We start from the raw sequence: 288,358 nt of genomic DNA, 5'->3' as shown, positions 1-288,358 counted from the left end.
CTGTGCGTGTGGTGCAATCAAATATTATGCTACCGAGAAAGTAGCATAACTCTTATAATGAGAGCAATCAAAAATCATGTATGTCCAAAACGCCCCCAAAAATAAATTCTTCTTTTTTTGTTGCTCCTGTTGAGCCCTCTTCGATGAATCATTTTTGTTACCCCCCTCCCCCCCCAAAAAAAAAAAAAAAAAAAAATGTTCCGAAAAAATCAAAAAAATATAATAAATGTTCAGAAAAATAATAAAAAAAATTTAAAATAACAAAAAGCCAAAAAAAATTTCTTTTCAGAACTACCTTCCCATTATAAAAAAAAATTGGTAGAAGTCTTTGAACTCTGCCAAGCTCTATTTCTTTTAGTTCGCTCCTAGTTCGCACTCCGGTACGCGAACTATGAGCGAACCAAAAAACATTTTTAAAAAAAAGAACAGTAAGTATAAGGAAAGGAAACAGACAGTTATGTTACAAAAAAGACAGCTATAGGGAGTAAAGAAAACATACTGTTACCCGCAATTCACTTCTGATCATGTCATATATTACATAATTTTTGACATAGTCAGTGACATCATCAGCAGTGGATTCCGAGTAACAGTATCTTTTGTTTACTTCGTATAGCTGTCTTTCTTGTAACATAAATGTCTGTTTCCTATCCTTATACTTACTGTTCTTGTTTTAAAAAATTTTGGAGATCATTCAGAAACAGTAACATTAATAGAGACAGAATTAGTGAATAATAATGAAGAAGTATGAGAAGAGAGGGATTGAAAAAAATACTGGAAGGAGTAGAATAATTAAGTAATAGAGAAAGGAATGAGAGAAGTAGCAAACACAGGAAAGTAAAGATTAAAGAAATGAAGCAGGAGAACTAATAGATGTTAAATGTGATAGACTAAATGATTGATTGAGGGTCACGATAAGGTGTGTCCTCTCTAAAAGTTTGTTTAAAGTGAACCGTACTCAGGGTTGCATATCAAAATTAATGCTTGTTGAAGAATACAGAGGAGATAATAGATGTCAAGACCTACCATTGTAGTAAAACATGCCCACTTCTTACATCATTCATAACATAGTCAGTGACATCATCAGCAGTGGAATGCGGGTTAAAAAAGAACAAAACATTTACCTTATAATTCTTGTTAACTTTAAAAGAAAATTTTTCATACTTTCAATCTGTAAAAGAGAGAACAAACATTTCCAAAAATATTAGAACATGTATTTAAAAATTAGAAAAAAGAAGGGAAAAGGATCAAGAAGAAACAGTTTTTAAACAACTTTGACACTGACAGAAGCCTCTGCTTCTCTACGCCCCGTACACAATCCTAAAGATATATATTTTAAAGTAACAGTATCTTCATGCTGAAGAAATGAGGCCTATTTTGGAACATGGTGCTTCTTTTGCATTGCTGATGTCTCACAATAGTGATGCAATAGCAGCACAAAAGAGATGTAAAGCTATCATAAAATTGTGTCTAACATTTTAAATGATTGTTTCAGGATGCAAATAAGATGTGTCCTTTCAAGAGGTTTCTTTAAGGTGAGGCCTATTCAGTTTTCAAAAAAAAACAGTACACAGAAGTACAGCACTGGAAGCATTAAAATTGACACTTACAGAAGACTCAGTTTCTCCATATCTACCTCACATTTCTAAATGTATTTCATAAGTACAAAAAGCAGAACATTAATTATACATGTTAAATGGTTTATTTTTGCTGTTCTCAGAATGTATCAAATTTCACTTAAATCAGTGACTTGAAGGTATTCATCATGTAACAGCAGGGAAAAAAAACACAATCAAAATGATTGTGTTTAAAAAACCCATACAACCTAAGAAATCTGAATTCAAAACTCCTTAAAATTAACTTACTTTCAATGACGTCGAAGGATCTCCTATGAACAGCTTCCACTCTGTTGTGCTATAAATATTTTCAGTCCGCCACTTTCTGAAAGAAAACCTCGATCGATTCGAAAAATATGTTACATACAAGAAAAGACTTCTCTCATTCTATCACATGTTTCCACTAGGCCAAATCATGTTGCCGCGATTTGCAAGTCTTGTAATTCTTCCAATCAAATCCCGACATTTTCTATTTTCGCAACTTTCAAAAAGAATACATTTAAGATTATTTTCACAATCCTGGACTACTAATATCTTACCCTTCTTTGTCACTCATGTTCTCCTTTTCCTATGACACTGATACTGCTTACTATGAAGCAGACTTACTTGCATCAGGTTTATATAGTTGGATTTTTAAATTGACATCATAATTAAAAGTTTTGCACCAATAATCTAGACAGCATTGCAGACTTACATTCCCTCTACTTCATGAACCTTTTGCAATTCTTCACAGGAAATCCCGAGATTCTTTCATTAAAATTTTGGTTTTAAAAACAGCAGGTAAGAATTTTTAAGGTCAAACGGCAATTTTTTTTTGAAAGTTACAACGGAATCATTGCAGAATGACCAGCCGTTTCGAGCCTTTAAATAAGCTGTATAATGTCCTGATGTTGTTGAAGGACCATCGTGATAGATAATTGCTACAGTTACAAAAGTCCTTCCTGATATTGAAAGCTGAGAAGCCACAAATTTTTTTATTAAAGTTGACAATTTTGATCCATCAGGCCTACATCGTTGGATCATTAAAATGACATACTGTCCATATCTACGTATAAATAATGTTGACATCATTTCAGATTTACATTGGCTACACTCCATGTTGTGATCCGCTGCATTTACTAGCTTATTAAAGGAGACTGATTTACTGTCTGGCAAAGTTAAATATATAAATCTTTCTGAGTCTACACTAGTAGTACTTGATACCATACAGTTCTCGCAGTCATGCTGCCATTGATAAGAAAGCCCAAACAGGTGATCTACATCTACACCCTCATCTTGCAATACATCAAGCATATACATTAAAAACTCCTGACAATCTTGCTGATTATTTTCAGAGAAGTCTGTTTGACCTGAACATTCATCTAACAGATAACGAACTTCAGACACACTTTCTACTTTTGTACGATCAGTGCTACATTTCTCGAAAACAGAATTCAACAAACAACATAAAATTTGTTCTGAATTCAACAGAATCTGTTCTTTTAAACTCTCTAGTGAAAAGAGAACATTAACCACTACATTTGCATAGCAGTTGACACCAGAACTGTTTTCAAATTGAAAACCGACAACATCTTCAACAGAAGCCACTTTCTTTCTGCTAACAATTTTCGGTTCATCGACTTTTGGTCTTTTTGCTACAACCTCCCTACTATTACTGATATTTCTACGTTTCCGGCCTACCACACGTTTCTCAAACAAAGGATATTGAGGCAAATGTGGCGCATACTCTCTTCTTAACCTATTGTATTCCTTAACACAATCTAGATCCGCACAAATGTTTGTGACATCACAGTCAATCAAGTACAATCCCGATAAAGTTCTAACTTGTGACAATGCCACATATGCCATACCCTCCTTGAACACAGAACTGCCAATATTCACCAATGCACTGTCTACACTTAAACCTTGCGATTTATGGATTGTTACAGCATATTCCAAGCAAACAGGAAACTGTTTACGGCGAACATATAAGTCTTTAACAAGCAAAAACCTAGCAGAACAACGACCAATTACCTGTACTTCCTCAATGCCATCAAATTTAATTTTTAAAAATTCAATTCCATCTCTACTTTTGTATTTCTCAAAATCAACAACATTACCCATTGATGCATTTACCAGACCTCTTTCAACATGTAAATTCCTTCTCAAAATGATTCGGCAATTTAAACACACATTCAGAGTCTTTTCAAAACCCGCTGTTTTAGATATAGTCTTCTCTAATGAATCCAATTTTGATTTCAAATTCTCTGACAAAATATTTGTTGATCCCATATGCTCTATTTTGTCAATAGCTTCAAGTTTCACAATCTCTTGCTTTTCTAAATTCAACATTTTGTTGTTGAAGATGGCACATTCTGCAAGAGTTGGCATCAAACATATTCCGGATTTCTTCTCAGTAATTTTCTGAAAAATATTCTCAGCCACAATCTCTTGTTCGGGATATAAATTTGAAAGTAATCGTGCTTTTAAAGCTTCTTTCCCATGCTCGGTCACTTTTCCAATTCTAATATCTTGTAGAATATTCTTGTAATCTTCATCTTTTGCCTGACGCATATTTTCATGCAGATCAGCATAATTGAAGTTTAACGATATATTGACGTTGCCAATGCTCCCTAGGCACTTCCTGGTATCTTCATGCGTGAGTATTTTGAACACAGGTTGTCCTTTTACTGGTGTCAGCTGCAGAAGATCTCCGAAAACAATGATGTGTTTGCCACCAAATACCACATCATATTCAGTTTTAAGTACTTCTTGCATTCTCAAATGCACAAAGGCAAGCATGACATTGGAAACCATGCTTACTTCGTCAATGATAAGTAGTTTCATTTTCCTCAAGACTCTTGAAACTTCACAGCAAGCATCTCCAGATAACTTGTGGTATTGTAATTTGTTGTCATGCTCAACCGGCAGCATCAGTAGACGATGCAAAGTAATACCTTTAATGTTATGTGCTGCAAGTCCAGTAGGAGCGGTGACAACACAAGACAGCGATGACTCAGTCCTTTCCTGCAGATAGCATGAAATTGCTTTAATGAGGAAACTTTTTCCTGTTCCCGCTTCTCCACTCACATACAGTCGGACAGGCTTCAACGATGTACATGAGCACTCTTTCTTCTCATGACTTAATCCATGCTCAATTTGCTTGCTTATTTCATCAAATATTTTTCTCTGCTCAACGTTGAGTTGTTTTTCCAAGTCTTCTAAGTTAACTGAATCCACCTGAGCATGTGCCATGGCTCTTTCCACTTCATTCATAGCAGTGGCAGCTTCATTTTCGATAATAGGTCCTCCAAGTGGATCTTGACTCAATGAAACAGAACTCTGACTGTCCTGAGAACTGTCTCTGGCAATCTCGGCTGCAATCGTTGCTTCCTGCTCAATTTCCAAAGTTAGCATTTCTTGATATTTGGGAAAAGCAGGACATTCTATGGTCTCCTTAGCAGCAGTGAAAGAGTCTTCGTAACAGAGGAAATCTCCAAGCAGTTCTTCCTCTACACGCCAAGGCTTGAAAAGTTGCAAAAGTGCTAAATAGAAAAACTCCTTTTTTTCTGGAGATTCGCCACTAAATTTTCGATGGTTTACTAATTAGCATTTTCTTTGCTTGACCAGGCATCCCTCACTTCCAATTACAGCATACACTCCTTTCTCAATATCTTCTTTGATGTTCCTCTTGAATATATAATTTTGTAGAACCTCATATAGACAAACATTCTCAAGGTGACTGCTTCGATTTGGATAATATGTATCCAACATGTTGGTCTTCAAAATGTCGGTACTGTTTGGTTCCTTTTCTGCCAAATATTCAATTTCCCGGACAGGTTTTAGAACCCGATTTTGCGTTGCAGCAAGACCAAGACTCGCCCAAACAATACTCCTGGATTTGGCATAGAGACTTGCTGAAGACAATCGATCTGAACATTCGTAAGCTCCGATTTCTCGATGCGACAACATCTTCAGACTGAAACTGTACAACTTCTTGCTGAGGCTCTTTTCATGGGAAATGTCCTCCCACATATCCTTCAGTTCTGTCTTTTCTTTTTTGGTGATGTAAGATGTCACATACCGAGCCACAGCCATACAGTTGTCACCCACAAACTGTATATCCATGTTAGCATTCCACATGGACAAAAATCACTGGGTTGTAGTCGTTGATGTACTTGGACTTCCTTTTCAAATTGTATGTATTTTTGGGTGATTTCCTCGTCACATTATGTCGTAGTGAAGACATCAAACTGTTCACTTTTCCTTTAGAAATCACCGGTCGTGGAAAGTTGAAACAACATTTGGTGTAGAACTTGTCCTTGTTTCTGAATTTACGACGACAGTACTTTCCACAACGATGGCTTTGGAAACGTAGAACTTGTTCTCTTAGGCTTTTCTTCTCCGTTGCGTTTGGAACAGCACACGTAGAATACTGTTCTATGAAATTCATCACTAAGTCATCCGGATCTGTTCCAAATTTAGGTGCATCCTTGATTCACAACAACATATGTATATGAGGAGCACCTCTTGCTTGGTACTCCTTTCTCCAGAAGAAATCCAACACCTCTCCAAGAGGTGGATTCTTCTTATTTGTGATGAAAGACATCATAGCTTCAAATTTATGATTGAAGTACCTGCATACATTCACAGGATCCAAAGAACACAGTTCTCCAGGTGTCTTGAATTCAATGTTTTCAATACTTCCATTTGCTTCTCGTAGAAATTCAAGTAAGTCTTCCCAGCCATACTCGGCACAGCTCAGAGTGAGGAACCATGTCGGAGTTCCTAAGTTCCTCAGCATACATTTTAAATCACCATGACGATGGTACCAGTACTCATTAGTACCACGCTGACACGCCATGAGATTAATTAAGTGAGAATCCAAAATACTATCTTGGACATTGACTTTATGCATAAAGTCCCTTGCCGAGATATTTCGCATCTGTATACCACTTTTTAAGATGTGGTTCACTGCATATGACAGTCCAGACAGATCGCTTTCAAACAGGAGAAGAAACAAATAGGGAATGCATTGACGAAACCTAGGATCTTCTGCATACAATCGTAAAGTCCGGTATTCAGACGCAGGAATTTGATGAGATCGCTCATCATATCTTCCTCCTCGACCTGTGGGAAATAGCTGTGGGAAACACCGAGCTTCCAAACTTTCCTCCCAAACACTAATAGGACTCCCTTTGGCTTGTTTCATTTGAAACAACTCAATAGCATTCCCCATGACTTCCTTGGAATGCAAAGGATGAACACTATAATGTTCATATATTTCTTCACTTTTAGAGGCCTCTACTTTCTCAATTTGGCCAGCACACAAATCGCTATCCTCTTCATCACTTACTTCCTCTTCTGCAACATACATATTCTTATAATACTTATTATTTTTCTTCAAATACACTGTTGCCTTTTTGACTTTCCTAACATCCACTAAATCTTGCCATATTTTCTTATTCTTTGTCGGAACCCCATTAACCAAGATAACCAGAGGTTCCTCTTCCACTTCTTCTACTCCAATTGTGTTAATGTTTTTATTCAAATCTAGAGGCAAATAAACAACTCTTCCCTTTAATCCTCTCTGTAAATCTGCTGGAGGCAACTTCCCTGTCTTTGGCTCCATTCTTACAATAGCCTGAAAGGGATGAATACTTTGAATCAAAATAGATTCATAAGTATTTAAATCCTTCAATTCAGAAGGAATCTCAACCAATTCCAGATTATTATGAACTGCCCTAGCAGGCATCTGGTTTTGGTTTAATTTATTACAACAATAAGTACACACACGTTGATCCGATCCCAAATCAAAATAATTTTCTACCATCAAGTATGTGGCAAAATCCTTCCATTCACTATTATTTTCCCTTTCACTTTTTGCATATAAATTCACTACCTTAGTCTGATTCTTATAATAAGTGCGTCGACAACACACACAAGTGAAATTAGGCCTCTCACTTGATTTCATCTGAAACGTGGCAATTTCTTTCTGAAAATTATCTGTACTGTAAACCTGTACATTATCTTCAACATTACTCTCTACTTCAGGGTCAATTTGAACATTCTCATCTTTACTACTAAAGTAACAAAACTCAATTTCTTCACAAATATTCTTCACATCTATTTCAGAACCATGCAAAAGATCAGCACATAATTGTTTAAGCATAATTGCTGGACTCTTTGCATAATACAACATTCTCACTAATTTTCTCACTTTATTATGATGCACTGCTAGCATCCTGAAATGATGAAAAACACTCTGGCATCCTCTCCTGGAAAGACAAGCCAGTGAATGACCACGCAAACCTGTCATTTGTCTCACTCTGCAAGGATCTAAATCTTGCAACAACTTCATTTTCTGCTTCAAACTTTTCTTATTAAATGTCCGTATAAAATCACAAAGCAAATTGATGGAAACCTGTCGCACACTGCAAATAGAACTACACTTCCAAATGTACACAGGACCCTTAGGACGTCTTCCTAAAACCTCATCACTTAGCGCCTCTTCTGTCTCTGTTGTCACAAGTTTTTTCTTTTTCAACTGGACAACCATCCTTCACTTCATAAGCTCGACCACTGGTGTTAACTGCATACACCAAATCATTATCCTGAAAATAACTCTCCTCATTAAAAAATGCCTCAGAACTTGAACTATGCATCCATTCTCCGGAAAAAACTTCACAAAAGTTGCTACGATTTACTACTCTCTTCCATCTACTGTTTGTTTTGAAATCAGAAATTACCTTGCTTAGTTTCCTAATTCTATTGATTACCAAAATAAACAACTTTCGCTTAATTTCAAAAGCATGATCAATAATTTTCTCTACATTTTTCTTCTTCTTATAAAATGCCACTTTCTGTTTGCATTTCTTAATATTTTTTATTAAATTAACTATTATCCTATTACGGAACATTCGTTTTCGAATGTCCCTAAACTGTTCTTTCCTTCTACTATCATGCACAGAGTTATCTCTTCCTCTACCAGTAACATTTTTCATGGGTCTTTCCTTTCCATTTAAATTACTCTTCTTTTTCTGAACTGAAACATTTTGGCGATAAATACTTTTTTTACTACAAATATTTTTTAAGAAAGATTTTGTGCTCTTACCCGGAGCTTTCTTGGTGTTTTGATAAGTATTTAGGGAAGAGGACTGCTGCAATAAAACATCACCGTGCTGTCTTTGACGTTTTCTAGCCTTTCTAATTCTATTTTTTGTAGGCACTTTCCAAACTATGAAAGAATCTGCAGTTGAATCTGTTGAAAAATATAATAAAAAATGTTAATAACCACTATTACCAAACAGTAAATGAATAACAGTCATCAAAAACTTAAAGCCCTACTTATTATTTAACATAGCAAATCTTTTGCACCAGCACTGCATCACAAAAATGACACACAGTGCTACAAAACAGGCATACAACAGTCATAAATCTCTCCCTAATATTTTAAATGATTAATTCAGAATAACGATAAGGTGTGGCCTATCTACAGGTTTGTTTAGGCCCAGATCTTTGGACTGGGGTGAAAGTGTGTCATTGATCCTCATTCAGTCCATCGCCTGTTTTGTTTATTTGAGGTAAGGCCAACACATGGTTGCAGATAAGATTTTCACTTAAGAAAACAAAGGAAATAATACATGTGAAGGCCTACCAATGAAGTAAGTCATTATTTGAAATCAATTACATTTCTGGATATGTACTGCTAAAGCTTCTTAGGTTGTTTTTGGTCATATTTATAAGACATATGAGTGTATATGATGTTATTTTTCTTTTTTAAATGGAAAGCGTTCTTCATGGTGCAAGTTTCTTGTAAATACGCTCCCACCTGCGAAACGGAACTTTGCAATGCGAAGCTGATTGGGTCCCCGGTGTCTGTCAACATTCTGAACAGTCCGGAGCGGCCGCCATCTTATCTCTCGGTAGGATCGAGAGAGAAGAAGAGGTGAAAAACGAAGGGGGAATTTAATGAAAGGGGGCAAGGTATACCCCTGTTGACCCCCTAGGAATGTTGTTGGGATTTTTAAAGGGTCCCCTGGGGAAAATAAAAAATATATATTTTTCACGGTAGAAGCGCTTCCCAAACACCGAACTGGGCCGCAAACTGCACGGGAATACGCCATTTTGTGCTTCGTTTTAATTAAATTACTATGTATAAGGGGGTGCGGGAGACGTATCCTAATCCCTTATATTTTCTGAGGGTGGCTGAGGAGTCTCATATATGTTGATACATGTGTTCCAGCGGCTGTGAGTGAGCTTTTTTTTTTTTTTTTGCTGCGTGACGTCTGTTAACGTTCGATTCGAAGGAAATCAGGAAGTGTTAACCTCCAATTTCTCAGTGCGATAAAATATTTTGGGGCATATTATCAAGCATGTGCGCTAAAATTATCGCCGCTTTATCGGCCGAAAACGGCCGATAAAGCGGCGATAATGGGCTTGATAATATGCTCTGTGGAATTCCAATCGAAGCCCATTTTAGATGTCTTCACATCTAGCATGTGCTTCGATTGGAAATCCATAGAGCATATTATCAAGCCCATTATCGCCGCTTTATCGGCCGTTTTCGGCCGATAAAGCGGCGATAATTTTAGCGCACAGGCTTGATAATATGCTCCATTGTTATAGATGAATCCTTATTGATAAACAATGTCTGCGCCAACTTGCCTTTTTTACAATGCCACAATTTTGTCGTGCACGGCAGCCATTTTACATGACAGGCCGGTCCCAGCCTATCATCTAGCCCTGCGAATGTAGGGGTATATTATCAAGCCTGTGCGCTAAAATTATCGCCGCTTTATCGGCCGAAAACGGCCGATAAAGCGGCGATAATGGGCTTCATAATATGCTCTGTGGAATTCCAATCGAAGCCCATGTTAGATGTCTTCACATCTAACATGTGCTTCGATTGGAATTCCATAGAGCATATTATCAAGCCCATTATCGCCGCTTTATTGGCCGTTTTCGGTCGATAAAGCGGCGATAATTTTAGCGCACAGGCTTGATAATATGCCCCGTAGTTTATGGCCCTAGCTGTAGAGAATCAAGACATGCCAACCCTCCCGATTCAGACGTCAGACTACAGATTTCAGTGCTACTCTCCCGCATCCCGATTCCTGCAAACAAAAACCCGGGGGCATATTACCAACAACTAGTGATAACTTGTTTAGAGACAAAATTTATCGCCGCACATCTGCGATTTTTAGTGTAGATAAACATTGCTATTAGCAAGGTTTATCGCAAATGCGATAAAAAACGGCCGCAATGTATGAATATCGCTGAAAAGTCAGCGATATTCATGCATTATCCAGCAAATGCTTTTAACCATGTTATCCACCTCCCATTGAATAACATGGCTAAGAACTGCTCAGCACCATTTTTTGGACATTATTAACATGGCTATGTAACTCCCATAATCAAAATCTAAATTTGCCAAGCACACTTGTGTTACTGCATGCCAGAATGCTACACCGAATATGCAATTACAATTTCGCAAAGTAACAAAATCTATTTCTATATCACTACAGACAAAGCCACAGTTTAAAAACACAGCTTTCTTCATCATTTTCTCCTTAGAAAGGTTTATCGCAAATGCGATAAAAAACGGCCGCAATGCATGAATATCACGCTGAAAAGTCAGCGATATTCATGCATTATCCAGCAAATGTTCTTAGCCATGTTATCCACCTCCCATTGGATAACATAGCTAAGAACTGCTCGCAAATGCGAAAAAAAACGGCCGCAATGCATGAATATCGCTGAAAAGTCAACGATATTCATGCATTATGCAGCAAATGCTCTTAGCCATGTTATCCACCTCCCATTAAATAACATGACTAAGAACTGCTCAGGGCCCCGTGAGGAACGCTTTCCATTTAAAAAGGAAAAAATAACATCATAGAAAAGAATCATTTATAAACACAGCATATAAATCAATTGTATACCTGCATTCAAGAGGAAATGACTGAAAATGTCCTTGAGACACATGAAAGCGTTTTCTGGAATGCCCTAGCACCATTTTTTCGACATTATTAACATGGCTATGTAACTCCAATAATCAAAATCTAAATTTGCCAAGCGCAGATGGGAGCGTATTTACAAGACACTTGCCCCATGAGGAATGCTTTCCATTTAAAAATGAAAAAATAACATCAAATACACTCAAATGCCTTATAAATATGACCCAAAACAACCTATGAAGCTCTAGCAGTACATATCCAGAAATGTAATTGATTTCAAAAATGGTTTTTAAAAACAACATATCTGTTTCAGCTTACATAAGAGACCATGGAATGGGCTTCATATACAACAATAACTTGAGTTACTGCATGCCAGAATGCTACACCGAATATGCAATTACAATTTCTCAAAGTAACAAAATCTATTTCGATATCACTACAGACAAAGCCACAGTTTTAAAACACAGCTTTCTTCATCATTTTCTCCTTAAATCATACTATTCTCTATCTAAAATAAATAAATCTTTTCTCACCTTAGCAAATACTTTTTGAGTTTTGAAAACAGTCTCAGAAATACACCAAATTGTCTTCAGCAGAAGAAAAAGGATGCACTCCAGAGGCTGCAGCTATTGAAAGCACAGAAATACAGATATTCATTTCACATATTTCTCATATTAGCCAATCATAACTCTTCCCTCACTTTTTTCAAATCAAAACCCTTCCCCCCTCTGCCCTCTCTGCCTTTTTTCCATAGCAACGACCTCCTGGAAGACCTCTCATGTTTGCAAATTCACACAACAATGTTTCAATTGAACTCTGAACTCTCAGTGCACCTGCGTATCCAGTGCAATCTTTCATTAAAAGTTTCTTCCTTGACCATTCAAATTACATCTTTCAAAGAACACATCCATGCACCCTAACTTTCTGTTTTCAGAAATGGAAATGCACCAATCACTGCTAATTAATCATTAGCATTGGAAATCCACATTTTTTTTTTACAAACTCCTACTGTTTCAACTGCCCTTTCATTACCACACTTCATCTGACTGCAGCCCAACCTTCTCCCACCATGTTTAAGGTCTGGATTGTTGGACATAGTTACATCCACTGGGCTCAAAGGTATGCTGACAACAGAAATTTACACAACCTCAATTTACAAGATGTGGAAATTAAATGGTTGGGCCAAAGAGGATTAAAATGTCACCAATTAATACCATTGGTGAAAACCTTTATGCATTTGCCAAAACCTGACCTGTTAATAGTGCATTGTGGAGGTAATGATTTGGGCACTTTAACAGGAGTAGGTCTGGAAATGCTTTTAAAGGACACCTTTGAGCAATTAATGGCACTTTTTCCTCAAACTGCCTTGGTATATTCCAATATATGCCAAAGACAGAAATGGAGGTGGTCCAACCAATTTTGTCCACAAATTGAGAAAGCGAGGAAGCATGTAAACAAATCTGTTTCAGCTTTCATGAGAGACCATGGAATGGGCTCCATGTACAATAATAACTTGCGTTACTACATGCAAGATATCTACAGAGGAGATGGAGTTCACTTCTCAGATGAGGGCAACAGAATTTTCATTCTGAATTTAAGACTGTGCATTGGTACCTACTTATAAGTACCTAAATGTACCATAAACCCAAAAGCTCTTCTCAGAGCTACCCTTCATCTGATCACTCACAATTAATACTTTTCTCTAACTTATTTCTGTAATTTTCAACAAACTACGCTCAAAGAGCGCTACCCAGTACGCGAACTGGAAGCTAACCGCCCAAAATTATTTAAAAAATGTTTTTTCTCCGCACATATGGACCTCCTCAGCCACCCGCAGAAAACCTGGGGGGTCAAAATACTTGTACCGTGTCCCCTTCTACCCTTTCTGAACATTATTTACCCTCCATTTTATATCTTAATTCGACCGAAACACAAAATGGTGGACTCCCGTTACGCTTCTAGTTCGCGGACTAAACCGCTTTCCGGGAAGCGGTCCAAAAAAAAGGTGGGAAAGTAATTCACAGAAAAAGGACTGGAGACACTCTCACCAAATATAGATTAGCTTATACTACATAACAATCCCTTTCATTTTCACAAATTTGATTGAAATTCCATTTAGCCATTAAGCCTGTAGACCTCTCTAAATATCTTGAGGTAAATTACTTCACAAAACACATCTGAATTGTTGGAATTGACAACCAATGAAAATGTTACTTTCATTTTCTACTTTTATTACCTGATATTTGATTGGTTATATACCTGAATATATATAAAGGAAGAGAAGAAAACACAGCCATTTTGACTACTACTTCTTGTTGTACATCACATTTCAATACTTACCTAACACTTCAACTTGTTTCTGAAGGTAAGTTGTTATTTTTAAAACTGAAGTATATTGTGCACTTTAACTTGATATGGTAGACTTTTTCTGATAGATATACACTATCCCTCTGTAGTAGTTATGGATTTAGATAGACTTCTCTGTTATAGTTATGAAGGGAGTTAGGCTTCTCTTCGTTAAATTACATACACTTTTTTATAGTCCTATTTCCACTCTGATACTATACACCGCCAAAAGAAAAATTCACTGATAAAAACTGCCTATCTAAAATTAATCCCAACAGTGCCCTATCTCTACTAATATATATTTTTTTATTCAAAATTTCAGGCAAAATGGAAGGCGAACAACAAGTTACATTTTCAATTGAACTGAAGGAGAGCAGCCAAGACAAAATTGATGACTTTATGGATGAAAGTAGAGACCACGAACTTCTACAATGTGTGGACAACCTGCTTCAAAATGAAAAAAAGTTACACCCTATATTCAATTTTGACATTTCTGACAATGAAATGTTAGAAAGTTTAATAAAGTATGAAACACAATCATAATAAAAAAAATTAAAAATAAAGAAAACAAAATAAAACCAACAAAAACAACAAATAATTAACATACAGTATTAAAAAAGTCTATCATTCTTTTATCCTTATAGTACGCTGCCCAGAACGCTTCCCGGTTCGCGTACTAGGCGCTCACCACGCAAAAATATATATATATATATTTTTTTTTTCTTGCCCTGCTGGGACCTTTTACAACCTCCACATAAAACCTGGGGGGTCAGGGAGGATCTACTATGCCCCCTTATCGAAATTTCCCCCTTTGTTTTGGCCTCCTCTTGTCTCTCGATCCTACCGAGAGACAAGATGGCGGCCGCACCGGACTGTTTAGAATGTTGACAGACACCGAAAAGCCAATCAGCTTTCCGTGCGCAAAGTTCCGAAACGCGAAAAGTACACGAACGGGATCGCTGCCCGGAGCGCTGTTACAGATATATATCTTGATTTAAACGTTATATTACCTACTGGCTATCGCCAGTAGGTATATATAGTTAGGATTAATTCCCTATGGGATTTCTGAAAATTCTATGTCTAATAACTTTGGCGTTTGTGGACGGAATCGGCTGAAATTTTCAGGAAAATGGCACATTTAGTTTCTGAGCAGCCCCTGAAAATTTGGTGGGGTTTCGTCAAGGGGGGGCTGAGAAAAAAGGGGGGTCCCAAAACGCGTTTTTTGCATTGAGTTTTCCATAGGGCGGTTGGACTCACTTTTAGCTCGAACGGCTGAATGGATTTGCACGAAACTTGGCAAAATTGTAGGGACTGTTAGCCCGATGTGCCTTTGCTAGGTCTCAATATATGTGCTTCAGTGGATTTTGAGAAATTAACGTTTAAATCAAGATATATATCTGTAACAGCGCTCTGGGCAGCGATCCGGTCCGCTTACTTTTCGCGTTTCGGAACTTTGCGTGCAGAAAGCTGATTGGCTCTCTGGTGTCTGTCAACATTCTAAACAGTCCGGAGCGGCCGCCATCTTGTCTCTCGGTAGGATCGAGAGACAAGAGGAGGCCAAAACAAAGGGGGAAATTTCGATAAGGGGGCATAGTAGATCCTCCCTGACCCCCCAGGTTTTATGTGGAGGTTGTAAAAGGTCCCAGCAGGGCAAGATCGAGAGAGAAGAAGAGGTGAAAAACGAAAGGGGAATTTAATGAAAGGGGGCAAGGTATCCCCCTCTTGACCCCCTAGGAATGTTGTTGGGGTTATTAAAGGGTCCCGTGGGGAAAAGAAAAAAAAATGATTTTTCACGGTAGAAGCCTTTCTCGGGCCGCGAACTGGGCCGCAAACTGGTAGCGAAACGGGAATTCGCCATTTTGTGCTTCGTTTTAATTGTTTTGAGACAAAAATTATCGCCGCACATCGGCCACAATGCATGAATATCGCTGAAAAGTCAGCGATATTCATGCATTATCCAGCAAATGCTCTTAGCCATGTTATCCACCTTCCATTGGATAACATGGCTAAAAACTGCTCTGTGCGTGACGTTTGTTAACGTTCGATTCGATGGAAATCAGGAAGTGTTGAACACCATTTTGTCACTGCGAGTAAATATTTTGTTATAAATGAATCCTTATTGATAAACATTGTCTGCGCCATCTTGCGTTTTTGTCCAATGCCACAATTTTGTCGTGCACGGCAGCCATTTTAGATGCCTTGACCAGGGCCACTCTCTGCACGCCGCCGATTCTCAGCATGGCTCCCCACCCTCGCACGCATCTCCCCCTCGCAATGGTCACCCCCGCTCTCTCTCTCATGCATGGGACATATACTTCCCCCATCTGCGCTGCTCTTCTCTGAGAATCACACCCTGTGCCCGCTCGACACCTCCCTTTCACCCTATTCACTACCGCACCCTCTGACACTCCTCTTCCTCTGTGTCCGATTGTCCAGGCCGGACCTAGGCTATCACCTAGCCCCGCTGAATATCGTTGAAAAGTCAGCGATATTCATGCATTATCCAGCAAATGCTCTTAGCCATGTTATCCACCTTCCATTGGATAACATGGCTAAAAACTGCTCTGTGCGTGACGTTTGTTATCGTTCGATTCGATGGAAATCAGGAAGTGTTGAACACCATCTTGTCACTGCGAGTAAATATTTTGTTATAAATGAATCCTTATTGATAAACATTGTCTGCGCCATCTTGCGTTTTTGTCCAATGCCACAATTTTGTCGTGCACGGCAGCCATTTTAGATGCCTTGACCAGGGCCACTCTCTGCACGCCGCCGATTCTCAGCATGGCTCCCCACCCTCGCACGCATCTCCCCCACGCAATGGTCACCCCCGCTCTCTCTCTCATGCATGGGACATATACTTCCCCCATCTGCGCTGCTCTTCTCTGAGAATCACACCCTGTGCCCGCTCGACACCTCCCTTTCACCCTATTCACTACCGCACCCTCTGACACTCCTCTTCCTCTGTGTCCGATTGTCCAGGCCGGACCTAGGCTATCACCTATCCCCGCTGAATATCGTTGAAAAGTCAGTGATATTCATGCATTATCCAGCAAATGCTCTTAGCCATGTTATCCACCTTCCATTGGATAACATGGCTAAAAACTGCTCTGTGCGTGACGTTTGTTATCGTTCGATTCGATGGAAATCAGGAAGTGTTGAACACCATTTTGTCACTGCGAGTAAATATTTTGTTATAAATGAATCCTTATTGATAAACATTGTCTGCGCCATCTTGCGTTTTTGTCCAATGCCACAATTTTGTCGTGCACGGCAGCCATTTTAGATGCCTTGACCAGAGCCACTCTCTGCACGCCGCCGATTCTCAGCATGGCTCCCCACCCTCGCACGCATCTCCCCCACGCAATGGTCACCCCCGCTCTCTCTCTCATGCATGGGACATATACTTCCCCCATCTGCGCTGCTCTTCTCTGAGAATCACACCCTGTGCGCGCTCGACACCTCCCTTTCACCCTATTCACTACCGCACCCTCTGACACTCCTCTTCCTCTGTGTCCGATTGTCCAGGCCGGACCTAGGCTATCACCTAGCCCTGCGGATGTAGTTTATGGCCCCAGCTGTAGAGTATCCAGACATGCCAACCCTCCCGATTCAGGCGTGAGACTACTTATTTCAGTGGTAGTCTTTCGCTTCCCGTTTCCTGCAAGGAAAAACCCGGGGGCATATTACCAAAAACTAGCGGTAATTTTTGTCTCTAACTTGTTTAGAGACAAAAATTATCGCTGCACTTCGGCGAATTTTATCGCACATAAACCTTGCTATTAGCAAGGTTTATCGCAAATGCGATAAAAAACGGCCGCAATGCATGAATATCGTTGAAAAGTCAGCGATATTCATGCATTATCCAGCAAATGCTCTTAGCCATGTTATCCACTTCCCATTGAACAAGCGCATGGTCTTTTAAAGATTTGTGAAGTACTCGGGCGGCGGTGTGTTTGTGCCCTCTTTCAGGAGCGGGCGGGGGGGCACTGCCAGCAATTTGCAGGCCAGGCAGTGTTCAACACGTGCATCACCCTTTCTCTGCCTGCTATTGCGCTCCATGCTTCGGAAAGGTAAGAAAAAGAACGTGCATTTGAGTTTGAAATGTCCGATCTTGTAGCAGTACACTTGCAAAGCCCACACATGACAATAACCCGATTCAAGGCCCCATTCACCCGATTTTTAAAAAAAATATAGTACTCCAAGACAGTTACATTTTAAAATTTTATTAACATTTAAATATAACGAACGCAACAAAAACTGTAAATATATTTAACCATTTTTTGAAATTAACCAGAACTATAACGATAACAACAACAACAACAATAATATAACTTTTATGCCTAAATTACGCAAACATTTAGCTAATCTGCTAAAGGGGGGAGTCGCCATTTCTTTACAATAATCAATAATGAAAAATCCATATCAATAGGGTTGCCCGTTTTCTCGATGCAGCACTATAGTGCAATATACACAGCACCTGGGGTGTCAAGAGTGAACAGGTCTTTCTTTGTTCCTTAAGATGTTATCTCCGAGAATGCTGATGCATTGGTGTCTGTACACTTCTTTGTCAATTCTGTCAAGATGATAACTGCTTTATAAACAGACGATATCTTTGTTTAGTCATTATTGTTAAGTGTGTCTGAAACTACAGTGCCCTTCTGTCTTTTTTTCTTCAGGCTCTACAGAGTTTTGTGTGTTGTTCTTTTGAGCGACAATTATTCCAGAGGTTTCAGGTTCACTTGTTTTGTCCTGCAGTGAGTTAACAGCTTTAGAGAGTTCATGTTTATTTGCTATGTCCTGCTGTTCGTCAACTGCTTCAGAGACGTCAGCCTCATTTTTTATGTTTCAGTAGATCCTGGACCTGCCCGGCCGCGCCCAAAATGGCGCCGGTGTAAATGGGACTCGTAACTGCTTGTTCTGTACTGGTTGCCCAACCTTGATATCACGAGATACATATGCAGTTTTGAAGCACATGGCGGAGGCTTGTCTGCTGTAGTGGGGCGCCCCTTTATCGTTTCAGTCGCCATTCCGCCCGCTTTTGCTACACTGTGCCTTTTCCGCCATTCAGCTGTTTAGCGCCCGCTCTTACGGCTACAGCGTCTCGCTTACCATGTAGTTGAGTTGTTCCCACTGTTGCGGTGCAGCGATAGGCGGCTGCCACAGGACTCTTAAAATGGCGGCCGGCTCTTCGGATTTGGGCCTGGTCCAGTAAAATGGCCCTGGGACACCTTGGAACTCGGACGCTTGTCTGCCAGGGCTTGGGTTCCATTCTCGAAAGCGTCCCCTCAGCCTTGAAGATTGTACAAAAGTCTTGGGGGCCCTCGACTCCCGCAGGCTTCCGGTGGGGAGCGGCTGCCATGATTGCTTGCGGAATGGCCACGACGGAGCTACGAGATGGTGGTGCTCTCATGGTGACGCCAGCTTCAGTCTGAAACATCCAGAAACAAGGTGGGGCTTTCATCGTTTGGGGAAAAAAAATGTTTTAATCCAATGAAAAGTGTTATTTTTAGGTCACATGACCTAGTCTTACATAATTAGGAAAAGAAAAGTAAAATGAACCAATGAAAAGTTTTATTAACAAGTCACATGACCTGTTATGCTTACGTTACGCGCTGCGCGGCGCGCTCTGGATCGTTTCCGGGAAGCTGCGCCTTGCGCACCGGAGCACTTCCGGGTGCGCTAACGCGTCGCGTCATATGACGCATTACGCGACAATGCAGGTGCAGAATATAGTCAAAATGTCTCCACCAACCAGCGGTCGGAATACAACCGCTTTCAGCAGTCCAAAAAGTTCGGTAAAATCTTAAGAGCGGGAGCAACTCAACTACATGGTGAGCGAGACGTTGTAGTCGCAAGAGCGAGCGGTAAACAGCTGAATGGCGGAAGAGGCACAGAGTACCAAAAGAGGGCGGAATGGCAACTAAAACGGTAAAGGGGCGCCCTACGACAGCGTGTCTTCAGGTGAAACGGATTGTGGGACAAGGTCCAGAATGAAAGATTCTTCAAAAGGGAAAAAATTCCGCTGGACCCCGGGAGCCGGCCGCCTATGCCGGGGGCGATCTCAGGCCTCACCAGGGCAACACGACTTGGGGAGGGGGCAGGAGCCAAGCGCCCCCTCTCAGTCCGCGCCATCTCACCGCCCCTCGGGGGCCTCCGTCAAGCGGTTTAGGGAGGCACCGTATCACATTGTTTTCCAATGCAGTCAGGTCCACAAATGGACCCCACTTACTTTGAATAGTGAAGCTGCAGCAGGTGCAAATAAGGTTTAAACAGTGTTACAAAAGCTGCTTAGAACTCTGAAGTATGGCACTCAACAACCAGGACTTATGCCATTTATGTAAGGCAGTGACATGGAAGCAACTCAGGGACAAAAAGCATGAACGAACATTCACGTATGAAAATCTTATTTGGAGAAGGGGTAGAATCCAAACGCCCCCTGCCAGTTCGCGCCACTATACCGTATGTGGAAAATCTGAAGCCATCATTCTACAAACTCTCAACGCTTGTTATCAGTGCATGAGTTTCATGCTCGATCGATTGAGCTAGCCGGATCGGGCAATAAAAAGTATAAAATAGTTATGTAAATAGTTATTTAATAAAATGTTTTACTCTGTTTCTTTGGTGGTGTGTTGTGTATATTTATAATATTTGCATAGGGTTTGCCGTTATTTTGGGCGGTGTGGGTGGCGGAGTCGAGCTGTTTTGCAGCCCTCATGGTGTGGAGCTCAGTTCATTTCACTATTTTCGTATTTCTCATGAAGGGTTATTCCTAATGTTTGTATTTTACCGAGGTCAAAAAGAGATCGAATTAGTGGTCTACTGATTTTGCTCGATTACTTTTATTTTTTTACACGATTTTTCACTATCTGCAAAGACTAAACAGAGTATTGCGACTTTGTGCTTGTTTGTAAATAGAGAATGATCCAAAGAGAACCAATTGTAAAATAGTAAATGCTTGGATAATAATCAATCAAATGGAGAGACAAGCAGGTACGACGGATTACAACAGGGGTAAAGGTCTGAGTTAACTACCGTTCACTATCTGCAAAGAGAGAGTACTACTAAGAGAAAAGAGGGGAGTGGGGGGGGCAGCGTTCAAAGCAGATCAGCGTGCATAAACACGAAAACGTTTTTACCTATCACGTACTTGACATTTGACAGCTTTTGATACTTGCTATTAAAAAACCATTGAAATTCACAGAAAAAACCATAGGTTATACTCCATATATAGTTAGGAATTTGCATTTACAAAACCTTGAAAATTCAATGAAAAAACCATTGGTTTTAGGCCATATATAGTTAGGGATTTGCATTTACAAAACCTTATTTTACTCGCATAAAACCATTGAAATTCCATATATAGTTATAAGCGCTAACTATATATCGCGCACCCGCAATCCACTGCTGATGATGTCACATATTACATCATTCATGACATGGTTAGTGACATCACTGATGACATCACTGATGACATCACTGATGACATCTCAAATGACATCACTGATGACATCACTGATAACATCTCATTTGACATGACTGATCACATCACTGATGATATCATTCATGTGATAATACCATGAACCTCTTCAGACTCTAATATAACCTTAGATACAATCAGTGTAAACAGACAGTCACTCATCCATGGAGTTACTCACACACCTAGTCAGTTATGCCAAAAATCAATCACACCTCCATTTTCTGATCTATACAGTTATACACATTTTACTTATTCAAACATATACTAACACATATTTACTTTACTCTCTTATACAATCTCTGATACATGTTCACAATGATCCATACAGCCACTCACACATTCACTAGCTCTTATGCACAGTTATTTATAGATGTCAACTCTCACATGTACTGTGTTTTACATATGTACTTAATTTGACATGTAGCACTGAGATATCCATTCACTCACTAATACACTCATGCACAGTCAACCGCCCATACAGCTGTTTCCACATGCAGTTGTGAATCTATACATATAGTGAATCAACTACTCACACATCTATGTACAGAGTCACACACCTCCCAGCCACCCATACACACACACTCAGTTTCCCATACAAATACTTGGACAACCAATCAATAACCCATACAGTTACTCATATAGCTACTGAACAACATATGCAGCAGTTTGTAGAACAACAGATATAATGATGCACAAATTAAAACAGTTTAGTCACTAACCCATGCACTCAGTGAGACACATTTAATCACTCACTCAATCAGTCAGTCATGCACCTAGTAAATCCTTCATCCAGACACTTATACATCCACTCATTCTTCAATATGTAAGACATATTTTAACTTTACAGAAACATACAGTCACTGGATGTTGTAATCAGTGATGTCATCAGTGATGTCATTTGAGATGTTATCAGTGATGTCATCAGTGATGTCACTAACCATGTCATGAATGATGTAATATGTGACATCATCAGCAGTGGATTGCGGGTGCGCGATATATAGTTAGCGCTTATAACTATATATGGAATTTCAATGGTTTTATGCGAGTAAAATAAGGTTTTGTAAATGCAAATCCCTAACTATATATGGCCTAAAACCAATGGTTTTTTCATTGAATTTTCAAGGTTTTGTAAATGCAAATTCCTAACTATATATGGAGTATAACCTATGGTTTTTTCTGTGAATATATATATAGTTAGGATTTTTCCCTCGTTTTTCTCATGTTAATTTCCATAGGGCGGTTGGACTCACTTTTAGCCCGAACGGCTGAATGGATTTCCACGAAACTTGGCAAAATTCTAGGGACTGTTAGCCCGATGTGCCTTCGCTAGGTTTCAATATATGTGCTTCAGTGGATTTTGAGAAATTAACGTTTAAATCAAGATATATATCTGTAACAGCGCTCCGGGCAGCGATCCCGTTCGCGTACTTTTCGCGTTTCGGAACTTTGCGCACGGAAAGCTGATTGGCTTTTCGGTGTCTGTCAACATTCTAAACAGTCCGGTGCGGCCGCCATCTTGTCTCTCAGTAGGATCGAGAGACAAGAGGAGGCCAAAACAAAGGGGGAAATTTCGATAAGGGGGCATAGTAGATCCTCCCTGACCCCCTAGGTTTTATGTGGAGGTTGTAAAAGGTCCCAGCAGGGCAAGAAAAAAAAAAAAAATTATTTTTGCGTGGTGAGCGCCTAGTACGCGAACCGGAAAGCGTTCTGGGCAGCGTACTATAAGGATAAAAGAATGATAGACTTTTCTAATACTGTATGTTAATTATTTGTTGTTTTTGTTGTTTTTTTTTGTTTTCTTTATTTTTAATTTTTTTTTATTTTGATTGTGTTTCATACTTCATTAAACTTTCTAACATTTCAGTGTCAGAAATGTCAAAATTAAATATAGGGTGTAACATTTTCTCATTTTGAAGCAGGTTATCCACTGCTTCAACACATTGTAGAAGTTCGTGGTCTCTACTTTGATCCATAAAATCATCAATTTTGTCTTGGCTGCTCTCCTTCAGTTCAATTGAAAATGTAACTTGTTGCTCGCCTTCCATTTTGCCTGAAATTTTGAATAAAAAAATATATATTAGTAGAGATAGGGCACTGTTGGGATTAATTTTAGATCTGCAGTTTTTATCAATGAATTTTTCTTTTGGCAGTGTATAGTATCAGAGTGGAAATAGGACTATAAAAAAGTGTATGTAATTTAATGAAGAGAAGTCTAACTCCATTCATAACTATAACAGAGAAGTCTATCTAAATCCATAACTACTACAGAGGGATAGTGTATATCTATCAGAAAAAGTCTACCATATCAAGTTATAGTGCACAATATACTTCAGTTTTAAAAATAACAACTTACCTTTAGAAACAAGTTGAAGTGTTAGGTAACTAATGAAATGTGATGTACAACAAGAAGTAGTAGTCAAAATGGCTGTGTTTTCTTCTCTTCCTTTATATATATTCAGGTATATAACCAATCAAATATCAGGTAATAAAAGTAGAAAATGAAAGTAACATTTTCATTGGTTGTCAATTCCAACACTTCAGATGTGTTTTGTGAAGTAATTTACCTCAAGGTATTTAGAGAGGTCTACAGGCTTAATGGCTAAATGGAATTTCAATCAAATTTGTGAAAATGAAAGGGATTGTTATGTAGTATAAGCTAATCTATATTTGGTGAGAGTGTCTCCAGTCGTTTTTCTGTGAATTACTTTCCCACCTTTTTTTTGGACCGCTTCCCGGGAAGCTGTTTGGTCCGCGAACTAGGAGCGTAACGGGAGTCCACCATTTTGTGTTTCGGTCGAATTAAGATATAAAATGGAGGGTAAATAATGTTCAGAAAGGGTAGAAGGGGACACGGTACAAGTATTTTGACCCCCCAGGCTTTCTGAGGGTGGCTGAGGAGGACCATATGTGCGGAGAAAAAACATTTTTAAAAAAATTTTGCGCGGTTAGCTTCCAGTTCGCGTACCGGGTAGCGCTCTTTGAGCGTAGTTTGGTGAAAATTACAGAAATAAGTTAGAGAAAAGTATTAATTGTGAGTGATCAGATGAAGGGTAGCTCTGAGAAGAGCTTTTGGGTTTATGGTACATTTAGGTACTTATAAGTAGGTACCAATGCACAGTCTTAAATTCAGAATGAAAATTCTGATGCCCTCATCTGAGAAGTGAACTCCATCTCCTCTGTAGATATCTTGCATGTAGTAACGCAAGTTATTGTTGTACAGGGAGCCCATTCCATGGTCTCTCATGAAAGCTGAAACAGATTTGTTTACATGCTTCCTCGCTTTTTCAATTTGTGGACAAAATTGGTTGGACCACCTCCATTTCTGTCTTTGGCATATATTGGAATATACCAAGGCAGTTTGAGGAAAAAGTGCCATTAATTGCTCAAAGGTGTTCTTTAAAAGCATTTCCAGACCTACCCCTGTCAAAGTGCCCAAATCATTACCTCCACAGTGCACTATTAACAGGTCAGGTTTTGGCAAATGCATAAAGGTTTTCACCAATGGTATCAATTGGTGACATTTTAATCCTCTTTGGCCCAACCACTTAATTTCCACATCTTGTAAATTGAGGTTGTGTACATTTCTGTTGTCAGCATACCTTTGAGCCCAGTGGATGTAACTATGTCCAACAATCCAGACCTTAAACATGGTGGGAGAAGGTTGGGCTGCAGTCAGATGAAGTGTGGTAATGAAAGGGCAGTTGAAACAGTAGGAGTTTGTAAAGAAAAAAAACTGTGGATTTCCAATGCTAATGATTCATTAGCAGTGATTGGTGCATTTCCATTTCTGAAAACAGAAAGTTAGGGTGCATGGATGTGTTCTTTGAAAGATGTAATTTGAATGGTCAAGGAAGAAACTTTTAATGAAAGATTGCACTGGATACGCAGGTGCACTGAGAGTTCAGAGTTCAATTGAAACATTGTTGTGTGAATTTGCAAACATGAGAGGTCTTCCAGGAGGTCGTTGCTATGGAAAAAAGGCAGAGAGGGCAGAGGGGGGAAGGGTTTTGATTTGAAAAAAGTGAGGGAAGAGTTATGATTGGCTAATATGAGAGATATGTGAAATGAATATCTGTATTTCTGTGCTTTCAATAGCTGCAGCCTCTGGAGTGCATCCTTTTTCTTCTGCTGAAGACAATTTGGTGTATTTCTGAGACTGTTTTCAAAACTCAAAAAGTATTTGCTAAGGTGAGAAAAGATTTATTTATTTTAGATAGAGAATAGTATGATTTAAGGAGAAAATGATGAAGAAAGCTGTGTTTTAAAACTGTGGCTTTGTCTGTAGTGATATAGAAATAGATTTTGTTACTTTGAGAAATTGTAATTGCATATTCAGTGTAGCATTCTGGCATGCAGTAACACAAGTTATTGTTGTATATGAAGCCCATTCCATGGTCTCTTATGTAAGCTGAAACAGATATGTTGTTTTTAAAAACCATTTTTGAAATCAATTACATTTCTGGATATGTACTGCTAGAGCTTCATAGGTTGTTTTGGGTCATATTTATAAGGCATTTGAGTGTCTTTGATGATATTTTTTCCTTTTTAAATGGAAAGCATTCCTCATGGGGCAAGTGTCTTGTAAATACGCTCCCACCTGCGCTTGGCAAATTTAGATTTTGATTATGGGAGTTACATAGCCATGTTAATAATGTCCAAACAATGGTGTTAGGGCATTCCAGAAAACGCTTTCGTGTGTCTCAAGGACATTTTCAGTCATTTCCTCTTGAATGCAGGTATACAATTGATTTATATGCTGTGTTTAAAAACGATTCTTTTCTATGATGTTATTTTTTCCTTTTTAAATGGAAAGCGTTCCTCATGGGGCCCTGAGCAGTTCTTAGCTATGTTATCCAATGGGAGGTGGATAACATGGCTAAGAGCATTTGCTGGATAATGCATGAATATCGCTGACTTTTCAGCGATATTGATGCATTGCGGCCGTTTTTTATTGTATTTGCGAGCAGTTCTTAGCCATGTTATCCAATGGGAGGTGGATAACATGGTTAAGAGCATTTGCTGGATAATGCATGAATATCGCTGACTTTTCAGCGATATTCATGCATTGCGGCCGTTTTTTATCGCATTTGCGATAAACCTTGCTAATAGCAAGGTTTATCTGCGATAAAAATCGCCGATGTGCGGCGATAATTTTTGTCTCTAAACAAATTATCGCTAGTTGTTGGTAATATGCCCCCGGGTTTTTGTTTGCAGGAATCGGGAGGCGGGAGAGTAGCACTGAAATCAGTAGTCTGACGCCTGAATCGGGAGGGTTGGCATGTCTGGATTCTCTACAGCTAGGGCCATAAACTACATCCGCAGGGCTAGGTGATAGCCTGGGACCGGCCTGGCATGTAAAATTGCTGCCGTGCACGACAAAATTGTGGCATTGTAAAAAAGGCAAGATGGCGCAGACATTGTTTATCAATAAGGATTCATTTATAACAAAATATTTTATCGCACTGACAAATTGGTGGTCAACACTTCCTGATTTCCTTCGAATCGAACGTTAACAGACGTCACGCAGCAAAAAAAAAAAAAAGCTCACGCACAGCCGCTGGAAGACATGTATCAACATATATGAGCCTCCTCAGCCACCCTCAGAAAATATAAGGGATTAGGATACGTCTCCCGCACCCCCTTATATCTAGTAATTTAATTAAAACGAAGCACAAAATGGCGAATTCCCGTTTCGCCAGCAGTTTGCGGCCCAGTTCGGTGTTTGGGAAGCGCTTCTACCGTGAAAAATATATTTTTTTTATTTTCTCCACGGGACCCTTTAAAAACCCCAACAACATTCCTAGGGGGTCAAGAGGGGTATACCTTGCCCCCTTTCATTAAATTCCCCCTTCGTTTTTCACCTCTTCTTCTCTCTCGATCCTACCGAGAGATAAGATGGCGGCCGCTCCGGACTGTTTAGAATGTTGATAGACACCGGGAAGCCAATCAGCTTCGCATCGCAAAGTTCCGTTTCGCAGGTGGGAGCGTATTTACAAGAAACTTGCACCATGAAGAACGCTTTCCATTTAAAAAAGAAAAATAACATCATACACACTCATGTGCCTTATAAATGTGACCCAAAACAACCTAAGAAGCTTTAGCAGTACATATCCAGAAATGTAATTGATTTCAAATAATTAGTTACTTCATTGGTAGGCCTTCACATGTATTATTTCCTTTGTTTTCTTAAGTGAAAATCTTATCTGCAACCATGTGTTGGCCTTACCTCAAATAAACAAAACAGGCGATGGACTGAATGAGGATCAATGACACACTTTCACCCCAGTCCAAAGATCTGGGCCTAAACAAACCTGTAGATAGGCCACACCTTATCGTTATTCTGAATTAATCATTTAAAATATTAGGGAGAGATTTATGATTGTTGTATGCCTGTTTTGTAGCACTGTGTGTCATTTTTGTGATGCAGTGCTGGTGCAAAAGATTTGCTATGTTAAATAATAAGTAGGGCATTAAGTTTTTGATGACTGTTATTCATTTACTGTTTGGTAATAGTGGTTATTAACATGTTTTATTATATTTTTCCACAGATTCAACTGCAGATTTTTTCATAGTTTGGAAAATGCCTACAAAAAATAGAATTAGAAAGGCTAGAAAACGTCAAAGACAGCAGGATGATGTTTTATTGCAGCAGTCCTCTTCCACCAAGAAAGCTCCGGGTAAGAGCACAAAATCATTCTTAAAAAATATTTTTAGTAAAAAAAAGTATTTATCGCAAAAATGTTTCAGTTCAGAAAAAGAAGAGTAATTTAAATGGAAAGGAAAGACCCATCAAAAATGTTACTGGTAGAGGAAGAGATAACTCTGTGCATGATAGTAGAAGGAAAGAACAGTTTAGGGACATTCGAAAACGAATGTTCCGTAATAGGATAATAGTTAATTTAATAAAAAATATTAAGAAATGCAAACAGAAAGTGGCATTTTATAAGAAGAAGAAAAATGTAGAGAAAATTATTGATCATGCTTTTGAAATTAAGCGTAAGTTGTTTATTTTGGTAATCAATAGAATTAGGAAACTAAGCAAGGTAATTTCTGATTTCAAAACAAACAGTAGATGGAAGAGAGTAGTAAATCGTAGCAACTTTTGTGAAGTTTTTTCCAGAGAATGGATGCATAGTTCAAGTTCTGAGGCATTTTTTAATGAGGAGAGTTATTTTCAGGATAATGATTTGGTGTTTGCAGTTGAAACCAGTGGTTGAGCTTATGAAGTGAAGGATGGTTGTCCAGTTGAAAAAGAAAAACTTGTTACAACAGAGACAGAAGAGGCGCTAAGTGATGAGGTTTTAGGAAGACGTCCTAAGGGTCCTGTGTACATTTGGAAGTGTAGTTCTATTTGCAGTGTGCGACAGGTTTCCATCAATTTGCTTTGTGATTTTATACGGACATTTAATAAGAAAAGTTTGAAGCAGAAAATGAAGTTGTTGCAAGATTTAGATCCTTGCAGAGTGAGACAAATGACAGGTTTGCGTGGTCATTCACTGGCTTGTCTTTCCAGGAGAGTATGCCAGAGTGTTTTTCATCATTTCAGGATGCTAGCAGTGCATCATAATAAAGTGAGAAAACTAGTGAGAATGTTGTATTATGCAAAGAGTCCAGCAATTATGCTTAAACAATTATGTGCTGCTCTTTTGCATGGTTCTGAAATAGATGTGAAGAATATTTGTGAAGAAATTGAGTTTTGTTACTTTAGTAGTAAAGATGAGAATGTTCAAATTGACCCTGAAGTAGAGGGTAATGTTGAAGATAATGTACAGGTTTCCAGTACAGATAATTTTCAGAAAGAAATTGCCACGTTTCAGATGAAATCAAGTGAGAGGCCTAATTTCACTTGTGTATGTTGTCGACGCACTTATTATAAGAATCAGACTAAGGTAGTGGATTTATATGCAAAAAGTGAAAGGGAAAATAACAGTGAATGGAAGGATTTTGCCACATACTTGATGGTAGAAAATTATTTTGATTTGGGATCGGATCAACGTGTGTGTACTTATTGTTGTAATAAATTAAACCAAAACCAGATGCCTGCTAGGGCAGTTCATAATAATCTGGAATTGGTTGAGATTCCTTCTGAATTGAAGGATTTAAATACTTATGAATCTATTTTGATTCAAAGTATCCATCCCTTTCAGGCTATTGTCAGAATGGAGCCAAAGACAGGGAAGTTGCCTCCAGCAGATTTACAGAGAGGATTAAAGGGAAGAGTTGTTTATTTGCCTCTAGATTTGAACAAAAACATTAACACAATTGGAGTAGAAAAAGTGGAAGAGGAACCTCTGGTTATCTTGGTTAATGGGGTTCCGACAAAGAATAAGAAAATATGGCAAGATTTAGTGGATGTTAGGAAAGTCAAAAAGGCAACAGTGTATTTGAAGAAAAATAATAAGTATTATAAGAATGTGTATGTTGCAGAAGAGGAAGTAAGTGATGAAGAGGATAGCGATTTGTGTGCTGGCCAAATTGAGAAAGTAGAGGCCTCTAAAAGTGAAGAAATATATGAACATTATAGTGTTCATCCTTTGCATTCCAAGGAAGTCATGGGGAATGCTATTGAGTTGTTTCAAATGAAACAAGCCAAAGGGAGTCCCATTAGTGTTTGGGAGGAAAGTTTGGAAGCTCAGTGTTTCCCACAGCTATTTCCCACAGGTCGAGGAGGAAGATATGATGAGCGATCTCATCAAATTCCTGCTTCTGAATACCGGACTTTACGATTGTATGCAGAAGATCCTAGGTTTCGTCAATGCATTCCCTATTTGTTTCATCTCCTGTTTGAAAGCGATCTGTCTGGACTGTCATATGCAGTGAACCACATCTTAAAATCTTTATGCATAAAGGGACTTTATGCATAAAGTCAATGTCCAAGACAGTATTTTGGATTCTCACTTAATTAATCTCATGGCGTGTCAGCGTGGTACTAATGAGTACTGGTACCGTCGTCATGGTGATTTAAAATGTATGCTGAGGAACTTAGGAACTCCGACATGGTTCCTCACTCTGAGCTGTGCCGAGTATGGCTGGGAAGACTTACTTGAATTTCTACGAGAGGCAAATGGAAATATTGAAAACATTGAATTCAAGACACCTGGAGAACTGTGTTCTTTGGATCCTGTGAATGTATGCAGGTACTTCAATCATAGATTTGAAGCTATGATGTCTTTCATCACAAATAAGAAGAATCCACCTCTTGGAGAGGTGTTGGATTTCTTCTGGAGAAAGGAGTACCAAGCAAGAGGTGCTCCTCATATACATATGTTGTTGTGGATCAAGGATGCACCTAAATTTAGAACAGATCCGGATGACTTAGTGATGAATTTCATAGAACAGTATTCTACGTGTGCTGTTCCAAACGCAACAGAGAAGAAAAGCCTAAGAGAACAAGTTCTACGTTTCCAAAGCCATCGTTGTGGAAAGTACTGTCGTCGTAAATTCAGAAACAAGGACAAGTTCTACACCAAATGTCGTTTCAACTTTCCACGACCGGTGATTTCTAAAGGAAAAGTGAACAGTTTGATGTCTTCACTACGACATAATGTGACGAGGAAATCACCCAAAAATACATACAATTTGAAAAGGAACGAAGAGTCCAAGTACATCAACGACTACAACCCAGTGATTTTGTCCATGTGAAATGCTAACATGGATATACAGTTTGTGGGTGACAACTGTATGGCTGTGGCTCGGTATGTGACATCTTACATCACCAAAAAAGAACTGAAGGATATGTGGGAGGACATTTCCCATGAAAAGAGCCTCAGCAAGAAGTTGTACAGTTTCAGTCTGAAGATGTTGTCGCATCGAGAAATCGGAGCTTACGAATGTTCAGATCGATTGTCTTCAGCAAGTCTCTATGCCAAATCCAGGAGTATTGTTTGGGCGAGTCTTGGTCTTGCTGCAACGCGAAATCGGGTTCTAAAACCTGTCCGGGAAATTGAATATTTGGCAGAAAAGGAACCAAACAGTACCGACATTTTGAAGACCAACATGTTGGATACATATTATCCAAATCGAAGCAGTCACCTTGAGAATGTTTGTCTATATGAGGTTCTACAAAATTATATATTCAAGAGGAACATCAAAGAAGATATTGAGAAAGGAGTGTATGCTGTAATTGGAAGTGAGGGATGCCTGGTCAAGCAAAGAAAATGCCAATTAGTAAACCATCGAAAATTGAGTGGCGAATCTCCAGAAAAAAAGGAGTTTTTCTATTTAGCACTTTTTCAATTTTTCAAGCCTTGGCGTGCAGAAGAGGAACTGCTTGGAGATTTCCTCTGTTACAAAGACTCTTTCACTGCTGCTAAGGAGACCATAGAATGTCCTGCTTTTCCCAAATATCAAGAAATGCTAACTTTGGAAATTGAGCAGGAAGCAACGATTGCAGCCGAGATTGCCAGAGACAGTTCTCAGGACAGTCAGAGTTCTGTTTCATTGAGTCAAGATCCACTTGGAGGACCTATTATCGAAAATGAAGCTGCCACTGCTATGAATGAAGTGGAAAGAGCCATGGCACATGCTCAGGAGGATTCAGTTAACTTAGAAGACTTGGAAAAACAACTCAACGTTGAGCAGAGGAAAATATATGATGAAGTTACCAAGCAAATTGAGCATGGATTAAGTCATGAGAAGAAAGAGTGCTCATGTACATCGTTGAAGCCTGTCCGACTGTATGTGAGTGGAAAAGCGGGAACTGGAAAAAGTTTCCTCATTAAAGCAATTTCATGCTATCTGCAGGAAAGGACTGAGTCATCGCTGTCTTGTGTTGTCACCGCTCCTACTGGACTTGCAGCACATAACATTAAAGGTATTACTTTGCATCGTCTTCTGATGCTGCCGGTGGAGCATGACAACAAATTACAATACCACAAGTTATCTGGGGATGCTTACTGTGAAGTTTCAAGAGTCTTGAGGAAAATGAAACTACTTATCATTGACGAAGTAAGCATGGTTTCCTATGTCATGCTTGCCTTTGTGCATTTGAGAATGCAAGAAGTACTTAAAACTGAATATGATGTGTTATTTGGTGGCAAACACATCATTGTTTTCGGAGATCTTCGCAGCTGACACCAGTAAAACGACAACCTGTGTTCAAAATACTCACGCATGAAGATACCAGGAAGTGCCTAGGGAGCATTGGCAACGTCAATATATGGTTAAACTTCAATTATGCTGAACTGCATGAAAATATGCGTCAGGCAAAAGATGAAGATTACAAGAATATTCTACAAGATATTAGAATTGGAAAAGTGACCGAGCATGGAAAAGAAGCTTTAAATGCATGATTACTTTCAAATTTATATCCCGAACAAGACATTGTGGCTGAGAATATTTTTCAGAAAATTACTGAGAAGAAATCCGGAATATGTTTGATGCCAACTCTTGCAGAATGTGCCATCTTCAACAACAAAATGTTGAATTTAGAAAAGCAAGAGATTGTGAAACTTGAAGCTATTGACAAAATAGAGCATATGGGATCAACAATTATTTTGTCAGAGAATTTGAAATCAAAATTGGATTCATTAGAGAAGACTATATCTAAAACAGCGGGTTTTGAAAAGACTTTGAATGTGTGTTTAAATTGCTGAATCATTTTGAGAAGGAATTTACATGTTGAAAGAGGTCTGGTAAATGGATCAATGGGTAATGTTGTTGATTTTGAGAAATACAGAAATAGAGATGGAATAGAATTTTTAAAAATTAAATTTGATGGCATTGAGGAAGTACAGCTAATTGGTCGTTGTTCTGCTAGGTTTTTGCTTGTTAAAGACTTATATGTTAGCCGTAAACAGTTTCCTGTTTGCTTGGCATATGCGGTGACAATCCATAAATCGCAAGGTTTAAGTGTAGACAGTCCATTGGTGAATATTGGCAGTTCTGTGTTCAAGGAGGGTATGGCATATGTGGCATTGTCACGAGTTAGAACTTTATCGGGATTGTACTTGATTGACTGTGATGTCACAAACATTTGTGCTGATCTAGATTGTGTTAAGGAATACAATAGGTTAAGAAGAGAGTATGCGCCACATTTGCCTCAATATCCTTTGTTTGAGAAACGTGTGGTAGGCCGGAAACGTAGAAATATCAGTAATAGTAGGGAGGTTGTAGCAAAAAGACCAAAAGTCGATGAACCGAAAATTGTTAGCAGAAAGAAAGTGGATTCTGTTGAAGATGTTGTCGGTTTTCAATTTGAAAACAGTTCTGGTGTCAACTGCTATGCAAATGTAATGGTTAATGTTCTCTTTTCACTAGAGAGTTTAAAAGAACAGATTCTGTTGAATTCAGAACAAATTTTATGCTGTTTGTTGAATTCTGTTTTCGAGAAATGTAGCACTGATCGAACAAAAGTATAAAGTGTGTCTGAAGTTCGTTATCTGTTAGATGAATGTTCAGGTCAAACAGACTTCTCTGAAAATAATCAGCAAGATTGTCAGGAGTTTTTAATGTATATGCTTGATGTATTGCAAGATGAGGGTGTAGATGTAGATCACCTGTTTGGGCTTTCTTATCAATGGCAGCATGACTGCGAGAACTGTATGGTATCAAGTACTACTAGTGTAGACTCAGAAAGATTTATATATTTAACTTTGCCAGACAGTAAATCAGTCTCCTTTAATAAGCTAGTAAATGCAGCGGATCACAACATGGAGTGTAGCCAATGTAAATCTGAAATGATGTCAACATTATTTATACGTAGATATGGACAGTATGTCATTTTAATGATCCAACGATGTAGGCCTGATGGATCAAAATTGTCAACTTTAATAAAAAATGTTGTGGCTTCTTAGCTTTCAATATCAGGAAGGACTTTTGTAACTGTAGCAATTATCTATCACAATGGTCCTTCAACAACATCAGGACATTATACAGCTTATTTAAAGTCTCGAAACGGCTGGTCATTCTGCAATGATTCCGTTGTAACTTTAAAAAAAAAAATGCCGTTTGACCTTAAAAATTCTTACCTGGTGTTTTTAAAACCAAAATTTTAATGAAAGAATCTAGGGATTTCCTGTGAAGAATTGCAAAAGGTTCATGAAGTAGAGGGAATGTAAGTCTGCAATGCTGTCTAGATTATTGGTCCAAAACTTTTAATTATAATGTCAATTTAAAAATCCAACTATATTAACCTGATGCAAGTAAGTCTGCTTCATAGTAAGCAGTATCAGTGTCATAGGAAAAGGAGAACATAAGTGACAAAGAAGGGTAAGATATTAGTAGTCCAGGATTGTGAAAATAATATTAAATGTATTATTTTTGAAAGTTGCGAAAATAGAAAATGTCGGGATTTGATTGGAAGAATTACAAGAGTTGCGAATCGCGGCAACATGATTTGGCCTAGTGGAAACATGTGATAGAATGAGAGAAGTCTTTTCTTGTATGTAACATATTTTTCGAATCGATGGAGGTTTTCTTTCAGAAAGTGGCAGGCTGAAAATATTTATAGCACAACAGAGTGGAAGCTGTTCATAGGAGATCCTTCAACGTCATTGAAAGTAAGTTAATTTTAAGGAGTTTTGAATTCAGATTTCTTAGGTTGTATGGGTTTTTTAAACACAATCATTTTGATTGTGTTTTTTTTCCCCGCTGTTACATGATGAATACCTTCAAGTCACTGATTTAAGTGAAATTTGATACATTCTGAGAACAGCAAAAATAAACCATTTAACATGTATAATTAATGTTCTGCTTTTTTTACTTATGATATACATTTAGAAATGTGAGGTAGATATGGAGAAACTGAGTCTTCTGTGAGTGTCAATTTTAATGCTTACAGTGCTGTACTTCTGGGTACTGTTTTTTTTAAAAAAAAGAATAGGCCTCACCTCAAAGAAAGCTCTTGAAAGCACACATCTTATTTGCATCCTGAAACAATCATTTAAAATATTAGACACAATTTTATGATGGCTTTACATCTTTTTTGCGCTGCTATTGCATCACTATTGTGAGACATCAGCAGTGCAAAAGAAGTACCATGTTCCAAAATAGGTCTCAGTTCATCAGCATGAAGATACTGTTTGTTTAAAATATATATCTTTAGGATTGTGTACGGGTCGTAGAGAAGCAGAGGCTTCTGTAAGTGTCAAAATTGTTTAAAAGGTGTTTCTTGTTGAACCTTTTCCCTTCTTTTTTCTAATTTTTAAATACATGTTTTAATATTTTTGGAAATGTTTGTTCTCTCTTTTACAGATTGAAAGTATGAAAAATTTTCTTAAAAAATTAACAAGAATTATAAGGTAAATGTTTTCTACTTTTTTAACCAGCATTCCACTGCTGATGATGTCACTGACTATGTTATGAATGATGTAATAAGTGGGCATGTTTTACTACAATGGTAGGTCTTCACATCTATTATCTCCTCTGTATTCTTCAACAAGCATAAATTTGATATACAGTAAGTATAAGGATAGGAAAGAGACATTTATGTTACAAAAAAGACAGCTATAGAAAGTAAACAAAAGATACTGTTACTCGCAAACCACTGCTGATGATGTCACTGACCATGTCAAAAATTATGTAATATATGGCATGATCAGAAGTTAATTGCGGGTAACAGTATCTTTTTTTTACTCGCTATAGCTGTCTTTCTTGTAACATAACTGTCTGTTTCCTTTCCTTATACTTACTGTTCTTTTTTTAAAAGAAAATTTTTGGTTCGCTCCTGGTTCGCATACCAGAGTGCGAACTGGGAGCGAACTAAAAGAAATAGAGCTTGGCAGAGTTCTAAAAATTCTACCAATTTTTTTTTATAATGGGGAGGTAGTTCTGAAAAGAACTTTTTTTTTGTTTTTGTTGTTTTAAATTTTTTTTATTATTTTTCTGAACCTTTTTTTATATTTTTTTGTTTTTTTCTGAACATTTTGTACTTTTTTTATTTTTTGGGGGGAGGGGGGAAACAAAAATGATTCATTGAAGAGGGCTCAACAGGAGCAACAAAAAAAAGAAGAATTTATTTTTTGGGGCGTTTTGGACATACATGATTTTTGATTGCTCTTATTATAAGAGTAATGCTACTTTCTCAGTAGCATAATATTTGATTGCACCACACGCACATTTGTTTCACTTCCCCCATGTCCATTTGAATATTCGGGATCAACTCCCTTGCCTCTGGTCCCGATACTTCTGGCACGACAGATCTTCTTGCTATTGCCGGGGGATTTTGTTGTTCGTTGCGAAGCTGAGCAGCACTATAATTATTTGGGTGCCACCTACTCATGTGCCTGTGCATTGTAAAATTTACAAAACTATATTTTTTGTCCGTCCCCCTTGAAAGGCGATCATCACAGATACGGCAAAAGACATATCTTGCATTGACTTTCTTTTGCCCAGGTGGAAATTTAAAAAATTGCCAGATGAAATTTTCCGTTCTGTTGTACCTCCTGGGCTCCTCAGGCAAAAATTCAGGCTCTTCCTCCTGTTCCTGATCTTCCTCTTCTTCAAAGATTGGTTGAGTAGGTGGTCGTTTTTTTCCATGAGGAGGTGGAGGTGGTGGTGGTGGAACACTACCAGAAGCAACAACTGAAGCCATTTCTCTAGAATGTAAAAGGGTCTTTCTCTCACCAAGATGAAAGTCAGAGTGAGGAAAGAAGGAGGGGTTTTCATCATTTGGGAAAAGCAAAAGTTCTAAACCAATGAAAAGTGTTAATTTTAGATCACATGACCTAGTATTACATCATTAGGAAACCAAAAGTGAAATGAACTAATGAAAAGTGTTATTACCGAGTCACATGACCTACTGTCTTTACGTTTCGCGCTTTGCGCCGCTATCTGATCCGCTTTCGGGTCCGCTAACTTGGCGCGTCGGATAACGTATTACGCGACAACGCAAAACGTCATGATAACGTAACAGTTACGCTAAAGGAACGATTACTGGTTCGCGCACCAAGTCGCGGCTTTAAATTGAGCTAACAGGAAGCTGACCGGTTCGCGGACTAGGAGCGGAACAAACATTTTTTTTTTTTAAAAATGTATAAAAAACATGTACAATATATTTTAAGATTTAAAGAAGAATACATTTTATAGATACAGATATTAGCTTTCAAAAAACCATTGAAATTTAATGAAAAAACCATAGGTTATGGTCCATATATAGTTAGGAATTTGCATTTACAAAACCTTGAAAATTCAATGAAAAAACCATTGGTTATAGAATATATATAGTTAGGAATTTGCATTTACAAAACCTTATTTTACTCGCATAAAACCATTGAAATTCCATATATAGTTAGATGCGCTAACTATATATCGCGCACCCGCAATCCACTGCTGATGATGTCACATATTACATCATTCATGACATGGTCAGTGACATCACTGATGACATCACTGATGACATCTCAAATGACATCACTGATGACATCACTGATGACATATCAAATGACATCACTGATGACATCACTGATGACATCTCAAATGACATCACTGGTGACATCACTCATGATATCATTCATGTGATAATACAATGAACCTCTTCAGACTCTAATATAACCTTACATACACTCAGTATAAACAGACACTCACAGACTGTCACTCATCCATGGAGTTACTCACACACCTAGTCAGTCATGCAAAGAATCAATCACACCTCCATTTCCTCAACTATACAGTTATACACACCTTACTTATTCAAAAATATTCTAACACATATTTACTCTCTTATACAATCCCTGATACAAGCTCACAGTGATCCATACAGCCACTCACACATTCACTGGCTCTTATCCACAGTTATTTATATATGTCAACTCTCACATGTATTGTGTTTTACATACGTACTTACTTGCACATGTAGCACTGAGATATCCATTCACTCACCAACACACCCATGCACAGTCAACCGCCCATATAGCTGTTTCCACATGCACTCTTGAACTCATACACCTAGTGAATCAACTGCTTACACATCTATGCACAGAGTCACACACCTCCCAGCCAACCACACACACACTCAGCCTCCCATTCAAATACTTGGGCAACCAATCAATAACCCATATAGCCACTCTTATAGCTACTGATCAACACATGCAGCAGCTTACACAACAACAGACATACTGATGCACAAATTAAGACAGTTTAGTCACTAACCCATGCACTCAGTGAGACACATTTAATCACTCTTTCATACAGTCAGTCATGCACCTACTAAATTCTTCATCCAGACACTTATACATCCACTCATTCTTCAATATGTAAAACATATTTAAACTTTACAGAAACATACAGTCACTGGATGTTGTCATCAGTGATGTCATCAGTGATGTCACTGACCATGTCATGAATGATGTAATATGTGACATCATCAGCAGTGGATTGCGGGTGCGCGATATATAGTTAGCGCATCTAACTATATATGGAATTTCAATGGTTTTATGCGAGTAAAATAAGGTTTTGTAAATGCAAATTCCTAACTATATATATTCTATAACCAATGGTTTTTTCATTGAATTTTCAAGGTTTTGTAAATGCAAATTCCTAACTATATATGGACTATAACCTATGGTTTTTTCATTGAATATATATATATATATATATATATATATATATATATATATATATATATATATATATATATATATATATATATATTACCTACTGGCTATCGCCAGTAGGTATATATAGTTAGAATTTTTTCTCTATGGGACTTTTGAAAATTCTATGTCTAATAACTTTGGCGTTTGTGGACGGAATCGGCTGAAATTTTCAGGAAAATGGCACATTTTGATTCTGAGCAGCCCCTGAAAATTTAGGGGGGTTTCGTCAAGGGGGGGCTGAGAAAAAAGGGGGGTCCCAAAACGCGTTTTTCCCATTCATTTTTCCATAGGGCGGTTGGACTCACTTTTAGCTCGAACGGCTGAATGGATTTGCACGAAACTTGGCAAAATTGTAGGGACTGTTAGCCCGATGTGCCTTTGCTAGGTCTCAATATATGTGCTCCAGTAGTTTTTGAGAAATTAACGTTCAAACCAAGATATATATCTGTAACAGCGCTCTGGGCAGCGATCCGGTCCGCTTACTTTTCGCTTATCGGAACTTTGCGCGCAGAAAGCTGATTGGCTCTCCGGTGTCTGTCAACATTCTAAACAGTCCGGAGCGGCCGCCATCTTGTCTCTCGGTAGGATCGAGAGAGAAGAAGAGGTGAAAAACGAAAGGGGAATTTAATGAAAGGGGGCAAGGTATCCCCCTCTTGACCCCCTAGGAATGTTGTTGGGGTTATTAAAGCGTCCCGTGGGGAAAATAAAAAAAAAAAAGATTTTTCACGGTAGAAGCGCGGCCGCGAACTGGTAGCGAAACGGGAATTCGCCATTTTGTGCTTCGTTAATTAAATTACTAGTTATAAGTGGGTGCGGGAGACGTATCCTAATCCCCTATGTTTCCTGAGGGTGGCTGAGGAGGCTGATATATGTTGATACATCTCTTCCAGCGGCTGTGCGTGAGCTTTTTTTTTTTTTTGCTGCGTGACAGTCCGGAGCGGCCGCCATCTTGTCTCTCGGTAGGATCGAGAGAGAAGAAAAGGTGAAAAACTAAGGGGGAATTTAATGAAAGGGGGCAAGGTATCCCCCTCTTGACCCCCTAGGAATGTTGTTGGGGTTATTAAAGGGTCCCGTGGGGAAAATAAAAAAAAAATGATTTTTCACGGTACAAGCGCTTCACGGGCCGCGAACTGGGCCGCAAACTGGTAGCGAAACGGGAATTCGCCATTTTGTGCTTCGTTAATTAAAGTACTAGGTATAAGGGGGTGCGGGAGACGTATCCTAATCCCCTATGTTTCCTGAGGGTGGCTGAGGAGGCTGATATATGTTGATACATCTCTTCCAGCGGCTGCGCCATCTTGCCTTTTTTCGAATGCCACAATTTTGTCGTGCACGGCAGCCATTTTAGATGCCAGGCTGGTCCCAGGCTATCACCTAACCCTGCGGATGTAGTTTATGGCCCCAGCTGTAGAGAATTCAGACATGCCAATCCTCCTGATTCAGGCGTGTGAGTACTGATTTCAGTGCTAGTCTCCCGCCTCCCGATTTCTGCAAGCAAAAACCCGGGGGCATATTACGAACAACTAGCGATAATTTTTGTCTCTAACTTGTTTAGAGACAAAAATTATCGCCGCACATCGGCGATTTTTATCGCAGATAAACCTTGCTATTATCGCAGAAAAGTCAGCGATATTCATGTATTATCGAGCAAATGCTCTTAGCCATGTTATCCACCTCCCATTGGATAACATGGCTAAGAACTGCTCAGGGCAGGTGAAAAGTCAGCGATATTCATGTATTATCGATCTAATGCTCTTAGCCATGTTATCCACCTCCCATTGGATAACATGGCTAAGAACTGCTCAGGGCAGGTGTTAGATTTTGGAGATATTCGCGCTTAGCGCGAATATCTCCAAAAGTTGGTAATAGAAGGTAGCGATGTTAGGGACTGTTTCCAGTCGCTAACATCTTGGCACGCCACTTTGCATGTCATTAGTGATAAGTATCACTGACATGCAAAGCGGGGCCCAAGATGGTCGCTATCTCCTTTTAGCTGTCACTAACTGGTGTTAGCGACAGCTTGGTAATAGGGAAATAATTTTATCTCCGCTTTCATGGCTTTTAAAGCCAAAAAAGCGGAGATAAACCCCCTTGATAATATGCCCCACGATTCCTTGGGGGTTTCAGCTGACAGGGCTTGGTATTGTGTTACATGGTAATTTTTCCATGAAACGTCAGAGGGTCGATGCAGGGGTTCTAGAAGAGGTGATAAACCATTTAAGCCTCATGAACAAGCGCATGGTCTTTTAAAGATTTGTGAAGTACTCGGGGCGGCGGTGTGTGTGTGCCCTCTTTCAGGAGCGGGCGGGGGGGCACTGCCAGCAAGTTGCCAGGTCAGGTAGTGTTCAACACGTGCATCACCCTTTCTCTGCCTGCTATTGCGCTCCATGCTTCGGAAAGGTAAGAAAAAGAACGTGCATTTGAGTTTGAAATGTCCGATCCTGCAGCAGCACACTTCCAAAGCCCACACATGACAATAACCCGATTCAAGGCCCCATTCACCCGTTTTTAAAAAAATAGATAACACTCCAACAAAGTAAGGTTATGAAACTTTATTAACAACTAACTTTAACGAACGGAACAAAAACTAAAAACATTTAAACATTTCTCAACACAAAAAGCAACAATGGTTAGAAGCTGTCTTTTGTGCGAATAGTCCCAAGGCAGCACAACGTGCAGAGTTCTGGACGGCACCCAGGTGATGTCGCCTGGGTGCCGCACTGGTTTAGGGATCCTACAATGCTGCTCCGAAAATTGGCGTGGGGCGTCCCGGGTGGGGCGGGGGGAAGCCTCGTCAGTAGCGGTCTGTTGTGCGAATAGTCCCAAGGCAGCACAACGTGCAGAGTTCTGGACGGCACCCAGGTGATGTCGCCTGGGTGCCGCACTGGTTTAGGGATCCTACAATGCAGCACAGAAAAACAGCGTGGGGCGTCCCGGGTGGTGCGGGGGGAGGCCTCGTCAGTAGCGGTCTGTGTCCAGTGTCACATGGCTGACACAACATGTACGACAGGCACCCAGGTGATGTCCAGTAAACTGCCGCACTGGTTTTGGTATCCTACAATGCTGCTCCGAAAATTGGCGTGCGGCGGCCCGGGGGGGGGGCGTGGGGGAGCCGGCGTGAACGGGCCTCCCCAGGTGGCGGCCATCTAGCTGAGTTGCGCTCGCTCTTGCGGCCACAGCGTCTCGCTCACCATGTTGTTGAGTTGCTCCCACTCTTGCAGTGCAGCGATAGGCGGCTGCCACATGGCTCTTAAAATGGCGGACAGCTCCTCGGTTTTAGGCCTGGTCCACTGAAATGGTCCTGGGACACTTTGGAACTCGGACGCTTGCCTGCTAGGGCTTGGGCTCCATTCTCGAAAAGCGTCCCCTCAGCCGTGAAGATTGTATAAAAGTCTTGGGGGCCCCCGACTCCCGCAGGCTTCCGGTGGGGAGCGGCTGCCATGATTGCTCGCGGAATGACCACGACGGAGCCACGAGATGGTGGTGCTCTCATGCTGACGCCAGCTTCAGTCTGAATGATCCAGAAACAAGGTGGGGCTTTCATCGTTTGGGAAAAAAAAATGTTCTAAACCAATGAAAAGTGTTATTTTTAGGTCATATGACCAAGCCTTCCATCTTTAGGAAACCAAAAGTAAAATGAACCAATGAAAAGTTTTATAAACAAGTCACATGACCTGTTATGCGGCATAGGGCTACAAAAAGCGTAGAAAATCCGTTGGCACGTGAGGCGGCGTCAGTAGCGGACCGATGTGCGAATAGGCCGAAGGCAGCACAACGCGCCGAGATCCGGATGGCACCGAGGTGGTGTCAAGCAAATTGCCGCACTGGTGTGGCCATCCTACAATGCTGCGCCGAAAGACGGCGTGTCCAGCTGAGTTGCGCTCACTGTTGCGGTACAGTGACTCGAACGCGCCGAGATCCGGATGGCACCGAGGTGGTGTCCAGCAAATTGCCGCACTGGTGTGGCCATCCTACAATGCTGCGCCGAAAGACGGCGTGTCCAGCTGAATTGCGGTCACTGTTGCGGTACAGTGACTCGAACGCGCCGAGATCCGGATGGCACCGAGGTGGTGTCCAGCAAATTGCCGCACTGGTGTGGCCATCCTACAATGCTGCGCCGAAAGACGGCGTGTCCAGCTGAATTGCAGTCACTGTTGCGGTACAGTGACTCGAACGCGCCGAGATCCGGATGGCACCGAGGTGGTGTCCAGCAAATTGCCGCACTGGTGTGGCCATCCTACAATGCTGCGCCGAAAGACGGCGTGTCCAGCTGAGTTGCGGTCACTGTTGCGGTACAGTGAGTCGAACGCGCCGAGATCTGGATGGCCCCGATGTTGTGTCCAGCAAGTTGCCGCACTGGTGTGGCCATCCTACAATGCTGCGCCGAAAGTCGGCGTGGGGTGCCCCGTTGGCTTATGAGGTGATGTCAGTAGTGGACCGATGTGTGAATAGGTCGGAACCAGCACAAGGCACCAAGATCCGAATGGCAAGTCCTGGATGTTGAGTGCCTCAGTTGAGAGTTCTGAGCAGTGCTTGTAAGACTATCTGAAGTTTATTATAAGAATCAGAGTAAGTTGAAGACTGTCTGAAGCTTATTTGCACCTGCTGCAGCTTCACTAGGTCCGGCGGAACTTTTTTCCTTTTCCTTTCTGCTTCTTTTCCTACAATGCGTTTCATCTGAAGACACGACCGGGTCCCTGAATGTGTGCAGGGGGACGCTATTGATTGAATGAAAATGGGGGCTTGACACAAAGCTGACTCAAGCGTTACTGTTGGTGCTATACAGACAAAAATTGGTTTTCAGTTTGTACATTCTTCAGGTTTTTTTTTCCATCCAAGTCTGATTGAGAGTTTGTAGAAAAATGGCTTCAGATTTTCCACATACTACTCTTCAACATTCTTCCTAAATGTAACAATGTGAAACTCACTAGGAGAACGGCTGTTTCTGTTTCCTTTCAAAATGCTGCCACCAATATTTTCTGAATGGAAGACACCATCTTGTAGCATAAAGGGCCGAAAGGGGTTCTGGTCTGGCCGATGGTTGGTGGAGACATTTTGACTATATCTTGGACCTGCCCGGCCTCGCCCAAAATGGCGCCGGTATAAATGGGACTCGTAACTCCTTGCCCGCAAATGTATATCTAGAAAATGTTATTGTAAGTGGCCCTGTCGTATTTTAATTACAAAATGTACGTCCACCGATTCCGCAACTGTTAGACACCTTTGTTCTTGTCACCTAATGGCCCGCTCGTTACGTTCTTCTACAATGTAAATGTCTCCTCATCATATACGATTTCAGTTTGCTCCGTGGCCGGCCCACGTGGTTATAGGCCCGTATTTGTATACTGACATTTTCACAATAAAGGTTTTTAAAACAAAACACGGTAGTAGTATTTACATTTGTAAAGTTTTTACTTTTAGTGACTGTTTTCGAATCAGTAAAAGGCAAGTGAAATAAAGCAGTCCAATTACACGACGGATAAAAGGTATAATATGTAGGAACGCAGTAAAGATAAATGGTCAAGGGCAGTTGTGTTTTTCATGTCTGCAACATAAAGTGATCGATAAGAATCTGATAATCAGGCGTATCGGCGACTAAGACAGCAGGCTGAATCTCTTTTACTCAACGGCTCCGTCATGGAAGGAAGAAACGCCCTTTTTCTCGAAAAAGGAATATATTTTACTTGCAAGACAGTTGTAAATTTTCCGGGAAAGTACATTAGCCTGGAATATTATAACATGTGTTTGAAAAAAAAATATTGTTCGAAAATAATAAAAAGCGTAATTTTTAGGTCATATGACCAAGCTTTTCATCATTAAATTAACAAAAGTAAAATGAACCAATGAAAAGTTTTATTAACAAGTCACATGACCTGTTATGCTTTCGTTACGCGCTGCGCGCCGCGCCTCGGATCACTTCCGGGTGCGCTAACGCGGCGTGTCATAAAACGCATTACGCGACAACGTAGGTCAACAGTATAGTCTAAATGTGTCCACCAACCAGCGTTCAGAACACAACCCCTTTCAGCAGTCCAAAAAGTTCTGTTAAATGACAACAGAGGGGACAGGCAACAAGAACCATCAGTCAAAGAGGGGAGGGCAAGTTCTTCTCTTCCGGGTCATGTTGGGGCGCTACCGGAACTGATCGAATTGGTAGTCTATAGTGTTTCTGGATGTTTCAGACTAAAGCTGGCGTCAGCATGAGACCACTACCATCTCGTAGCTCCGTCGTGGCCATTCCACGAGCAATCATGGCAGCCGCTCCCCACCAGAAGCCTGCGGGAGTCGGAGGCCCCCAAGACTTTTGTAGAATCTTCACGGCTGAGGGGACGCTTTTCGAGAATGGGACCCAAGCCCTAGCAGACAAGCGTCCGAGTTCCAAGGTGTCCCAGGGCCATTTTAGTGGACCAGGCCCAAAACCGAAGAGCCGGCCGCCATTTTGAGAGTCCTGTGGCAGCCGCCTATCGCTGCAGCGCAAGAGCGGGTGCATCTCAACTACATGGTGAGCGAGACGCTGTAGTCGCAAGAGCGGGCGGTAAACAGCTGAATGGCGGAAGAGGCACAGTGTAGCAAAAGCGGGCGGAATGGCAACTAAAACGATAAAGGGGCGCCCCACTACAGCTTGTCTTCAGGTCAAACGGATTGTGGGACAAGGTCCAGAATTGAAGAGTCATCAAAAGGCAAAAAGTTCCGCCGGACCCCGGGAGCCGGCCGCCTATGTCGGGGGCGATCTCAGGCTACACCAGTGCTATAAGACTTGGGGAGGGTGTCGGAGACAAGCGTCTTCTCCGAGTCCATGGCCATCACACCGCCCCTCAGGGGCCTCCGTCAAGCTGTTTAGGAAGGTAACATATCACATTGTTTTCTAATGCAGTCAGGTCCACACACGACACTCACTTACTTTGAGAATAGTGAAGCTGCAGTAGGTGGAAATAAGCTTCAGACAGTGTTACAAGCACTGCTCAGAACTCTTAACTATGGCACCCAACATCCAGAACTTATGCTATTTGAGAATGGTAGTGACATCGAAGCATCTCAGGGACCAAAACCATTAACGTACTTTCACGTATGAAAATCTTACTTGGGGAGGGGGCAGGAGCGAAGCGCCCCCCCCAGTCAGCGCCACCACACCGTATGATGAAAATTTGAAGCCATCGTTCTACAAAGTCAACCAAACTTGGATTGAAAAATCTAGAAAAATTTACAAACTGAAAACCAGTTTTGGTCTGCATAGCATCAGTAGCAACGCTTGAGTCAGCTTTGTGTCAAGCCGCCATTTTGATTCAACAAAGCACAGGCATTGAAAAAGGCTCAAATTCAGAACTCTAAACTATGGCACCCAACATCCAGGAGCTTGCCATCCGGATCTTGGAGCCTTGTGCTGTTTTCGATCTATTCACACATCGGTCCACTACTGACATCATCTTATAAACCAACGTTATGTAAATAGTTTTTTAATAAAATGTTTTACCCTGTTTCTTTGCTGGTGTGTTGTCTATATTTTTAATATTTGCATAGGGTTTGTCGTTATTTTGTGCGGGATGGGTGATGGAGCCGAGCTGTCTTGCAGCCCTCATGGTGTGGAGCTCAGTTCATCTCACTATTTTCGTATTTCTCATGAAGGGTTGTTCCTAATATTTCTATTTTAGCGAGGTCAAAAAGAGATCCAATTAGTGGCCTACTGATTTTGCTCGATTACTTTTATTTTTTTACACGATTTTTCACTATCTGCAAAGACTAAACAGAGTATTGCGACTTTGTGCTTGTTTGTAAATAGAGAATGATCCAAAGAGAACCAATTCTAAAACAGTAAATGCTTGGACAACAATCAATCAAATGGAGAGACAAGCAGGCACGACGGATTACAACGGTGGTAAAGGCCTGCGTTAACTACCCTTCAGTATCTGCAAAGAGAGAGTACTACTAAGACAAGAGAGGGGAGGGGGGGGGTGCAGCGTTCAAAGCACATCAGCGTGCATAAATATGAAAATGTTTTTATCTATCACGTACTTGACATTTTAAAGCTTTTCATATTTGCTATTAAAAAACCAATGAAATTCACAGAAAAAACCATAGGTTATAGTGGATATATAGTTAGGAATTTGCATTTAGAAAACCTTGAAAATTCAATGAAAAAACCATTGGTTTTAGGCCATATATAGTTAGGAATTAGCATTTACAAAACCTTATTTTACTCGCATAAAACCATTGAAATTCCATATATAGTTAGAAGCGCTAACTATATATCGCGCACCCGCAATCCACTGCTGATGATGTCACATATTACATCATTCATGACATGGTCAGTGACATCACTGATGACATCACTGATGACATCTCAAATGACATCACTGATGACAACTCAAATGACATCACTGATGACATCTCAAATGACATCACTGATGACATCACTGATGACAACTCAAATGACATCACTGATGACATCTCATTTGTCATCACTGATCACATCACTTATGTGATAATACAATGAACCTCTTCAGATTCTAATATAACCTTACATACACTCAGTATAAACAGACACTCACAGACTGTCACTCATCCATGGAGTTACTCACACACCTAGTCAGTCATGCAAAGAATCAATCACACCTCCATTTCCTCAACTATAAAGTTATACACATCTTACTTATTCAAACATATAATAACACATATTTATTCTCTTATATAATCCCTGATACAAGCTCACAGTGATCGATACAGCCACTCACACATTCACTGGCTCTTATGTTCAGTTATTTATATATCTCAACTCTCACATGTATTGTGTTTTACATACGTACTTACTTGCACATGTAGCAATGAGAAATCCATTCACTCACCAACACACCCATGCATAGTCGACCGCCCATATAGCTGTTTCCACATGCACTCTTGAACTCATACTCCTAGTGAATCAACTGCTTACACATCTATGCACAGAGTCACGCACCTCCCAGCCACCCACACACACACTCAGCCTCCCATTCAAATACTTGGGCAACCAATCAATAACCCATATCGCCACTCTTATAGCTACTGATCAACACATGCAGCAGCTTACACAACAACAAACATACTGATGCACAAATTAAGACAGTTTAGTCACTAACCCATGCACTCAGTGAGACACATTTAATCACTCACTCATACAGTCAGTCATGCACCTACTAAATTCTTCATCCAGACACTTATACATCCACTCATTCTTCAATATGTGAAACATATTTAAACTTTACAGACACATACAATTACTGGATGTTGTGATCAGTGATGTCATCAGTGATGTCATTTGAGATGTCATCAGTGATGTCATCAGTGATGTCACTGACCATGTCATGAATGATGTAATATGTGACATCATCAGCAGTGGATTGCGGGTGCGCGATATATAGTTAGCGCTTCTAACTATATATGGAATTTCAATGGTTTTATGCGAGTAAAATAAGGTTTTGTAAATGCTAATTCCTAACTATATATGGCCTAAAACCAATGGTTTTTTCATTGAATTTTCAAGGTTTTCTAAATGCAAATTCCTAACTATATATCCACTATAACCTATGGTTTTTTCTGTGAATATATATATATATATATATATATATATATATATATATATATATATTACCTACTGGCTATCGCCAGTAGGTATATATAGTTAGGATTAATTCCCTATGGGATTTTTGAAAATTCTATGTCTAATACCTTTGGCGTTTGTGGACGGGATCGGCTGAAATTTTCAGGAAAATGGCACATTTTGTTTCTGAGCAGCCCCTGAAAATTTGGGGGGGTTTCGTCAAGGGGGGGCTGAGAAAAAAGGGGGGTCCCAAAACGCGTTTTTAACATTGAGTTTTCCATAGGGCGGTTGGACTCACTTTTAGCTCGAACGGCTGAATGGATTTGCACGAAACTTGGCAAAATTGTAGGGACTGTTAGCCCGATGTGCCTTTGCTAGGTCTCAATATATGTGCTCCAGTAGTTTTTGAGAAATTAACGTTCAAAACAAGATATATATCTGTAACAGCGCTCCGGGCTGCGCTCCGGTCCGCTTACTTTTCGCGAAACGGAACTTTGCTCGCAGAAAGCTGATTGGCTCTCCGGTGTCTGTCAACATTCTAAACAGTCCGGAGCGGCCGCCATCTTATCTCTCGGTAGGATCGAGAGAGAAGAGGTGAAAAACGAAGGGGGAATTTATTGAAAGGGTGCAAGGTATACCCCTCTTGACCCCCTAGGATTGTTGTTGGGGTTATTAAAGGGTCCCGTGGGGAAAATAAAAAAAAAAATATTTTTCACGGTAGAAGCGTTTCCCGGGCCGCGAACTGGGCCGCAAACTGGTAGCGAAACGGGAATTCGCCATTTTGTGCTTCGTTTTAATTGTTTAGAGACAAAAATTATCGCCGCACATCGGCCACAATGCATGAATATCGTTGAAAAGTCAGCGATATTCATGCATTATCCAGCAAATGCTCTTAGCCGTGTTATCCACCTTCCATTGGATAACATGGCTAAAAACTGCTCTGTGCGTGAGCTTTTTTTTTTTTTTTTTTTTTTGCTGCGTGACGTTTGTTAACGTTCAATTCGATGGAAATCAGGAAGTGTTGACCACCATTTTGTCACTGCGAGTAAATATTTTGTTATAAATGAATCCTTATTGATAAACATTGTCTGCGCCATCTTGTGTTTTGTCCAATGCCACAATTTTGTCGTGCACGGCAGCCATTTTAGATGCCTTGACCAGGGCCACTCTCTGCACGCCGCCAATTCTCAGCATGGCTCCCCACCCTCGCACGCATCTCCCCCACGCAATGGTCACCCCCGCTCTCTCTCTCATGCATGGGCCATATACTTCCCCCATCTGCGCTGCTCTTCTCTGAGAATCACACCCTGTGCCCGCTCGACACCTCCCTTTCACCCTATTCACTACCGCACCCTCTGACACTCCTCTTCCTCTGTGTCCGATTGTCCAGGCCGGACCTAGGCTATCACCTAGCCCTGCGGATGTAGTTTATGGCCCCAGCTGTAGAGTATCCAGACATGCCAACCCTCCCGATTCAGGCCTGAAACTACTGATTTCAGTGCTAGTCTTTCGCTTCCCGATTCCTGCAAGGAAAAACCCGGGGGCATATTACCAACAACTAGCGGTAATTTTTGTCTCTAACTTGTTTAGAGACAAAAATTATTGCCGCACTTCGGCGAATTTTATCGCACATAAACCTTGCTATTAGCAAGGTTTATCGCAAATGCGATAAAAAACGGCCGCAATGCATGAATATCGTTGAAAAGTCAGCGATATTCATGCATTATCCAGCAAATGCTCTTAGCCATGTTATCCACTTCCCATTGAACAAGCGCATGGTCTTTTAAAGATTTGTGAAGTACTCGGGGCGGCGGTGTGTGTGTGCCCTCTTTCAGGAGCGGGCGGGGGGGCACTGCCAGCAATTTGCAGGCCAGGCAGTGTTCAGCACGTGCATCACCCTTTCTCTGCCTGCTATTGCGCTCCATGCTTCGGAAAGGTAAGAAAAAGAACGTGCATTTGAGTTTGAAATGTCCGATCTTGTAGCAGTACACTTGCAAAGCCCACACATGACAATAACCCGATTCAAGCTCCCATTCACCCGATTTTTTTAAAAAATATAGTACTCCAAGACAGTTACATTTTAAAACTTTATTAACATTTAAATATAACGAACGCAACAAAAACTGTAAATATATTTAACCATTTTTTTAAATTAACCAGAACTATAACGATAACAACAACAACAACAATAATATAACTTTTATGCCTAAATTACGCAAACATTTAGCTAATCTGCTAAAGGGGGGAGTCGCAATTTCTTTACAATAATCAATAATGAAAAATCCACATCAATAGGGTTGCCCGTTTTCTCGATGCAGCACTATAGTGCAATATACACAGCACCTGGGGTGTCAAGAGTGAACAGGTCTTTCTTTGTTCCTTAAGATGTTATCTCCGAGAATGCTGATGCATTGGTGTCTGTACACTTCTTTGTCAATTCTGTCAAGATGATAACTGCTTTATAAACAGACGATATCTTTGTTTAGTCATTAGTGTTAAGTGTGTCTGAAACTACAGTGCCCTTCTGTTTTTTTTCTTCAGGCTCTACAGAGTTTTGTGTGTTGTTCTTTTGAGCGACAATTATTCCAGAGGTTTCAGGTTCACTTGTTTTGTCCTGCAGTGAGTTAACAGCTTTAGAGAGTTCATGTTTATTTGCTATGTCCTGCTGTTCGTCAACTGCTTCAGAGACGTCAGCCTCATTTTTTATGTTTCAGTAGATCGTGGACCTGCCCGGCCGCGCCCAAAATGGCGCCGGTGTAAATGGGACTCGTAACTGCTTGTTCTGTACTGGTTGCCCAACCTTGATATCACGAGATACATATGCAGTTTTGAAGCACATGGCGGAGGCTTGTCTGCTGTAGTGGGGCGCCCCTTTATCGTTTCAGTCGCCATTCCGCCCGCTTTTGCTACACTGTGCCTTTTCCGCCATTCAGCTGTTTAGCGCCCGCTCTTACGGCTACAGCGTCTCGCTCACCATGTAGTTGAGTTGCTCCCACTCTTGCGGTGCAGCGATAGGCGGCTGCCACAGGACTCTTAAAATGGCGGCCGGCTCTTTGGATTTGGGCCTGGTCCAGTAAAATGGCCCTGGGACACCTTGGAACTCGGACGCTTGTCTGCCAGGGCTTGGGTTCCATTCTCGAAAGCGTCCCCTCAGCCTTGAAGATTGTACAAAAGTCTTGGGGGCCCTCGACTCCCGCAGGCTTCCGGTGGGGAGCGGCTGCCATGATTGCTTGCGGAATGGCCACGACGGAGCTACGAGATGGTGGTGCTCTCATGGTGACTCCAGCTTCAGTCTGAAACATCCAGAAACAAGGTGGGGCTTTCATCGTTTGGGGAAAAAAAATGTTTTAATCCAATGAAAAGTGTTATTTTTAGGTCACATGACCTAGTCTTACATAATTAGGAAAAGAAAAGTAAAATGAACCAATGAAAAGTTTTATTAACAAGTCACATGACCTGTTATGCTCACGTTACGCGCTGCGCGGCGCGCTCTGGATCGTTTCCGGGAAGCTGCGCCTTGCGCACCGGAGCACTTCCGGGTGCGCTAACGCGTCGCGTCATATGACGCATTACGCGACAATGCAGGTGCAGAATATAGTCAAAATGTCTCCACCAACCAGCGGTCGGAATACAACCGCTTTCAGCAGTCCAAAAAGTTCGGAATTTTATCGCACATAAACCTTGCTATTAGCAAGGTTTATCGCAAATGCGATAAAAAACGGCCGCAATGCATGAATATCGTTGAAAAGTCAGCGATATTCATGCATTATCCAGCAAATGCTCTTAGCCATGTTATCCACTTCCCATTGAACAAGCGCATGGTCTTTTAAAGATTTGTGAAGTACTCGGGGCGGCGGTGTGTGTGTGCCCTCTTTCAGGAGCGGGCGGGGGGGCACTGCCAGCAATTTGCAGGCCAGGCAGTGTTCAGCACGTGCATCACCCTTTCTCTGCCTGCTATTGCGCTCCATGCTTCGGAAAGGTAAGAAAAAGAACGTGCATTTGAGTTTGAAATGTCCGATCTTGTAGCAGTACACTTGCAAAGCCCACACATGACAATAACCCGATTCAAGCTCCCATTCACCCGATTTTTTAAAAAAATATAGTACTCCAAGACAGTTACATTTTAAAACTTTATTAACATTTAAATATAACGAACGCAACAAAAACTGTAAATATATTTAACCATTTTTTTAAATTAACCAGAACTATAACGATAACAACAACAACAACAATAATATAACTTTTATGCCTAAATTACGCAAACATTTAGCTAATCTGCTAAAGGGGGGAGTCGCAATTTCTTTACAATAATCAATAATGAAAAATCCACATCAATAGGGTTGCCCGTTTTCTCGATGCAGCACTATAGTGCAATATACACAGCACCTGGGGTGTCAAGAGTGAACAGGTCTTTCTTTGTTCCTTAAGATGTTATCTCCGAGAATGCTGATGCATTGGTGTCTGTACACTTCTTTGTCAATTCTGTCAAGATGATAACTGCTTTATAAACAGACGATATCTTTGTTTAGTCATTAGTGTTAAGTGTGTCTGAAACTACAGTGCCCTTCTGTTTTTTTTCTTCAGGCTCTACAGAGTTTTGTGTGTTGTTCTTTTGAGCGACAATTATTCCAGAGGTTTCAGGTTCACTTGTTTTGTCCTGCAGTGAGTTAACAGCTTTAGAGAGTTCATGTTTATTTGCTATGTCCTGCTGTTCGTCAACTGCTTCAGAGACGTCAGCCTCATTTTTTATGTTTCAGTAGATCGTGGACCTGCCCGGCCGCGCCCAAAATGGCGCCGGTGTAAATGGGACTCGTAACTGCTTGTTCTGTACTGGTTGCCCAACCTTGATATCACGAGATACATATGCAGTTTTGAAGCACATGGCGGAGGCTTGTCTGCTGTAGTGGGGCGCCCCTTTATCGTTTCAGTCGCCATTCCGCCCGCTTTTGCTACACTGTGCCTTTTCCGCCATTCAGCTGTTTAGCGCCCGCTCTTACGGCTACAGCGTCTCGCTCACCATGTAGTTGAGTTGCTCCCACTCTTGCGGTGCAGCGATAGGCGGCTGCCACAGGACTCTTAAAATGGCGGCCGGCTCTTTGGATTTGGGCCTGGTCCAGTAAAATGGCCCTGGGACACCTTGGAACTCGGACGCTTGTCTGCCAGGGCTTGGGTTCCATTCTCGAAAGCGTCCCCTCAGCCTTGAAGATTGTACAAAAGTCTTGGGGGCCCTCGACTCCCGCAGGCTTCCGGTGGGGAGCGGCTGCCATGATTGCTTGCGGAATGGCCACGACGGAGCTACGAGATGGTGGTGCTCTCATGGTGACTCCAGCTTCAGTCTGAAACATCCAGAAACAAGGTGGGGCTTTCATCGTTTGGGGAAAAAAAATGTTTTAATCCAATGAAAAGTGTTATTTTTAGGTCACATGACCTAGTCTTACATAATTAGGAAAAGAAAAGTAAAATGAACCAATGAAAAGTTTTATTAACAAGTCACATGACCTGTTATGCTTACGTTACGCGCTGCGCGGCGCGCTCTGGATCGTTTCCGGGAAGCTGCGCCTTGCGCACCGGAGCACTTCCGGGTGCGCTAACGCGTCGCGTCATATGACGCATTACGCGACAATGCAGGTGCAGAATATAGTCAAAATGTCTCCACCAACCAGCGGTCGGAATACAACCGCTTTCAGCAGTCCAAAAAGTTCGGTCAAATCTTAAGAGCGGGAGCAACTCAACTACATGGTGAGCGAGACGTTGTAGTCGCAAGAGCGAGCGGTAAACAGCTGAATGGCGGAAGAGGCACAGAGTACCAAAAGCGGGCGGAATGGCAACTAAAACGGTAAAGGGGCGCCCTACGACAGCGTGTCTTCAGGTGAAACGGATTGTGGGACAAGGTCCAGAATGAAAGATTCTTCAAAAGGGAAAAAATTCCGCCGGACCCCGGGAGCCGGCCGCCTATGCCGGGGGCGATCTCAGGCCTCACCAGGGCAACACGACTTGGGGAGGGGGCAGGAGCCAAGCGCCCCCTCTCAGTCCGCGCCATCTCACCGCCCCTCGGGGGCCTCCGTCAAGCGGTTTAGGGAGGCACCGTATCACATTGTTTTCCAATGCAGTCAGGTCCACAAATGGACCCCACTTACTTTGAATAGTGAAGCTGCAGTAGGTGCAAATAAGGTTTAAACAGTGTTACAAGAGCTGCTTAGAACTCTGAAGTATGGCACTCAACAACCAGGACTTATGCCATTTATGTAAGGCAGTGACATGGAAGCAACTCAAGGACAAAAAGCATGAACGAACATTCACGTATGAAAATCTTATTTGGAGAAGGGGTAGAATCCAAATGCCCCCTGCCAGTTCGCGCCACTACACCGTATGTGGAAAATCTGAAGCCATCATTCTACAAACTCTCAACGCTTGTTATCAGTGCATGAGTTTCATGCTCGATCGATTGAGCTAGCCGGATCCGGCAATAAAAAGTATAAAATAGTTATGTAAATAGTTATTTAATAAAATGTTTTACTCTGTTTCTTTGCTGGTGTGTTGTGTATATTTATAATATTTGCATAGGGTTTGCCGTTATTTTGGGCGGTGTGGGTGGCGGAGTCGAGCTGTTTTGCAGCCCTCATGGTGTGGAGCTCAGTTCATTTCACTATTTTCGTATTTCTCATGAAGGGTTATTCCTAATGTTTGTATTTTATCGAGGTCAAAAAGAGATCGAATTAGTGGTCTACTGATTTTGTTCGATTACTTTTATTTTTTTACACGATTTTTCACTATCTGCAAAGACTAAACAGAGTATTGCGACTTTGTGCTTGTTTGTAAATAGAGAATGATCCAAAGAGAACCAATTGTAAAACAGTAAATGCTTGGATAATAATCAATCAAATGGAGAGACAAGCAGGTACAACAGATTACAACAGGGGTAAAGGTCTGAGTTAACTACCGTTCACTATCTGCAAAGAGAGAGTACTACTAAGAGAAAAGAGGGGAGTGGGGGGGGCAGCGTTCAAAGCACATCAGTGTGCATAAACACGAAAACGTTTTTACCTATCACGTACTTGACATTTGACAGCTTTTGATATTTGCTATTAAAAAACCATTGAAATTCACAGAAAAAACCATAGGTTATACTCCATATATAGTTAGGAATTTGCATTTACAAAACCTTGAAAATTCAATGAAAAAACCATTGGTTTTAGGCCATATATAGTTAGGGATTTGCATTTAGAAAACCTTATTTTACTCGCATAAAACCATTGAAATTCCATATATAGTTATAAGCGCTAACTATATATCGCGCACCCGCAATCCACTGCTGATGATGTCACATATTACATCATTCATGACATGGTTAGTGACATCACTGATGACATCACTGATGACATCTCAAATGACATCACTGATGACATCACTGATAACATCTCATTTGACATGACTGATCACATCACTGATGATATCATTCATGTGATAATACCATGAACCTCTTCAGACTCTAATATAACCTTAGATACAATCAGTGTAAACAGACAGTCACTCATCCATGGAGTTACTCACACACCTAGTCAGTTATGCCAAAAATCAATCACACCTCCATTTTCTCAACTATACAGTTATACACACCTTACTTATTCAAACATATACTAACACATATTTACTTTAATCTCTTATACAATCTCTGATACATGTTCACAATGATCCATACAGCCACTCACACATTCACTAGCTCTTATGCACAGTTATTTATAGATGTCAACTCTCACATGTACTGTGTTTTACATATGTACTTAATTTGACATGTAGCACTGAGATATCCATTCACTCACTAATACACTCATGCACAGTCAACCGCCCATACAGATGTTTCCACATGCAGTTTTGAATCTATACATATAGTGAATCAACTACTCACACATCTATGTACAGAGTCACACACCTCCCAGCCACCCATACACGCACACTCAGTTTCCCATACAAATACTTGGACAACCAATCAATAACCCATAAAGTTACTCATATAGCTACTGATCAACATATGCAGCAGTTTGTAGAACAACAGATATAATGATGCACAAATTAAAACAGTTTAGTCACTAACCCATGCACTCAGTGAGACACATTTAATCACTCACTCATACAGTCAGTCATGCACCTAGTAAATCCTTCATCCAGACACTTATACATGCACTCATTCTTCAATATGTAAAACATGTTTTAACTTTACAGAAACATACAGTCACTGGATGTTGTCATCAGTGATGTCATCAGTGATGTCATTTGAGATGTCATCAGTGATGTCATCAGTGATGTCACTAACCATGTCATGAATGATGTAATATGTGACATCATCAGCAGTGGATTGCGGGTGCGCGATATATAGTTAGCGCTTATAACTATATATGGAATTTCAATGGTTTTATGCGAGTTAAATAAGGTTTTCTAAATGCAAATCCCTAACTATATATGGCCTAAAACCAATGGTTTTTTCATTGAATATATATATATATATATATATATATCCAAGCTCAACTTGTACCAGGCAATCCGAGGGCACTCGCGGGCAGGTGCTTCAATACGCCGGTACTGCGTGTCCACAATCCAGCTCAAAACTTTGCTATATTTCCAAACAAAGTAGAAGCACTCCGTGGTAGGTGGTCAGAAGTTTTTAATCCGGCAACAGTAACAGACGCGTTTCGGACGTCTAGTCCTTCGTCAGTGTTTTCCCTGACGAAGGACTAGACGTCCGAAACGCGTCTGTCCATTCCATGAAACAACTCCTGTTCCTAAAAAAACTCAAACAGAAAACATCCACAGCAGCAATAAGGAACTCCTCATCAGCATCATCATTAAGTTCTTGTTTATGCAAAGGAAGAGAGAAAATCAGCTCTGTTGTTTCTTCCCCTAGATATATGCGCAACCTCAATATTATATTGTAAAAGTTTGGAACTTAGCCTGGCAATCCTAGGAGTATGAACTTTTCCAATTTTTCCATCAAGAATAGGAATGAGTGGTTTGTGATCAGTCAGGAGACTGAAAGTCCTACCCCAAAGAAAACATTTGAACCTCTCCACTGCCCAACAGCATGCCAACAGCTCACATTTAATAACAGAGTATTCTTTGCACTTGGGCATAAAGCCTGTGACACAAATCCTACAGTGAATTATTTTCCCTGTTTAACTTGAAAAATCATGCCACCCAGACCATATACACTGGTGTCAACAGACACAGTACACTGATAATTGGGATCAAAAGGTGTAAGGATATTTCAAGACCCCCTTTCTTGATCTGAGAAAACTCGTTCATACAGACATCATCCCGGTCAAACTTGACCTTTTATTTAAGTAATTCTCTCTTGTGTACAGTCTTTGCTGCAAAGTTGGGAATACATTTTGTATAGAATTTGCACATTCCAAAAAATGAAGAAACCAACTCTTAGGAAGAGGGACAAGGAGCTTTCACAATGGCCTCAATAAGACCTTCTCTAGAAACAATTCCTTCACCCGGAATACGATGCCCCAAAAACTCAATGGATTCTACACCAAACACACATGTAAGTTTATTAGCTGCAATACGTTTACTACCTACCTTCTCTAAAGCAGTGGCAAGATTTTTGCAATTACCAGTAACCAAAATGTCATCTTGAAAAAACACTGTGTCAGTGACCTCTTCCAACACCTTTTCCATGATACCTTGATAAACTGAAGCCGCCGAGGCTAAACCGAAAGGCATCCTCCTTAACTGAAATGTCCCTATGGGAAACACAAAAGCAGTCAAATGTTTAGTGGCAGGGTCTAGTTCAATTTGATGATATGCTGATGCAAGATCGATATTTGAAAAGTATCTTGCACCAGCGAACTTAGACAAAATATCATCAGTACTGGGAAAGGGATGTAAGTCCACACCAAATCTCCCTGTTCAAGCTGCACAAGTTTTTCTGAGCTATGACAAGAATGGACAACCAGAGGGAGGATTCAACATGTTCGATGACCACTGACTCACACATTCTCCTAAGTTTAGCCGAAAGATCATCTCTGACACTAAAAAGTACATTACGTAACTTGTGTTTGATTGGGATGGAACGTTCTATAACTTGATAAGATTCTTAAAACCCTTAATGCATTCCAAACTGTCACCAAAAACCTTAGGAAATCGTTTGGACAAAGACATTAAAATTTCCCCTTGGTGATGTTCATTCGCAACCGAAACTTGCTCCGAAGTGCCAGGTCTACGTGGCATGCCAAACAAGCCCTGATGGTACCACCCAAGAATGTTGAGGTGTTTCTTTGCCACACACACTTTCCCACAGATGTGTTTGTCTTTAAATACAAGAGGCGTTTGTCTTTATCCATGTGTGTTTCTCGATTTTATCCTTACCATCCTTGATAACAACTACAGCATTCTTTGCTGGTTTTAATTCCTGCAACGCTTTTTGAGAGAGAAACACTCTTAACTATGGATATAGTTTCTTTTAGCAAAGGATTTTTCTGAGTGAGTAGCTTTTCTTGGACTTTTTATCACTACCGTTCACAACAATCTGCTCACAAATGATTTGAGAAGTAAAATGCTCAAAGTCACATACTGACACAAGTATGCCTAAGGCTGCTCTCTTCATTGTCTTGTACTCTGGTGAGCAATTTATGTCTGGCTACCACAAGACGGCTTGCCACATAAAATTGCTTCTGCAACATACTGACTGCTTGTTCAAACTCATCTGGTTCCCCATCAACTGGAACTACTTCCAAATGAGGAAGATGCTCTAACACAATTGCATCTCATCTTTGAAAACTATTGCTGTATTGAATTTTATTATTTCCCCGTGTGTCCTTTCCCTCCCCCCAGCACTGAGCTAAAAAGTGCATAGATTGCCACCATAGCGCCGAACTAGGCAAAAACAATTGTTGTAGAAATTAACCAGGAGACATTATACTTGCCTGCCCTGGGGGTGCGGTCGATCCTATGACCGTCATCAGCCGGGACTAAGCAAGGACGAGAGTCAGGCAGCGGCCATCTTACTGAGGGCTTGCGCTGCACGTCGCGCTACCGAGCGCATACAATCAGGGAAGGCTTGTGAGGACTTTAGACTGCTTCTACTCTACTCCTGAGGCTTGAGCCGGGAGGATCTTTTAAAACTACTGCTGCATTGAATTTTATTATTTCCCCGTGTGTCCTTTCCCTCCCCCCAGCACTGAACTAAAAAGTGCATAGATTGCCACCATAGCGCCGAACTAGGCAAAAACAATTGTTGTAGAAATTAACCGGGAGACATTATACTTGCCTGCCCTGGGGGTGCGGTCGATCCTATGACCGTCATCAGCCGGGACTAAGCAAGGATGAGAGCCAGGCAGCGGCCATCTTACTGAGGGCTCGCGCTGCACGTCGCGCTACAGAGCACATAAAATCATACGTCTATGGCTCCGCGCAGCAGACGCGCATTGCGGGCGCGCCGATCGCGCGCCGGAGTCAAGCCAGAGTCCTGCCCGTCTGCGCCCGTCCGCGATCGACCGGGGCGCAGGGCAGGACATCTTGGCCCCACTGATACAGTTCTGGGGACTGACATGAGGGAGGATCAGCTGAGAATCCACTATCCAAGTGCAACCCTATTAGAACTGGGTAAGATTCCTAACAAACCCTGTAGGCATTCCATTTACCCTAATAGGCTCCCGTCACATTGTAATATATGTAACCACACATTTGCCACAGTTCCGACCCGTAATGCCCTCGTGCCTAAATTAAAAATGATGTTGCTAAACTGTAGATCCATGGTAAAACATAAAATGGAAATACGAGATCTACTGGAGAAACGAAACTTTGATGAGCTGTTTCTTACTGAAAAATGGTTAGAGGAATCCTCATCCCCCGATATCTTAGACACAGTACCTTTGAGCTACAGCCTACTAAGAATCGACAGACCCAAACAACGCAGTGGTGGACTTGCACTGATTTGCAAAAAGGAATTGGAATGTACTCTCACTAATAAAGCCATTATTAATACTGAATGCGGGACATTTTCTATAAAACTGACTCCGTTGACGACCGTTACTGGTCTCCTCATATATCGTCCCCCTGGCAATGCAACCCCTTTTTGCAACCAACTTATAGAAACAGCTACTCAATTAGCTATAAAACATAACAATTTTATGATTTTAGGTGACCTGAATCTTCACTTCGAAGACAATAATGCTAAAGAGGCTCAAATACTCAAGACAGCATTACACGCATTGGGAATAACATTGCTATCGACCTCCCCCACGCATCAACAAGGTCACCTTCTCGACCCTGTCTTTGCCACCTGGGCAGGAATTGAAATGCCCCCCCCCCGGTCCCTATAATCTGGTCTGACCACCACATAATTACTTTCAACATCCCTACTAACAATACTAAGATTGTTCCCAACAACCCATTGTATACAAAGCGTCGAAATTGGAAAAACTACACCCCTGAACGCTTGATCAGCGAATTAAAGAAACACCCTCTGCCCATAGGACAGTCCTTACAAGACACTTGGAATAACTACGAATTATGGCTGAGTAAGGCATTAGATAAAATTTCCCCATGGACTTCCAAGCCCCCAGTCAGGAGAACCAAGTCTGAACCTGGGTACTCGGAAAAACTAAAAATCGCTAAGACTCACTGCAAAGCGATACAAGTGGAGAAAAAACTACTCTCCTGAACTTAAGGAAATCTATAAACTGGATTTAAAATCATACCAGAAAATGATAAAAGAGGAAAAAAGCACCTTCCATCAGATCAGAATTGAAGAAGCTACCAACCCTATGAAAGAAATATTCCGCATCTATAAGGAACTTACAGATACTACAAGTATAGATACGCAGGACACATATTCAAATGACATATGCGAACAAATAGCTGACTTCTTTGTCGAAAAAGTTGAGAAAATTCACGCTACTTTTCGTAAACCCTCCATATCAGGAAAGGGAACACCCCCCACTCAAAAGACCACCCTCACTCAATTTACCACACCCGACAAAGAAAACCTGACCAGCATTATTAATAGTATCCATTCAGGTTCCCCTAATGATGTGTGTCCTCTAGTAAAAAGCAAAGACATCATGGACAATGTTCTTATTGATCAAATAAGACATATGATCACCCTTTCCTTCCAAGAGTGCTATGTACCAGAGGCTTGGAAAACAGCACAAGTCATTCCTCACAAGAAAAAACCTAACATTCCGGTCACCCAATTTCAAAACCTCAGGCCTATCTCCCTCTTGCCACAATGTGCCAAGATAATAGAAAAAATAGTCAACAAACAACTAATGGCTTTTTTAGAAACAGAAAATGTACTTCACCCCACTCAGTCAGGTTTTAGACCTGGCTATTCCATGGAATCAGCTGTTTTATATTCCACGGAATGTATTTGCAAGATGGTGGACGAGGGTGAGACAGCAGTGTTGGTCATGCTAGACTTAAGCACAGCTTTTGACACTGTGCTACATGCCACGTTGCTGTCCCGACTTTCGGATATTGGAGTGAAGGACCATGCACTGGCTTGGTTCAAGTCTTTTCTCACCAAAAGATCATTCCAGATACATTACCCACCCTTTAAATCATCTTCTTGTGACGTCAGCTATGGGGTTCCACAGGGCTCTAGTTTGAGCCCCACCTTGTTCAACATCTATATGGAGCCCCTAGCTCGAGTCGTAGAGAATTTTGGGGTGGGCATTGTTAGCTACGCTGACGACACCCAGCTCATGTTTAAGCTCACTCCAGATAGCGAGAAATCTGCCACCAATTTCTCTGGCTGCATGGCTGCTGTCACCACTTGGATGGATAATAACTGCCTCCGTCTAAATGGTGATAAAACAGAGGTGCTGGTGGTAGGGAACAAAACTTCAATATGGTCCCAGGCTTGGTGGCCTACTAAGCTGGGCGATTTCCCCCGCCCTGTAGAAAAGGTAAAAAATCTAGGGATTATGATTGACTCGGAGCTCTCGGGAAAATCCCAAGTTAACAAAATAATAGGTAAATGCATTGGCACGCTAAAAATTCTGCGAAATATCATCGATCTTATCCCTATTGAAGCAAGAAAAACTATCGTACATGCGCTTATAACACCCCACTTGGACTACGGAAACGTTCTCCTATTAGGTCTGAACCAAAAGCAGTTGCACCAGCTTCAATGCATTCAAAATGCGGCTGCCCGCATGGTACTGGGTCTTCCCAGAAGAACACCTTCCAAATCGGCCTTGTCCAAACTGCACTTCTCCCTGTTAGGGAAAGAATTAGATTTAAATGCCTTTGCTATGCCCATAAGATTGCCCACAACAAAGGACCTACCTATCTAAGAAATCTTCTCACTATCCATCGTCCGACCAGAGACCTTAGATCCTCGGGAATGTCACAGTTCAAACTTCCTCGTATCCACAGAGCGAAAATGGGTGGTCGTTCCTTTCGCTACCTTGGAGTAAAACACTGGAGTGCACTCCCTGTTCATTTGAGAATGGAACCTTCAGAAACTCTTTTCAGAGCCAAACTAAAAACTCACCTCTTTCCCCAATTATACTTTTATGCTTCTTCTCGTCCGTTTTCCGCTGTGAGTTTTGTTGGCAGTCAGCACGGGGATACACAGTTGTGCAGCCATGCGCTTTATAAATGTTTTATTATTATTATTATTATTAACCCCAAATTATGTTCTAAAATGAATTTTTTCTCTGTGCACTAAATATGCTATTCCCCATGGCGCCAAACTATTTTACAAACGGTCTGTACCAAACCTTCCAACTAACTGGTGGATCACCTGGAAGCTGTAAAGCGGGGGAGGAGGTTGTACATTTTGCATGTTGAAAACTAAAATAATTTAAGAAATACATTGTTGAAAGTCAACCTGCAAGGTAAAAGTTAGGTTTAATAAACACACTTTTTTCCTAAAGAAAATTGACAGAAAACAAAAACTGTGAGGCAGTGCTTGAAGACCTGCAAAGCAATAATTTACTGTGACTAGCGCACATTTTCCCAAAAGAGAGAAAGACAATTTTGAAAACAAACTGCAAAGCATTCATTTAGAGACTGAAAGTCATCTGCAAAGCAAAAGTTAACTGAAAAAATAGTTTCCTAAATGGTGAAGCCACTGGAACCACTAATATCCCTGGAATAATAAGCTAAGGTAAAAAGACTCTTAAAAAGGGCCTTCCCATTACTTCCAGTACACATATCAGTTTACTGAAGTTTGTCTATTACATCAAATAAAAACGTCACCGCCTCCTTATATGCCACCTGACTTTCCTAATTAACTTAAACTCAACACTTAAAGAAGTCCAAGTTACACACTTCACCACTTCCTGAAAGGCCTGAAATGTCACCTCTGTGTTTCTATAAAAATAACTTTACCACTTTCAGCTTTTCTTCCTTGAAGCGAAATAATTACAGCAGAGTTTCTTCAAATAATTTATCTCTTCACTGCCTTCCTCTTGCCTTCCTTGAAGAGTAATAATGATGGCACTCTTTCCTCAGATAATGTTTCTCCGGTTGACACTTGCCTTCCCTTGACGGAGGAACAGCAATCCCAGACACGCATGTGTGGCAATGGAATGCTCGTTATTAATAGAGATGTTGACATACATGATCCTGGAATAGACATAGGCATGCTGCTTGTGCTCAGAAAGTGAATGAAGTGACGTGGAGCTCTCTTCACAAGCTCTGCCTTGACATTTCATCACGCCATCAAATGGAGATGGAGAGGATCTCTGTGCCTCGAAAAAGAAATAGCAGAGACAGAAACCATGAGACGCAATGCAGCAAAACCAGTAAAAGATACAAAAATCACACCAGGGATGGCCAGAAACTGAAAAGCAACTCACAGTTTGGCTGAGTCCTCCGAAAGCTGGCTGAGACACATCTGGCCAGAAACGTAAGACGTGTGCAAAGTCGTTGGTAAACTAGCAGTGACAAACTGTACCTGAAACTTGAGATGCAGCCATACTCGACTAATTACCCACATAAAACACTGAGATGCGACATCCCATTGGTGTTAGAGATAGGAGGGTACTACTGAATACACGCAGAAATGAGGAGGATGTCTCCATGTAGCATGTAGCATGTAGCAAGCCGATGAAAGGGTGGAAGCACTAGGTTGGCAAATCGAGGCAAACAGATAACAGGAGCAACACACTTGGGTGCAGGCACTCAAGGGTCAGCCAGCTTGTCGCCAAATTGAAGTGATCACGCTGAGACAGGTAGATAAGGTGACTTCATGTTTAATGACCGTTTGCCTCCACAGTTCCCAGGAACTGCCAGGCTCCGTACATTCAAACAGGTACATTCTATTTTGATATTTGATATTTGATATTTATGTGTATTTATAGAGCACAGACATTCGCTCCGGAAGGAGCATCTTGGCGCTGGGAAAGCGTGCTACGAGTACATAAAAGTGGAAGAGGATGAACGAAAAATGAAGAAGCTGAAATTAGATGGCTGCCAACACTGAGGCGTCTGATTGTTGGTAAACCCATGTCTTTAAAAGTTTTCTGAAGATGCTCTCTTTGTGTGTCAATCTAAGATTGACCGGTAGAATGTTCCATGCCCTGGCTGCCAGGACAGTAAAGGTCTTCCCACCCCTGGTTTTGTACTTAAATCTTGGAATGGTGATAAGATTATTACCAGAGGACATCACAGATGCCACTGAAGAGATTACTAAACTTTTCAGAACTTTATTTATTATATTTCCTGAACCAGCTTGACCATGTACAAAATATTAGGTTGAAATGATGAAGATAGGCATTCTTTTTTTATGGAGGAAACCATATTTTACTTGTTTTTCACTTGTAGGCATATTTCTTTTTTTTTTCAATGTTCAATTTTTCCTCAAACTTTTCAAACTGAATAATATCCTGTTGTGCTTTCAGCATTGCAGTTTCTACCTAATTCATGGCTATTGCTGCTTCATTTTCAAAAAATTGGTTGTCCTAATGGATCTTCAGTCATTGGACCAGAACTTTGACTGCTTTGTGAACTTTCTCTAGCTATTTCAACTGCAATTGAGCTGCAAGTGTTCCTTCTTGTTCAAGCTCATCATGTATCATTTTATAAGTCAGTTGGAAACATTGTACACCGAGTACTGTGTTTAGTTGCATTAAAATATTCTTCATAGCAGTCAAAATCCCCAAGCAATTTAGTTTCACTACACCAAGACTTGAACAGTTGCAGAAGTGCTTCATAGAAATCACAACCGAGATTTCTGTGAATATTAAAACTCCCTTTGACATGTTTTACTAAACATTCATCACATCCAATTACTGCATATTTTTCTTCTTTTATATTTGCTGCAACATACTTTTAAAACCTGTAATATTGAAGTATTTCATACAGACATAGGTTTTCAAGATGTCGACTCCTTTTGGGATAGTACGTATGCAACCCATTAGTTTTGACAATATCAGTGCTTTCTGGCTCATACTGTGCTAAGTATATTAGATTTCTTGGACAAATTTCAATACTCTATTTCATGTGTAGGATATGCCTAGACTTATCAAAATGATTCCTCTTGACTTTGAATCCAAACTGGTTGAGCTGAATCGATCCAAACTTTCAAAAGATCCTATCTCTCTATGCGAAAGCAGCTGTAAGCTAAATCCGTACAAAATATTGCTGAGACTCTTTTCTGTGGAAATTTCTTCCCACTTTTCTTTCATCTCAGACTTTTCAAATGTTTAAATATATGTTGTGACATAGCGAGCAAAAGCAATTGAGTTATCTGCAACAAACCGATTATACATGTTTGCGTTCCACATTTATAAAACAACTAAATTACAGTCATTAATACTTTAATGCTTTTGTTCTTCTTAAGTTGTATGTATTCTTGGAAGGTTTTTGAGTTATTGTATGTCTTACTGCTGACAAAAAAACTATTTACTCTTCCTTCAGAAAGTATTGTGTGTGAGAATTCAAAATGGTATTTTGTGTAATATTTTCCTTTTCATTTGTATTCCTGTCTGCAGTATTTTGCACATCTATGACTCTGAAACCGTAGAACTTGTTGTCTTAAGCTATTTTCTCCAGCTTCTCATGGAATAAAACATAGAATACTGTTCAATGAAAGACAAATCATCTTCATCACTTTCTCTTCCTAATTTTGGTGCATCCTTTATCCATAACTGCATTGTATATGAGGAGCACCTCTGTCCTGGGACTCTTTTCACCAAAGGAAATTGGTTACCTTTCTAAGAAGAGCAATGCTTTTATTGCAGATAAATGACAGCATAGCTTGAAACCTGTGGTTAATATACCGGCAGACATGTGCAGGCTCCAAGGAACAGAGTTGTCCTAATGTTTTAAAGATTTACATTTGAATTTGCTTCTTGTAGGAATTCAAATAAATCATCATCATCATAAGTTCATTCTGTGAATCGGCCCTTAAATATTCAACTCTCTGAGACATTGTTGTAGATTGATAGTGCTCACTTAGTTGCTAACTTAGGGTTGGGACAAATATACACTTAAGAGCCTATTCATTCCATAGAATCCTCAATTTCCTGTCAGGGTCTTTATAGGGCCCCTCATATTTAGTTTCCTACTAAGCTGAAGGTGTTTCCAAGAGGCTATCTGCTCTTAAAGGCCCCAAACTCACTTTTTCTTCTTTAGCTGTCTGGGCGACTGTATCCACAACAAATGTCTCTGAACCGTAATTACAAATCTTCAAGCATCTATTCTAAAGCTATTATTTAAGTGACCCATACATTTATGACCCAAATTTCTAAACGTGTATTTAAAAAATACTTATTATTATTTGATCATCCTAAATGGAAACATGAAGAAAAACAAACATGGAAACTGGAGGATGAAACATGTCCATGTTTTAAACTGCAACGCTGAGGCAACAATTTGCAGTCACTGACTTCTAGATATCTATGACGTGGCAGTTTTTACTCCATAGCCACTGTTCTTGTATTTCTTATTTTAATGTTTTACTAGACTAAATGCTTTTATTTCGGATTAATGCTTCTATGTTTTATCTGTGAACAACAGAGCATGAGCAGACAGAGGGCAGTACTTCATTGTGATTCTAACTTTGTGTTTTTGCGCTGACAGACACGCTGACTACTATCAGTGTGAGAGGAGGAGAAGGAGGACACTTCCTTGCTGCCTCACTTTCTCGCTGCCTCGCTGCCTCTCCTGATTGCTGTCTGGGAACTGCTGTCTGCGCCGCCGCGGCCCCTCCCAGTTCACACAGCCCCACTGAGACTTGCCAGTCCACCCCAGCACAGAAACCTTTGGAGGTCTCCGGAGGCCCACCGGGGATTTGCAAACTCACCACCCGGTGTGGTTGGGCCAGTGGTAAGCCATAGGTAGATTTGTTCATCCTCCGCATTATTGCTTTTATTGCATTGCTTGTATTTTCTTTGTTGTGTCTGCGACTGCTGTTGTCTGTCTTCCCCCGCTGCCTGTACGTGGTCCATGCCCATTTTTCTTCCCTCTGTTCCCCTCGCTTTCCCCGTGCGCTCTCTGCCTGGTCTTTCCTTCTGTACCCCTCGCTGCCCACGTGTCTCTGCCTGGCTTTTCCTTCTTTTCCCCTTGCTGCCCCCATGCCTCTCTGCCCGTTCTACCTTCTGTACATAGCTGCCCCTGTATTTCTGTATTCTGTATTTTGCATCTGTGCCACTCGTCTTTCCGGTATTTCTGTGCCCTTTTTGCCTTCTGTGCCTCTCGTTTTTTGTGCCCTTCTGCCCTCTGTTCGACTTGTTTTTTGTGTCCTTCTGCCCTCTGTGCCCCTTGTTTTTCCCTCATTTTTGTGCCCCGTTTGCCTTGTGTTCCACTCGTTCTTCGTGCCCTTCTGCCCTCTGTTTCACTCGTTTTTTGTGCCCTTTTGCCTTCTGTTCCACTCGCTTTTTCCTCGATTTTGGGCCTCTTTTTCCTTCTGTTACCTTTGTTGTCCCTCACCATCCTCGCCGCTGTGTCCCCTGCGGCCCCACCCCCCTGACCGCCCACTGCCCATTTGCTGCCTCCGCCTACCAGCTGCTCCTCCCTCCCACCTTCCCATATATGCCGGCCGCTGCGCCTGTTCGTGCCTGGACCGTGCCCAGCACCAGAACCTCTGGCCCCCGCACCCGCCACAATGACTGCCGCCACTACGACACCAAAGCCTTGAACAATATTTCAAAAAAATGACATAAAGACACACTTTTCTTATACCCAGCCGGGCAAAGAATTTATTGGAGAATATATGACAGGTAGTCAATTATAGGTTACAATGTAACAACAAACATTTAGCGTTTGAAGTAAGGCACAAGCCTCTGCCGTACTCAGAGATAGAAAAAAGGTTGTGAGAAAGGGTGCACAGGAGAGAACAGTTTACATCAGGCAAAAAAAAAGTTTGAGCAGAGCCCGGTACTGCTTTAAGATTTAAATTGGCAGTATTCCCTAGAGTAGAGCATACATATATAAATAATCATGAAACAACTGTATGTATACAAAAAAAAGTCGACGGCGTTTCGATCCCGCGCTCAAAATAATGGGATCATCATCAGGACTTAATAGATGCCTGGAGTAACATGAACAATATGCCTGTAAGGAGAAACAGGAGAAACAGAGAGGCAAAAATATTTTTAGGTCGCTACTCTGTGGCAAAGAGTAAAAAGTCAACTTAGTCACACTCTAACCATCATACAATTCGGAATCGCAGTGCATTGAATAGTGTTGGTTGGTATTGGTTGACGCATACATGTTGGTCATAGTGATATTGAGTGGCTATCCTATTGTGAATAAAGAGATCGTCACTTAGCTGTGCCTATTTTGTGAGAAGCTGCCATTTCTGTGATCGTGAGGAAATGGGACTGTGTGCCTATATCCGCTATCTTGGAATTGGTTTGGTGAAAATTGTTGCTATAATGGCGAAGTGCAGAACTAATCAGAACTGCAATTGGACGTGACCCAACTAGTGTTAACGGTATAGCATGCTCGCGTACCCCAAGGGCTGGAAGATTCCGAGTTCCAAGTGAAGTGGCTGTGGCCACTCAGAACGTTGGATGGATGCCTTCAGATAACTATAAGGGAAATGGCAATAGTTAATTAAGGAAACCCGGGTGGGCTCTTAGTGGCAAGCCGCCTCTGTGGTCGACACTTACCAATTCACAAGTCAAATAATTGCGGAATAATTTTGTAATTGAAGCAGCCCCGTGTGGGAGCCTCGTCTAGTTGATTCAATCCAGCGTTAAAATACGATCCGCTGAAAAGGAATAGTGATGGGAATTAACATCAGGAGGGGTGCTTGAATACGGCGGGGGTCATAGGCGGACGCGTTCTCACTGTTTGATAGATGAGTGTGTCCGTAGGAGCGGTCAGATTTATTCCGTGATCCGCTGTGCAGGGTCTCGGTGAGGGCAGTAATTGGAGGCGTTCTCACTGTGTTCTCAGGAAGCTTGTCTGTGGCGGCGGTCGGAATAATACACGATCCACTGTTGGCAGAATTGGGGTTTAGAATGTGGCAGGAATCACAGAGTGGCCAGGGTGGGTTGTGGACTGAGAGGGAGTTCTTACCTCAAAAGACGGACGGAGTGACAATACACCAGTTCCTCATGGGCAACGCTGCTTCCTAATGGGGTAGCACGCAGCCGAGGGTAAAGGCAGTGTGGTCAGGTGACAGTGGTCACGTGATCGCGACTAAACTACGGCGGCCATCTTAGAGTAGGGTGGTTGGAGTAGATGCAAAGTGATAGTGCAGGCACCGGTGCAGTGAATTGGTTCTTCCCATGCACCTAATGTGTCGGATTAGTGCTAAGAATAAAAAGAGTGGGAGTGACATATGCAATTCAATAACTTAAACAAAAGTCACTTTCAAAAACACATTATGCTTCACAAACTCCTAAATTTGAAAGGTTCCCAGTGTCTGTATTTAGACCTTCTGGGTACATTATCAGATCAACTCGTAGGTGGTTTCTCAAAACGGGCTAGGGCAAGAGTTTAAAATATCCGATATTCATATTGGGCAATTAAGCAAAAAGAAGTTGGGTTAGATTCAGAGCAGATTTGTCCAGTCCTCGCTTCTGTTCAAACCAGTCCTGATAGTATTAAACTGGATGATGGACTTGAGTTCTTCTCTGTTCAACAGTTGAGAGAGATTCCCACCTCTTTGTGGGAGTTTGATAGCTTTGAAGATTGTCCATTGGATGTCGTCAGCTGTGTGGTTCATCTCTGTGAAGTGTTCCACCATGGGAGCATTGGGTGTACTGCATCTGATTCTGCTCCGATGCTGGCTGATGCGTGTCTTAGCCTTGTGACGGGTCTTGCCTATATACATTTTCTGGCATGGGCAAAATATTGCGTAAATGACATTACAGGTATTACAGTTTGTAAATGATTTCATCTCGAAATTTATGCCATTATGACTGATATTCCTTGTTTCAATTGTGAATTCACAAACAATACAGTGCCCACATTTCACATGACCATAGAGTGGTGGTAGCCCCCAGTTGGAATCAAGAGTTGTCCGGGGATAGTGGTCGGTAAAGCTGCCCTCACCAAGTGATCTTTCAAATTTTTATTCTTCTGAAATGCGAAAAGGGGTTTCTCTAGATTGAGGGTTCCAGCATTTATGGTAGACCAGTGTTTGAGGATTGATTTTCTGATTTTGTTGGATACTGGGCAAAATGTAGTCACACAAGCTATTCTGTCTTTATTTTCCTTTGGCTTGGGTGTGAGTAGGACATCACGAGGACAATACCAAGCCCTTTTTGAAGCTGCTTTGACTATTCTTCTTGGATAACCACGCATTTTAAGTTTGTTTGACAAAATATTGGCTTCCTTGAAGTAGTCTGTTTTATTCGAGCAATTACGCCTTATTCTTAGAAACTGGGAATAGGGTAAGGAATCTTTCAATGCTCTGGGGTGACAGCTATTGTAGCTAAGCAGAGTATTTCGCTCCGTTGGCTTTCTATATAGGCGTGTTAGTAATTCGCCTTCATGGCTATAAATTGTCAGGTCGAGGAATGCAATTTGGGATTTATTGTGGGTCAAGGTGAAGGTTAGATCCGCACAATTATTGTTCAGCCAATGAAGAAACAGGTTCAATGTGTCAGAGTCATGGTTCCAAACTAGGAAAATGTTGTCTATGTAACAACACCACAGGGAAATCCCTGCAAAAAATGGGTTGCTATTATTTAAGATAACACCAGTTTCCAGTGCATCCATGAATAAGATAGCTAGGTTGGGGGCAAAAATAGCCCCCATGGAGGTCCCCTTGATTTATTGGTAATATGTGGCTTCAAAAGAGAAGAAATTCTTTAAAAGACAAAGTTCAAGTAATTGGAGAATGAAGATACTTGGGACCCTGTGTGGACGGGGCCGTGTGTCTAGGATTCTTTGGATCACCAGTAGGGTAGCTGTTTGCAGGATATTTGTGTAGAGTGACTCTACATTTAAAGTGCATAGTGTGTTGATGGCGGGATCAAAGGGGTAGTGTTCTATCAAATTTATCATCGCCATGCTGTCCCTAACATAGCAAGCAGTGGTGGGAACAAATTCTTTAATGAAGAAGTCCACGTATGACCCCAAGGGTTCCAAAATAGAGCCACAGGCTGATACAATTGGTCTGCCTGGCGGTTGGTTGATGTTCTTGTGGACTTTGGGTAGAGTATAAATTACGGGTATACGAGGGCTTTTTACATTAAGAAAGCAGTGTTCCTTTTTGCTTAGGAAACCTTTGGTCCTAGCGTTAGTGGTAAGTTCCATTATGGTGGCTTGAATCTCTTTGGTGGGATTCCCTGGGAGATGCTGATAATGATCAGTGTTCCCAAGTTGTCTAAGGACTTCTATCCTGTAGGAGTCAATATCCTGGAGGACAATTCCACCGCCCCTATTCGAACTCTTGATTATGAGTGAAGAATTCGCTTTCAATGTGGTAATAGCATCTTTCTCGAGTTTTGAGATATGGTATGGTGTATAGAGTTTTTTCTTCTCTAATTCAGCCAGGTCTTTTATGACTAATTTCTCGAAAGTCACAATATCTGAAGGAATCATGCTGGCAGTGGGTAAAAAGGTTGAAGGTGGGCGGAATGGAGTGTTTGAGCTGCTCGAGGGGGAAGGAATGAAGGCCGTTGCTGACTTGATGAAGACCAGCCATCTGAAGCTGAACTCAGACAAGACAGAGGTCCTCATCCTCAGCTCCAAAGCTTCAGCCTGGGATGACTCCTGGTGGCCGACGGCACTGGGGGCAGCCCCGACGCCAACCGACCACGCACGCAACCTGGATCATCCTCGACTCAAGGCTCTCAATGACCAAGCATGTCAACGCCGTCTCCTCCTCCTGCTTCAACACCCTCTGCACGCTCTGCAAGATCTACAGATGGATCCCGACGGATGCAAGAAAGTCACCCAAGCCCTCATCAGCAGCAGACTCGATTACGGAAACACCCTCTACGTGGGAGCCTCGAACATGTTCATCAAACGGCTACAACGCATCCAAAACGCCTCGGCACAACTGATCCTTGACATACCACGCCATGGCTACATCACCCCCCGCCTCAGAAACCTGCACTGGCTCCCCATCAATAAGAGGATATCCTTCAAGCTCCTCACTCACGCACACAAGGCACTCCACAAGACCGGCCCAGCCTACCTCAACAGACGGCTCTCCTTCTACATGCCCAACCGCCGCCTACGCTCCGCTAACCTCTCACTTGCCACCGTCCCATTCATCCGAAGAACAACCACCAGTGGAAGATCGTCTCCCACCTCGCCGTCAAGACATAGAACACCCTCCCACTGAGCCTACGCCAGACCCAAAACCTGTGAACCTTCAGGAGGATACTCAAGACTTGGCTGTTTGATCAGAAGTGCCCCTCAGCGCTTTGAGACCCTCACGGTTATGTAGTGCACTTCACAAATGATTGATTGATTGGGCTCGGCCAGCCACCCACAGCACTCCTCTATTGTGCTCAACGGTGCTCCGGTCGGTGGTACTCCAACAACAGCTTCTGCGCTGATTCATCTGAGACCGGAGGAGCTGTGGACTGCAGGTGTTGGAGGGCAGCGGAAAACAGAGTGCAGAGAGTGGTGCGCTGTGTGCGGACTGCAAGTGTGGCGAAGCGGGCAGCAGAGGAGGTGGTGAACTGGCCCCCACAGAACAGGATTGAAAGGACTCCCTGTCTTTGCCGCCCCCCCCCAGGCGCGGGTGAAAGCAGGCAGATGGAGGCAGGAGGAACTGCAACTGGCTTTAGGGTTATATTGGAGGACAGAGGCACATCAACATAAAGAGTCACTGTCTCAACCACAGCCATAGTTTGGTGAGTCAGTGGCCCACAGCGGCCCACAGCGCCTCCCTGCCCCTACCCTGGTACACTCATTGGCATTCAGTGCGGGGATTCTAAATCCAGTTGGGTGAGAAAAGTGAGGAGAAAGGGGGGAAGGATCATTTAGGAGCTGCACTGCAGCCACTCCCCGAGCTTCTGCTTTTTACCAAAACCCCAGCCAATTTACTAACATTGCCAACAAAGCCAACCAAAAAGCACCAGCACCAGCTACACGTAGGCCCAAGACCCTGGGGCATCAAACCTGGACCCAGGTTCTTGTTCTCGCTTTGGGACCTCAAAGTACTAATTGCCAGGAAGCGCAGTAATTGCTTAAGGAAAAGTAACAATAAGCACTGCACAGTTAAGTAGATGAGGTCAGGAAGAACCAGGTTGGCCGTCCCCCCCAGGGCACGGAGGAGAAAAGGGAAGAAACGAAATGCAAGTACTGAATCATATTCCATAATGACGATCTTGGAACAAGCAGTCACACAAGCATTGACCCGGCCCAAGCAATCAACAGATTGTTATCATTCCAAAATCTACAATAAATTCAGTTTGTTAAGGGACACAGGAAATGTTCTCCGCTCAAGCAACGCTACTCTCAAGGGCCTGGAAACCCCCCTGAAACCACTACAGTCACTGCCAGCATCAAGCATATCAGTATTATTAGAAGAGGAGGCTAAACTTGGCTCAGGACCCCCAAAGGGCCCCTCCGAGCTCGACACCGCCATGGCTAACTGGACTGCCTTACAACAAATCAAAACATGTAGACCAACGCTTATTGAGGAGTGTAATAGCAACAGCTCAACGTGTATGGCTGGACTCAAACAACTGGATTTGCCAACCAATATGGAAACCAATTTGGCTCTAACGCAGTCACTGGGCCCCCTAGGATACACAAAAGGAATGGGCCAGATGCATCCGCAGAAGGAGGAAAAAACCTAAAGTAAGTTCCTATTTTCAATGAATCAAGTGACGGAACAAGTAGTAACAACATCACCTCGGGCACTTGAGGTGGGGTGCATGTGTTTCCGCTCCCCTTAAACAACAACTAGCCCAGAGCGGACCGCACACAGGAAGAACTGGACCACAGAAGAATAACGCAGCATGTACTGCCTGGGGAAAAAGCTAACATCACAAAAGGTGTGGGTGATGCCACTGGAGATACAGGAAGCGTGACAGAGGAACAATCCAAGAATACCAACATAAACCTCAGTCCCATGCAAAAAAGGTTGACCAGCACTTACAGCAACCCTGTAACAACTCTACAGCAAGGAAATCCAAATTTACCAACTACGTCATCACCCCCTGCACAAGAGAGTCAATTTACTCAGCCAAGGAGGACTTAGCGCGGGCCCTTACACAGCAAGAAGGAGGAAAGACGATCATCTCCTATCTGAACATTGAAGATTGGGAAGATATGCTTGACACATATTCCCCAGATCAGCCACAAAGAGAACTCTGGCCTGAGGACCCCAACAGGAACCAGCACCCGCAAAACAAACTAAATACGAGTCAAAAGAAAGTGGACCCTTGAATGAACAAACTACCAATACTTGGGCCTCTCTTCTAATTACAATTCAACTCGCTGTGGAAGTGCTTCAATACAAGTCAGAAAAGATGGATATCCAGCTCTCATTGTTGAACACCTTGGCACTATTCATGTCAGGCATTGATGAAAAATTAAGGGATTTAAATGGCCTGATAACGAGAGCCCAAGCTGATGCATGAATCAGCTGCAGCTGCTACCAGATTATTGATAAGCTTGCCACCATACCCTCAATGCTGACCAGTGTCCTGAATGAGATCAAATCTGCAACTGCTGGTACCACAAGCAACGGCCAGAATAACCCAAATACTATGGGGGACACAGGCAAGGGTCAATCTGAAAAACCACTAAACAGTAAGTTGCCCCAAGACAACTTACAAGTGAACACTGAGAAGTCAGTTGGGCCTAGAAATAGAGGAGTAATCAGAGAAATGTTGACAATCCAAATAGAAGGGGATCAAACTTCGAACCTCAACACCAAACAACGAAGAAAACAAAAATAGGAAGGACACCAACAAAAGGCCACTGTAAATCCGACAGCCTTCTTCCCCATTTTCTCAGGAAATCACAACAAATGGGACATCAACTCAGGGGAACCAAGCCCACAAAAACAAACCCTGCGGCTGCAGAACAGTCTTACTAAGCTGGTGGAACAAGGAGGGACTCCAGCTTTGCCAAATACAGCTAGGGCCCACGCGGAAAATAGGGAAGCAAAAGGAAAAGGACACATATTCAATACATCGGTTAAAAAATCAAGTAACAGCTATGAACATCAGCGGCAGCACTGCCAAACTCCAATAGGTGAGCCCTGCATACCTTTTAAAACTTCATAATACAACCAACAGACAAATGCAACTGTGGAGCAACTTGAAGTACAGACCTGGCAAAAATAACGGGCACAACGGTCAATAGGAAATCAAGTAATGGTAAAAATGGGGACCAACTGGGCATCAGAACGGGGCCAAACAGGGATCAGGGTTACACAGAGGATAAACACGCCATCTCACTTGCTAACAACTGTTTGTGCTACAAGGTGAACCACCAAAGCGCACAAGCTACAAAACAGGTACTCTCTGAGCCAATAACAGCCACAACAAATGCATGGAATATCATGCTAAGAGGTCAAAGCAAAGAAGTGGAAATTCAGCAAAAAGAGGAAACCAGTTTGATGCATCAACCCGCACCAACAATAACCAACACAGATCATTGGCCAATACCCCAACAAATATGCTCCATGCAGCAAGAACCTCACGCTATAATGGATTGCCCCTTGTACACACCCAAGGGTCAGCAGGACACTTTAAAGAGAGGCAACATTATAGGATTAATGTAGGCGAATCCAAGTCTCATGGATCTGTGCTCAATGGACCTACTCTCCATAGAGTTTATCAATACAGCAAACTCATTAAGGTCAGAGGCCACAAAGGCAATGTGGAAATCAGGTAAATTGGCTGAGAAAATCGAAGCCAAACAGGCGACCTTCTAAGATATGGGAATTTATATTTCACCTTTTAAAAAAATTGGTTATCCATTTCCCTTATTGCCACAAAATTCCAGCATGGTACCAACACTGCATCAAGCACACGCAGGTTCTGTGCTCAGGGGGCTCTAAGGTGATCCCCACAAAATAAATGCTAGTGGACTCCTAAGAACTATCATGGATAGCATGAGCCGCCCAGAGCCAATTAGCACATAAAGACCAAATCATTTGAACTCTAACTATCCGCGCAGAGGAGTGCTGACGCTACTCACAGGAGGAGGGCAGAGGCAGAGCAAAGGGGAGGCCATTTTGATTCTGCTCTTGGAATATCAATGGATTATCAACAAAAATAGAGGATCCAGATTTCTGGGGATACGTTAACACTTTTGAGATCATCATGCTGAAAGAAACCTGACTCACGGACCCACATAATTTACACAGGTGTGTATGCTTTGGTACTCCGGCGACAAGGGGCAGCACATTTGGTCACCAGTCTGGAGGGCTTGCCACCTACGTGTCTACAACAAGTATTCCATCAGCGGCACTCCTGGACTCAAACTCAGCTACAACCTTAGCAGTAAGAATCACCATCCTCCTCCAGGGCAAAAAAATTGAGGTGGTCCTAATAATACGTATAGCCATCCCAAACGAAAAGTAAAAGACAAAGTACACAACAGAGATGAAAACTGCAACAATGGTCTTGTCAGGAGACTCAAACCAAAAACCTCCTTGGCACTTCAGTGGGAAAGGAGGTCCGCATACAAATGGAAACCTACAACATCGCCACGCAATGCGCACCAACTCGTGGACAGAAGATTTCCCCAAAAATCTGACTCCTGGCCGACTTAGAACGCCTACAACCGTTGAATGGCAGATTCACCAATGATTCACCGCCTGTTTACTCTTACTACTAAGCAACAATGAGTTCTGTACTGGACTATACATTTGTAAGTCTTTCACTGTTTCCATACATCAAGGGGTTTAGAATGGGGGACAAGGGGGAGGAGCAATCACTGCCTACAAAAACCTCAGTTAATAACTTCAGCAAGTAGCTCTATTACACAAGCCCTATCCATGGGGACCATATATACCTCCAATTTAAGAAGGATCAAATGCACCTTAAACAACAATTGTTCCTCCGGCGGAAGCTGCAATTGAACTGTTTAATTCTCTTGCAACAGGCTCAATGGATCAAATAGCCCAATGGGGACAATTTACATCTACATTACTAGATCGCTTTGCTGCTCTTCCAACCAAAAAAAGCCACTCTCGGGCCATGCATCAGAAATACAGAATTCCGAAAGTCATTCAAAAAAGCATTAATTCATACAATGCACAGACCTAGAAGATTCCAGGGAGATGCTAACTCTCACTCACTCCTGAGGGACCAAAGGATGTCACTTAAAAAAACTTAAATGGGATATCACAAAAGACAAAGAAAATGCAAAGCTATTAGATGACCTAAACCATAATGACAAGATAATTCATCCACACCATGAAGGCATATCATCACATATCTCAGAAGAATGCTGGGTGGAATTCCTAACCATTCATTTCAATATCCAAAGGGGAGATGCGGGAACAGAAGATCTGATAGAAGAACACTCCAGAGCAAGTGACACAGAGACCCGGGAGACAAACTTGTCAATGACAGAATTCACAGCACCTTGCGCAGCTGGCATCCCATCGCTCCCTTTAATAAAAAAGAAGATTGCAAAAGGAAGGAGAGAAGGGACACCAGGACAAAACGGCATTTCTCCTGCACTGTTCAAAGCCAAGTCCGAGAGATGGGCTGGTATCCTGCAACCTCTTTTTTCAGAAGTCAGGCTCCTGAACAGTTTACCGGAATCATGGAAGGGCTCACCAATCATGCTAATCTACAAAAAAAGGATACAAGGACGAGGCAAGCAACTATTGGCTAATAGCCTTCATAGATAATAAAGCAAAATACTTTGCAGGCATAATTTAAAGGAACTTACAACTTGGGCAGAGGCAAACGAGATAATACCACTAAATCACACTGGCTTTTGTAATCAACTAACATTCTAGCAATCTTACTATTGATAGACGCAGCAAACACATCAAACCTTCCTTTTCTCTTGCTTCATCGACTTTAGTGCCCTATTTAGACTTTAGACCACCAAAACCAACCTCCACGAGGGAAGGAAGACCGTCACCGAATGGATGAGAAACATTCGACTGAAGCTGAACTCAGACAAGACGGAGGTCCTCATCCTCAGATCCACCCCCTCGGCCTGGGACGACTCCTGGTGGCTGACCAACTAGGAAAGCTCCAACGCACACCGACCATGCCCGCAACCTTGGGATCATCCTCAACTCCACCTTCTCCATGACAAAGCAGGTCAACGCGGTCTCTACCTCCTGCTTCAACACCCTGTGCATGCTCCACAGGATCTACAAGTGGACCCCCACCGAAACAAGGAGGACGGTTACCCAGGCCGTCGCCAGCAGCAGACTTGACTATGGAAACTCCCTCTTTGCAGGAGCCTCGGCCTAGCTCCTGAAACAACTCCAACGCATCCAGAACACCTCGGCACACCTGACCCTCGACATCCCTTGCCGCAGTCACAACATACCCCACCTGAGAGACCTGCACTGGTTCCCCGTCAACAAGAGGATAACCTTCAAGCTCCTTACCCACACACACAAAGCACTCCACAACACCGGACCAGCATACCTCAACAGCCAACTCAGCTTCTATACCCCCACCCGCCAGCTCCGTTCCGCCAACCACGCCCTCACCACTGTCCCCTACATCCAAACAGTGACTACTGGCAGCAGATCATTCTCCCACCTCGCCGCTAAGACATGGAGCATCCTCCCCATCCGCCTACGGCAGACCCAAGACATGCTAACCTTCGGAAAACTCCTCAAAAACCTGCTCTTCACACAGTAGCAGCATTCCCCCTCCCCTTAGCACCTTGAGACCCTCACGGGTGAGTAGTGCACTTTACAAATGCTTGATTGATTGATATTGTGGAGATGGGCAGACTGTGGGGGAAGCTGGTACGCTGGGGAATTCTGCAGTCCATTTTAAACATAATTTTTCTTCTCCAAACAGACACCTGGGTGCAGGTGAAATTAGGGGGCAGAACTCACCTCTCCTCTAAAGTCCCCATAACCAAAGGATTGAAAAAGGGTTGTGTACTTGCTCCCACCCTGTTCAATTTATTCATGGCCGACCTCCCAAAGGCACTCAATGCCTGCAATTCACAAACACTGACCAATCTTATGTATGGAGACAACATAGTTCTGCTCAGCCACACTTATGTAGGTCTCCAACACCTACTAAAGGAAATGCAGAACTATGCCACAGAAAACAACTTAAAAATGAATCTCACTAAGACTCGGTAAATGACAATAAACAACAAAAGAAATCGGCAGATGAATTGGTTTCTGAATGGTAATCAACCTGAATCATCGCAGGACTATTATCTAGGAGTCACAATTGACAAGGAAGGAACCTTCATACGCGAAAAAGAGAAAGTAAGAAAGAGAGGGCTGGCAATAGCCCTTCCAGGAAAAAATCTTGCTAACAAACTGACAACCGACACTGAGCCCGCTGCTGAAGGTTGTTCAGGCCAAACTACTCCTGACGATCAACTATGGCACTACGGGGGAGGGATGCCAAGATACAGTACGCTGGTCAAAGCCTATAGAATCATATTTTGCCTCCCGCCTTATAACTCACCAGCACTAATAAGGTTGGAGTTTGGCCTCCTACATCAATCCCTGGCCAGGCACTGGTCCTTTGTTATCTGCTGGCACACAATTAAAAATGCCACTTCAAATACGCTGAACCAACTCCTGTGGCATGAAGTCGAGCACAGGGACACCTGCCAAGCAAAGAGACATCTTCAGACATCTCTGGAAAATAACACGCTCACGGATCTTTGGAGTACTCAACTTGGTCATTCAGTATTCAAGAAATTGGCATGGAAATGTGTAAAACAAATTGCAAGGCAACCTTCGCAGACAGATCCCATGCCTGGATGACCTTAAGCTCCTATATTTTACTTGCCCCACAAAAGTACTTTAATCAGGGCTACTCCAAAGAGATAAAAATGAAATTCCAAAAGCACAGACTGGACATCCTCCCGTGCATCCAGCATCTTCCACCATTGCTGAAAGCCATAACCCAAAGCATGTGTAGGCTGTGCAACTCCACGCTAGGAGACATCTTACACCTAATCTGCACCTGTCAGGATCTACATCAAGAACGGACACTGCTGTTAAAAGCTCCCCTCAAGCAGTTAGGTATCCACACCAGGAAACAAGGGTGTTGGATTGTTTCAATCCTGGAAATACGCAGCTAAACTGCAGATTTGTAAAATTCTTAAAGTTGGCAGAACAAAAAAACACTTAATATTGGAATAGCCATGTAAGTAAGCCACACAAGGATGAAGCCCCAGCGATGAAACTAACTCATTTATATTCCAGGAGTGGTCCCCTTTAAAGGACAGAGCATTGTCCCTTTTCTAGAACAAAAAAAACTACTGTGCAAGAACAAACAACAAGAACATTACAGACTAAAAGGCTCGATCGACACGCCCACGTCCATGACCAGCCAGGACAGCGAATGCACTGTACCTTATCTTGTGAACAAATGAATCTTGGCGTAGCCTGTGTAGCTAATTTTCTCTGTATAGTAATTGTGGTTCCTGTTTTATGATTTTTTTACTATTGTACAATAATAATTTTAGCATATGTTTTGTTCTCTTTTTGAGCAAATGTTGCAATTGTTTTAAATAACTATGCAAAGTAAACATAAACTTAAACTTAAACTGTGAACAACTTGATTTGATTAATGGAAGTCCTTGTCAACATACTTTCATGCATGCACTTACATTCATGTGTTTGACAAATATTCCTGCATGCCTAGCTTAATATGGATACCACTAAGACATTGCCCAATACCTTTTTTAGTTTTTTTGATGGTTGGGGAATGGCCCATCAATAATATTTACAACCTCCTTCACACTATTTATCTGGTCACCGTTCTAACAATAAATAATCTGTCTGCCAGGTATTTGCCACTATTTGTCCAATACCAAGATAGTTTGAAACCTCCTATTTTATGCTTCTTTTATTCCGAAGGATAGCTTTGTTTATGTAGGTTGCTAATCAGTGCTTTAAACTGAAGCAAGGCCACCAGAATTCTGCTGTGGAAAGTAATCATGCATTTAATTAGTTTGAGAAACCCTGAGCAGAGACAAATGGCAGGCAGCTGGGATGTCTCAAGCGGCATAGATTGATCCTTTGAAGCATTGAGTGCTCCTGTTGCTCATGAGACAACATATTATATTATAGACCATTAGTTGTGACTTAGCCATGAGGGCTGGCTTCAGGCACACAGGGTTGGCAACACAGACAGATGCTGCATGAGCAGAGTAGTGTCACAGCTGAGGCAGCCACTGGCACAAAGAATCTATTGTCACTTGTGCACTGGCGAACCACAGAAGCCTCCTCACCATAGTCATGTTGTCCACCTTTAATTAACCAATGGGAACCAAGGTCAATCCCTTTGACAAACTTACAATGGTGATGGATGGCCACTGAAAGGCCCAATCGACTTGTGTTGCTTGCTCTGGCTCATATACCACAACATGATCCGTGTGTAACTGTCCCAACATTAATGTTTCGGTCTGATTAGACAACAGGACACTTGGAAGGAAGTCAAAACCCTTTTTGATTTATCTTATGTTCACTATAACCAATTGTGGGACAATCTGTCAAGGGCACATGTCATATTAAATAGTTATTTGTGCTGACTACCAGTACACTGGCAAAGCTTGGCAGAAACTAAGCACTGGCTGAAAGTCCAATCCTGAAGACTATGCTAAAACACAAACCGAACAACATGTTCTCTTCTAGCTGCTTCAGGTTCTTACTCATGCTTGACATATCATTGCCAGAGAGCTCAATAGGTAGCAACAGACATGTTGATGAGTTCTTAATAGGATGCTGCTGTTGAGGAGAATAAATCTCAACTTATCTCACCTACAAGGACTCTCCCACAACTTTAATACTCTACTGATGATACAGCTGTGTCTGCCAGACACATTTAGTTAGACTGCTGACTGGATGATTCTGCAAGCCTTTCCTCTGAACATTGGTCAGAGGTGTGTCTTGTGAAGGACTAATAGAGAGGAGAGAGACATATTAGATGTTCTGTGGTAAAAAAGGAATGTATAGTAATGCAGGTAAAGAAGTCCATTGTTAAATATTCATACAATCTTTCCATACCTAATGTCTGGATTTATGCTTTTCATTCAACTTTATGTATTGTCAGCATGGATTCCCTGTAGTGCTATCTATGTTTTTGAGTTGTACACATGCTGGGCATTACAGGTGCCTGGAGAAGACTGAGCACAAGCTCTACAGAAAGACAAGTTATTTTTCCCAGCTGTTGCAGATGTATTGCAGCTGTTGCTGTGATGCCTAAATGAAATCGTATTATATGTTGTAGGGTTTATTGATGGAGGTGCAGTAGTTGCCGTAGACAATGTATTTGTTATGTGTACATGTTAAAATCTGTGTGCCTATCAGGGTATGAAGGAAATGGGTGCTGGCAGACCACTGGCAGATGACAACATGGAATTTCTTTATTTATTTTCACTTTAAATACTTCAAACCTGTTGATGAGCACTTGAAAGTGATCCTTCCTATTCAGCTTCAGCAATTCCCAGTAGTGCTATCTGTGTTTTAGGGTCGTTCCCATGCTGGGCGTTAAGAGTGTCTGCAGAATATCGGGCACACGCTCTGTAAAAAGCGGATTACTTTTCTCTGGTGTTTCAGATATTGCTGCGATGCCTAAATTAAATCTTCTTATAGGGGTGTCTATCAGGGTAAGATGAACATGGGTGCCAGGCAGTCCACTTGCAGGTGACTCCGTAAACTCTGTTACTTTCTCAATTTCTTCTCTGAATATGAAACCCACCCTTACAAAGTCTGAACACAGAGATGAAGCAGCTCATGTTCTTGCCAGTGACCTAATCTTGTGGTAATGCCCATAATGGGGTTACATTGTCCAGTCAGGCATGCTACTGCTGTCATCAATTGTGTTTGTTTCATTTCTCATTTTACTTTAAATACTTCAAACATGTTGACATGGGCATGAGAATTCATCCTTTCCACAAGAGTGACCCAGAAAAGATGCCCCCGGTCTTGTTGAGGGCAGGCTTTCTCTCCTACGTCTCTATTGCAAGGCAGTGCACTGGAGCAATGGTTACCATTTTCTTGCCATGGCTCTCAGATCGGCTGCCTGAGCTGACCATGTCCTGAATATCAGAATCTGCTTCTCATGGTGCAGTCCATATGCTTTGGATGTGTTTCCTAATAGCTAAGGTTCACCAGCCAAAGAGGTAATACACTGAAGGAGCATCTCATGAATATCAGCACAGAGACACAGAACAGCAAACAAAGATCTAAATGTACAAGTAGGATTAGGTTGATTAGATTAAGATAAATTCAAAAACTTGTCTTTGTAGTTAAGATGAAAGAAGCAGTGTAAAAACCGCCCAGAGCACAGCCTTTGGGTTTGAGGCCAAATTACAATGTCTTGCAGTCAAGACATACAATACAAGCTAAACATTGATTGTAGAATATGTTCATTAAAGTTGCACAAACATGTGCCTTATATTGTGAGTAGGAGTGTCACTGTTGTTTATGAAGTACCAAACAGTGCTAAATTTAAAATTTTTAAAGTTTACGCCAAGAACAGGACCCAAATGGTTAGTTATTCATCTGACTCAAAAACATCTATCCTGACAGACATTCCGAAGAGATGCCTATGGAACAGATGTTCCCTTTAAACGAACTAGATTGTCCACATTTTGTATTTTTAATATTAAACATCCCTAGTGAGTGGTAGAGTGTGTCGGTTTCATATCTGACGTATCATTATATCCTTCAGCTTTAGCGAGTCACTATATTTGCTCGGGCAGTGATAATACGGGGTAACAAAATGGCAGATGGTGTGTTTGATTTTGCACTGAAGTTAACATAGGCCTCAGCTGTCTTGGATGCAGTAACGTGACCTTGTACAGGCTCTCTGGAAAAGTAGTCAGCAGGCTTCTGATTCGTTCCTGGACGATGCACAGTGACAAAATCATACTCTTTTAACAGTAGTCCCCATTGGTCAATATGAGGGGCATCTTGGCCTTTGGATTTCCAAATATAATCAGTTACCATTGTGAAAGGTTTTCCATAGAGGAATACATTGACATGTTCACAAATCCACGCCACGGCTAAGCTTTCTATTCCAGGTTGTGAATATGCAAGTTCTGTCTATGGACAAACTCTACTTGCATACGTCACAATATGCATTTGAGCATTCTGCTGTCCACTGGGCTGTGCAAGTATAGCGCCTAACCTGACTGGTCTAGCGTCAACAACAACCTTAGTATGAAGCTTCTGTTTCAAACATGGCATTTTAGCAGCATTCTCAATGGCGTGTTTAAATTTCCTAAATCTTTTCTCACATTCATGTGATCATACCAAGAAATGAACAGACCATGGAAACATCTTGCGGGGGTTCAGCATTTGACTGTGTTTGTAATTTAACAGGATCTGATGTGATGCCGACATCAGAAAAGTTATGGACAAAGAGTTTCAGCTTGTCTTATGGAACTCACCCCTGCCTGCATTCAGAGGATGTCACTATTTGCACAGGGTGAAGCTTTTCCTTTGCCGCTGCCCTCTGAGGAAATCCATAAAATGACAGCCACTGTAAATACTGAGCCCAAAACAGTGCTTTGTTTTTTTCCCATAATGCCACATCAGAAATGAGCTGGAAATATGTAAATCATCGTTAGTCTTGCTCCAGTCAGAACAGTGCAGCCAAAACTGTTAAACTGGGTCATCTTCAAGCTAGACCACAGGCAATTTTAGGGGGGTTATATATTTGGACCTCTTCAGTAAGGTTTTGTTTCATTCCTTTGACCCAGTGAGCACAAGGCCCATGTCTGGGTATATCTGTCACACTCAGGATAGCGCACTTCTGAAAACAAAAAAATTATGTGTCAATTGTTCAAATAAATTTCAGCCACTGGTATTTACTCTGGGCCATAATCCAGTGCATTTTTTATGCCCACCAGACTGCCCCAGGCAGGAACTAGCCATATGTCAGGAATATCAGGGCGGCTTGCGGTCTAGGGCCCGCCCCACGGCATGAGTTATGCTCGAGGTATTTGTGTGGGAAAGTTCACAGTTTTCCCTCCAGGGGGCGCTGGTGGTTCGCTTGCACAACCTACAGTAACATATGTTGATGCATACAATGATGTGTGATGTAAATGTACTTGGAACATGCTCTTTATACCCCTTAGTTTGCCTAATGCGTGAGATTTGACTGTCTCACGCGAAATGAGTGAGGTTTGGCACCTCACGCGAGATGCGTGAGGTTTGGCAAGCGGTATTGAAAACCTCACGCGAAATGCGTGAGAAACGGCAAGCGGTCGCATTTAACATCGGGCGTAGCCACGTTAACGTGCGCGACCACGCCCAGACCTCTTTGCTCACTATTCTAGAGATCTTGAGGGTGAAGCAGCGTCTCCCTGTAGCTCTGAGTGGAGTTCAGAGTTTTGGAAGCATTTTCTTGGACTTTGCTTCTGGAAGTGGTTGGCAATCCTTTTGAAGGTCCTTTGGGAAGGCGCAACCTGCTGTGGAGGCATTTGGGAATCCTTTGCAGTACCTGTAAGTTGGATATCTGAGGCTTAGGTTTCTTCGGCCACGCCCTGTGTATCAGTAGAGTAGGTCGTACTCTACAGGTAGGACATCTTAAGCTATTTTCTGCGCCAATATTTAAAGTCCATTATAGTAAACTTATTTAAAAGTGTTTTTGAGTCTTTTATCTGCGCAAATTACACATTCTTTGTTCTCTGTGAAATAATTCTCTGAGAGCTTAGGCTCTAACTTGTTGGGTCTTTTTCTTATGGTTTCTTTGGTCGCAATCCATAACCGTCGCAGTACGAATTGACATTACAAAAGAAAGAATTATATTGTTAAAGAAAGAATTTTCAAGTGAAGGTTTTGAACTTGAGATTATTTATGTAAAGACTGCACTAGAGATTATTCATGTAAAAGTTTATGTTTTACTAGGCGAAGAGACATTTTTGACTGTCATTGCAAAGGGGTTATTTACAAGAAAGGTGTCATTCTGTCAGTGTTGAATCTGAGACCCAAATGTGTTTTCTTTTGATGCTTAATTTAAAGGAATGATTTCATATATGTTAATTTGGAGTTAAACCCAGGTTAAAGACAAAAGGTCTTTTATTGAGGGGTGAAATTTTAGTTCTTTAAGCTGTTGCAGAGTTCTTAGAATATCGGTATAGATTTGCAACACTAACTTTTCCTTTTCAGATCTCCTTCCCTGCTGTTCCCTACCCAACTCCCCTGACTAACTTTTCCTTTTCAGATCTCCTTCCCTGCTGTTCCTTTCCCAACACCCTTTTCCCCTCGCTTGATCACTTCAATATTCTGTGTATTTACTACAATCAGAATTGGAGGTATCGAGAGGTGGGCCCCTATATCAACTCGACAGATCCTGAGGAAGACCTCGTCTGACACCATATGATAATCAGCCTGAATTCTCCTTCAATAGGATCAGACAACCAGTGTCTACCAGACCAGGTTGCCTCCAAGCAGGGACACGTTTAAGTAGTTAACAGGCAGTGTGTAGCTTGATCAATATGGCACAGTGAACAAGAGACCCAAGTCCGAGCATTCCTGACACACTTAAGGTGGTTCACAAAGAAACACAAAAAAGTGATGGGTGGATGCTTGAAATAATCTCAACCATTCCACCCATCACGTGTTTTGCATTTGTCAGTGTGATGCCCCAAGCAATGAATGTGTCCAAACATGGATTTTGTGATGCCACTCATGCGACTGGAAGCAAGCTGTATGCTACAGAAGAGGCCCAGTACTCTAGCCCATTGCCGGGAATGTCTATGTTCATGTCCAAAGTGGACTTCTCTTGGAACTCATGATAGACGGTTCCGATTATAGCAGAATGAGGCCAATTGGCAAAGTTCATGTATCTTGTAAAAAACAACCATGGCCTGAGTTGCAGACCGAAACAGTATCAGTGACTGAGATAAATTCACGCATTTCACCCATCACACTTTTACATGCCTTTGTGCAGCTACCACAATGAAATCGGTTGAGTGTTTTTTGCAGGTTTATCCTTTGCTATCACCCTAAAGGTTGATCATGAGAGTCTCCAGGAGGGTAGCTGCAGTCTGTGACATGATTAGTTCTGGAAAATTATTTATTTGTTATATATATTTCTAATATCCTTTCATATCATGAACAGGGTTTTTGGAGAAGCATAACTCACTGTATGTGTGTCACATCAGTGGTAATCAAAACCTGTAAACCACTGATGTGACGTATTATAATTCCAGTGTGCCACTCACTGGACCAATGGCAACTATAACTTTTAGAGTAGTTGCATTGCCACACTGAACCTCTATTCAACATCTGATGTAGTGAACTGCTTACTTAAGTACTGATGTTTAAGAAGGAAAAACAAAGTTAAACTCTGTTTGTTTTTTCAACAGCTGAAAAGTAGAAATGCAAGTAAAAACACCACTAATGAATTCTCCAACTATCACACAGTCTTTTGACACATTCGCATGTTGGTAAATTTGGGGAATGCATGGGAACATCTACGCTCTACCCAGGGGAAGCCTTGAGTCTAGCTCTTGTTGTACATAACATCACTTAGAACACTTCAGTGAAAAATATCTATCAATGTGTCTTTGAAAGCACAGAAGATTTGTTGCCACTTTTTGCAGGGTTATCCAGAGCGTTTTACCTTCCTCCTGTATTTTTTCAGACCTTTTTCTTTTACTCTGGGCTTAATCCTCGACTCCTTGCTCACAATGACCAAACAAGTCAACGCCGTCTCATCCTCATGCTTCAACACTCTGTGCATGCTCCGGAAGATCTTCCGATGGAGCCCGGCCGACACCAGAAGAACAGTCATCCAAGCCCTCGTCACCAGCCGACTGGACTACGGGAACGCCCTCTACGCAGGAACAACCACCAAACTCCAGAATCATCTCCAGCGCATACAAACGCTTCCGCATGACTCATCCTCAACATTCCCCACCGCAGCCACATCTCAACCTACCTGAGAAACCTCCACTGGCTCCCCGTCAGCAAAAGAATCACTTTCAGACTGCTCACCCACGCACATAAAGCACTCCACAACATGGGCCCGGAATACCTCAACAGCTGACGTTCTACACCCCCACCGCCAGCTCCGCTCCACCAACCTCGCACTCACCATCATCCCATGGATCCGCAGAGTCACCACCGGAGGAAGATCATTCTCCTTCCTGGCAGCAAAGACCTGGAACTCCCTCCCCACTCACCTCTGACTGACCCAGGACCAACTCAGCTTCAGGAAGCACCTCAAGACCTGGCTCTTCGAGCAGTAGCAGCACCCCACCCCCCAGTGCCTTGAGACCCTAACTGTCAGGTACGGTCTCAGCTGTGCCTACCTGGCTGTTTACGAACTACAATGCCCATGATTCAATGGGGGAGGAGGTACTTACGTTGAAACGCGCTGGACTCCTTGGGTGTAATTTTGTTTCCTGTTTCCTGTTTGTTTCCATGTCCATTCCATTGCCGAGTGAGCGGGGTTCCATCGCTGCCGCTGCCCTCCTGAGATAAGTACTGAGGCTCCATTCATTTGGTATTGAGGCTGCATTCATTTTGTATCATCGTCCTCCATGCCCCTGCTGCCATTGTTGTGTATTGCGGATTATTTTGAGGCTGCATTCATTTTGTATCATCGTCCTCTGTGCCCCTGCTGCTATTGTTGCTGCATTCATTTTGTATCATCTTCCTCCGTGCCCCTGCTGCTATTGTTGTTCCTGCTTTTGCCCCTATTATTATTGTGCCTACTTTAGTTTTGTTTACGTCGCGATCCCCGCCGCTGCTCCCCCGCGGCCCCACCCCCACTCCCTCCAGCATCACTGATCCCCTCCCCACTCGCCACCCCGCTCCCGCCTCCCAGCTGCTCCTCCCTCGCTCCGCCCCCTCCACTCTCCACTTATGGCAGAATGGCAAACCCGCAGAGTTCTCACGCAGCGGGAGTGCCCTATGCGCTCCGAAGGCTCGCCAAAGGTAAGCCAGTCTACGCCCGTCCGCGCCTGGACCGCGACCAGCACCAGACCCCCTGGTCCCCGCAAAGGCCTTCCCGCCCGCCGAACCTACGACGCCGCAACCCTCACTGCATTCACCACCGGCCGCCTCATCGACTGTCACCGAGCCTCCCCAGGAAGTACCCATGGACCTTTCAATCCTGCAAGTTCTGCTGCATCAGGACCCACTCTCCAATCACTAACGCCAAACTGAACTCCAACAACAACCACCTGAAGTGCATCCTGCTCAACACCCGCTCGGACCACAGACAAGCCATTGAACTATGGAACCTATTCGACACCACAGCGCCGGACGTCGCCTTCTTCACGGAAACCTGTATAAACGCCTCATCAGCACACGACATCACCATAGCCATCCCGGATGGCTACAAGTTCATCCGAAGAGACCGCATAAACCAAACAGGAGGAGGCATCGCCATCTTCCACAAGAACACCATCCGCATCTCGACCAACTCCGACGACACCCCCATAGCCACCGAACACCTCCACTTCCAAATACAAACCGACCCCAAGACCATACTCAGAGGCAACCTCATATACAGACCCCCATGACCCCGCACACAATTCAGCGAAGACTTCGCTGACTTTGTCAGCCCACATGCCCTCCCCTCCGAGGACTATATTCTACTTGGGGACCTCAACTTCCACCTGGAAAATAACAATGACAACAACACCACCACCCTGCTGGACAACCTCGCCAATCTTGGACTCAAACAACTGGTAAACACCCCCACCCACTACGCCGGTCACATGCTCGACCCAATCTTCTCCTCCAGCAAGCACATCTCCTTTAATTACGTCACGGGACTCCACTGGACAGACCACAGCTGCGTCCACTTTAGCTTCAGAAAGACCACGGACCACCACCACCCGCAAAGAGTGCCCCGCAGAAACTGGAACAAAACTACCACTGACCAGCTCACCACATCTCTGAACCAAACCCCCCCCGCATATCAACAGACCCAAATCAAGCAGCCATCAATCTCGCAAAGTGGATCACCCACTGCGCTGACGAACTAGCACCCTTGAAAAACCATCCCAACAAGACAGGAAGCAAAAAAGCCTCCTGGTTCAACGACGACCTCAAGAACTCCAAAAAGAAATGCTGCACCCTCGAGAAAGCCTGGCGAAGAAACCCAACCACAGACAACATGACCGCCCTCAAGAACCTCACCCGCAAACACCACCAGCTGATCCGCACCACCAAGAAATCAGCATTCAAGGATTGACCAGACAACAAAGCCCATAACAGCAAGGAACTCTTTAGCATTGTCAAAGAGCTCACCAATCCCAGCGCCGGCAACAACGACATCACTCCCTCCCAAGACCTCTGCAACTCTCTAGCCTCGTTCTTTCACAGCAAGATAGCAGACATACACAACAGCTTCGGCGACCAGTCCACTCCCCCCACCACTGAACCGAAGCCCCCCACCAACACCCTCTGCGCCTGGACCCCGATCAGCACTGAAGACACTATCCGCTTGATGAACTCCATCCACTCTGGATCTCCAACCGACCCATGCCCCCATCACATCTTCAACAAGGCCAACTCCGTCATCGCACCCCAACTCCGGGACATCATCAACTGCTCCTTCGACACCGCTACTTTCCCGGAAAGCTGGAAACATGCCGAACTCAGTGCCCTCCTGAAGAAACCTACAGCAGACCCCACCGAACTTAAGAACTACCGCCCCATCTCGCTCCTCCCGTACCCCGCCAAAGTCATAGAGAAGACCGTCAACAGTCAGCTCGCCGCCTTCCTTGAATCAAACAATTCCCTCAACCCTTCACAGTCCGGCTTCCGAGCCCACCACAGCACCGAGACCGCCCTCATCGCAGCCACAGATGACATCCGGACTCTGCTCGACAACGGAGAAACAGCGGCCCTCACCCTCCGGGACCACTCCGCAGCGTTCAACATGGTCTGCCACCCTTATCCTTGTAGAACGCCTCAGGGACGTCGGGATACAGGAAAAGGCATTGGCTTGGACCATCACGTTCCTCGCCGGAAGAACTCAGAGAGTCAGCCTCCCCCTTTCAGATCAGAGGCCACCGAAGTCATATGCGGCGTTCCACAAGGATCATTGCTCAGCCTCACCCTCTTCAATGTCTACATGAGCCCCATTGCCTCCATCGCAAGCCAACACAACCTCAACATCATATCCTACGCAGACGACACCCAGCTGATACTCTCCCTCACCAAAGACCGAACAACCGCCAAAACCAACCTACATGAAGTAGGTGTAAGTAGTGTGTCTGGAGCCTGGTTGGGGATTGAATGGGGGTCTTGTGCACTTCAAAAAGTTGTTTAACATGCCTCAGAATTGCTTTTAATGAGTATAAGTACAGGGGCTGTGACCCTTTGTTTTTAGACACTGTGTGGAACTTGTAACCAGCCGCTGCTGGCTCCACACAATGCACCTTGACAAGAGGAACTGTAATGCTGCCAGGAGGAACTACCATTGGACTCCCTTGCTTGTGTTGGCCTGTGAGGCAATCAGAAGGACTGTTTCCAATGATAAGGACTTGTTTCCAATGGCCCTGATGTTCTAGCCCACTGGACGTTCCCTGTGTTTTTCCAGCCACTTGGCAGTGCAGCCCTCCCTGTTTTGCCAACAGCGTGTGGTGAGCGCTTTAGTCTCTGGAAGTTCTGGAGTTTGCATGCTGTTTTGTACTGTATTAATGATGTATTAATGATTTCCCTTTACTTTACACAGCCCTGGTGCTTGTGGGCCATTGTTTGCCGTCTGCTTGCTTGGGGGAAGCTCAGCCCACCAGGACTGAGGATCAATATTTACCCTAATGCACTACCTATACTGTTATGACCATTGCCTCGTGGAAAAATTATTTATGATCTATGTGACGTTTGACAATCCCCTGGTTGGCGAAGTAATTTATCTGACTGAGGTTGTGTGGCTCAATGATTAGAGCGGCAGACCTGATGCAGAGGTCTAGCCCGGGACCAGGGTTCAATTCCCCGCCTCGGTGGGTCTTGAGCTCAAGAATTCCTTGGACCTGATAATTCTCACCTCGGTGCCTATTCCAATCATAGAGTCCCACTCTGCAACTCTGGGCAATAGCTTGCTTAATCTCCACAATGGCCCCCACAATGCTAAGGATGCCTGGCCTCCACCTTGGGAGTGCCCAGGAGTGGACGCCTCACAGGGAAAGCCAGGATGGGTTCCACAGTGGTATTCGTACAAGCGCCTTGAGACCCTTGCGGGTGAGTAGTGCGCTATACAAGTATCAATTTACATTTTTTTACATTTATATACAATATAAGTGATATTTTTATATAACTTTATGTGAAGTGTTGTTTTTTTGGGTGTGCCTAGTGTGTCACTGTTCTTTAGCACATATCTAAATGAGTGTGTCAGTTTCTATTTAGGCCTGTGATTGCATGCCTATTTAGATTTGATAGTAAATGACAGCCTGTCTGTGTAAAGGATAGTGTGAACTGCCCCTGGCTGTGTTAGTAAGTATTAGGGTATTTAAATGTGTGTGCAACTGTCTCCATTTGCACTAGATAGATATTGGTTCTTCCTGTCTGTGTGGGTGAATGTTCAGGGGCTTACCTGTGTGGCAAAGCGGATGTATGATTGGGCACATGGGTCTGTATGTGTGCATGTAGCTCACTGAAACTTGAGAGGACAAGTGTTACCTTGTAAACAAATAGCACCCTACCTCATTATCTAGCTCCAGCCTTCCTCTGTGGTGAGTTATACCTGGCAAAAGAACAGTTTCTACTTTTTATAGAACTATTAAATATGAAAGTTGGCCAAATAATACAACTGCATATTCTGATCAATTGTAGCAGTCCCAAGACACAATGCATGGCCTAGTTCTTTGAATGGTAGACTTCAAAGTGTCAGATCTTTACCAAAATTCTGAATGAATGTCTCAGTTGCTATCTGGAGCTTTGATTGCATTTGTATGTACGTTTCTTGGTAAATGCCTGCATGTGGCATGCAAACTTATCTAAAATGGTCTCTAAGGGGCTGCAAGGATTGTTCCCCTGGCTGTGTGAGTAAGGAATCAGTTAATTCAATGTGTATGCAACTGCCTCGACTAGCACTAGATACATAACAGATCCGTGGGTCCATGTGAGTGAATATTTGGGTCTTTCTGTCACAGACTCAATGGGTGTTTTAGTGTCTGTCTGCTTTTCACCTTAGTTATATCAGACGAAAGCCTGAATGACAGGGTGGATGTGTCATTGGGCATATGGATGTCTAGAAGTGCATATGTTACCTTTCAAGCACATAGCACTCCACACTATGGCTATGTTTCTGGGAACCTTAGTAGCTCGTTACACATCCGTCAATGACAGTTTTCACCTTGTGCAGGAGTTGTAGGTGACAAAATAGCCTTGGCAGTAACACTGCATTCAGAGGCTCAAGTGTAGCAGGCGCAAGACGTAATGCAAGGGTTACATCTCAATCAATCAATCAATCAGTGACACTTATAAAGCGCGCTACATACCCGTAGGGTCTCATGGCGCTGGGGGGGGGGGGGGGGAGGGCGCTACTGCTCGAACAGCCAGGTCTTCAGCTTCTTCCTGAAGGAGAGGTGGTCTTGGGTCAGGCGCAGGTCGGTCGGGAGGGAGTTCCAGGTCTTGGCGGCCAGGTAGGAGAACGACCTTCCTCCTGTAGTCGCTCTTCGGATGCGGGGGACGGCGGCGAGGGCGTGGTTGGCTGATCGGAGGTGGCGTTTGGGAGCGTAGAAGTTGACTCGGCTGTTGAGGTAGCTCGGGCCTTGGTCGTGTAGGGCTTTGTGTGTGTGGGTGAGGAGGCGGAAGGTGATTCTTTTGTTGACGGGGAGCCAGTGAAGGTCTCTCAGATGTCCGGAGATGTGGCTGGTTTGTGGGATGTCGAGGATGAGTCTGGCTGAGGCGTTCTGGATCCGCTGGAGTCTCTTCTGGAGCTTGGCAGTGTTACCGGCGTAGAGGGCGTTGCCGTAGTCCAGTCGGCTGGTGACGAGGGCCTGGGTGACGGTCTTCCTGGTCTCGGTGGGGATCCACCAGAAGATCTTCCGTAGCATGCATAGGATGTTGAAGCACGCCGAGGAGACGTTGTTGACTTGCCTGGTCATGGAGAGGGAGGGGTCCAGGATGAAGCCCAGGTTGCGTGCATGGTCTGTCGGTTTGGGTGCGGTGCCCAGGGCGGGAGGCCACCAGGAGTCGTCCCAGGCGGAGGGTAAGGAGCCCAGGATGAGGACCTCCGTCTTGTCCGAGTTCAGTTTCAGGCGGCTGGTCGTCATCCACTCGGCTACATCTTTCATCCCTTCGTGCAGGTTGGCTCTGGCGGCGGCGGGGTCGTTGGTCAGGGAGAGGATCAGCTGGGTGTCGTCGGCGTAGGAGATTATGCTGAGGTTGTGTTTGAGTACGATGGCCGCGAGGGGGCTCATGTAGACGTTGAAGAGGGTGGGGCTCATAGATGATCCTTGGGGGACGCCGCAGATGACTTCGGAGGCCTCTGACTTGTACGGTGGTAGGCGGACTCTCTGTGTTCTTCCGTCGAGGAAGGAGATGATCCATTCCAGCGCCTTGTCCTGGATTCCGATGTTGCTGAGGCGCCGTACTAGGGTGCGGTGGCAGACCGTGTCGAATGCCGCGGAGAGGTCTAGGAGGATGAGGGCCGCCTTTTCTCCATTGTCCATCAGGGCTCGGATGTCATCGGTGGCGGCGATGAGGGCGGTCTCGGTGCTGTGGTTGGCTCGGAAGCCGGACTGTGAGGGGTCGAGGGATCCGTTCGTCTTGAGGAAGGCGGCCATCTGCTTGTTGACGGTCTTCTCGATGACTTTGGCTGGAAATGGGAGGAGCGAGATGGGGCGGTAATTCTTGAGGTCGGTGGGGTCCGCTGTTGGTTTCTTGAGTAGAGCGCTGAGTTCGGCGTGTTTCCAGCTCTCAGGGAAGATGGTGGTGTTGAAGGATGTGTTGATGATGTCTCGCAGGTGGGGTGCGATGACAGCGTCGGCCTTGTTGAAGACAAGGTGAGGGCAGGGGTCGGTCGGTGATCCGGAGTGGATGGAGTTCATCGTGCGGATGGTGTCTTCGGTGCTGATCGGGGTCCAGGCGTGGAGGGTGGTGGTGGGGGGTGGTTGCTCGGTCATGGTGTGCGTTGGTTGGTTGTTGAAGCTGTTGTGTATGTCCGCGATCTTGTTGTGGAAGTATGAAGCGAGGGAGTTGCAGAGGTCTTGCGATGGGGTGATGTCGTTGTTTCCTGCGCTGGGGTTGGAAAGCTCTTTCACGATGTTGAAGAGTTCCTTGCAGTTGTGTGCGTTGTTGTCCAACCGGTCCTTGAATGCTGTTTTCTTGGCGGCGCGGATCAGCTGGTGGTGTTTCCGGGTGGCAAGTTTGAAGGAGGTCCTGTTGTCCGGTGTCGGTTCCCTTCTCCAGACTTTCTCGAGGGCTCGGCAGTTCTTCTTGGAGCTCTTGAGTTCGTCGGTGAACCATGGGGCCTTCTTGCTGCCGGGTCTGCTAGGCGGGGTCCTCAGTGGGGCGAGTTCGTCCGCGCAGTTGCTGATCCACTTCGTGAGGTTGTCGGCGGCCTGGCTGGGGTTCGCTGAGCTGGCAGGAGGGTGCTGGCTCAGGGAGGTGGCGAGCTGGTCTGCTGTGATCTTGTTCCAGCTTCTGCGGGCGGCCTGTTGCTGGTGTTGGTGGGTCGTCGTTCTCTTGAAGGTGAAGTGGACGCAGCTGTGGTCCGTCCATTGAAGCTCTGTGGCGTGGCTGAAGTCGATGTCTGTGCTGGAAGAGAAGACTGCGTCGAGTGTGTGTCCGGCGAGGTGGGTGGGGGTGGACACCAGTTGCTTGAGTCCCAGGTTGGCGAGGTTGTCGAGCAGGGTGCTGGTGTTGCGGTCGTTGTTGTTCTCCAGATGGAAGTTGAGGTCTCCCAGGAGGATGTAGTCAGCGGAGGGGAGGGCATGCGGGCTGACGAAGTCGGCGATGTCCTCGCTGAATTGCGTGCGTGGTCCAGGGGGTCGGTAGATCAGGGTGCCTCTGAGGGTGGTGTTCGGGTTGGTGTGGATCTGGAAATGCAGGTGTTCGGCGCTGGTCAGGGTGTTGTCGGTGCTGGTCGTGAGACGGATGGTGTTCCTGTGGATGATGGCGATGCCTCCTCCCATCTGGTTGGTGTTTCGGTCCCTCCGGACGATCTTGTAGCCCACATGGAAGGCTGGAAAGTCTCAGTTCTTTAGCACGCACTGTCTCAATTACTATCAGAGACAGTGACTACATGTATAGCTAAGCTTGTTAGTAACCGACTCCTTCTCTTGGAGACATGAAAACTGCTGTAAATATATCTGTTTGGGGCTCCATGGAGTCTTTCCTTGGTATGTTAGTGAATATTGGGTAATTTAAGTGTTTGTGCAACTTCCTCCATTAGCAGCTAGTTAGATATGAATTCTGCCTATCTCTATGAGTGACTGTTTAGATGCTTCTCTCGCAGTGTTTCTAGGTGTTTCAGTTAGGCCTGGGCAGAGTGTGCATAGTCAGTAGTAGTCAGTTGCGCTGTGCCTCAGGGAGAGGGCCAATTCTAACATTATTCTCCGTCTACCATGCTTTGTAGCTAGAGATTTGCAACAAAACCTATTGGTTGTTGCACGAGAATGTCCATGCACCACCCATGGAATACTCCTTTGATGTAAAGTAATGCTGGGTAGTGCACTGAATGAATGAATGACTGAATGAATACATTTACACTTATACAGCGCAAAGGGCTCCCAGCGCTAGAGACAGTGTCATAAACCAAGATGAAGCCGAGGATTCAAGGGAACAGCAGAGTCTTCAGGAGCTTGCAGAAGGAAAGATAATTAGCCTCAAGCCAAATATGGTCTGGCAGCTGATTCCAGCATTTCGCCGTAATGAAGGAAAACAGACATCCACCAATCCGAACTCGGTTTACTCTAGAGACGGCTGCTAGGTGTTTCTTCTTGGAGTACAGTGATCTTTTTGGGAGGTAGGGGGAAATAATTGATCGAAGAATCGGTGTGGCCCTATCCGAGAACGACTTATGGGCAATGCAGTAAGCCTTAAACTGAATTATTTCGGCGACCAGCAGTAAATGAGGAAAATTGAGGTTTGCAAGTAAATCTGGGTAACCGAATCCACTGAGAACCACACAAGTCAACCCATCCTGGATTCCCCTGGGTGCCTAGTTTTAAGAAATGCACAGGAGTGCTAGGTTTCAATAGGTGCCCAAAAGCAACAGATAGGCACATTGCAAAAAAAGGGTCAGTTTCCTCCCGGAAAAATGTGATTTGTCCATGTTGCGTTTTGTTGCGTAGTGAGGTACCATTTTTACGGTCAGACTTGGGAGTTTGCTGGGAGGGTGAAGTTTGTGGCTCCCGCCAGATTCTAGAACTTTCCATCACAGAATTGTGAGGAAAATGTTTTTTTACAAAGTTTGATGTTTGCAAGGGATTATTGGTAAGAAAACATCATAAGAGCTACACAATTTACCCCATCCAAGATTACCCTTCGGATATAATTTTAAAAAAATGTACAGGTTTGCTAGGTTTTCCTAGGTGCCAACTGGGCTAAGCCCAAAATACACAGCTAGATACATTGAAAAAAATGGGTCACTTTACAGTGGAAAATTTGATATTTCCATGTTGCGTTTTGGGCCTATTCCTGTATGGGCATGATACCTTACCACACAAATGAGGTACCATTTCATCTGGGAGCCCTTCGGGAATGCTGACAGTACGGGCATTTGTGGCTCCTCACAGATTGCAAAACGTTCCGATACAGAAATATGAAGAAAACTATTCTTTGACAAATTTTGAGGTTTGCCAGGGATTATGCCTAAAAGAGCATTATGACAGTTACACAAGTCACCCCTTGCTGAATTCCACTGGGTGTGTAGTTTTTAAAAATATAAAGGTTTGCTAGGTTTCCCTAGGTACAGGCTAGGCTAGGGTCCAAAACCCACAGTTAGGCACTTTGCAGAAAAAGGTCTATTTTCACTGGAAAAATGTGATGTACCCACGTTGGGTTTTTGGCCATTTCCTGTCCCAGGAACTAGGCATAACCCCTCAGTAAGGTACCATTTTTATTGGAAGACTTAGAGAAACACAGAATAGTTGAACAAGTGTTATTATCAATTGACTTTCTATGCATTTCTGCCTTGTAAGACAGTTTGTAAAAAAGTCATTTTGAAAAATGTCCTCTAATTCACGTGCTAGTGTGGGTACCCACAAATTCAAAGATGTTCAAATAACCGCTGCTGCGAAACTCCATGTCTTGTTGACATTTCAGAAATACATATGTTTTCTTGATATCTATTGTTCCCTGTTTATATTTTACCAAATGAATTTCTGTATACCGGTACACAATAAAAAACATTCCAAGGTGCAAATCAGTTACTGGCTCTGGGTACCTCAGGTTCTTGGTGAACCTACAAGCCTCCTTTATCGCCTCAACCATAATGGTCCTGCGGATGTAATATTATATAGCTGTCAAAAATCTACCATAGTTAGAAGTTACATGTGAAAATGTATGCAGAAATGGCTGTTTTTTAACAATATTTCAATATTGTTTATTTCAACTGTTACTTTCTATCCAAAAACTTTGAAGGATCTAGACAAAATACCCCATTCTGAATTCAAAATGTAGTCTACATTTTAGAAATGTATAGCTTTCCAGGATCCATTGATGACTTTACAACCATTTCTACCACTAACTGGAAGGAGTTTGAAGGGACGAAAAATAAGAACACTAGGCTACGTCCCAGTAAAATGCCAAAACTGTGTAGAAAACATTGGTTTTCTGACAAAATTCTGCCTGTTCCTGACAGATAAGAAGATGGTGATTTTAACACCAAATACCCTTTGTTGATACCATTTAGAGGGAAAAAAATCATATGCTATCTTCTTCAGCACTTTTTCCCATTTTTCCCCAGAACCCCAAAATGTAGCTGCATTTTGCCTAATTTCTCAGTCACCTCCAGGGGAATCCACAAACCCTGGTTACCTTTAGGATCCTCAAGATGTTGGAAAAAAATGAAACACATTTGGTTTGGATACCTGATATGGCGGAAATATTATGAGGGACCTATTTGCAAATAGCCCAGAAAGAGTGTGGCACTGGCACTGGGGGGAAAGGCTTGGTAGCAAAGGGGTTAAGACAAGTCAGCTTGCAGTGCATATAGGTTAAGGGGAATTGAGCTGGTTAAATGTATACATATGTGCACATGTGTGTTCGCATTTGTGCATGATTTGCATCTGAGACTGCTGTTGCGTGCAACCTGCAAATTGGGAGCAGTGTATGTTACACCTGGCCCTTTTCTACAGGGTCACTACATATTTTTGCATTTGTTTGCTGAACTCATTTGTGCAGGCTTTTAGGACTCAATGCACTCTGTCCCTGTTAACTAATGCTAAAGTGGTTATGCCCTCTCCTTCCAATGTGATAACAATTTGATAAAATTAGACTACATCTAATTTGCACATTTAATTTACCTGTAAGACCCTAGTAAAAGGTACTACGTCTACCTAGGGACTGTAAATGACATGTTACTAGTGGGCAGCAGTACTCATTATGGAACCCAGTAATGTAGCTCATTTAAACATGTCTCAGGCCTGCCACTACCTAGCCCTTCCTGTTTAAGCCCCTAAAGTAGGACCTAAGGGATAATAGGGCCAGGTGCGGTAATTAATGGGTAGAGCATGCGTGTTTAAGTTTTACGTGTCCTGACATGTCCGTACTGGTGTGAATGTTTGACATTGTTCAGCATTCTGTCCATCAATTGTTCTTTTTACTTTTTAAAATTTTGCATTTTCCTGCCTAAAGTTTCTGAAATTTTTGTATGAGTTATCAGATTCCTGAGCTTATAATTTTTTCCCCCATCAAGGAAGTGCAATTTCCATAGAGCTGCACCCTGATTATATTTCAAAGTATCTTGCCCACAGCACACAAAGGAACCTAAAAGAAGAACTGCCCTGCCTTTTGTCACAGAAGACAGTTGGGAGCTAAACCATGGGGAATTGGAAGTCTTTGACATAACTAACCCAGTCCCTATTGTTAACCCATGCTAAGTCGTGGCCAGCCTGACTGTCCCCATGTTTAGCCCAACCAGATAACTGTCGAAAAACCTCTCTTTTTCGTGGCACTATTTTCCCTAAATAATGTAAAATTAAAAATCTATATTTCGACTGATTTGATTTGGTTCATTTGGGTATCAATTTATGCATTATAGTTTACATTAAATGTTTAAACTGGTTTAGGATTTTTCTTGTGTTGTGCTTTTACTTTAAAACTGTTTGTGTGCTTCATTATTTCTTTTTAATGTGTCTCCAAGTTAAGACTGGATATTTTGTGCCCATAGGATTAATCACAGGTTAATTTTACTGACGTGTGGTTTACCCTGACAAAGACTTGATTTTTGCCTGTGTTGTGCTTCTATCTCTCCACATCAATAACCTAATTTCTTACAGTAGACATTCATAGCTTCGGTCTGTCGAGATTACTGGAAAATATGTAGTGCTTTCACTGCACAATACATATAGGTGAGCTCTAAATTAAAGTACAATTTCGCTCCACTTGGACCTACCAGGTCCAGCAAGGTATCAAACAATCAAAAACCTTGCAAACAGCATTTCAGGCTTACATGGAAATATGTAATGATTTTATTGTATTATACATATATGTGATATCTGCCTTAATATACAGTGTCACTCCACCTAGTCCAGCAAGATATCATACTGAGATGAACCATACACACACAGTGTTTTCATTTGAAGGTAAACAAACTAAATTAATTGCTTATGTGATTTCAGGAATTGTCATTTGTCTCCGGCTCTGCTCATAAACAGAACCCAGGGCTATACCCTCCCACCTCAGGCCAAGTTAACTACTCTGATCCCCAGCAAACGGAACAAAGGCCTCCCACATAAAAGGATCAGTTATCAGAGATTGCCTTTCCGTAAAAAAGGATGGGATGTGGGGCCAATCATTATCTGATAATTAACTTGTCACACTGCACTTGGGATCAGACAGCCTAGGCCCACTATGAGGAAACAAAAACTCCTTCTCATGGGTCTCGCTGATACTTAGTCCTTCAAAAGCTGAACAAAAGTTGGCACAGAAACTGCAATATCAAAAGAAACATTTATTAAACTCACATGAGTTGAGGCTGCGTCACACAGAAGCCATAGCAACTGAATGAGGCAGTCTGCAGAATGCAGAAACCTTGGGCTTTATATATGTTTTAGAATTACATAGTAAGCATGAATGCAAGGGGCAGTCCTGGCTCATGCGAGCACACAAAAATGCCTAATATGGACATGCATGTTCTCTTTGTTCAACCAAGTGGGGGAGTTAACCGTTTTCAGAACGTAGTAAACACATTCCTATCTGAAACTAATCAGTAACAGCTGCAGACCCTACCGGGCATTTCTGGGCATGCGTTAAAGTGGAGGAGGCTAAATATATCCTGTTACTGGGCAGACTTCAGGCACAGCTAACAGGAAGGTAGGACAAAGCACATGGTGAGCACATGGCAGCACATGGCAGACAAGATGGCTCCCAGAAATACAAAATGGCTTTGTGCTAACGCTAACCCATTGCTGCTAATTTACGACAGACGGCCATTTTAGCGTTAGCTGAAGTCATTCCCATGATCCAGTAGGAACATAGAAAACGTGTGCTCATTAATTTTCACAATTTCATCAATTTCCTAATTCATTGCTAGATAAGCATTTTCCATTCTAAACATTTCATTAAGGGTATGAGGAATGCAAAAGGGAACGGGACATTGGGTCATAAACATACATACAGACAGTAGGAGAAAGTAATGACCACTATTACAGACAAAATGATCAACCCTAAGCAAAAACAAATCCTAAAATCTTTCAGTAAACACTATATACTCAGATGAAACAGTGGTGATCCTTCAATGCTCTCAGGTTGAATAGCGATACTCTTCCACAGAGAATGAACTTTATTCTGCCTTTACTAAACAGAATACTACTCTAAAACAATGCCAGCAAATCAATAAGAATCAGTCTCCTAACACCCATTTTATGCAACCGCACGAAAACCTCTTATGCAACCACAATTATGCCCAGAGTCCGTTCAAAGCCTTTCTGGCAGGCTTCTATCATCCATGAAATCTGCTTCCATTGTTGCATGGGCCTCTAGATTCAGGCCTTCCATGAAAATATCCATTGGGGTGCCCTCCTGGCAAACACTCACAGCTCAGTCAAAAGTCTCAATGTCTCAATGCAGTGCACCAGTGTCTCTCCTCTGCGGCAGACACTACAGATAGTAGCTCTTCACTGATCATGGGCAAAGATCATCTCGTGCAAACCATCTCATGCAGACCATCTCGTGCAGACTCGAGTCTACATTCTCAAGCTCCAACACTCATTATTCCGTGTCAGAGGACGCTCAGGCGGCTCTTTCATGGGCACCATGATGTAGTGCCTCTTGCCAATCTTGGATTCTCCGGTGCACTGCTCTTCCGTAGGAGCAAAGGAAAAAAGGGGAAGTGTGTGGCCAAAACTCAGGCCAAGGGGCTCAAGGGACTGCACACTGTCAGAGGTTACCAGCACATGACAGGTAGTTTTTGCTCTTTTGCACTGAAACTCTGGTTCTGTGGCAAAACCAGATCCTCCTTTTTCTCTGATGTTCAAAGCTGTCTGATGAAGCAAACACAATACTTTGAAGATACCATTGATGGCGTGCGGGCGCCTTGCTACTTTCTGGGTGCTAGGACTGTAGGCCAAGACCTCCTGCTTTCATCTGTACCTATCATTGATAGGAGTTAGGATTCATCTTGATCACCTGTTCTGCAGGGTATCATTCTCCCTTTGACTCTGGAAGAATCCGCAGAACCTAGTGATGTAGGAAATGTGACACAGTTGTTAGTTTTCGTCAATTTAGTACAAAAAACAGTTCAATATTTAACAAGGGGACTGCAAACAGATGGCCTGCAATCTCCAAAAGAGTGCCCATACGCCATGGAACTATTATGATCTAAAATACACTGTCATTCTCATAGAATACAAAGACAAAGGCAAAACAATGACTCTAGCCTCTTCAATTGGGTTTCAATATGAGAGCATATCCTCTACCATCTAAGGGTAGATAACTACATAAGATTTCTATATGAATGGATGTCCGCACACATAGTGACATCGTCTAATGGGGTAAACATTTTTCTCAATGATTAAGTCTAAGTGTTCCTAAATTCCTCATCTAGAACACCTCAAAAGCGAAATCACATAATGCAGATTATCAGGGACATATAGATACCTCCCTTCCAACAACTGTGTACCAGGTGCACTCATGCAACACAAAGGCCAATGATCAAAATGTGGAAACAAAAAGACAAGAACCTGAGAGTCCTGGTGCTTCCACTATTAAAACACATCTGGTCTATCAAAGATTAAAGCAGCAGGAAAAAAGAACTGAGAACCAAATTAGAATAGGCATTGAATTTGTCATTTAACCAGTCTATCACTACCCTGATAGTCAGACTGGAAAACATCGAAATAGGCCTAAAGAACACTCTTGAAAACCAGTCTGGTCATACAAAAGCGAATTATACATAATATGGTGGTCCCTGTAACATCACTGCAGTCTGGAAGCGTGAACATGAACAATATATCAATCATAAAAAAATGAGTTGACTGGTAAAAGGAATACGGAAAAGGGAAATAGGAGTAGGACACAGCTAAAATCCCCAATAACTAGGAACAATGCAACATCAGTCAGGGGAGAAGCGGCAAAAGAAAAATCTATAGGATGAACAAAAAAATCACTCAAGTGATAGTCAAGTTTGTGACATAATACCAAGAGTATGGGTAGTACACAAAAGTCACAGTAGTGCAGAAATTTGAACTCTACCGCTGGCCCCTACACCATATACGGTAATCTCAGTTAATGGTCCAGTTCCTTCTTCAAGGGAAAAAAATGAAAAGTTTAGGTCACCTTTAGTAAGAGCCACAAATCTATAATTTCATCCTTAGGTCTAATCAAGGAAACATAAATCTAGGCCTGCCTATTCCTTGAGGGAGAGGGCAGTAACGTGACTACAGGTGACACAATTGGATCCTGTATATCTTTTTTTATGTTTCATCAATACTTTTAGCCAAATTTGACATACACTGGTGAAGTATTGTCTGTCTTGTTCTTAACATGAAAAAAATCATATCTGTGAAATTTAGTATCAGCGAAAATATACCCAACTGTTTTGCAGCGATTTGCATCGTCATGAAAGATCCCTTCACAACACAGGGGAACTTGTAATAGTATCAAAAGCAACAACATAAAACAAAAACATGCATAAGATCAAAAACACACACATGCCAAGCCATCAGATATACGCGCTGTATATCAAGCACAAAAAGCATATAGACAAAGTACAATAGCATATGTAAATAAGCGGTGACACACAACACCATTGCATGCACTTCATGCTCTGTAAACCTGCAGCCCAAAACCCAATATTCTGGTCTGCTTAATTTGTCAGGCTTAAAATCGGACTTACACCAAAAATACTTTCCTTTACATTCATCACCGGCCCTTTTGCAGCAGATCACCAGTCAATGGAGATAAGCTGTCAAATACAACACTGTGTCGCTTCACACGCACAGGACCAGCAGTAACAATTCATAAAAGGATAAAATGCAAAATCATGAAAAAAATACCCGAACATTTCTTTTCAAAGAAGTCATACTAAAAAAACATCTCTTTTCAACATACTGCTGACACAGCACATAACAAACAAATTCTCGACTGTTAACCAACCATCTTTTTTATACATGCTAAACCACCTTAATTTTGACTGTTCAAAAATAAAACTCTTTCACAGACACTCTGCATGTCCCGTGCGCCAACCCCCTTTAAGGCCCTGCTATTTATCTCTCTTTAAGGCTGGTCAGGAATGCTCTTCTCGGAGACAAAGCCCTAATGTAATAAGCAGCAGATGTCAACGTGAAAGCCTCGCACAGCCCTCTAATGTTCAAGCTTTAATTTCTGTTCCTCAGAGAAGCTTTACCAAGCAGTGATTTCTCCATCTGTTTTCACTAACTTCTAAATCCCCATCTCACTGACCTTAAGAGCAAAATATGCCTGGTGCACTCCGCACTCCTCAGCCCCCCTTTCTATTCCCTCACTCAAGCTGAAAAAGACAAAAAGCCTTCCTAACTCTTTCTAACCTACAATAATCAACCCTATTAAAAAACACATGTTATATACATGACTTCTTTTAGGGGCTAAAATTAATTTATTCTTAAATTATTAAAACATTTAGGGGCCGATTATGATCGCGGACGGACTTGCGTCCGTCCGCGATCATTGAGGAGGAGGAGACGTCCGCATGGGCTGCGGGGTCCCCTCCTGTGCGATTAGGATGTGACCGCCAGGGTGGCGGTCACATCCTCTATTTTTAACATTGCGGCGGGTGCGGCTTCAAGCTGCACCCGCGGCAATGTTAAAAATGCACGCATTGCATTTGCATGCAGAAAGAGGCAGGCACCGCGCGGTGCCTGCCGCTTTCTGCATACAAATGCAGGGGGGTACCAAAGGTACCCCCCTTGTGCACCCCCCACCCCCCCTTCACCTAGGAGGCCCGCAACGGGCCCCCCCAGTGAAGTTACACATGCTTTTCCACAGCGGAAAAGCCGCCGCGGAAAAGCATGTTTGCAGGCACATACTAATCTGGCGGACGGTGTCTGAGAGACACCGTCACCAGATTAGTGCTTTTCCTTCGCGGTTGTAAGCCAACCACAGAGGAAAAGCTGCGGACGGAAACCAGGACCCACCAGCCATCCTAATGTGGCGGTGGGTCTTTGGTGGGTCCGCTGCGGATTTTCCGCATCCTCCGGGCCGGCGGTGGCTTCCGCCGGCCCGGAGGATGTGGAAAATCCGCAATCATAATGAGCCCCTTACTGTGAATAATTTGCAGAACATAATAACATCAAATACCAGCTTTAAAACAAATGTTTGCTACCACCCTATGCAGTGGTACTCATTTCATCAACCTTAAACGAGGTTCTGTTCTGTCCTGCGAGTCGCATATCCCGCCCTCTGCCTGCTGAGTTCTGGCCCCCGGAAAACTCCAACAATCCGCTACCTGTTACCAGTGTTCGCAATTTGGGCGTCATGCTAAATCACCAACTGAGCATGGAAACGCAGGTTTCAAGAACAGTCGCCACCTGCTCAGCCCTTATGCGCTCACTGCGCAAAATCCTGCCTCTATTACCATCTTCAGCCCGAGCATTGATAGTCAGGTGCACTATCCTTAGTCGCCTTGACTATTGTAATGCTCTCCTGTTTGAATCCCCTACGACACTGCTAGACAGACTCCAACGAGTTCAGTCGGCAGCAGCCAAACTGGCTCTTGGTTGGACCAGGAGATCCTCGGCCACTGCTGCCTTGGCTGAGCTGCACTGGCTTCCTTTGAAGCAACGCATCGCCTTCAAAGCCCTTTGCTTGGTCTTCAAGGCACTACACGGTGCAGGACCTAGACCTCTTCAACGTCTGTTCTCGTGGTACATCCCCACCAGAACACTTAGGTCCACAACCGCCTGCCTTGTAAAAGTACCCAGATGCAAGAAAGCCAGGATTGGGGGAATATCCTTCAGAGTGGCTGCGGCCAAGCTCTGGAACAGTCTGCCTGCCGAAATTCGCCAAATTCCACACCTCCTACCCTTTAGGAAGCAAATTAAAACATGGCTCTTCCCCCACCCCTCCTCTAAGCCCGCTCGCCCATAATTCACCTCCCCCGCCCAATAACCCAGGAGTAGCTGCCAGCGCCAGGATACCTGCCAGGTGACAGCCGCGCTCTACAAATGTTTTAAATAAATTTAAATAAAACGTCTAAATAGGCCCAGCTAAAGTTAGAACCTTCAACCCTGATATTAAACACAAAAATCTGCACCGGGCACATTAGCTCACTGATCTATGAAAAGCAACCTCAAATAATAACAACCTGCAAGTTTGCATTATACACAATTGTATGCATTTACTGAAGCCTAAAACACTTTAAAGCTATTGTAAATGGCAAGAATACTATTTAAAAGGCTATTTAACTCAATTTCGACTTTGATATCTGGGGCACTTAAAAATAAAGATCCTACAATTGCATTACTTATTAATCATCCTCACAATGTTCTTAACAGATTGCAAAGATTGAACATTAGCCATATCTCATGTAATTCCTTAGAAAAAATGAGTTTTTATGCCTGCGCCAAGTGAAAATCAACACGTAAATATCCTGATTATGCAGAAACACACAACTTAAATGACATTTTAATGTTAGGAGGTCATAGTATGAGTATTACGCTTTATAAATATTAAAAAACTAATTTAGAAGCACTTATTTTTTAATGATTATTTTTTCATAATTCATAATTATTTTTACTAAACCCAATCATTTGTGATAAATCCACATATAAAAAAAGCTGCATCACTTGCCTATCATTTTTAGACGCAGTCATTTTTGAGCCTAAGCACAAAAGCCTAACTTAAAGATTTTTGCGCCGCTTTTTTCTAAAAGGATTTTTCTTATTTAGCAGGAGAACCAAGAATGCTTACAAAAAAATGCTTAAAGAGAGGAAAACCGCAATTGAAATGTCTTCCAGTGATACAAAATAATGAACCTTATTTTTGGAACCCTTTAAAACACTATTCTGAAATGCAAAATTCAAACCGTGATTAACTAACGGCTAAGTCCTGGCTGAATAAACATTCCGATGTTAGTCGTGGCCTTCAAAAAACAACATCTGTTTCCTTAACGGCAGTCAGAGCCCTGCACAGTGTTGAAATCTGATCACGCTGGCAATCTTACTTAAAACAGACATTTCGAGTTTTGAAATGTTTGTGCAATAAGATGCATTTAAATCTAGCAAAAATTCACTTTAGCTGAAGTATTTGCCTGTTAACATGTAATTCAATGCATGTAAGTTAAAAAATGCTATAAATTCATTTTTCTACAAAACGCACAATGTATTTTTGAGGCCTTTCATATTCCTAGTGAATGTGAATTTTAACTTTATCTATTTTAGGCATTTAACATTTTGCACATATGCGTTTTTGCTTAGTAACATATAGCGATTTAAGCATGTGATATGGTAAATTGCTGCATTTTTATTTAATTTCTACCTATTATTAATTAATCTAACATTTTACTTAACAGACTGAAAACATCAAGAACCCACAAACACACATTGAGCTCATTTCAGACATAAACAGAAAGGATTCAAACACTCAGACCCACAATACAGCGCTTTAGCCATTTGTTTCATAATTTGCGCCATCGCTATTCACTTACAGAAGTTACACTAATGGGAAAAACCACATAGACATTTAAACACACATTTAACCCACAGATCAACACATAGGACTGAAACAAAGGACAGCCCACAGACTGTACTTAAACCAGACCATTTGTAAATACTAGTTGTAGGTCATATTTACAAGAAACGCTTCTCAATAGTGTTCCAAAAGACTGCAAAAAACAGTCCAACAGACTGCTGTGTATCGAAGAAGCCAAAATACACTCAATTCACCAGTTTTGACTGGCAGAGCACCAAAAATTGCTCTGCATTTCTCTATTCATAAAATTGCACAGAACAAAGGATCCTTATATGTATTATGTCCATATTTTAATTCCCTGGGGATACAAAATCACCAAGGAAGAAATATGTTTTGATACCTAAACCTATTTTAGGTATTCCCTCTAGGGGAGCTATCTAATTTTAATTCACATCTCACTATGGTATCTTCCAAAAAGCAACACATTCTTTTATGTGAGCTTGAAAACAGGCATGCCAAATATATTGCAGAATATACAATATTATACCCAAAGTAGTGCTTAAAGTACAGTTCGTACGTGCACCGTTCAAATTTCATACAAAGTAGAGAAAAATCTCCTCATTACCTGCCTATATGTGTTGCAACGCATTTATCCCAAATCCAAAACCAAATATGACTAGTCCCACAAAACCAAATAGCCGCAGCAAGCGTATCCTAAAACTGCCTTGCCAATCCAGGCTTCCAAAAGCTTGCAGCAAGTACCGTAGAACAGTTCTTACCAGCCCAGAGCATCCAGGTTCTAACTGCCAAGTTCTGAATGGCCTAACGGTCTTTTTTTTTATACTCACGCCAAAAATGTTCTCAGTCAGGGGTGACATCATGTGGAGGATCAAAATCAGGAAGATCTGAAACACACTGGGCTGCAGACAAAGAATCCCCAGAATCTCCGTGCACAGAGTACCTTCTTAGTAGAAACCCGTCTTGTCGTCCTCCGTAGATTTCTGCCTCCTGACAAGATCACTCCTTCAGATAGCCACCTCTCTGATGGGACCCACATTGGCGCACCATTTGAGGAAACAAAAACTCCTTCTCAGGGGTCTTGCTGATACTTAGTCCTTCAAAAGCTGAACAAAAGTTGGCACAGAAACTGCAATATCAAAAGAAACATTTCTAAACATTTATTAAACTCACATGAGTTGAGGCTGCGTCACACAGAAGCCATAGCAACTGAATGAGGCAGTCTGCAGAATGAAGAAACCTGGGGCTTTATATATGTTTTTAAATGACATAGGGCCCGATTCACAAAACTAACTTAAGACAAAATCCTAAACTTACTACTTTTGGTATTCACAGAAGTTAGGATTTTGTCTTAAGACAAAATCCTAACTTAAGTCTGTCTTAAGACAAACTTAAGACAAAATCCTAACTTCTGTGAATACCAAAAGTAGTAAGTTTAGGATTTTGTCTTAAGTTAGTTCTGTGAATCGGGCCCATAGTAAGCATAAATGCAAGGGGCAGTCCTGGCGCATGCGAGCACACAAAAATGCCTAATATGGACATGCAAGTTCTCTTTGTTCAACCAAGTGGGAGGAGCTAACAGTTTTCAGAACGTAGTAAACACATTCCTATCTGAAATTACCCAGTAACAGCTGCAGACCCTACTGGGCATTTCTGGGCATGCGTTAAAGTGGAGGAGGATAAATATATCCTGTTACTGGGCAGACTTCAGACGCAGCTAACAGGAAGGTAGTACAAAGCACATGGTGAGCACATGGCAGCACATGGCAAATAAGATGACTGCCAGAAATACAAAATGTCTTCTGCTAACGCTAACCCATTGCTGCTAATTTACGACAACTAGAATAATTGAGGAGGTCCTGGCTTCTGAACCCTACTTAGTAAAGGTTCTCCTTTGAAATTTTGGTTGGAAGACATCAGATATTGATGCCAACTAGGGCAGAGCTGAGGTCCTCAGAGGAGAAAACCTTGTTTGTCACCATTTTTGATCATACAAGATTGCTGTGCAGGAAGGAAGGGACTGGGGTGAAGGGATCATACGGCTCCATGTTATTAGCCAAGGTGCCTTGGCCAAAAACATTCCACCCCTACTTATTAACACAGCACAAGAGAGAGTGGGTTGAGACGATGATATCAGAAGATTCCATGCTTGATATTGTAACCATGTGATATCCTGCAATGTTGGATTATACTTTGAATCCTGCCAAACCCAAAGACTAGGATGGGTCTTTTAGGCCTTGCGGTTCTAGGCCTCTTATGTGAAATAAGGACCTCTAGGGGGAAATACCTGGACTACATTGCCCCTGATGAGTGTTTCTGAAGAAGGACAGGGTCTCTGAGGCCTGGGAAGTGCAGGCAGGATGATGTTCTGCAGGATGGGTGCAATGGAACTCCACAAGATGGCCCGACCAGCAGGAGATGAGTGCCAGGAGCCAGGCAGAGACAATGTTCATTCACAGTGTCAGCAAATCTAACTCCCTGTAGAATGCACCCCCTTTAGAGGCTATTAAGTAGCCTTTTTAACCCAAAGATGATGATAATCAGCCCAGCATAGTCTGAGATATGCAGCCTTGAAGATTTACCTTTTAATAACACAAAGTGGAAAACATGGAGTGAGTAATGCTCCATTCCATCTCCAGATCAATCCCCTGAGGTACGCCAAAGTGCAGGGGTCAGCATATTTAAAGTTATTTTGTTCCTCGGAGGAGCAGGCGTGCCTAGGGCTCATTCCCTGTATCCAGTTTGCCCTCAGAAGTCCCCATGTTCCCTGGGTGCTCAGATCACCACAGGGGGCAAACCGTTGGAGTATCACAGTACTTTCAATACTTCTCCCAGTTAGGACAGAGACAAAAAAGTGATGCATGCTTCTTCCTCTGCCCCATGTCTATGTCTGGAATGTTTGGAGGGCCCCTAACTATAGCACCCACCTAGGCTACACGCCAGTGGGAGTCAGAATGCACCAGTCTATCCTCATCCACAGGAGAAGTAGTGGGGCCACAAGATTGCCAGGAACCAGCACAGAATGGGCTCCCTCTATCAAAAGTTCAAAAAGCCATAGAAATGTGGGTGCCAAGGGTGGAACCTGGCCACCACTGTTCCAAGGACATTTTGAAGTACAAAATCAAGTGTCTCCTTCTGGGAGTCATAATTGTGAGGACAAACACAAAAGTTTTTTAAAACCTTCTTAACAACCTGAAAGTGGTTAATTGAAGATGACGATTTATGCTGCACTAAAATCACCTAACATCAGGGGAGGGGAGAATTCCAACTCAGTCTAAGAGACAGATTATTTTTTAATTGTAATATTATGTATAATTTAAGTCCCATTACTCCCAGTCCATGACAATGTAATGCATTTTATTGCAGTTTAAAAGTTAATCATATTTCACACTATGAAAATGCCCTGTTTTAATTTCAATATGTATCAAATTGCTTTCAATGCATTCAATATTTATTTTAATTCAAGTCACATTAATTTCAGAATGGTTCATGCGCAACTCAATGTATACCATTTTCTTTTTTGGGTTAGGAGGAAGGTTTAAGGTTTGCATGTAGGCTTGAAATGCTAGCAAATCAGAATTGTGAAGCTGATTTCTTATGAAGTGTTCAAGCTTTTTAGAGAGTGAGTGTTTGGTCATTTTTCTTGATTTAATACAACTGCAAATGTTTGGGGCATTCCCCCAAAATTGTGAGTAGAAACATGTTTTTTTCTTTCTGTATTTGCCAATCCATTTTCTGAAGGAACCCGTATGGGGATTTTGTTTTTTAATGGTACACTGTATCAAAGCGGGAATAAGGGAAACAGCCAGTGCTGTAATCAAACTAATGGGGACCCTTGTAAAGGCTGTGAGGGACCCCTCATGCCTTCATATCTTAGAGACAGTCATAAGCCTTTGGTCTCTCTATACCGCTGGGGCTTGCATTACACCTCTGTTCATGAGAAGTCCAAGAAGCCCTGGCTTTCTGATCAAGGGGAGATCGGTCCTCATTCTGATCTGGGGGGAGAGTTACTTCATTACCAGTGAATGACCTGAATCAGACTGGTTGTGGTCAGTCCGGCAGATGCCAATTCTTCACATATGCAGCTACTTTGTAACCATGGATGCAAAACAGAGCATATCCTAGTATTCCCTGGAATAGCTGGATCTACAGAGTCCTCCTTCAAAGAATCCAAAGAAAAGGTGCATGCATTGAGCAGGACAAAGGTCTACAGAGGTATTGTTAATATTGCTATTGATGAGATCTGGGTTATCCAAATCTAAAAAAAGTTATTGATAAAAAAGAAAGTATTGACTCTCAGAAAATCTGAGACAGTTCAATAGATTTAATTTTACAATCATTGGGTTGTGACAATCTCTGGAAAAGAGGTAATGTGTGATGTGTCAACCTTAAATGGGACTTACTCAGGTAATCAATGAATAGAAAATAAATAAATAAATACTTTCATTTTGTGTGTTGAATTAATCCCAAAGAGGGGCTTCTAATAAAATTCTTTGGACTGTAACTGTAACTCTAAGAAATTGCAGGCTCTACCGGTGCACCTATTCAGAACAGGGTGTCAGCTGTGACAGCTTTGTTCTGCCAGGTGTATTATTGATGAAAAATAGGCACATGGGTGTAGCTGACCCGAGTCTGGGGTGTATTGGAGCAAGACATCTCCCACAGTGTGTTCAGAGGCATTAGTTTCAACCACAAATGGAAGTGTGGGATTTGGATGCCTATGTACTGGTGCAGAGGGGACATTTCTTTTCAGAGTATTAAAAACCTCTTCTGCTTATTGGGGAAAAACAAAGGGGACTCCTTTTCCTAAGAGATTTGTAATAGCGGTGAGTCTGTGATAAACCTCCTATCAAATTGTCTGGAGCTCAGGAAACTTCAGCATTCCTTAACATTCTTAAGAGTAGGTACATTCTAAAGTGCTTTGCATGTTAAGATGTCCATCTGAATCCCTTCAGGTGTGATAACAAAATTGCAAGAACTCTACTATTGTAACAAGGAGCAAGATGTTCTCATCTTTTGCATAGCGATGTTTTTACGGTAATCACTGTATAACTGCATGTGCAAGACTGATATGGGCTTGTTCACTTCTTGAAAAACAGGATGTTGTGAATAAATAAAACAACACAAATGACCAGGAATTCGTCTGAAAGACATCATTTGTAAAAAAAACTGAAAAGCTGTCAGGGAATGACAAAGTACTTGTAAATACCAAATTTTGTATGGAATGTTTTCTTTTTTTCTTATCCCTTCCAGTCTATGAAGAGGTAATAAGCCTCACACAAATCCAATCGGGTATTGATCGTCAAATTCCTGACCTGGTCTAAGAGAACAGGAATCTAAGTAAGTGGGGAACAATCTCTATTCAACGCCCGGCGGGTATGAAGATCTCTTTTTAAATGGCTATGTAAATAGTGGGGAAGATACTGGCAAGGTGGAATGGATGATAAACTTATTCTTGATTAAATTCCTTAAATAGAACTTGAGGTGTTGATTTTCCTATTCTGCAGATACAGCCTCATCACTCGGTTGCACCAGGCAATAGGCCGATCCAACGGTCCTAACTAAGATGAGGTGGATGCTTCTCAGCTTTTATTTCTTACTAAATGCATCATTAAAGTCAGCATAGCAATCTGGAAGGCAGTCGGATGTAAAGTTGTCGTTTGCTTCACAACTCACTGGTACAGTCACAGTATGGTTTTCCTAGTAACATCTCTTTAGAGAAAAGACTGATCTCAAAGTCACCTTCCTCATGTGCCAGTCTATACTTGGGTTGTGTAATCAGAGACATTTTTGTATAATTAAATTTCCTCTGAAAAGTGTAGTATCAAATAAGTCAAAGCAGATCTCTTTTACATGACTGTTATGACAAAACATTGTTAAATCATGGGTCTTGTGGGTTTCTGATCTGGGAGAGAACCCAGACCCAACAACTGCTTGGCCTGGTTCTGGAAGTTCATTCCTGAAACAAGGGAATTGTATTGCCTTGGCCAAGGTGATGTCTAGGAAGTTTTTAAAAGCTCTTGAGTCTACTCTTATGTTTACAGTTAGCACCTCATCTGAGCCTTTAAACAATGTTTCGCAAAACTGCTAAACAACATTCTTAACACTTACACAGAAAGTTTGTGTAGAAATACTCTAATTTCTTTTCGTTCTTTTCGATTCTTCTGAGTGAGTTCATAATGATCCCCCTCATAAGGAGCTGGTTCCTCATTTTACTGCATAATAATGCTCTCTGAATTCTGGGAATGTCGTCCATATTCCTCCTCATATTAAATGGAGGGTTGGAGCTCAGCAACCAGGCTTTTTCCCTTGTTCTTTGTCCTTACGATTCCTCAGACTAATGAAGCCAGTTTTACCATTCTGCGTAATGAGTTCCTGGATGTGGAGTTCTTTTTAAAAAAAAGATTTGACTATTCTATTTATTATAGTCACTGACCTCTTTTCCAGTTTTGCAGGTGAGGAGTATCGATGCAACGGGACAGTAATGAGAAGAAGCAGGAGTCTGGAGAGAAGATTTTGCTGGAAATTGAAGCATGGTAGGCTACAAGAGTTAGAGCAAGAGATCCTTTCTGGTTGGGGGCCGAAAAGCCAAGCACCGGCACATGTGCTATGCATGGGTTGAATACTCAAAAAGAAACAAGGTGATCACCAAATTACGCAATTGTGGATAACCCATTTCAACTCTTGTAGGACCTCTCGAGCGACACACACACAATAACGGAAAGAACCAAAAGTACAACACAGGAATATTAACAGGAGGAGCTGGGTCATGGAACATGCTGGGTCCCCTAGGGGGCATTATCATGTGCATAACCAAAAGAGGGGCTGGAGTGGAAGCATTGCTTGAAGTAGAAGCAGTACCTGGCAGCATGTCAGAGTGTGGGCTATCCAGGGAGGAGTTTTGCAGAGATCAGAAGGACTTCCCTACTCTTGAGGGCCTGAATAGAGAGGCTGGCGGCACCTCTGAAGTTCACTTGATTAATTGGAATAATGACTTCCTGTTTAATGAGCCATATGTTGAAGAGCCTTTAGAAACCTGTGAATTGGTGATCTCCCAATGAAACATGCCCTTATTACTGGGTCTGGGTCTGTTGTATTGTTTTTATCTCCCTCTGTAAAGCTGTGCATTTTTTGGACAACATATACATCACGATTGTGCTACACTAATTCCATGCACCCTGTACCCCTAAATGTACAGGGGAACAAACGTGCAACCTTACAACATGATAACCATGAAACTCTTAATTGGGGTAACGATCTTGAAACATTTCATTTGGATTTGCATGCACAATTAAAGAAGTACACAGAAAATACTCAGCAAGGATTTCCAATATTCATTAAAGAATTGTGATTCTTGTGTAAAAGACACATTCTGTGATAATCAGTATAATGGAACAGATTTGCATAAGAAGAGTAATAATTACCAGCAGGGAAACGTACCAGTGGATTATCCAATCTGTGGAAGGTATTTCTGCAAAAATAAATGGTAATTTCTCCATCTTCTCTACATCTAAAGTGGTGTATTTAATGTAGGGGTGGGCGGAATTTGCGTTGTCGCAATACGCAGAGCTCTGCAAAACTAAAAAATCTCTGCGAGCAAGCAAAAGTTCAGCGAACACTCGGAATTGCTTGTTTTGCCCATTCCCGAAGCTTTTTTCATGTTTGTGAATGCTGTTTGCGTGCTCAGGGAGAAAAATCTTGCAAACACGCATTTTGAAAGTGTAAACAAGAAAATATTCTGCGAATTGTGGAATTGATTGCAATTCTGCGTTCTCCGCAGAACGCAAAATTACCAAAATTCCACAAATTCCACGCGCAGAACAGTATTTACCGCCCAAGCCTAATTTTTTGTCTTTCCTTGTCATGATTGTCATGATTGTCAGCTGTTTTGTGAGATTGAACGGTGATACAAGCTTGCGGCATTAAGGTGTCACCATGGTACGGAACCGGAACGGACAATCTTCCAGTTTAGTAGCATAATTGATCTAAGCTGTGATTGATCATGTTGTAAAGAGGAAATGTTTTTCTACATGATGTCTATCACTGATTAGTGACGGTACAACGCGTACCGTCACAACGCATGCTGTTACAACGCGTCCCTTACAACGCAAGTCGTTACCACGACTTGCGTTGGGAGCGCGGATATCGAATAGTATAATTTACTATTCTAACACCTGTCCCCGTGGACACTAGGGAAGGTGTTGGAACAGTAAATGTACTATGTTTAATCTTCTAGCGCCCTCCAGCGCAAGTCGTGGTAACGACTGACGTTGTTACGGACGCGTCGTAACAGCACCGCGTTGAAACATCCGCGTTGTAACGGATGTTTCCCATCTATCACAGATGACACAATGTTCCCCAAAGAGTATATCCTAGTGGAAAATGTAGTCATGTCATTATCTACTACCGCAAGAACACTTCTTAAATGTTTTCCATCAATCTTGTGCAGCCTCCTGCTGGGACACATTCCACAACTCACTGTATTTTGAATATACAAAGTGTTTTTGACATGCTTTTTGAGGACCTAGTATACATTCCTGTACTCCCATGTCATCAGAAAGAAGGGACAATCATTGTTTCACCTGTGACAATGTTGAGGTTTTTAGTCACTCAAGTTACAACTTCCCAACACTATAAGTTTCTACCAGCACAAAGTGTTGAGTCTAAATGTAACATGGGTTGGGCCGACTGATCTTAAACCTTTCTGTGTCACCAAATACACGTGCATGACATCTGCATTAAACACCCAGAGGGACCATCCCCTCTGATTGGTTAATGAAGAATTATATGAATGTTGAAAAGCATGGTTGCTAATGTTTCTGGTGTTTAATTTGTGAACCTTTGCCAGTTTGCAAAACATGGAAATGTGTGAATGTAAGGGGTATTTAAATATTCTATCTTAGCCTGGCAAATACTGATGCACAGTTTCGTTCAAGAAAATCATTTTATATTCTATCTTGCATGCTCTGAATAGTTTCAAACGAAAAATGTATCCCAAACTACCTATTATATCTTATTTTTACCTTCTTCACCTTCTCAGCTAAAAAAGGGATAACTTGTAGAAGGTGAGGGATTTTCCTTTCTTTAATTCTTTAATTCTTTAATCTTCTCAGAAGTGTACCTGGAATATGGTTGAACCCACCCTGACCTCTAGGAGTCAGGGTGAATCCTATAATGAGGCATGAGATTACTAGAGTGTGTGAGGCTTGTATATAACAAAGGATGTTTTCCTTCCCCACACTATTCATGTAGAGCAACTGTATCCACTTGAGGTTATCTACTCCCCTATCCTCTGTCCCTCTGGTTTGGTAAGGAGCACTTTTGTGCTATTAGGTGGGATAGTTTCTGGGTGGAAGCAGTTATACTTGAGAGGATGTATCTCCCTGCCACCTTTAATTGTGAAGGGTCCTCTCAACCCTCTTGATCCATCAACAACTCCTTTTCAGAACCCACATTTATAATGCTCTGAATAGTGCCTTGTTCCCCTGAACCTGCCTATATTTAGCTCTGCAAATTGATATCAACTCAACTGCCATCCAAAAGTTATACTCTTGTGTAGACAATTGGAAAAGAAAAGAATCAGAATATATCAGCTTTGTGTTAGTGGGCATAGTTTTCTTTGCTTGTGATGATGGAAGCCTATTATAGTAATATTCTTGGGGCCAGATGTACGAATAATTAAATTTTACATCGCAAATTGAGACTCTTTTGTGAGTCCTAATTTGCAAGGCACAATTTTTGATGTACGACAGTATGTTTAATACTATTTACGATTCCCAATGGGGTTGCAAATTGCGAGGCTCATTAATATCTGGGACTGCTTTGTAATAAAGCAGCTTTTAATTTTTTTTTAGTTCAGCCCGTTTTCCTTAGAGGGAAATGTGAAGCATTTAGAAAAGAAAAATGAAACCTTTCAGGTTCATTCTTTTAACGGCAGGCAGTGGTCTCTGGAACCACTTTCTTCTCTTAAAAAATTGTTTCCAACATACTCACAAAGAAGAAGGAATCCTGCGAAAAACCCCTTCCCTTTTGCGAGTGGTTTACCACCTACTTAAAGTAGGTGGTAAACTGCAAGTGTTTTGCGGCCGCTAACGCAGTTGCAAGACAATAGTACATAGCATGTTGACTCGCTATTAAGAAGGTATGCCCCTTCCTAATAGCGAGAGTCGCAAATTCTATTTTGCAAGTCAGGGACTCGCAAAATAGCATTTGTACCTGCAATTACCATTTTTTGCAGCCGCAAAATAGGGTCTTGCATCTGGCATTTGGTCTTTCTATCATGACCAGAGAAATATGGAAACTTCTGTGCAAATGTTTTGTGAGCTACCCTATGTGGTGTGTGGCAGTGTGCATGTAATTAAACATTGCAGATGGAGTACTTGCTTTATGCAAGTAGTGATCACCATAATATTATCGTTTGAAGTGCTTTCATACATTTCCTCAGAATCAAAAACTGTGGAATTCTTTACTATTCCATGCACTGTATCAAAGTCCCAATCATCGGATTTAGTACTAGGGGTGGTAAAATAATTTAACAAGATGCAAAACACAGTTGGAATTTGCAAAAGTTCATTAGGACTGAATATATCATGCAACACTCTATCCCAAACTATTCCATCATGAAAATCAGATATGTTTACTACCTTAAGGTCTCTTCGCACTTTGTGTGTTGAAGAATGGGATTGTAAAATCAAGTTCACCGTTAGTAGAGCATTCTGGAGGTTAGTGTATATTCACAGGCAAAAAAAACTGTTGCAAAATCAATCCACAGAGCGCGGAAAAGTAATGAAATTGTAATCCACAGATATGGCCATGGAGGAACAAAGTATGTCCTCTTCAACAAAAAGTGGGAATTACACAATCTACCTTGGAGAGGTGGAATTGGAGGTAATAGTGGCTTAGACGAATATGATCAGAAGTCATCATAGCCAAAAAAGAAGTCTGAGGCTGTTTGATCTAATGTTGGCAGTTCTTTATGTTGTGTCGAACTTGAACTAGATGTAAATACCATCCAAGTTGGGTTTCTGAATAGAAATCTGTGTTTCTTTGCAAGTTGTTTGTATTGTTGTTTTAGAAGTAGCAGGTAGAGGAGATACTTCATTATTTGATATTACCAAATGGGCAGTAGAAACTTCAAAAACTTCCAATGGGACTTCCTGGATAGTAGTAGTGCGACCTTTGACCCTGTTCTCAGGCAGGTCGCCCCCCAGCTGCCGCATGGTCCTCCTGTGATGCCGCTACTGTGCCCTCGCCGTCGCCTTGCCGCTGCCTGATGCGACGTGAGTCTCCCTGGTCTCGCCACCCAGCTCCAGCCCTAGTATTGTGTCCTTTTTGCTTTGTGCCCGTTTTTCTGATTGTATCCTCCTGTTATAACGCTGTTTTTGTGCCCGTTTTCTTCTGTTTGTGTCCCTCCATTTTACGCCTTCTGTGCCCGCAGTGCCCCTAAGCCCTCTCTCTGCCTTCCCCCCGGCTTCCCTCACTACCACCTTCCACCGCTGAATCCCTGCATCCCGCCCCCCGCTGCTCCCATTTGCTACACCGCTCCCGCCTCCCAGCTGCTCCGCCCTCCCTCCTCCTGACATATGGAGGCTGTGCTGTGGTGAAGGGAGCGACCTTTGACCCTGATCTCAGGCAGGTCGCCCCCCCAGCCGTCGCACAGTCCTCCTGTGATGCCGCTCCTGTACCCTCGCCGTCACCTTGCCGCTGCATGGTGCGGCGTGATCCTCCCAGGTCTCGCCACCTGGCTCCTGCCCTGGTTTTGTGTCCTTTTTGCTTTGTGCCCATTTTTCTGATTGTATTCTCCTGTTATAACGCTGTTTATGTGCCCGTTTTCTTTTGTTTGTGTCCCTCCATTATATGCCTTCTGTGCCCGCAGTGCCCCTGAGCCCTCTCTCCACCCTCCCCCCGGCTTCCCTCACTACCACCTCCCACCGCTCCATTCTTGCAGCCCTGCCCCCCGCTGCTCCCATTCTCTACCCCGCTCTCACCTCCTAGCTGCTCCGCCCTCCCTCTTCCCCACATATGGAGGCAGCACAGCGGCCGCGCCTCTGGCGCGCTGAAGTCACTCCAAAGGCAAGCCGTCTGCGCCTGTCTGCATCTGGACAGCGCCCAGCGCCAGAACCCCTGGGCCCTGCGCCCCGCAACGCCAGGCTGCTCTACGACTCCAGCACCCTCCATGCCCTCAACACCGGACAAGACCACCCCTGCTACTGGGCTACCCCAAAGTGCACCCAAGGGCCCTTCACCTGCAAGAACTGCAGATACACCAGCATACAGCCAACCAATCCACCAACCAGAGAACCCAACCACCTCCGCTGGTTCCTCCTCAACACCCGCTCCGCTCGCAAGCACGCCATCGAACTCTGGGACCTCCTTGGCTCTACCACCCCCCACGTAGCCTTCCTTACGGAGACCTGGCTGAACGCCACCTCAGCACCAGACATCGCAAAAGCCATCCCACAGGGCTACAAGATCTCCCGCAGAGACCGCACCAACGGAACTAGAGGGGGAATCGCCATAATCCACAAGGACACCCTCAGTGTCTCGACCAACACCGACAACAACCTCACAACCGCAGAGCACATGCACTTCCAGCATACTAGCCTGTTAATTAGAGGGCAGTTTTCAAAATTACTTCTTTTTTACACACTGTCTTACATTGGAAAGCAGAAATGCTTTGAAAGACAATTGGTAACTACACTTTTTCTACTATTCTGTGTTTACCTTCAACTCTGCAAAAAAAATGTACCTCACAAGGAAATGGCTCAAAATGCAATGTGGACACATCATATTTTTCGACCTAAAACTGACCTTTTTTTAAATGTGCCTAATGAGGATTTTGGACAGTAGCTCTGCCAGCATTAAGGGAAACCTAGAAAATCTGTACATTTTTAAAAACTTGACACTCTGGAAATTCAAGGATGGGGTGACTTGTCTGGCTTTCACAAATGTATGTTGCCCAGAATCACTTCGAATCATTAAAAGTTGTCTAAAAAAAGCGCTTTGTGATGTAAAGTTATGTAATCTGCGTGGATCCACAAACTTCCACCCACCCAGGGTTCCCTCAAGTCTCCTGATAAAAATTGTACCTTACTTGTGTGGGTAATAATAATAATAATCCTGAGCTTACACAGCACCTGGTTACACTAGCCAGTGTGTCCCCACGCTAGTCATTGGCCCCCAGCCACCAAACTGTTACAGCCTCCCACAACCCACCCCAATGGATCTAGTCCCTAGGGAATAAGTAGGTTTTTAGTTCTTTACAAAAAACCACCTCTGAGGCTTCCACACGAAGCCTATGGGGTAGGGCATTCCAGCGCCGGGCAGCCAAAAAACAGGAGGATCTTCCTCCCATTCTAGCCCTTCTGAATTTGGGAACCGGCATCATGCCAGCCCCTTGCGATCGCAGCAGCTGAGTTGGAGTGTAAGATGTTAAAAGATTGCGAAAGAAGCAAGGACCTTTCCCCTGCGCAATCCTGTGACTAACAGAGAGGGCTTTAAACAGGACACGCTCCCTAATGGGCAGCCAGTGCAGCGATTCCAAGGCTTTTTTTGAGGCAGCTCTTTTAGGCAGCATCAGCACCAGGCGGGCGGCTGTATTCTGGATATATTGTAGTCTCTGGAGACATGTGATATTACCTCCCAAATAGAGGACACTCCCATAGTCCAGCCTGGAAGAAACTTAAACATGGACTAGGGCCTTCCTAGCTGTAATAGGGAGCAAATCCAGCGTCTTTCTAAGACTACACAGAATGCCGAAACAAGTTCCAGCTACACGTCTGGTGTGATACTCATAAGAATCGATCCAAATTGCAAGATTCTTAACTTGATCCTTAGGCATAGGAAGAGGACCCAGTGACTGGGGCCCCCAGGCCGAGGTCCAGACTGACAGAGTCTTACCCACAATCAGCAACTCTGTTTTGTCGCCGTTCAGTCTGAGACAATTATCGGCCATCCAGCCAGCAAGGTCTTGGAGACAGGATGCAAAATTGCTGGCTGCATGCTCATCAGGTTGTGCCAAAGCCACAACCAACTGCGTATCGTCTGCATAGTTCACCACTTCTACCCCATATTGCTCAGTTATTAACGCCACAAGGGCCATATAAAGATTAAAAAGGAAAGGGCTCAGGCTGGAGCTTTGTGGAACCCCATGATCCAGGTTAATAGCCTTAGACCTGTGGGGCCCTTGCTCGACATGGAAACTACGCTCGTGGAGAAATTATTCCAGCCAATCCCATTCCTTCCCTACCACTTCCCCCTTCCTCAGACACTGCCGCAAGGTGTGATGCGCCACAGTGTCAAACGCAAAACACACCAGATGATGGACGGAATGTTGTACAATGGCAAAACATTCACTCCCAGTGACAGATCTGGGTTTAATCCATCATTATTTTGCTCACCAAGCCTCCCCAGTTCAGACAACGCGGCACTGAGATCAAGAAGAATCAGTGTTGCAGTATGTCCCTCGCCCACATGTCTCCGTAAGGTCTCTGTGGAGAAGAGCAAAGCTGACTCGGTAGAGTGCCAGGCTCGGAAACCGGACTGAGATGGGTGTAAGAGCGTATGGGTTTCAATGTGAGCTGTCAGTTTCTGATTAACCAACTTTTCAGCTATTTTAGCAAAGTATGGAAGGAGTGATATGGGACGCAAATTACTCAGCTGATCCATAGTAATCTGCGGCTTTTTTCTTTAGTGGAAGAACCACTGCTTCTTTTCAAGTTATCAGCAGCGTGCCCGAACCAAAAGACAGCTCTAACAGGTATCTAATGTATGGTGCTAAGATCTCAATATTTCCTCTCAGGATTTTAACTGGAGCAGGGTCTTTAGGTGAGTCGGATTTCACACCCCTAGCTAATTTATGCAGCATATCATCATCTGGAACCCTGAACACCTTCATGTATTCTTCTTCCATTAACCCACCCCTGGGTGTCTCCTCACTACCAGATCGAACCCTAGCCTTCCTCTGGAAGGTAGAGTAAATATCCTTCACTTTGTTGGAAAGAAATTCTGCTATCTGATTACAAGATTCTGCAAAGCCAGCCTCAGGTTCCCCAATAGAGGCCAGTGAGGATAACTCTTTATATACCTGACACAGTTCTTTGGCGGAACAGTCCGCCTTAGCAATCCGCTCTGCATAATAGGCAGAGCGAGTTTTCCTTATCAAAGCGTGGTACCTCTTGAGGCTAGATTTATATATCCTCTCCGGGGCTGGCAAATAACCATTTCTCCAGCTTCTCTCAAGTCACTTACAGGCAGTTTTGCCTCCCTTAATTCAGCATTGTACCATGCGTCCGATTTGGTTTGCCGTGTGGGGTTTGTACTAGAGCAAGGTGCTGTCCTGTCCAAAGCGAACTGAATGCGATAGTCCACAGCCTCACAGGCACCATCAATCTCAACAGATCAAAAAAATGGTCCATCTAAACCATGGGTATAGGAGGTTCAAAATTAAGCGCTTCCCAATTACAAAAAATTGGATCCAACAGATGTGCCATACGGTGTTAGGAAGCTAAAATTTTAGTGATAATTGCAAAGTTACCAAGTCCTGTTGAAGCTCTTCGGCAGGAACATAAGAGGCATCCTCAAAGTGCAGATTCAAATCCCCTTACAGAATGAACTTCTCATATCGCATAGCAGGGGGCATTAAATTATGAATGAGACTCGCAGTGAGTTGAGTGCTTCCTCCCGGCGGTCTATACACTAAGAGACCCTTGATTAAATAATTATTTGACACTGTTATAGAAAAGGCGCCTGCTTCACTGTCAGATATTATTGCTGGCTCTAGAGTACATTTTATGTTGCCCTTGTGGATCACAGCGATCCCTCCCGCAGGGTCTATCCAACCTACATATATCGTACCCAAGAGGCAATGCATCCAATATTTCTGGAGCCGAATCCTCATCCAACCAACTTTCAGTGATAAAAAATATGTCCAGCCGACTGTCAGCCAGGTAGTCTCATATTTCCCACTATGCTTCTTAGGAGACCTACAGTTAATCAAGGCGCAACTGAGCTCCCTATCAGTCACACTCCTCCCTAAAAAGGATTATTAGAAAACTTGCAGTACCTCCAAACCTTAGTTTGGTCAGCCCCGTTAGGCCGCAACAGGAAGCGTCCCAAAACACAACGTGGACACATCATATATTTCCACTGAAAATGGACCCTTTCCTTGCAATGTGTCTGGCTGTGGATTTTGGTCCCTAGCTCAGCCAGCACCTAGGGAAACCTAGAAAAACCTGAATATTTTTAAAATCTAGACTCCTATGGGAATACAGGATGGAGTGACTTGTGTGGGTCTTCCCATTTTCTGTTACCCACAAACCTGAAACTTTGTCAACAAAAAACATATTTTTGTCATATTTCTGAAGGGAGCCACTATCTTCCTCCCACCCAGAATTCCTCCAAATCTCCTTATAAAAATAGTATTTCACCTGTGGGGATAGGCTTAGTGCCCATGACAGGAAATGGCTCAAAACGCTATGTTTCAACTGAATGAATACATTTTCTTTTACTTTGTGCCTTGTTGTGGATTCTGGGCCCTAGCTCAGCCGGCAAATAGCGAAACCTAGCAAATCTTTACATGTTTGAAAACTAGACACACAGGGAAACCCACAAAATGGTGACTTGTGTGGCTTTTACTGGTTCTGTTACCCAGAATGCCATGGAATCCTGGAATGTTATTTAAAAAAAAAAAAATAATTTCAGTGATTTCAAGTTTTAGAAACTGCAGGTAGCAAGAAACTTGCATGCACCCTGCATTTCCCCAAGCCTCACAATAAACATAGCACCTCACTTGTGTGTGTGAAGGCCTAGCATGCTTGACAGAGAACGGCTCAAAACATATTGCAGAGACATCAAAATTAGCTATCACAAAAGGCCCTTTTTGGTCCTGGGCTCAGAATATATATGAAAATCAACCAACCCCTGACATTTCTGAAAACTAGACACCTGAGGGAGTCCAGGGAAGTGTGGGTAGTGTGGATCCCCCAAAGTTTACTTTCAAAGAATCTCCAGCAAACCTCAAATTTAGGTAGAAACAATCACGTCTTGCTCACATTTCTGGGTGGGCCAAGTGCCAATGAGGGAAAGGGGCTAAAACATATTGCAGAGGCACCAAAATGATCAATCACAAAATGACCTAGTTTCCTCTTTGCGGATGTTATGTTATGTTATTAAGATATTTGTTAAGCGCACTGTCACCGATTGGTTTCCTGGCGCTGCAATCAACAGTAATACAGATGTGGATGAAGGGAGGTGAATTGTTAAAGTGCTTGTCTGAAGAGCCAGTACTTCAAGGCCTTCCGGAAGGAGAGAAGATCTTGGCAGTTACGAATCTCCAGAGGAAAGGTGTTCCATAAGCAAGGGGCAAAGGTTGCGAACCTACGGCCTCCAGCGCGCTTACGTTTTAAGGGGGGCGTCAGCAAGAGGCTCTGGTGAAGTGAGCGTAGGTTTCGAGGACGGATATATCTGATGATTAGTTGGTTAACGAATTTAGGGCTTTTGGAGTGCAGGGATTTAAATATCATACAGCCAGTTTTTAATGCACAGCGCTGGGTAACTGGAAGCCAGTGCAGTTTCCTGAGTAAGGGAGTAGCTGCCTGCCGCCTCGGCTGATTCAAAATTAGCCTTGCAGCATAGTTCTGTACCATGTGGAGACGTTTAGATAGGTAGATGGGAAGACCTATATAGATGGCGTTCGCGTAGTCCAGATGGGACAGGACAGTAGAGATCACGACCTGGGTGATTGCCTCGGGTGTGAGTAAACAACGAACCTTCCGGATTTTTTTTAGCTTGAAGAAACTCTTAGAGACCACCTGGCCTACTTGAGCTTTTACTGAAAGTTCGCAGTCCACGGTGACTCCAAGAGTTTTAGCCGATGAGGAGGTTGTCTGAACTTGACCTAATTCCAAAGGCCAATAGTGGGGGCCCCAATGCTTGGCGCTATCCCCGGTAAGAACCAACTTGGTTTTTCCCGGGTTCAATTTCAACTGGTTTTGATCCATTCAGGATTTAATGAATCTCATAGTAGGCTGGAAGTGCAGGATGGAGTTTTCGGTGTTGTCGATGGTGAAAAGTAGTTGTAAATCATCGGCGTAGTTGAAAACCCTCACCTGTTCGTCTCTGAGAGTCTGAATCAGAGGAAGTATGTACAGGTTGAACAGATGGGGTGACAGGGAAGAGCCATGTGGCACTCCACATGTGATGGGTTGTTTGACGCCTGCTAGGTCTCCAAGGCGTACTGCTTGAGTGTGATTTTCCAGGAAGGGCCTCAACCAACAGGCCACCACGTCCCGTATGTCGGTCTGTCCGAGATCGTCGACCAAGATGTTGTGGTCGACCGTGTTAAACGCGGCCGACAAGTCCAGGAACACCAATGCCTGTGGGGAGCGTCTATCGGCACAGTCTCGCAGCGTGTCCAGCACTGTGGTGACCACTGCCTCTGTTGAGTGTGCCGGTCGAAAACCTGCCTGGTGTGGATCGAAGCAAGAGGACTCCTCAAGGAAGTTAGAAGGGCATTTAGCCACGTGGGCCTCCAGGACTTTTGCCAAGTAGGGCAGTAAGGAGATGGGCCTGTAGTTGGCTTTACAAGTTGGGTCAGCCCCGGGTTTTTTAGAAGTGGGATAACCGTGGCCTCTTTGAACGCTATAGAGACTATGCCAGAGGACAGGGAGTTGTTCAAAAGTGTGAGGGCAGGGGCCGGGTATGTGGAAAAACACTCTTTCATGATGTAGGGGGGGCAGCTGTTAGATGGGGCACTGGATTTTACTCTTATCAGTAGTTCTCGAAGTTGGACCTGGGTTATAGATGGGAAACTGCTGAGGGTGACATTATTTGGCTGAATTGTCATTCCGGTGGTGAGATAGGATGCCGGTTGGGGAATGCTAGCTTTGATATCTGTTATTTTATCAGTGAAGTAAGTGTTAAGTGAGTCACAGAGAGGCTGGGTGGGAGTTATCTTGGGGCGGACATTGTCCAGATTTGTCAGTTCAGTGAGGATAGTGAAGATATCCTTAGATCTGTTTGAAGATTCTAGGATGCGGAAGGAAAAGTAAACCGCCTTTGCGGTGGAGATGGAAGTCATATACTCCTTCCTGGCCCTTGTATAATTCGTTTTTAAGTCAGGGTTGTATTCACGGCGCCATTGGCATTCTAACTGCTGTAGCGCCATTTTCCTGGATTTTAGATCAGGGGAAAACCATCTGTTGGCATCGGCTCGCCGTGCCAATCTGACTATATTGAAAGGGGCATGGAGATCGCTGGCCGTTTGTAGCCAGCTAGTGAGAGTGGAGACTGAGGAGTTAATCTCGCTCTGGAGAGGGGGGATGGTATTGGCTAAAGATTTTAGAAAGGCAGTTTTGTCCATATCATTCCAGTTCCTAGCTAAACCTCCAGCAGCTGCTGCTGCAATTTTAACGGGAATGATGCAAAGTTTGAATTTAAGAAATAGGTGATCAGACCAGAGGCAAGGCAAGGTGGTCGGTGTTGTTACGCAGGTGGTATTGGACCACACCTGGTCTAGGATATGACCCTTGCAATGAGTGGGGGAGAGCACTAGTTGAGTGAAATTTAAGTTGGACATAAGATCAGTCAATTCGCCCGATTGAGGGCCCTCTAAGGGATCTTTGTACCAGTAGTTTAGATCTCCTACTAGGAAGATCCTGGGATGTTCAAGTACTAAGTTAGCAATTTTAGTCGGTCAGGGTCGTAGGAAACTATGGCATGGGGTTGGGGGGTCTGTACAGGACGACACATGCTATCGTCGTGTGGAGGGTGGTGATTTTCAACACTAGGTTGTCTGTGTTTTCCAGCAAGAGGCAGGTCAGGGTGGTGACGGCCAGATCAGAATGAATAATCGCCGCAACTCCTCCCCCTCCTTTCCCGGTGGCGCGGTCTGCATGGATAAAATAATAGTTAGGTGGGAGGGCAGCTATTATATTGGGAGCGGAGTTAGGAGTTAGCCACGTCTCCGTGAGTAGGAGAATGTCCGGTTTCTCCATGTCAAGTAGAAGAAAAATATCCATCTGGTTTTTTACAAGGGAACGGGTGTTGAGATAGAGGATGGTAAGTGAGGGTGGAGGAGGGTCAGGCTGTGCCTGGTTGTTAGCAAGGGTTGTCAGATGACAGCCCTGGCGCAGAATGCCGTTCTTGCAGAGCCGATTAAGTGTCTCCCTCGGTAGAAGGCCATGCGCAGTGATTTTATAAATCATAAGATCGGATCTAGGATAGTGGAAAGGATGAGCGGCATGGTCTGCCCCTAGTCCCGGCTGGTCGGAACGGACGCAGACGGGCTTGGTGGCAGACTGGCAGGATGGTTGAACACATTTTCTTTAAGAGGAGGCAGTGGTCCAAGGGACAACTGGCACTACCTAGCTTATTGCTTGGATCAAAAGAGATTCAGTGGGACATTGTGTCAAAGGCACACAGCCTTGCCTTACTGGAGGATCGCTGCTTTTAAATAGGGACTAAGTCCAAAGGTAACACCTTGAACCACAGAAAGTGAATACTCTATTGCAAAACTTTCACCTCCTGAAGCTTTGTTCTCCCCATGGGAGCCCCCCCCGCCTGCCTCTTTGTCCTGGTGCGACTGGATTCCCGGGACAACATTGATTGATCCCAAGCTTCTTACTCCAGCACCAGTGAGCCTCCAGGGGGACTACAGGACCCAGTGTGCTGTGCAAGCACACACAGCTGCCGCTAGTGATGGAGAGGTGCCTGACATCATGCTTAAAGAGCTGCCTCTTCCCCCGTGGTGCGGGACACGCACGGACGTGCCCGGACAAAGCTCGGTCAAGGGTGGCCCCGTCCTTGCCTGTCATCACCAGGAAGAGGCAGGGCAGGGTCACCCTCATGGTTGCCCTGACTGGCATTACAGAAGTACGATCTTGTAAGAATTTTATGAATGTTATCTCCCCTGCAGCTATTTCAAGCACCCAGCACATTTTCCTGGGATATCACTGCCATAGACGGCCTACGCCCGTAACCTTAGGTGCACCAAGGACTTCCAGATTATAGTGACTTTTTCAAACATCTGTCAAAGGGTTGATTATGTCATATTAGCGCTGTATGGAGCTGGTTGTACATTTCCTAGCCTATATTTGTAGATTTTTCCCCACAGGCATTAGAGGTCGACAGGCCCCAGAGCGGGACGAGTGACGCTGTAAATTAGATTAGAGTGGGATTGGGAACCAACCTGCCAACCAGTCAACCAAATGTGGTGGAGGGTAGGCCTTACTCGAGACAAACGACAAGCACTTCCCCCCAATCCCCCCAACATCTAGAGATAAAATGCTCCAGAGGGCAATAGGGTCGGTGGATTCTGAAATCGAGATAACAGAAAGGCGGTTATCACTTACACCCAATCTGTTTAACCCCCTTCCATCCACAACACTTAGTCAAACCTGGTCCAAATCCAGGCAGATGTCCACGTCCCACCACCTTCTGAGGCAGTATCCCACAAAAAAGTGACATGCAAAAATGCTCAGAGTATCCCAAAGTACGGAAAGCGTAAACTAACATCTGAGTTTGGATAAAGAATAAAGAAATACTGTGAGGATACTTATGTAAGCATAGAGGGGGGTGAAGAGCTAGAACTTAGAGCAGGCAGTCTGAACCCAGTTAGTGCAGAAAAGACATACCCGCCCTGGGCTCTAAATTTATTGGCAGACTTGGAGAACAACCTGAGGGCTATTATTAAAGAAGGATTGGCACCCCTTGTTAGCCACCTAGACATTCTGGAGAAAACACTAGTACCAGGGGAGGCCAGCCCATCTAACCACCGTAACAGCCAGAAGGACTGATGCCTGTTGCCAGGTTGAGAGCAAGGAACTAATATCAACATTGGGGCTGGAGGGGAAAGCACACAAGGGCCCTAAGCCGAGCATGAGTCAGGGAACCAAAGTGCCCCCAGGCTACAGAGAGATAGGAGCACTGGCCCAGAGAACAGAACCAACAACAAGTCACCATGTACAAGAAACCGAGAAGCATCTAGCTACCTAGCCCTAGTTACCAATAGGAAAGAGAGCAGTCAAATATTACAAGGATCAAGTGAAGGTGGAAATGTCTGCCCAAGCTCAAATCTCCCAGATATAAACCTCCCGTCTGCGCCCCATATGTAGCCATTTTGACAGGCATACCGACCTCTGAACTCAGTACCAAGGAAACCCATCTCGAGCTGAGGAACAAAGGCCTGTTCTGGCTTGCAAAACATAAACATTTTGATTATGCCAGAGCAGGATAAATCATAATAGTTCGCAGAGTAAGGTGGGTGGGAAACTGGAAAAAAGTGAGTGTGTTGTTATAAACTTTGAAAACCCCTACACGGTGACCATTGTATTCAAATCCGCCTCTAGTTGCTACAATTCTAAAACATCCATGAGTCTTCGCCCTTTCAACTTCTTTCACCCACAACCACAGCCTTTTTTAAGAATTCGCGTTCCACCCCTGATTCTAGAAGCTGGCGCAGGGCCCCTTTCAGAAGGCAGCTGGGCTGCCCTTAACAGGCTTCCTCCTTTTAACATCCCGTTGATTAATAGATAGGATGCACTGGAGGTGGTAGATTGACTGATAGAGGGGTTACTGGTGGTTGGGCTCACTCCAGTGGTAGGATATGAAGCTAAGGACACTGGGCAGGGTTCGAAGTGGACTACGGAGGTTAGCATTCCATATCCCTCCCATCTGAACAACCAGAATGGAGAAAGAATTATGCTCAATTTGAAGTCCTGCTCAGAAAACAAAGCACAGAAAGTATAGCATGGGGGGAAACAACCAAGAGTTGTGTAGTTGTCTCTAGCGATTCTTCTTTAAAAAATGATGTATGCCCTGGGGACGCGAGAGGGGCTAGTGGGCACGCCAATGGGCTAAGGATACTCTCATGGAATGTGACAGGCCTTAAAACCAAACAGCCCTGCATGGAATGGGGCAACTTTATCGATAAACCCAACATTTTTATATTTCAAGAGACCTGGATGAGGGAAGACCTCCAATGGGTGGGTTATGCCTCTTATAACATATTCACATCTACGGGGGAGGGGAGACCCTATGGTGGCCTCACCAGCTCGGTAGGTACCCACCTTTATTGCAGGGTGGAGCAGTTGTCAACCCCTACAAGTGACAGCCAGTGCATGCTGCTCTCCTTCCCAACAAAGGTGAAAATCACCCTAATAAATGTGTATTTGTGCCCTGTTAACGACAGCCAGGAATCATCCACCACTGCCCTGTTGGGAGATTTTATTCCAACCCTAGATACGGGGATATGGCTGAATGTGGGGGGTGACTGTAACTGCCACTTCAAACCCCACACTGATCCCTTACATTCTGCCCAACAGAAGACCTTCATTGGTTGATTCTCAACCCTCTCATCACCCCCTTTAAGGCATGGTACCCACTGGCCATGCAGTGAAATTCAATCACCCTAACTTTTTCATTAAGAGCATGCAATGGTCGGACAAAATCTGACCAACCAGGCAGACCACATTCAATAGAGTCGGCCAGGCTTCCCACATCGACTATATCCTGGTAGAAACAACATGTTGGGGAACAGTACTCGATTTTCACATTGAGTCAAAGGCAAGACAGCGATTACAACGTCTTGATCTTGACCCTCAAACAATGGGACCTAGGCATTGCTAAATCTTCCCCATATCAGCTGACCATCATAGTGCCTTAGTTGCAACCAACCACAAAAGAAATGTTAGATGGGGCCATATTCAACAGTGCCCTGAGAAATTATCTAATATTTATCAGTTAGTATTGCCATCTTTAGTCAAAATGTGGGAGGCCATCTACATGGAGGCTCTTAATACGGATCTTGACAAGGTAGGGGTAATACATTCTGAGCTCACCTTGAATCTTGGGGTAGGTTTTCTACCCGCTGACCCGTGTTAGAGAAAATAGTCACAAGAAATGCCCATGGTTTAATGACCAGTGTCTTAAGGCCAACGAAGTCTATTGGATGCAGTCAAGGCCAATGACAGGCCGCAAATTAAACTTTCCAAGGCTAGATACAAACGGTCCATTCAGCAGGGGAAAATGACCTGGGAACAAGAAAGGTGGGAAATGCTCAGGAGCGCCCTGGATGATAACGATCTGAAAACCTTCTGGGCAATAGTGAGCACAGGTGACAGGGAAGGGAAACCGGCTATTGAGCCCAAAATAGCCACCGAAGCATGGGATACCCAGTTTGGGTCACTGTTTTGCCACAGGGACTCTGGCTTTCTCAACACTATCACCATCAGCACCACACCCGAGTTCCAACTAGAGGGGTAAATGGAGATTAGCTGCTCCGAAGTGAGGAACACCAAAATAAGCTACACTGTAATAAAGCCCCAGGTTTAGACAAATTGCCGGGGGATCTTTTCTGAAAAGAAGCCACAATGTGGGTTCCATACCTGTGTGCTTTTTAATGCGGTACTGAAGGGTTCAAACCCCCTGATACTTGGCGTGGCGCTAAGATTTTCCCAATATTCAAAAAAGGTTGCCCCCTCACTCCCTCCAACCATAGGCCGATTAGTTTAATCGATATCTTCCAAAAACTCTTTGGCAGGGTGCTCCTGGAACCACCTCTAGGGTTTGCTCAAAGAAGAGCAAATATTAAGTCAATACCAGGCCTGCTTCTGATCAAAAATTTCAACCGTTGACCAGATATTTAGATTACAACTACTCTACTGGAAAACGGTGAGTATAGAGGGTAGCAGCCTCTATCTAATATTTGTTGATCTTGTACCCAGAAAATACTCTGGAGGGTGCTGAGTGACCTAGGGATTCCTCCATACCTCTTAAATGCCATTAAGAGGCTACACCTTGATAATTTTGCACAGGTGCGCTGTGGAAGGCATGGTGAACTCACTTCCTGTTTCCCTGTCCAAAAGGGGGTACGGCAGGGATGTGTTTTAGCCCCAACTTTATTTTGTCTTTTTAATAATTATGTAATCAACCATCTTAAATTAAAAAAGGACAACGATGCTCCAAAGTTAGCTTCAGGGAAGGTCCCTGCGCTGATGTTCGCAGATGATACTCTGCTACTCTCAAAATTGACTATGGGCATCCAGCACATTTTAGATGATTTTGACATTTTTTTCAAGGCAAGAGGGCTGAAGATCAACCTAGCTCAAATGAAATACATGGTCTTCAACACTCGCCACACAACCCAGCCAAATTCTTCCCTACATGGTATTCCCCTAGAAAGAGTAAAGATATGTGATTACCTGGGAGATAGCTTGGCAGAGAACTTTGAATGGGGTCCACAGTAGGACAAAGCAAGGCTCAGATTAACACAGACAGTGGGTGGTCTGATGAAGCTGTATAGATCTTCAGTTTTTAAACCAGTCTCCCCGGTGGTGGAAATCTACAAAGCCCAAGCGAGGGGTGCTACACTTTATGGGCTAGAGGTGTGGGTGCAGTTTCCTAATGGCAATCTGACAGAGGTGGAGAACAACTTCATGGGCCAGCTACTAGGCCTACCCCACAGCGCCACCCTAATTCCCCTTAACATGGACCTTGGATTGAGGCCGCTTAATGAAGAAATTACCCTGAGACCCCTAACTTAAGATTTTAGGGTTTGTGCTGCCATAGAGGCTTACATAGTTATAAAGTATGACACTCTCCCATCAATTGTCTTCGCTATATCGTGTTTCCTAAACTGTATGTGGCATACTCGTCGTGCCTACCTAAAGTAGATCCCAGGGGGTTGAAGATTTGCATGAACTGGTGGAGGACGAGCTTGTCTATATCCAGGCCCTATGCATCGCTGTCCTACAGTCCTATTTTACCATCAAATTTTAGTATATACCTTTCCTATTTGTATACTTTTATTATGGTTGGTTGTTTTAAATATTTTATAAATGACCTGTAGTATTTTAACTCCCCTATGTTATAAATATATATTTTTACATCCCTTCTGTACCTACGTACTTTGCACTTTAGGCCCTTTCATTGGTGGGACAGTTATTATACATGAAGATCTTTGTTAATAGTTAGTGCTTTCTAAACCAGATGTGTATACTGTTTGTTTTATTTGATGCAATGTTATGGCCCAAGAGGCCAAAATAAAGTATTAATGAAGATGGATACATCTACCTGCCTGGCCATCATCCAGGTTGGTCCCATTGAGAGTAGTTACTGACAAAATCAGTTTATCCAGCACATCTTGATGAGGTTACATAAAGTTTGAGGGAAGCAAGTTTGACCTAAATGGTTTTCCTAGTTTTGTGCTGCTTCAACATAGCTCACATTTCTTTGAAGTGTTTTTTGTGTGATGGTATGAGTTCCTTCTCCCAAATAGTAACCCCATTTTTAAAAAGAAATTCCCTACATGGGAACATTGATCAGCTTTCGAGTGAATCTGATAGCATTCACATGGTTCTGCTTTAAGTTTGAATATTGTTGTGATACTAATAATATCATTGGACAATAAAAAGTACTAAAAGGAAAAAGCCGAAAACCAACCTTTTTCAAAAAATAAATAGCAAGAGCATGTTTTTGACTGACTTCTATAAAAATCCTATTAACTGTAGTGTCAGAAATCGCATTGCTGTATCTGTTTCAATTAAGATCATGGGTCATGTGGGCCAATTGGCAACATTATGCTTTGCAAAGAGAATGCTAAATAGGTTTAACGTTGACTCATCTGAGAGCAAAGAATAATAGAATTTTGAATGAGGTTTGGAGCAAACACCAATCAAAGTGTTTTCTGTTCCTCAATATTTTGCAGTTAAAATTATTTAATATAAGTACAGGTGCACACGCAGAAGGATTTGATTTTGAAACTTCACATCATTGAAAATGGCCTCATTCTCTGAGCTGCAAGAGCTCCTTGATCGACACTTGGATGCGGCTTTGCAGGTGACTACATATATGGCAAAGGATAGTCCCTTCCTCGATGATGCGTTTACACGGATGTTACCTTCTTTCAACAAAATCTTCATCTCAGGTCTGTTTTTAATATCTCCTGTTATCCAAGCTGAAGATGGCGAGGAATATTTGAGTCGTACCAAGATGTACGCCATGTTTATCCATGGAATTCTTGCTTTTGGTGCATTAGTTTTTAATTGGTTCTGGTTATTTAAATATAAGAATGATCAAAATATGTATTACAAATATATGCTGCTAGTGAAGCCAAAAGCATTATTAGACAAATGACAGAATGATCAAATGAAATAATTAAAAACATAAAGAATCTTATTTAGGGTTTAGAAAATTATCTAAAAGCAACATGTTTTATTATATTATGAATTATCTTAACATTTTACAATTTTATAATTAAAGTAACATTAGGTTTTAGTTAAAATATAGGAAATAATACTTAATAAAAAGTACAGAGGCAGAATTAAAAGACTTTTGCGCCGATGTTGCATCACTTTTGTGATGCAGTGGCAGCATAAGTAAGTGTTTATTTTTTAAATTGACGCATCTTGGGAGATGTGTTATGTTGTGAAGCCCTGGGTCATATTATACCTGCGTCAGGAATAAGGTATGTAGGGTGGGCATCCCACGGAGGAAAGCATTGCAAAAGTGACTCAGGGAAATCTATAAGATTTCACTGTACCACTTCGAGGACACCACAGCCTAAAAACGTTATGCCTGCTTCAAGCAGAGTGACGCAGTAAAATAAGTACCAACCTCAACATGTGTTACTGGAGTTACTTTGTGCTTGCGAAACAACTCCAGCAATGCGTGACTTTTGGGCCTGTCGATGTGTAAGAATTTCTGATGTGTCTGGCACTCCTTGTGCCATGGTGTGCCATATTGTAAATACTGCCCATCCATGGTGGTGCAAGGGTATCGCAGGCTGGTGCAGGGAAACTGACACATCTCTACAGATGTGTCAGTTTCTTTTAAATCTGCCCCACACTATTTTATGTGGGATTTTTTTTTTCTTCGATACTTCAGAAAAATAATGGTAATTTAATATATTTGACAAGAAGGAGTACCTGTCAAACAAACTGTCTGTCTACCGTACTTAGTATTGGGAGGGCCACCAGCTTTCTGCTGAGGGAGCCCTCTCTTGATGGAAAGCTAGCTGTCATGGCCCGAGGGAATGGGGGCTGTTTGAGGAAGCACCTTACACAGCCCAAACTTTTTAAAGCATACTGTCTGAGGCCTTTTCTTCTGTTTCCCACTGCCAGGTAAACCAGGTGGTTGGAATAGAAAAAAACAAATATTGACCTCACACCCAGTGGAAACAATCCCTGAATACAGGGTTAAGTATTTTTTTTATGCTCCTTGGACACCACTGTGTGTGACGCTCTGCAGATTCTGGCATGCATTAGACCTATGGACATTTTGCAATGTTTGAAGGCACCATAATGCAGACACACAAAGACACAAAGAGTAGTTACTGCAATTAGTCTAAACACTACAGGGCCCATTAGGATGGTGGGCGGAAAAGTACCCCGACCACCATGGAGGCGGAACACAACTGTCCGCCGGGACCACGGATAAACCGGCGGTAAATTTAGGATCAACATCCAAAAAAGACCGACCTCGGCGGTTGCTGTCTAACAAAAAACACCCAACGCAGGCAGTGACGTCCAAAAACCGACCGCGGCAGTCGAAAACGCAGCGGAAAAGCTACACCCCACCGCAAGCAAAGCGGAGACACTGCACGGGAAATTAGGATTTCCCCGATGGACCTGCGGTATGAACACTGTTTCCGACCACCGCGGTCGCACACAGGAGTGAATGGGAGAGACAGCGGAAGAACTGCAGCATAGCCACTGCAGCGGACGGTACATGAAAAACATGGCGGACGAAGCCAAAACACCGCAACAGTGCCTAACTGAGCACAAATCAAAGTAGCCATGCCCCATAAATACACAAAACACATACCAATGATAAAATAAATGCCAAAAAATTATTTACAATTCCCAGGACAACACCCACAACACACCTCACAGAAAAATATAAATGTACATGAATTTATATAGCGAAAATCACAACCGGTTTCTAAGCGCTTGCTTAGGGAACCCGTCCTGATATTCCCCTGTGAGATAACCCCGGCAGGGTATCCGCAAGGTGAAAGCCAGGCATCCCGCCGCGAGGAGCCGTTGTGGAGATTAAGCAAGCTATTGCCCAGAGTCGCAGAGTGTGAACCCATGTATCGAGTAGGCACCGGAGCGAGAATTGTCGAGTCCATGGACATTTTAGGACTCAAGACCCCGCCGAGCCGGGAATTGAACCCTGGTCCCAGGCTGACCTCTGCTTCCAGGTCGGCCTACTCTAACCAGTGAGCCACACTTCTCCACGGCCCATTTGGACACACCCACACAGCTGAGTATAAAACCTGCCTCTTCACTGACCACAATCCTTTGCAACACTCCAGAAGAGAAGGGCAAACACCACATCTGACAGGAGAGGCAAAACAACTCAACACACACAAGACCTACACTACCACCACCATCATTACCACCATCATCACCAGCATCAACAATACCCCAACACACAACACATCTCACACATCAACACCACACCCACCACACACACCCCTGCACCCACAAACATTGCAAACACCACGCACCATGGCAACACAGAAAATGCCAAAATTCACAGAGGGTGAGTTGACAGTCATGGTCAATGAGATAGTGAGAGTTGAACCACAACTGTTTGGTAGCTTGGTCCAACAGACACCATTAGCCACAAGGACACAAATGTGGGAAAGGATAGTCCAAAGGGTCAATGCAGTAGGGACCACCCCGCGATCCAAGAAGGAGATCATGAAGCTGTGGAATGATCTCAAGAGGGTTGTCAAGGAGAGGAAGAGCAAGAACTGGGAGCTGGCGAACAAGACTGACAGTGGTCCTCCCATCCCACAGAAAACATTCACACCATGGGAGGAAAAGGTGCTTGCCATACTGCATCCTGAGAGTATCCGGGGGAACGGAGGCTAGTAAGTACAAACAAATGGCAACCAAAACACTGATAAGTACTTCCTTGCACAACCCTAACACCATTGCATTGTTCACCCTCACCAAACAGGTAGCAATCAATCTTGCTTGGGAGGCCTGTTTGGGGTGGTAGGCCTGCATTGCTGCTCCCACAAAGCCCCCTGTCCCACACTCAGCATGGAGGCCTCCCCCACCCAGGAGCATGCGTCAGCCATTGCACTGTTCACCCTCACCTAACAGGTAGGCAGCCATCTTCACTGGGAGGGTTGTTTGGGGGTGGGAGGCCTGCACTACGACTCCCACCATGCCCCCTGTCTCACACCTGAGCAGGATAGAGGCCTCCCCCACCCATGAGCATGTGTCAGACAGTGCGCTGTTCACCCTCACCTAACAGGTAGGCAGCCATCTTGTATTAGAGGATTTTTTGGGGGTGGGAGACCTATACTACCACTCCCACCATGCCCCCTGTCTCACACCTGAGCAGGATAGAGGCCTCTCCCACCCAGGAACATGTATCAGCCATTGCACTGTTCACCCTCACCTAACAGGTAGGTACCCATCTTGTATTGGAGGATTGTTTGGGGGTGGGAGGCCTGTACTACAACTCACACCATGCCCCCTGTCCCACACCTGAGCAGGATAGAGGCCTCCCCCACCTAGGAGCATGTGTCAGCCATTGCACTGTTCACCCTCACCTAACAGGTAGGCACCCATCTTGTATTGGAGGATTATTTGAAGTTGGGAGGCCTGTACTACCACTCCCACCATGCCCCCTGTCCCACACCTGAGCAGGATAGAGGCCTCCCCCCACCCAGGGGCATGCGTTAGCCGTTGCACTGTTCACACTCACCTAACAGGTAGGCAGCCATCTTCACTGGGAGGCCTGTTTGTGAGAGGGAGGCCTACACTATGACTCCCTCCATTCCCCCTGTCCCACTCCCCAGTAAAATGGAGGGATACTCCCACACCACCCAGGAGCACCTGGAAGGCATTGCACTCTATGCCAAACACACTTACAGGTAGGTAGCCATCGTAAATGGTCTGCCTGTTTGTGGTCGTGAGACTTGCACAACTACACACGGAGCCAATTGCATGCAATGCATCGATACAGGACATGCATGATTATTTGATGTTCTCCTGTACCATGTAATAACAGCCAGTATTGCATTTAACAATAATACTAAAGTTGTCGCAATTGTGTAGTGTACAGACAGCGGATGACATGCAGCTGACAGAATAACTGCACAGTGCACAGCAATGACCATTCCCCATCTAATCCACAGGTGATGAAGATCTCGCTGCTGAGGACAACAATGACCAGCAGAGCCAGTCTCCATCCCCGGTACATGAACTCTTGGATGTTGACTCCCAGGACAGTTTGGACGATGACCTCCAGGCCGGCCCATCTGGAGTGCCTAGGCCCAACCGGTCCCAGGACCCCATCCTCCCCACCACCACGTCTGCTGTGCCAACAACTGCACAGCAGACCCCTGCAGTCACGGTCTGTGACTCCACCACTGCCACCTCGACCACCACCACCATCAGTACCACCACCAGCAGCACCCTCCCTGTCCCAGGGGATGACCAGGACACACCACCAACTGTGGAGGGCAGGGAAAGTGTGCAGGGACCCACCGTGGTGCGGCAACAGGTCCGTGGCAGCAGGGCAGGTGGGAGGGCCAGGGTCCCCCCCAGACTTCAGGAGGCTGGCACACCATCCCTGGACCAATTCACCAGAGTCATCAGTGCATGTGAACGGGTCCCGGGACAAAGTGGCCGGTCGGACAAACTATTAAGTGAGCTCATGCAGCTAACAGAATACTTGCACATTGCACAACACTGACCATTCCCCATCTAATCCACAGGTGATGAAGATCTCGCTGCTGAGGACAACAATGACCAGCAGAGCCAGTCTCCATCCCCGGTACATGAACTCTTGGATGTTGACTCCCAGGACAGTTTGGACGATGACCTCCAGGCCGGCCCATCTGGTGTGCCAAGGCCCAACCGGTCCCAGGACCCCATCCTCCCCACCACCACGTCTGCTGTGCCAACAACTGCACATGTGGAAAAAGGTAGGGCTAGGACCTTTCTCAAGATTTGCCCGGCGCTAACCGCCCTTGTACCATTCAAATTTACCAAGCAATGAGGCAGGCGCCGGAGACCAGAAGGCAGGAAACAGAAGTTTTATTCCGACGGAGCAGAACACATCAGATCAGACAACAAGGTATCATCTCGAGGTGCTCTGTCTCAGCCTCTCGGAGGCCTGGCCTCTTATACACTGGTTTATGGCATGTGACCTTCCTTTAATACAATCAGATCTTTGTAAAGCAAGGAAAAGACATCCCCGTAATCCTAGTGTCAATCCCACCCCCATATACCTTCACAATAGAGGTCCTCAACCTGCTGATAAGAGGAGGGGGCCATCACGCAGCTGAGTGTTCCGTCGAGTCTTAGGATGTGTGCGCCTGATCATATCACAGGGGGGTGGGGAGGCCTGGATCAATAGAGGGTCCTTTGAAGGAGAGCGACCTCATACAATAAAGGGCAGTAAATGATATCTCCCGGCTTAGGCAATGGCCTCGGACCTGTGTGGACAGTCGGACACGGGGTGAGGGGCCATCAATGGCGTGGTATTCATGCTGCGTGGACAATCCAGCGCAGGAGGGAGGTTTATCAACAGAGGGGCATTCATGGGAGGAGAGGAGGTGTTGGTCAGGCGTTGGCGTGACTCCCAAGGACAGGGTCATGCAGAAGGGTCATGCTCATAAGGAGGAGGAGGGAGGGGGAGCCAGGGTGCGCGGAGGATTGCTTGCTGGGTCAGAGGGACGCGCTGGCGATCGATCGTGGACAAGGAGACCATGATATCTAAAATGGCTGCCGTGCGCGTAGTACATAGGTGACAAGCTGGCGCAGATAATGTTCAGATCGCAAATTAAAATTCCACAGTCCTCCCTTTTAACATGTCTCGCCAACTTGTCAGTTTGGATTTATCCCCATAAGGCCACGTATTTCTACTTCATAGAGGGGACTCATGTGCTCATTTCGGAAGTCCAAAGTCTTTGGGCACATACAGTTAGAAACAAGGCCGCACAAAGGTGGCAGACATTGGATACCTAAGCAACACCCATATAATATTACAACAGGTATCAGCACGAAGGAAAACAACTTCCAACCCCAATTTTTCAAAGTGTCCCAAAACCAGCTCCCAAGCGACCATCCTTCTTGTTCTTGGTGAACCTCTGAGGAAAGTCTGTGGAGGTGTTCAATGGCTTTGTAGACCGAAGGCGAGTTGTCAGGCACGTATGTGCAGCAGCTGGATCCGATGATGCGGCATGCTCCTCCTCGGTCGGCTAGGACCACGTCTAGGACAAGTCTATTTTGAAGGGTCACAAGGCGGACCGCCTAAAGTTCCGCAGTGTTGTTGGCGAGGATACCAGCAGTGATGTTGATCGTTGTTTCTACTGCCTGGGTCAGGTGCCGGATAGCACGGCTGTTTGCCATTGGGCCCCACAGAGGAACAAGTCCCTTTGCTGCATCTAGGAACTGTGCTCCGGTGGAGTCGGCTTGTCCAAGGTCGTCTGCACGCCTCTGCCGGTGATGGTTGGCAGGGGCTACATATGTGGGTGGGAGAACGAAGGCAATGTAACAGGTACCCTTCCAACCCTTCGGGAGCCAGGTGTAAGCCTTGGTGCCACACACAAAGTAAATGTTCGGAGAAGCAACAAAGGAAGGGGGGTCAGCTGAGTCCAATGTTCTGGTGATTCGGCAGGCGCTGTGACCCACCAGTTGCGTTCCCTGGCCTTCTAGGCACACAAGGCCGGTGACATTGATAACAGACAGGGCCACAGTCAGAGTGGCGGTAGTTTGTTTTTGCAGATGAGAGAAGGTGGTTCTGGCTGGATTGTGGAGCACCTGTACTTCGACTCGTTCCTTGGCTGGAATGTCTTTGAGGAAGGTGGCGCCTGCGAGCGCAGGACACAGGGCAGTAGGAGTCTTTCCGGTTCTGTTCAGCCAGAACCCGGAGTAGAAGTGTGACACTGTCCGGCTGGAGGTGGCGTTGTCCTTGTGGCTCTCTTGCATGAGGATCAGCTAGGCGAGGCAAGAGCCGTGAACTGAGAAGGGTGAAGGGATGAAGGGAATAGAGTGTCCAGTGGCATGCGGGAGCAACCCGCAGATCCAACAGTTCGTAGCATTCGCAGCAAGGTTGTGTTGGTGCAACAGTTGCACGAAGGAATTGTTCCAGAATTCCCTGCGCCTTTCTCGGAGCTGAAGCGACAGAGAGATTAGGTGATGCTCTTTCAGGGGGGTCGGCTGTGCAGTAGGTAGCAATGCCTCATGAGCCGGTGTGCTTTCCTCCAGAATCCAGAAGGAGGTCATGAGGAGGAGGCAGAAGAGGAAGACAATGAAGAGTGCGATTGTCTTTGATTTGTGCAAGTTGTCAGTCTTTGGATTTCTATACTGGGTATTTCCTGTTGCTTCCATCATCTTCTTATCTGGCGCTTCCATCATCTTCTTATCTGGCGCTTCCATCACCTTCAAGGGAGCTCGGTAGCGGGCAGAACCACAGACTTCGTTTAGCTTCTCTCCCGGCAACCCTTGATTGTGTTTAGGTCACCGTTCTGAGATTTAACTTAGTCCGTGGCCTACTTAGCCGAAACTCCCTCCTTTCGACGCAGGAAATACCCTTCTCTGGATGGCACAGTGGGATCGGAGAATTTTGCAAGTTCGAGTGCCTCAGTATCGGGATAACAGTCCAATATCGGTCGGTCTTTGCTCAGGAGCTCTACTTGGGTGCTGACGTTTTCTGTCGTGGCCAGGTTTGCAGAGACCTTCCGACAATGATGCGCGTGCAGCCAGTGCTTCTTCCCCTCCACTCGGAGTGCCGTTCGGGTGGTGATCAGCACTTGCCAGGGGCCCGTCCACCGAGGTTCCAGACTCTTGGTTCGCTGGAAATTTCGTATCAGCACGAAATCTCCCGGTTGGATGTCATGGCCGGGGCCCCTGGAAGCATCGGGGATGGCTTGCTGCACCTGTTGATGAATGACAGACAACGTTTTGGTTAACTTGCACAAATAATCAGATAGTAGGACGTCTGGGACGTCATGAATGGAGGTCGGTTTGGGAGCAGTCCAGAGGTTTATCGGTCGCCCAAGCACGACCTCGTAGGGGGTCAAATTGTGCTTGGTGGGGGTGGAGCGCATCGATAACAAAGCCAGTGGGAGGGCATCTGGCCAGTTAAGTCCAGTGGTGGCCACTATTTTTGCCAGTTTCAGCTTCAGTGTGGCATTATGGCGTTCCACTAGACCAGCGGATTGGGGGTGGAAGACCGCATGAAATCGTTGCTTCACCCCCAACCCCTTTAGGATTAATTGGATAACCTCAGCTATGAAGTGGGGGCCATTGTCGCTCCATAAAATTCGGCAAAGGCCATAGCGAGGGAAGAATTCTTTCAGTAGTACTTTGGCAGTAGTCATGGCAGTGGCGTCACGGGTTGGATAGGCCTCTACCCATTTACTGAAGGCACATACAATGACTAGTACATACTTCAGGTTTTGGCATCTCTCTAGTTGGATGTAATCCATCTGAAGGACCTCAAAGGGGTGATTGGGGGTCCCAAACCCTCCCCGGGGCACTACAGTTCCTTTCCCGGGGTTGTGTTGCAGGCAGATAAGGCACTGCTGAACTAGGCGTCTGGCTGAGTCGGGATTTTGTCGTTATGCCAGACTTTGGAAACGAGTTCGATCATGGGTGCAGATCCTATGTGTGCGGGGGAGTGAGCCATTGTCAGTATGGGAATCAGATATGAGTCGGGCAGCAACCATTTGTTTGCATCTTTTGTTCGCCAGCAGCCCTCTTCGTCCTTCAAACCCACCCTTGCCCACTTAGTCAGTTCGTGAGGGGTGCTGGCCGACTGAATGTCTCTGATCATTTCCCTTGTGTCACTCCATTTTTCTGCTTGTGACCTGGTCACATATATGCGTGTCACCGTCCTATTCTCAGCTGTGGTTCGTGCAGTGATGTCGGCTAATGCATTCCCTTGTCCGACTAAGTCTGTCACCCTTTTGTGTGCCTGACATTTGATCACCGCTAATCGTTTGGGGAGGAGAACTGCCTCAATCAGAGCGGACACTACATCTCCGTGGAGGATTGGGGTACCGTGGGACGTCAGGAATCCCCTTTCCCTCCACAGGAGCCCAAAATGGTGGACCACCCCGAAGGCATACTGGCTGTCCGTATATACGTTCGCGGTGGTCCCTGCGGCTATGATGCATGCTCGGGTGAGGGCTATCAGCTCTGCAGCCTGGGCAGATCGTTGTGTGATGCAGGCTGTTTCAACTACTGTTTGGGCTGTCGTTACTGCATAGGCAGCTGAAGTGGTGCCATCTGGGAGTTTGATGCATGAGCCGTCTACCCATAGCTCTCCATCGGGGTCAGTAAAAGCGGTGTCTCGGAGGTCAACCCTACTCCTAGTTTGTTCGTCCGTGAGGGTCACACAGTCGTGGATGGGAGGAATGTCGGGGTCATTTTCAGGCAGGGGTAACAATGTGGCAGGATTCAGAGTCGTGCATCTTTTTAGTGTAATGTGGGGTGCAAGCAGAGCCAACTCGTACCCTGTCAGTCGTGCGCTAGTCAGGTGTTGGGTCTTTGTCTGGTTCAAAAGGGTGTCAACTGCATGGGGCACTAATACAGTGAGGGAGTTGGAAAGTACGATTCCCTCGCTCTGACGGATGGAGACAGCAGCGGCAGCTACTGCTCGAAGGCAGGCAGGTAAAGCTCTGGCTACAGGATCAAGAGTGGCGGAGAAGTAGGCACAAGGGCGCTGCTTAGGGCCAATCGATTGAGTCAGGACAGACAATGCGCATCCCTCCCTTTCGTGGGTGAAGAGGGAGAAGGGTTTGGAGTAGTCCGGCGTTCCGAGGACGGGTGATGAGCAGAGTGCATCCCGCAATTCCTTAAAGGAGGCTTGACACTCAGTGGTCCAAGGAAGCGGGGAGGGGACATCTTTGGTCAGCAGGGCAAGTAATGGTTTCACATTGAGGCTGTAATTAGGCAACCACTGTCTGCAAAAAGAGGTTAGGCCAACCAAAGAGCGGACCTGTTTTTGTGTTTTTGGGATGGGGGTGTCTAGGATGGTTTGGATTCGGTCGGGCGTAAGTTTTCTCCCTTCTTTGGACAGAAGATGGCCTAGGTAAGTCACCTGTGGCTGACTGAACTGTAACTTCTTTTTGGAGACTTTATGGCCATTTTCTGCAAGAAAGTGTAGGAGTTGGACAGTGGCTGTCGTTGCAAGCGGGGTGGTGTCGGCCGCCAAAAGGATATCATCGACATATTGGATCAACACCACTCCTTCTGGTAGCTGGAAGGCATCCAGCTGTCTTTTGAGGGCCTGGCTGTAAATGCTGGGACTTTCAGTGTACCCCTGGGGAGCTCTACAAAATCGGTACGAGCGGGATTTTAAAGTGAAGCCGAAGAGATAACGGCTGTCTGGATGGATGGGGATAGAGAAAAATGCGTTTTTAAGGTCGATAACAGAGAAGGTGGTGGCAGTGGATGGGATGAGGGTCAGAATGGTGGTGATATCAGAGACCACAGGATATTGGGGTACAACCACTTTGTTAATCTCTCGTAAGTCGATGATGAAGCGGTACGCTTTCTCATCTCCTTCACCTTGCTTCTTAACAATAGGTAGGATTGGGCTGTTGCAGACGTTGCTAACCACCTCTTCAACCACTCCTGCATCTACCAGAGACTGAATGATCGCTACCAGTGCCTTCTCACCCTCTGGGGATATCCGATATTGCGGGAGCTTCGGGAGCATAGCGTCCTGTCGTACAGTTATGTGAATAGGATCAATCATCATTCGTCCCACATCAGAGTCATTTTTGGCCCACAAGTACGGGGGCAGGGCATCAAGCAAGGACATGTCAGCGTCAGTTATGGGGCACATGTGTCGTGGGGGATGGGATCTGGGCATGTCTGGGTTGTCGTATAGGATGACTCGTATTCCATCTGGGGAACACCTAATGGTAGCTCGAAAATGTTTCAGTAAGTCAATGCCCATAATGGCGTCAGGGGAGTTGGAGGAGAGTAGAAATGTCGCGTCAGCAGTGTTGTTTTCTAGGTCAAAGGTAATAGGTACGGACAGGGGGTTAGTGGAGGGCGTCCCATCGAAACCTATCGACGTTATGTGTGAGCCAGACAAGGGTGCCCTTGGAATCAGTCGTTTTGATAACACACTACGTGTCGCCCCAGTGTCTACCAAGAATGGAGACTCTGTACCCAAGACCTTAGCGGTGACATAAGGACCTTGCTGGTCAACACAGAGCTCGACTGGATCCCCTCCTTTCCCCTGGCAGTCCTATGCAAAGTCGGGGGCATGTTCACCTTCGGACAGCTGGTATTGATTCTGTCGGGGACGGTCAAACGTGTTCGGTCTCCCTGATCTGTCATTGCTGGTGTCGTTGGAGTTCCCTCGTCCTTGTACTCTATTTCTCGGACCACCTGCCACATCCCTGGAATCCCTATTTCTATTCATTTCTAGCAAAACCGGACACTGGGTTTTCCAATGGCCGAATCCTTTGCAGAAGGCGCATTGGTCATTGCTAATGTCTCTTCGTCCAGTGTGGGATGTTGGGGTGTGATCTTTAGGAGGTAGATCTCTGGGGGTGTTTGATTGGTAGTTCCCCCTTTGATGTTCCCGTCCTAGCGCTATACCCTGTATCTGGGCTATCATTACCCTTTCCTTTAAATCTTTCTTCTTTTTCTCGGACGCCCTATCATTCTCATTCTTTTGGTGCTCGTAATACTGAGCCATCTGAAGGATAGCTGCAGGTTTGGAGGCCCCCCAACTACTCTCACTTGTCTGCAGCTTTTGGGAGACCTCTTGCGTTAGACCCTTTACGTAATTTTGTACAAACAGGTGCTGTCCGGTTGCGGTGGTCATGTCTTGGCCACTGTAGTCGGAGAACACTGTCTCGAATCGGGAGAAGTATTCTGACACATCTTCCTGCGGTTTCTGTCGACAGGCCGTGACTATCGACCAGTCTACTTTTCTTTCCGGGACCAGTGTTTTTAATTTCTGAACTATTTTATCTGGGAGTTCCAGTATGTCCTTCACTGGTTTACTCCCCGGCTCTCGCTGTCTATCTAGTTTACCGAGTTGGTCCCAGGTATGTCCAAACAGATCCGCGTGGTCAGCCTTCCGGATTTGCTTCCACACGTCAGCCGGCAGACATAGCCCAAAGAACAAGTCAATATCTGCTAAAGTCATTATTGTCGAACCCAAGGCTGTGCCTAATTCGGTATAAAATGCTGTCGGGTTCTTTCTTAGATCGGGCAGGGTTTGTTTGAAGGTTAGGATATCTTGTCGGTCCCATGGTTGGTAAACCTAATTGTACACAACCCTTCCCTTTGCATTTTCGTTATTAATATCATCGCTCGTTCCCTGGCCCCGTGGCGGGATCCAGTAAGGAGCCGCTTCTCTGATAGGCATCATAGTATTGGCTACCTCTACCGAGGTCGTTTCAGGGACTGTAGCCTTGGCTTCTGGTTTCTGTTCCGTGAGGTGGCGGAAGACCTCAAGCATCTGCATGAAGAGCTCCGTCGCCTCACGTTCAGTCCCATCTCCAACATCAATTTTCCTGTACAGTGTTGTTAGTTTAGCGGGACCCTTACTTTGATACCTATCTTCATACGCGTTCAGGGTGTAGTAGCTGAATCGCAAGATGAAATGCCGTCTGTGGCTGTCGGCATGTGAATTATATACGCTCATTGTATAATCTTCGCTCTCCCTTCGTTCTACTAATGTCTTTGCTATTTTGTCGATCCCATCCCGCTCATCTTTGCTCAACCTATTTAGTCTGGTTGATGATTGTTTGCTAGACTCGGGATCGTCTGATGAGGTTGTTAATGTGGCTGGTGCAAAGGCCGTGAGGGCTGGTGCACTAGCACTGAGATCGCTTTCGCTCACACTCGGAGCGTGAAAGCTTTGTCGGCAGGGGGCATATGGAGGGGGCATGTAGATGATTGGGGGACCTAGTAGTAACTCATCGTTCGCCCGTTGTTTGGAGGGCAATTCAGGGTAGAGCGCAGAGGGGGTCCTAACAGGGCATTGGCCTGTCGACCCTGATTCTTGGTTTTGTGTAGCTTCCTTTCTCTCTTTTATTTCTTCTTCTAGTTGCTTCGCGGCTAGGTGGGCTGCCTTTCGTAATTCTTTCCCTATTTTTGCTTCTTCTCTTTTCTTTCGTTGTTCCGTTTCTTTGCGCCACATGCCGATACTGTCGAGCATAGTGGGCGTGGTCTTATTCTTCTGGAGCGCTATTTCTAATGTTTTTATTTTATTTTCGTCAAAGGAACCTATCAGTGGCCACTGACTTTCAGGGTTCTTTTTTGTATATTTATGCCATAACTTAGTATAAGCTATAGCGACTAGTCCATACTTAGTGAACATGTCCTTATTAGGGGTGCCCTCCAGTGGAGCTGGATGGTTCATCTCTAATAAGCGGTCCGGGCTAAACAGGCTACCAACCAGTGGGGAGAAGACAGGCATGACGGATTACAACGGGGACAAAAGTCTGCACTACCTATCTTATCACGGCGGACAAAGACTAGACAGAATATTTCTATTCTACGTTGTTTGGAGGCCGTGAATACCTCAAAAAGAACCAATACCGAATAATCGGCCAATCAAACAATCCAGTGGGGAGAATAAGTGGGCACGAAAAATTATCGTTACCCACTCTTTCTCTACCTGCAAAGAGAGACCTTGTTCTTCCCTGTTTGCAGACAAAGAATCTCCAGACAATAATCCACGAACGACAGTTCGGGAAACAGTGGGGGAGGAAGATAGGCACGACGGATTACAATGGGGACAAAAGTCTGCGTTACCTATCCTTCACTGCTTGCAAAGAGAGAGCCTGTTTGTTTTTCCCCGTTTGCAGACAGTGAATCTCCAGAGGGTTTCAACAAAGCGTAATACTAGTATTATCCAAACAAAAACAATTTTCCTCAATTCGTCGTGTTTACACGACCTTACCCGGACCGCATGGACGGTTTCCTGTCCTCTGGATCCAGCGCCCGATCGTCCTCTCTCCTTCGTGTTGTTCACGGCACTCCTGATGGTTCCCAGTCAGGACCGTAGATCACTCGAGAGAGGTCTGTTCAGAACTAGTGAAGGTCGGATGATCGGCTGTCAGACGAGGGTCTATCGGACACGAGCTCTTCCCGATCGTTGCAGTCGTTCACTCTGTCGTCGGGACCTCTCCCACTGGATCCACGTGTCGCTGATGGGCCCCACGTTGGGCGCCAATTGTGGAAAAAGGTAGGGCTAGGACCTTTCTCAAGATTTGCCCGGCGCTAACCGCCCTTGTACCATTCAAATTTACCAAGCAATGAGGCAGGCGCCGGAGACCAGAAGGCAGGAAACAGAAGTTTTATTCCGACGGAGCAGAACACATCAGATCAGACAACAAGGTATCATCTCGAGGTGCTCTGTCTCAGCCTCTCGGAGGCCTGGCCTCTTATACACTGGTTTATGGCATGTGACCTTCCTTTAATACAATCAGATCTTTGTAAAGCAAGGAAAAGACATCCCCGTAATCCTAGTGTCAATCCCACCCCCATATACCTTCACAATAGAGGTCCTCAACCTGCTGATAAGAGGAGGGGGCCATCACGCAGCTGAGTGTTCCGTCGAGTCTTAGGATGTGTGCGCCTGATCATATCACAGGGGGGTGGGGAGGCCTGGATCAATAGAGGGTCCTTTGATGGAGAGCGACCTCATACAATAAAGGGCAGTAAATGATATCTCCCGGCTTAGGCAATGGCCTCGGACCTGTGTGGACAGTCGGACACGGGGTGAGGGGCCATCAATGGCGTGGTATTCATGCTGCGTGGACAATCAGGCGCAGGAGGGAGGTTTATCAACAGAGGGGCATTCATGGGAGGAGAGGAGGTGTTGGTCAGGCGTTGGCGTGACTCCCAAGGACAGGGTCATGCAGAAGGGTCATGCTCATAAGGAGGAGGAGGGAGGGGGAGCCAGGGTGCGCGGAGGATTGCTTGCTGGGTCAGAGGGACGCGCTGGCGATCGATCGTGGACAAGGAGACCATGATATCTAAAATGGCTGCCGTGCGCGTAGTACATAGGTGACAAGCTGGCGCAGATAATGTTCAGATCGCAAATTAAAATTCCACACACAGAAGACCCCTGCAGTCACGGTCTGTGACTCCACCACTGCCACCTCGACCGCCACCACCACCATCAGTACCACCACCACCAGCACCCTCCCTATCCCAGGGGATGACCAGGACACACCACCAACTGTGGAGGGCAGGGAGAGTGTGCAGGGACCCACCGTGGTGAGGCAACAGGTCCGTGGCAGCAGGGCAGGTGGGAGGGCCAGGGTCCCCCCCAGACCTCAGGAGGCTAGTACACCATCCCTGGACCACTTCACCAGAGTCATCAATGCATGTGAACGGGTCCCAGGACAAAGTGGCCGGTCGGACAAACTGTTAAGTGAGCTCATCCTGCTGATGAGGTCCATCGTCAACCGCATTGGTTGTCTTTCGTTCCCACCAATAGAAATGATGCCTTTATGACATTTGTAGAGCTTTACAAGTTCATTCGAACAATACACCTGAAGTATTATTTCTTTGCAAATCCCCAAACGATATATATGCCTAACATCAGTGGTCTGAAATGCCCCTCAACTTTCTTTCCACCGACGAATATGATGCCTAAAGATCTCATCACTTTTGAAAATGTAGTGTTAAACGAAATCCAACAAATGTTTCAGAACAGAAAATATGTCAAATACAATTTTTCGAAAGAGGCTAAATTGGGGCTCCTAACCCTTTCCAATCTGGATGATCTTATAGTGAAACCTGCTGACAAAGGGGGTGGGATCATTCTACAAAACAAGACAGATTATGATAAGGAGGTTCTACGCCAACTAAATAACCCGACACACTACAAAAAACCTAGAGGGGATCCTACCATGAGAATACGGAAAGAGATTCTATCACTAACGACGGTAGGCTAGGAGGGGTTGTGGTTAAGTGCTAAAGAATTCGACTATATGAATAAAAAGGATTTTACGATACCAGCGTTTTATACGCTTCCTAAAATTCATAAAGACAGTCAATGCCCCCCCGGTAGACCCATTGTGACAGGATGCCAGTCTATAATCCAAAAGTTAGCGGAATATGTTGACTATTTTTTGCAACCTTTCATTCCACTGACTAGGGCATACACACAAGACAGCAGAGATGTGATCACCAAACTTGAAGGCCAACCATTTGATCCAACCAGTGACATCTTGGTGACTATGGATATTAATAGCCTGTATACTAACATCCCACAAGAGGATGCACTTTCTATAATCAGTGATATTTTGGACACACGAACACGACCACTTCAGGTCCCTACTGATTTTATAGTTCAATGTGCCAAAATTGCTCTAAACGAAAATTATTTTATTTTTTGTGCGGACTTTTATGGCCAACTCAAAGGCGTGGCAATGGGCGCGATTTTCGCGACTGACATAGCAAATCTCTATGTGGCAACCTTTGAGGATAGGGTAATATACAACAATAATCCCTATTCTGATAATCTACGCCATTACTTACGATATATTGATGATGTCTGCTTAATTTGGAATGGCACAGAGACTGAATTGAAAGAGTTCCACGAGTGGCTGAATACACAGGATAGTAATTTACAATTCACACTTGAAAGTGACAGATCCTTAATTAATTTTCTTGACTTGACCATCTATAATGATAATAACATCTTAGCTATGAAGCTCTATACGAAACCTACAGCGAGGAACACCCTCTTAAAATATGGTAGCCACCATCCGCGTAGCATACGCGATAATCTCCCATTTGGGCAGTTTTTGCGCCTTCGATGCAACTGCACCAAGAAGACTGATTATTTTTGCGAGGCCAAGGTGTTACAATTGAAATTGGTGATGCGGTCTTATCCTCATTTCCCATGTGGCTCTTGTGCAGCGTGTGCGACTACTAAGACATTGAAGAGCTGTACTGTGAATGGCAAAGACATCAAACTGTATCACCACTCAAATTGTAACACTAAGAACGTTATTTATTGCATACAATGTCCCTGCATGCTGTCATACATTGGTAAAACTACACAGGCAGTTAAGAAACGGGTGTCACAACATCAGTCCCGAATAAGATGTAATATCATCACTGCCCGGCTGGTAGAACATTATCAGAAGAAATTACACATGCCGAACGAAATGCAGTGGTTTGTAATTGATGTCATTAAAGGTACCAAACGTTGTCAGAATGTTGATCGCCTGCTTACCCTAAGGGAAAATAAGTGGATCTCGACTTGTGACACTGTGGATAAAGGTTTGAATTCCCTTATCGAATGGCACACTGTGACCACCCTGTGATCTAAGACTGTCTGGTATGTTAATCCTATTGTGTGGCAAGAAATTTATAATTACTCCTGAGTAGAGAGGAGGTGTGTGTATTGTGGTAAAGCGGCCTCTTAAGAGATTCTGTAACAGATATATGTGGACGGGGCTCCGTTCTAAGATGGCCGCCATGACGATAGTTTTTTGGTTAAAGGTTTCCGATTAGAGTTTCTTCAAGTTTGTGACCGTATTCCCCGTTTACCATGGCCCTCAATAGAATGACTAGCCTTCAGTGCTTCATACTACATCAAGATGACGCCCCTGACGTGTGATGTCATGACGCCTTGAGCGTATACACACGGAAGTGGTCTCACTCAGGTATCGGTCGCTGAAGTGGATCGGGTAGTAACGGCGGTGCTCCCCTCACGCCATTGAGTAAGTGTGTATTTGTGTTTAAACTACACATCTAGAGCAGGCAAGGATCACGTCTACTAGATCTTGCATTTGACCTACGTAGTCAGTACTGATGGAGGATTTTGATTTGCAGGTGACGTGATTGCTCCATTTCTGGTAAACGCTCAAACTCGAACTTGTTGCACAAAACGATATCGGTGGAGATCTTTTTACCTCATCTGTAAGTAGGTGCTATGACATGATATGTGACTTTACAGTACATTATGAGGTAAGATGTCTTTGACCTGGTACTTTTGTTGGTTTCTTTCATCAGATATTAGGTTATTGCAGTGCAAAACCTAATGACTTCTGGCTGGAGGTCCTGGATAAGCATTTTTGCTGTCCAGATATTGTGATTTTAACCCAGTGTGTTCACGGTTGGTGGCACTTGTGTGCTGGTGTCTCTTGGTGTTGGTGGATACCCTAAGTATCACATTTGAGGTGTGTGTCACAATTTCAGTCTCATTTTCCTTTGGGATAAGTAGACAATACTGATTTGGCAAGGTTAATATTATATTATATTTATATATGTATTTGTTTTTAGATTAATATGTGCAACGCATGGTCCTGAAGATGGTCCTATGGATTGTTATAACCAACTAAGGACCGAAACGTCAACGCTTGATTTAGCGTTTGCCAGCTAGCTCAGAGGTCACTAGAAACTTTCTTGAATGAACAGGGAGGAGTGAACTTCCCTGATTAGACAAGAAGGGATTCAGTTTCTGACAACCGCATAAACATGACAACTTTACTCCCTCAGAAAAAAGAGTGCATCTCTAGAGTTGTGTGAAAACAATAGGCAGCTATTTCACTCAGTCAATAGTGCATGCTTAGTTTCACCAGAGTGCAGAGAAATAGAGAGACAGGCGTTTTCAATAAAAAGGTGTTATTTTATTGAGCAGTCTTCTTTCTCATGCAAGAGAAATGAATTGCCATAATTGCAATATTCATCATAAAGTAAATTGCGTACAGTAAAGGTAGTATTATGAAATAATACTGTAAAAGCATTGATATGGTTTCTTAGCCATATGATACTTTAAAATGGATAAAATATATACATACATAAAAACATTGACTAACAAACTCAACTGGTGCTTCTAAGATACGCCTACCCCAGTGTACCTGACCTAAGCCTAATACATGGAAAGGAGTAAGTAAGTTGCAGTTTTTAAGTTAAGTTGGGTTTTTTGCCAAGTATAGGAATCAAGAATTCTCTCTAAGGTTTTAATCAGTTCCGTACCTTGGTTCTAGAATGAAGGAGGTCTTGTATCTCGTGTTTCAGGACTCGATCTCCCAGCAACCCGCGAGGGCAACTTGGGAACCCCGGAGCTGGATTTTCTTGGTGTGAGAAAAGGCAGCTTCTCCAGCGCGTCAAAAGGGGAGGGGCGGTTTCCTTCGGCTCTCGCATCAGCTGGGCTCCGGATAAGTAGATAACCGCTCTGCTCCACACCACTGTGTGTTTGCTTAACCCGTTTACTGCGTTGAACGTTCAGCGCCCAGTGCTGAATGTTCGAATACCGGGTGGGGCCGCGTTGGCCAACGGTCGTGCGCAGCACTGGCAAGGTAGTGCACGCGACGACCGTTGGCCGATGGCTGCGGTTAAGGGGTTTAGGCAACGTTGGTATATTTATACCTGAAAGGTGCCGGGTTTGACGTAAGGTTGGACATAAGACGTCACTAAGAACTAACAGTTCTTTCTGGACTCCAGGAGTTCTTGTGTAAATCAAAACAGAAGCAGGAGGGGATTTCCCGGGCTGCTGAAGGCTTGGTTTGTTTAAAAAACGCGTAGTGCTTTCTAGGAGTCTATGGGAGTAGCCTTGCCGTGCTTTGGGACTGCATGGGCTATTACTAAATATGGATCTGATTCTTATGCCTTTATAAGGATACTATTTATTATAACCACACAAGAGCATGAATCGGGAATATCGAATTAGGGTCCTATATAGAAATACAACACGGTGCAACACCATCTTGGAGCATTGCCTACAGCCAATGGGAGCGAATTTTGCTGTGGCATGATGTAGGTTTGAAAATCATGGAAGGTGTGCTCCTCCACAGCGGAGACGGTCATTGGATGCTTTTCAATGAGGCAGTCCTGGACAACCAATAATTGCAGCTTTGCACCTCACAAACGAGCCCAGGGGGCTATAAATCTGTGGGAGTGGGCCCCACATTTCCACTGCTCACACTGCCTGCTGCCTGGGACCCTCACCTGCTGCTGCCTGGAATGCCTGCTGCCTGGGACCTTCTCCTTCTGCTGACTGAAGTGCCTGCTGCCTGGGACCCTCTCCTGCTGCTGCCTGGGACCCTCTCCTGCTGCTGCTTGAAGTGCCTGCTCCCTGGAACCTTCTCCTGCTGCTGCCTGAAGTGCCTGCTGCCTGGGATCCTCTCCTGCTGATGCCCCTCACCACTCACTTCAAACACAGGTGTTCCATGTCCACAAGGATGGCAAGAACTGAGAGGATCCGTGCCAGTCCATTCACAAGCGAGGAAATACAGGTCCTAGTGGAAGAGGTGCTGGCACAGTACCCAAGGCTGTATGGTGGCCCCGATGTAGTGGTAAGTTATCATTGAGGGTGCTGTTGGGCAGGGGGGGTGTCAGACATGCATGGGACTGGTGATGTCTGCGACCCACTGAGGGGGTTCTGTACAGTCATCCTGCACGTATGTGTGATTAGCATGTAGCCTCTACGCCCTCATGTATGCATGCTATAATATCTATTAGGGCCAAGCAGAGTGCCCTTGTGAGGTGTCCCGCAGTTTGGGAATTAGGGGGATTACAATTGGTCTGGAGTCTGTGTATTGCTACTGTTCTGATAGATGTTGGTACATGACACTGTGTAACTATTTCATTTACCAGGGTAAGGCAGTGTGGGGGGCCATTGCTGCAAAGGTACGAGCCCTGGGGGCATCCAACAAATGACACACCCACTGCCACATGAGGTGGGACGACATCAACTGGCTGGCAAATAACATGGCCAAGATGACCTTTGAGCTGCAACCGCGCACTGGGCATTTGGCACGGCGCAACTTAACACCACTGATGGTCCGCATATTGGCAGTGACTAATCCGGAGTTGGATGCACATCTGAAGGAGCATCGCCAGCAAGGCAGGGGTGAGTATTTGGGGAGGGTGACTTTGCCTGGGAGCGGATGTATGTGTTCAGAGCCTGTGGCAGCAGTGAGCCATGTGATGTTCGTGGGGTGGTGCAGGGATGTGTGCTAGGGTCAGGCATTGTGCCAAACAGCCCCTACAAGGCTGATCCTCCCTGCTGTGCATTATCATAGCCAGGTGTGTTAGGATCCACATGGTCATTCTGCATTGGGATAGTGTGGGGAATCTATTAGGGGGTGAACAGAAGGGTCCACTATCTGAGTGTGAGTTCATGTATTCCTACTTTTCATGCACCATGATTGTTGAGGGTCACACGTCTGACAACAAGGTGCCCCAGAGTACCACAGGGTGCTTGGTATGGCCTACTTGGCATTGTGGGCTGTCATATCCTAATAGGTGTGCGTGTTCTCCCCTCCTGTTCCCTTAAGGCCTGTCAGTGGCAATGAGTGTTGAGACATGATAGGTGTGGTCATGGCAAGTTGTGTGTCTGGTACACTTTATCCACGGGCAATGTGCTGTGCTGTGTGGCATCAACATGGCTCAGTCATGGCAGCTAGTCAGTGTTGGGGGCACTGTTGTGGTCTATGTAGTGTGTTGCTGCAATGTGATTGCAGGGTGCGGTTGTCACCATGTTGATTTGGGCATCCCCTGTATGCATTGTTTGGTTTGCTTTGTCCTGATGATATCATTTATACAACCCTGCATCTCTCTCTCATGCAGAATTGCCAGTGTGCACGGAGGAACGGGATCCGGAAACCAGTTGTGGCGAGAGTAGCACTACAGCTGCACCGGAGGCCAGTGACACAGAGCTCACCAGCGCATCTGAAGGGGACAGGAGTATGCAGGAGGAATCCGTGGCTGAGACACAGAGTACTACATCATCTGATGCGAGTGGTGATGCATCCATGTTGTCAGGCACAGGGGATGGGGAGTCTGCATCATCATCTACCACTCAGCGGCCAGTGCCCAGCCTCCCATCCACTTCCTCTGGTGCTGCCTGTGTCCGTGTCAGTAAGAGGGGACGAGTTACATTCACACCTGGCACCGCTGATCCTGCACCTGTCCCCCCTGCTGCCCTCAGTGCTGAGTCTGTAGAGCTCCTGCACCAGCTTTTTATGGGCCAGACCGCCCTGCTCAATGCCTTCAGCAACCATGACAAGAAAGTAGGGCAGGTGGTTGCCTACATGGAGAGTATACACTCAGACGTGGTTGGCCTCCACCTTACAGTCCAGGCTTTGTCATCCGCAGTGACGTCTGCCCTTCAACAAGCACATACTCCCATTCCTGCTCAGGTGCCTTTGCCCACCCCCCAGTCAGTGGCCACATCCGAGGACCGTGACCAGGGTTTGCATGCGTCACAGACACAATACAGCACTGGGAGCACAAAGCAGACACAACCCAAGCGGTCCAGGCCACAGACACCATCACCCCAGAAGAGCAGAGCCACCCCAGAATGCAAGGACACGAGCCCATAAGGGAATAGCAAGGCCGAAAAAGCAATGAGGCTGACATCAGGCTCACATACCTCAGAGGCATCACCAGCAAAGGACTCTCCTGTCCCTAAATCTTCACGCAGAGCTAGGCGTGCAGTGTCTGTGCCCACTGAGGAGGTGTTGTATAGCAAGCGTATACCTAGGAAGGGCACAGGGCCACATCCCCCACCATATCAACTCCAATTCCGAGCCCGAAGCAGGTGGAGGAGGGCACGGTAGGGGCCACCCCTGGCAAAGAGGCAAAGGAGGGCACTATAAGTGGGACACCGGGCAAGCAGGGGAAGGTGATCCAGAGGCATAGCCAGACAAAGTGTTCCACAGGATCCAGCACGTCACCAGAGGGAGTGCCAGTGTCTGAACCTGATGCGGGACAGTTGGTGTCTGTGCCTGTTGTGTCATCACCAGTTCCCATTAACCCCAAGACAGGGAAGCCATTTTGTATTCCCAAAAATTGGAAGGGCACCTCTCCAACCTCTCCCACCCACACTGTGTCACAGGTCTGTATGACTCCACCGCCACGTGCCACTATACCACCTGGTCCAAATGACTGATTGCCCTACATCACCAGCTTCTCTGTCTCCCTAGTCAAGTGTTCCTGCTGACCCCGACACACAGCCAGCTCCAAGTCCCTCTGACAGCCAAATGTGAGTGGCAGTCCTCCTCATACACCTGTCTCTCATACAGGTGTACTTGTCCTGCCCATTGTCTGACAAATGGGTGTGTTGTACTCTCCCCTGTGCCATGGACACTGGCCCTGTTGCTCTGCTGTGTTGGAGTCTCCCCTGTGCAGCCTCTCATGTATTGGCTGGGCCACCTGCCATGGACACCGGCCCTGATGCTCTGCTGTGTTGTACTCTCACCTGTGCCATGGACACTGGCCCTGTTGCTGTGCTGTGATGTACTCTCACCTGTGCCCTGGACACTGGCCCTGTTTCTATGCTGTGTTGGAGTCTCCCCTGTGCCATGTACACTGGCCCTGTTGCTGTGCTGTGTTGGAGTCTCCCCTGTGCAGACTCTCATGTATTAGCTGTGACACCTGTCCTGGACACTGGCCCTGGTGCTGTGCTGTGTTGGAGTCTCCCCTATGCAGCCTCTCATGTACTTGCTGTGCCACCGGCCCTGGACACTGGCCCTGTTGCTCTACTGTGTTGTAATCTCACCTGTGGAATGGATACTGGACTTTCTGTTTGTAGTTTGCCTGTGCAGATTATCTTGCATTTGATCATCATTTTGTACCATGCTCTTGTGTACTGATGTTCTACTGTCACATCTGTGCAATATGTGTATAAAGACATTTACTCCTCTTGTGTGTTTTGTCTCTGTACTTGCTGATTAAAGTTCTTTTGGTGTGTACATTTGGTTGCCTGTGCCTCATGCTCTATGTGTCACTTCATCATTGCCAAGCTCTTTGGCCACATCGCATTTTTAAACAGGGGTGACAGGGTCTTAAATCCATTCAGACACTGATACTTGTATTATCTGTGTTGGCTCTTTTATCTGTCATGCAGTTCTCATTTTGGTGGTTTGCTATTGTTGGCTACATGGTTACCTTGTCGGGTTGGGGTACACTGCCAGCACAGGGTGTGATGCTGTGCACAGTTTGCCTGCAGCCTGGGCACTGTCATGATGTATGTGTGTTATTCCTGTATAAGTGCCCAGCTGTGTATGTGTATGGGCATCCTGTGTTGGCCCTTAGTCCTGGTCCCATGGCATACATGAGATGTGTGCTCTTGGGTGGTGGGGAGGTGTGCAGTGTGAAGGGTGTGACTTTGTAGTGGGTGTGGATGTGTGTGTGTGCCCCTGGATTGTGATAGCCACACATGTGTCACCCAGGAATTGTGTGCCTGTTGTTTGGATTATCCTGCCTTGTGTAAATGATTGTATGCACTTGTGTGAGTTATCTGCTGTGCACTGTGCAGTGTGTTGGTGTGTCCATGCAGTTCTGTGTGACTCCTCCTTGTTGTTTTGGTCACTTGTGAGTGTGCAAAGTGTGTGACTTGCACATCAGTGTTGTGTTTGTTTGATCATCAATGTGTCGTGTGTATGTCTGTGTAGACTTTGTTGCCATGCTGCTCCTCACTGGCATTGTGTGTGACTTTCCCATGCATCGCAGGTGCATGGTACCTTTTCTCCTCCTGTAAGGCATGGTTTGTGGTGTGATGCCATCCCCTATGTGTGCCACTTGTGCCTAGCCATTGTGGGTCTGAACTCCCTCTAGTGTAGCTGGTTATGCTCTTGTACCCCAGAGTGGTGCATCCTGTTGTTGTTGTGTTGGATGTCTGTGTGTTGGCTGTGGTGTAGCTTTACTTCCTGGGTGTGCTGTTGCTTTTGTGCTGTGCTGATTTGTGGTGTGTGTGTTGAGGTTGTGTCAGTCATGTCTGAGTGGATCTGTTGTGATTGTTGTGCATACACTGCTTGTTGTGCATACAGTGCTGTGGGTATGTGGGCTTGGCATTGCCTGATGTACATCCCCTGATGTCATGTGGTGTGTGTTGATTTGTGCTTTTGTGTGCATGTGTGGATTGTTTGATGTGGCAGTGTAGTTCTGTGCAGGTGCAATTCTTGTGTGATTTGTGGTATGTTGTGTGTGTGTTTAGTTCGTGAGTGATGATGTTGTTCACTCATGTTGTGTTTTTACTCCCATTGCCTTTCCACAGTTTGGCTGGCAGGGTATGTTTGCTTCTATTGGGGGTGTGTGTGTGTGTTCATGTGGTGTTTGTGTGTAGTTTTGGGCAGGCATCTGTTCAGGCTACCCTGTGTTTGTTATGTTTGTTGATACACCCAGGGTTTGTGTATGTGCTGGGAAGTATTGTCAGCCTTGAGTGTGTGTAGCACTGGTGTTGTGTGTTCCTTGTCAGCCACTCCTGCAGTGGCTGTATCCCTGGTTGTCTGTTGTGTGGTGCAGGGTGTGTATTGTGCTTGCTTGTTCCTGTGCTTGTTGCTGTACGTGGGGTGCACAGGATGGGCACCTGGCCTGTGACTTGCTGTGGTGTGTTGATGTGTGGTTGGCGGTGGTATTTCCCCGTGGTCTCTGTGCCCTGCCCATGTTTTGTAGTGGCCTTGCCTTGTGTGCATGTGTTGACCGCTGCAGTGACATGACTGGGAGTGGGACGTTGCTGCTAGTGTGGCCCAGATGCAGAGGGGTGACTTGTTGGCAGGTGGGTGATATAGGGATGCCCTTGTGGATGTGTTGTGACCCCCAGCAGGGTGTCTGTGGTAGACTTGGACCCTGTGTCAGCCCGTGTGTTGTGTCTTGTATTTGTATATTTGCGTACCTGCGGTGGCGTCCGCGGCAGCCCATTTGATGGTAGTGCAGTAGCAGGTACATGACCAGATGCATATGTAGGGCTGGATCCATGGCGTTCCTGACCAGGTGGTGACGACAGGGTCTGTGCTATGGTGCTCCGCTATCGAGTTTCCGCCATGACTTATTGGACGGTGAATCCGCTGCAGTCCTTCTGTCTGTTTGGGCCATCTTAATTTGTGGAGCGGGACTGACACTGACGGTGGCGTCCGCGGCAGCCCATTTGATGGTAGTGCAGTAGCAGGTACATGACCAGATGCATATGTAGGGCTGGATCCATGGCGTTTCTGACCGGGTGGTGACGACCGGGTCTGTGCTATGGTGCTCCGCTATCGAGTTTCCGCCGTGACTTATTGGACGGTGAATCCGCTGCAGTGCTTCTGCCTGTTTGGGCCATCTTAATTTGTGGAGCGGGACTGACTTCATTCCGCACGGCTGTGAGTCTCCATTGGCTCACACCTGCGCTGTGGCAGGTGCACTTTGATGGCGAAGCACGGAGCTCCACGGTGGACAGGAAATGACCTATGTTTTGCTATGCTAATATGGCGGACGTGAGTATTTCTTCTTACGGGCGGAACAAAACGTTTTTCCGCACCGCCATCACCGCAGTGGTGTCACCGCCCGACATCCTAATGGACCCCTATGTATTAGGGTACATTTACAGTTGGCCTGACCTAGTAGACAATATTAATAATAGCTTCAAGAGTGGCCCCTTTTGTGTGGGTCGGAGATTGGCAAAGTTGTATCAGGTCATTATTGTTGAGTAGATCAGTGAGGAGGTTAGCAGAGGGGTCATTTTTTTTGTTCCAGTGGAGGTTAAAGTCTCCTAGGAAGAGGTTTTTAGAGTTGGAAAGAGAGCATTGGATAAGGAGGTCAGACAGTTCCTATACAAACGGAAGAGGGTCACCCAAGGGGTGGTAAAACGCATTGGGTGCGACCCCGGGACTTTAAGTTCTGCTCCAAGGTATTCAAAAGTAGTGTTAGAGTTGCAGATCATTTTTATAGATAATGACTAGCCCCCCTCCAATTCTGTCCGGCCTGTCTTTCCTGAGGATGGAGTAGCCGGGACGGGAGAGCAGGTCCAGAATAGTAGAAGAGTGGGCTTTGAGCCAAGTTTCAGTTTAGAAGGTGATGCCAATGGCATCACTAAAGATGGTTTCCGCTATTTCAGTTGCATGTCGCACATCAGATCGGTAATTAACCAGCATGCATGCGAGGGGTTTAAGGCTGCATATGGGGGGAAGGCAAGAATAGATTATTGTAAATTCTGATAGCGGTCTGGGTGAGACTGGGGAGGATGGGAGTCTGCATGGACCAAGGATCACTGGGGTTGTTGAATGGGGGCAGGAGGGTCTGTAATCAGGGGATTAAGTGGGTACGAGTTATCAAGGTCAGGGAGGTCGGCAGAGGCGAAATGGCTGAAGGAGAGGGAAAGCCTGAGTTTTGGGTTGCAGAGGGGTGTAGTACTCTGATGTTGGGGGTCTGTGGTGGTTGTCTCATCTGATTTGTGGTGAAAGGAACAATTGGGGATATTAAGTGAGGGGAGCGTTTTAAAGTCTTTCCTGAGTGAAGAGAGTTCTGACGACAGGGTAGAGAGATGGTGTTGTATGTTAGATAGAGTCTGGATTATAAGAGAGAAAAGGATGGAGGCTGGGAGGTCAGGAGGGAGAAGAATATGTTCCAAGTAAGTCAGGGAGGAAGGGCTGGGATCAAGGAGGGGTGGGAACCCGGGGGAGGGTATAGAGGGGAGTTGAGGATTAAGGTTTAAGGGGGATTTCAGAGTGATAAAGGGCATTCACAGGAACCGGAGGCATTATAAGTGATAGTACAGGGGTAGAGGGATAGTGGGGTGGGAAGGCAGCATGGTTATGTGGGGGACAATCAGATATGGAAGGGTAAATTGATGTTTATGAAAGAACAGTGGAGGATCAGGAAGAGAGGGTTGAGAGAAAATAGAGGGGAATGGGTTGGGTTTATTGTTAAGTGTGGAAGAGCCAAGAGGGGGAGAGAGTTTGAGAGACTGAAAATACTGTTGGGATGCCAGGATGAGGGAGTGCCACAAACAATGGAGGGGGATTTAAGACTGTGTTTGGGGGATATCTAAGGTGGTTGCAGAGTCAGGGAGGGGGAGGGTTGGAGTGTGGGAGAGAGAGAGCGAAGGGGCATCTTGTGATGGGGGATGAGGAGATAGAGGAAGGATGAAATAGTAAGTAGATAAGGTACTGAAATATTGTTCAAAGATGGTGAGGGGGTTATCTGAAGCCTGCATGAGGATATTACCAAATTTGAAGATGGAGATGTCTATTTTTTTCCTAGAAAAGCAGGGGAAGGAGTAGTAGACAGTTTCAATACATATGGGATTTTGTAAGATTTTGTGATGGAGAGGTGGTGTAGAAAGACGCTTTTCCATTTAGAGGGGTGTTTGGGGTGGAAGATGTAGTTAGTTTTAATAATGAAAGTGAGGTAGTTGTCCACGGATAAGGTTTCTTGGTGACATATTAAAAGTTTGTTTTTAAAGTTTTTCTTAGCATTTTTTGAAAGGTTATGGGGTTAGAGGATGGTCCAGGATTTAGGGCCATGTCTAGTGAGGGGTGAATCATGTGCTATGAGGGGGTTGATGCAAGGAGGCATGATGAATCGGTTAAGACAGTCCGGAGAAGGGGGAAAGGTGCGTGGGAGGAAAATAGGAATGGATCTCCGAGAGGAGGAGGAGGACAAAGTGTAGTGGTAGAGGGAAGGTCTAGGGTGAATATAGAGTGAAAGATCACCAGAACAGGGAGGAGGGTTGTGCTAGGAGAGGCTACTGAGAGGCAGGAGATTAGAGGGACAAGAAGTAGGGGGAATAGGGGTGCCTCACAACTGAGGGCAAGCAAATTAAAGAAGCGGCCAAATGTGGGGCTAATTGGGGGGCCTAAAACCAGAGGTAAAGCCACAACTGAAGAGTGAAAAGCAGTAAGGAGGGGAGCAGAAAGAACAGGCAGCTAAATATATGGTTAGACAATTCAGTTGAGCATGAAGAGCGGAAAGTGATGTGTGCAAATATGATGAGAGTCTAGCAGTAGGCAAAGTAACAATCAAAACATTCAAACATCCAGATGAGGTAGGACAGATTGGGCATACATAAAAACATTAGGCTCATGTCCTGCAGTAGTTTTTTAAAACTTTTTAAAACTATCAAACATATAGTATAAATATAAAATAATATTGCCTAAATATATATGTATAATGTATGTATATATATACATAAATACACATATATGATTATATGTACATATGAACAAATGATACAAACTAGATTGAAACTTGTGCAAGGTGGTACAAGTAAAAAGAGGGAGCACTGCTACAAGAAGGCCACCAAGAGTGAGGAGCATGGAATGTCCTTTTTTGTTTCCATGCCCTGTGGAGCAACAAGTACAGAGGGAGGTAGCATCTAAACTAAGACAGCGGCAGCGGGACAAAATGGTAACCTGACTTCCCCAATAATGTAGAAGACGAAACAACATAGACATCAGGGGTAAACTCCACAGCCGACTTGGTACTCCAGTAAAATGAGTTAGGGTCAAAATAGGAGACTAAGCATGGTCTGAAAATGTGATTTCGCGATCCACGAATCTCGCGAAATCGCGGTAAAATCCACGAATCAGAGGGGACGAATTTTCAGCCAAGCACTTACAGGGTTACATCAGCAGGTGCAAAAGTTGAAGCTAATTTGTTGTAACCTTTTACAAACGGGTTACAAATAAATTAACTTCAACTTGGGCACCTGCTGCTGTAAGCCTGTAAGTGCTTCCTGGCGCCTCGTTGCCTACTTGCAACTATTCTCTGACCCTGCTCTGACCCTTGAAGCAGGGTCAGAGAATAGTTACAAGTAGGCAATTAAACCTCAACAGGAAGCACTGACAGATATAAAAACAAGCATTTGCAATGCAATAGACCTCGCATTAGGAAAGTTTGAGCTATTGGTCTTGTAAATAACATTTTTTTTATTTATGTGTTGGTTTTGAAAATAGCTAATATTATAGCTTTGTCATTTACAATGCCAATAGTTATAACTTTTGTAAAAGTGACAGCTATAGCATTTGTAATGCAACATGTTTTGTATTTATGTGACTTAGATGTATTGATATTACAAATTACAATGGCTTTTAATTTTTTTAAATAATTAATACTTAAATAAAAGTGATTTTAATTTATAATGGCAATAGCTTACATTTTTGTAAATAACTTTTGTGAGATTAAGTTCAGTGTATTTTATTGTGACAAAAATCCAGGAACAGAAGTGAAATATTAACATCTTTTTGTGACATTTGTAATAAAGCTTGAAACATTGGGAGAACATATTTGAACCAGTTGTTGTTGAATGATTGCGCAGATTGATGCTGTGGTGGCGCTGAGTGGTGCTGTGGTGATGCTGAGTGGTGCTGTGGTGGTGCTGAGTGATACTGGGATGGTGCTGAGTGATGCTGGGGTGGTGCTGAGTGGTGCTGTGGTGGTGCTGAGTGATGCTGTGGTGGTGCTGAGTGATGCAGTGGTGGTGCTGAGTGGTGCTGTGGTGGTGCTGAGTGATAATGTGGTGGTGCTGAGTGGTGCTTTGGTGGTGCTGAGTGATGCTGTGGTGGTACAAAAGGGGGTGGTGATGGACGAAGCATCTGAGCCAATCAAACACTCACACCCAGTCAAAAGATCTGGGTTTGATCCATCACCGTTCTTTAGCCCACTCTGCCACCCCAGTTCAGACATGGCTATATGCAAATCAGTCTGACCCTGTGCCTCATGGGAACAGTCCAGCCCGAACTGTCAAGCCATGCCTTCCCTGGACCGGAAACAAGCTTCCGAGGACCGGTTTCTGGCATTCCAGCCGTCTTCAGCCCGGCTTGCTTGAATCCAGTGGCAAAGTGAGCAAGGGACTCACATCTGAGCATACCCTGAATCGTTTTTGGCCACTATAGGTGTGGCAGGGTATACTCAGACATGAGTCCCTTTCTCACTGCTCCATCAGGATTCAAGCAAGCCGGGCCGAAGACGGCTGAAATGCCAGAAACCGGTCCCCGGTAGCTTGTCTCCTTTCTGGTGAAGAATTGGCTTGGTAGTTTAGTCTGCCCTGTTCCCATGATGCACTGGGCCAGGGACAGACTGATTTGCATATAGCCAGGTTCTGAGCTGGGATGGGGCAGTGAGATAAATAATGGTGATGGATCAAGCCCTGATCTTTGGACTGGGTAAGAGTGGTCTGCTTAATTCAGATACTCTGTTCATCACCACCCCCTTTTATGAATCGTTTTTGGCCACTATAGGTGTGGCAGGGTATACTCAGACATGAGTCCCTTTCTCACTGCTCCATCAGGATTCAAGCAAGCCGGGCCGAAGACGGCTGAAATGCCAGAAACCGATCCCCGGTAGCTTGTCTCCTTTCTGGTGAAGAATTGGCTTGGTAGTTTAGTCTGCCCTGTTCCCATGATGCACTGGGCCAGGGACAGACTGATTTGCATATAGCCAGGTTCTGAGCTGGGATGGGGCAGTGAGATAAATAACGGTGATGGATCAAGCCCTGATCTTTGGACTGGGTAAGAGTGGTCTGCTTAATTCAGACACTCTGTTCATCACCACCCCCTTTTCTGAATCGTTTTTGGCCACTATAGGTGTGGCAGGGTATACTCAGACATGAGTCCCTTTCTCACTGCTCCATCAGGATTCAAGCAAGCCGGGCCGAAGACGGCTGAAATGCCAGAAACCGGTCCCCGGTAGCTTGTCTCCTTTCTGGTGAAGATTTGGCTTGGTAGTTTAGTCTGCCCTGTTCACATGATGCACTGGGCCAGGGACAGACTGATTTGCATATAGCCAGGTTCTGAGCTTGGATGGGGCAGTGAGATAAATAACGGTGATGGATCAAGCCCTGATCTTTGGACTGGGTAAGAGTGGTCTGCTTAATTCAGACACTCTGTTCATCACCACCCCCTTTTCTGAATCGTTTTTGGCCACTATAGGTGTGGCAGGGTATACTCAGACATGAGTCCCTTTCTCACTGCTCCATCTGGATTCAAGCAAGCCGGGCCGAAGACGGCTGAAATGCCAGAAACCGGCCCCCGGTAGCTTGTCTCCTTTCTGGTGAAGAATTGGCTTGGTAGTTTAGTCTGCCCTGTTCCCATGATGCACTGGGCCATGGACAGACTGATTTGCATATAGCCAGGTTCTGAGCTGGGATGGGGCAGTGAGATAAATAACGGTGATGGATCAAGCCCTGATCTTTGGACTGGGTAAGAGTGGTCTGCTTAATTCAGACACTCTGTTCATCACCACCCCCTTTTCTGAATCGAGTGATGCTGTGGTGGCGCTGAGTGGTGCTGTGGTGGTGTTAATTGGTGCTGTGGTGGTGCTGAGTGATGCTGTGGTGGTGCTGAGTGATAATGTGGTGGTGCTGTGTGATAATGTGGTGGTGCTGAGTGATGCTAGAGTAGCGCTCAGTGATGATGTGGTGATGCAGAGGGCAGAAAGGCTCAAAAACAGTCTAACAAAGGGCAGAGGGGCAGAAAAACAAGGGAAAAACAAGTTTAACAGAGGGCAGAAGGGCACCAAAAAACAGTCTAACAGAGGACAGAAGTGCAGAAAAACAAGGGAAAAACGAGTCTAACAGAGGGCAGAAGGGCACAAAAACAGAGTATAACAGCGGGCAGAAAGGCACAAAAACGATTCTAACAGAGGGCAGAAGGGCACAAAAAACGAGTCTAACAGAGGGCAGAAGGGCACACAAACAAGGGAATAACAGAGGGCAGAAGGGCACAAAAAACGAGTCTACCAGAGGGCAGAAAGGCAGAAAAACTAGGGGAAAATGAGTCTAACAGAGGGCAGAAGGGCACAAAAAACGAGTCTAACAGGGGGTAGAAGGGCAGAAAAACAAGGGAAAAACTAGTCTAATAGAGGGCAAAAGTGCAGAAAAACAATGGAAAAATGAGTCTAACAGAGGGCAGAAGGGCACAAAAAACGAGTCTAACAGGGGGCAGAATGAATCCCGCCCTGCTTGTTTTTCCACGAAGATGCCACCTTTTTGTGCAGTACCTCTACTCAACTGGAGTACTTTCTACTGTCTAATCAGTAAGTGCTACCTCGTTGGCTTAAATGTATAGGGGCAGATTTACAATAACTGGCGCATCCCCAGGGATGCGCCAGTTATTGTGCGCCGCAGCTCCGCCACCCATGGTGCGCCGCATTTACAATGCGGCACACCATGTGGCAAAAACGGCACAGATGCATGACGCATCTGTGCCGTAAAAGAAGCGCTTTGCTTGAGCTGCGTCGCAAGTGCGACGCAGCTCCAGCAATGCTCTGGGGGGCCCTATCTCCCCAATGCTCCGTCAAGCCTTGGGCCTGCTTCAAGCAGGCACAAGGTTTTGACGCAGGATTGGCCTAAAAATGACTGAGTGAAATCTTGTAGATTTGTCTCAGCCACTTTTAGGAGGCGTTCCTGCGCCAAAACGCCTCCTGATGGCTCAGGGCTTTACAACTTGACGCATCTCTCAGATGCGTCATGTTGTTAATACCCAGCACCATGGCTCATCTTTTGTGCTGCCGCTGCGTCACAAAAGTGACGCAACTGCGGAGCTAAAGAGGCGCAAGCAGCTTGTAAATCTGCCCCATAGTGCTTTTACTACACTGTAGCTGCGTAAAGGGCCAGAAGATGTGTCTCCAGTGACCATGTGTGCCTGTGCCAGTGTTACAGGCACACATGGTCACTGGAGACACATCTTCTGGCCCTTTACGCAGCTGCAGTACAGTAAAAACACTATACATTTACCCAATGAGGGAGCACTTACTGGATTAGCCAGTAGAAAGTACTCCAGGGCAAATCGCAAAAAATCCGCGATTTCGCAGGAAAATTCAGGAGTTTGCAGATTTTTTTTGCTGTTTCGCAGGGAAATCCGCTAATTTGCAGAACACAAATTTGCAAATTTCGCCCATGCTTATAGGAGACACCCAGCTGTTGTATGTCGAGTCATGAGGGGTCAGCAGTACCTGCAAGCAGGTCAAAACAATGCTGGTTTGCTCTGTCATACTCCGTCAAGTTCCCTGACTCCATCTTTATGTCTCCTTTCCCCGATCAGGCAAAATACGGTATTAGCAGTAGGGGAACCTCAGAGACCCCAGGGCAACATCCACCAGGAGCGGGAGATTACTTGTCCCACAACTGCAACATCCGAGAGCCACCAGATCATGCCAAGTCAGGCCTCCCACGACAAGAGAAGCAGAGATGCGGACCAGGAAAGACCCTGGCAGTTGCCCCCCTCGGAGGCGGATCGTCAAGCTGTATACTGCTGCAAGTCGGTTGTGAACAGTCCCTTTAACACTAACTTGTATCATGTGACATATTAGGCATCCCGCAGGGCTCCCCTAGGTATCCCAGGGGTAGGAGTCCTGTAATTAGGAGCAGGGTCTTCATAAATGATGTTTTATAAACCCTAGTGAGGGAGATATTTCACATTTCATTTTTACCATTGGAGATGGTTGGTCTCACAGGATAATATTTATGGAACATAACTATTGCTTGGGAATGATTAAAATTACCATTTAAGAACTGAACTGATTGATATTGATAAATCCAACAATTTGCCATTGTTGAATGTATCCTAACTTACGAAGAAGTAAGCCAAAATACAGCCGTTCTGCAGTCTTACTTGATTGTTGAGTTCCAATAGACTCTTAGCACGGCTACTATGATCAGGTGATGAGTGGGTCTCCAGGAGAGAGGCTGCATGCTGGAGAGAGCTCTGCAGCTATACAGGAGGCCAGGGCCGGGAGAAGGGTCGTAGAGCATGAGGCTCCAAAGGAGTTCAGGGCAGGCAGGAACTGCCAGCCCTACATGCCCCAAGTCCCCTGTGCCGCAGCCAGATAGCATACTTGAGGAAGGGATTTGCAGATGTTAGGGGAAGAGAGCTATGGAAATGAGTTACACTGAGAGTTGGTTTAGTTAGCTGTTACTGCTCTGCTGATATTTTAGCCATGAAGGACTCCAGGGGAATAGTGCTTTCTGGGACAACAAGATGCTTGAGAGAAAGTGGTCATAGGCATGGGTGGCACCGGCATGACTTGGTACTTATAAAACTTGGTACTTATATAGCGCACAAATCACCACCAGGGCATCTAGGCGCTGTACTCATACCGCTGTAGGAACCCTTCCTGGTTTTTCCCTGTGAAGTGTTCACTCCTGTGTACCCCCATGGTGAAACCAGGCATCCCAGCGCTGTTGGGGCCATTGTGGAGATTAAGCAAGCTATTGCCCAGAGTTGCAGCGTGGGACCCATGATTAGAATAGGCACTGAGGCGAGAATAGCAGGTCCGAGGAAATTTTGAGCCCGAGACCAGCCGAGGTGGAATTTGAACCCTGGTCCTGGGCCAGAGCTCTGCATCAAGGTCTGCCGCTCGAACCATTGAGCCACACTTCTATACTGTGCATCACAATAGTAAGGAATTATTCTGTTTGACACTACAAAAAGAAAGAGTATTTTAATGCTGAAATCCTAATCTGCACCCAATGGCCTGCTGGTGAAGTCTGTGCCTGATGAAATGTCTGGGACTAAAACTCTGAGTACTTGCTTCAAGAAGAAGTAAGGAGTGGATGCCCTATAACTGCAGGTTATTAGATTTTAACTGACCCTTTGTCCAGCCAAAGTCCTACTACTGGAGTGCATACAGTGGAGGTTTAAAGGGTTGACCAAGTGCATAGTGGGGAATGAAGTCTAAGCTTTCCTGGGACCATCTAGGAGATTCTAGACCAATCAATTTGTGTTTTGGACACTTGGAACCCACCAGATAACCTTATGGTAGGACCTCAAAAAGTAAGGGAAAGTTTACGAAAAGTTTTGGAAAAAGATCTAGGAGGTGACTGACCTGACTACAGAGCCAAGCCATCCACCTAGAATCTAGGTTTCTCCTGCTGATGAGCCTTAGAGGGCTGAGTTATAGAGTTTGACCAGGAGTTCCTTAAAAATCAAGCTTGCAAACCATCACCAAATCCTTACTGTTGTGCCGCAGTGAGTGCCCTCGGCAAAAAAATCGAATGTAAAATGTTTACTGAGGCCTCCTGCGTGGGGTATCCAAGCAGGGCTCCATTCTGGTCGGCATCAAATTTTGACTTTGCCCTGGTCAGCGTGATCAGATGTCCAGAAGTAGGGCGATTGGTTTCTAAGGACTAGAACGTTTTTATTCTTTAAAAAAATCATATCTCAGGTCCCCTACTTTGGATTTTGGTTGTTATGGTGTAATTTTAAAGACATAAATATTTCCAATTTTCATAAGTTAGGAATCCTAACTGTAGGACCCCTAAATGCCTTCGGTGAATACCGAAAGTCTTAAAGTTAGGATTTTTCTCAGTTTAGGAGTCCTAAAGTTAGGAGTCCTAACTTCTGTGAATACTGAAATGAGTAAGTGCCTTCTGTGAATACAGAGTAGTAAGTTTAGGATTTTGTCTTAAGTTAGTTCTATGAATCGGGCCCCTAGTCATTTGACAGAGGCTCGTGATGAATCAAGAGTCCAAGAAATGAAAACCAGAACAAAACTGGGGAAATGTTTTTAAACAATGTTAGACTGACCAGTCATATTTCTTGTGTGCATTGGGTCAAAGGGAGAGACATAACATGCTTACCATCGTCTAATATTTGTACCATAACAAGTCTCTCCTTGCACTGTCTCACTGTGCGGAGCCTAGCACCATTACATGCACCCTTGCTTCATATTGTTAGGGTGTTTGTGTTATGGAACTTTATTGCTTGCTTTCCTGCATGAATGTATACCATAATGCATATGTTTTTATATTACGTGCATTTACCACTTCCCACATGAGCTGCTAAATGAATGACATGTGGGAAGAGGACATAAGAAGGAGCAATGAAGATATTACTCAGGTATTCCTCAAAGTGACGCTTGATTCTGCTGCAACTATAATATGTTGCCATTACCAGGTAGACTACTTAAAGATTGTTAATAATGAGCCACACAGGTAAGATGGATTGGTATTGAGCTGTGTGTTACCCGTGAGAGTAGGTGAGTGTAGGTATGTGGTAAGGCTGGCCCTGAATATAGGCAGTCACAGTGAACCCAACTAATTGAACTTAATAGCTTGGTTGAGAAGGATCAACCTCCCATTCTACATCTGTGGATCTAAGGTGTGTGTACGAGTGAAAGTGATGCTGAGTAAATATGTCTGGTGGGTTGGTGGAAGTTAAAAAGGTGATTGTGGTAAGCAGCTCCCAGTGCTAGTCTTAGTGATTTGAACTGGAAGTGCTTCTGAATGGGGAACCAGTGAAGCTCTCTAAGTAGGGTGTGGTGTGGGTTTGGCGCATCTGGTGGTGGCGCTTTCGATGGTTTGAAGTCTGTGAGGAGATGGGTTGGGATGCCAGCGTACAATGATGTGACATGCTACAATCGGCTTGTAATTAAGGTCTACATCATGGTACATCTAGCATTCAGTGAGAACCAATTGAAGATGTCACATAACATTGGTATGTGTGGATGCATGAGGAGGTGACAGAAATGACCTGAAATTTCATGTTGAGGTAAGTGTCCTAGGTTTTAGCATGGTCTGTCATGGGGGTTGTGAGTCCAAGATCAGCAGGCCACCAGGTAAGCTCTTATTCCCAAATATCAGCACTTCAGTGTAGTTGAGCTACAGGCAGTTTTATTTTATCCAATTGCCCACACTGGTCATGCATTGTTTGATGTTTGTCTTTGTGGTGACAATGTCATATGATAGGAACAAATTAGTTTGGCGTCGTCAGCCTAGGAGATAATGTGGATTCTACTGGATCTGATGATGTTTGCCAGAGGAGTCATGTATATGTTGAAAAGTGTGGGGGTGAGTCATGATCTCTGTGGAACTCTGCAGATGAGGTCCATGGGTTCTGATATGAACTGTAATGAGCTGTGTGTAGCCTGGTGATGAGGGTGTAGTGGGCGACCAAGGAGGAAGTGGCCAGTAGTCTGTCCATGGTCCGTGGCCCTTCGTATCTGGGGAGCCTCCTTACCTGCTATACGCCCGCACAGCTTCTTAGATCTTCTTAGATCACATGGGACTGGCTTGCTGTTGGTCCCTAAGGTTAAGAGGGCCAGGATGGGTGGTAGGTCTTTTCCGCTTTTGGCGGCCCAGAGCTGGAACAAACTCCCTCTTAGCCTCTGGATAGCACCATCCGAGCTGAAGTTTAGGAAGGATCTCAAAACCTATCAGTTCTCATACCAATAACACGGTTGATTCAGGCCTTAGCATTCCGGCTCTGCTTCCTCCGTTCACCCTAGCGCGGGGACACGCTGGTTTGGCTTAACCAGGCGCTTTATATTATTATTATTATTATTATTATTATTATTATTATTATTATTATTATTATTATTATTATCATAGCAAAACTTTGGGTACACAATTTTTTGCCAATTGCTGCTGTCTAAACAATCTTAATATAAAGGGTAGTCTTTCAGTAGGAGGAATTGATTTGTCAGTCTAACTAGAGGTGTGAAGGAGGCTAGCCTGTATATACTCCCAATAAGGAGTTTTTAACTGTTTCTTTGTGGCAAATATCAACGTAGTACGGTCTGTCCAAAAGGTGAGACGCATGTGGGCTGGTACGAACACGGCCTCAAGGGCAATGGGCAGTATCTAAGTTGCTTTTGACTATGTATAAATTTAGCCTTTGAGTACTATTTGCATGACCTTGCCTGGCACACATGGTTACTAAACGAGGGGCCATAGAGATTGCATATTGTATGGGCATTAAAGGCAATATCAGTTCATAACAGATGATGACTATCACAATCATATTCCCATTCAATGCCTCTCAGTTATGTTACACTGTACACGTCGCAGCCTAGCCTCACACAGCAGACATTGTGCAACAAATGGTTAAAATATGGATTTTCCCATGCAAACACCCATAATACATTCCCATGTATTAAGGTGCTGTGACAAATCCATAGCTGTCATTCTTGGCCCTCACATACACAGTTGTCAAGAGTAGGAACATATATATGGTGGATACCTAAACCTTTTTTCAAGTGTCCACCTATCAGCTGCACACACACCCACCTTTTTAGGTGTATGGAGCATCAAGTGAGCAATGTAGTCCTTCATTCACATACACATCCACACCATAAACGTAAACTGGCTGTGCAGCTCATAGTCATGCAGTGCTTCGAGACAGCAAAGAAGGCACCAATGTGTCTCATTATGCGTTTTACCTGAATATGATTATGTGATTGTTTTAGGATTTTTAAAGTACCTAAGGCACCCCCCAAGAGGTGTCTCTGTACTCACAAAGTGCATAGTTGGCCAGACACAGTGGAATAAGTTAGAACAATAAGGTCTTCAGAAGCCTGCAGAGCTTCAGAAGGTCAGAGCATTCACACAAATGGATTAGAAGTTGGTTCCAGAATGTAGGGGCTAAGTGGAAGAAGGATTTCCAGCCTAGCAAAGATTTCTTGCAGCGTGGGACCACAAGTAGAGATTTGGTCCCTGAGCATGGTGTCCTAGGAGGCTGATATATTTTAATTTTTTCTTGAAGCGGATTTGCTCCTGTACTTGCAGCCAATGCAGTCTTCTGCAAGAGAGGGCGAGAGGTCAGGATCATTGGAGACCAGTCTTGCAGCAGTGTTTGGGACTACTTGCAATTTGTTCAGTGATGCTTCACTGGCTGAGATCAGCAACACATTGCAGTAGTCCAGTCGACTCAATACGAGTGACTGGATCAGGGTTTTTAAAATAGACAATGCAGGAAGAGAAATACTCTTCACAAAAGACCTAGTACATCGAAGCAAGCACCAATGGTGGTAGAAGCCTGCTCCTTCATATTTCTTTTATGACCCACTCTGATCCATACATTTTTTACCACAGTCGTAGGCTCCAGTGCAGGTCCCAATTCTGTTGGCCACCAGCTCGGAGACCACCTCCAAATTTGTCTCATCCCACTGGCAATAGCTTTCATACCTTCTGAGAGGATGAACTGGGCATTGGGATCATGTTTGTCAAAGAATAGCAGGAGTTGAGTATCATAAGCATTGGAGATGGGTGTAAAACCTAGCTTCCTGAATAAACCTGCCAAAGGGGCGACATAGATGTTAAATAAAGTGGGATTGAGATATTGTTAGAGGAAAGTTTTGTTGGCAGTTTAACTTGAGCTGGGATGCTCAGGGATGCCCATACTAAAATGAAGAAAGCAAACGTGTGAATCACAGAAACCAAGCCGAAAGGTTCATCAGATTTATTATAACCCCTTGGCTGCGGGGCCAGTCAGTCAGTCAAAATACTTTATTGCGATAACTTAATATCATACAAAGACAATGGCAAATATATAATACATTGATACAAACAACACATACATTGAGAGCAATTAAAAACAGTTAAGATTAACAAGTTAAAAATCATCATACCTCATGTTACAATTTTATATCAGCATGAGTAATACAAAGTGCAAAGTGCTAAAGTGCAAAGTGCTAAAGTGCAAAGAGGACTTAAAAGGGCTTAAAAATACTAAGGTGGTCCCCAGCAAAATATTCAAAACTAGCAACTACTGACCCTGTTACAGTGCTTTCTAAGGTTACTAAACCAAAACGATCACAAACAAACAGTCTAACTAGAGTGCTGGTCTATACTACAAAGGGAGGTAGACACATTTTTAAATCTAATGATCCTGCTTCTAATAGCTCTCACCAGGAAGCTAGCCACGTGAAACATAATCCTGGGAGTTTGTAACAGTTGTAAATAGATAAGAGCAGGTCTAACTAAAATGAATCCTGCTTCCTTGAGTATAGGTACGAGAAACAATCTTCGAGCTTCATTGTAATAGCTACAGAACATTATAAAATGCATGGTACTTTGCTCAGAGAAATGGTCGCAGGAACAGGGTGGTGCCTTTTCTGGGGTACTCCATACAGGATAAAAGCCCAAATTAAAATGTATCAGATTAAAACGGAAACAAGTTAAAATAAACCTGTGGTAGGGATGGGTCACCACGTTAAGGTAACTGTCAGGACCATTAGGTATAGCCAACAATAAACTGGCCCTGACACAGGGTTTTTTCAGCTCAGTTTCTTCCCTCTCCAGGGATAGGAGCTCCTTCATTGCAAGTTTGGTGTAAACAATTTCTTTAGATGTTATAGAGTCAATAACAGTATAAAGCTCAGGCCTCCCCAACCTCATAAAACTTTCCTTAATATACATCAACCAACTTATCCTGTACACATTATCTAGGGTCAAACAGTCCCTCATTATGATATGATTTAGGGGAATTTCTATGTTAAGCCACATCCTCAGCCAAGCAACTAAAGGTGCTATTCTGATCAGGTCTGAGATGTAGCCTTCCCCCAATTCCATATGGACGGTGTAGGACGGGGTTGACTGAGGGACACCCAGAACAGATCTAAAAAATTTGTTTTCCACTGTCTGTATGGGTTCCACTCCCCTATATCCCCACAATGAGCCACCATATGATGCAACTGAAATACATTTAGCCTTATATATTTTACTAACAGCTGCAAATGGCCTACCCCCCAGTTTTTTAGAAAACCCATGGAGGGCTGCAGATGTCCTAGCCAACATGGTTGCTCTGCTATTAACATGGGGACCCCAGCTACCTTTCTCGTCAAAGGTGATCCCCAGGTAGGTAAAGGAGGAGACGCGTGCAAGCTTTTCCTGCCCACAGAGAAAGATTTTATGAAAAGGCCTCCTAGAGGCCCTGCCCATAAGCATAACCTGAGATTTTTTCGCGTTTATTTTCAGGTCAAGTGAGCCCATAAAGGATTCAAAGGCATCCAGGAGTCGTTGAAGCCCCACCCCGGTACGTGCAAGAAGAACCGCGTCATCAGCGTAAAGGAGAACTGGTATCCCCTGTTCCCCTGCACGCGGGATGTCGCTTGTAACGCCCCTAAGGGCAGGCTCCAAAGCGTTCACATATAACGTGAACAACAGTGGTGCCAGTATACATCCCTGTCTGACTCCCTTTTCAGAAGCAAAGACGTCTGTACACCTTCCATTCGAGGAAACTCTAATTTTAGCAGTAAGGCCAGAGTGTAGGTCAGCCAATAAATTAACTATGGACCTATCCAGGCCCATGTCAAGTAATTTTAACCAGAGCTTAGTTCTGTTGACCATATCAAATGCAGAGGAGAGGTCCATGAAACCAAGGTACATGGACCCATCCTTGGCCCTGGTGTATTTCTCGATCAGGAAGTGGAGATTAAGGCATTGATCCAGGGTACTTCTTTTAGGTCTAAACCCATATTGCACGTTAGTCAAGATATTATTCTCTGTAGCCCATTCGTTCAATTTGACTAATATGACTCTCCCTAGAATCTTGACTGAAGAATCTATCAGTGAAATTGGTCTATAACATGCAGGATCCTGCCTATTTCCTTTTTTAAAAACAGGAATAATTATAGATGTTTTCCATGACTTGGGGATATTATCATGGTTTAAGGCATTAAAGACCCTGCAAAGCAATCTTGACCAGAAGTTAGGGAAGCATTTAAAGGCATCAGCAGGAACACCGTCTGGTCCCGGTGCCTTTTTTTTCAGGGTACAATCTATTGCATATAATACTTCCCTGACTTCAAAGTGCAAATGGTTCCCTATTGGAATAATATTTGCATCCTGTTTCCTAGTTTCAGCATTATTGTGATCTGAATAGATGTCTCTGAAGTGTTTGATCCAACCCTCGTCAGGGATGTTAGTTTCTAGGGGGGAATTATCCTCCCCAGTGAGTAGGGGTTGGTTGACAATCCTCCAGAATTCTCCACTATTTTTTAGTATGGCTGGATCAGTGAGTTGTGTCCAGGCTTCATCTTTAAGCTGTTTTTTCCTTTCTGCAATGGCCTTTTTGTATAGTGCTCTACTATTACTGATGAGATCACGATCTTTCGGTACGGTTTTTAAAGCATTGAGCAATGCAGAATGTGCTTTTGAGCAACTGTGATCAAACCATCTTTTAAAAGGTTTCAACTTGGGTTTGCTAGTCACAGAAAGCCTGCAATTTATCTTACTACATATGCTACTAAATGCAAGGATCACCTCCCCATCATTAGATACACTGGATAAACACACTCCGACCTCCTCCTCAGCATCAGAAAGAACCTCTTGTACGAAGGGTTCTGGGATTATGCTATCCCATTTCAGTCTACGTCCCTGATCCTTAACTTTGAGCTTTCTTTTTTCATAACAAGGACCATAATAACGCCCTAAAAGCTCAGAGGCTACTAGGTCCAGGGAAACTGGGTTATGATCACTGAAAGCGGAGACCACAGTTCTATACATTAAAACCTTAAGTAAAAAACATGCAGAAATGAAAATATAATCAATAATAGAGCCATTGTCTGTTCCCTTAAAAGTAGGGGCCCTAACCCCCCCCCCCTCCCCACAGCTGGATTCGTATAAGTTCCATCTTGCAAGGAAGTTCTCTAAACAACCCCCCTGTTTGTTATGTTCAAGATGGACCAGTGCACAATTTGGAGGGGATTCTGAGTCATCGCAAACACACATAAGTGCACAAGGGTGTATATTAAAATCACCCAAAAAGATGATTTCAAATGCATTAACATCTTCACTATAGACTGACAGAAAGTAATCCAATCTACCTAGACTATATGATGTACAGTCGACAGCGTTGGAATTATAAAAATTTATAAACAAAATATTGGGAGATTCCACACAAGACAATTCAACAATAAGACATTGCTCAGATCCTGAGTCACATTTCTTAAGGCTACCTTTGATGTCTAGTTTAAAGAGGCTTAACAGTCCTCCCTTCGCTCTTCCTGCTGTGCTAGCCACGGCAGGAATACAAAAATAACTGTAGCCGTCAAGAGAGAAACTATTATTTGTGTCCCAGGTTTCCTGCAAAGCAACGATGTCATACTTGGTTATAAAATTTGTCCATGATGCATTGCCTACTTTAGTCCTAATACCTGCTATGTTCCAAGTAAGCATACTGAGTGCTGGCACAATATTCTCTGTTTGATTAGGATGTTCTGACAAAAGTCAGTCATTATGGTCCAAAAAGGATAGAGGTGCAAATCGATTGGACAATAAGAGGGGTTGAGCAAAAGGATTCTAGTATGCTAAGGGAGCGGATTGATTTACAATATTCCGGTGTTGTTCACGGCCCCATCTATTGTTTAGATCAGAGTTAATATCCCATCCAAAGGCTGGTGTCTTAGGGTAGGTGACGTTCTGCTGTTCTCCATAAAAGAACTTCAAAGTTAATGGTACAACAGAACCCTGCCTGCGTTGGGGTGGGAGTAAATTAATGAGGATGTTTGGCAACACACCAGAGTGTGAGAAGCTTACTGCCACACAATCCCCCTTAAATTTTTTGGGGCGGTTTCCTAGCCATGATACCCGTTTAGCGGTTTTCATCTCTTGAGCCAGCTGTTGACCCCCCCCTGGGGCTAACCTCATATTAGTTGTAAGCCACTGCAAGGCTTTATTAGACAGAGAGGAAGGGGATTCTTCAGTACCGGCTTCTAAGGGTGGTACATTTGCCAGTACTAAAACAACAGGTGAGGCTTCGACTATAAATTGAAGTGGGTCAGTTGGCTGAGCTTGTGCAGTGGGTATCTCAACCGTTAAAGGACCGTCCCCTCTATTATTATTGGTTCCATTAGTTTTTGGGTCTGGAAACTGAGGTGGCGAATTATGTAATCCTTAATCGGTATTCTCCCCCTCCTGATCATCAACTTCTCCAATATTATTGTCCAGGTTTGTTACCAACATCGTAACATTATCAACACCCTCTGTTAGTTTATTCAACTGCCCTCCCAGCTTTTTGACCTCGGATTGTAATTTATCAATTTTGGTGAGTAATGGTTTAACAATGGATTTGATTTTACTATCTATTAAGTCAGCAATTCTATCAAGCAAATCCTCATCATGGCTGACATTAGACTTAACACTTCCCCCTCCAACTTCCTTCAGGTTAACTTTTGGAGTGTTTACCCTCTTCCTCCTAGTCCCTGATCTTAGTCCTCCCCGTTTAGGCGGGTTTTTGGTTTTCACAGTGTCTAACCGGGAAGTTTGTTCAGAGATAGAAATATCTTCATCTGTAGGGTCAACACGATTTTCCTGATCCAAATCACTGTCAGAATTATTTCCATGCTCCACAATAAGAACCTCAGGTCCAGACAACATATTATCATTTAAAGTGCCTGATTCCTGCGTGGTGGGGCAATTAGAACTGGCATCAGGAAGAGTCTGCAGGGGAACTAAGTCATCAGGTGAGGGGGTTTGAGAAGGGGACAAACAGTGTAGGTCAGGTGACTGACTCAGACCCAGGGATTCTCTCCTCTGTAGGTTAATTTTTTTCACTGTTTGCACCATGTAGTTTTCCATTGTGTTAGCTGGTGGTGCAGATCCCTTTTTAGACATACTGATGAATATAACGAATAGCAAAGACTCCTCAAACACACAGGGAATTATGTATCATAAACAATACAGTCTTACTTGGACAGTAGGATGCCTCGTGAGCCTTATGCAGGGTTTCTGGCCCAGCCCCTGCCTCCTCCTGCCGATGAGGGCCGTAGAGGGCCCGCCCTTTACCCGGGCTTTGCCCCGGGCGTCCCGCTCGCATCCCGCGTCGCGGGGGTTCCGGTGTCTTTATCCCCGCGTTGGCGCTCTCCTTGGCGCGTCTGCCGTCACTGTAGACGCGCCGCCGCGAGGCCTGCCGGGAGCTGAAGTCCCCCGGAGCGGTGGCGCGGAGTCCGGTGTCTTACTGACTCTTGGCGGTGGCGGCAAAGGTAAGGGAAGCTTCTTTCTCCCCTGTGTGACTCTCTTGGCGGTGGCGGCGCTTTAGGCTGTGTCTCCCCCGCTCTGCCGGGGTTCCGGTGTCTTTATCCCCGCGTTGGCGCTCTCCTTGGCGCGTCTGCCGTCACTGTAGACGCGCCACCGCGAGGCCTGCGGGAGTTGAAGTCCCCCGGAGCGGCGGCGCGGAGTCCGGTGTCTTACTGACTCTTGGCGGTGGCGGCAAAGGTAAGGGAAGCTTCTTTCTCCCCTGCGTGACTCTCTTGGCGGTGGCGGCGCTTTAGGCTGTGTCTCCCCCGCTCTGCCGGGGTTCCGGTGTCTTTATCCCCACGTTGGCGCTCTCCTTGGCACGTCTGCCGTCACTGTAGACGCGCCGCCGCGAGGCCTGCCGGGAGTTGAAGTCCCCCGGAGCGGCGGCGCGGAGTCCGGTGTCTTACTGACTCTTGGCGGTGGCGGCAAAGGTAAGGGAAGCTTCTTTCTCCCCTGCGTGACTCTCTTGGCGGTGGCGGCGCTTTAGGCTGTGGCTGTGGCTGCGGGGCACATTCCCCTGCTGTGCTGAGGGGAGGGGTGGCACGCACAGTGCCCCGGTGCTCATGACAAGCTCAGCTCGTCATGAGCCACGGTTCTCGTGTGCTCATGACGAGCTGAGCTCGTCATGGCCACGCCCATTTCAATAGAACGCTCAACACAGCAGGGGAATTATCCCCGTGTGTGAGGGTTCTAACGGCCGTGACGAGCTGAGCTTGTCATGAGCACACGGGAACCGTGGCTCATGACAAGCTGAGCTCATCATGAGCATGGGAAGGTGTTAAGGCACCGATTCAAAGAAATGATAACGGGACACAGAAAAAAATCACTTTGTTTTCACATATAATCACATTATCAGAAGGCCTCATTTTGTATGGCCTTCAATTTTTTTTCAGAAAGCATTTGAAATTCTTAGATGAAAAACACTTCAGACAAGCACTATGAGATGAACCCTCAAAGACATATTTGTAAATACAATATGAAATACTCAGCTTTAATTAAGAAATAATTCTCTCAACATACCAACCAGACTTTGGCTGTGATGCTAAATAAAACACACATTTAATAGAAGGAAAACTGCTTTGCAATTGCAATATAAGTCTTAAATTTAAAACCTGAAAACATCAATTTAAAGACTGCTTGGCATATATAATATATGGCAAGCTGAATTGGATCATAAAAAAAAGCAATCAAAAAATCAAGAGCACTTAGGTAGTACCCACATACTGTCTGCAACCTGTGGCACAAGACAGAGTGAAAGTCCGAGGACTGACCGGTGGGTTTCATACTTATAACCCTAAAAGCAGAAATTAAATGGAGAAATGGTCAGTTGTACTTATGTCACTAATACCCACAGGCGTACATTTTATGAGAACTAAAATAAATATTCAGAAAAAGGTGGAACTTCACCTGGTCAGGGGGCAGTGTCTCACGCTAAGTGCATGTCTTATGTTGCATAGGGCTAGTGAGAACATAATGATAATAAATGAAAAAATAGATAGGATAACCCCTTGTTTGCCAACACCCTGTTCGCCACAGCACTTACTTCCCTGTACTCTACTCTGTGAGAAGTTCTGCATTCTCAAGATCAGTTGTCTTCCTGCGGTCAGTACTTTGTGTTCGGTGTTCTTGCGGTGTGAGAAAAGGTGTGACAAAGAGGACTGATTGTTGGGCTCACATGAGAATGTTGACCACACGAAGACAGTGGGGGTGTGGGCCAGGGTGCTTCACTGAGAGAAGCTGCTTGAGTTTTCAGGTCACAGAGGCTTAGAGCCGGCTGCGTTCAGGACGATGGGCCCAGAACTCTCATCAATTTAACAAAGGCCTACAGATCAGGCTGGCAGGGCCTATGTGAGGGATTCAGGCTGGCTGGCAAGGCAAGGATGGCCCAGGATTTCTTATATGGTAAAACTGGACCCTGTCTCAACATGATCCCTGAGGTACTCCTTTGGTTAGTTCTGTGGTCTCAGAACAGAAGAGACCCAGTTGACAGTCTGGGTTATGTGTGAGAGGAAACTCATCATCCATTGTAAGGCTTTCCTTGTCTCCCAATCTCACTGAGGTATTTCTTCTGCTGGTTACGTGTCACCACACCCATGGTATGTCAATAAGTTGCTTCAGTTATAGGTCACTGAGCCGGCCTGATCATGTTTTTCTGACTCGTTGTTATTGGAGAGGTTGTATTGGGTGATTTGATAAAATTTGTGTTCACACATGTATTATTGTACCTATTTCCATGCCTGCACGCTCCATAATATTTGAGCTTATACATGCTGCTCAAACGCGACCACAGGAATAGATAACCTTTCTAACTCATGAAATTGAAACATTGAGGACGTGCACTGATGTGGGTTTTCTCTTGGACCTTTAATGCAATGCTTCAATTTGGCGAATTTCTCTCATTTGCAATCATATTTTCCCAGAAGAAGTCCATTTACATGGATGAAATGTGTTGCTTGTCTTCATTAAACACATATTATGCTCTGTAAAACAAGAAAGCAAAATAAAGACAAGAATCATATCTATGCTTTGGGTTATTGCTGTGATGCATCTCTACACCTTATACTACTATTTGTAACCTATTTAGTTTATACTCCTTTGCAGCAAGTCCCTGTAGTGTCTGCACACAAATTGTATATATATGAATAGAACTCTACTTTTGGAACACGGGTTAGGAGCAGCCTTTCTGGTTTGCTGCTCTTTGCTCTACTGAAATATGTGTCATTGACATCATTATTAACAGACATATAAACATAGTTTGTGACAACAGATACCATGTGTAACATTAATTTTGACTTGTGAAATACAGTATTTTTGTCTAAGAATGGGATCGCACATGTAGAGACACACAACAGATTTGATTATGAGGCCAGTAAGTTATTTGGCCTGACTGCAAGTGATACATATACATTGTAATGTGCTGATACAGAAAGAGTGTGTCACATCACCACTGTGCTTCTCCCATCTCTCCTCTGTTGATGACACAATTAAGGTACTTTGCAGCAAGCAAAGCCTGGTCCCAGTATCTGGTGCAGGCTCCGTCATGGTTGACCAGAAGTTTTGTATTTGTCCCGCTCAATCACGACCAGATAGCCCCTTTCTGCGGTTTATTCTTCTAAGCAATACATTTCAGTTTATTCTTTAAAATATAATAACCCAAGGTCAACCTAATGGATTTTTCATTGTGGTATTATTTTGATAATTGTATTAAGCTCTAGTTTCGCACCAGGTGAGGTGTCTTAAAGAGTGGTGTTTTTATAGTTCTACTGTTTGAAGTGCTGTACAAATATGTTACACGTTGCCTCTAAAGTTAAGCCTTACTGCTCTGTGCCAAGCTACCCAGGGGTGAGCAGAGGTTAATTTCATTTAATTACTTCAAAATTGTAATTATTAATCCATTTCTGTAAATTTGTCATACCAGGTGCTGTGAAAGGGGAGCTCCTGATCGAGCTGTCCCATGCTCCTTTCTTCCACTGGACGTTTCCAGCCTGTGACTATTTTTCAGACATCATTCTTGGCGGCTCCACTGACCAGTGTGTTACGGTGATTGAGAAGTGGAGGAGAAATGAACCTGGAGTTTTGGATTGGAGTCATGTGTTAATGATGCTTTTTGAGCATCAGGGCAACAGGTATGCATTCTGCCCCTGATGATGTATTTCAAATGCCTACCTTTGTTAACCTTGCCAGCAATCCCAGCACCAAGGGATATAGGATTACTTTCTTTAAATCAGTTTCAATTTTCCAGAGGTGAGCAGCAGGTTCATGCAAGGTTTCCATTGTTGATTCTAGAAATGTATATGTTGCTTATAAAACTGTTTTCCATATTTGAGCCTGTAAGTGAGCAAGCATGAACTGTCTCTCACCATTTCTTGAAATGCACCACATCAATTGGTGTGTAAAGTGTTTTGCAATGTACTAAACACACTTTGTGATTCGGTAAAGACGTATTCCATTGCACAGAGGTTCACTAACTCATTCTGAATCACAAATAGGAGAAGTCATGAATGGGTAACTCCTCTGTTTCCTATCATTATCTATGAGATGTATCACTGGTTTGTGACTGAAATTGTGGTAATAGAAGTTTAAAAAGTTAGCCCTTGAGGAATCTTGTAGGTGTGCCTGCTCCTGTTAATAATGCTCCTTAATGGGATTTTGTTTACAACAGTAGCAGAGCATCCTGTAAGGAACATGGACAGCTTTGAAAAAAAATCCCATTTTGTAATTTAAATACAGGGATTGTGGTATGCTGTTCCTCATAAATGTACATAAAGTGCCCTACCTATTTACTAAACATTAGGTCGCTTTCTACTTACCCAATGTAAATAGCAATTTTGCAATGTAACTATATTATAAAAACTCGAACGGTGGTATTACTCCTAGGCTATAGGCGCTTTCAGGTGGAATTTACACACATCGATTAGGTTATAGTGATTAAATGGGACGGTGCTGACAGGTATAGAGAACCAACTCTACATGGGTCAAATGTACCCATTGATGCCACGGTTGAGGTGCTGGGCAGAGTCCTCCTGCCCATTTAGAGACTTGGGAATCCAATGTAGGAGTCATGTCTAGAACACAATATGGTTTTATGAGGGGATTAGGCACAACTGAGCAATGCCTTAATCTCTCTGTAATTATTAACAACTACGTGAAGGACAGAAAGGGTTCAATCCACTTGGCCTTCATGGATATGTCCAGCACCTTTGACACAGTTAACCGGGAGACATTGTGGGTCGAGGTGAAAGGTATTGCTGTAGGTATCCCTTCTCCAGAGGTTGCACCTTAACACTATGGTCGCCATAAGATATGGCACCCACAGAGAAAAAACTGAGTCAATCACATCAACAGAGTGTGTTCGTCAAGGATGTGTCCTAGTCCCCTTCTTGTTTTTAATATATATTAATGGCCATTTAAGGAAGTAGGGAGCTTGATTTCCCTAAAATTGACGGCAACTATGTTCCTTTATTAGATTTTGCAGATGACACAGTGCTTCTGACTACAACAGCTAATAGCCTTCAGAAATCCCTCAATATTTTCACAGATTTTATGTTTTCACTCAACCTAAAAGTTATCTTCACCAAATCATATATAATGGTTCTAAGTCTACAAGAACCAGGAACTTTGTTGTGCAAGACAAAAAACTAGGAAAAGTAGACAATTGTATATATTTGGGGAATGTATATAGCTACCAGTTGAAATGAGATCCACTTGTTGCAGCCCATCGTTCAAACAGGGCCATGGATGGGATATATCATTTTGCACTCAGGTTAGGCCACAAGCCAGTGAGGGAATGAATGAATGTGTAAAAAACAAAATGGCTTTCAATTGCAACCTATGGGGCAGGGGCCCGGGGACCCCACTCAAGCCGCCAGCTACAAACACTGGATATTTTTTTACTAAAAGGCTTTTACTGACCCTATGGAGTGCGCCCAACCGCCTATGTCGTCAGGAACTGGGTCTAGAGTTTATAGAGGATCACATATCTAGTGCTCCCTTGTTTCTATGGGAAAAGATGTGGCGCTAAGAAGAGTTAACATTCTCTTTTGAAGTAATCACAGAATGCAAAAATTTGACTCATACCCAAAAACTACCATGGCTTTGCTTTGTGAATGATGCTTATCATGAGATAGGACTGGGGCATTATTATGATATCCCGGGAAACAGTCCATTATATATAGTAGAGTCATTATTTTTTAGGGACAATTCGCTCCATCCTGTACAATACAACAAGGGCCCAGTACAGTTTCCCTTTGCCCGGCAGCAATACTATTTAACTTTTACTACTAATTTGCAAACCAGATTTTATTTAACAAGATTTTGTTTATGCATTGTGTACTTTTTATTGGTATTTCCACGCAAAAGTGGGTTGGCTGAAAAGTGTGTACCTTGTCCGTGGGACAATTTCACGGGTCAAAGCACTATGCACTTCACCTTATTTTGCACTGTATATGAAATGACAAGGAGAACATTGTTATTTCCATTATTAACCCTTTCCGTGTTCGCGTCGGCCAATGGCCACCGCAAGCACTACCTGGCTGGTGCTCCACAGGACCATTGGCTGACGCAGCCCCGCCCTTTTACATATTCTCCCGCACTGCGGGAGAATTTGCGCCACGGTTAAGCGGTTACGGAAAATCCATCCCTGCACATATACACATATGTTAATGGTTTACATTTTCTGCACTCACTGGCTGCCCCAGACATTGGGATTATTGTAAATAAAGTTTCTTTGGCTTTCAGAAAATGTGACGAAGTAAGAGCCCCCGCATAATTCTTGGTTCTCATAATATACTTTATAAACATCACAGGACCTGACCTCTGTAGAACGAATGTCCTTATATTTTTATGACTCACTGGGAGTTTCTTAACAACTTTTGACTTCTCCACAGGTACAGCTTACTGCCAGTGACCTGTTGGTCCAACTATTCAATTTAAATAGAACGTCAATAACCACATAACATACACACATAGGAGTGTCTTTGTTTAAACCTTCAAATGGAAAGGGGTGACCATTCGGTCCCCCCGAACGTATGGCCGAGTACCACGAGCCCCCCGGGAAGCCATTTTTGGGGGGGAGGCGAGCCTCGGCTGGTATGCCCGAAGCGGCGTAGCCGGGGCGCGCTGTTTCCCGCCCTCGAGTGGGCTGGCCTAGACACTGACGCAGCTGGCCACGCCCTAAGGGCAGGCAGGGGCGGGTTTACGCCCGCCCTGAAGACGGATAAAAGGAGCAACAAGCCAAGAACGCATCCTCTTGTTCCTGTGCTCTGAAGCTGCACCCCCTCGCTGCACGTGAGCTCGAGACGGAACGAAGAGCCAATTTTGAAAGTGGTAATCTTTCTTGTTTGTCTTACAGATACTCTGTTGGGGAATGCCTAAGAAAGTTGGAAAGCGAATGACTACCGACCAGATGCTGCGTGTTCTTATGAAAGAGGTGACCGACCTAAAGAAGCGAATGGCGGAGAAAGATGGGGAAGAGGGACCGAAACGTCCGTTGGCTGGAGCAGCTCCGGGAGGAAAAGGCAAGAGGCCCAGAAGGGGAGCAGCTGGAGGGGACATCCCGGTTCCCTGTACCCCACTCGAAGAGCCAACTCCGGTGCCGGCGGAGGGGAATCCGATTCCCGTGGTGGTCACCCCCGTGTCCGGGGAAGATATGCCACCCGAGCTGGCAGCACAATTAGCAGCGTGGTTGGGTAAAAATAACGAGGGCGCCACGGCTGACGACGCACGGTTTTTGATGAGGCAACTGCGTGAAACAAGGGAGGCGGCGAAGGCAGCATCGCCAGTCATCACGCCGGCCGCGGCAGGAGGAAAGCCACCTGGGATAGGCTCAGCCGCAGACACAGCTTCCGGTTCAGGTAAGCGGCCATTGCCGATTGCGAGGGATGAGTCTGCCCCGTCAAGAAGGGAAAAGTTGGGTCAACATGTCCCTCTAGCTATTAAGGAGAAGATATGGGCAGATGAGTATGTAAACATCTTCTCGTTGCTTACCGATCATTATGAGATGGAATATGTTAAGAGCCAAAAGGAGCTCATGCACCCGAGTGTCTGGCGCGCAAAGATGGCCGCCTTCAAGGTAAATGAGAACATTGGCAATTGGGGCAAGGCGTGGGGGATTTTTACATCCATCCTGGGCGAACGTAGGCCCAAATTACTGTCTGAATTGCCGATTTATCAGTCACGGATCATGGGGTATTCCGTGTCACATGGGGGCAATCAGTGGTTCTGTTACGATAATATTTTCAGAAAAGCGAAAGAACATGATAAAAACTTAACTTGGGATTGTTACGATTCTGTGTCATGGTCAAAAATGGCGGATACTGGTATGTTGAATTTGCCATTAGTAGGGAGTAGTGTGGGGGAGTCCTCCCGCCAATATTCTGGGACCTCCTTTCGATCAGGCGCGAGTAACGAATACCAGTCCAGGCCGAACGGCACCACAGGTAAAAAGGGGAGTTGTTGGAACTTTAACAGGGGTAAATGTACGAGGCCCCAGGGGTCATGCAAATTTAGGCACGAATGTAGCGGGTGTGGGCAAGCGTCCCATCCTGAGTCCATGTGCAGAGCCAAAACGGGTGATAACGGGGGTAGAGGAGGCGCCAAACAGGTCTGAAATAGTCCGAGGGGCGCCTTTACCTACTCCGATTGATACCATGGCAATGATTCCTTGGCTCAGCGAATACCCGGACCACGCTTCCGCTGGGGTGTTGGGGAACGGGTTTTCATATGGTTTCCGCATCCCAGTGGGGGAGTTTCAGGGTTTAGCGAAATGTAAAAACCAAATATCAGTCTTGCAGCACACGACCGTGGTACAGGAGAAGATTGGGAAAGAGGTGGCTCGAGGTCGAGTCGCCGGTCCGTTTAATGTGCCACCGGTTACTAACTTTGTTTGTTCCCCCTTAGGGGTGGTCCCCAAGAAGGACCCGGGTGAGTTTCGGCTGATACATAATTTATCAGCCCCACGTGGTCTTTCCGTAAACGATGCGATAGACCCGGCAGTATGTTCAGTACGGTATGCATCTTTCGATGAGGCCGTAGCCATTTTGAATCGCCTAGGGCCCGGTGCGCTGATGGCGAAATCTGATATCGAGTCAGCGTTCCGGTTGCTCCCGGTACATCCAGACGATCAGCGTCTTCTTGGTTTCACGTTTCAGGGACACTATTACATGGATAGATGTATGCCAATGGGTTGCTCTATATCTTGTTCCTATTTCGAGCAGTTCAGTTGTTTCCTGCAATGGGTCTTCACAAGGAAGACGGGGTTTCATCAGGTTATGCATTATCTCGATGACTTTTTGTTTCTAGGGGCAGCCGGGGATCCGGAATGTGGTCAGGCTTTGAATGAATTTTGTGTCTTAATGAACCATTTTGGTGTGCCATTGGCACCCGGTAAGACGGTGGGTCCTTCGACTTGCCTCGAGTTTCTGGGGATCGAGCTCGACTCGGAGGAGGGTTGTTTTCGTTTACCAAGAGAAAAAGTGCTTAGGTTCAGGGCATCCCTGGAGACGTGTATTAGTCAGTCTAAGGTTAAGTTGCAGCAATTACAACAATTGGTGGGACAGCTGAATTTTGCCCTGAGAGTAATACCGATGGCCCGCCCCTTTTCCCGCTCGATCGCTCAGGCCATGGTCGGCCTGAAGGAGGGTCACCATCGCACGAGGCTCTCGGCCGAGGTTCTCCAGGACATGCGCATTTGGTTGGCATTTCTGGCGGATTTCGATGGTCGAGTTGTCTGGAACAAACCGGCGGTGTCCTCCGAGGAGCTGGGGCTGTGGACAGATTCGGCAGGGAGCATTGGTTTTGGTGCCATCTTTGGCACACAATGGTCGGCTCAAAAATGGCCGTCATGGTGGCATGAGGATGGGTTGACGAGTAACATTGCTTTTCTTGAACTGTTCCCCATTCTGGTGGCCCTGAAAACTTGGCCTGAGGGGTTTAGAGATCACTCTGTGGTATTCTGGTCTGATAACATGACCGTGGTTGAGTGTATCAATAGCCAGGCGGCACGATGCAAATGGATCCTGAGGCTGCTGAAAGAAATTGTCTTGTTGTGTATGCAATTGAATGTCCTATTTAAGGCAAGACATGTGCCGGGGGTGATGAACCAAGCGGCTGATGCGCTTTCTCGTTTCCGTATGCAGGCCTTCTGGGGTTTTCTGCCCACAGCGGACCCGGTGGCGGCACCCTTTCCCGAAGCTCTCTGGTCTCTCGGTGCCCCGAACTACGAAACCTCGTGGGAGAGAGTTTAGCACCCAGGACAAGGAAGGCATATGAAGGGGCGTTCCATTCCTATTTGGCCTTTTTGGGGACTGCTGGAGGGGAGCTTTGGGGCCAGGAGGAGTGGGTAGTAAATTTCCTGCTGTCTTTACATCAGGCAGGCAAATCTGTGGCTACTGCCCAGAGGCATCGGGCAGCCATTTCCTTTGTGGCTAGGGCTTATGGGATCCAGGACCCGACAGCATCTTTCGTTGTACAAAAAGCGCTACGTGGGTGGCAACGCCTTGAGGGTCGCAGAATAGATGTAAGGTGCCCAATAGGTCTGCATAGGCTGGCCCAGTTATTATCTGTACTCCCTTCAACGTGTTCATCCCAGTATGAAACAGTGTTATTCCAAGCCGCTTTTGCGCTGGCATTCCATGGGGCTATGCGGTTAAGCGAACTAGTGGCGAGGAACAAGCGGGATGTGACGGGGGGACTGTGCCGAGAGCACGTTCAGGTCAGAGGGGAGACAATGTCCATCTCGTTTGTCAGGTCCAAGACCGACCAGGGTGCGATGGGGGACTGCATAATCATACAAAGGATTCCCGGGTCCTCCATGTGCCCGGTAAGTTGCGTAGAAGAATATTTAGCGCAAAGGGTGGCATCATGGGGGGGACATTGTTGCGACACGCTGACACCACCCCACTGACGAGGTTTCAGTTTCAGCGGGTGCTTGCGATGTCAATCTCCGCTGCGGGCTTGAACCCCGGCGAGTTTGGGACCCATTCCTTTCGGATAGGGGCTGCTACAGAGGCTACAGCCAGGGGTCTGAATGTCGAACAAGTTAAACGTGTGGGGCGTTGGTCCTCGAACTGTTATAAAAGGTATGTGCGGTTGCACATGTTGTGAAGCTGTAATGATGTACTCACGCTTCTTGTTTTCTTTGGTTTTCAGTTGCGCAAGCCTACGAGGCGGGGCGGACTGTGCAGTCGACCCAACACCGGGTCAGCGGTCAGACATCACCGGCTGTGAAAAAGGAGGTGTGGGTCGTGGGCCACTCATACGTGAGGCGGTCCGCGGACGTATTCAAAGCAGGTGACATGATTCACGTGGCTGGGGAATACGGGTACAGTGTGTCCTTCTACGGAAAGGGCGGGCTCTGTATTGACCAGTTTCAGTCATTTTTTGAGGGTTTGTTAGGGCGGACGAGGTCACCGCCGGCTATAGTCATAGTACATCTTGGGGGCAACGAATTGGTGTCCACTGGTAGACGACTACTTCTTGAGGCAATGCTTTCCACTGTAAGTTGGTTAGCGAGAAGAGTTCCAGGGTGCACAATCGCATGGTCCCATATGATACCGCGAAAAGTGTGGCGGGGGGCTCTTTCAGTTTCTGCTCTGAATCATTCAGTAAGGAAGATTAATAATAAAGTGAGTCGATTGTTCCGTTCAAGTACACTGCATTCTATTTCGCATGGTTGTATTAAAGGGGACAGTATGTATTTGGGTGATGGTGTTCATTTGTCCCGGGTGGGGAACGAGTTACTCATAGGAGACCTGATAGCTTGGCTGGGGACTTTAAGACATGGAAAGCAATAAGGAGGACCCCACTCTACTACGTAGAGGACGGTGGGGAAATTGTCATTAAAGAAAGAACACGCGTCCAGGTTCGTGGGACAGGATGTTGTCTCTTGGCGTGGAACCAGTGGGTGTCACAATTACAATAAGGGGCGTTTTTTACCATGGGGAAGGCAAACTATGTACATACTTGTTTCAACATGTTAAATAAATATTGAGAAAAGTTCTATTGTGTGGAAACATTTCTGTTTGAAATAGTTTTAGGAAAGTTGCACGTAAGAAACACAGGTCTAGGACAGTGACAATGTTATGGGCTATTCATTCAAATATATATAGTCAAAATTATACATTTACTTCGTCAAGTGCACACATATATAGGAAGCTCTTAGATTAAAAGCATATAAACACAATCGTTTGGTCACAATATTTAAATTTTATTACATATTTACACAATATAAAAACATATTAAAAACATTTTTCATAAATATGATCACCACAATATTAAAAAGTCAAAGAATCAAGAGGTCGACGCGGCGTTTCGGCTTTTTTCTAGTATGCCTTCATCAGGACTGATTCTAAACAATTAAAATCATAAAACACAAAGTTACCAAACGAGTAGAATACATGAAAAGACATTTTTTCGCGAGCACTCATGTCCTAACCCCCTTAATCTAGGATGAACAGATTTTCTTGCTATATATGCACATTGTCAGTACATTCCCTTAAGCCTTTCTCTATTCTTGTGTTTTTCAAACAGTGCAATTTTTTATATATCCTATTATCTCTGTTTTTGCCTTTCCCTTGGACCATAGAGCGCCGTTATTGAGGACCCCCAGTGATGCCATTACCAAAAAAGAAGTACCTCCCATAAATCAGGTGCGTACCTTGTTTATCCAAATGGATATAGTTATCCATGTGGTTTGAACTGATAGTTCTAACAGAAGTCCTTTCTGGTGATGTGGACCTCGTTGCTTTGCCTCAGAATTATTCGCAAAGTTGCTCTATTTAATAAATAAACAACATACATATGCTTGATAAATATTATGTTAATTCTTTTATGACACAATGCTTTTGTTGTTTATAATGACACAACAAAAGCATTGTGTCATAAAAGAATTAACATATATAAAAAATTGCACTGTTTGAAAAACACAAGAATAGAGAAAGGCTTAAGGGAATGTACTGACAATGTGCATATATAGCAAGAAAATCTGTTCATCCTAGATTAAGGGGGTTAGGACATGAGTGCTCGCGAAAAAATGTCTTTTCATGTATTCTACTCGTTTGGTAACTTTGTGTTTTATGATTTTAATTGTTTAGAATCAGTCCTGATGAAGGCATACTAGAAAAAAGCCGAAACGCCGCGTCGACCTCTTGATTCTTTGACTTTTTAATATTGTGGTGATCATATTTATGAAAAATGTTTTTAATATGTTTTTATATTGTGTAAATATGTAATAAAATTTAAATATTGTGACCAAACGATTGTGTTTATATGCTTTTAATCTAAGAGCTTCCTATATATGTGTGCACTTGACGAAGTAAATGTATAATTTTGACTATATATATTTGAATGAATAGCCCATAACATTGTCACTGTCCTAGACCTGTGTTTCTTACGTGCAACTTTCCTAAAACTATTTCAAACAGAAATGTTTCCACACAATAGAACTTTTCTCAATATTTATTTAACATGTTGAAACAAGTATGTACATAGTTTGCCTTCCCCATGGTAAAAAACGCCCCTTATTGTAATTGTGACACCCACTGGTTCCACGCCAAGAGACAACATCCTGTCCCACGAACCTGGACGCGTGTTCTTTCTTTAATGACTTTAAGACATGACCTTTAGGTAGGAGTGTTGTGGGGGGTCCGGATAGCCGGTCAACTATCCGGCCTGTGGCGGAAAGGTCATGATCGGTGAGCACTAATTGGTAGATCCCTATGAGTGGGCGTCACCCATTACGGATGGGAGCGCTCGAGGGAGGTGGCCATTGGCCCCTCAACGGGTAGGCGGTCCCTTCTAAGGATGGGACGCCGAAAGGAAAGGAAAGGCGGTCAAGGCCCCTTCCTGGGTAGGAGGGGTCACAGCCCCCTCCTGGGGAATTTCCCGGGGCCAGGACGTCTGCGACGGCAGATGTGGTAATTTGTGTGGGGTTTGGGAGGGGGTCTACGCTACCTTCTAGATACCTCACACGAGTCCTCGAACGACCTTTAAGTGGCGTCGAGTTTATTGGGGCCCCCGTCAAGTCAAGGGAAATTGGTAGTTGCACTTGAGGTACACCTCTGTGCGGTCGCCCCTCACAAGTGAGGGGGATATTTCGGGTTTAGGGATCTTGACACCGGTTACGACCTTGCCGTTGGCCCTTAAACGTTAGGATGTACAATTTCAAAATTTCAAGTTAATGTTTTGTAGGATGTTAGTTCGGCTAGGAGAACCTTTGTATTAGAGAATATGTTAAGGTTAGCCAAACATCGCAATGTGGTAATGAAATTGTACATAATATGAAACTGTTATTTTAATGTTTTATTTTTGTTTCATATTTTAATAAATACGGCCGGGAGGGTCACTCCCTCCCGTCTTCCAAAAGTTCAGAATGGTTTCCGGTTTCCCATCCTTGGGGAGTGTGTTGAGAGGGGGTGGCGGGTATCGCGGCCATATGGAAAGGGGCGACCATTCGGTCCCCCCGAACGTATGGCCGAGTACCACGAGCCCCCCGGGAAGCCATTTTTGGGCGGGAGGCGAGCCTCGGCTGGTATGCCCGAAGCGGCGTAGCCGGGGCGCGCTGTTTCCCGCCCTCGAGTGGGCTGGCCTAGACACTGACGCGGCTGGCCATGCCCTAAGGGCAGGCAGGGGCGGGTTTACGCCCGCCCTGAAGACGGATAAAAGGAGCAACAAGCCAAGAACGCATCCTCTTGTTCCTGTGCTCTGAAGCTGCACCCCCTCGCTGCACGTGAGCTCGAGACGGAACGAAGAGCCAATTTTGAACCCACCCACCAGCCCCTGAGGACAGCCAGTTGTTTTGAATAAAGTTTTGATATGGTAATTCTATTTCTTGCAGGTTGTGGTGATTGTCGTGTTATTCTTAGTATGCAATAAAGAATGGTCAGCTACAATATGTTTTTCAAATAAAGTAATTCTGCACTAAGTATTGATCAGTAATCATACGTGAAATGGTTTATGGTTGTTTTGTAATTGAGTAATTTAGTTAAATTGTCGTATTTATTTTTGGTCGGGCGGTAAGGTCATGATCGGTGAGCACTAATTGGTAGATCCCTATGAGTGGGCGTCACCCATTACGGATGGGAGCGCTCGAGGGAGGTGGCCATTGGCCCCTCAACGGGTAGGCGGTCCCTTCTAAGGATGGGACGCCGAAAGGAAAGGAAAGGCGGTCAAGGCCCCTTCCTGGGTAGGAGGGGCTACAGCCCCCTCCTGGGGAATTTCCCGGGGCCAGGATATCTGCGACGGCAGATGTGGTAAGTTGTGTGGGGTTTGGGAGGGGGTCTACGCTACCTTCTAGATACCTCACACGAGTCCTCGAACGACCTTTAAGTGGCGTCGAGTTTATTGGGGCCCCCGTCAAGTCAAGGGAAATTGGTAGTTGCACTTGAGGTACACCTCTGTGCGGTCGCCCCTCACAAGTGAGGGGGATATTTCGGGTTTAGGGATCTTGACACCGGTTACGACCTTGCCGTTGGCCCTTAAACGTTAGGATGTACAATTTCAAAATTTCAAGTTAATGTTTTGTAGGATGTTAGTTCGGCTAGGAGAACCTTTGTATTAGAGAATATGTTAAGGTTAGCCAAACATCGCAATGTGGTAATGAAATTGTACATAATATGAAACTGTTATTTTAATGTTTTATTTTTTGTTTCATATTTTAATAAATACGGCCGGGAGGGTCACTCCCTCCCGTCTTCCAAAAGTTCAGAATGGTTTCCGGTTTCCCATCCTTGGGGAGTGTGTTGAGAGGGCGTGGCGGGTATCGCGGCCATATACATGTGTGTAACAGAAAAAATCTGAGAAAAGGCCAGAAAGCACCTGATTAAGAGGCACACCCAAGGAGCTGCTGGATGATACTCGCCAGTATGCCCACGTTATCATCATAGGTTGCTTCCATGACCAAACTGAATAAGAGATGGTGTGTACTGAAATTCCTTAGAGGTGGGAAATAAGGAAAGATGTACAAAGAATAAATCAAAAAATGTGGCAAACACTACTGAGAATACTAGTTCGCTCAGTACCCACTGGTCCCCCACCATGAAAAGAGTAGTATTATTCTCACAATTAAAATGGGGTACCACTCACATGCAGAGCATACTTTATGTGATGCTGTGAGTGTCCTCAGGTTAAAAGAAAAGCATTTATATGGCCCACTTTTAAACACGAAAGACCAACATGTTTCTTTGCCAGCCTGTTTTCAGCAACTTCATCAGGGCTGAAAACCACCACGTTAAAGGATTGCGTGCCAGAGGGTTGAGTATCTGCTTCAAGACTGCAATCGTGAGTGTCAACCGCGTCCTCGGGCAGCTTCAACTTCTGTGCTCCGTCCCGACCTGTACACAGATTGGTTTCCCCTTCAACCCTGATGAAGTTGCCAAAAACAGGCTGGTAACAAAACATGTTGGCCAATTAAGATGGGTGGACATGAAGCTGTTTTTTTTCTACTGTCTGTCACTTCCAGGCATACAAAAGAAATAATTCTCCCCACCCCATGGAAAATGATTCACATGAAGGGTTGTTGTTTTATATTAAAAAAAAAACATAATCTTTTTTTTTTAAATAAAGAAAAAACTATTTGGTCATGTTGCCAGTGCCCTGTACCAAACATTGAAAGACTTTGACAGAAACTAATTGGAGTGTGGTTCTTGACAATGCGTTATAAATGACCACCAGCTTTGTGGACATTTATGAATCTGTAGAGTGGTAACTCCACCCTGGTGATAGACAAATTTACTTCACCATCCTGGTGGGAAAATGTGCTGTACATTGGAATCTAAATCAGGCCAAACTTTTGATTGCTTTCCTAAAGACAGCTCCTTTAGGTTCTGCACTGAGGGTCAATTGTAAAGGATTCCATAGTTTTGCTGCAGCAATACAGAAGGATCTATCTCCAAACGTAGCGGTTTTGGCTGAAGGCAAGCAAACTAGAACTTCATTTTAGCACAAGAACCTATTTGGAGCAAAAGGTATATATTTGGATGTCATTAACTGTTCTGATGTAAAATATGAAGGACAACTATGCTAGCTTTAAAATATATTCTGGATCAGCTAGGCAGACAATGAAGAGATCTTATTGATTTTGAAATTAAATTGCTTATCAAAATGCGCAAAACTAATTTATGACAGCGTTTGGACAGGTTAACGTCTTTGGCCAGGTTAATGTCACTTACATAATTTAGCCTAAACTGAAACAAAGCATTTACCGAGGGCACATGCCAGTTTCCTCCAAAGAATAAAATTTAAATGATGCACAAGTGTTGGTTGTGAGTCAAGTGAGAGATTCACATAACGGTAAATTCCCAGATTTTACATAACTGTTATGGGAGAGGGAATGGGTACATAGATTTAGCGCTGCATAATAAGGAGCGAGTAAAACCCCACCTCAGTCTTTTGGGGATTTTCCTGAGAAAATATGTAGAATTCCACCGGGGTGAGAGAGCAAGGCAGACTGACAACATTTTTGCATTCTCTGAGGAGATGCACCCTCTAGTTCTAGACAGGGCAAATATGAATGTTGCACCATATTTCACTACTTTTCATGCAGCTAGCCACCTTGCTGTGCTGCAGGAAAGTACCATAGTTATCAATATATGGCCCATTCAGGTCCTAGCGCAACATCAGGTTCCCTTCTGTCATGGTGCAATGGTACCTACATTGTAGGCTGGATTGTTTCTGCACCTTCCTTCACAAAAACAATCCTCAGAGGCATTTTCCTATCTCTAAGTGTGCTGCAGATTACAGAACATATAGAAAGGAAAAAAAGAAGAGAAATCATATTTTTTCTTGTGATCCTGGTGAGGTGTTGGATTGAGCTGCATTCCCAGGTCGACCACTCATGGTAAATCTAGGAATGTGCCAAATCCAGGGGTGAATGCGTGGGAGCACCCATGCTCATCCAGGGTACCACTCCGTGGGGCAGAGTAACGCAAGGCAGCAATGTGCAGACCCATGCAAGGTAGCCTTGTGTGACTTGATCAATCTCACATGAGTGGCACAGGGGTGATGGAAAACCTTGATAAATCAGACCCTGGTGTCACTTGCATACGGATAGAACCGTGCACATAGAGGATGGAGACAGAGAGGCTGGTGTTCAAATGCTGGGCATATTTAAAATTAAATATGCTCCATTGGGGCCACCTTATGTGGCACCACAATCACTCTTACATCCCAAAGAACTCCGGTATGCTGTTTTCATTAGTTGAAACCATGGCGCATGGCACACATTCCTCATCAAAGAAGTTCCAAAAGTATGTTTGTATAATGATGTAAAGTGATAAGAGCATAATATGTGTTTGCATCCATTTTATGTTCATGTCTTTCCCTTGAGTTCTTATAATTTCACTATACAGAATCTAATAATTTTTCATATTATTATAAGTAATATATAAAGAAGAAATAAATACTCATAATTATATGGATAACCATTTTATAATATGATTAGGATGGGGTGGGCATAAGGGGTTAAAGGTATGTGGTTATGAGTGATAGGTTGAGATTAAGAAGCAAGCATGCAGGGGTTTAATGGTAAAAGGTTATGGTGAAGTGGCTTAAGAGTAAACATTTCATTATAAGGGTAAGAGATTAAATGCTGTTCAGCCTTTACATGGCAACAATTGGATTGCAGTTGGTAGTTATACAGTTATAGTTATATCAAGTAAATACAACTCATCCCCTAAGGTAACTATACAAATGTTGCAGTGATATTATCAATGCCATGATATGTTATATTGATTTGAATAGCGCTCTAATCATCTGAAAGGGTATCCAGGTACTTGGGAAGTTGTGATGGTGCGATGTACCCAAGGTGCGTATACGAAGAGGTAGGAAGTCAACTTCTTGCTGAACTCAAGAAGTAAGAAGGAGGCTCTGATATTTTGAGGGAGGTTGTTTCATTTCTTGTTTGCAGTGTAGGAGAATGAGTGACCTCCAGTTTTGCTTTTGTGGATGTGGGAAATGTGTGCTAGAGAGAGGCAGGCATAATGTATATGTCTGGTTGGTTGGTGAAAGTGTATGTTCTGGTCCTGTGTTGTGTGGGCTTTATATGTGTGAGTGATACATTTTTAATTTGCTTTGTCAGTGAGTGGAAGGTCGAGTATGAGTCTTGCAGAGGTGTTCTGAATTCTGTGTAGGAGTTGTTTAGAAATTTCACCATAGCAAGTGTTGCAGTAGTCCAGCCTGCTAGTGATGAGTACTTGCATGACGTCCTTCTGGTGTTCTGAGGCCACCATTTGAAGATCTTTTACAATATGTATAACATGTGAAAACAGGAGGTGCACACTACATTGACTTGAGCCATTATTTTGAACTTGCCATCTAGAATGAGACTTAGATTTATATTGTGGACTGTGGGAGTTCTTCCTATCTCCACCGACCACAATGTGGACTCCCATGGAGAGGTCTTGTTGCCAAAGGTTAGTACTTCTGTCTTGCTGGAATTGAGTTGCAGGAAGTTCGACCACAATTAGTCTGTTACCATGGTCATGCAGTTGATGAATTTAGTCCTGGTGGTAAGTTGTGTGTCATCAGTGTAGGCGATGGTGGTGATATCTTTAGATCTGATGATGGTGGCCAGTGGTGTCATGTATATGTTGACATAGGTGGGGCTAACGGACGATCCCTATGGCACTCCACATAGGGATCTCTCAGTCTCTGCTGTGAATAATGGCAGTTTGACCCTTTGTGTGCGTTCTGTGAGGAAGTATCAGATCCCTCTAAGAACAGTTCCTTGTATGCCACTCTCGTGGAGTCTTATGATGATGTGGGTGTTATGGTAAACAGTGTTGAAGGCCACAGAGAAGTTGAGTGGGTGAGGGTTGCTGTTTCTCCTCCCCTTGATGATTTGAATGTCGTCAGTGGCCTTGATAAGTGTGGTTTTGGTGCTGTGGTTCTTTCTGAATTCTGATTGAGTGTTGTTTAGATCATGGTGAAGTTCAAGGTGGGTTGCTTGTTGATAGCCTTCTAAATTTCTATGGATGGATAGGGAAGCAGAGAGATAGGTTGAATGCTGCTAATTTGATTCACGCATGTGGTGGACTTTCTGAGGATGGCATTGATTCTTGCCTGTTTCCATCCATAGTAAAAGGTGGGGGACATGAAAGTTGTGTACATTATGTGGGTCAGGGTGCTGCTGGTTTTTGAGTGAGATCGGGTGTCCCCTATCATGGATAATCACAGAGGGATGCATTTTCTGGTGCTTGAGTAGATTTTCGACTCGACCAGCAGCAAAATCAACTCGAATGGCTGTGCACTCTTGCACACCACATGCTGCCATTTGTGCTGATTTTTCAGCAGTGTTCATGCAACGGGCATTGAATTGCAGCACAGACAGTGTGACATGCATATTTCCACTCATTTGTGGAACTGCAGAGTTCTTATATTGCTCCATAGCAAGACCACTGACTAATTGTCAGTGAAATTGCTCTCCCTCCCTCTCAGCTCCACCATTAACTGAGGCCTTCCCCTGAGCCGCTGCACTCTCGAGTGTTGGCGTTCGAGGCCCTACTCCACGCCAAGGTTTCACCTGCACCTCATCCCTTGTGGTCCAGTAGACCTCTGTCTCCATTCTCTTGCTCCACTTTTTCTCGCCTTTTTCACTTGTTTTGTTCCTCATTTCTATCTCCCCCTTCATTCTCCTTCAGGGTCTTTCCTCCAGTTTCTGTTGTTTTCCCCTAATTTCAAGCTCCCCCTTCACTCTCCCTCTGTGTCTTTCCTCTGTTTTGCACTAATTTTTTATCCTCATCTCAATCTCCCCCTTTCAATCTCCTGTGTCCTTTGTGTCTTTCCTCCACTCTTTCTTGTACTTTTGCTGCTTATTTGCACTTCTCTCTCTTTTTGCCTTTTTCCTTTTGCCTTTTTTAGCCCATTTTTCCACGCCACTGCTGCTCCCGTGGCCCCTCCCCCCTGCACGACCAGTGCGACCGGCCCAATCCAGCTCCCCTCCCCGCCTCCCAGCCCTCCCCGACCCCTACTTCATGGCCGCACCACCGGGCGCCAAAGGCAAGCCTGTCTTAGCTCGTCCGCGACACGACTGCGATCAGCACCAGGAACCCTTGATCTTTGCATTGCCTACGCCGACACCCATGGACCCTTCAGCTGTCACCACTTCCGGCACACCTGCAGCAGACAACCAACACACTGAACCCTCACTGACCACCCCCGACACACTGAAGCCAGCAATCAACAACTGGACAGCCCTCAGCACCGAAGCCACACTGAAGACAGCAAAGTCAATCAACTCCGAGGCCAACATGGACCCTTTCCCCACCACATTTTCAACAGAGCCGCTGACACCATCGGACCCTACTTCCTGCTCCCGTTCCCAGCTAAAGTAATTGAGAAAGCCATCAACAGCCAACTGATCACATTCATCGAAGTGCACAACATCCTCAACTTTTCTCAATCCGGCTTCAGAAAAAACCTCAGTAAAACACCCTCCTTCCAGCTGCAGATGACATCCGTACCTTACTGGACAATGTAGAAACAGTAGCCCTCAGGCTCCTCGACCTCCCAGCAGTGTTCGACACAGTCTCTCACCGCACCCTAATATGCAGACTCCACAATACAGGGATCCAAAAGAAGGCCCTCGACTATATCTTCTCCTTCCTCTCTGGCAGAACACAGCGGGTCAGACTCCCCCAATTCCTTTCAGACCCTACACCTACCACATGCGGAGGCCCCCAGCCCTAGCCCTACCCTCTTCAACGTCTACATGGCTCCGCTCACCCCATTGTCAGAACCTACAGACTCAACATTGTGTCATATGCAGATGACACCCAACTCATCCTCTCCCTCTCCAGCAAACCCAACACTGCCAGACTCAACTTTCGAGAAGGCATGGAAGCCATCACCAAATGGATGAAAAACAGCTACCTACAACTAAACACAAACAAAACGGAATTACTCATCATGGGCCCGAACCCAGAATCCTGGAACTACACCTGGTGGCCTCCCGCCCTCGGAAGCCCACCCACCCCCACGGACCACGCACGCAACCGGGGAATCATCCTGGACTCAGAGCTCAAAATGGACCGCAGACCTACTCTGTCTCGTCCTCCTGCTTTCATACCCTCCGTCTCCTACGTAAGACCTTCAAATTGATCCCGCTCAAACACAGAAAGACCGTCACTCACACCCTGGTCACCAGTAGGCTCAACTACGGCAACGCACTCTATGACAGAATAAACAAAAACCTGATCCGAAAGCTACAGAACATCAAAAACGCCACTGCAAGACCTCAAGGACCTCAAACTGCCAAGCCACTGCCACATCTCCCAGCACCTGCGCACAATCCACTGGCTCCCCATCAAAGCTTGAGTCAGCTTCTAGATACTAACACATGCTAACAAGGCCCTCCACGACACCATACCAGCATACCTGAACAGCCAACTCAAAGTCCTCGCACCCCAAAGGACCCTACAATCAGCCCAGTTCTCTTACGCCGCGGTCTCCCACACCAGAAAGACCAGATCAGGAGTCCGCTCCTTCTCCTTCCGCACGGTCAGAGCCTGGAACAACCCTCTGCTCCACCTCAGACAGATAACAATGCTACCCATCTTTGCAAGAAAAATCTAAACCTGGCTCTTCGACAGACCCCGTCCTTTGATGGACTGGAACCTGCGAACCCCCTCACACTCTCATTGCCTTGAGACCCTTACGGGTGAGTAGTCGTGCTTAAAAAACACCTGATTTGATTTGAACTCCATGGAATCCTGCAGAGTAAAGCTCTGTGACTTCAACCTACAAAATCAAAGGCAGCCATATTCTTTTTACAACACCTTATGAGTGTTTTGGGTTAGGCCCTCAACTATCAGTAAGGATAGTATATGATAGGATGTGAATTTGTAGAGCGCGAATTGCTGCCCGGAGGCGTCCAAGCGCTAAGGAGCAGGTTGTTTGGTTATTGTAATGTAATGTAATGTAATGATGTCTTGTAAAGCGCATGAAGCACCCCACATGGGGTATCTCCGTGCTGTAGACCGCTGGGGAACCCGTCCTGGCTTTCCCTGTGAGATGGTCCCTACTGGGTATCTCCAAGGTGAAACCAGGCATCCCCGGCGTATGTGGGGGGCCGTTGTGGAGATGAGGCAAGCTAATGCCCAGAGTTGCCGAGTGTGATCCCTGGTTAGGGTAGGCACCGAGTTTTATCGAGTCCGCTGACCCTGGTCCACGACCCTGCCGCGTCGGGAATTGAACCCTGGTCTCTGGCCGTCTTCTGCTTCCGGGTCTGCCGCCTCTAACCAGTAAGCCACTCCACTCCACATTATTCTGTACCTATATGCACTTTCTTCAAATGGTAATAGTTAAGGAAATGTATTTATTTTTACATATTTTTTTTAATGTTTAAGTAGTACACCTCTAGTACGTAGGAAATACTGATATTTTTGAAAACTACCTTTTTAAATATTTGTAAGTAGTGTAGAAATGTCTTGGCATTCCTGCAGAACTCAGTCCAATACATTTTTGAAAGGGTTGAATATGTAGAAAATTGTAGTACACTATGTTAATGTATTACATTTTTTTTTTTCTACATATTTAACTTTTTTCTTACCTATTAGCACTTTAATAAAAGTATAGATAGGAAGAAAATATAAAACCTAGTACTTACCTATATCTAAGCCTCTAACTCAAAACACAGGCCAAAAATCACAGAAAACAACGATTACATCGCACTACACTTACAACGCAGGCATTACATCGCAACCTCATTTACAACACATGACACTACAATGCAGGCATTACAACGCATACCATTACAACACACGACACTACATTGCATGTAACTACAATGCAGGCATTACAATGCATACCATTGGAGTTAGAGTAGTAATTGTTAACCCCTACATTATCCAACACTTACCCTACTGTTGCACACCCTGGAGTTACACTAGTAATTTGTACCCCTCTACTATCCAATACTTACCTTAAATGCAATTTGATGGTTTGCATTGTAATGGTATGCGTTGTAAAGGTAGTATGCGATGTAATGGAATGCGTTTTACAAATATTTTTTTAAATTGCGATGTAGTGTCATGCGATGTAATGGAATGCATTGCAGTGGATGCTGCAATGTGAAAACCGCTTTGTACAGTGCATGAGTTGTAAATGTATGCATTGTAACATCATACATTAACAAATTACCATTGAAACAGATATCACTAAGTTCAAATGACTTATGAGCAATGCTCCCTCTAATGTTTTTCCTCTGTGTGAGACAGTGTGAGATCTCTGTGCGCTCCAGCCACGGCAATGTGTGCCAAGAACCTGACCGCATGTGTGGGTACAGTGACAGGGGTTCTGACTTGGGGTTCCTGCTTGATTGTGCAGATAAGTGACCTATATACTGGAATGGAGGAGGTCTGTTTGATAGGGAAGGCAGAGCCAGACTGGGAACCAAAAGTAGCCCTGGCAATTCAGCTGCACCGGCTCCCACCCCCAAGAGTGTCAAACACTACTGCTTAAACCCTGTCCCCAGCACTGTCACTGGAAAACTGCCCGAGCAAGGAAACTGGCCCCAACTGCTCCAAAAATGACACCCACCCTTTCAGCCTCGCAGGCAAATGCCTGATGCCTGCTAAGGCCAGTCCAGTAAGGGGGGTGGCCTTGGTATTGGTGACTGGCATACAATGGTTGTGTCATGTTCAAAATGATAATGTGCAGTGCCGAGCATCTGCAGCCACAACACATCTACACTAACATATATTAGGAATATGTGACAACCGGCCTCATTCCACAGCACCAGTGAACCTCTGTTCTCCAAGGTAACTACACAGTGGCGCTCAGGGACATCTTTAGGATTTTAAGGGCCCTCAGCCAAACAGATTTTGGGGGCCTCTGTGCGGATCAGCTTTACATGTATGATCCTGTTTCAGCTTTCCCATGTCCTTTTGGCCAGATCTCAAACAGTGCACAGACACACTTGTTCAAATTCCAAATGTGTTTATAGTTAATATTCAGGGATAGTGATGTATTTTTCCTATATTGTAACACGATGGAAACTCACTAATACTACTGTAAATAATCAATGTGACTTCCTCTCATTTCTCATATCTGAGATCCTGTTTGGATCTAAAAGAAACATTTTTTATGGATGTTGAATTAAACAAAACACATTTGTCATAAAATGTCTGTAATACAATTTCACACATTACCCAGATTACAAATAAATGAAAGGATAATGCTATTTTCAATAATCTGTTTAAGAATTATTCAAGGTCATCAGGGCAAGACGTTCTGCAGAACAGAGCAGGCTCTACCAAGGCAGGGGTTACTCCAGTCTTTAAAACTAATAATCATGAGTTAACTCAGCTCCGAAGATGGTTTCCTGTATACACAGTTGGGTGTACATAGAAGTCCACAACGTGTGCTTTCAGAGTCACTATTATTTGTGATGTTAAAAGCACACATGGTGCTTTTAGGATTGCTCCGGGCTTTCAGTGGGATGAAAAAACTGTGGGTTATCTCAAAGGGGCATGCCTGATGTAATAAAGGGCGTGACTTAAAAACACGTAAGCTAAAAATATGTACTTAGCATAGTGTGCCGTGCGTACATTATTGTGCTGCCTCTGTCATTGCATCCAGATGTATAATACAAATAACATCATACCGGGACTATTGGATTTGTCAACGTGTGTTGCATAAGATAGATAAGCAAAACTAAGACTGTGTTGAATATAATATTGAAATGCCTCAGTTTTGAAATTATCAGATTGTGAACAAATTATAATAAGTCCCCTGAAGTTACACCAAAAACGCTTTAAGCAGTTGCACTGCTGCAGAGCTGAGATTTGTTTTTACCCTGCGGATGAGGGCAAACATGAAGAACCTGATAGGCACCTGTCTCAGCACGAGTTTTTAAAAACAAAGCATCAGCAGGACCAGCACACTTAACCCCTTCCAGGCTGATGACGAGCTGGGCTTGTCATGGCGTAGCCTCCTCGCACGCTGATGACGAGCCCAGCTCGTCACGTAAAGTGCGATTTAAAAAATCTCAGCGCAGGAGCGGAATTCCGCTAGCGCGCATGAGGTTAAATCCTGGATGTATGTCATTACAACATATACTTTTACAATGTATGCCATTGCAACAAAAGGTTTACAACGCAACATCCATTACAACGCATTCCATTACAACGCATACTACCTTTACAATGCATACCATTACAACGCATACCATTACATAGCATGTATGGTAAGTATTGGATAGTGTAGGGTTAAAAATTATTATTCTAACTTCAGAGGGTGCAACAGTAGGGTAAGTGTTGGATAGTGTAGGGGTAAAAATTACTATTCTAACTCCAGTGGGTTCAACAGTAGGGTAAGTGTTGGATAGTGTAGGCGTAAACATTACTATTCTAACTCCAGTGGGTTCAACAGTAGGGTAAGTGTTGGATAGTGTAGGGGTAAAAATTATTATTCTAACTCCAGGGGGTGCAACAGTAGGGTAAGTATTGGATAGTGTAAGGGTACTATGCGTTGTAATGGTATGCGTTGTAATGGTATGCGTTGTAGTATCATGCTTTGTAATGGTTGTGTTGTAATGGCATGCGTTGTTATGGATGTTGCGTTGTAAAAGTTTTGTTGTAAAGGTTGTTTCCCTAAAGCCCTGGGCTTGCTCCATGGTTATTGTTAATAGAGCCTGGCTGCAGACAGATTGTGTGCATTTGCTAAAGTATACTTGTTAATTGTAAAAGCAGGACGTGTGCTTTCAGAATCACTAACATATATTAGTAATTGTAAAAGCACAAGTTAAGTGTTTAGGCTTGCTGCATGCCTTTTGTTAGTAGAGAGCAGCTTGCGTGCCTTTTTGATAGTGTTCATGTTAATTGCAGAACCCGACATACTAATACACTGGGCAGCGATTAACATGAAAACTTGCAATCTTTTAACAAAAGGCGTGCAGCAAGCCTGAAATATGATGTGTCCTTTCACAGTCACTAATCTATATTGGTGATTGTGAAAGCACATGTCTTGCTTTTAGGCTTGCTTCATGCCTTTTCTTAATAGAGCGCGGCTGGGGGGAGATAGCTGCTTTTTTAAAGTGTTCAGGTTGATTGCAGCACCCGTCATGGTTCTACAGGGCACTGCGAATAACATGAATACTTGTATGTCGGGGATGTGGTGTGTGTGTGCGTGCTTTAAAGAAGATACTGCACACTCCGAGTGATATGGGTGCGCGCATTTGTGCGCATCATTCAGGGATCAATGGGTCTAGCCTACAAGTGGTATCCTCAAAGTCCTGGCTGGAGTCAGAGTGTACTACTCCGTGCTTGTTGGAAATTGGGTTTGTGGTTGAGTGGGGTGAAACTCTACTCAAACAGCAACCACATTTTGTCAGGATGAAACACAAGAAAAACCAAATTTAACCTGTGCTGAACCCTCTGGTAGCGTGGTAAAAAGCATTAAACCTTAAAAAATATTTGGCACCAACTTGACAACTATCCAATCAGTGGTACCAGAGATATGCAAGTTTTAAAGATTTAAGTAAAAACAGTGCCTATACGCACTATCACCAACTATAGATATATAGTCACATTAGACTGGGAAAAAGCCACAGGTTCAGGCCAATTGCGATGCAGCACTGGTCAAATACAAATACTCAGTTAGACCCTCTAAAGAAGAGTACCTTAAAGTCTGGTTGTAAAGTGTTGCAAGATCCCACGCTAAGGATCAGTCTTTTGTGAGGTGATTGCATTATATTTCTCAAAGTCACTGTTCACTGAGCTGCTAATTGGTTGTTAATTACCTCAACAACACTTGCATTTGAATTTTCCAGTCTCTCAAATTCCCCTAGGTTGCCTCTTATGCAATGCAGGAGGATGTGCGTGGAATGTCTAATGGTAGCCATGACATAGGCACGGTAATAGGAACCAGACCAGGTTTGAGCAGCCACACATAAGCCCCATGCTGCAGAAATAATAGGTTCTGGTCTGATTAGCAGAGATATTGAGACTAAACGTTGTGCTTTTCAACTTACTACATTTCTTCTCTTAAAGGAGTTAGGCTGCGGGCTGATTGTGGGACATTGTGTAAATATTTATGTTAATTGCAGTGCACGGCAGTGCTGCAATTAACAAATATTTTCACAAACAGCCCCCAGCTGCACTTCATTAAGAAGGAAATGCAGCTAGTGCAGGAACCACTGCAACCAGGAAATTATCAATTTGCTATGCCTCACATTTTAAAAGCTGCAGCGTGAATGCTCTCCTGGGATATGCTGTGGGTACACACAGCACTGCACGCTCGGGGGAAAAGACCTGCAGGTACGCAACTTACTGGCAACACTGCTTATGATTTTGAAAGTACTAACCCTAGTTACCTCCACTACCCAAAAGGATAATCTGAACACCATAATATAAAAGCTTGTTAAATTTCATCCAAATCTGCTCAGCCATTTTTAACTGGTATCTACAATACATACTTCTATGTAATGTGCAAAAGAGTAAAAACACGCTTTGGGTCACTCCTTTTTTATGTGCACCCCGTTAACCAATCACCACAAAATCTTGTATCCTCTGCCAATGTAGTAAAAACTATAGGCATGCACAGTTTTGAAGAAATTCATTAAATTGGAACAAAGCTATTACGGACAATCTTCAGAGGGATTACCGCCTCTGGAAATCCTAACTACATTGTGATAATTCTGTATAAGGGAGTTTTGTCACTCTAACTTCCAGACTGTAAGCAGGCAGGGATAGACCAGTTACTCCAAGACAGAAGGTTTTGGAAAATATGTTGATTACTGAAACATTGTATATTGATTACTGTGATCAAGAGAGGGAGGTGGCAGCTCCTCGGGTAGTGATTGGGGATCTGTTGAAGATGTGCAACCAGTTGAAAGGGAGGTGAGAATTCTCTGAGCATTACACTCAGATGTAGTGTCCAGGGGTGATGATACAATCTAAAAGAAATGGTGCAGGAGGGCAGTAATGCAGTTATAAACTGATATATTGATCACAGGAAGCCTGGAAAATAATGTATTAGTAAGTACAAACATCATTCAGAATGCTTGTGTATGTGCGCACATGTATGTGTGGTGCATGCGTATGTGTTTGTGTGTGTCTCTATGGAGCACTTGCTATCAAGACTGGACCAGTCACAATTGTGTTTAATGTCTGTGTCATACAAACCCCATATGGGTGAGAGCCTCATTCACTATAGGGACAGAACCTCCTACAGCCTTGTATGTTTTAAATTAATTTAAATTGGAGTTTTTAAAATGCTTTAATCTTGAAAAATTTACTTTATTCTTCAGCACAACATACCACAGTGTCAAAGTGTATGGGGAGTTATTATTATAAAGTTGCATTTTGTGCAAATTGATGGCTAGTGTATATATATATATATATTCACTGAAAAAACCATAGGTTTCACACCAGTTATAGTTAGCTGGAAATTTTACTGATATAAAACCATTGAAATTCCCACGTTATAGTTAGTCGGACTCACTATAACTTGCGCGTGCAATGCACTGCTGATGACGTCACATATTACATCACTCATGACATGGTCAGTGACATCACTCATGACATCACTGATGACACCATCCAGTGAATATGTGTCTTTCTGAAAAATAAATATTAGTGAGTTATGTTTAAATATTTAAATACATATATTAGTGTTTCACTTTGTGTATAAGTGGCTACATGTGTTGATAAGTAGCTACATGCGTATGTATATGGGTTATTTGATATTTTTATTAGTATTAGTATGAGTGTCTATATGGTTTGGTGGAGGTATTACTTAGCACATAGATGCATGAGTGACTGACTCTTTGTTTGTATGTGTTTTGAAGACAGCATATGTACAGGACTGTATGGGTGGATGAGTGTCTATATGTGTTTGTTAGTGAGTGAATGACTGTCTCACTAGTGTCTTTATCAGTAACTACATATGTTTTAATCTAGTATATATGAATATTGATGTATATAACTGATTGATGTATATAACTGAGTATATGTGAGAGTAAGAGATTGTAAGATTTCCTGTTTAAATAAGTATAAAACACTACCCCCAGCATGACCCTACACTACGCAAACACTACAACACTACCCAAAACCCTAAAACACTACACCCCAGCATGACCCTACACTACGCAAACACTACAACACTACCCTAAACCCTAAAACACTACCCCCAGCATGACCCTACACTACGCAAACACTACAACACAACCCTAAACCCTAAAACACTACCCCCAGCATGACCCTACACTACGCAAACACTACAACACTAACCTAAATCCTAAAACACTACCCCCAGCATGACCCTACACTACGCAAACACTACAACACTACCCAAAACCCTACAACACTACACCCCAGCATGACCCTACACTACGCAAACACTACAACACTACCCTAAACCCTAAAACACTACCCCCAGCATGACCCTACACTACGCAAACACTACAACACTACCCAAAACCCTAAAACACTACACCCCAGCATGACCCTACACTACGCAAACACTACAACACTACCCTAAACCCTAAAACACTACCCCCAGCATGATCCTACACTACGCAAACACTACAACACTACCCTAAACCCTAAAACACTACCCCCAGCAAGACCCTACACTACGCAAACACTACAACACTACCCTAAACCCTAAAACACTACCCCCAGCATGACCCTACACTACGCAAACACTACAACACTACCCTAAACCCTAAAACACTACCCCCAGCATGACCCTACACTACGCAAACACTACAACACTACCCTAAACCCTAAAACACTACCCTCAGCATGACCGTACACTACGCAAACACTACAACACTACCCAAAACCCTAAAACACTACCCCCCAGCATGACCCTACACTACGCAAACACTACAACACTACCCTAAACCCTAAAACACTACCCCCAGCATGACCCTACACTACGCAAACACTACAACACTACCCAAAACCCTAAAACACTACACCCCAGCATGACCCTACACTACGCAAACACTACAACACTACCCTAAACCCTAAAACACTACCCCCAGCATGACCCTACACTACACAAACACTACAACACTACCCTAAACCCTAAAACACTACCCCCAGCATGACCCTACACTACGCAAACACTACAACACTACCCAAAACCCTAAAACACTACCCCCAGCATGACCCTACACTACGCAAACACTACAACACTACCCAAAACCCTAAAACACTACCCCCAGCATGACCCTACACTACGCAAACACTACAACACTACCCAAAACCCTAAAACACTACACCCCAGCATGACCCTACACTACGCAAACACTACAACACTACCCAAAACCCTAAAACACTACACCCCAGCATGACCCTACACTACGCAAACACTACAACACTACCCAAAACCCTAAAACACTACCCCCAGCATGACCCTACACTACGCAAACACTACAACACTACCCAAAACCCTAAAACACTACACCCAGCATGACCCTACACTACGCAAACACTACAACACTACCCTAAACCCTAAAACACTACACCCCAGCATGACCCTACACTACGCAAACACTACAACACTACCCAAAACCCTAAAACACTACCCCCAGCATGACCCTACACTACGCAAACACTACAACACTATCCTAAACCCTAAAACACTACGCCCAGCATGACCCTACACTACGCAAACACTACAACACTACCCTAAACCCTAAAACACTAGCCCCAGCATGACCCTACACTACGCAAACACTACAACACAACCCTAAACCCTAAAACACTACCCCCAGCATGACCCTACACTACGCAAACACTACAACACTACCCTAAACCCTAAAACACTAGCCCCAGCATGACCCTACACTACGCAAACACTACAACACAACCCTAAACCCTAAAACACTACCCCCAGCATGACCCTACACTACGCAAACACTACAACACAACCCTAAACCCTAAAACACTACCCCCAGCATGACCCTACACTAAACAACCACCACAACTCTACACTACACTAACACAACACTACACTACACAACACTACACTACACTACACAATCACTAACCCACGAAAAAATTAACACAAACCCACTTACCTCTCTCGTCATCGTGGTTTTCACAACGCAAATGCATTTACCTTACATGCCTTTAAAACGTAATTCTTTGTAAAGGCATGCGCGATAAATGCACATGCGTTTTGAAAAAATGCGGGATAATGGTATGCGAGCTCAATGACCTTGCGGGATAATGGTATGCGGACTGAAAGTCTGTGGGATAAAAAATGCGGGAAAATGGCTGCAAACCATGATTAGCAGCAGACTTCCCTGGTGAGCACTAGCTTTACTACAGTGATCTAATGAGCAACTAGAGTGCTAACATTCCGAATTTATGGCAAATGTGTGACACATCTGAATGCCTTCTTGATAGAACCAAAGTAAACAAGCATTGAAAATGCAATAGATCTCGCCCTCGTTTAAGTTAAAGCCATTCTGTTTGTAATGAGGTGGCTTTTTAGCTTTGCTTTTATTAGTGTTTTTAAAACTGTCATGTAAATAACATGCATATGTATGCATATATGTATATGTATGCATGCATTTATATTTATATAGATATGCAGATTACATATGTTTATATATGTATATTACCTACTGGCGATAGCCAGTGGGTATATATAGTTAGGATTTTTTCTCTATGGGATTTCTGAAAATTCTATGTCTAATAACTTTGGCGTTTGTGGACGGAATTGGCTGAAATTTTCAGGAAAATGGCACATTTTTTTTCTGAGCAGCCCCTGAAAATTTGGTGGGGTTTCGTCAAGGGGGGGCCGAGAACAAAGGGGGGTCCCAAAACGCGTTTTTCCCATTCATTTTTCCATAGGGCGGTTGGACTCACTTTTAGCTCGAACGGCTGAATAGATTTACATGAAACTTGGCAAAATTGTAGATATGGTTTGCCCGACGTGCCTTTGCTATGTCTCAATATATGTGCTCCAGTGGATTTTGAGAAATTAACGTTTAAAAAAATATATATATCTGTGACAGCGCTCCGGTTAGCGCCCCGGTTCGCGTACCTGACGCGTAACGGAACTTCGCGAAGCGAATCTGATTGGCTCTCCGGTGTCTGTCAAAAGTCTAAACAAACCGGAGCGGCCGCCATCTTGTCTCTCGGTACGATCGAGAGACAAGATGTGGTGAAAAACGAAGGGGGAAATGAAGGAAAGGGGGCAAGGTAGACCACTCCTGACCCCCTAGGATTGATGAGGGGGATATTAAAGTGCCCCGCGGGGCAAAAAATTTTGCGATTTTACGCCGTAGAGGCGCGTCCCGGTACGCGAACCGGGCAACTCACCGGGCAGCTAACCGGGCAGCTAACCGGCAGCGTAGCTGTCAACATTGTAAACAGTCCGGAGCGGCCGCCATCTTGTCTCTCGGTAGGTTCGAGAGACAAGATGTGGTGAAAAAAGAAGGGGGAAATGAAGGAAAGGGGGCAAGGTAAACCCCTCCTGACCCCCTAGGATTTATGAGGGGGATATTAAAGTCCCCCGCAATTTTTCGCGGTAGAGGCGCTTCCCGGTACGCGAACCGGGCAGCTAACCGGCAGCGTAACGGGAGTCCGCCATCTTGTGTTTTTGGAGCGTCCGGCTCGCGTACCGGGTAGCGTCCCGGTAAGCGTAACAAGGGGAAAACCAAGAGAAACAGTAAAAAAAAAATTAAGGGAATAGATTTCCAGCAAACTTGGCAAAATTGTAGGGACTGTTTGTTTGATGTGCCTTTGCAAGGCCTCAAGATATGTGCACGTGTGGATTTTGTCTAATTAAGGTTAAAAAAAATATATATATCTGTAAGCGTGCTCCGGCACGCTTACGTTACGGGTATTGTTTGCGCTGCAGAACCGATACGTCACGGTTATGCGACGCGTCATGAGGCGTCTCACGTGGCTACGTGATACGTCACGTAATAAAGAATATATTTTACAGCTATAGATATTAGCTTTTAAAAAACCAATGAAATTCACTGAAAAAAACCATAGGTTATAGACCATATATAGTTAGGAATTTGCATTTACAAAACCTTGAAAATTCACTGAAAAAACCATAGGTTAGAGACCATATATAGTTAGCTGGACATTTTATTGACAAAAAACCAATGAAATTCCATATATAGTTAGTTGCACTAACTATATATCGCGCACCCGCAATCCACTGCTGATGATGTCACATATTACATCATTCATGACATGGTCAGTGACATCACTGATGACATCACTGATGACATCTCAAATGACATCACTGATGACATCTCAAATGACATCAGTGATGACATCATGACACACCAATACCAGTTACTACATACGCACTCACTGATTCCTACGTCTACACACACATTCACTCATTCACCCATACAATCACTCATACATACAGTCACTCATTATTACACTATCATATGCACTCATACACCTATGCAGACACTCACACACTGCCACTCATCCATGGAGTTACTCACACACCTAGTCAGTCCTGTAAAGAATCAATCACACTTCCATTTCCTCATCTATACAGTTAAACACAGAACACCATACTTCAGTGACATCACTGATGACATCACTGATGACATCTCAAATGACATCACTGATGACATCTCAAATGACATCACTGATGACATCATGACACACCAATACCAGTTACTACATACGCACTCACTGATTCCTACGTCTACACACACATTCACTCATTCACCCATACAATCACTCATACATACAGTCACTCATTATTACAACACTATCATATGCACTCATACACCTAGTCAGTCCTGTGAAGAATCAATCACACTTCGATTTCCTCATCTATACAGTTAAACACAGAACACCATACTTTTCACACATATACTAACACATACTTACTCTCTTATACAATCACTGATACAAGTACACATTGATATGCACAGAGTCACACACCTCCCAGCCAGCCACACACACACTCAGTCTTCCATACATCCACTCATTCTTCAATATGTAAAACATATTTAAACTTTACAAAAACACACAGACACTAGATGATGTCATCAGTGATGTCATTTGAGATGTCATCAATGATGTCATCAGTGATGTCACTGACCATGTCATGAATGATGTAATATGTGACATCATCAGCAGTGGATTGCGGGTGCGCGATATATAGTTAGTGCAACTAACTATATATGGAATTTCATTGGTTTTTTGTCAATAAATTGTCCAGCTAACTATATATGGTCTCTAACCTATGGTTTTTTCAGTGAATATATATATATATATATATATATATATATATATTCACTGAAAAAACCATAGGTTAGAGACCATATATAGTTAGGAATTCGCATTTACAAAACCTTATTTTACTCACACAAAACCATTGAAATTCCATATATAGTTAGTTGCACTAACTATATATCGCGCACCCGCAATCCACTGCTGATGATGTCACATATTACATCATTCATGACATGGTCAGTGACATCACTGATGACATCACTGATGACATCTCAAATGACATCACTGATGACATCACTGATGACATCACTGATGACATCACTGATGACATCACTGATGACATCACTGATGACATCTCATTTGACATTACTGATGACATCACTGATGATATCATTCATGTGATAATATGATGAACCTCTTCAGACTCTAATATAACCTTAGATACAATCAGTGTAAACAGACACTCACAGACTGTCACTCATCCATGGAGTTACTCACACACCTAGTCAGTCATGCAAAGAATCAATCACACCTCCATTTCCTCAACTATACAGTTATACAAACTTTACTTATTCAAACATATACTAACACATATTTACTCTCTTATACAATCCCTGATACAAGTTCACAATGATCCATACAGCCACTCACACATTCACTGGCTCTTATGCACAGTTATTTATATATGTCAACTCTCACATGTACTGTGTTTTACATATCTACTTACTTTGACATGTAGCACTGAGATATCCATTCACTCACCAATACACTCATGCACACAGTCAACCGCCCATACAGCTGTTTCCACATGCACTTTTGAAACCATACATCTAGTGAATCAACTGCTCACACATCTATGCACAGCGTCATACACCTCCCAGCCACCCACACACAAACTCAGTCTCCCATACAAATACTTGGGCAACCAATCAATAACCCATATAGTTACTCATATAGCTACTTATCAACACATGCAACAGTTTACAGAACAACAGACATAATGATGCACAAATTAAGACAGTTTAGTCACTAACCCATGCACTCAGTGAGACACATTTAATCACTCACTCATACAGTCAGTCATGCACCTACTAAATTCTTCATCCAGACACTTATACATCCACTCATTCTTCAATATGTAAGACATATTTTAACTTTACAGAAACATACAGTCACTGGATGTTGTCATCAGTGATGTCATCAGTGATGTCATTTGAGATGTCATCAGTGATGTCATCAGTGATGTCACTGACCATGTCATGAATGATGTAATATGTGACATCATCAGCAGTGGATTGCGGGTGCGCGATATATAGTTAGTGCAACTAACTATATATGGAATTTCAATGGTTTTGTGTGAGTAAAATAAGGTTTTGCAAATGCAAATTCCTAACTATATATGGTCTATAACCTATGGTTTTTTCAGTGAATTTTCAAGGTTTTGTAAATGCTAATTCCTAACTATATATGGTCTATAACCTATTATTTTTTCAGTGAATTTTCAAGGTTCTGTAAATGCTAATTCCTAACTATATATGGTCTATAGCCTATGGTTTTTTCAGTGAATTACCTACTGGCAATAGCCAGTAGGTATATATAGTTAGGATTAATTCCCTATGGGATTTCTGAAAATTCTATGTCTAATAACTTTGGCGTTTGAGGACGGAATCGGCTGAAATTTTCAGGAAAATGGCACATTTTGTTTCTGAGCAGCCCCTGAAAATTTGGTAGAGTTTCGTCAAGGGGGGGCTGAGAAAAAAGGGGGGTCCCAAAACGCGTTTTTCCCATTCATTTTTCCATAGGGCGGTTGGACTCACTTTTAGCTCGAACGGCTGAATGGATTTGCACGAAACTTGGCAAAATTGTAGGGACTGTTAGCCCGATGTGCCTTTGCTAGGTCTCAATATATGTGCTCCAGTAGTTTTTGAGAAATTAACGTTCAAACCAAGATATATATCTGTAACAGCGCTCTGGGCAGCGATCCGGTCCGCTTACTTTTCGCGAAACGGAACTTTGCGCGCAGAAAGCTGATTGGCTCTCCGGTGTCTGTCAACATTCTAAACAGTCCGGAGCGGCCGCCATCTTATCTCTCGGTAGGATCGAGAGAGAAGAGGTGAAAAACGAAGGGGGAATTTATTGAAAGGGTGCAAGGTATACCCCTCTTGACCCCCTAGGATTGTTGTTGGGGTTATTAAAGGGTCCCGTGGGGAAAATAAAAAAAAAAGATTTTTCACGGTAGAAGCGTTTCCCGGGCCGCGAACTGGGCCGCAAACTGGTAGCGAAACGGGAATTCGCCATTTTGTGCTTCGTTTTAATTGTTTAGAGACAAAAATTATCGCCGCACATCGGCCACAATGCATGAATATCGTTGAAAAGTCAGCGATATTCATGCATTATCCAGCAAATGCTCTTAGCCATGTTATCCACCTTCCATTGGATAACAGAAAGCTGATTGGCTCTCCGGTGTCTGTCAACATTCTAAATAGTCCGGAGCGGCCGCCATCTTATCTCTCGGTAGGATCGAGAGAGAAGAAGAGGTGAAAAACGAAGGGGGAATTTATTGAAAGGGGGCAAGGTATACCCCTCTTGACCCCCTAGGAATGTTGTTGGGGTTATTAAAGGGTCCCGTGGGGAAAATAAAAAAAAAAATATTTTTCACAGTAGAAGCGCTTCACGGGCCGCGAACTGGGCCGCAAACTGGTAGCGAAACGGGAATTCGCCATTTTGTGCTTCGTTTTAATTGTTTAGAGACAAAAATTATCGCCGCACATCGGCCACAATGCATGAATATCGCTGAAAAGTCAGCGATATTCATGCATTATCCAGCAAATGCTCTTAGCCATGTTATCCACCTTCCATTGGATAACAGAAAGCTGATTGGCTCTCCGGTGTCTGTCAACATTCTAAATAGTCCGGAGCGGCCGCCATCTTATCTCTCGGTAGGATCGAGAGAGAAGAAGAGGTGAAAAACGAAGGGGGAATTTATTGAAAGGGGGCAAGGTATACCCCTCTTGACCCCTAGGAATGTTGTTGGGGTTATTAAAGGGTCCCGTGGGGAAAATAAAAAAAAATTTATTTTTCACGGTAGAAGCGCTTCACGGGACGCGAACTGGGCCGCAAACTGGTAGCGAAACGGGAATTCGCCATTTTGTGCTTCGTTTTAATTGTTTAGAGACAAAAATTATCGCCGCACATCGGCCACAATGCATGAATATCGCTGAAAAGTCAGCGATATTCATGCATTATCCAGCAAATGCTCTTAGCCATGTTATCCACCTTCCATTGGATAACATGGCTAAAAACCGCTCTGTGCGTGAGCTTTTTTTTTTTTGCTGCGTGACGTTTGTTAACGTTCGATTCGATGGAAATCAGGAAGTGTTGAACACCATTTTGTCACTGCGACTAAATATTTTGTTATAAATGAATCCTTATTGATAAACATTGTCTGCGCCATCTTGCGTTTTTGTCCAATGCCACAATTTTGTCGTGCACAGCAGCCATTTTAGATGCCTTGACCAGGGCCACTCTCTGCACGCCGTCGATTCTCAGCATGGCTCCCCACCCTCGCACGCATCTCCCCCACGCAATGGTCACCCCCGCTCTCTCTCTCATGCATGGGCCATATACTTCCCCCATCTGCGCTGCTCTTCTCTGAGAATCACACCCTGTGCCCGTTCGACACCTCCCTTTCACCCTATTCACTACCGCACCCTCTGACACTTCTCTTCCTCTGTGTCCGATTGTCCAGGCCGGACCTAGGCTATCACCTAGCCCTGCGGATGTAGTGTATGGCTCCAGCTGTAGAGTATCCAGACATGCCAACCCTCCCGATTCAGGTGTGAGACTACTGATTTCAGTGCTAGTCTTTCGTTTCCCGATTCCTGCAAGGAAAAACCCGGGGGCATATTTCCAACAACTAGCGGTAATTTTTGTCTCTAACTTGTTTAGAGACAATAATTATCGCCGCACTTCGGCAAATTTTATCGCACATAAACCTTGCTATTAGCAAGGTTTATCGCAAATGCGATAAAAAACGGCCGCAATGCATGAATATCGCTGAAAAGTCAGCGATATTCATGCATTAGTCAGCAAATGCTCTTAGCCATGTTATCCACTTCCCATTGAACAAGCGCATGGTCTTTTAAAGATTTGTGAAGTACTCGGGGCGGCGGTGTGTGTGTGTCCTCTTTCAGGAGCGGGCGGGGGGGCACTGGCAGCAATTTGCAGGCCAGGCAGTGTTCAACACGTGCATCACCCTTTCTCTGCCTGCTATTGCGCTCCATGCTTCGGAAAGGTAAGAAAAAGAACGTGCATTTGAGTTTGAAATGTCCGATCTTGTAGCAGTACACTTGCAAAGCCCACACATGACAATAACCCGATTCAAGGCCCCATTCACCCGATTTTTAAAAAAAATATAGTACTCCAAGACAGTTACATTTTAAAACTTTATTAATATTTAAATATAACGAACGCAACAAAAACTGTAAATATATTTAACCATTTTTTGAAATTAACCAGAACTATAACGATAACAACAACAAAAACAATAATATAACTTTTATGCCTAAATTACGCAAACATTTAGCTAATCTGCTAAAGGGGGGAGTCGCCATTTCTTTACAATAATCAATAATGAAAAATCCACATCAATAGGGTTGCCCGTTTTGTCGATGCAGCACTATAGTGCAATATACACAGCACCTGGGGTGTCAAGAGTGAACAGGTCTTTCTTTGTTCCTTAAGATGTTATCTCCGAGAATGCTGATGCATTGGTGTCTGTACACTTCTTTGTCAATTCTGTCAAGATGATAACTGCTTTATAAACAGACGATATCTTTGTTTCATCATTAGTGTTAAGTGTGTCTGAAACTACAGTGCCCTTCTGTTTTTTTTTCTTCAGGCTCTACAGAGTTTTGTGTGTTGTTCTTTTGAGCGACAATTATTCCAGAGGTTTCAGGTTCACTTGTTTTGTTCTGCAGTGAGTTAACAGCTTTAGAGAGTTCATGTTTATTTGCTATGTCCTGCTGTTCGTGAACTGCTTCAGAGACGTCAGCCTCATTTTTTATGTTTCAGTAGATCCTGGACCTGCCCGGCCGCGCCCAAAATGGCGCCGTGTAAATGGGACTCGTAACTGCTTGTTCTGTACTGGTTGCCCAACCTTGATATCACGAGATACATATGCAGTTTTGAAGCACATGGCGGAGGCTTGTCTGCTGTAGTGGGGCGCCCCTTTATCGTTTCAGTCGCCATTCCGCCCGCTTTTGCTACACTGTGCCTCATCCGCCATTCAGCTGTTTACCGCCCGCTCTTACGGCTACAGCGTCTCGCTCACCATGTAGTTGAGTTGCTCCCACTCTTGCGGTGCAGCGGTAGGCGGCTTCCACAGGACTCTTAAAATGGCGGCCGGCTCTTCGGATTTGGGCCTGGTCCAGTAAAATGGCCCTGGGACACCTTGGAACTCGGACGCTTGTCTGCCAGGGCTTGGGTTCCATTCTCGAAAGCGTCCCCTCAGCCTTGAAGATTGTACAAAAGTCTTGGGCGCCCTCGACTCCCGCAGGCTTCCGGTGGGGAGCGGCTGCCATGATTGCTTGCGGAATGGCCACGACGGAGCTACGAGATGGTGGTGCTCTCATGGTGACGCCAGCTTCAGTCTGAAACTTTCAGAAACAAGGTGGGGCTTTCATCGTTTGGGAAAAAAAAAGTTTTAATCCAATGAAAAGTGTTATTTTTAGGTCACATGACCTAGTCTTACATAATTAGGAAAAGAAAAGTAAAATGAACCAATGAAAAGTTTTATTAACAAGTCACATGACCTGTTATGCTTACGTTACGCGCTGCGCGGCGCGCTCTGGATCGTTTCCGGGAAGCTGCGCCTTGCGCACCGGAGCACATCCGGGTGCGCTAACGCGTCGCGTCATATGACGCATTACGCGACAATGCAGGTGCAGAATATAGTCAAAATGTCTCCACCAACCAGCGGTCGGAATTCCACCGCTTTCAGCAGTCCAAAAAGTTCGGTCAAATCTTAAGAGCGGGAGCAACTCAACTACATGGTGAGCGAGACGTTGTAGTCGCAAGAGCGAGCGGTAAACAGCTGAATGGCGGAAGAGGCACAGAGTACCAAAAGCGGGCGGAATGGCAACTAAAACGGTAAAGGGGCGCCCTACGACAGCGTGTCTTCAGGTGAAACGGATTGTGGGACAAGGTCCAGAATGAAAGATTCTTCAAAAGGGAAAAAATTCCGCCGGACCCCGGGAGCCGGCCACCTATGCCGGGGGCGATCTCAGGCCTCACCAGGGCAACACGACTTGGGGAGGGGGCAGGAGCCAAGCGCCCCCTCTCAGTCCGCGCCATCTCACCGCCCCTCGGGAGCCTCCGTCAAGCGGTTTAGGGAGGCACCGTATCACATTGTTTTCCAATGCAGTCAGGTCCACAAATGGACCCCACTACTTTGAATAGTGAAGCTGCAGCAGGTGCAAATAAGGTTTAAACAGTGTTACAAGAACTGCTTAGAACTCTGAAGTATGGCACTCAATAACCAGGACTTATGCCATTTATGTAAGGCAGTGACATGGAAGCAACTCAGGGACAAAAAGCATGAACGAACATTCACGTATGAAAATCTTATTTGGAGAAGGGGTAGAATCCAAACGCCCCCTGCCAGTTCGCGCCACTACACTGTATGTGGAAAATCTGAAGCCATCATTCTACAAACTCTCAACGCTTGTTATCAGTGCATGACTTTCATGCTCGATCGATTGAGCTAGCCGGATCGGGCAATAAAAAGTATAAAATAGTTATGTAAATAGTTATTTAATAAAATGTTTTATTCTGTTTCTTTGGTGGTGTGTTGTGTATATTTATAATATTTGCATAGGGTTTGCCATTATTTTGGGCGGTGTGGGTGGCGGAGTCGAGCTGTTTTGCAGCCCTCATGGTGTGGAGCTCAATTCATTTCACTATTTTCGTATTTCTCATGAAGGGTTATTCCTAATGTTTGTATTTTACCGAGGTTAAAAAGAGATCGAATTAGTGGTCTACTGATTTTGCTCGATTACTTTTATTTTTTTACACGATTTTTCACTATCTGCAAAGACTAAACAGAGTATTGCGACTTTGTGCTTGTTTGTAAATAGAGAATGATCCAAAGAGAACCAATTGTAAAACAGTAAATGCTTGGATAATAATCAATCAAATGGAGAGACAAGCAGGTACGACGGATTACAACAGGGGTAAAGGTCTGCGTTAACTACCCTTCACTATCTGCAAGGAGAGAGTACTACTAAGAGAAAAGAGGGGAGGGGGGGGCAGCGTTCAAAGCACATCAGCGTGCATAAACACGAAAACGTTTTTACCTATCACGTACTTGACATTTGACAGCTTTTGATGTTTGCTATTAAAAAACCATTGAAATTCACAGAAAAAACCATAGGTTATACTCCATATATAGTTAGGAATTTGCATTTACAAAACCTTGAAAATTCAATGAAAAAACCATTGGTTTTAGGCCATATATAGTTAGGGATTTGCATTTAGAAAACCTTATTTTACTCGCATAAAACCATTGAAATTCCATATATAGTTATAAGCGCTAACTATATATCGCGCACCCGCAATCCACTGCTGATGATGTCACATATTACATCATTCATGACATGGTTAGTGACATCACTGATGACATCACTGATGACATCTCAAATGACATCACTGATGACATCACTGATACCATCTCATTTGACATGACTGATCACATCACTGATGATATCATTCATGGGATAATACCATGAACCTCTTCAGACTCTAATATAACCTTAGATACAATCAGTGTAAACAGACAGTCACTCATCCATGGAGTTACTCACACACCTAGTCAGTTATGCCAAAAATCAATCACACCTCCATTTTCTCAACTATACAGTTATACACACCTTACTTATTCAAACATATACTAACACATATTTACTTTACTCTCTTATACAATCTCTGATACATGTTCACAATGATCCATACAGCCACTCACACATTCACTAGCTCTTATGCACAGTTATTTATAGATGTCAACTCTCACATGTATTGTGTTTTACATATGTACTTAATATGACATGTAGCACTGAGATATCCATTCACTCACTAATACACTCATGCACAGTCAACCGCCCATACAGCTGTTTCCACATGCAGTTTTGAATCTATACATATAGTGAATCAACTACTCACACATCTATGTACAGAGTCACACACCTCCTAGCCACCCATACACACACACTCAGTTTCCCATACAAATACTTGGACAACCAATCAATAACCCATACAGTTACTCATATAGCTACTGATCAACATATGCAGCAGTTTGTAGAACAACAGATATAATGATGCACAAATTAAAACAGTTTAGTCACTAACCCATGCACTCAGTGAGACACATTTAATCACTCACTCATACAGTCAGTCTTGCACCTACTAAATCCTTCATCCAGACACTTATACATCCACTCATTCTTCAATATGTAAGACATGTTTTAACTTTACAGAAACATACAGTCACTGGATGTTGTCATCAGTGATGTCATCAGTGATGTCACTAACCATGTCATGAATGATGTAATATGTGACATCATCAGCAGTGGATTGCGGGTGCGCGATATATAGTTAGCGCTTATAACTATATATGGAATTTCAATGGTTTTATGCGAGTAAAATAAGGTTTTCTAAATGCAAATCCCTAACTATATATGGCCTAAAACCAATGGTTTTTTCATTGAATTTTCAAGGTTTTGTAAATGCAAATTCCTAACTATATATGGAGTATAACCTATGGTTTTTTCTGTGAATATATATATATACATACATATATAAACATATATCATCTGTATATCTATATAAATACAAACATAAATGCATGCATACATATACTTATATGCATACAGATGCATGTTATTTACATGAAATTGAAAAAACACTAATAAAAGCAAAGCTAAAAAGCCACCTCATTACAAACAGAATGGCTTTAACTTAAACGAGGGCGAGATCTATTGCATTTTCAATGCTTGTTTACTTTGGTTCCATCAAGAAGGCATTCAGATGTGTCACACATTTGCCATAAATTCTGAATGTTAGCACTCTAGTTGCACATTAGAGCACTGTAGTAAAGCTATTGCTCACCAGGGACGTCTGCTGCTGGTATTCAAAGTGCATGTTTCAGTCTGCATGTCAGAATATTTTTAATGAAATAGAAGAGGATTTGAGAAGTCACTCAAAATGATCCCTAATTTTTCTTTCTGAAGCACTAATCATACTTTCTATGGCAAAATTAACCCCCTCATGTTGTTCCTTTTTAAATTGAGTGTTTTCAGACTTACCACTTCATTCCAATCAAGATGGCTTCTGGTGTGCCATACTTTTGTCATAAGTAAGACTGTTAGCGCTCTAGTTGTTCTTTAGAACACTCTGGGACATTCTGTCATCAGGCTATACTTGGGGTAAATCTGGGTGATATTTGGGCTACATTTAGGCTCTTTTGTCTCTGGTGGCCATCTTGGGAGACTGTATGTCAGAATTGTTTAATGAAATTGAAGAGGGTTTGAGAAGTCACTCAAAATGTGCCCTAATTTTTCTTTCTGCAGCACTAATCATAATTCATATGGCAAAATATACCCCCTCATTTTGTTCCTTTTTTAATTAAATGTTTTAAGAGTTACCACTTTATTCCAATCAAGATGGCTTCAGGTGTGCCATACCTTTGTAATAAGTAGGACTGTTAGCGCTCTAGTTGTTCTTTAGAACACTCTAGGAGGCTGCAGTAGAACACAAAGGAATCAACTGACAGTCTCTGTCCTTGTTGGATGTACATGTTTTACTGAGAATGTCAGACTTCATTTTCACATGACTGAGAAAGATAATGTGAATTTACAGAAAATATGCTTTCAGTTTAGCTTATAGATCCCCTTCCAAACCACTGTGGGAAAATCATGAGATATTAGTTTTCTTTCAAACAATATTCATGATATCACAGCAGAAGGTTTTTTCACATGGTAAAATCACCTTAGAACCCACCAACTAGAGCGCTAACAGTCCTACTTATTACAAAGGTATGGCACACCTGAAGCCATCTTGATTGGAATAAAGTGGTAACTCTTAAAACATTTAATTTAAAAAGGAACAAAATGAGGGGGTATATTTTGCCATATGAATTATGATTAGTGCTGCAGAAAGAAAAATTAGGGCACATTTTGAGTGACTTCTCAAACCCTCTTCAATTTCATTAAACAATTCTGACTTACAGTCTCCCAAGATGGCCACCAGAGACAAAACAGCCTAAATGTAGCCCAAATATCACCCAGATGTACCCCAAGTATAGCCCAATGACAGAATGTCCCAGAGTGTTCTAAAGAACAACTAGAGCGCTAACAGTCTTACTTATGACAAAAGTATGGCACACCAGAAGCCATCTTGATTGGAATGAAGTGGTAAGTCTGAAAACACTCAATTTAAAAAGGAACAACATGAGGGGGTTAATTTTGCCATAGAAAGTATGATTAGTGCTTCAGAAAGAAAAATTAGGGATCATTTTGAGTGACTTCTTAAATCCTCTTCTATTTCATTAAAAAAATTCTGACATGCAGACTGAAACATGCACTTTGAATACCAGCAGCAGACGTCCCTGGTGACCAGTAGCTTTACTACAGTGATCTAATGTGCAACTAGAGTGCTAACATTCAGAATTTATGGCAAATGTGTGACACATCTGAATGCCTTCTTGATGGAACCAAAGTAAACAAGCATTGAAAATGCAATAGATCTCGCCCTCGTTTAAGTTAAAGCCATTCTGTTTGTAATGAGGTGGCTTTTTAGCTTTGCTTTTATTAGTGTTTTTTCAACTTTCATGTAAATAACATGCATCTGTATGCATATAAGTATATGTATGCATGCATTTATGTTTGTATTTATATAGATATACAGATGATATATGTTTATATATGTATGTATATATATATATTCACTGAAAAAACCATAGGCTATAGACCATATATAGTTAGGAATTAGCATTTACAAAACCTTGAAAATTCACTGAAAAAACCATAGGTTATAGACCATATATAGTTAGGAATTAGCATTTACAAAACCTTGAAAATTCACTGAAAAAACCATAGGTTATAGACCATATATAGTTAGGAATTCGCATTTACAAAACCTTATTTTACTCACACAAAACCATTGAAATTCCATATATAGTTAGTTGCACTAACTATATATCGCGCACCCGCAATCCACTGCTGATGATGTCACATATTACATCATTCATGACATGGTCAGTGACATCTCTGATGACATCACTGATGACATCTCAAATGACATCACTGATGACATCACTGATGACAACATCCAGTGACTGTATGTTTCTGTAAAGTTAAAATATGTCTTACATATTGAAGAATGAGTGGATGTATAAGTGTCTGGATGAAGGATTTAGTAGGTGCATGACTGACTGTATGAGTGAGTGATTGAATGTGTCTCACTGAGTGCATGGGTTAGTGACTAAACTGTCTTAATTTGTGCATCATTATGTCTGTTGTTCTGTAAACTGTTGCATGTGTTGATAAGTAGCTATATGAGTAACTATATGGGTTATTGATTGGTTGCCCAAGTATTTGTATGGGAGACTGAGTGTGTGTGTGGGTGGCTGGGAGGTGTATGACTCTGTGCATAGATGTGTGAGCTGTTGATTCACTAGATGTATGGTTTCAAAAGTGCATGTGGAAACAGCTGTATGGGCGGTTGACTGTGTGCATGAGTGTATTGGTGAGTGAATGGATATCTCAGTGCTACATGTCAAAGTAAGTACATATGTAAAACACAGTACATGTGAGAGTTGACATATATAAATAACTGTGCATAAGAGCCAGTGAATGTGTGAGTGGCTGTATGGATCATTGTGAACTTGTATCAGGGATTGTATAAGAGAGTAAATATGTGTTAGTATATGTTTGAATAAGTAAAGTTTGTATAACTGTATAGTTGAGGAAATGGAGGTGTGATTGATTCTTTGCATGACTGACTAGGTGTGTGAGTAACTCCATGGATGAGTGACAGTCTGTCAGTGTCTGTTTACACTGATTGTATCTAAGGTTATATTAGAGTCTGAAGAGGTTCATCGTATTATCACATGCATGATGTCATTAGTGATGTGCTCAGTAATGTCAAATGAGATGTCAAATGAGATGTCATCAGTGATGTCATTTGAGATGTCTTCAGTGATGTCATCAGTGATGTCATCAGTAATGTCAAATGAGATGTCATCAGTGATGTCATCAGTGATGTCATCAGTGATGTCATCAGTGATGTCATTTGAGATGTCATCAGTGATGTCACTGACCATTTCATGAATGATGTAATATGTGACATCATCAGCAGTGGATTGCGGGTGCCCGATATATAGTTAGTGCAACTAACTATATATGGAATTTCAATGGTTTTGTGTGAGTAAAATAAGGTTTTGTAAATGCGAATTCCTAATTATATATGGTCTATAACCTATGGTTTTTTCAGTGAATATATATATATATATATATATCGTTTACTATAATATATTTTATAAAAATATCGTCTTTACTAAAAACAATGTTACATTAAATTAATATTAAAAATTAATTACTAAAATATACTGAAAAAAACTTAAAATAACTTATAATAATTAAATATTTAATGAAAGTTATAAAAAAATGTTTAATTCATATTTGTTAAAACATATATATCTAGTAACAAAATATAATTAAATAATATCCAATATTATTAACGTACAATAGCGGAAGTGTAAAAATTACTATTCTCACTCCAAATAGTGCAATCGTAGGGAAAGCGTTGGATAGCATAAGGGTAAAAATTACTATTCCCACTCCAAAGAGTGCAACAGTTGGGAAAGCGTTGGATAGCGTAGGGGTTAAAATTACTATTCCCACTCCAGTGGGTGCAACAGTAGGGAAAGCGTTGGATATCATAGAAGTAAAATATACTATTCCCACACCAGTGGGTGCAACAGTAGGGAAAGCGTTGGATAGCGTAAGGGTAAAAATTACTATTCCCACTCCAAAGAGTGCAACAGTAGGGAAAGGTTTGGATAGCGTAGAGGTTAAATTTACTATTCCCACTCCAGTGGGTGCAACAGTAGGCAAAGCGTTGAATAGAGTAGAGGTTACATTTACTATTCCCACTTCAGTGGGTGCAAGAGTAGGGAAAGCGTTGAATAGCGTAGAGGTAAAATTTACTATTCCCACTCCAGTGGGTGCAACAGTAGGGAAAGCGTTGGATAGCGTAGAGGTTAAATTTACTATTCCCACTCCAAAGAGTGCAACAGTAGGGAAAGGGTTGGATAGCGTAAGGGTCAAAATTACTATTCCCACTCCAGAGAATACAACATTAGGGAAAGTAAATACTTCATATATGATTAAAAAAACTATAAATTAATATCTATAAAAAATTATTTAAAAATAATTACCAATTTAATATAATATAATAATTAATGGATTAAAATTACTAATTTACAATAATTATTTCAATTAGTTACCTATTATTACAAATTAACAAATGATTATTTAATAATTAAAAAATAATTAACAATTATTTCGAATTAAATACAATTAAATAAATGTAATTATTTAATTAATTATGAATAAATTACTTCTCACCCTATTCCCCTATAAACCCACAACCCGCTACAGAAAATACATTATTAAAATTAACATAATTAGCAATTAATCAATTAAATTAAATTAATTGGCAATTTAAATTTTATTAATTACCCATAAGAACTTAATTAATAATTAATTCTAAATAAATACCAATACATCATTTTACATATTTAATTATTATAATTAAATTACTTCCCACCCAATTCCCCTATAAACCCACAACCCGCTACAGAAAATTAAATTAGTAACATTTCCATAATTACCAATTAATTAACTAATTAAAATTATTTTCCAATTAAAATTTAATTAATTAACAAATATAAATTAATTAACAATTAATTAAAAAATAATACCAATAAATATACATATTTAATTAATTATAATTAAATTACTTCCCACCCTATTCCCCTATAAACCCACAACCCGTAATAATTATAAAAACTAAATTCATTAATTACAATTAATTATAACATAAATACAAACTTTTAACACATACTATAACATAAAAAACACTATAAAACATTAGATATTATTAAAAAATCAATATTTTTAACTATCTATATTATATACTTTGATATTTTAACTATCTATATTTTTAACAGTCGATATTACATCACTTACCTTAAAAACGATATTTTGATATCTATATTCTGTCCTGTCGATATTTTGTCCAATCGATATTTACGACTCGATATTATGTCCAATCAATATTTTGGACTCAATATTATGTCTGTGCACCATATATATATATATATATATATATATATATATATATATATATATATATATATATATATATATATATATATATATTGAATGAAAAAAACATAGGTTTTAGCCCATATATAGTTAGGGATTAGCATTTTCAAAACCTTATTTTACTCGCATAAAACCATTGAAATTCGCATATATAGTTAGATGCGCTAACTATATATCGCGCACCCGCAATCCACTGCTGATGATATCACATATTACGTCATTCATGACATGCTCAGTGACATCACTGATGACATCACTGATGACAACATCCAGTGACTGTATGTTTCTGTAAAGTTAAAATATGTCTTACATATTGAAGAATGAGTGGATGTATAAGTGTCTGGATGAAGGATTTAGTAGGTGCATGACTGACTGTATGAGTGAGTGATTAAATGTGTCTCACTGAGTGAATGGGTTAGTGACTAAACTGTCTTAATTCGTGCATCATTATGTCTGTTGTTCTGTAAACTGCTGCATGTGTTGATCAGTAGCTATATGAGTAACTATATGGGTTATTGATTGGTTGCCCAAGTATTTGTATGGGAGACTGAGTGTGTGTGTGGGGGTGGCTGGGAGGTATGTGACTCTGTGCATAGATGTGTGAGCAGTTGATTCAGTAGATGTATGGGTTCAAACGTGCATGTGGAAACAGCTGTATGGGCTGTTGACTGTGTGCATGAGTGTATTGGTGAGTGAATGGATATCTCAGTGCTACATGTCAAAGTAAGTACATATGTAAAACACAGTACATGTGAGAGTTGACATATATAAATAACTGTGCATAAGAGCCAGTGAATGTGTGAGTGGCTGTATGGATCATTGTGAACTTGTATCAGGGATTGTATAAGAGAGTAAATATGTGTTAGTATATGTTTGAATAAGTAAGGTGTGTATAACTGTATAGTAGAGGAAATTGAGGTGTGATTAATTTTTTGCATGACTGACGAGGTGTGTGAGTAACTCCATGGATGAGTGACAGTCTGTGAGTGTCTGTTTACACTGAGTGTATCTAAGGTTATATTAGAGTCTGAAGAGGTTCATCGTATTATCACATGCATGATGTCATTAGTGATGTGCTCAGTAATGTCAAATGAGATGTCAAATGAGATGTCATCAGTGATGTCATTTGAGATGTCTTCAGTGATGTCATCAGTGATGTCATCAGTGATGTCATTTGAGATGTCATCAGTGATGTCATCAGTGATGTCACTGAGCATGTCATGAATGATGTAATATGTGACATCATCAGCAGTGGATTGCGGGTGCGCGATATATAGTTAGCGCATCTAACTATATATGCGAATTTCAATGGTTTGATGCGAGTAAAAGAAGGTTTTGAAAATGCTAATCCCTAACTATATATGGGCTAAAACCTATGGTTTTTTCATTGAATTTCAATGGTTTTTTAATAACAAATATCAAAAGCTGTCAAATGTCAAGTACGTGATAGGTAAAAACATTTTCGTGTTTATGCACGCTGATGTGCTTTAAACGCTGCCCCCCCCTCTTTTCTCTTAGAAGTACTCTCTCTTTGCAGATAGTGAAGGGTAGTTAACGCAGGCCTTTGCCCCCATTGTAATCCGTCGTGCCTGCTTGTCTCTCCATTTGATTGATTGTTATCCAAGCATTTACTATTTTAGAATTTATTCGCTTTGGTTCATTCTCTATTTACTAACAAGCACAAAGCCGCAATACTCTGTTTAGTCTTTGCAGATAGTGAAAAATTGTGTTAAAAATAAAAGTAATCGAGCAAAATCAGTAGGCCACTAATGGGATCTCTTTTTGACCTCGCTAAAATAGAAACATTAGGAACAACCCCTCATGATAAATACGAAACTAGTGAGATGAACTGAGCTTCACACCATGATGGCTGCAAGACAGCTCGGCTCTGCCACCCACCCCGCCCAAAATAACGATAAACTCTATGCAAATATTATAAATATATACAACACACCAGCAAAGTAACAGGGTAAAACATTTTATTAAATAACTATTTACATAACTATTTTATACTTTTTGTTGCCTGATCCAGCTAGCTCAATCGATCGAGCATGAAACTCATGCATTCTGATAGCAAGCGTTGCTGCTGATGCTATGCAAACAAAAACTGGTTTTCAGTTTGTACATTCTTCAAGATTTTTCATCCAAGGCTGGTTGAGAGTTTGTAGAACGATGGCTTCAGATTTTCAACATACGGTGTGGTGGCGCGGACTGGGAGGGTGCGCTTGACTTCTGCCCCCTCCCCAAGTCGTGTTGCCCTGGCGTGGCCTAAGATCACCCCGACATAGGCGGCCGGCTCCCGGGGTCCGGCGGAACTTTTTGCCTTTTGATGACTCTTCCATTCTGGACCTTATCCCACAATCCGTTTGACCTGAAGACACGCTGTAGTGGAGCACCCCTTTACCGTTTCAGTTGCCATTCCGCCCGCTTTTGCTACAATGTGCCTCTTCCGCCATTCAGCTGTTTACTACCCGCTCTTGCGACTACAGCGTCTCGCTCACCATGTAGTTGAGTTGCTCCCGCTCTTGCGATGCAACTATAGGCGGCTGCCACAGGACTCTCAAAATGGCGGCCGCCTCTTCAGATTTGCGCGTGGTCCACTAAAATGGCCATGGGACAGCTTGGAACTCGGACGCTTGTCTGCTAGGGCTTGGGCCCCATTCTCGAAAGCGTCCACAAAGCCTTGAAGATTCTACAAAAGTCTTGGGGGCCCCCGACTCCCGCAGGCTTCTGGTGGGGAGCGGCTGCCATGATTGCTCGTGGAATGGCCACGACTGAGATACGAGATGGTGGTGCTCTCATGCTAACGCCAGCTTCAGTCTGAAACATCCAGAAACACTGTAGACTACCAATTCGATCAGTTCCGGAAGCGCCCCAACGTGACCCGGTAGGGAAGAACTTGCCCTCCCCTCTTTCACTGATGGTTCTTGTTGCCTGTCCCTTCTGTTGTCATTTAACAGAACTTTTTAGACTGCTGAAAGGGGTTGTGTTCCGACCACTGGTTGGTGGAGACATTTTGACTATATTCTGGACGTACGTTGTCGCGTAATGCGTTATATGACACGCCGCGTTAGCGCACCCGGAAGTACTCCAGTGCGCGAAGCGCAGCTTCCCGGAAGGGATCCGGGGCGCGGCGCGCAGCGCGTAACGTAAGCATAACAGGTCATGTGACTTGTTAATAAAACTTTTCATTGGTTCATTTTACTTTTGTTATACTAATGATGAAAGGCTTGGTCATATGACCTAAAAATTACGCTTTTTATTGCTGTCCAACATTATTTTTTCTTAAACATATATGTTATAATATTCCAGGCTAATGTATTTTCCCGGAAAATTTACAACTGTCCTGCAAGTAAAATATATTCCTTTTTCTAGCAAAAGGGTGTTTCTTCGTCCCATGATTGTATCTAAGGTTATATTAGAGTCTGAAGAGGTTCATCGTATTATCACATGAATGATATCATCAGTGATGTCATCAGTAATGTCAAATGAGATGTCATCAGTGATGTCATCAGTGATGTCATCAGTGATGTCATCAGTGATGTCATTTGAGATGTCATCAGTGATGTCACTGACCATTTCATGAATGATGTAATATGTGACATCATCAGCAGTGGATTGCGGGTGCCCGATATATAGTTAGTGCAACTAACTATATATGGAATTTCAATGGTTTTGTGTGAGTAAAATAAGGTTTTGTAAATGTGAATTCCTAATTATATATGGTCTATAACCTATGGTTTTTTCAGTGAATATATATATATATATATATATATATATCGTTTACTATAATATATTTTATAAAAATATCGTCTTTACTAAAAACAATGTTAAATTAAATTAATATTAAAAATTAATTACTAAAATATACTGAAAAAAACTTAAATTAACTTATAATAATTAAATATTTAATGAAAGTTATAAAAAAAATGTTTAATTCATATTTGTTAAAACATATATATCTAGTAACAAAATATAATTAAATAATATCCAATATTATTAACGTACAATAGCGGAAGTGTAAAAATTACTATTCTCACTCCAAATAGTGCAATCGTAGGGAAAGCGTTGGATAGCATAAGGGTAAAAATTACTATTCCCACTCCAAAGAGTGCAACAGTTGGGAAAGCGTTGGATAGCGTAGGGGTTAAAATTACTATTCCCACTCCAGTGGGTGCAACAGTAGGGAAAGCGTTGGATATCATAGAAGTAAAATATACTATTCCCACACCAGTGGGTGCAACAGTAGGGAAAGCGTTGGATAGCGTAAGGGTAAAAATGACTATTCCCACTCCAAAAAGTGCAACAGTAGGGAAAGCGTTGGATAGCGCAGGGGTTAAAATTACTATTCCCACTCCAGTGGGTGCAACAGTAGGGAAAGCATTGGATAGCGTAAGGGTAAAAATTACTATTCCCACTCCAAAGAGTGCAACAGTAGGGAAAGGTTTGGATAGCGTAGGGGTTAAAATTACTATTCCCACTCCAGTGGGTGCAACAGTAGGGAAAGTGTTGGATAGCGTAGAGGTTAAATTTACTATTCCCACTCCAGTGGGTGCAACAGTAGGCAAAGCGTTGAATAGAGTAGAGGTTACATTTACTATTCCCACTTCAGTGGGTGCAAGAGTAGGGAAAGCGTTGAATAGCGTAGAGGTAAAATTTACTATTCCCACTCCAGTGGGTGCAACAGTAGGGAAAGCGTTGGATAGCGTAGAGGTTAAATTTACTATTCCCACTCCAAAGAGTGCAACAGTAGGGAAAGGGTTGGATAGCGTAAGGGTCAAAATTACTATTCCCACTCCAGAGAATACAACATTAGGGAAAGTAAATACTTCATATATGATTAAAAAAACTATAAATTAATATCTTTAAAAAATTATTTAAAAATAATTACCAATTTAATATAATATAATAATTAATGTATTAAAATTACTAATTTACAATAATTATTTCAATTAGTTACCTATTATTACAAATTAACAAATAATTATTTAATAATTAAAAAATAATTAACAATTATTTCAAATTAAATACAATTAAATAAATGTAATTATTTAATTAATTATGAATAAATTACTTCTCACCCTATTCCCCTATAAACCCACAACCCGCTACAGAAAATACATTATTAAAATTAACATAATTAGCAATTAATCAATTAAATTAAATTAATTGGCAATTTAAATTTTATTAATTACCCATAAGAACTTAATTAATAATTAATTCTAAATAAATACCAATACATCATTTTACATATTTAATTATTATAATTAAATTACTTCCCACCCAATTCCCCTATAAACCCACAACCCGCTACAGAAAATTAAATTAGTAAAATTTCCATAATTACCAATTAATTAACTAATTAAAATTATTTACCAATTAAAATTTAATTAATTAACAAATATAAATTAATTAACAATTAAAAAATAATACCAATAAATTTACATATTTAATTAATTATAATTAAATTACTTCCCACCCTATTCCCCTATAAACCCACAACCCGTAATAATTATAAAAACTAAATTCATTAATTAAAATTAATTATAACATAAATACAAACTTTTAACACATACTATAACATAAAAAACACTATAAAACATTAGATATTATTAAAAAATCGATGTTTTTAACTATCTATATTATATACTTTGATATTTTAACTATCTATATTTTTAACAGTCGATATTACATCACTTACCTTAAAAACGATATTTTGATATCTATATTCTGTCCTGTCGATATTTTGTCCAATCGATATTTACGACTCGATATTATGTCCAATCAATATTTTGGACTCAATATTATGTCTGTGCACCATATATATATATATATATATATATATATATATATATATATATATATATATATATATATATATATATATATATATATATATATATATATATATATTCAATGAAAAAACATAGGTTTTAGCCCATATATAGTTAGGGATTAGCATTTTCAAAACCTTATTTTACTCGCATAAAACCATTGAAATTCGCATATATAGTTAGATTCGCTAACTATATATCGCGCACCCGCAATCCACTGCTGATGATATCACATATTACATCATTCATGACATGCTCAGTGACATCACTGATGACATCACTGATGACAACATCCAGTGACTGTATGTTTCTGTAAAGTTAAAATATGTCTTACATATTGAAGAATGAGTGGATGTATAAGTGTCTGGATGAAGGATTTAGTAGGTGCATGACTGACTGTATGAGTGAGTGATTAAATGTGTCTCACTGAGTGAATGGGTTAGTGACTAAACTGTCTTAATTCGTGCATCATTATGTCTGTTGTTCTGTAAACTGCTGCATGTGTTGATCAGTAGCTATATGAGTAACTATATGGGTTATTGATTGGTTGCCCAAGTATTTGTATGGGAGACTGAGTGTGTGTGTGGGGGTGGCTGGGAGGTATGTGACTCTGTGCATAGATGTGTGAGCAGTTGATTCAGTAGATGTATGGGTTCAAACGTGCATGTGGAAACAGCTGTATGGGCTGTTGACTGTGTGCATGAGTGTATTGGTGAGTGAATGGATATCTCAGTGCTACATGTCAAAGTAAGTACATATGTAAAACACAGTACATGTGAGAGTTGACATATATAAATAACTGTGCATAAGAGCCAGTGAATGTGTGAGTGGCTGTATGGATCATTGTGAACTTGTATCAGGGATTGTATAAGAGAGTAAATATGTGTTAGTATATGTTTGAATAAGTAAGGTGTGTATAACTGTATAGTTGAGGAAATTGAGGTGTGATTAATTTTTTGCATGACTGACGAGGTGTGTGAGTAACTCCATGGATGAGTGACAGTCTGTGAGTGTCTGTTTACGCTGAGTGTATCTAAGGTTATATTAGAGTCTGAAGAGGTTCATCGTATTATCACATGCATGATGTCATTAGTGATGTGCTCAGTAATGTCAAATGAGATGTCAAATGAGATGTCATCAGTGATGTCATTTGAGATGTCTTCAGTGATGTCATCAGTGATGTCATCAGTGATGTCATTTGAGATGTCATCAGTGATGTCATCAGTGATGTCACTGAGCATGTCATGAATGATGTAATATGTGACATCATCAGCAGTGGATTGCGGGTGCGCGATATATAGTTAGCGCATCTAACTATATATGCGAATTTCAATGGTTTGATGCGAGTAAAATAAGGTTTTGAAAATGCTAATCCCTAACTATATATGGGCTAAAACCTATGGTTTTTTCATTGAATTTCAATGGTTTTTTAATAACAAATATCAAAAGCTGTCAAATGTCAAGTACGTGATAGGTAAAAACATTTTCGTGTTTATGCACGCTGATGTGCTTTAAACGCTGCCCCCCCCCTCTTTTCTCTTAGAAGTACTCTCTCTTTGCAGATAGTGAAGGGTAGTTAACGCAGGCCTTTGCCCTCATTGTAATCCGTCGTGCCTGCTTGTCTCTCCATTTGATTGATTGTTATCCAAGCATTTACTATTTTAGAATTTATTCGCTTTGGTTCATTCTCTATTTACTAACAAGCACAAAGCCGCAATACTCTGTTTAGTCTTTGCAGATAGTGAAAAATTGTGTTAAAAATAAAAGTAATCGAGCAAAATCAGTAGGCCACTAATGGGATCTCTTTTTGACCTCGCTAAAATAGAAACATTAGGAACAACCCCTCATGATAAATACGAAACTAGTGAGATGAACTGAGCTTCACACCATGATGGCTGCAAGACAGCTCGGCTCCGCCACCCACCCCGCCCAAAATAACGATAAACTCTATGCAAATATTATAAATATATACAACACACCAGCAAAGTAACAGGGTAAAACATTTTATTAAATAACTATTTACATAACTATTTTATACTTTTTGTTGCCTGATCCAGCTAGCTCAATCGATCGAGCATGAAACTCATGCATTCTGATAGCAAGCGTTGCTGCTGATGCTATGCAAACAAAAACTGGTTTTCAGTTTGTACATTCTTCAAGATTTTTCATCCAAGGCTGGTTGAGAGGTTGTAGAACGATGGCTTCAGATTTTCAACATACGGTGTGGTGGCGCGGACTGGGAGGGTGCGCTTGACTTCTGCCCCCTCCCCAAGTCGTGTTGCCCTGGCGTGGCCTAAGATCGCCCCGACATAGGCGGCCGGCTCCCGGGGTCCGGCAGAACTTTTTGCCTTTTGATGACTCTTCAATTCTGGACCTTATCCCACAATCTGTTTGACCTGAAGACACGCTGTAGTGGAGCGCCCCTTTACCGTTTCAGTTGCCTTTCCGCCCGCTTTTGCTACACTGTGCCTCTTCCGCCATTCAGCTGTTTACTACCCGCTCTTGCGACTACAGCGTCTCGCTCACCATGTAGTTGAGTTGCTCCCGCTCTTGCGATGCAACTATAGGCGGCTGCCACAGGACTCTCAAAATGGCGGCCGCCTCTTCAGATTTGCGCGTGGTCCACTAAAATGGCCATGGGACAGCTTGGAACTCGGACGCTTGTCTGCTAGGGCTTGGGCCCCATTCTCGAAAGCGTCCACAAAGCCTTGAAGATTCTACAAAAGTCTTGGGGGCCCCCGACTCCCGCAGGCTTCTGGTGGGGAGCGGCTGCCATGATTGCTCGTGGAATGGCCACGACTGAGATACGAGATGGTGGTGCTCTCATGCTAACGCCAGCTTCAGTCTGAAACATCCAGAAACACTGTAGACTACCAATTCGATCAGTTCCGGTAGCGCCCCAACGTGACCCGGTAGGGAAGAACTTGCCCTCCCCTCTTTCACTGATGGTTCTTGTTGCCTGTCCCTTCTGTTGTCATTTAACAGAACTTTTTAGACTGCTGAAAGGGGTTGTGTTCCGACCACTGGTTGGTGGAGACATTTTGACTATATTCTGGACCTACGTTGTCGCGTAATGCGTTATATGACACGCCGCGTTAGCGCACCCGGAAGTACTCCAGTGCGCGAAGCGCAGCTTCCCGGAAGGGATCCGGGGCGCGGCGCGCAGCGAGTAACGTAAGCATAACAGGTCATGTGACTTGTTAATAAAACTTTTCATTGGTTCATTTTACTTTTGTTATACTAATGATGAAAGGCTTGGTCATATGACCTAAAAATTACGCTTTTTATTGCTGTCCAACATTATTTTTTCTTAAACATATATGTTATAATATTCCAGGCTAATGTATTTTCCCGGAAAATTTACAACTGTCCTGCAAGTAAAATATATTCCTTTTTCTAGCAAAAGGGTGTTTCTTCGTCCCATGACGGAGCCGTTAAGCAAAAGATGCTCGGCCTGCTGTCTTAGTCGCCGATACGCCTGAATATCAGATTCTTATCGATCACTTTATGTTGCAGGAGTAAAAACACAACAGCCCTTGACCATTTATCTTTACTGCGTTCCTGCGTATTATACCTTTTAACCGTCATGTAATTGGACTGCTTTATTTCACTTGCCTTTTACTGATTCGAAAACAGAAACTAAAATTAAAAACGTTACCAATGTAAATACTACTACTATGTTTTGTTTTAAAAACCTTTATTGTGAAAATGTCAGTATACAAATACGGGCCTATAACCACGTGGGCCGGCCACGGAGCAAACTGGAATCGTATATGATGAGGAGACATTTACACTGTAGAGGAACGCAATGAGCGGGCCATTAGGTTGCAAGAACTAAGGTGTCTAACAGTTGCGGAATCGGTGGACGTACATTTTGTAATTAAAATACGACAGGGCCACTTACAATAAAATTATCTAGATATACATTTGCCGGCAAGTACCATGGGTGACGTTAATTCGAACTTTCAATAGTACAGTAATCAATAACACATCAGAACTTAATATCAATAGGGATGTCGAAATATTCAATCAATTCTCATTCCTGCCCGCCATGTGCTTCAAAACTGCATACGAATCTCGTGATATCAAGGTTGTGCAACCAGTACACAACAAGGAGGTACGAGTCCCATTTATACCGGCGCCATTTTGGGCGAGGCCGGGCAGGTCCAGGATATAGTCAAAATATCTCCACCAACCAGCGGTCGGACCAGAACCCTTTTCGGCAGTCAAAAAAGGTTCAGTTAAATGACAACAGAAGACATAGGCAACAAGACCAACAGTCAAAAGAGGGGAGGGCAAGATCTAAAGCCATTGTTCTACAAACTCTCAAGCAGACTTGGATGGAAAAATCCTGAAGAATGTACAAACTGAAAACCATTTTTTGTCTGTATAGCATCACCAGCAACGCTTGAGTCAGCTTTGTGTGAAGCCGCCATTTTGATTCAATCAATAGCGTCCCCCTGCACACATTCAGGGACCTGGTCGTGTCTAAAGGTTAAACGGATTGTGGGACAAGATGCAGAAAGGAAAAGGAAAAAGTTCCGCCGGACCATGGGACTTTCGGCGCAGCATTGTAGGATGGCCACACCAGTGCGGCAACTTGCTAGACACCACCTCGGTGCCATCCAGATCTCGGCGCGTTGTGCTTCCTTCGGCCTACTGTAGCCGCAAGTGCGGACGCAACTCAGCTGGATAGCGAGTGAAACACCAAGGGGCGCCCCACTGCAGCCGAGGAGCCTCCATCTTGGGGGCGACGCACAGCATCACATTGCTTTCTCAAACAGCCCCCACTGACTGACGCGACCTCACAGGCCAACGGGGCGCCCCACGCCGAATTTCGGCGCAGCATTGTAGGATGGCCACACCAGTGCGGCAATTTGCTGGACACCACCTCGGTGCCATCCGGATCTTGGCGCGTTGTGCTGCCTTCGGCCTACTGTAGCAGCAAGTGCGGGCGCAACTCTGCTGGACGGCGAGTGAAAAGATAAGGGGCGCCGCACTGCACATCAGGTGCCTCCACCTGGGGAGGCTAGAGAGGCCAGTTTGCGCCACCTCCCCCCCCCCCAGGCACCCCACGCCGACTTTCGGCGCAGCATTGTAGGATGGCCACACCAGTGCAACTTGCTGGACACCACCTCGGTGCCATCCGGCTCTCGGCGCGTTGTGCTGCCTTCGGCCTATTCGCACATCGGTCCGCTACTGACGCCGCCTCACGTGCCAACGGATTTTCTACGCTTTTTATAGCAGCGCATAACGTAAGCATAACAGGTCATGTGACTTCTTTATAAAACTTTTCATTGGTTCATTTTACTTTTGGTTTCCTAATGATGAAAGGCTTGATCATATGACCTAAAAATATCACTTTTCTTTGGATTAAAACATTTTTTTTTCCCAAACGATGAAAGCCCCACCTTGTTCCTAGATATTTCAGACTAAAGCTGGCGTCAGCCTGAGAGCACCACCATCTCGTGGCTCCGTCGTGGTCATTCCGCGAGCAATCATGGCAGCCGCTCCCCACCGGAAGCCTGCAGGAGTCGGGAGCCCCCAAGACTTTTGTAAAATCTTCAAGGCTCAGGGGACGTCCGAGTTCCAAGGTGTCCCAGGGCCATGTTAGTGGACCAGGCCCAAATCCGAAGAGACGTCCGCCATTTTAAGAGTCCATTGGCAGCCGCCTATCGCTGCACCGCAAGAGTGGGCGCAACTCAACTACATGGTGAGCGAGACGCTGTAGCCGCAAGAGCGGGCGATAAACAGCTGAATGGCGGATGAGGCACAGTGTAGCAAAAGCCGGCAGAATGGCAACTGAAACGGTAAAGGGGCACCCCAGTACAGCCGACGAGCCTCCACCTGGGGAGACCTGTTCACGCCGCCTCCCCCCCCCGGGGCTCCCCACGCCATTTTTCGGAGCAGCATTGTAGGATGCCAAAACCAGTGCGACAACTTACTGGACATCACCTGGGTGCCATCCACATCTCAGCGCGTTCTGCTGCCTTGGGACTATTCGCACAACAGACCGCTACTGACGAGGCCTCCCCGCGCACCCCCCGGGACGCCCCACGCCGTTTTTCGGAGCTGCATTGTAGGATACCAAAAACCAGTGCGGCACCCAGGTGACATCACCTGGGTGCCCTCCAGAACTCAGCACGTTGTGCTGCCTTGGGACTATTCGCACAAAACACAGCTACTGACCATTGTTGCTTCTTTTTTCAAAAAAATGTTTAAATGTATTTACTGTTTTTGTTGCGTTCTATATATTTAAAAGTTATTAAAGTGTTATAATCCTACTTTGTTGGAGTACTATATATTTATAATGTGACACATAATTGTAAAAACTTTGATGTACAAAGAGGCATCCCTGGAATCTTCCGCTTCAGGCTCGGTCCCACACACCCTCACACTGAGAATCCCCTCCCCAAGCACAATACAGGATGGTTATCAGATAGTAGGAACGCGTGTGCTGTGACAGATCTACTGTAACTCCTGTGAAGAGGGGTGATTCTTTACAGCTGGGGCCATAAACTACATCTGCAGGGCTAGGTGATAGCCTGGGACCGGCCTGAACAATCGGACACAGAGGAAGAAGAGTGTCAGAGGGTGCGGTAGTGAATAGGGTGAAAGGGTGGTGTCGGGCGGGCGTGATTCTCAGGGAAGAACAGCGCACATGGGAGGAGGTTTCTGGCACATGCATGAGAGAGAGAGCGGGGGTGACCAGTGCGTGGGGGAGATGCTTGCGAGGGTGAGGAGCCATGCTGAGGATCGGCGGCGTGCAGAGAGTGGGTCTGGTCAAGGCATCTAAAATGGCTGCCGTGCTCAACAAAAGTGTGGCATTGCAAAAAAGACAAGATTGCGCAGACAATGTTTATCAATAAGGATTAATTTATAACAATTATTTAAAACAAAATATTTACTCGCAGTGACAAAATGGCGGTCAACACTTCCTGATTTCCATCGAATCGAACGTTAACAGACGTCACGCAAAAAAAAAAAAAAAAAGCTCACGCACAGCCGCTGGAAGACATGTATCAACATATATGAGCCTCCTCAGCCACCCTCAGAAAACAAAAGGGGTCAGGATACGTCTCCCGTACCCCCTTATACCTAGTAATTTAATGAAATCGAAACACAAAATGGCGAATTCACGTTTCGCTACCAGTTTGCGAACCGAGAAGCGCTTCTACTGCGAAAAAATCTAATTTTTTTTATTTGCCCCACGGGACCCTTTAATAACCCCACGGGACCCTTTATTAACCCCAACATCATTCCTAGGGGGTCAAGAGAGGTCTACCTAGCCCCCTTTCATTAAATTCCCCCTTCGTTTTTCTCCTCCTCTTGTCTCTCGATCCTACCGACAGACAAGATGGCGGCCGCACCGGACTGTTTAGAATGTTGACAGACACCGGAGAGCCAATCAGCTTCGCTACGCAAAGCTCCGTTACGCGAAAAGTACGCGATCTGGAGCGCTATCTGGGACGCTGTCACAGATATACCTGTTTTATAAACGTTAATTTCTCAAAATCCACTGGAGCACATATATTGAGACCCAGCAAAGGCACATCGGGCTAACAGTCCCTACAATTTTGCCAAGTTTCGTGTAAATCCATTCAGCCATTCGAGCTAAAAGTGAGGCCAAAGGCCCTATGGAAAAATGAATGGGAAAAACGCGTTTTGGGACCCCCCTTTTTTCACGGCCCCCCCTTGACGGAACCCGCCCAAATTTTCAGGGGCTGCTCAGAAACAAAATGTGCCATTTTCCTGAAAATTTCAGCCGATTCCGTCCACAAACGCCAATGTTATTAGACATAGAATTTTCAAAAGTTCCATAGAGAAAAAATCCTAACTATATATACCTACTGGCGACCGCCAGTAGGTAATATATATATTACCTACTGGGGGTCGCCAGCAGGTAGTTATAGTTAGGACCTTGTTTCCATAGGAAATCCACAACATTGGACGAATCTTCGTGCATTTCACCAAGAAAATGGCTTGCTCAGTTTTGCTGCTTCCCTGAAAGCTTGGGGGTGATTCATCAAGTGGGGGCCAAGAAAAAAGGGGGGTCCCAACACGTGTTTTCCCCATGCAATTTCCCATAGGGACCTTTGGCCAGGGCTACAACCCGAACGGCTGAACGGAATTACACCAAATTTGGTAGAGAGGTACATTTCTGTTCGCAGATTGTGCTTTTTGTTAAATGGGTAAAATCCATTCAATAGTTTCTGAGAAAATTGCAAGTAAATTCATAACGACATCTAGAGACGGAGTTCAGCATGTGTACGGAAATCTGTTCAATTACGAGCGAAAGCTGCATGCTGATTGGCTGTGAACTGTCTGTCAACACTCGAAGCCAGGAAGTGTTGGCGGCCATCTTGTGCCTCGCTAGAACCGAGTCACAAGAAAACAGTAAAACAAAGTTGAGAAATAAGGGAAGGAGGTAGGCTAGAGACATTCTGACCCTCTAGGCTTGCTCAGGGGGTTGTGTATCGATGTTTAGGCTAGGCCTGGGCGAAGCACTACGCTACGCTCGCGGAGTTTGCAAAGTTTGCGCAACTTCGCACTGCACGAGCTGCACGTAGCACAGTGCGAACACGCATAGCGTAGTGCAGAGCTAATTTTTTGCTTGTTCGCGGTCCTGAACGTCATGTTCACGACCACGAGCAAGCAAAATGACTTGCCGGCGAGAATCTCAACGCTTGGAGGTAAGGTTTCTCATTATGAGTGGTTGCACATGGTCGCGACCGCTCTCAATGAGAAACTACCAGTTCGCGTTGAGAAAGCTACAGCTCGAGTAATAATCTACTCGAGCAGCAGAAAACTACAGCTCGCACTGTGCAAGATGCCGTTTTCAATGATTGCACAGTGCCGGATGCTTGTCCGCACTGTGCAATTATTGAAAACACTTCTTGCACAGTGCGAACATGCTACTACGCAGCTCGCGTAGTGCTACGTGAAGTTTGCGTAGTGCCAAGTGCACTTCGCGTAGCTTCGAGTAGCGCTACTTCGGGAACTACGCCCACCCTTGGTTTAGGCTCGATTTTTTATTTTTTTTATTTTTTTAAATTGCGGCGTACGCATATGGAAATACGTACAATTACGAGCAGGAGCTGGATGCTGATTGGCGGTCAATACTCCAAACCAGGAAATGTTGGCAGCCATCTTGTTTGTCGAGAGAACAGAGTCACAAGAAAACAGTAAAAGAAAGTTGAGAAATAAGGAAAGGGGGCAGGGTAGAAACATTCTGACTCTATAGTCTTGGTCAGGGGGTGGTTCATGGATCTTTAGGCTCAATTTTTATGTATTTTTAAATAAAAAATGGCAGAGTACTTGTGTAGCACTTGTACGCGGTGGAAATGGTGAAAAAAAGTAGAAGTTTGTTTTATTCATTCAGTCCCGGGGGGGCAAATTACGGGGGCAATTTTTCTGCATAATGGGGGCTTGTAATGTGCCCCGAGCACTGGGGAACGGCACTCCTCTGGTTTTATTTTGAAGTATGCGGTGGGGGTTTCGGTTCTACTCCCCGCAGTCTCGGTGAACGGCACCCCTCGGGTCTTTTTAAAAAAAATATATGTTTTGAGCTCTCTCTCTCCCCGTACACGTCTCTGGTGAATGGAAACATAGTCCCTGTTGGGAGGGTGGGCTTGATAAAACGTCCTTGTATATTGCCATAAAAGCCTATGTTCTGGTGTTAACATAGGCTTCTTTGGGAAATAACAAGGCCGTATTATCAAGCTCATTATCGCCGTTTTATCAGCAGTTTCCTGCCAATAAAAGTCTGATAATTTTAACACTGGTCCTTGATAAAATGCACCTAAGTTTACTGGTCAAAAAAAAGAGCAATGGGCCATATTATCAATAAAAGGCGATACATTATTGTCACTTTTATCGGCAGGAAACTGCTGATAAAGCAGCAATAATGGGCTTGATAATATGCTCTTGTAAATAACCATAGCAGCCTAGGTTAGGATCAGAACCTGGGCTGCTATGGGAATTTACAAGGGCTATGGTTTTTTATTAATGTTGGGAGGGTGGGCTTGATAATACGTCCTTGTAAATTCCCATAGAAGGCTATGTTCTGGTGTTTACACCCAAAAAGGGGTGGCGATGACAAAACAGAACATAAACTCAACAAGAGTGTGCACGCATTGGCACACTCATGAGTGATGAAAAACTGCCCTCACTCACACACACTGTGTGTGACATGCTTCATCATCGGGTCTGCTACAACACCCGGGCGTAGCCACACACCGGGCGGAGCATAGGGGGGTAATCAAAGAAATACACATACAAAGTACAATACACAGTTGAACGTGACAGCAGTGTCCACAAACAACAAATCAAGACTGAGTACAAAAATAGACAAACAATACGCAGTAGAGAATAGTTAAAACTGGCTCCTGGATACCCTATTAATCTTTATTGGTAGGTTCCAAGGTTAGGATTAAAAAGAAATTGGATGGTGGTGCTACCAAGGGATGATAAGGCCCACTAGCACCCATCCTTTACTGCTTTAGTCAACATGTTTTGACCTCTATTAGCCCTTAATAAATGAGTCACCTTGGTCTTTTTCAGGATGTCTATTTTCCCAGTCTTAATTAGTACCACTCTTACCTCAGTTAGGTGTTAGAAAGGGTATAGGTCACTCTAACCCATCAGTATTAGGCTATGTGGAGAGAATTCCGCCACACGATGACTAACTGTGAAGTAAATCATAAGTGCATTTAAAATATCCTAGTGGACAGCCACATTGCTACCCACTTCCCATTAATAGTTAGGTTAGATATGCTCTTTGCCTTATGGAAAACCCCTCTAGATCATATAACCACTGGTGCCCCCATCGGACAACCCATTGGCCATACTTGTGAAATTCATAATTCCACCCACTAAAAACAATAGTGTGTAGACATTAGCCCCACAAAATCAATAGAAATTCCTTCAGTGCATCAATTATTAGGAAATGTACATATCTATATATATACATATATACGTGTGCATACAAATATATATACACACATATATACACATACACCCGTCATCACCCAACCCTGGTAGGGCATTGAAGTCGTCACCTCAACCATATGCCAATGATGTCATCAAAGGCAATAATGATATAAGAAATCTCCCAAGTGGTATTTGGGAGATTACCACTTGGGAGAGTATTATCAAGCCCAGACGCGGCCCCTGGAGGGATGGGCGGTGAGACAGGTGGGGCGGGGGAGGGGCAGGGTGGGGGGTGATAAAGAACGGAATCTGGATGATTGTGGGCAAGTAAACAATTAAATGAATAAAACAAATTTCTGGCTATATTATCAACAACAAAAGGCGATTTCTTTCGATCCTACACAAATCCTTAATTTGTATAGGATAAAAACGCTGTTGACTGTTCTTGTAGTTGCACACCAGTTTTTCCATTGTGTTACTAAATTGTGCTTACTACATGGGACAGCTAGGCTGATTCTTTTGATGTGATATATGTATTGGATACAGGACTTTATCCCACTGTATACATTATTCACTCTATTCCTTTTGATCTTCTTACATTGATTAAATTAGTATCCGGCTGGGTACTTTTTGGCTTATAGAACACATCATTGTCTATATTTTATTGACTGCTTGTTTAGTAATCTAATTAAGTTAAGGACCTTTGTTGCCTTATAAGAACTGGTCTGGGCAGGTGTTAGTATTTGGAAATATTCGCGGTTAGCGCAAATATTTCCAACGGTACGCCTGCCTTGCTAATAGTTGGGTACTCCCACTTTGCACCTCATTAGTGATAAACATCGCTGACATGGAAAGCGGGCCCCAAACTGCTCGCTATCTCCTAAAAGCTGTCGCTAACATCAGTTAGCGACAGGTTTCTAATAGGGCAATAGAACTATCGATGCTTAGCGGCCAAAAACGGATGCTAAATCGGTGATAATTGCCTATCGCCCCCCCTTGGTAATATGCCCCCTGGATCGCTGCAGGTAAGTTAACAATTAAAATAATAAAATGAATTTTGGGACTTATTATCAACAAAAGGCGATAGATTATTGTTGTTTTTATCAGCAGGAAAATGCCGATAAAGCAACGATAATGAGCTTGATAGTATGCTCTTGAGAATTCCCATACCAGCCCGGGTTAACACTAGAACTTGGGCTTCTATAGCAATTTACAAGAAGCTATTAACAAGCCCATTTTCACCTTTTTTATCGGCAGTTTCCTGTCCATAAAATTTCGATAATTTTAACACTGGTCCTTAATAATATGCCTGTCAGTGCCATATTATCAGTAAAGGGCGATACATTATCTCCGCTTTTACCGGCAGGATACTGCCACTAAAGCGGCGATAATGGTCTTGATATTATATCCTTGTGAATTTCCATAGAAGCCCAGGTTAACACCATAACCTGGGTTTGTATGGGAATTCAAAAGGGTATATTATCGAGAGCATTATCACCGCTTTACCAGCAGTTTCCTGTCGATAAAAGAAGCGATAATGTATCGTCCTTTATTGATAATATGGCCCATAATCCCTTAATGTACAGAGAGGCACATGATATTAAAGAAAAAAACATAACAGCATGCATTATAGCAACACACATTTACTACTAAAAAACGTTTAACAACGGATGAATATAGGAGCATATTATCAATACAGGCGATAACATTATCAACACTTTATCAGCAGTTTCCTGCCGATAAAGTGGCGATAATGATATTGCTGAGTCTTTATAATATACCCCATAATTCGTTAATGTACAAAGATACACCGCACAGATGCACTCCCATACAACTTTTCAACTCACCTTTTAAATTAAATTCTAGATTAACAAGAATACCACTCACACCTTGGATATTTTTCTACAAAATCTCTGGAGTTTAGTGTTTGCAGCACAACCGTCAAATTGATCATTTTCCCTCTTATTTTACGCACACATACATATAAATAACCAATTAAAATCCTGTTTACATTAATTCAAATGAAAACACACATTTCTATTGGTTTAACATTCCAAAACTTTGGAACTAATAGAACTTTCAACCCTTCCCCCGTTCCAGAATCTGCCAGTTACCATCAAAACACTTCAGGGAACACCAAACTCAGCACACAGGTGAAAAGTTCATCATACATTGTTGTAAATAAAAACAGCAAGTGTGCTTGACTGGAGAATATTCCAGCTTATCTTATGTAACGTTCTTTTTTATCACTTTTTCTTAACCATTAAAAATAAGGCTTTTAAAAAACAGAAACATGGAACCTAATTTTCTGTAAAATGTTGTCAAACAACCAATCATTTCTTTTCTTTTTTTGAAAACTGCAAGTTATCCACCATTTTAGAAAAATCTTACTTTTGAATCTAGCATTTCATTTACAGACGCCTTCAGAGTGCATCCCGACCTCTCTTCAAAATGCTTACAGTGTGGATTGTGGGACACAGCTATATTTTCTGGATCAAAGGTACGCACAACAGAAAAAAATTCAGAAAGGACCTAGGTTTACCAAATGTAGACATTAAATAGATTGGACAGAGATGATTAAAGTTATACCAATTGATGCCATTAATGAAATCCTTTATGCATCTCCAACACCCTGACCTCAAAATTGTGGGCTGTGGTGGCAATGACCTAGGCTCTTTGACTGGGGTAGCTCTGGAAATGCTCATGAAGGACACCTATGCCCAATTGATGACACTGTTCCCGAAAACTGTCTTTTTATATTCTAGTTCTAATATATGCCAAAGGCAGAGATGGAAGCGGTCCTACCACTATTGTCCACAGTTTGAAAAAGCTAGGAAACATGTGAATAAATCTGTTTCTGCCTTTCTCCAAGACTACTGAATGGGGTCCATTTACAACAACAATCTGCGTTTCAATATGCATGGCATCTATAGGAGAGATGGTGTACATTTTACAGATGAGGGGAACACAGTGTTCCTCATAAACATAAGACTCTGAATCGGAACTTACTTGTAGGTACTAAAATCTCGCAATAAACACAACAGCTCTTTTTAGAGCCACACAACACACTTCATAAATATCTAAACTTATTTTTAGTTTTCATGCTTACGTACGCTTACGTGACGACTTTCAACATTACAGCTGTACGTCGTCCATACGTAGTTGGTATGCGTACAATAAATCTACCACCCCCTGAGCAACACTATAGGTTCAGACAAATAAGATGGCTTGCAACACTTCCTGGTTTGGAGTATTGACAGCCAATCAGCATGCAGCTCCTGCTCGTAATTGTACATATTTCTGTACGCGTACGCTGCAAGATGGATTATCGCCGCTTTATCGGCACTTTCCTGCTGATAAAAGCGGGGATAATGTGTCGCCTCCGTTTTCAGTTGCTCTTTAGAAGTTCGTGAAGAGAAAGTGGAAATATTTCTGTGAGAGTTAAAGAACGATGTTTGACAAGTTAGGGGGTAAGTAAACTTACCTGACATTATAGACATATTAAATGTACTCAGTTGATGTATTTTCTCTAACTTAAAAGAAGAAACAATAAAATTTGTGTTAAGCAAGCTCTTAAGGGAAAAGAAGACATGGAGTTAGGAATAGTAGAAAGACTTTGGAATAATGAAAAACACAAGACATTGAAGGATTGACAGAATAGATAACAAGCAACTGCATAAAGAAAAGTTAGTAGAAGAACAGAAGGAAATTAATAATAAAAAATTAGACAATAAACTGAGAGTCCTAGGTTAATGAATGGTAGGTTTAAAGCAGTGAGAAAAATAAAGATAAATACTAGTTCGAAATTGGAAGGGGTAGGTAATTAGTAGGGTTAGACTAAGTTATAGATGAGGAATAGAGATAGAGTAAAACACATGAAGTATTCAAAAAGTAGTGTGAAAATGATGTCTAAATATAAACAGATACACAGTGTTGTTCAGGACAATGAATAGTATATGAATAGTATATTTTCCATTATAGTAAAGCACATTACTATTTTGGAAAGGGTAAGGTGAATAGACATATTCTACATTTTTAGTAGTGTATTTTACTATAACAGCCTGAGTCTTTTCCTATAGTCATAAGGAGTGACTGCTTTCAAAATTTAAGAAAAGCTAAGAACACGATTTCCTATAATTAGTAATTATAGTTGTATAATTTTGCAAAGGACTAAAAGTCTACTAATGGAATGTTATTAGATAATGGTATTTATATAGTATTTTTTGTAGGCCAAAATAGGTGAAAACTGTAGTTTTGTATTATATATTACGAAAAGTGATAAAATTAACTGTTTATATTTTTATACAAGGAGCAAGAACATAAAGGAAAAATTATGGAAAGAGAACAGCCTCATACTCAGGAGATTTTGGATATTACTTTAAGTATAATTGAAGAACTAATCTTATCTGTCACTGGCAATGAGAGTGAAGAAGGGGAAATTAGTGTAGCAGACATGAATTGTGATTTTGAAGACGAAAGGTTTGATGCAGATTTTGTCGAAGTTTTGAATTATGTTGAAATTTTAGAACACATGAAATCAGAACCTGCTGACAAGGAAATTGATCTGAATGACATATCTGATGAAGTTGTATTGGAATGTCTGTTAAATTCTGAGATGTTACAAGAATACATTTATTGTTGAAAAATAATAAAGGTTTGAGCACTATCTACCAATGTATTTATTGTACTAAAAGTGAAGCAGTTATAGATTCAGTTATATATTCTTTAAATGTTTGTTTTGATTTAAAATGTGCAAAGTGGGTTTAAGGGTATCGATTGCTTAAAATCCGTATGGAGTATACATGCAGTCTTGTATGCAGGTGAAAACTTGTGTTTTATGCCTTCAATTCCCCAGTCTGTATCCTTAGACTTCCACCAAACACCCTGACACTGCTATTTTAGTATTGTAGTGAGCCACTCAGCAGTATGTTCTTTTTGATTGTACCGTGCTAAAACTGAAGCTGTAATAAATTTAGTGAGGAACTTTCTTTGCAGAAGTGTAATGATCCAGTCAGTATCTAGATAGTCATGGTTTAAAAGAGGACTTAGTGCATAGGCTGTTTCAAACCTCTACGGACTGTGGATGCACTGTTCTATGCACCAGCAAACTTATGTTTTATACGTTCAATTCCACAATGTATATCATAATACTTCCAGCAAACATTCTCACACTACTGTTTCAATATTGTAGTGAGCCATTCAGCAGTATGTGTTTATCTGTATACTGTGGTACAACTGAGGCTGTTATAAATTCAATCAGGTTCTTTCCTTGCAGTCTTGTAATCATCAACTCACTATCTAAGTACTCATGCTTTAAAATAGGTCTTAGGGCATAGACTGCTTCAAAACCCTTATAGACAATGTATGCAGTCTTCTATGTACTTGCAAATTTGTGTTTCATGCGTTCAATTTACTAGTTTGTATCGTTACACTTCCAGCAAACACTCTGTCACTGTGGTTTTAGTTTTGTAGTGACTCATTCATTGGTATGTAGTAATCCTATCACTACATTAAAACACTAATGGGCACATATAAAATTACTGGCATATCTCCAGGAATATGTTAGTTATTGTGCTCCGTGACACCACCACCATGGATGCGCCGTATTTACAATGCGGTGTACCATCGGACAAAAATGGCACATATATGTGATGTATCTGTGCTGTAAAGGTGGTGCATTGTTTGAGTTATGTTGGAAGTGCAACGTATCTCCAGCAATGGTCTGGGGGCCCTATGCTCAAACTGCTGTGTCAATCCTTACACCTGCTTCAGGGTAGTGCAGGGTTTTGACACAGCATGAGCACAAAAGTGACAAAGTGAAATCTTGTGGATTTTAGCAAGCAACTTTTAGGAGGTGTTCCTGCGCTCGAACGTTCCCCCCCCCCATGTAGGAATGTCTCCTCCTGGTACAGGGATTTACAATGTGACGCACCTCCCAGATACGTCACATTCTAAATACCACATACCATGGGGCATCTTTTGCACCACAGCTTCATCAGAAAAGTGATGCAACGGTGGTGTAAAAGAGGCACAAGGGTGTTGTAAATCTGCCCCTAATAAACACTTACAAATTCACCCAGGCAGTTTTACTAGCAGTGCATTCTTTTTGAATTTACTTTTGTTATTATTTTACAATAAAAAATATGAAATGTAACTTTAAAAATAAAATAAATATTAGTATTTATAATAACAATGTGGGCAATTACTATGAATGGAAAGAAATATAATAATTAGTATATTTCAAAATTATCATTTACAAAACCTTTGAAATTCACTGAAAAAACCATAGGTTTCGCACACGTTATAGTTAGGAATTATCATTTAAAAAACCTTGGAAATTCACTGAAAAAACCAAAGGCTTTACCCATGTTATAGTTAGCTGGATTACATCATCCTTGTGGCAGACCTCTGTCATCAGTGATGTCATCAGGGATGTCATTTGAGATGTCATTAGTGATGTCATGAGTGATGTAATATGTGACGTCATCAGCAGTGCATTGAGGGCGCCCAAATTATAGTTAGCTGATCTAACTATAACTGAGTATTTTCAAAGGTTTTGTATGAGAGAAATGTCCATTAACTATAACATGGGTGAAACCTACGTTTTTATCAGTGAATATACATATATATATATATATATATATATATATATATATATATATATAAATATATATATATGTAGCCCACTTGCAAACATATTGTTTACATGCATACAAACTGGTTTTGAAAAATTGCCGTAACTTGTGAGAAAACAACACGGTTTAATCAATAATAAAATCAAAATAAAATGTTTGTATTTCATTTGTAGAGACACATGGACTGAGAAGCAAAATATGTTAAGAAGAAAAATCAAGTATGTTCTTAAATATAATGTCAGCAAAAGTAACCCCTTGTCACCCACCATCCTGCCTCAGGCTGACTGTCTGATTTTGCCTCATTCTTTGGAGGCCCACGTGGCAAATGAAGAAGGATTCTGCTGTGCTTTAAGAAATGTCTCATCACTGTTAAAAAATGGAGGGTACTTAATACTGATTGCGTGCCTCAATACCACTTTTTACATGAATGGTAACTTTAAGTTTCCCCATCTATGTATGGATGAGAGTTTTATAAGGAAAGCGCTAAGGGATGCTGACTATGTCATCAAGGAGCTGCAGGTGTTTCCCAGGACAGTTAATCAATTGTATGATGTGATAGATTACAGTAGTGTAATACTTGTTCATGCTCAAAAAGAAATACCTGTTAAATGTACTTATGGATCCTAATTTGTGGACGAAATGAGGATTAGCTTGTCCCTGTGCTAAATCAATTGTCTTCTTTCACTTCCTTTGTTGGCCCTATCACTTCTGACACCAGTGGTGCTCTGCTCTCTGCCTCGACTTACACAGCTTGACAACCGGACATTGCTTTTGCTGGGACCATTTTCCCTTTGCTCTGCCAGGTTCTCATTCAATCAATATCCCCTTGTCCTTTATTGCAAGGTGAAATGTAGTCAATAACATCTGGTAATAGTACTGATCGATATTGCATTTGATTCTGAATTGCAGCTAAAAAGGTTTATTCAATCTTACAATAAAATGATGGTCCACTTTCTCCAAAAATTTAAATGTTGCGTATTTTGTTCTTCAATGTTCTAACTTTGTGTGTGTGTCCATTAACGCCCATACATAGATGGTTCAGCTATATCGTGGATATTTTCCATTGAAGGATAGGATATAGCCCTCTTCAGTTTTTATGAATTCCAAACATGTGTTTTATATTTAAATACAGCTATAAAAATACTAGTGAAATGTGTAATAATTTTAATTCTAATGATATATTTTGGTACTTTTTAGTACACTATGTGTGTGTTAGAACGATTGAGTTCTGCGGACTCATTTTACTTTTAAATAATTTTGTATTAAATAAAACAAGGAATTCCATCCAACTGTATTCTTTCCAGCACCCTTCCCTTCCTAAGACCGCCTAACCCTTTTACGCACTGCCCACCTACCCACCTTTACCCTTTTAGAACCTGCAGCCGTCCTATGAACCACATCTGTTCAGTAATGTATTGACATCTCACAATTGCCAAATAAGGTGCAATCTGCAGGCCAGACTTCTATCTTGACATTTTGTCAATCCATCCTTCATGATGGAGGTTTCAATCTGCCCATCCTGTTTCTGGAGGTTTTTCTGCCTAATTTATATATGCAGAGGAAAAACTCCATCAGCCTTATCATCTGACCAGCAGGTCTCCTCTGTCCCCAGCACATATCTGTCTGTCCTTCAGATCAGCAGCCTTACAAGAATGTAGAAGTGGCAGGATTATGTTGTGGTCCTTTTTTACCCTTTCCATATCCAACGGTCTTCAAAATCACCTGAGATGAATGTGCAAAGTAATCGCACTGAGCACCACACTATAAAGCACACATATTTTTAGGCCATGACATTTTACCTTTCTCTTTTAGAAGATGCAGGAATTAGAGTGTATTTCTTACATTGTCCTCCTCCTTTTTTTATTTACCTCAACTAATCTTGATATTTGTAAAATTATATTTTTGCTTGCCTCGTGTCTGGAAAAAAGAACCCCATATTTTCAGATACTAAATTAACTGTTATGCTAGAGGACATAATTGAGAGAGAGCTAAAGTTGTTGTTGCCCTTGTGCAACTATTACCCAGAAAAGGCAAATGTGGAAAAGAATTGTCACACAAGTGAATGTTGTATCTAACAACAGGAGGAAGCATTGGAATGATCTGCAAGTGAGAGTGCACTCACTGGCCTTGAAATCCCACCTAGAGCCCCAGCAGATAGGTGGTTCTTCTCTCAGTCCCAAGAACCTCTTGCCTGGGAGAAGAACATGTACTGAATCTTCCACATTGAAGGTTTTGCAGGAATCCTTGGTGAATTTGAGACTGTATGTCATTGACCAGCTATGATCTCATGTGTTTATAGTTCCATATCTAAAAATATGTTGCATGTTTTTATTTTTTAAGCTGCATTTTTACACAAGGAACATCATCATTTTATTTTAGTAGTCAATTTTAATATATTTATCAATCTTATTTGTTACTGTTTATATCATCTCTTCATTCTCAATAAATAATCTCCACAGCCATTCATACTCATGTGCATTTGGTCTAGACTGCAAACAAGCACCATTTTTTTGTCTTCCCAGCATCTTCATTATTTTTAACTTAACAAATGTTGAATGTTTGTGTTTATGCGTCTGTTTAAAAACTAGAACATTGTTTATTACTGTGATATAGAAATTCATAATTTATTTCCGAGCACAGCTCTTTTTTTCATTAGTGGCTCTTACTTATGTTTCACAACTACTTCAACAACGTTAGTGGTCAAGGACTATATCTCCCGTAATGTACCATGATAGTTAAAGTTCATGTGTGCTGTTTTAAAAGAGAATCATGCTAAATGTTCCACTAGTAGCAGCTCCAGACACGTATCATTCTTATCCATAAAACTATACTGAAAGATTTCACTTTAGGCTGTTGTCTTACATACTCATTTGTATCTATATGTAATCTGCTTACCATGGTGTTTATAGGTTAGAAAACGTACTGATGAATTCTTGGGTTGTCTCTAGCCTTCCAAGTTAATGTTTAATATCATACAAATATTAAGGGAAAATGGAGTAGTATAATATGGTAATATTGTAATGGAAAAGGTCCATGTTAAATCACTCCTAACAGGCTGAATCACAGAAAATCTAAGTAACTACTTCTGTGACCTTCTTAGGATGTCATACAAAACTGCCCTGCAATTGAATATTAGCATTAACCCGGCTGACTCAGTTAATAACCAGTAAGGTAGCCTTTCTGTTGTTCCTCCTGAACTTATTTAATGTATGTTTTGAGCACAAAATAAATAACACAGAATGGCTAGAATCTGTAGTGGATTTGCTTTTTGTTTTACTTACAAGAGACCTGGCTCATGGAGACTGCACATTTCAATGGGGTCAGCAACCCCTACAGACTATGTCAGACCAAAGTAAAGTCTATGCACCTATGTTGCATTCTTTATTTATTTAATGTATGTTTTCTATGTCTATCTGTGTCCACTGGTTGCTGGAGCCTAGAATGTATGATGCGTGCATGCATCTTACATGCTGGGTTCCAGATTCTATGTTCAACAGTTTTATTGAAGATTTACCTTGTGACAGACGTGCTGTGCTTCTTCTATTCAACTTTAAATAAATACTTGGATTTATTAATACATTGAACTTTCATCGTTTTAATATTGGCGTCGAGGGACCTCTATTACATTTCTGTCACATAATTGAAGCACAGAAGCAGAAATCTCAAGAATCCACGGAATAATATCTCAAGACGGTATTACTTACTGAGGAGAAGAAGCAGATTGCCTTTCATGCTGTTTTCCTTTTTCTCCGGTGAATTTAACTGAAGTTTGGAGGCTTCTGTAAATTTCTGTACATTTTTGGGGTTTCTGTGAGTAAAAAGGCAAAGGCTCGAGACGAACCGCATACGTCATTCTTTGATGCTTGTTGTGTGATACATCATTGCGCAAGACGTTTAGCTGCGCTAGTGTGTCATCACGCACAACCTCGAGCTGCCATTTTGATTTCCATGGTAACTGGTTTACTGAAGTTACCGGAGTAGCAAACACGAAGCGCATTTACTTTGGATTTGAAAAAAAAGGTACATTTTACACCCCTATGCATTTCTTGCGTGTTTCATCAATATAAACATTCTACGCTCGCTTTTTAGAGCTGTTTTCAATTAAAACGATTTTTTTTATCATCTGTTCTTCGAAGATTGTTTAAGTATTCGTGAGATTTACATTACATTATAACTCTGCTCTTTGTATACATTGAAAACTAGAAGAAGAACACAATTTATTTTCATTACATGACTGCCATCTACTGAATATATTGAAAATTACTTTGAAACTGATGATTCATTTACTTGAATACAACTTGATTTTTCAACAACATTTTGCACTATCTGGAGATATTTCTTCATTTTTCTGGTTGTCATTTTAATTTGTTTTATGATAATATATAGGCACTTTGTATTATTTATTCAGGAATTTGTTTTACGTTTAAAGTTTTATATATCTCTTGAATATGCAATTTGATCCTCCATCAAAATTTTTACAATCCAAGGGTGATCCACCTATTCCATGTCTGAGGAGAGAAAAAAAAAACGGGGCATATTACCAACAACTAGCGATAATTTTTGTCTCTAACTTGTTTAGAGACAAAAATTATCGCCGCACATCGGCGATTTTTATCGCAGATAAACCTTGCTATTAGCAAGGTTTAACGCAAATGCGATAAAAAACGGCCGCAATGCATGAATATCGCTGAAAACTCAGCGATATTCATGCATTATCGAGCAAATGCTCTTAGCCATGTTATCCACCTCCCATTGGATAACATGGCTAAAAACTGCTCAGGGCAGGTGTTAGCTTTTGGAGATATTCGCGCTTAGCGCGAATATCTCCAAAAGTTGGTAATAGGAGATAGCGATGTTAGGGACTGTTTCCAGTCGCTAACATCTTGGCACGCCCACTTTGCATGTCATTAGTGATAAATATCACTGACATGCAAAGCGGGGCCCAAGATGGTCGCTATCTCCTATTAGCTGTCACTAACTGGTGTTAGCGACAGCTTGGTAATAGGGAGAAAATGTTATCTCCGCTCTCTTGGCTTTTAAAGCCAAAAAAGCGGAGATAAACCCCCTTGATAATATGCCCCAACATTTTTTTACATTGTCTTGGATCTGAAGGACAGTTAGTTTTTAGAACACTAACTCCTGTTAGGTCGGGTGGGTATAGTAATGCATATGATGAAGCTGTTTCTATGATTGAAGGGAGATTTAAACCTATTACTAGTGTAGCACTTAATAGATTCAAGTTTTATACTAGAGTTCAGGATGATAAAGAATGTTTTGATGATGTTCTTACTGCTTTACGGGCATTATCATTACATTGTAACTTTGGTCTTATAACGGATGAAATAATCAGGGATCAGATCATTGTGCACGTAAAGAGTAAGAAAGTTCAGGAACAGTTTTGGATTTTAGGTGATCCTAGCTTGGAAACAGCTATCAGTACTGCAAAAACTCTTGAGCAGTCAGATAAGTGGATAAAATCTTTAGATAAAGCATCCACTTCTACTCCATCTATTTCTAGTAATGAGGTCAGTGTGGTTAAACCTCATTAGTTGAAGACTAATTATTATTCCAATAGGAATGATGGTAAGACTAAACAGTTTTTTTGTTTCAGATGTGGCAATCCTGACCATTTTGCTTCTTTTCCGCAGTGTCCTGCTATTAATAGACAATGCAATAAATGTGGACGTACTGTGCATTTTTCGAATTTTTTTTAAATTCCTATAAAGTCTTTCCAAGACACTAAAAAATCTTTGTTTTCTTCTCCTAAACATCCTGGTGGTATTGCCTCATATGTTAATGATGAAGGGAGTAATGATCCAGACATTAAGGAATTTGGTATTGTTATTTCTGTACAAGAGTCATTTGATATTTCACAAACAGATACTTTATCATCTCCTAAAACTTGTGTTGATATTTTAGGGGTTAGTATTAGAACTTATGGTGGACTCATGTTCTCCATGGACTATTATCACTCAGGAATACTGTATAGAATCATTTGGAAATTTAGTAGATGTCAAGGCATTGTCTAAACCTGATATCTGTGCTTACAACTTTGATGGATCTAAAATCAATTTTATTGGTTTTAAGGAAGTTTTACTTACTATCAAAGGTAGTTCTGCTGTTATCAAACTGTATGTTGCATGGAAAGGAGTGAATGTATATTGGGATGGAGAGACCAAGCAAAATTAGGAGTTACTTTGAATCCTAGGTTAAAGGACCCTGTGTCAGTTCTTACTATATCTGATGGGGAATCTTGTGATTTACCTGAGTTCACCGAAATTGCCCGTTCTTTTCCTAATGTGTTTTCCAATAAATTAGGTAAATTGAATGGTTTCAGTCACAGGATCAAGGTTAAGCCCAATTCTGTTCCGGTTGCACAAAAGCTAAGAGGTGTTTCTATTAGTATTAGGAACGAGCTTAGAGATATGTTAGATTCTATGGTGAAGGAAAACATAATTGAAGAAGTGGAATCATCAGAGTGGGTTTTTCCCATTGTTTTAGCCATTAAACCTGATAAAAGTATTAGGTTATGTGTGCTTAATTAGAGTTTAGTTACTGACTGTCACCCACTTCCCAACATTAATGAAATGCTGTGTATGTTGGATGGTGCATGTGTGTTTTTGACATTGGATCTTAGATCTGCGTATCACCAGATCGAGCTCACGGAAGACTCAAAACAATTTACAGCATTTATCACCCCTCATGGTTTATTTCAGTTCAAGAGAATGCCATTTGGTTTGGCCTCGGCTAATTCAGTCTTTCAAAGGGCCATGTATCACATCTTTAAAGATCTAGGGTCATTCGTCAAGTGTTTTCAGGACGATATACTTGTTTTTTCTAAGAATGATTCTGAACACCATTCTCACCTTAAAGAGGTATGTTTTAAGTTAGAACAGTATGGTTTAACGATTAAGGCTAGCAAATGTAAATTTTTCTGTAAATTTGTTGAGTATTCGGGACATACTCTTTCTGGAGAAGGGGTTGTACCAAAGAAAAATCTTGTGGATGCTATTATAATAGCGCCAGCTCCTGATAATAAGGAAAAGTTACTCTCATTTGCAGGGTTATGTGAGTATTATAGCAAATTTAATAAAAATTTTGCTAACAAGATGGAACCGCTTAGAGAGTTGACCAGGAATTCTGCTAAATTTATTTGGACGGACAAACAAGATCTTGCTTTTAAGCAAATTAAGAATGAGATTGTCAATGCTCCCACACTGTAACGGCGTGGGTTCGCCGTATGAACTTGTTGATCATAAAGAGACTGTTTCCCAACCCTCATCTACCTCCTCCCCCTCTTTCTGTTCCTTACAGAACACCGAAGCAGAATGGAAAGAGCAGGACTTCGGTAACTTGGACTGGCCCTTTAATTCTGAGCCCGCTGAGGAGTGGGCGGGGCTTCAACCTGACGTGGAGACGTCTTATACGGACAAACAAGTGAACCAGGTGTGCTTGTTCACCCGGAGGGAGAGAGTGGAGGACGAGGAGCGACTGGACGGAGGAGACGAGGAGAAACGAAGGAACGAGGAAGGAGCGGAAATCGAAGGACGACGTGTGGAGGTCCTACCAGCTGAGCCAGGAGGCCAACGATACCACGCATCGCCCAGCCATACACCCGGGGAAGGTGTATGGCTTAACCAGGTACGACAGCGAATCAAGGGCTGGGTTGTACGTAAGGGCAGTTCCGACGTCTAAAACCCGGGTTCCCCCTTGTCGGCAAAAACCTATTCCGAGCACTTACCCTCACTCTTACACGGTTTTTGTAAAGTATGAGCACAACTTGGGTTTGCCCTCACTCCCCTTCCCTGAACTAAAAGTACCGAAGTACACAGTAGTCCTGACACCGTGTTCTCTCTTCTTGTTTCACTCCGAGAGGCAAAACGGAAGTAGACGAAGTGATACCCCGTCGGAGCAGGGAGAGACCTCGTCGAGACGAACTCCCCAAAACACGGAGGTCCGACAGAAGCCGGTCCCCACGACAATCTTTGACAAGAAAGAAAACTTGTACAGATTCTTTGTTCAAAACAATAAACACCACCTTAACAAAGACTCGTTGGTTGCCAATTCCTCCTGAGCCCATTACATTGGTGGAGAATGCGGGCAACTAAACCATCTCTGCCGAAAAGATGGAAACCGTCGTTGATCAATTGGTAAAAGGCCAGGAGAGACTAGAGTGGGTGATAGAAAAACACCTAACTTCGGCAGAAGCGGATAGAGAAATATTGAAGAAAGCATTGGAAGGAAAGACTCAAACACTATGGGTAGACCCACTGGGCGGGTCAACCACATCTGAAAGTCCTATAACTCAGGGTGCCCCCGGAATTTCACTACAAACATATCAAGCAGGGGAAGATCCCGATTCGTTTTTGTTAAACTTTGAGAGAGCCGCTAGGGCATGCGGCTGGCCAGTAGCTAAATGGCCGTTTTTTTTGGCTCCCCTGCTAGGCGGCGAGGCGCAGGCTGCATACCAAGTAGCAAATCCTACCGGTGACACGCCGTATGCCGATATCAAAAGAATCATCCTAGATCATTTAGGATTAGACCCCGAAGCATACGGACTAAGGTTTCGGAGAGAAAAAGGTACTACTACAGAGAATCCAAAAACATTGTTTGTAAGATTAAAAATGGCTGCTGATAAATGGCTGACCCCTGCAACAAGCAGCAAAGAAGAAATCCTGGATCGGATATATCTGGAACAATTCCTAAAAGCCCTCCCCTTTGCTTCTCAAAAGTGGCTCCGGCAGCATCATAACCTAACCACAACTCAGGCCGTAGAAATGGCATCCTCTTTTGCTAGAGCCCAACCAAAGAATACTAACTGGGAAAATGAGAAACTTAAACTCCCACCCAGACCAGAAAAAAAAAATTCTAAAGGGAAAGACCCGCCCCGACCCCACACATGGAGGACCGAACATGGCGGAACATCAGGACCGCAGTGTTTCGACTGTGGGACGTGGGGCCACATAGCTCGACTTTGCCCCAAAAGAAGAAATACTGAAGAACCTATGGAGGTCGGATACCTCCCAAAGGCAGTTCTTTATTCAGATGAGATGGGAAGCTCTTTTAGAGTAAGTGTAAAAGTAAATGGCTCTGATGTTAATGCACTATTATATTCTGGCTGTCGTCAGTCTGTTATACAGTCACAACATGTAAATTCCTCTCAATATATTTCCAAAGGGAAGGTTAATATTAGGTGTGTACACGGAGACGTGAAACCCTATCCTATTGCTAACGTCCCTATAGTACCTACCTCAGGAACGCCCCAATATATAAAGGTGGGAGTACTATCCTCACTACCAGAAGATCTCATTATAGGCACTGATAACCCTGGGTTCCTAAGTATGTTTAAAGAGTCAGTCGCGAATAAAGCACACAAAAAAATATCATACAAAACTCTCTCGGAGACGAATGGAGGGAACTTTCAGGCTTCGCTCGTAATGCAATTTTCCAAGCTTTCCAAACATGCCAAGACTCCGACACGTGGCTCTACTAGAGCAGCATGGCAAGATCTATACAGTGCGTATGGTTACGAAATACCAGCGAAAGGGAAGGCAATAATCAAGACGGACCTCCAGATAGCGATACCTGGAGGCTGCTACGGAAGAATAGCTCCCCACTCTGGACTTGCCTCCAAACATTTCATTGATGTAGGAGCTGGTGTGATAGATGAAGATTACAGAGGCAACGTAGGAATACTCCTATTCAACTTAGGGGATGGACTTTTTGTTGTTCATAAAGGTGACCGCGTAGCACAATTAATTTGCGAACAAATAGCTTACCCATCACTGAAAGAAGTGGAACACCTGGATTACACGGAACGTGGTTCGAAGGGGTTCGGGTCTTCGGACCGAACAAACAGACCTGTGACAGCCTTACTCTCTCAAGACCCATGGGTACTGGACAGGAGTTTTAGATTTGCACAAGCAAATGACTCCACGTTATTCAATGCTTGGGAACAGGCCCAACAAGTGCCGGATAACGAGGCTAAATATCCTAGATTTCTTGTACAAGGCGACTTACTCTACAGAGTGGGGAAACTACACGATTCGTCACAACTTCTCGTGCCTGTACCTTTTCGGGACCAAGTACTTTTTTTTGCACACAGCCATCTCATAGCTGGTCACGCTGGTGCGGAAAAAACTACCCAAAGTATTGTTAAACATTTTTTCTGGCCAGGTATATATAAAGACACTTCGGAGTACTGTAGAAAATGCGAAATCTGTCAGAAGAAGAACATGACTAAACCACCTTCAGTACCACTCCAGCCGCTACCCATTATTAGTAAGCCGTTTGAGAGGGTTGGCATGGACCTTATTGGGCCACTACCAAGAACTAGAAAAGGGTTCCAACATGTCTTGGTAGTGGTTGATTATGCCACTAGGTTTCCAGAAGCATTTCCCCTCACGTCGTCTAACTCTAAACAAGTAGGTGAGAAAATGGTGGAATTGTTTAGTAGGGTGGGATTCCCTAAAGAAATCTTAACCGATCAAGGCACACCATTTGTATCGAAACTAATGAAAGACATTTGTAAAACACTCAATATTCACCAGATCCGTACTTCCGTCTACAACCCGCAAACGGACGGTCTGGTAGAGCGTTATAACAGGACATTGAAAACAACTCTCAGAAAGTTGATGGAGGTCAGTGGGGAGGACTGGGACAGAATGCTTCCATTAGCACTGTACGCCATTAGAGCGCAAAAACAAAGCAGTTTGGGAATATCACCGTTTGAATTGCTATACGGGCGACAGCCCCACTCCCTCCTAGAAATGACTAAGGACGCATGGGAGAATGAACTCCCAGAGGAAACAGCTGCAACTCTGGACTACGCCAAAAATCTCCGATCTTAAATTGGGAAATTGAGAGACCTGGCGTATACACATCTAGAAACGAGTCAAATTCGTCAAACAGTGGCTTATAATCGGGGAAAAAAATGGAGACACCTCCAGGTTGATGAATGGGCCTTGGTCTTGTTGCCCTCATCCACTCAAAAATTTAAAGCCGAATGGATGGGCCCCTATAAAGTATTGGCGAAGGTGGGTAATACCAGCTATACTCTCCAGATCGCTAATAACAAACAACTGGCCTATCACATTAATATCCAAAAGAAATGGGTGGGCCCTGTACCATCCGACGTCCATCTAACGGACAACCCCTCTACCACCTCTTCAACCAGAGACCAGCTCCTTCTCAATGACGAATTGACTTCACTAGAGTTGCATGATCTTCAGAAAACATTACAAAGCCATGAAAAAAAAAATTTGAATCTGCCCGGCAGGACATCTATGGCTGAACACTGTATAGTGACCCCCCTCGGGAAGAAAGTGAGGATTCGTCCTTATAGGGTCCCTGAGGCACGACGTTCAGCCATCAATAAAGAGGTTCAGGAAATGCTCAGTCTGGGGGTGATTCAACCTTCATGCAGTGACTGGTCTAGTCCCATAGTTATGGTTCCTAAACCTGACGGCAGCCGCCGTTTTTGCATGGACTTTAGGGCTCTTAATGACATTTCTCTTTTTGACGCTTACCCAATCCCCAGGGTTGACGAACTTATTGAGAAGTTGGGTGAGGCGAAGTTCATTTCCACCCTTGACTTGACTAAAGGGTATTGGCAGGTTCCACTCAGGCCTGAGGACCGTAAAAAGACTGCTTTTTCAACTGCGGAGGGTCACTTCGAGTTTACTGTTCTACCCTTTGGGCTGCACGGGGCACCTGCTACTTTCCAGCGTTTGATGAACAATGTCTTTATGTAGGTTGTCGGACTTTACGTCCGCCTATCTTGACGACATTGTCATATACAGCCCAGACTGGTCTACTCATCTGACACACTTACGGGCTGTCTTTTCGGCCCTCGAATCAGCTGGTCTCACTGTGAACGCGAAGAAATCGAAAATTGCCTTCCATAAGGTGAAATACTTAGGATACATTCTGGGACATGGCCTCATTGAGCCCCAGATTGAGAAAGTCCGGGCCATTGCTGATACCCCATTTCCCACCACCCGGAGGGAAATGCGTGCGTTTTTGGGGTTGGTCGGTTACTATCGACGGTTTATTCCTCAGTTTGCTCACCTGGCAGCTCCCCTAACTGACTCGCTGAAATCTGTGGGGAAATCATCTACGCCTGTCAAAGCAACGGGAAGTATGCTTGAGGCGTTCCGTCGCCTGAAGTCTACCATCACATCAGCTCCAGTCCTTTCATCACCTGACTTCTCCCATTCTTTTTCATTGCACACAGATGCTTCTGACTATGGCATTGGGGCTGTCTTATCACAAACCGGCCCTGATGGGCATGACCACCCTATCATTTATGTCAGGAGGAAGCTGTTCCCTCGGGAACTCAAGTACGCAACTGTGGAGAAAGAATGCCTAGCGATCAAGTGGGCTATTGATAAACTAGCGTACTATCTTGAGGGGAGACACTTTGAACTATAAACTGACCATGCCCCCCTCCTATGGATGGCGCGAAACAGATCCAACAATGCAAGAGTCCTACAGTGGTTGACTTTACAACCCTATACATTTACTGTTCATCATCGGAAGGGTTCCGAGAATGTGGGAGCGGATTTTTTGTCCCGCCATCCACTCACCGATCGTGAGTGTTCTGAGGGGGAGGTGTGTAACGTCGTGGGTTCGCCGTATGAACTTGTTGATCATAAAGAGACTGTTCCCCAACCCTCATCTACCTCCTCCCCCTCTTTCTGTTCCTTACAGAACACCGAAGCAGAATGGAAAGAGCAGGACTTCGGTAACTTGGACTGGCCCTTTAATTCTGAGCCCGCTGAGGAGTGGGCGGGGCTTCAACCTGACGTGGAGACGTCTTATACGGACAAACAAGTGAACCAGGTGTGCTTGTTCACCTGGAGGGAGAGAGTGGAGGACGAGGAGCGACTGGACGGAGGAGACGAGGAGAAACGAAGGAGCGAGGAAGGAGCGGAAATCGAAGGACGACGTGTGGAGGTCCTACCAGCTGAGCCAGGAGGCCAATGACACCACGCATCGCCCAGCCATACACCCGGGGGAGGTGTATGGCTTAACCAGGTACGACAGCGAATCAAGGGCTGGGTTGTACGTAAGGGCAGTTCCGACGTCTAAAACCCGGGTTCCCCCTTGTCGGCAAAAACCTATTCCGAGCACTTACCCTCACTCCTACACAGTTTTTGTAAAGTATGAGCACAACTTGGGTTTGCCCTCACGCCCCTTCCCTGAACTAAAAGTACCGAAGTACACAGTAGTCCTGACACCGTGTTCTCTCTTCTTGTTTCACTCCAAGAGGCAAAACAGAAGTAGACGAAGTGAGACCCCGTCGGAGCAGGGAGAGACCTCGTCGAGACAAACTCCCCAAAACACGGAGGTCCGACAGAAGCCGGTCCCCACGACGAACTTTGACAAGAAAGAAAACTTGTACAGATTCTTTGTTCAAAACAATAAACACCACCTTAACAAAGACTCGTTGGTTGCCAATTCCTCCTGAGCCCATTACACACACTAAAATCATTCTGCATTAATAAGAAATGCATTGTTACTGTGGATGCCAGCCTATATGGGATTGGAGGAGTTCTGAGTCAGTGTTCGGGTAAAGATGTCAGTGTACTACAAAAGACAGTTAAGAACAATTCTTTTTATTTATACAAATTAGTTTGTTTAAAACAGATACGACAACACCAATGACATAACAAAAACATGGGGATCAATGTAGCCATGCATATAATTTTTTTCATGATCAATTCACATCCATGCTTACATAAAAATACAATAGGGACACATGGATATACATAATAAGGTAAAAAAAATCAAGGATAGCCAGATCTGAGTAGATGAAAATGGTAATTGCCATGTCAGAACTGGGGTGGCGTGGTGAGCAAAATAACAATGGATTAATCCCATATCTGTGACTGGGGGTGAATGTTTTGCCAATGTGCAACATTCCATCCATCATCTTGTGTGTTTTGCTGTTCGCCCTATTTGAGAAGGGTATGCCCAGACGTGGGTCCTGTGCTCACTACGCCACTGAAGTCAAGCTATCCTGGCTGATGGCGACTGATAGCCAGAAACCGGACCTAGGATGCTTGATTCTGATCCAGGGAAGACACAGCTTGGCAGTTCGGGCTAGACTGTTCCCATGAGGCACAGGGTCAAGACTGATTTGCATATGGCCATGTCTGAACTAGGGTGGTGTGGTGAGCAAAATAACGATGGATCAAGCCCAGATCTGTGACTGGGGGTGAATGTTTTGCCAATGTGCAACATTCCGTCCATCAACTGGTGTGTTTTGCTAATCTCAGATTGCCATCTTCATCTACTCAGATCTATCTGTTTTAAACAAAATTATACGTATAAATAAAATGAATTGTTCTTAACTGTCTTTTGTAGTTTAGTGTAGTCCCTATATTCCCAATAGGCTCTGTGCACGCATTGGAATAATATATCCTATAGATTTGATGTAGGACTGAGGTCGACTAGGTCTCTATCGAATATACTAAACTTAAGAGGGAGTGCCAGCTAGCTCACAGGTCACTAGAAACTTTCTCGAATTCACAAGAAGCGATTAGTTTCTGACAACCGCATAAAAATGACAACTTTGTTTCCCTGGAGTAAGAAAGATAGCTCTAGAGTTGTGGAAAAAATAGATACGTATTTCACCCAGTCAATCATGCATGCTTCATTTCTACAAGGTTGTAGAGAAGTAGAGAGGCGGGCGTTTTCAATAAAAAGGTTTATTGAACTGTCTTCTTTCTCATGCAAGAGAAGTGAACTGTTAACAATCGTAAAACAGTCTGTAAAGTATAATGCGTACAGCAAGAATAGTATTATAAAATATTACTGTAAAAGCATTGTATGCTTTCTAAGCCATATAAAAATACATACATAAATACATGGACTAAAATACTCAACTGGTTCTTCTAAAATACGCCTACCCCAATGTACCTAACCTAGGTCTAGTAGGATGGAAGAAGTAAGTTTTGCGTAGCATAGGTTTAGCTTTCTTTGCCAAGAATCTATCCAAGATTTCTCTAGGTTCTAATCAGCTCCATACCTTGGTTTAGAATGAAGGAGGTCTGGTATCTCTGTCTCGGGACTCGATTTCCCAACACCCCGCAAGGGGAGCTTGGAAACACTGAAGCTCGATTCTCTTCAGGAGAAAGGCAGCCTCTGATCAGTGCGTCAGCTGGAGTGTTGGATTCCTTCGGCACTTGCTGTAGCGATCTGCTTCTGGCAAGTAGATAGTCGAACTGCTCCGCACAACCGCATGTTTACTAGAGCAAGTGAAGGTATATTTATACCTTGAAGGTGTTTAGGAATGCCACAGTTTGACGTGAGTCAGGCATAATAATGTCACAATGAACCCCTTGGAAATAGTTGTTCATTGTAAAACATGCTGAGTTCTTGGAGAAATCAAAATTCAAGTAAGGGGAGGTCCCTGACTGCTTAAGCCTACTTTCCATGAAATCCTTGTGACGTTTGGTAAGGGTGGAAGCATCCATGCTTGTATTTGGCTTGCATGGGCTATGCCTAAATACAGGATTGATTTCTATGCCTATATTAGGGCAATGTGATTTCTACCTATATAAGGGCACGAATCGGGAAGATTCTATCGGAGCCTAAAACGCCACACAAGAGAAGTACACTGCGCTTTTGTTTATCATTCCCTATGTGTAATACCTGATTTTCGCCAGGTTTCAAGTTGCCTAGGAATTGTTATTATTGGTTTGCCAACCCCTTCAATATCTGCAGTTGAGCCAAGACCCAATGTTTAAAGGCCGCAGGGTAGTGTGGGAAGTAGTAGTCCAACACTGAGACAGCTGAGTGTGGCCACTGATGCCCATAGTATGTATGAAACTTTGAGACACAGTATCACGGAGCGGTCTCCAGACATGAAGTCCAGATGGGCCAGGTAATAGGGCTCCTTGAGGCAACAATCAGCTTCTTAGGGAGCAAAACTACTAGTTGCATAGGGAGTGCAATGACCTAATGGAGAAGAATATTCTGTCTTGTGCTTCTATTATGGGCTGGTGCAGGAGGGTTGAAGGGTAGATATGTATGGCTATTAGAGATTCATCTACCCCTTATGTAGACCTTCAACACTCCTCCAAGCTCCTTCACTGAAAGTAAGGCCCTGAAAACCGCGGAGGGACCAGTCGTGATGTCGAACTTTGAAGCTGTGGATATATCAGTCCCCCTCAGAAGGAGGTATTTGGCTGGATAATTGGGAGATGATTCCTCAAAAATCACCACAAAGAAGAACAAGACCTTCGAATGGATGCGTCTAAACCATCTGAAATGCAACACAGGCAAAACAGAGATCATGCCTATAGGCCCAAATAATGAGTTCATCCCACGATTATGGTGGCCAGAAAAAGCTGAAATACCACCTCATACAACCAACTTGGCCCGTAATCTGGGGGTGCATTTTGACTCTGACCTGTCTTTTAGACAACAAGCGGCTAGAGTGGCAGGCATGTGCTTTGGGGTAATAAAGGGACTGAGAAAGTTCTTTGATCTTCTGCCCCTTGAAGCAAGGAAAACAGTTACGGTTGCACTAGTAACATCACGCATCGATTACTGTAATAGCCTCTACGCTGGCACAAATAAAGCTGTCACACACAAACTTCAGATGGTGCAACATGCAGCTGCGAGGTTGGTTTTAAAGTGGCCGAAAAGATCATCTGCAACCAAAGCCCTTAAGGCATTACACTGGCTGCCTATTATAAAAAGGGTCTTGTTTAAAGTACTCTTAATTACTTTTAGAGCTGTCCACAACTTAGGCCCATCCTACCTGAGGAAAAAATTCAGCAGATACTGCCCAACCAGAGCACTGCGTTCTTCAACGGCCAACCTGCTTACTGTCCCAAGTTTCAGACTTAAAACTCGAGGGGGTAAATCCCTGGCGGTACTGGGAGCAAAAGCATGGAATACCCTTCCCCCCCAGTTGAGATCACTGGATAAAGAAATAGATTTCCGCAAACACCTAAAAACCTGGATCTTTAATCTACAAGATACGACTGCCAAAAGCCTAGTGTAATTCGGGTCTCGGTCAAGTAAGCATAGGAACTACCTAACATCTGGTTGTCCTTTCTGGGCGCCTAGATGCTCCTTGGAGCGATTGTCGCGCGTTATAAATTGGTATTTACATTACATTACATTACATTACATTACAGTTTCCTTCAGTGAGTCTCTAGCATTCACTCTTGGGGCAAATCTATAGAAAATACCTGCCTTCTAGTGAAAAGATCTATTGTGAACAAGGACCCCAAACTACTGTGTTGTTAACCTGATGATTTTTGTCCATTATACTTGTAAATTCAGTATCTGAAAATATATTTGTTCGTTCTCCATAGTTAATAATAACATTTTAGCTGTATTTTTAACAAATAAATATATTGTTTAATACAATTCATAGTTCATTTAGTGATGTATCCGGAGTTGGTTATTACAGTTTGAAATAAAGAAATATTTTAGAAAAATATGGTAAGGGCATGCAAGCATTATGAACTCTATAAGACAACAAATTTAAGTAATTATATCTGTCTAATAATTTAGAAACTTAAAATAGATGCTGCACTTTCCTATATTTGTACATGTTGCATCAAGATCATGAAAAAATTCCATTTGTCTACCTAAACATGACACATTCACATATATATTTTTGCAAAACCAAATCCTAATCCTTTCAATATTGAAGGTTAACCTCACACTAAATAGGATATGGGCATCTATGTTAAAATGAAAAACAATTGATCTTCTGTTATTTTAAGTGTACGAGCATACAAGGTAAGAGCACCATATGCATATTATCACAATTACAATTACATACATTAATTTTAGCCATTAATGAGAACACATATTGCATTGTTTCTACCTTTGTGTACAATTTGTAACAAAATACAAAGTACCATTTTAGTAAGGAAGTATGTCACTTGCCAGATCCAATATTCACCAATGATTCCTTAGTGATTCAGATGATAATAGTTTGATGTGAACTGTAACAAAAATGTTTATGATTCAAGGTTTTACATGCTCATGACATTCTCTGATCACAGGACGTAACTTTTCATAATTAAAATTTTTATCTTGTTATCAAACAATGACATGATTTGCATATATAAGATGGAAAGTGTTCTTTTTTATAAAGTTGCACACAAATAAACACATTGTCACTTACTTGCACATTCATTTTACACATTTTAAGACAACTACTTAATGATGAACTGAAATTGACTGTTAGATGTATTGATTTTTTTTTTTTATTATGTATGTACATTGAGTATTGACCTAATGAAAAAATGTGTCCATTACATCTTGTCTCAGGTGATTTCCTTCTTCCTCAACACTTTCATTTTCATTTTCTAAATCTCCAGCCTCCTCCTGGGCAAACTCATGGTAAGATGAGGGTCCCAGCAAACTTCTCCAGGCAACAAAATCATGCTTTCAGGTGCCCAAACGCCTGCTCCACAAGTCGCCTATTTAGATCATGTGATCATTGAAGTGGACTTTCCTAGTGATGTTTGGTTTCTAAGAGGTGGTCACAACCACAGTCAGTTTAGAGAAACAATAAAGCTAAATGATTGCTTATTACATTATATATGTATTTCAATAAAGTATTTTTCTTTTTATGTATTTTAATATTCTACTCACCAACAAGCCAGACCCTCTCATTTTTAGTCTGTGTCATTAACATCTGTATGCTGCTATTGCATAGCAGAAAGGAATCATGGGTGGATAAAGGAAATCATGCACAAAATCTAATGATGTAAATATCGGGGATACACACTACTTGCACAATGATTAAAAGGAAATGTTTCTTATTGTTTTAATGTTGGTGTCTGTTGTGTGGTGAAACTAAAGCAGTCAGTGTTCCATCAACCGCAGCACCAACCATATGTGGCATGCCACCCAATGCATAAAAATGTGCCTTTCTATTATTGAGAGTTTGCACATCAATTCAATTCAATTCTTTCAGAGAGGTACATATCCATAAAAGCACAAATTGTATTTCAGCACATAAAACAGTTACGTCATAAAGGCCAGCACTTTATTTTCCAGAAGGAGAATGGATATGTATGCCGATCCGAGGTGGATAGGTAAGTTATTTTTAAAATAGTGTAGTAAAAGCAATTTAGCATATTTGTTATAAAACTTGCAGACAAATAAAAAGTGTAATATTAATTGCTGACTCTGGCCCTTGCTCTGGCATGGCAGGAGATCGAGGGTAATGTTAAACCCGAGAGGGAAGCAAAGTAAAGACTTCACAGTGCCAACTCTTAGGTGAAAAAGGAGTACCCTCTCCCAGAGATGTTATCAATTAGCAGAAAAGCAGCTATAGTTGGTTTCTTTGCCTCCATATCTAATCTTGCCCTACTATAGTGCGTGTAAAGTGCAGTGCGTACATCTCATTTGCTGACAGTATTTGCCTCTTTAGTATTTGCAAAAATATGCTCTTAGTTAACCCTGCTTAGACTTAGGCGCACCTCTTCTAGCCAGGGAATGTCCATTCCTTTTTCGCATTTCAGGCAATCTCCAATGATCTCCTGTGTGAGGGTTCCTGCTTGATTATTACAGATCGCTAGCCAGAATAAGGCAGGGTATGCATGTATGTAATCTGCAATATAATGAATGTTCAATTCACTATGGAATACATATTGTGATGTAGAGATAGGAGCACCCAGATGTATCTGACAAAACCTGATTTCTTTGAGATGAATACTGCAGCCCCTAAGGATTCCCCAATCCTTTGCACCATAAGTACCTGTCCGAATGCACTGAAGATTGACATAGCTAGAACAGCCCCTGTCATCCTTGGTTGTGGAAGGCTGAGGACCCAGTTAAGGGCTTTAATGAACTTGTTCCTACAGCAGGCCATGTGGTCAATCCAGGAACCAGTAGCAACAAAAACAAGCCCCAACAAGTGCTAGTGCATTTTAAGATCTGCTAGCCGACAGAGATGGAGTTTGAAAGGTGCTTCCTTGGTCTACAGGCCATTATGTATTTTTATTAATTGGTGCATAGATCTTGGTTGGCCATAAAATCAACAAAACCCTTTACTAAGATACGTAGTGCATTAGATGTCTGGGCCATTAAAACCGCATTGTCGGCATATAATAGTGCGGGGAGTGTGTTACTATTAACTCTGGGAATATCGCTGCTTAACTCGTTTAATGTTCTGTGTATTTTATGATGACACACCCCTATCTGACTCCTCTACCAATGTTGATGACATTAGAAACCTCGCCTCCGGTGTTAATCCTGACTTGGGATCTCGGGTCCTTATGTAGATGTGTCAAAAGTATACCAGTGTATTGCCTAACCTGTAGTCTAACAGAGTTGACCACAGCTGTGACTGATTTACATATTCAAAGGCTGAGGTCAAATCCATGAATGCCAAATAAATGGGTGACTTCTGTGCGATGGTGTATTTCCCCATTATTATCTTTAGGTTGAGGCATTGTTCAATTATGCCCACACTGCTCCTGAAGCCAACTTGACAAGGTTGTAAAATAGAATTGCCTTCTGACCAATATTTCATCTTATTGTATAAGACGCTCCCTAATATTTTTTAGAGTGTTGTCGAACAGGGAAATTGGTCTTTAACAACAGGGCTGGGAGGGGTCACCCTTTTTAAAAATGGGGACAATGGTGCTGGTTGACCAAGTGCCAGGCAGTGGGGTGCAGGATAAGTTGTTAAAGACATTCAAAAGCAGGAGGGCCCAGAATGTGTGTTAGTATGTAATGAGTTAGATTGGTAGCCCATCGGGCCAGGGGCTTTGTAGCTCGGACTCTGGTGTATGGCTTCCTCAATTTCAGATAAGATTATTGGGCTCCATATAGGGATTTGAAGTCAGGGGAGGACTTCTTCGTGTGCGGGAAAGGCATTCATCTTCAAAAAATGAGCTTCCCAGGCCTCATTAGTTATATTGGAGCTTATTGGTGTTAATGATAGCCCTATTGATCTTATGTCCAACAATCCGTTCTATAACTTCACCTGTGACTCTACTTGGCTTCTGTTCTGGGTTAGCCCGAACTGTCATCATAATTAACCAATTTCTCTTTTTTTAACGCAAACATGTTTTTATTGAAGTGGCACTTTCAAAAATGTTCTTATTGCACTGGCACTTTAATATATTACCCCTCGGCCGGCCACAAGGAAGAAATGACTGCACATCTCATCATGATGAATAGGCTGCCTAAAAGAAATCATACTTTATTTTAACTTTGATGCTGCTGTCTCAGTAAGTTTTTTTACTGAAGGATTTATTGTCTTAATAGGTATGAATGTGACCTTTGTTTTATTAAGTGAACTATTTTCTACATTGTAAAGGTTTTAAATAACAATGTACAATAAAGCATGACTTACACTGAATTTTAAGGCTGAAATTGGATGATATAAGGATTTTAATGTTCACTGGTCTTTTTTGGTCCATCACTCCTTAATTTTGGCTGGTAGCTCCATCTAGAGGCCACAACATCTATTGGTAAAAAGTAACAAACAAAATCAAACGAGCTATGGAAGTCTGGGAACTAGTAGAGAGAAGGGCCTGGTTTCAAATTGAAGCTGTTCTCCATGAGTAATTAGGTGTCAGTTTATAAAATATTTGTTTAGTTCTCATGGAGAAAAGTGTGTACTTGGTTTGGGGGTAGCATCCTAGCGGCAGTGTTACTGTAGTGGCAGACCGAGGTGTTGGTATGAGGCATGGCTTCTGCCTTGTGAATCACTGAACTGGCACAAGGGCACCAAGGCTTTCTGACCACACTGGGATGGGCTTTAAATGCCAATACAATGACGATAGAACTTCTCTTGTAAATGGAAAATGCTTTCCAAACTGAAGCTTATATCTCATTTACTTTCCTACCACATTAATCACCTTACATGAAACCCATAACTTGCATATTTGTGAGCACTTACTCTGCACTCCAACATTACATACCTCAAGCAAGTCCACACCACCCCTATCCACAAACTTACCTTGCGTACCAGCAAGCAAATGTCCATCTTTAAAATATATGTAGAAATTCCCTCATATACGCTGTTATCTGCTTCATTAACCCATATGTACTAAGAAGTGTCCAAATAAATCACACACCCAATGATTATTTATTAAAATACTGCCCTCGCAGCCCCATGCTGTGCTCCACTGAGTGCCATATCTCCAGCCTAAAAGGTCGCACCTTGGTGTGTTCAAAAGCAAGATGTAATTATTGAAGTAAACGCATATGTTTAAAGAGTAAGTCCCCAGTATAAATATATGTTTAAACTACTCATAATATCCACAAGCCACACAATGAATTTGAGATTTTTGATCTTTTTACAGGTAGAAGTGCTTCTTTATAGACAAGTCTTTGAGGTTCAAGGCATGCTTAAGGCAGCAAGTGATCCGTAAATAAAGAAGCAAATTAGCGCCTATGTACAGATCACAAAGAAGAATTACCACTATTGGTCAAGAGGTCATCACAGATCACGGAAGATGTCTTTGCTTCCTCCATCCTTGAGCCCAGATGTGCTGACCATGACAGATCACGGAGGCTGTCTCTGCTTCCTCCATCCTTGAGCCCAGATGTGCTGACCACCACAGGTCATGGAGGCTGTCTCTGCTTCCTCTATCCTTGAGCCCAGATGTGCTGACTGTCACAGATCACAGAGGCTGTCTCTGCTTCCTCCATCCTTGAGCCCAGATGTGCTGACTGTCACAGATCACGGAGGCAGTCTCTGCTTCCGCCATCCTTGAGCCCAGATGTGCTGACCACCACAGGTCATGGACGCTGTCTCTGCTTCCTCCATCCTTGAGCCCAGATGTGCTGACTGCCACAGATCACGGAGGCTGTCTCTGCTTCCGCCATCCTTGAGCCCAGATGTGCTGACCGCCACAGGTCATGGACGCTGTCTCTGCTTCCTCCATCCTTGAGCCCAGATGTGCTGACTGCCACAGATCACGGAGGCTGTCTCTGCTTCCGCCATCCTTGAGCCCAGATGTGCTGACCGCCACAGGTCATGGACACTGTCTCTGCTTCCTCCATCCTTGAGCCCAGATGTGCTGACTGTCACAGATCACGGAGGCTGTCTCTGCTTCCGCCATCCTTGAGCCCAGATGTGCTAACCGCCACAGGTCATGGACGCTGTCTCTGCTTCCTCCATCCTTGAGCCCAGATGTGCTGACTGCCACAGATCACGGAGGCTGTCTCTGCTTCCTCCATCCTTGAGCCCAGATGTGCTGACTGCCACAGATCACGGAGGCTGTCTCTGCTTCCTCCATCCTTGAGCCCAGATGTGCTGACTGCCACAGATCACGGAGGCTGTCTCAACTTCCTCCATCCTTGAGCCCAGATGTGCTGACCGCCACAGGTCATGTAGGCTGTCTCTGCTTCCTCCATCTTTGAGCCCAGATGTGCTGACTACCACAGGTCATGGACGCTGTATCTGCTTCCTCCATCCTTGAGCCCAGATGTGCTGACTGCCACAGATCACGGAGGCTGTCTCTGCTTCCTCCATCCTTGAGCCCAGATGTGCTGACTGCCACAGATCACGGAGGCTGTCTCTGCTTCCTCCATCCTTGAGCCCAGATGTGCTGACTGTCACAGATCACGGAGGCTGTCTCTGCTTCCTCCATCCTTGAGCCCAGATGTGCTGACCGCCACAGGTCATGGACGCTGTCTCTGCTTCCTCCATCCTTGAGCCCAGATGTGCTGACCGCCACAGGTCATGGACGCTGTCTCTGCTTCCTCCATCCTTGAGCCCAGATGTGCTGACTGCCACAGATCACGGAGGCTGTCTCTGCTTCCTCCATCCTTGAGCCCAGATGTGCTGACTACCACAGGTCATGGACGCTGTATCTGCTTCCTCCATCCTTGAGCCCAGATGTGCTGACTGTCACAGATCACTGAGGCTGTCTTGTTTTCTTTTTCTATATATTACCATCTGTGATCATGAAGGCTCTAAGTTTATTATTGTGATTGGAGTCCTGTACCATGAGTCTAGCATTGAGCAGAGTGTAAATATGCACTTTGCAGTGTGCACAACACATTGAATGGAGTGTGCCTCGCATTATGTTTGTACTGGCGGTATCACATTGTGCAGGCTGCTTATAGCGTGTGGATAGGATTATGTAGTTGCAGCTTGTGTGCACTTTATCCCTGGTGTGACTGTGTCTCATTGTATTGCTGCATAAGTTGTGCCATGTGCTGACTGCATGAAAAGCTGACTGTGCTCTGGATTGTGTGGTGTTGGGCCGTCCACACAGTGTCGAGTGAGTTGACTGTCTCAGATTTAGAAGTGCTGAGGTTGTGCACACATTTTGTGTGGCACTGACAGTCACAACATCTAGTAATACCTCATCGGATGCCTTGCATGACAGCTGTCAGTCCCAGATTGTCTTCCACATGTGCTGTAGGCGCACAGTAGCAGCACAGCCTCTGCCAAATGTCCAAAAAGTGATAGTTGGAACCTGTCTCTTTTCTTCTTTCCATTTTTTCTCATTTCTTTGCCAGAGTGCCTTATATTGGTGCTGTCACTGTAGGATTCCAGTTCCTCTGGATGTTACAAAACACAGCACAGCAGGGTACCGGTGCCCACGCAGTTATCAGGGCGGGCAGGTGATGGGCCACCTGCAGTCTCACCACCTCCAATTTGAGGTGTACACTATCATTAAACAAGAGTCAGATGTTCTGCAACACTGCGGAGATCTGGGGTGTTTGAAGGATCAAGAAACCAAAAAAAATTACAGGAGTGCTCTGCACATATGTATGCAAGTCTCTACAGAGACCAGATGCAAGGTACGTTCATTCTGTTCTACACCACCAACCTCTCTGCCAAACACTGAACAAACTGCATGCGGAGAACTCAGAACAGGCAAATAGCTGCAGAAAGCCTAATAAAGGTGTTCCTTAGCTTCATCATCAAGTTCCCCGCAAACACATGCAAATCATTGACAAAACAGTCTTGAACAAGCATTGGCATAGCCAATAGGTCTTGCCTTTAGTATCTTGTAAGTGTTTAGTCATCCAGCAGATATTCTTCTGTTCAGTAACATAAAGTGGTGCATGGCTAAATATTTATAAGGTCCTAAAGTTGATACCTATGTGAAGAAATTATATTTTAACATAGTTATACTATAAAAGCAAAGTGAACAGTTATACGATAGTAAAGGAGATACAGATTGGTTATGGTAATATGTGTGTAAACGTTGGTATTGGTAAAATAGTTTTATTGTTGGTCAATTGTGAAAGTAGTTGTGTAACATATCACCAATAAAATGTATAGGAATAATTGACCAATTTGGAATGCTTCAGCTCCACCCGATCCATGCTGTAAACTTACATTAATGAACTGACAAGGTATAGTGTTTGAACCAGACTAGATTCCTTTCTTATCTGGGAGCATTGACACAAAAAAAATATCAAGGCATACAATCAACAATTCTTTTTTCAAGAATTTATATGAAAAAAATCAAATACAAATTGCAAACCATAAAGCATGCTTAGTTTGCATCCGAGTCTAGTAATAGATTTTGCAACATTTTGCTGCTACAAATGACAACAAGCTTTTACGTTCTGTCAAACCTGATAACAGCTTTATTGGGGAGATTTAAATAATAAACAGGACTTTCTCATCTAATAACATTGTTCATAAATGCCCAGTGTATAATTTCCTTCATTGCCATGGAAAAGTACCATAGGCAAATGTATTTAATTTTAATCCGCCTATTAACGTCAACAAAAACCTGAAAAGGAGAACTTTACTAATCATGCAAGTGATCTAATTGTACATCAAAACTTCATCAATACATCAAAACTTCACAAAAAATACTCCAATTGGCCATACAATGGTCTGTGATGCTAGAGGACTAGCAGTGCCCGGACTCAGGGAACAAAGAAGGAGATAGAGAGAGGGGGGGAGAGGGAACTCTCTTAGTGAAAGGTTATACCTAACCCAACCATGAATGTGGTGAAAAAAACTAATTTTGTTTTAATTACCCTCACACACCCTAGTAGTGTCATGCTTCATCATCGGTTCACCCAGACCCCTACAAGTCGGGGTGGGCTCGACCACATTGTTGGGAGCTCTTTGAATAGTTGCAAGTCAAGGGGTTTTAAAGATAAAATACCTCAGGCAGATCCCCGGTTTACCTTTATTCTTGGATCTGTCTGGGTAATTAAAAATAAGTAAAAAGTGGGTCTTGATTGGAGTATTATGGTCCTAAGACCCTAGTGCCGACATGTTTAAGTCCGTGTTGGCCAAAAGGTCCAGGACTTTCTTCAGGGCAAGGTTGATCCCCTATGTGAGGGAACTAACACGATGGGGGTCCCTATCCTATCAGTGAAATAAGGGCAGAGTAGCTGCTCCTTGTGGTATGTTAATCATGTGTGTATGTCATCTGCCAGACTCCATCTGAAAGGAAACATAGAGACATATACCATATAACATGTAACATAAACAGCATTTCTGTTATGTGTTCGCCCCGACTGGGCGTCGTGGATACCACCTAAGTAAGCATGCATGAATTTTTCGCATGCTTATCACCCTTTCACTGTGCCACTCAAGCCATACCACTGAAACATATTGGATTTATATGTGACAGAACAACATGTGGGTGGCATGGTTATACGTTTACTGATGTAACTTGTGTGAAGGTCTCATATTATAAAAACCAGCATGCATTTAGGCAAAAAAAATCTCAATTGCACCAACTGACGTACAGTTAGATTTGCTGGCAGTTTATATATATCTCTCTCTCATCATTCTTAACACTTAGAAAAAAATACATCATGTATCCACTATCTCATGCCATTGATACGTTACCCGAATTTCCTGGGTTGACTTCATCACACAGGACCGGTTACACTATGTGGGTGGTCCTGGGGTGGATGCAAAAGTTGATACGTCAAAAAAACAGAAATGTGTGTCCCAATAGGCTAATTGCCATACGGTTTGAATTCCCGCTAAGTCACTATCTGAATCATATGGATGTCTCCGATTCAAGCGTGGGTTCCCACTTACATCAATTTGAGCAGTCACCCGGCAGCGTACCTACATCGGTTAAGGTCCTCGGCTTGTGCTAGTCGAGTATCCGGTGGGCTGTATAAAAGCCTCTTTTTGCGCGGTAATCTGGGTGTGCCGGCAGACTCCGCCCCTGACCTCCGACCTAGGAGGAAGTGATATATTGCATGTTCGCGTGAATGTGCTTCCAGTTGGATATGTCTGGGAAATGTAGTTTTTCACAGTGAATTGTATTTTAGTCAAGAGATTGAAGAGCATGAGCGTTTGCATTTATATTTACGGATCCGTTTATTTTAATAAAATAAAGATTACGCTCAACTGGTAATAATTTTACGTGATATCATATCTATATTGATTGAGGTACCCATGTGAGTTATCAGCAGAACACCAGGCACACATGGTTTTGACTGTGCATATTGTTTTACTAATGGTGGAAGCACCACCCTTTGTGCGAGGATTACACAATGTTTCTTTACAGAGTTAGGATATTTTCATGAAGGTTAAGATACTCCGTGTTAGTGTCATACGTAAGGGAACTCAGAGTTCAGATAGGGTCAAACTGGAGTTATTTACTGTTTATATCTTGGATTGTGTCCTTTCTCCAACTCCGGTCTCAATCTGTTCACCTATCCTCCTTTTCTGCTCCTTCCACTTCACTTTCCTGTGGTGTCCCCCAGGGTTCTGCGTTATCCCCCCTTCTCTTTAATCTTTACATGCAGCCTCTTTTGGTTTCCCTCCGTCACTCTTCTGTTACCACTTTTAATTATGCAGATGATCTGCAACTTATCTTTCCTATTGACTCTTCCCCTCTCTCCCGCTCTAATTTCCAATCCACCATGCTTTCCATCTACGAGTGGATGAACTTCAGTCAGCTGAAGCTCAATCCTAGTAAGACAGAGCTGGTCCTGATTGGTGGGCCCCCTCATCCTTGGACTCCCAACTTCTGGCCGCCTGCCCTCGGCCCTTCCCCTTGCCCAGTCGACTCCGTGAAGAGTTTAGGTGTGGTCATCTCCAGTGATCTCTCGATGCGACCGCACATTAATGCTGTCACCTCGGCCTGCTTCTTTCATCTCCGCAGGATCGGGAAGATCCGAAGGTACCTGTCTCCAGAGGCTCTTATACTTGTCATCTTGGCCCTGGTTACCTCACGTCTAGACTACGCCAACTGTCTATACGTGGGGATTCCAGCTTACCACCTTCAACGCCTTCAACTGGTGCAAAATCAGGCTGCTAGATTAATCTTTCAGCAACCAAAACATCAACATGTTACCCCACTGTTAAAAACCTTGCACTGGCTTCCGGTTGCGCAACGATGCATCTTCAAGCTTGGTTGCACCATCTTCAAATCTCTTTTCTTTTCTGCTCCGGCTTTTATTTCTTCCTGTCTCCATTCTTACACTCCTTCCCGACACCTCAGATCCTCTGCCCACAATCTGCTGGTTATTCCAAGGTTTCGTCGTAAGAAGCACGGTGGTGCTCGTTTCTCCTTCCTTGCCCCTTTCACTTGGAATTCCCTCCCTCTCCCCATCCGGCTCACTCCTGACTACCCCACTTTTCGCAAATCCTTAAAAACTTATCTGTTCCGCCTTGCTCACGGTTAGCTGTTCACACCCCCCGTGCTACACCCCTGTTGTCTATGAGCGCCAAGAAACCAATTGGTGTATGAGCGCGGTATTAAAATTTTTGTAACATAACATAACATAACATATAGAAAGTTGACTCCATAGTATACTGTCGTTGAGCCTGTTCTAATGGCTTTTCAATCGGTACACCCAGCGCTGTTCTCTGTCTAAGAGTCTTTTTTGTAAGTTACTGGTGCCTTTCAGTTTTTCAGTTAGTGTCCATCGTATGTCTGTGCCTTTATGCATTTTTTCCACAAAGTGAGATGTTAGTTGGTGGCTGTCACTGCACGTCTGATTGTGCTTCTATGTTCGCTTATTCGTAGCCTAGCTTTTCGACTAGTCATTCCCACATAAGTTAGTTGGCAAGGGCATATGATGAGATAGATTACTGAGACTGAATTACAATTCGTATGTGATTGTTGTTCCCATGAGGTCAGTAGTCCTAAATCAAGAGTTTTAGTGTGTTCTGGGAATTCACAGGATACACATGACCCACACGAGTAATGACCTGTCACTCGCAGGGTATTCCATAGTGTCAATTGATGTTCACCTTTGGGTTTGAATGTATCTCTCACACTTTGGTTCCTTCTGAAAGAGAAAATTGGTTTTTCGTAGGTCAATGTGTTTGATGTTGAAATGGACCATTTACTGTTGATGTTGGGGTACCCGATGATGAAGCATGACACCACTAGGCTGTGTGAAGGTAATTAAAACAAAATTAGTTTTTTTCCCCACATTCATGGTTGGGTTAGGTACAACCTTTTACCAAGAGAGTTCCCTCTCCCCCCTCTCTCTTTCTCCTTTTTTGTTCCCTAAGTGCGGGCACTGCTAGTCCTCTAGCATCACAGACCATTGTATGGTCAATTGGAGTATTTTTTTGTGAAGTTTTGACTACATAGGGAGGATATACTCCAGTATTTACCCTCTCCAATCCTCCTTAGGTGTTGGAATTCTCTAGCACCTTAGTGTATTTACCCTAATTATACATCATACTAAACTTTTTCAGCAACTGAAAAAAGTATTTCAGAGAAGATCATTTTTTGTGTGCATAAAAGAGGCATTGATTGGCCTTGGTTCAAAAGCTAAATTAGCACAGCTAACATCTAAACAGTAGACAGTCTAGCAGTGTACTGTGCACATATATGAACACATATAGTGCATGAGTGTCTGTTAGCTTTGATTCACGGCAGTCACTGCAGTCATTAAAAACAAAAAGCACCCCTTTAAACTTACGCCCACCCCTAAAAACATACCCCCAACCCTCACATGTTTTCGTGGGCATGGCTGTAATCAGCACTGCCTTACTTTCCAAGTATGTGGCCAGTCTGTGCTTTGTCGGACGTGTGTGCAGTGTTGTGCCTGATGTGTGCCTCTGAGTTTATGCGTGTGGTGTGCAGTAGGCAATGCGTACATGCCAAAGTGCTGGGCATGTGTGTGATTAGCATAACCAGTTACAGTGCTAGTGGAGAAGTGTGGCTCAATGATTGGAGCGGCAGACCCTGATGCAGAGGTCTAGCCCGGGATCAGGGTTCAATTCCCCACCTCGGCGGGTCTTGGGCTCAAAATTCCACGGACCTGATAATTCTCGCCTCAGTGCCTATTCCAATCATGGAGTCCCACTCTGCAACTCTGGTCAATAGCTTGCTTAATCTCCACAACGCCCCCCACAACGCTACGGATGCCTGATCTCCACCTTGGGGGTGCCCAGGAGTGGACGCCTCACAGGGAAAGCCAGGGTGGGTTCCACAGCGGTATTCGTACAAGCGCCTTGAGACCCTTGCGGGTGAGTAGTGCGCAATATAAGTATCAATTTACATTTACATTTACATTTACTGTAAGCACTGTGCAGAAGAGAGAGGCTGTTCTCCATTCTACTTTTATGTAGTTTGTCTATGTATTAATAGTCCTCTTTATTATAAATACAGTCACTAAACAAAAGGACAGTTATGAAAAGTGACTTATCTGTAGCCTGAGCAGCAACAAAAGAGGAAGATGGCTGCAGGTTCTAAGTGGATATGCATGTTCAGAATTCTAGAAGTTTTTATGTGTTCTGATTCTATTTATGTTCTACTCATTTCTAAATGTTGAAAATCTGCATTGTCGAAAATATAAACATACATCTGATGACTGTGCTGTTGGTAGAACCACCTATGTACCTAATAATGTCACGTCCGGGGATAACAGACCTGCTATTCATTAATCATTGATGAAAGGCTCGGCGCTGGGCTGCAGTCCCTTCCCCTGCCACATATGTTAGACCCGTACACCTGCATCTTTAATATGAGAGAAAGTAAAAAAATAAAATATAAAAATAAAAAAGCATTGGCATAGGTCTGGTTTAAATGCCATACCTCACCTTTACCAGATGAAAATCCGGAGCCCAGGAGTGGTTGCTTTTGGGCTGGCCCCGTACTGTGGGCTGAGGACCGGGTGGGTGTCCAGCACCAGGGCCCCCTGCCTGGCGAAGCCTGCAGGGAGCTCAGCTCCAACTTCAGGACCCAGGCATACTCCTGGGTCTTGTCCTGCAGCTGCAGCACCAGGTGGAAGTGTCGCAGCCGGAAGAGGTGGTAGCTGGAGGAGGAGATCAGGGAGCAGGGACAGCTGATGGAGGTAAACAGGGCACTTGGTGGAGACGCTGTATACAAGAGCCGGCCGGTCCCGTGGATAACGGAAGTTACAGGGTAGGGGGTTGGGGGGGCGAGGGATGTCCTGGGGGAGGAAACAGCAGAGGCCTGTGGAGAGAGGATAAGTCCAAGTGAGAGGAAGCCTTGCCTCCCCATTATCTGGTATACATTAGGTGAAACAGTGCTAAGGTGAGCGGGCGGGTAAGCCTCCAGGGATGTATGACGGTACAACGTGTGGTATTACCAGGCATACCCGTTACCACGCAGGTTTTACAACGCAAGTCGTTACAACAACTTGCGTTGGGGGGCGCTGGATAGTGGAATAGTTTAATTTACTATTCCAACTCGAGTCCCAGTGGATAGTAGGGAAGGTTTTGGATAGTAAATTAAACTATTCCCTATCCTACAGCGCCCTCCAGCGCAAGTCGTTGTTACGACTTTCATTGTAAAACCTGCGTGGTAACGGTACCGCGTTGTAAAAGTTCTGTTGTAAAGGATGGTCCCCAGCCTTCGGCCACTCAGTGTAAAATCCTTACCTTGCACTGCATATGGGGGAGGGAAGGGGGATTGCAAAGCAAGGCTCTGGGGCAAGCAGCTGGTGGTGACGTTGCACCTATTTCAACACATTCTCCAATTTCAGTGCCCCCTTCTTATTCACTTGTACACTGTGAAATGCATTATAAACCAGTTTTACTTTTACATACTGAATGGTATGCGTTTCTTTAAAATTTAAAGGAAAAATTTTGAAACTTTGCACAATGGGATATGAACCTGTGTCCTTCTGGGTTGCATTGATGTCTCTGCAGTGAGTCCACAATGGAGTTTGATTGGCTACTTGGTGTAACACATGCCTGTTTGATTTTTTTAGTCTAATTTAGCGAATAAAATCTCCTCTGTCGGCCATACTGGTTACCATTGATGCCTTTTGTCATTCTTTCAGATGTCCGTGTCGTATTATGTATTTCGTTGGAGAAACATGCGTGCTTTGTTTGCGTGCATAGTACTAAAAATGAGATTATGCTGTTCTAAAGGTTTGCCAGCAACAAGCAGTGAGATTCTTTTATGGTGGCTTACCCAGGGTGACATGGTGTTTTAAGGGGAAGGTGAAGATAACTCAGGTATCGCTGCCTCTAGAGTGGACAGGTTAGCCATTAGGCTACCTCTTTTTTTTTAACTACTGGAGCCAGCGGTCAACCGGGGCTCATATCATCACCCTTTAAAGTACTCCCCCTCCCCCTGTTTCCTTCCATACATTTGTCTAGGCTGAAAGCTCTTTGCGAGAGGATGGCATGGAGGAGAGACAAGTAGTGCTGTAGTGTGCGCCTAGTGGAAGACAGTTCTTTTGTCCAGGGCGTACAATAAAGCAAGTCTGTCATTCTCTCGAAGCTGCGGCCTGTCACACTTCCATCGACCCTTTCTTATTCCGCAGTGTAACTAATGGCTCCCATCTTGAGCATGCCCCCCCGCACTCACCCACACTGCTCTGACATCATAAATGATCCAGACTCAAATGGACACCATTCATTAGGCGGGCACTCAACCCCAGAGTTGCGCTCTCACCGCACGTTGTATTAAAAGTTAAAACGCTCCTCGCTGTCACGGAGAGCGGGGCTCTGGGCAGGGCCCGGCAGCGCCCACAAGTACAAACAATAACCGAGTGACCCGGAAGGAGCACGCTGCCGAGCCATTTCTTGTGGTGATAAAGGTTTGGAAAAAAGTGGATGTCTTTTCATAAAAACAAGCACAAGCCCGGCACTCTGCAGTGAGCAGGGGAGGCGCGCGCAGCAGCAAGGGGGAGGCGGGGGGCTGCGAGATTCACTTGTTGGAGCGATAATTGCTGCCATTTGCGGCGAATCTCCTGACGTGCATTTGTTTACATTGAAGGCAATGGAATGCGTGTGCTTGCTTGGCTGAAAAGCCAAAGCGATCCCAAAAGGTATTTTTGCCTATGCAGCGCATGCGCGTTGTGTAGGTAAGACCTAAAAAGAAGACATGTTCCCTGCAGAGTCAGACAACACAATAACAAACATCAGCAAACAGTACTTTTGTATGGTTTTTAAGCGCCATCTAGTGGATATATAGAGTAGGCTCAATATTAGCCGATGAAGAAGCTACTAATATTTAGAAGGAACTTCATCCACACTTAGTCACAAAAACGTAGTTTTCTGGCCAACATGCAATTGCAGTTTATCTGTATCTGTTCAATTACAGGTAGGGTCATAATCATGCCAGCAAGAAAATACAAAGCTATCCAATATAGAAAAGTCATGATAGGGCATGCCTTAATTGATTGAATTCTTTTTTTGTTTTAGGTTCTGAGAATGTTGCAGGGAACAAATGAGGGGGAGAATGTGGATGAAGACTCATAGGAGCCATAACCAGTAATGCTGAGGCTATCAGGAAGTCAGAAGAAAGGATTCTGATTCAACACCCAGTAGAAGAATGGGAAAAAAACATTGCTTCTGGATTCCTCCTTATCTAAATAGACAGTCTAACCAAGCAATTTCACTTCTCCGAACAGGCAGGCATGACACTATTCTACCAAATGGCAATTTCTGGTAGTTTTATTTATTTAATGTTTTTTTTAAACAGGAAGGAAATGCCACAGAGGCCCAAACTTCCTCTTCTTGTCCAGAAGACTTCTCCCACTTCTATGTCCATCCGTAGGATCACTCTCGCATTTGTCTGTAATCCCTGCTGCATAAACCATTGAATTTAAAGGACTTTATTTCCGGTATCAAGTGAACTAAATACATTCTTGATATGTTTGTTATTTGATGAAGGCTATTCACCTGTATTTTTTTTTACCTTTTATTTTTTTTCTTCCACTTTTTTGCATAAACGTTTTTTTCCAAGGGAATAATGTTTGCACTGTTTTGGGAGTAATGGGGGTCTGGTTTCAAATCTTAAGAGTACGTTTTCTCCATTTCCTTGTGTGTTGTTAGGACATTTTGCAATATTATATTGCTCGTT

At 43.3% G+C, this 288,358-nt stretch overlaps 1 protein-coding gene across 1 annotated transcript; it reads left to right on the top strand.

Annotated features, from left to right (window-relative positions):
• Positions 1–135,967: 135,967 nt before the first annotated feature.
• LOC147718246 (nicotinamide N-methyltransferase-like) lies at positions 135,968–255,114 on the top strand. The gene is made up of 3 exons (XM_086966654.1): positions 135,968–136,141; positions 185,054–185,261; positions 254,330–255,114. Exons 1-3 carry the CDS (start codon positions 135,994–135,996, stop codon positions 254,781–254,783), a joined length of 810 nt encoding a protein of 269 aa, XP_086822780.1. The 5' UTR covers positions 135,968–135,993; the 3' UTR covers positions 254,784–255,114.
• Positions 255,115–288,358: the final 33,244 nt, after the last annotated feature.

The sequence above is a fragment of the Lissotriton vulgaris genome, chromosome 4_1 (genome assembly GCF_964263255.1).
Source record: "Lissotriton vulgaris chromosome 4_1, aLisVul1.2, whole genome shotgun sequence".
In the NCBI taxonomy this organism is placed as follows: domain Eukaryota; kingdom Metazoa; phylum Chordata; class Amphibia; order Caudata; family Salamandridae; genus Lissotriton; species Lissotriton vulgaris.
This window is presented reverse-complemented; position numbering and strand designations above follow the sequence as displayed.

Coding starts and splice junctions, on each gene's coding strand:
- LOC147718246 (XM_086966654.1), top strand. CDS start 135,994: ATGGCCTCATTCTCTGAGCTGCAAGAGCTCCTTGATCGACACTTGGAT. Junction 136,142..185,053: donor CAACAAAATCTTCATCTCAG/GTCTGTTTTTAA, acceptor TTGTCATACCAG/GTGCTGTGAAAGGGGAGCTC. Junction 185,262..254,329: donor TTTGAGCATCAGGGCAACAG/GTATGCATTCTG, acceptor TTTCATTTGTAG/AGACACATGGACTGAGAAGC.